This window comes from Mastigoproctus giganteus, chromosome 10 (assembly GCF_048544385.1).
Source record: "Mastigoproctus giganteus isolate SK-2022 chromosome 10, ASM4854438v1, whole genome shotgun sequence".
Lineage (NCBI taxonomy): Eukaryota > Metazoa > Arthropoda > Arachnida > Uropygi > Thelyphonidae > Mastigoproctus > Mastigoproctus giganteus.
This window is the reverse complement of record NC_143584.1, coordinates 213,946,669-214,173,002: the sequence shown is the minus strand read 5'-3', so window position 1 is coordinate 214,173,002 and position 226,334 is coordinate 213,946,669. Positions and strand designations below refer to the sequence as shown.

The 226,334-nt window shown below is 36.0% G+C and overlaps 2 protein-coding genes across 2 annotated transcripts; one reads left to right on the top strand and one right to left on the bottom strand.

Moving 5' to 3' along the window:
- Positions 1-528: 528 nt before the first annotated feature.
- Positions 529-143,554, bottom strand: LOC150079882 (glycogen [starch] synthase-like). Its single transcript, XM_090383602.1, has 16 exons — positions 143,474-143,554; positions 137,773-138,023; positions 122,783-122,964; positions 120,046-120,237; positions 98,601-98,795; positions 90,956-91,100; positions 79,964-80,081; positions 62,608-62,728; positions 55,955-56,121; positions 37,203-37,281; positions 33,429-33,542; positions 33,122-33,248; positions 27,489-27,646; positions 14,094-14,195; positions 13,886-13,951; positions 529-582 (listed from the first exon to the last, which is right to left on the bottom strand). The coding sequence occupies exons 2-16, from the start codon at positions 137,918-137,920 to the stop codon at positions 577-579; spliced, it is 1,920 nt and encodes a 639-aa protein (XP_090239728.1). The 5' UTR covers positions 137,921-138,023; positions 143,474-143,554; the 3' UTR covers positions 529-576.
- Positions 143,555-157,275: 13,721 nt separating this feature from the next.
- On the top strand, positions 157,276-214,162 carry mtDNA-helicase (mitochondrial DNA helicase). Its single transcript, XM_090383270.1, has 14 exons — positions 157,276-157,312; positions 160,488-160,706; positions 168,810-168,906; positions 169,442-169,586; positions 175,685-175,845; positions 180,899-181,055; positions 182,545-182,666; positions 186,917-187,088; positions 198,800-198,934; positions 200,737-200,810; positions 204,905-205,019; positions 208,617-208,805; positions 210,270-210,398; positions 213,989-214,162. Exons 1-14 carry the CDS (start codon positions 157,276-157,278, stop codon positions 214,160-214,162), a joined length of 1,926 nt encoding a protein of 641 aa, XP_090239396.1.
- The last annotated feature ends 12,172 nt before the right edge of the window (positions 214,163-226,334 follow it).

Sequence of the window (226,334 nt, the reverse complement as noted above, 5' to 3'; positions counted from 1 at the left end):
AATATTACGAATAGTGTTTTTAACGATAAGTTGATCCTATAAATAAATTTTAATGAGAATATAACAAAATCATACAAGTATATATAAGAATGAATATTACAAATAATAAATTAAACAATAATTAATGACATAACACAGTGCAGTAACTAAAATCTTAGCATTAAATAGTAAGTCTGGACAATTTTACTGAATCATTTATAAAATAACTACTATCTGACTATTGCTAAAAAATGAAAAATGCAAGAATATATTAAAAATTAAAATAGAAATATTAAAGAAAAACATATTACAAGCAGTAGAGATTAAGAATTTTCATCCTTTTACATAATTTAATATGAAATACCTTTATTTCCAGGTGCAGTTATTACTCCCATCTCATTTAATACAATAACTGACACTTTTTTTCCCCATTTATTAAGATTAGTTCTGCATTTGTTACTATCATTTCCAATTAATGCAGTATTTAAAAAAATGAAGATATAAATGCAAGAGGGAGTTCAAACACACATTTAGGAATTTTTTTTTTTTGAACTTTAGACATTAAAAGAAAATTCATTTTCATATTTTTGAGCAGCATCATACCTAAAACAAAATAAATCTACATTCAAAATCTGAAAGTCTCTTAAAATTACAAGTCATTAATTTAAACTACATAAATCAATCATTGAAAAATTTTTTTTTTCATCAAAAATGTAAGCACACTTTTCTATACTAGTTTTGTGTGCTGATTTCAGATAGGTTTTCAGTTTTTTTTTTCTCCATAGCCCATATAGTTTATGCAATACAACTGCTGATAATATCAGTACAACTACTGAGAAATCTTTGACAAAGGATGCAAAGAAAAACAGCAAAGAATTCTTTACTTATGTAAACTCTAGAAGGAAGGGGATGAATCAGATTGGTCCACTGGATATTGATGCTTCAACAGTTGAGGATCCTGCTCAGGTGGCTAACAAACTAAACGAGTATTTTGCATCTACATTCACACATGAGGAGTTATTCAGGAAGGGGAATGCCAGAGGTGAAGTAAACTCTGGCAGAGAGCTAGATGATTTTGTAATAACTGAGAGGAAAGTGGAGGAGAAATTGTTGAGGATAACAATTAAAAAGGCACCCGGGGTGGATGGGATCTATCTAGTTGTATTAAAGGAGGCAGCAAAGGAAGTAAGCAAACCCTTAGCCATAATTATGAGAGCTTCTTTGAACCCAGGGGAGGTAGTACCCATAGACTGGAGATGAGCAAATGTGACTCCAATTCACAAAGGAGGATCAAAGGCTGACACAAGTAATTACAGACCTGTGAGTTTAACTTCTCTTCCAGGAAAATTAATAGGGGCACTGGTTAAAGAAGCACTGCAGGATCATCAAGACAAGACTTCAGTTATAGCTCGGACACAGCATGGTTTTGTTAAGGGAAAGTCTTATCTGACCAATTTGATTGGATACTATGATGCAGTCACAAAAGAACTGGATGCAGGGAATAACTTTGATATTATATATTTGGATCTTAGAAAGGCTTTTGATACTGTTGCACATGGAAGACTGCTGCACAAATTGGAGCAGTGTGGCATTGGAGGAAAATTGCTGCTATGGATAAAGGGATGGTTGAGGGGGGGAGAAGACAGAGTGGTAATTAAAGGACACTGCTCTTCGTGGACTAATGTTATTAGTGGAGTCCCCCACGGTTCAGTGTTGGGTCCATTGTTGTTTTCTGTATTTATAAATGATATTGATGATGGTATATCAAGATTAATGTCCAGGTTTGCAGACGATAGAAAAGTTGGCAGGGTTGCTAAGGACACTACTGACGCTATGCTGCTGCAACAGGATCTGGAATGGTTGAGCAGATGGGCTGAGAAGTGGCAAATGAAGTTTAACATTGACAAATGTAAAGTATTACATATGGGAAACAGTAACCCCAGAGCAATGTATCAACTCTGTGGTACAACACTGACAGTGGTAGAGAATGAAAAGGATCTGGGGTAATTATGCAGGCAGATATGAAGTTTTCTGAGCAGTGCAGACAGGCTGCAAGAGTAGCTCATGGTGTCTTGTCAGTAATATACAGGAATTTTTCTAGTAGGGATAAGGTGATTATTCCCTTGTATAATGCAATGATTAGGCCCACACCTTGAGTACTGTATACAGGTCTGGAGGCTTCATTTCAAGAAGGATGTAGAGCTGCTGGAATGAGTACAGAGAAGGGCAACAAGATTAGTGAATGGAACAAAGGGTTGCTCTTACGAATAAAGGCTAAGTTTTGGAAATTACAGTGTCTGGAGACTAGGCAACGGCGAGGTGATCTGATAGAGGTGTATAAAGCCTTGAATGGTTTGAGCATGCTCAATGCCGATGGGACTTTTCCTCTTGCTCAGAATTATCACCTGAGAGGGCATAAATTCAAATTGATGAAAGACAGATGTAGGATAGATGTGCGGAAATTTGCCTTTAGCCAGCAGGCAGTTGGTTGGTGGAACAGACTTCCATCCCTTGTTGTGGAAGTTGATAGCCTAAATAAGTTTAAGGCTCAGTGGGACAGGTATTTGGAACGAATGGAGGGGTGAAATGGGAGTGATTTTTTTTTTTTTTTTTTTGGCTGATGCCGTATAAGCTTGCTTTCTTGCATCAAATGCCTCTACTAATGCTAATGCTATTGATGATCCTGCTGAAGTAGCTGATAAACTGAATGAGTATTTTGCATATACATTCACACATGAAGAGTTATTCAAGGAGGGGAATTCCAGAAGTTTATCAAACTCTAACAGGGAGATAAGTGATTTTGTAATAACTGAGAGCACAGTGGAGGAGAAATTGTTGAAGTTAAACCTAAAAAAAAGGCACCTGGGGCAGATGGAATCTATCCAGTTATAATGAAGGAAGCAGCAAGGGAAGTAAGCAAACCCTTAGCCATAATTATGAGAGCATCCTTAGAGTCAGGAGAGGTCCCAGGGACTGGAGATGTGCAAATGTATCCCCAATTCACAAAGGAGGCTCAAAGGGTGACACAAATAATTGTAGGCCTATTATTTTAACTTCTGTTCCGGAGAAAATAATGGAGTCGCTGGTTAAAGAGGTGATACAGGATCACCTAGACAAGACAGCAGTAATAGTTCAGACACATCATGGGTTTGTTAAGGGGAAGTCTTGTCTGACCAATTTGATTGGATACTACGATGTGGTCACAAAGGAACTGGATGCAAAAAATAATTCTGATATCATATATTTGGATTTCAGGAATGCTTATGATCAGGTGTGAGCTGTGAATATTTTAACAATGGGCTCGCACTTTTGCCGACTTTTTGATGTGAAACATCCTTTTGGAGGGGGGGAGGTACCTATCGAGTAAATCTGATCGGTCACAGAAGTGACGTCACCCGCGGTGTCTGCCAGAGGTGCTTCCCACGCTCAGACAACTAGTCTGTGTGGGATACTCACTAGTAGTATGATTAGATTAGAGCGCGTGACGCATTTTTCGTGACCAGTACGATATCTCGAGTTCTAACTGTTTGGAATTTTTGAACAGTATGACGTCACAACCATGTGACGTCATATAGTGATGCGAAGGATGTTTCACATAAAACCATCTACCGCTCGTGCTCGGTAGACGTGCGACTTTTTTATTCTTTTTTTTACAACTAGGGCAATATAATGGATACATTTTTTTCCCTGATAAAATTTTAATATTGCGAATAAAAAATAACAAAAATATTTCCCATATTACAAATAACGAATTATCACAAAACATTCTAGAATATAAAAACAAATATTACATTAAAATAAACTGTTCTAGAAAAGGTACACAAAAATCACAGGTTACATGAAAAAAATATTGCACAAATATTCAAAAAAATTTTCTTTTAAAAATTGCCATATGAAATTTACTTCTTTATTAATATTGGCATAATGATCCGGATCAAATTGAAGCAATGGTTTTCCATTTAGATGTATGGTCATTATAATCTGCAACGTGTTTAATTTTCAACATTATTCAATCATTTATTCATTCATTCATTCACACGATATTATTCATTACGGTGAAAGCTCACTCAGGTTCAGCACTGCTAATCACAATGGTTTCAAAGATATTTCTGGCTTTCTTAATTGTAAAGGGAATTTCACTCGATTTTAAAGATAAACTGTCTTCGACAAAGTCACTAATTTTTATTTCATATTTTATCAAAAAACAAATTTCTTATTCAGTTTTCACAGTCTTGCCACCGAGACGAAAGTTCTTTTAAATTCCACGATTTCTGGTAGAATATGTTTAAAATTTCTTTCAATGGTATGATTATTTTCTTTATTTAATTTAAAATCACCCTGTTGCATTAATAACTTATCCTTTAAGGATAAAACAATGCATTTAATAATTTGTCACAAGGTAATTTTACTGTTCTTACTTTCGATTCCTTCAAATTCTTTCCACTTCAACATGCTCTCAATATTAGCTTCATATTTTCCTTCAGAATTTTTCAAATTAGCAATAACATTGATAGTTCGAATAATTAATTTATCTGCTTTTGCCATAGTGAATCTGTAAAGCTTCTGAAATGTAAGAGAGCTCCTGCAGGATGTCGATCATTAGTGCTAAATGGTTAAGAAATTCCAGATTTAAAAGTCGCTTTAGCAATCCCTTTTTGGGTAGTAAATGGATGGCCAGTGCTCAAAACAGAAGGAATTGGAAAGTTGCTGGAGAGGCCTTCATCCTGCAGTGGATTGAAAATGGCTGATGATGATGATTAACAATCCCACATAAAAATAAATTTTGTGTTTATACTCCAGGGCGACCATACCGTCAGAGGAGTTCACAAGGTAGAGAGAATACAAGAAACAGCACCGTATTCAGCAGTCACGGCGCTTGAATCCGAGTCACTCAAGGCATGTGTACTTATGCACTCGCGCGCCTGACCACTGGGCTGCGGCGGCATCTGATCCAAAATGTTTGCACATTGCAGAATAATTCCCTTAACCCGTAATTACCATTTGCAAGCTACAAGCTGCTCTTCGTAGCCCGAACACATGACCGATCTTTGTAGTTTCCACATCAAGTTCTTTAGCAATCATTCTTAATTCGCACTAGTTTTTTGGAGATTGGTAATACAGTTTTTTTTTTTTTTTTAATTATTGCCTGTATGCCATTATATTTTAGAACATTTTCTACACAATGAAAGGCTTGACAAAGTTTGAAAATCTGTGAACATTTCATCTAAAAGTTTATATAATATCTTAGTTTCCTCACCCCCCCACGTTGCTGTCACTAGATCTTTGAATACTGTGCAAAATATCGGAATCACTCAAATATTCGGCTACTGTGACCATGTAAACATAGATGGAGAAATTTACTGAAATGCATGGATCACTCACTTCTCCGAAAAACACATGCCCATTTGTCGGAGTAAAGGGGAACCACAACACAGCTTGACCACACAGGCTATTATCCATGTCGGGAATCTTCTTAATCCTCTGACTGGCTATGGAAAGCACATTGACTAGCGCAACTTCTCGGAATGTGGCTGCATAAGTTTTACGAACACCACTAATGTTGTGGAACGGTAATCCCTTTCACCCTTAATTCGCACTTTCTAATTACCTAAAGGCTAGAGGGGAGAACAATGCATACAAAGTTGTCTCTCCTAATCTGTTCATTACATGGAAATAATTTTCGTTCTACGGAAACTACTGTATTTTAAATGTAATTACCAAGGGGAATTTAAAAAAATTCGGTATAAAGAAGTTGGTTAAACAGAGGTCCGACTGTAATTAAATCAAAAATGAAGCAATTTTAAAATACATAACCGATCAATTGTGCTATTAAAATGCTGGGAATGGGGCCCCATTCATCCCACCGTAGTTTCGGCTCTGGATACTCAACAATTGCGCAATTAGGATTTCATTTGTAAAATAAATGATCGCCTCAACGATGGGCTCGCAAATTTTCAAAAAAAATAACAATGGGCTCTCGCGAGCCCACTATAGCTCACCACTGCTTATGATACTGTTGCACATTAAGACTGCTGAACAAATTGGAGCGGTATGGCATTAAGGGCAAGTTACTGCAATGTATAAAGGGATGGTTGAGTGGGAGATGGCAGACAGTGGTAATAAATAGACACTTCTCTACGTGGACTAATGTTATTAGTGGAGTCCCCCAGGGTTTGGTGCTGGGCCCATTGTTGTTTTGTATACTTATCAATGATATCGATGAAGGTATATCAGGCTTAATGTTCAAGTTTGCAGATGATACAAAGGTTGGAAGGGTTGTTAATAACAGTAAAGACAGTATGCTACTGAAACTGGATCTAGAAAAGTTAGGAAGATGGGCTGAGAAGTGGCAACTGAAGTTTAACATTGACAAATGCAAAGTACACCATATGGGTAGCAGTAACCCAAGAGAAATGTACCAACTGTGTGGTATTACACTCAAGGAGGTGGAGAATGAAAAAGACCTAGGGGTAATTGTGCAGTCAGATATTAAGTTCTCTGAGCAGTGCAGATGGGTTGCCAGAGGGTCATGAAGTTTTGTCAATGATATATAGGAATTTTGCTAGCAGAGACAAGTGATTATCCCTTTGTATAACGCAATTGGTCAGGCCACACCTTGAGTACTGTATACAGGTCTGGAGGCCTCACTTTAGGAAGGATGTAGAGTTGCTAGAACGAGTACAGAGAAGGGCAACAAGATTGGTGAGAGGAACAAAGGGATGCGCTTATGAAGAAAGGCTTAAGTTCTGCAAATTGCAGCATCTGGAGATTAGGCACCTGTGAGGTGATCTGATCGAGGTTCAATGCTGACGGGATACTTCCGCTTGCTCAGATTAAGAACCTGAGGGGACACAGATTAAAATTGAGGAAAGACAGTTGTAGAATATTGAAAATTGAATTTAGATAGAGATCTTGTAGGTTATTACTTAGTATCCATAAGGGTATCAAATCCACGTGTGGACAGGTTTTGCAGCTCCTGTGAACGAAAAGTTTTTAATTATACTTAGCCACTTTATTGACTTAATTGTTAGATTAAATTATTTTCTATAAGTAGCTTATAGACCTAGTCAAGCTCCATGGTTTATTTTGAATTTAGACAGCACGATTTGGAAAGTAAATAATACCTTGTGTCTGTAGATTAACAATTCGTAACTTGCTGCCATTGTTATAAGATATGTGTGCTAGCGTAAGGTTTAACAGAAAACTATATAAAACTGTATAGTAGTATCAATTAATCAGTAAATTTATTAATCTTATTAAATTTCATTGTTAATTGAATTGTACTTTTTTAACTAAATAAATATAGCAACCTAGTTATTACAAATGTAACATCATAAATTAATACATATAAGAAAGTCATATAATGTAACTCAGAGATAATATTCGATACCAAAATACATATATATAGTGTTATAACTGCATTGGGATATAGGTTTAGGGTTATATTTTGTATTGGAATTTTATTGAACTTGAATAGAAATCATGACTCACAGCAGAGCAGCAAAGTAAAAGGCTCAAACTAGTGGAAGTGCTGTGGCTCAGGGGAGAACTGAGGGGGGCGGTTGTCCTCTGAATCACAGTCTATTGAAATGCACTGCTTGTTTGATGTTTGTGGAGCAATCAGGAACGGGACATGATATTGCCAAGGGGAATGTCTTTGTGTGTGCGCGCGATATAAGGAGTGGGAAGAAATAAGGCATCAACTCGGCATTGTTATGGGCTTATATGAGAGCTTGGAGGATAGGGTGGATGCCCTATCCTCCAAGGTATTTGGTATCGAATTTGGTATCGAATATATTGCGGAGCAGTCAAGTATGGGACATGATACTGCCATGGGGGATGTCTTTGTGTGTGTGCGATGCAAGGAGTGTAAGGAGATAAGGCGACAACTCAGCGTTGTTATGGGCCTATATGAGAGCTTGAAGGATAGGGTGGATGCCCTCGAAGGATTACAAGTGAGGGGCCCATCAAGCTCTCAGCTGCCCACACCAATGCCAGAGCTTGCACTTGGTCATCGCGGAACACAGCGGCAACCCCCAAGGCAGAATGCGCTGGTCCCAAAGGAACTAGTAGTTGTTGGTGACTCTATTGTCAGGGAAACGGGAAACATGCTTTGTAAAAAGGATAGGTGGAATAGGACCAGGGTATGTCTGCCAGGGGCAAAAGTTGATGACGTTGTAGAGCGGATATCATCTTTTAAGGGCACAAAAGGTGATATAGTTGTACACGTTGGCACTAATGACATTAAGAGTAGGAGACCGGCGGAATTACTTGACAAGTACAGGTCACTGATGAAAAAAAGCCGTGAATTAGGGTTGAAATTGAAAGTGTCTGCAATTCTGCCCAGACACGATAGGAGGGAGTATATGATGAGAGCCCTGTCAATCAATTCGGCCCTGGAAAGATTGTGCAGGGCTCAAGGGGTAGAATTTTTTTCAGCCTGGTCTGTACTTGTTAACAGGAGAGACTGCTTCTACAGGGATGGGATACACTTAAATAGAAAGGGTGCAAGAATGTTTGCTGATGCTATCGAGGCAATGTTAGGTGGGTCGGAAAACTGCTAGATTGGGGGGATACAAGGACTAATAGATTAACAGTAGCCACTGGCAGAGGTGAAAGTGATTCTTGCACTGCTTCTATTGGAATGAGCCGCAGCCTGGAAAATAAGATGCAGGATATTTCAGAGACTGCTGGGAATCATTGGGGTACAAGTAAACACATGGGTTGTGTTAGGGTAGCTAAGAAAAAGAACAGGTGCATGTATACTTGTGTGTACACCAATGCTAGGAGTTTAGTAAATAAATTTGATGAATTTGAGGTATTGCTCAAAACATCAAAGGCAGATATTGTGGGGATTTCAGAGACGTGGTGTCACACAGATATAAGAAATGCAGAACTGGAATTTGGGGAGTACAATGTGTACAGAAAGGATAGACAGGATAGGAAGGGAGGAGGGGTTATGCTATTAATTAAGAAACACATAAAATCCAAGGAAGTGAAGCCAGTCGACATCGCTGGACAGTGCAGTGTCGAGTCAGTTTGGTGTGACATAAGCATTGGGAGATCAAAATTGAGAGTAGGAGTGTGCTATAGGCCTAATGACTCTGATGAGTATAATAAGAAACTCTTCGGAGAAATAGAGTGGGCCAGTAAATCAGAGAGTCTTATAATGGGGGATTTTAATTTCCCAGATATTGACTGGAATTTGGGGGCTGGTCACTCACACAGTAGCAAGGCTTTTGTGGATTTATTGGATGATTGTTTTCTACATCAGCATGTTCGGGAGGCAACTAGAGGGAGTAATACTCTTGATTTGATTATCAGTAGTGATTCTTCATGCATTAAGAATCTGCAGATAAATGAACCACTTGGTGGCAGTGATCACAGTGTGCTGAAGTGGGAGTTACTCAAAGAGGTAACTACCATTAGGGGTAAAGGGAAGGGGTATTGCTTTCGTAAAGGCGACTACAATGGACTGAGACAGTATTTAAATTCTATACAGTGGGATCAACTGATGATATTGCCAACAGCAAATTCAAAATGGGAAGCATTCAAAGAACTTATCGTGGAAGCTACTAGGCTTTACATACCAACTAAGAAATATTGTTCAAGGTTTAGGCCTAAATGGTTGTCAGATGAACTAATGAGGCATATGGCAGAGAAGAAAAATGCATGGGATACATACAAATTAACACGTGACACGGATGCCTATGATAGATACAAGTTGATCTGTAACCAAGTTACAAAGGAGGTTAGGCAGGCGAAGGCAGATTACGAGAGATCCTTGGCAAGGGATGCGAAGAAAAACAGCAAAGAGTTCTTTACTTATGTAAACTCTAGAAGGAAGGGGATGAATCAGATTGGTCCACTTGAGATCGATGGGTCAACTGTTGATGACCCTGCTCAGGTAGCTAACAAACTAAATGAATATTTTGCATCGACATTCACACATGAGGAGTTATTCAGCGAGGGGAATGCCAGAGGTGTATTCAACTCTAGCAGTAAGCTAGAGAATCTTGTAATAACTGAGAGCAAAGTGGAGGAGAAATTGTTGAAGATAAACACAAGAAAGGCACCTGGGGTGGATGGGATCTATCCAGTTATATTAAAGGAGGCAGCAAAGGAGGTAAGCAAACCCTTAGCCATAATTATGAGAGCTTCCTTGGACTCAGGGGAGGTACCCATTGACTGGAGATGTGCAAATGTGACCCCAATTCACAAAGGGGGATCAAAGGCTGACACAAGTAATTATAGACCTGTGAGTTTAACTTCTGTTCCCGGAAAATTAATGGAGGCACTGGTGAAAGAAGCACTGCAGGATCATCTAGACAAGACTTCAGTTATAGCTAGGACACAGCATGGTTTTGTTAAGGGGAAGTCTTGCCTGACCAATTTGATTGGATACTATGATGCAGTCACAAAAGAACTGGATGCAGGGAATAACTTTGATATTATATACTTGGATCTTAGAAAGGCTTTTGATACTGTTGCACATGGAAGACTGCTGCACAAATTGGAGCAGTGTGGCATTGGAGGCAAGTTGCTGCTATGGATAAAGGGGTGGTTGAGGGGGAGAAGACAGAGAGTGGTAATCAATGGACACTGCTCATCGTGGACTAATGTTATTAGTGGAGTCCCTCAGGGTTCAGTATTGGGGCCTTTATTGATTTCTGTATTTATAAATGATATTGATGATGGTATATCAGGCTTAATGTCCAAGTTTGCAGACGATACGAAGGTTGGCAGGGTTGTCAAGGACACTACTGACACTATGCTGCTGCAACAGGATTTGGAAAGGTTGAGCAGATGGGCTTCGAGGTGGCAAATGAAGTTTAACATTGACAAATGTAAAGTACTACATATGGGAAACAGCAACCCCAGAGCAACGTATCAACTCTGTGGTACTACACTGACAGTGGTAGAGAATGAAAGGGACCTGGGGGTGGTGGTGCAGGCAGATATGAAGTTCTCTGAGCAGTGCAGACGAGCTGCAAGAGTAGCTCATGGTGTATTGTCAATGATATATAGGAATTTTTCTAGCAGGGATAAGGAGGTGATTATTCCCTTGTATAAGGCAATGGTCAGGCCACACCTACAGTACTGTATACAGGCGTGGAGGCCTCATTTCAGGAAGGATGTAGAGCTGCTGGAACGAGTACAGAGAAGGGCAACTAGATTGGTGAATGGGACAAAGGGGTTCTCTTACGAAGAAAGGCTTAAGTTTTGCAAATTACAGTGTCTGGAAACTAGGCACCAGCGGGGTGATCTGATAGAGGTGTACAAAGCCTTGAATGGTTTGAGCATGCTCAATGCTGATGGGATTCTTCCTCTAGCTCAGAAAAATCACCTGAGAGGGCATAAATTCAAATTGAGGAAAGACAGATGTAGGATAGATGTGCGGAAATTTGCCTTTAGCCAGCGGGTGGTTGGTGGGTGGAACAGACTTCCATCCCTTGTCGTGGAAGTTGATAGCCTAAATAAGTTTAAGGCTCAGCTGGACAGGTATTTCGAACGAACAGAGGGGTGAAGTGGAAGTGGTTATTTTTATTTATTTATGTTACTTTTTTTTTTTTTTTTTTTTTTTTTTTGGCTGATGCTGCATAAGCTTGCTTTCTTGCATCAAATGCCTCTACTAATGCTAATGCTAATGCTAATGCCCTCGAAGGATTTAAATTGAGGGGCCCATCAAGCTCTCAGCTGCACACATAAATGCCAGAGCTTGCGCTTGAACATCACGCAACATAGCGGCAACCCCCAAGGCAGAATGCGCTGGTCCCAAAGGAACTAGTTGTTGTAGGTGATTACTGTCAAGGAAACGAGGAACATATTGTGCAAAAAGGATAGATGGAACAGGACCAGGGTATGTCTGCCAGGGGCAAAGGTTGATGACGTTGTAGGGCAGATATCATCCTTTAAGGGAACAAGGGGTGATATTGTTGTACACGTTGGCACTAATGATATTAAGAGTAGGAGATCGGCAGAATTACTTAACAAGTACAGGTCACTGTTGAAAAAAAGCTGTGAATTAGGGTTGAATTTGAAAGTATCTGCAATTCTGCCCAGACACGATAGGAAGGAGTGTATGATCAGAGCTTTTTCGATCAATTCGGCCCTGGAGAGATTGTGCAAGGCTCAAGGGGTAGAATTTTTCTCAGCCTGGTCTGTACTTGTTAACAGGAGAGACTGCTTCTACAGGGATGTGATACACTTAAATAGAAAGGGTGCAAGAATATTTGCTGATGCTATCGAGGCGGCAGAGTTAGGTGGGTCGGAAAACTGCTAACTTGGGGGGGATACACAGACTAATAGATTAACAGTAGCCGCTGGCAGAGGTAAAAGTGATTCTTGCACTATCTATTGAAATGCAATTGAGCAGCAGCCTGGAAAGCAAGGCAATGGGAATTTTCAGGACTGCTGGGAGTCATAGTGGAACAAGTAAATACATGGGCTGTGTTAGGCTGTGATAGAGCTCAAGTGGTGTAGGAATATTTCAAAACTGAAGATATCCAACAACTACAATGGCTAGACTTAAATCCAATCGAACATGTGCGGGATGCCATTGGACATTGCATTGCAAGCTGACAGCCAACTCCTTAGTCACTTGGAGAGCTAAGGTCTGCAGTGGTGGAAAAATGGGATTTGTTGTCATAGAATCTTATAATTACCCTTACATTGAGCATTTTTCACTGCTGTCAGGCATGTTTAGCCATCGGAGGGGCTCATATGCCATACTGATAACAGGTGACAATATTTTTGAGAATCTTGTATCGACTTTTGTAATGTGACCTTTTTGGTAATTCTCATACAACCCCTATAAATGTCCTTCATACCTGTCTGAAGTTTCTTGCTGTCTCCACAATGTTTTTCTATGGTAAACCACCATACCAAATTCTGTCCCACTTAATTGCAAACTGCATGAGTTACACCATGTTTTCTATGTGTTCTGTTAATTTTGTCAATTAATGTATTAAAGTACCAGTTAATTGTATATTACGAAGATTCCTTTAATTATTTATTTACTCCTAGTGGTATCAGGGTGTATAAGGAAGTGATACAGAGGAATTTAAAAATTTCTGAGCTATTTTAATGGCACTTCTAATTACAGGAATGCACCATAGTAATCCCAATTAAATTATAAACTTTCTGAATGGCATATACTGAATATTACTGAGATGAAAAAAGACCTGTTGTTTGTAATACAGTTCAATAAGAAGTTTTCTCAAAAGTGCAGTAATGATGTAAGACAGCATATGGTGTATTGGAAAATGTTACAAAGAAATATTGCCAGTAGAGATAAGGAGATAATTATTCCACTGTATAAGTTAATGATCAGCCTACATCTTGACTTAAAAGGGTACAAAGGAGAGTATGAGATCAGTTATGGATGCAAAGAGATATTCTTATATGAACAGACAATACGTTTTATAAGCTACAAAGTAGCATCTAAGCAAACTAAGCATCTGGTTTAAAGCTTTTAAAGAGTGGCGTAAGCCTACAGATGGGGACATATTTTCTCCATTTCGGATGATGCAAAGAGGACACAGATTCAAATTAAAGAAAGATAATTACAGGCTAGATAAGAAAGTTTGCCTTTATTCAAAGTTAATCAACTATTGAATAAGCTACCATCCAGGCTTTCAAAATCAGGGAACTTATAAATATTTGAAAGTAGATAATATATAAAATTGGAAAGCCATTTTATATTCTCTAAAATAAATAAATAATCTCTTATATTATTTATTTATTTACTTATTTTATATTTTATTTTTGATTACGTATTATTAATATTAACTTTTTTTGCAAATGCTACAAAACCTTTTTCTTTGGATCATTTTGAATTTTTAATACTAATTTCTTGATGTCAATCATTTCTAATCATTAAGGGTTAATTTATCAATATACTCACATCTTCAGAATCAGAGATTTCTGGGTGTATCCGTTTCAGTGCCATGGTTCTTGCTTTTTTATAATACTAAATATTTAAAAATTAAAAGATATTGTTAATCTGCAGTTGTAAACATAATGAATAAGAAACTATTAATGTTTTTCCCCTAAATCCCAATCTGAAATCTTATTTGAAAACAAGATGGAGAACAAATCATAACATTACTTACTTTACCTAAATAATTCCAATCGAGTAATTCACTGAGACGTTCTGTTCGTACACGTTGCATTATTCTCTGACGACGAGATAAGCTGGCAAAGTCAAACAGGTACTGAAAATAGTGAGTCATATTTAAAAATAAATAAATAAAAATACTACTTGAACTTTATATTTGAAGCATATAATGACAGCTGAAGTGGATCTGCTACTGAATAATCTTTAGAAAGAATACAGCTTAAATTAATTCTGAAACTTTTTATTAAATCTGATTTTTTTTTTATGAAAAGGTGTGCCAGTCCAGTATGCTACACCATTTCCACACAATGAATTTGAGTACGATTATTCACGAATGTGGAAAGAATCACAGGCATAATACTGAATTCTTTTGACACAGCTTTCAAAACTTCCATTTTACTCAGCTTTAAGCAAACGAGGTCAGCATTTCTTTATTACTTCATTAGCGGTATAAGTTTTTAAAGTCATTATGCAGGTTGAAACAATATAAAAAGGGAACATACTTGATCTGCATTCAAGATAAACAATTCAAGATGAAAATTTACAAAAAAAAAAAAAGGTTACCAGCATTAGAAATACACAAAAATCCAGATGTAGTCTGCCACATTCTTATTAGAACTTATACATAGCTAAGTAAATAAGAAGAAAACACTACTGATGATGACTGGTAGAGGCATAGGCGAGGTCATAGCCCAATGGCTAACCTTCATTTTCATAAATATTATGTCCAAACTATGTACCTTTCCCTCTCAGAGCAAACCCTGATAGAATAGAAACTTAGATATTCAGTTTAAGAATAGGTCAAATTAGAATTTATTTTCTGCTCGCAGGCATGCTTTTATTGTAGCAAAAGCCCAAATTCTATCAGACTTTGTTTACTTAAGAACATCCAAAGTAAAACAAGTCTTCACTGATGCAGTCCCATGCAGTCAAACTCCTTTGATCTTGAGATGTGGTTCCAATATGTAACTTGTCATAATATTCAGTATGAGACTCTGCCATTTCTGGATTTGGGTATCTAGCCCATAATGAATACTCTCCCTGATTATCCTACTTTAGGGCTGGTTAAAAGTTCCAAATGTTGCATTAAAATTTCCAATAATTTTTTCTTGGATGTCTTACTCCATCTTTACAAGCAAGATTTGAAATGCTATCATGTATTACCAATTCCAAAGTTTTATAATACCATCAATCTGACTGACTTCTGCCTCCTCATTTCAATCTGTATGCCATTACGTAAAATATCTGACAAAATTCTACTGCAGTCTATTGAGTCACATCTTTTCATCCAGACTTCAATCATTCAATTCTGGTATCTCTTGACATTCTACAGAAACTTGTTTTAGTCTGATCACAAAAGCAAAACCTTCATTGTGTTCTTGGATATATCTTCAGTGTCTGATAAAAGTTTTTTCTCTGCTCTTCTCACTTAAAACCTTGTCAATCAATTCGGCCATGGAGAGATTGTGCAAGGCTCAAGGGGGTAGAATTTTTCTCAGCCTGGTCTGTGCTTGTTGAGAGGAGAGATTTTTCTACAGCAATGAGATACACTTAAATAGAAAGGGCGCAAGAATATTTACTGATGCTATCGAGTTAGGTGGGTCAGAAAACTGCTAGCTTGGGGGGGGGGGATACATGGACTAATAGATTAACAGTAGCCGCTGGCAGAGGTGAAAGTGATTCTTGCACTGTTTCTATTGAAATGAGCAGCAGCCTGGAAAACAAGGTGCTGAGGATTCCAGAGACTGCTGGGAGTCATTGCATAACAAGTACATACAGTGAAACTTCCCTTTAACGGACAGCCATGGGGAACGAAAATGTGTCCGTTAGAGAGAAGTGTCCGCTAACAAGAAGTCTGAGGGAGAAAAAAAAAAAAAGAAAGAAAGAAAAATCGTTAAACGTTTAATGTAAAATTAAATTAAAATATATACAGATTTTGAACAATATTTTTGTAAATAATATACAATTACATACACAAGAGATAAAGAAAAATCGTTAAACATTTAATGTAAAATTAAATTAAATTATATACAGATTTTGCACAATATTTTTGTAAATAATATACATACAATTGTGCTATGCATATTATGACTTTATCTTAATAAAAATACATACAGTAATCACTTATTTTCTTCTGCACCTTCTTCCGGCTGATAATTTTGTTTTCAACATTTGTTTGGAGTGAAGAAACCATCGAAAGTCCTTCAGTATCTTCTTCAGCGGTGAAAAACATTTTTAAATGATTGATTTGTATGAGCGCTTCTTCTATTTTCATCGGTGGTTCGTCGTTAATATGTTCTTCAACAGAATGACCTCCTTCCATTTCTTCATACTCATGAGGAACTTCTTAAAAAATATCAATGATAATGTCGTTGATATCTATAGCACCATCTTCGGTAATGAGGTTCGAGTCTATATCTTTGTAGCCAGGGTCACTTGTAGCTGAAATATCGTACATTATCAATAGATGTTGAAGTTCTTGTTCTTCTTGGTGTTCCACATTGCTGTTCACAATTTCAATTTTTGCGTTTGAGAAGCCAGACTTTACAAAACAGTTCACGACAGTTTGTTTTCTAATTGCGTTTACTGAAGAGGAAATCCACTGAATCGCATCTAGGATGCTGATTTTCTTTGCAAGGTGACTCGCATATGTTACATCGTTCATGTTTGCAATGAGATGTCTTAAAACATGTTTTCTGTAGTGAAGTTTAAATTTTTTTATTATCCCTTGATCCAAGGGCTGACACTCTGCAGATGTGTTTGGTGGCAGAAAAACGATTTGAATGTTGGACAATTCAATGTGCGGGTGAGATGCAGCATTATCCATGAAAAGAATAATTTTTCTGTTTTGACGAATCATGTTTTGGTTAAAGTGACTTATCCATTCGCTCATGATATCTCGTGTCATCCACGCTTTTTTATTAGACTTCCAGTCAACATTCAAAAGATTCAACTTTATGCCCTTGAATCAACGAGGATTTTGTGGTTTTCCTATAACAAAAGGTTGTTCAAAGTCTCCCACCATATTTGTACACAATAGTACAGTCAATCGTTCCTTAGAAATTTTTCCGCCCTGGTACTTTTCGTTTTTTAGACTCATTGTTTTTTCAGGAAGAGCTTTAAAAAACAACCCTGTTTCGTCACAGTTGTAAATATCCTTAGCTTCAAAATCACGACATAAATCTTCCAATTTGACGGTCCACTCTGTTAGAACCCCAGTATCAACAGATCCACCTTCACCACTTACGGTTTTCCAATAACTTTTATGCCGAGTTTTGAACTTGTCTAGCCATCCCACAGAAGCTTTGAACTCATTTACTCCCCTTTTCCCTGATAATAGGCCCATTAATGGGAATTTTTTTAGCACGTTCGCGACAAAACCACTCATACGTAACATTGTCAATTTGAAGTCCAACAGTTTTCGGGAATGATTTTTGAACCTGATCATTTCCGTGTTGCCAAAATTGTTTGAGCAGTTCATTTTTTTTTCTTTTGGATGTCGCTTACCTGCGTCTTCCCGATTTTGAATTTTGCAGCGAGATTGCGGACACTATTTTTTTGCCGATCATACGCATTAATGAGTTCGACTCATTTTTAAAGTTAAATGTTTACGAGAAGACATTGTGCACTTCACACGACACTGAACAAAACTGAAAACTGAAACTGAAAAGACGAAAGGCCGACCATATTCCATCCCCCTGCACACACCGAATTCATCAGAAATTTTACACGTGCCTTAAAATTCTTGAAAAATGGTTTAGAACCGCGACGTAAACCTTGATAAAATTCAGAGAATCGGAAATAGAAAATAAACACACGATTGAGGCAATACGTGGAAGAAACGTTCCTAGAAAAAGGGCCGTGAGCTCGCCCGCTGTCCGTTATGGGGAGATCAAATTAAGTGCTAATCTAAACGAAACAGTGCAGATTGCCTGTCCACGTCCGTTACAGAGAATGTCTGCTAGAGAGAAGCTGCAAACACGTTAAAACCAATAGAGGTGAGTTGGGGAATTTGAAACTGTCCGTTGTAGAGAGATGTCCGTTAACGAGAGGTGTCCGTTAGGAAAAGTTTCACTGTATATGGGCTGTGTTAGGGTAGTTAAGAATAGGAACAGGTGCTTGTATACTTATGTGTACGCCAATGCTAGGAGTTTGGTAAATAAATTTGATGAATTTGAGGTGTTGTTCAAAACTTCAAAGGCACATATTGTTGGGATAACAGAGACATGGTGTCACACAGATATAAGAAATGCAGAACTGGAATTTGGGGAGTACAATCTGTACAGGAGGGACGGACATAATAGGAAGGGAGGAGGGGTTATGCTATTGGTTAAGAAACACAAAAAATCCAAGTAAGTACAGCCAGTCACAGTGCAGTGTTAGTCAGTTTGGTGTGACCTAAGCACTGGAAAAGCAAAATTGAGAGTAGGAGTGTCTATAGGCCTAATGACTCTGATGAGTATAATAAACAACTTGTACAGAGAAATAGAATGGGCCAATAAATCAGAGTGCCTTATAATGGAGGATTTTAATTTTCCAGATATTCCTGGAATTTGTGGATTGGTCACTCACACACTAGCAAGGCTTTTGTGAATTTATTTGATGATTGTTTTCCACAACAGCATGTTCGGGAGACAACCAGAGGGAGTAATACTTTTGATCTGATTATCAGGAGTGATTCTTCATGCATTAAGAATCTGCAGATAAAGGTACCACTAGGTGATGGTGATCACAGTGTGCTGAAGTGGGATTTACTCAAAGAGGTAACTACCATCAAGGGTAAAGGGAAGGGTTTTTGCTTTTGTAAAGGTGACTATAGTGGTCTGAAACAGTATTTAAATTCTATACGGTGGGATCAACTAATGATGTTACCAACAGCAAATTCAAAATTGGAAGCATTCAAAGAATTAATCTTGGAAGCTACTAGGCTTTTCATAAGAACTTGGAATCACATCTATTGGACTCACTTGAGGAATACAGGGAGCTAAAGGAATATGCCCAAAAACTATTTGGTAGGCGTAAAACATTGATAGCCATCTACAGAAGGTAAAAAAAAAAAAAAAAAAAAAAAAAACACAGAACATGCGTGGAGAGGACTCAAGGAGAACCTCGCCCAGGAACCTGCTTACTACTAATCATCTAAAACCAGCGATCGCAAGAATAACCCCATGGAGCTGCGGATCTTCCCATGATGAAGAGAACCACAGCCATAGCTAACAGACCAACAATGGACCTGACCAGTGTTCATAGCTGAGGAAAAATATGGCTACCAATGACAGAGAAGACCAACGAAGATAGAGAAACTCCAAGTTGCTGCCTCAACGGAGCCATATTGGCTCTATGCTCTGCACTCTCTTGTGCAGTGCAATTCTTTTACTCCCACACCCGGCAGGGGAGGGAGGTGACGGCTTGCTGTCGCCTCTCTTCCCTGCCACACCATTTCTTCCCTCTGGTGGGGCATGGGCATGCCTCACTGAAAAATTGGGGGTCACCTACCCTATCGACCCTCTTCTTCCTATTTCACCCACCAGCCTTCATTCTCCCCTCCCAGCACTTTTTCTTGCACAGCGTATAGCCCTACACGTCCAAATTTAAATACACCAAAAAATTTCGCCCAACCTTTTAGGCACTTCAGAAACAGGCTTTCAGCGTCAAACCCCATATTAGTGCTTTAATGTAAGTGATTTAAAATCAACCGCGGTCGTTCCAATTTTATTTTAGGTCCTAGCCACTAAAATCCCAGGAAAGTAAGTGGCAGGACCTGCCAGAGTACAATTGACTCAATGGTAACACCCGGCTAGCCTCCACATGGCGAGGTATGGACAACGTCTGGTCCCATTAGGGGCCTGGCGGCCAATAAGCCGGTTAAACAATGGGCACAACATATAACACTACTCATGACCCACACACTTCTAAATCTCTGGCTTTGACAGGGTACTGTCACCGATACATAGAACATTCGCGGAGATGGGAGAAATCCCAGGAGCCGCTAGACCCTCAATATACCTCATACCTCATACCAACTAAGAAATATTGTTCAAGATTTAGGCCTAAATGGATGTCAGATGAACTAATTAGACATGTGGCAGAGAAGAAAAATGCATGGGATACATATAAATTAACAGGTGACCCAGAAGCCTATGATAGATATAAGCAGGTCTGTAACTAAGTCACAAAGGAGGTTAGGCAGGCAAAGGCAGATTACGAGAAATCTTTGGCAAAGGATGCAAAGAAAAACAGCAAAGAGTTCTTTATTTATGTAAAATCCACAAGGAAGGGGATGAATCGAATTGGTCCACTTGATATTGATGGTATGGTTCAACAGTTGATGATCCTGCTCAGGTGGCTAACAAACTAAACGAGTATTTTGCATCTACATTCACACATGAGGAGTTATTCAGGGAGGGGAATACCAGAGGTGTATTAAACTATGGCAGTGAGTTAAATGATTTTGTAATAACTGAGCAAAGTAGAGGAGAAATTGTTGAAGATAAACACAAAAAAGGCACCTGGGGTGGATAGAATATATCCAGTTATATTAAAGGAGGCAGCAAAGGAAATAAGCAAACCCTTAGCCATAATTATGAGAGCTTCCTTGGACTCAGGAGAGGTACCCATGGACTGGACGTGTGCAAATGTGACCCCAATTCACAAAGGAGGATCAAAGAGTGACACAAGTAATTACAGACCTGTTAGTTTAACTTTTGTTCCTGGGAAATCAATAGAGGCACTGGTTAAAGGAGCACTGCAGGATCATCTAGACAACACTTCGGTTATAGCTCGGACACAGCATGGTTTTGTTAAGGGGAAGTCTTGTCTGACCAATTTTATTCGATACTATGATGTAGTCACAAAGGAACTGGATGCAAAGAATAATTTTGATATCATTAGAAAGGCTTTTGATACTGTTGCAAATGGAAGACTGCTGCACAAATTGGAGCAGTGTGGCACTGGAGTCAAATTGCTGCTATGAATAAAAGGATGGTTGAGTGGGAGAAGACAGAGAGTGGTAATCAATGGACCCTGCTCATCGTGGACTAATGTTATTAGTGGGGTACCCCAGGGTTCAGTGTTGGGTCCATTGTTCTTTTCTGTATTCATTAATGATATTGATGATGGTATATCAGGCTTAATGTCCAAGTTTGCAGATAATATGAAGGTCGGCAGGGTTGTTAATGACACTAATGACAGTACACTTCTGCAACAGGATCTAGAAACATTGAGCAGATGGGCTGAGCAGTGGAAACTGAAGTTTAACATTGACAAATGTAAAGTACCGCATATGGGAAGCAGTAACCCCAGAGCAACGTATCAACTATGTGGTACTACACTGACAGCGATAGAGAGTGAAAAGGACCTGGGGGTAATTGTGCAGGCAGATATGAAGTTTTCTGAGCAGTCTGCAAGAGTAGCACATCATGGTGCCTTGTCAATGATATACAGGAATTTTTTTAGCAGGGATAACAAGGTGATTATCCTCTTGTATAAGGCAATGGTCAGGCCATGCCTTGAGTACTGTATACAGGTCTGGAGGCTTCATTTTAAGAAGGATTTAGAGCTGTTGGAACGAGTACAGAGAAGAGCAAGAAGGTTAGTGAATGGAACAAAGGGTTGCCCTTACGAAGGAAGGCTTAGGTTTTGCAAATTACAGTGTATGGAGGCCAGGCACCTGCGAGATGATCTGATTGAGGTGTATAAAGTCTTGAATGGTTTGTGCATGCTCAATGCTGATGGGATTCTTCCTCTTGCTCAGAATAATCTAATCGCTTGAGATGTCATAAATTCAAATTGAAGAAAGACAGTTGTAGGATAGATGTGCAGAAGTTTGCCTTTAGCCAGAAGGTGGTTGGTTGCTGGAACAAACTTCCATCAGTCATTGTAGAAGTTGATAGCTTAAATAGATTCAAGGCAGAACTTGACAAACATTTGGAGCTGGTGGATGGGTAAAATGAGAAGTGTGTGTTTTTTTTTGGCTGGTACTGTATAAGCTTGCTGTCTTGCATCATGTGCCTTTGCTAATGCTAATGATAAACACAGTTCATATGTGGCTCTCTTTTAAAAATTCTACAGCAATTATAGAGAAACTACTTTTTTTTTTTTTTGAAAATTCATCCAATATTGTGAAAACAGTAATCTCAACCTTCCACAAAGCATAGCACTGTTGGTCTTACTATTCTGCACAATCCTGAATCTTTTCTTCCAGTAGAACTTAAATTTCTGTTATATACTGTATATGTCTTTTTTTCACTATTCCTATTCCTTCAAAAACCTGCCATTTAATTTCATATATTACAGCTGTAAAAAAGTGCAATTTTTTTACTTCACAAATTATAGTTTATTTTGTGAAGTAAAAAAGTGCAATTTTTTTTTACATCACAAATTATACTGTTTATTTTGTGTTAGCCATTAATCCTAATAAGACTAAATATGAACTTTGCTGTTGCCCCCCACTACCTTATCTTTTTCCATTCAATTTGTAGCTATAACTCCTGTAGCTATTTGTAGCTATAACTCCTGTAGCAATTTGTAGCTATAACTCCTATTGGATGTGCTAAATTGCTTGGAGTTTATTTAGATACAAAGATACAGCTTACCACTATTGTACTAAATTCTATAAACTGAGAGCTTTCTGGGCAATGAAGTGCGATATTGCATTAAATTTTGATACCCGGACAATACCAAAATACTTTATAATCTGTATCCTGTCTTTATTTATGTACGCCTCACTTCTCTGGGCCTTGACTTGTAAATCAGCCCTGCAACCAGTTACTTCTTGTGAATATTTCTTAATGTCTTAGTGCAATGCAAGAAGAATGCATTGCACCCTTGTTGATGTCTAGAGTATATCTGTGGTAAATGCAAGAACGCATTTAACACAGATTTATTCTAGACATCATATATACCAAAAACTCAAAGAAAAAAAACCACATAATTAGTAATGATTAGATGGCAAATGAAAGTAATTACAGCCACTCCCTGACTTACGTAAGGGTTGTGTTCTGTGGAACTCTACGTAAGTCAGAATTTTCCAAAATGCTTATGAAGCACTCACAACTATGTGTGTTGAATTTGATTGAAGCAAAAAAGAAACGTTAGACAAACATGCAAATAGAATTATTTATTCAAATTTTTTATTTCAAGCTAAAATCCTTCCCATTTCACCCATTCTTTCACTCTAAATGTTTCTCTAGTTCTCCCTTGAATTTTTTTAAGCTGTCAACTTCTACGACAGATGGAAGTTTGTTCCAGCAATCAACCACCTGCTGGCTTAAGGCAAACATCCACACATCTGTCCTACAACTTTCTTTCCTCAATTTGAATTTATGCCCTCTCAGGCGGTTATTCAGAGCAAGAGGAAGAATCCCATCAGCACTGAGCATGCTCAAATCATTCAAGGCTTTATACACCTCAATCAGATCACCTCGCAGGTGCCTAGTCTCCAGAGACTGAAATTTCCAAAACTTAAGCATTTCTTCATAGGAGCAACCCTCTGTTCCATTCACTAATCTTATTGCACTTCTCTGTACTCATTCCAACAGCTCTACATCTTTCTTAAAATGAGGCCTCCTGTATACAGTACACAAGGTGTCGCCTGACCATTGCCTTATACAAGGGGATAATCACCTCCTTATCCCTGCTAGAAAAATTCATGTATATCATTGACAAGACACCATGAGCTATTCTTGCAGACCATCTGCATTGCTCAGGAAACTTCATATCTGCCTGCACAATTACCCCCAGGTCCTTTTCACTCTCTACCACTGTCAGTGTAGTACCACACTGTTGATAAGTTACTCAGGGGGAGTTACTGCTTCCCATATGGAGTACTTTACATTTGTCAATGTTAAACTTCAGTTGCCACCTCTCAGCCCATCTGCTCAACTTTTTCTAGATCCTGTGGCAGCAGCATACTGTCATTAATGTCATTAACAATCCTGCCGACCTTCGTATCGTCTGCAAACTTGGACATTAAGCATCATCAATATCATTAATAAATACAGAAAACAACAATGTACCCAACACTGAACCCTGGGGGACTCCACTAATAACATTAGTCCAAGAAGAGCAGTGTCCATTGATTACCACTCTCTGTCTTCTCCCAATCAACCATCCCTTTATCCATAGCAGCAATTTGCCTCCAATGCCCCACTGCTCCAATTTGTGCAGCAGTCTTCCATGCACAACAGTATCAAAGACTTTTCTAAGATCCAAATATATTATATCAAAATTATTCTTTGCATCCAGTTCCTTTGTGATCACATCATAGTATCCAATCAAACTGGTCAGACAAGACTTTCCCTTAATAAACCCATGCTGTGTCCAAGCTATAACTGAAGTCTTGTCTAGATGATCCTGCAATGCTTCTTTAACCAGTGCCTCCATTAATTTCATTGGAACAGAAGTTAAACTAATAACATTAGTCCACAAAAAGCAGTGTCCATTGATTACCGTCGTCTCCTCACACTCAAGCAGTGAGACTAAATCCCATGCAATAGATGACAAACTTTGTCCTGCTTTGTACTTCTTAATCATTTTCATCTTAATTTCTAAATAAATAGGAATAAAGAGAAGATTCTGAAAATTTATTTATGTTTTTTATATGATTGAAGTTTTCAGTGACGGGGAAACACATTTCACCATAATAATGTAAAAACCCGCACAATTCCAGTTATTGCAAATGCAATAAGATCGAGTTTACTGCCCATTTATAATAGATTGCACTAACAGAAACGCCATTCACTTCCTTATTCCTGCTAGAAAAATTCCTGTATATCCTTGACAAGGCACCATGAGCTACTGTTGCAGGGATAAGGAAAGTGCAAATTGTTTTTAATGTTTTATGGTCATGACCTCCATAAATGTGCTTTAGAAAAATATCACAAAGGCTTTCAAAATTGATTCTTATAACGGAACATATGATGATGAAAATGTAGTGCATTCTCCGGGCGAACCACGTAGCCCTTCCTGTCAGCCAACAGTAGCATTTGTAAACGTGTTGGCCGCACGTTTTGTTTTTGAATTCTTTAGTTAAGTGATTTTTGTGTTGTGCTTATTTGACATAAATTTATATAAAACTAATGCAAGTTCCATTATAAAAATGACATTTTAGAAAGAAAAATAGTTTAGTTAAGCAAAAATTTCAACTTCCAAGGTCTTGGAACAAATTACTAAAAAAAAAAAAAAAAAGTGCTATTGGGTTCATTACGATATTTTCACAAGACCTCCATTTATTCCTATGGGATGCAAAAATAGGTTTCCATATTTTTTTCAGTTTGCACTGGCTGGCAAAAACTTATGTAAAGTTGACTTTACGTAAGTCAAGTATTACATAAGTCAGGGAGTGCCTGTATCTGCTTATTGGAAATTTGTCAAATTATACAATGGAAAATATCCCAGTATGCTATGTACACAGCTTGCTCAAATTGTCAATCCTTGTCACAATCTTGCCTCTGTAAAGAGCAGTTAAAAACAATTATACACAAGTTCTAAACAGATGACTACACCCTCTCAAAATATTTGAATAATAATGATAGTATTTCTCTTGCTCTTAAAAATTTCTAGAAGTAGATTAGAAATGTTCTTTGTTCTACATGTGGTCTCTGAGTTCCCCAAAAACATCACAGACATGGGAGTCCAAATCCCTGATGACTTATATAATCAAATAACATATAGGCGTCTTTTCAAATAAATGGCAATCTTTTCTAATAAATGGCAACAAGTTTTAGAATTCACAGAAGGCTTTTTTGAGCTTAATCAGTTTTTCTGCACTAATGTGAATGTTGATGTTAATACTAATGGTGGCCTCTGAAAATTAACTTAACTAGCTTTAAAATTACAGCTAACATTTACCAACATATATGCAAAGTTACAATGGTTTTTTTTATAAACAGTTCTTAATCCCTATAGATCCCGGGGACTCACATCTTGTGAGTATGGGCTTGGCACACCCAGGGTCCTGAGCTGGATATCATCATTCTTCTCTTTCTTGGTGATTCTCTTCTACTTCTCTCTCTCTCTCTCTCTCTGGGTAATTCAGAATTTTTTTTTTTTTTTTTTTGCCTGGTGCAGCAAAAATCTCAGGCTTCCTTGCACCATATGGCTAATAATAATAATAATAATAATCTCTCTCTCTCTCTGTCCAAGGTAAAATGCTCTTCTTAAATTATTAACTTTAATTTCCAGTGTTCTCTCACTGTATTCATTAAGTTGGCCATCTCCTTGTCTTTAGGGAATTAATTCCACTGTGGTTATGTCGCTCGCATCTCCTTTAATATAACTGGATGGATCCCATCCACCACAGATTCTTTTTTTACATTTAGCCTCAACAATTTCTCCTCCCCTTTCCTCTCAGTTATCACAAAATCATTCAGCTCCCTGCAAGAATTTGACTACTTCTGGCATCTATCATTCAAACTTCTTATAGCTCTAATCTCAGTCAAACTATGGTTTTTCACTTTCAAATGTCATTAACCATTACCATCTGACTGCATATTCAGTTGAATATACAGTCAGAGTATATGACAAGTAGTATTTCCCAGAAAACTTGTTTAAGCAGCACTTGAATATAAAATATTTATTATATTGTACTGTTTAATATTAAAAAGAAAATTTAACTTAAAATCCATAGTCATTATTAAAAGTTTAAACTGTTCATTTTAATTTGTTTATTTTGATTATATATCCAAAAATTAGATTTATAATAAAAACTTAGTCTCTGCTGAATGGAAAATTACTGCATACTACTAAATCTTACTTATACAAAGTTTTTTTTTGCAGAAAAGATAATCATCCTAACTGCTATTTAAGATTTTTCGTATATTGTTAAATGGGATCAGACAAGTGAAAAAATGGACAAAACACTTTCTGTAAAAATTAAGAGCCTATTTGGTGCTTTCATCAGGCAAATATTTTATCGTTTTGCATAGTCAAAAATGATAAAATTGGTTGGCTCTATAAAATTCAATGTGGCTAAAAACTAGCTATATATTAGTTAGTTATTTTTGGTTTTTAGGAGCATTAGCAACTAAGGCCATATTGCTCCGGGATATGCGGTGGTCATTCCCTGACCTTTCCGCATCCTCCGTATTTGGTGGTGACGGGTTCGAACCCCGGTCTAATCAAGAAGCGTGTGCTACGCACTGCTGCTCCTTCCCACCTGGCTACGGAGGCACCTAGCTATATATGAAGTATAAACATTTTAACAAATTTACAGAGATTCCACTAACTCAGTTCACGTTAAAGCTGTTAATGATTCTGAAGTTGAATATTTATTCATTTTGTAAATAAATACAGGTATTTAATTTTACATTTTTAAATGTAAAATGAAATACTTCAGAAATTTTATTAAAATATAAATATGCAAATATACCAAATGAAAAAAAAACATTACCTGTGCAAGTTGTTTTACAGACTCCTCAGTACTCCTATATCTCCTGTCAACAATATATATACCACATGACAGTGGATCTGATACGTTCTTTGCAATGAAGCATCCAAAACCAGATAAATTGGAAGTGACACTGGGAATTCCCATCATTGTACACTCAGCTGAATTCAACAAACAAACAAATAAACCAAAAATTATCTATCATCTTTTGAAAAATATATTATTTTGCAAAATATAAACTCTTTGTAAGTTAAACCAGCCAAACAGCTGGATCAGCTATGTCTATCAAAAAGAACCTGTACTGTGTTTGACTGAGATATATTAAGTGCAATGTATGAATATTACCTATATCGCAAGGTGAAGATTTGAAGTGCTACAATACTAAGACTTCACTTTCTTTAACTAGATCTTGTTCCTAATTAATGATTAAACACTAAATGCTCACTTTAATGGATTTCAATCTAACATACTTCCAAAACAATGGACAGTGTCCGTAGGACAGGCTTTATGTCAGAACCCAATAATGTCACTGCCTCAGTCAAATGATATTATCATCAATTAAAATATTTTAGCAATAAAGAAAATTTAACTCAAGCTAATAAGAAGGCTTGCCTTGCTTTTGTTTACTGATATGGTATCATATAATCAGGGAGAAAAAGAGATACCGCATGAAGCATTTCTGTTCTCTTTTATGACCACTGAATTAACACTGAAATGTTATCAACTCACGTTTACAGTTTTTGCTGTTATAAAGAAATATAAACAAGCTGAAATTCATACAATGTGTAAAGTGACTAATGCACAAGATGAGAAATTTTGTTTGTGAGTGTGGTGTAATTTCCCCCTTACAATATCATTTTCAAGTCAAAGCACCTTAAAGATCTGAAAGTCATTGATATAGTCATAAAATTCACTAGTTTATCTTCGAAATCTGAAATGCAGCCTCAGGGACTCTCACAGAGGTCTTAATAATAATCACAAAGGACTCTCATGGAGCTAGTTATCAGAGGCAGCATCAGAAAACCGCCATCAGCTAAAGCCTAAATGTATCTGCAAGCCCATACGTTTTATAAAATTCATATAACATTCAGTAAAGAGTACCAAGTAGGCAGGATTTTTCTTACCATTACCCTCCAACGTCCTGCTGAGCATGTCAGACATCCAGACATCAGCAGAAAGTCATCTGAACCTCCAGAGAGGATACTTGAGAGCTCTTCAGATTGAGTAAGCTTTAGTTAGGGTCATCTGAACCTCCAGAGAGGGTACTTGAGAGCTCTTCGGATTGAGTAAGCTTTAGTTAGGGTCAGTTTGCAGTTCATTATGCAGTTCTGATTTACTGCACTTATCAATTGAGGCTCTAACTGAAGCTTATTCAGTTAGAGGCTGAACTAGTAATCCTCCTCCTTCAAGAAGACTTCAGTGAGCTTGAAGCTTCTCCCAGAGCAGTTTTGTAGTAGGAGATTGCACACTGCAGTACTACAAAGTCAAAATTTGCATCATTTTCAGTGGAGAGATCCAGGGTATTAAAGCTATTATTGAAGCCCTCTGTCAAGACTTCTGTTGTGAGGTTTCTATCAGGTACATCACCATCTGTGAAGTCATTGTTATTCTAGGTAAAACATTGCTATTTAAGCTCTAGCAGCAGTGAGAATGGCAAAGCACTGCATGTTGTCAATGTAAACTTTGTCCATATATTGAATAAATGGAATATATTGTGTAAAAAGGATAGGTGGAACAGAACCAGGGGGTATCTGCTGGGGGATAAAGTTGATGACGTCAAAGAGCAGATATCATCTTTTAACAGCACAAAAGGTAAACGTTGGCACCAATGATATTAAGAGTAGGAGAATGGTGGAATTACTTAACAAGTACAGGTTAATGTTGAAAAAAAGCTGCGGATTAGGACTGAATTTGAAGGTGTCTGCAATTCTGCCCAGACACGATAGAAGAGAGTACATGATGAAATTCTAGTCAATCAATTCGGCCCTGGAGAGAATGTGCAAGGCTCATTCGGTACAATTTTTCTCAGCCTGGTCTGTGTTGTTTACAGGGATGGGATACTCTTAAATAGAAAGGGTGTGAGAATATTTGCTGATCCTATCAAGGCAGTGTTAGGTGGGTAGGAAAACTGCTAGCTTGGTGGGATACATGCACTAATAGATTAATAGTAGCTGCTTGCAGATGTGAAATTGATTCTTGCATTGCTTCTATAGGAATGAGCAGCAGCCTGGAAAACAAGGTGCCGGGGATTTCAGAGACTGCTGGACGTCATTGCGGAACAAGTAAATGCATGGGCTGTGTTAGGGTAGCTAAGAACAAGAACATTTATACTTGCATGTACATCAATGGTAGGAGTGTAGTAAATAAATTTGATGAATTTGAGGTGCTGGTCAAAATATCAAAGGCAGATATTGTTCGGATATCAGAGACGTAATGTCACACAGATATAATAAGGAATGCAGAATTGGAATTTGGAGGGTACAATGTGTACAGGAAGGATAGACAGGATAGGAAGGGAGGAGGGGTTATGCTATTAGTTAAGAAACACATAAAATCTAAGGAAGTGCATCCAGTTGACATGGATGGCAGTGCAGTGCAGTGTTGAGTCAGTTTGGTGTGACATAAGCACTGGGAAAGCAAAATTGAGAGTAGGAGTGTCTATAGGTCTAATGACTCTGATGAGTATAATGAACAGCTATACAGAGAAATAGAGTGGGCCAGTAAATCAGATTGTTTTATAATTGGGTAATTTAATTTTCCAGATAATGACTGGAACTGACGTGTTGGTCATTCACACACTAGAAAGGCTTTTGTGGATTTATTTTGAGTGTAGTACCCCACCGTTGATATATTACTCTAGGGTTACTGCTACCCATATCCAGTACTTTACATTTGTCAATGTTAAACTTCAGTTGTCACTTCACAGCCCATCTGCTCAATGTTTCTAGATCCTGTTGCAGTAATGCAGTGTCATTAACAACCCCGCCAACCATCGTACCATCTGCAAACTTAAGACATTAAGCCTGATATACCTTCTTCAATATCATTGATAAATACAGAAAACAACAATGGACCCAACACTGAACCCTGGGGTACTCCACTAATAACATTATCCATGAAGAGCAGTGTCCATTGATTACCACTCTTTGTCTTCTCCCACTCAACCATCCCTTTATCCATAGCAGCATTTTGCCCTTAATGCTATACTGCTCCAATTTGTACAGTGGTCTTCCATGTGCAACAGTATCAAAAGCTTTCCTAAGATGCAAGTATATATCAAAATTATTTTTTGCAACCAGTTCCTTTATTACCACATCATAGTATAGAATAAAACTGGTCAGACAAAATTTCCCCTTAACAAACCCATGCTGTGTCCAACTTATAACCAAAGTGTTGTCTAGATGATCCCGCAGTGCTTCTTTAACCTGTGCCTCCATTAATTTCCCCGGAACAGAAGTTAAACTAACAGGTCTGTAATTACTTGGGTCACTCTTTGATCCTCCTTTGTGAATTGGGGTCACATTTACACATGTCCAGTCCATGGGTACCTCCCATGAGTCCAAGGAAGCTCCTATAATTCTGGCTAAGGGTTTGCTTACTTCCTTTGCTGCCTCGTTTAATATAACTGGATAGATTCCATCCACCCCAGGTGCCTATTTTATGTTTATCTTCAACAATTTCTCCTCTACTTTGCTCTCAGTTATTACAAAATCATTTAACTCACTACCATTGTTTAATACACCTCTGGCATTCCCCTCCCTGAATAACTCCTCATGTGTAAATGTAGATGCAAAATACTCATTTAGTTTGTTAGCTATCTGAGCAGGATCATCAATAGGTGAACCGTTGATATCAAGTGGACCAATCTGATTCATTCCCTTCCTTCTAGAGTTTACATAATTAAAGAACTCTTTGCTGTTTTTCTTTGCATCCTTTGCCAAAGATTTCTCGTAATCTGCCTTCGCCTGCCTAACCTCCTTTGTGACTTGGTTACAGACCAGCTTATATCTATCATAGGCTTCTGGGTCACCTGTTAATTTATATGTATCCCATGCATTTTTCTTCTCTGCCACGTGTCTAATTAGTTCATCTGACATCCATTTAGGCCTAAATCTTAAACAGTATTTCTTAGTTGGTATGAAAAGCCTAATAGCTTCCAAGTTTAATTCTTTGAATGCTTCCCATTTAGAATTTGCTGTTGGTAACATCATCAGTTGGTCCCACTGTATAGACTTTAAAAACTGTCTCAGACCTCCATAGTCACCTTTATGAAAGCAAAAACCTGATGGTAGTTACCTCTTTGAGTAAATCTCACATAGCACACTATGATCACTGTCACCTAGTGGTTCCTTTATCTGCAGATTCTTAATGCATGTAGAATCACTGCTGATAATCAGATCAAGAGTATTACTCCCTCTGGTTGTCTCCCAAACATTCTGCTGTAGAAAACAATCATCGAATAAATCCACAAAAGCCTTTCTAGTGTGCGAATGACCAACCCACAAGTTCCAGTCATTATTTGGAAAATTGAATTCCCCATTATAAGACAATCTGATTTACTGGCCCACTCTATTTCTCTGTACAGCTGTTCATTATACTCATCAGAGTCATTAGGCCTATAGCACACTCCTAGTTTCAATTTTGCTTTCCCAGTGCTTATGTCAGCCAAACTGACTCAATACTGCACTGTCCATCCATGTCAACTGGATGCACTTCCTTAGATTTTATGTGTTTCTTAACTAATAGCATAACCCCTCCTCCCTTCCTATCCTGTCTATTCTTCCTGTACACATTGTACTCCTTAAATTCCAATTCTGCATTCCTTATATCTGTGTGACACTACGTCTCTGATATCCCAACAATATTTGCCTTTGATGTTTTGACTAGCACCTCAAATTCATCAAATTTATTTATTACACTCATATCATTGTTGTACACGCAAGTTTACATGCACCTGATCTAATTCTTAGCTATCCACAGCCCGTGTATTTACTTGTTCCTCAATGACGCTGTTGTTGTTATTTGGTTTTTTGGAGCATTAGCAACTAAGGCCACATTGCTCCGTGGATATGCGGTGGTCATTCCCTGACCTTTCCACATCCTCCATATTTGGTGGTCACGGGCTCGAACCCTGGTCTAATCAAGAAGCATGTGCTATGCACTGCCGTTCATGCCCACCTGGCTATGGAGGTGCCTCACAATGACCCCCAGCAGTCTTTGAAATTCCCAGCCCCTTGTTTTCCATGCTGCTGCTCATTCCAATAGAAGCAGTGCAAGAATCACTTTCACCTCTGCTAGTGGCTACTGTTAATCTATCAGTACATGTATCCCCCCCCCCAAGCTAACAGTTTTCCAACCCACCAAACACTGCCTCGATAGCATCAGCATTATGCATGTGAACAAGAACCCAGTAAAGGGTTCTTATTCTTGTAAAGGGTAAATGTACTGCTCATTTATTAAAATTATTTACCATGGTGTATAAAGTATGTGACCTGTTTATTCCTTGATGGATAACTTTGATACCTGCAAATAAAATGTCTTATTTAAAGACATGATTAAAGCCAAATTTTAATGAATTACAAATAAAAAATTACCTTGAAGAATGTAATGTACTCATGACAAAGATCAGCACTTACCTGGAGTATAACCCCATGGTTCATAATAAGATGGAAATACTCCTAAGTGGCAACCTCTTACAAAATCTTCATATTCCATGCTGAATAGTGGGCTGACTGAAGACAGGAACTCTGGATGAAAAATTACCTAACATGCAGAAATCAACCTTGTTATCAAAAACTCTTAAAATATATAATCACTAAGTAGTTAGTCTCCTAAATGTAACACACTATATACATTATCTAATTTGTTTAGTTATTCTATCCTCTTTCTCACACTCGTCTAATGAGAGTAACTCTGACAGTTGAATGGCATTATAAAGCTTACCTTTACTTTATCACTGCGAAAATTAAATAATTGACAGCGTCTAAGATGGCACAAAACAGGATCATTCCCATCATCTACCATGTTATGTGTGCATATTGGAGGAAGTTGAGTTCTCTGCAGAAATAAAATACAGTGTTGTTCAGTATAACAAGATTTCTAAACTCTCTCTCTCTCTCTCTCTCTCTCTCTCTCTCACTCACTCTCTCTCTCTCTCTCACACACACACACACACACACACACACACAGATCATTCTTAGATTAATTTTTTATTGTTACTAATTTTGTATGATTATTATTATACGGTGCAAGAAAGCAAACTTATAAAGCATCAGCCAAAAAACCTCCCACCTCACTTGTCTATCCCCTCCAATAATTTGTCTAGTTCTTCCTTGAATTTATTTTAAACTACCCACTTCCACAACAACAGATGGAAGTTTGTTCCAATAATCAACCACCTGCTGGCTGAAGGCAAACCTCCACACACCTTTCCTGCAACCATTCTTTTCCTCAATTTGAACTTAAGTGGTTCTACATACAAGTGATAAAAGTGGTTCTACATATGAAGCATAATCAAAATATACTGGACAAAACTAACATTTGGGAAATGATGGAGCTCACCAGAGGATCTCCTTCCAACTATCCATTTGTTTTTCTTTGAAGTAGGAGCAGGATGGATTCTATTTTGAGGTAGTCTCCCTAACACTGTATGTATGTGTATATATATATATATATATATATATATATATATATATATATACTGATTCCAATGCTTCTACATCTAGAATAATACCTGATAGGCTACTTTTGTAATTCTTAATAGTTCCTGTATCATATTCTGAAAAAGTCAGAATGAACAAAAACGAACCCTGTGAGTCAAAAAATACAATGAGCATGATTTCACATTTGAATGATGCTGTCTTGCTTTATTTTTTTTTTGGTGGGGGGTATTGGAGAAAATAGTCTTCCATCAAGAGGACTAGACTTTTATTTCCAGGTCATAGCCATAAACCCATGATCTGTCAACAGTAATGATGGAATAAACAAAGTGCAGATCAGCAACAGCATGTTAACAAAAATTCTGACATGCTGCAAAGACTTGTCACTCTATGTGATCACTGGTGAGGATGCAAGGCACAAACTTGGCTAAAACACATCACATTCCAAAACTTTGTGTTAAAATTGACAACTTCACAGATAGTTAAACATTGATCACTCATAAACAGATTAAGAAAACCAGTGATCAAATCAGGAGCAAGAATATTCTTTGACTTGTTTAAAGAGGAACAAGTGGGCCTTTTTAAACTTTGCAAACCCTTTAAAAGTCTTTGAATGACACATAGCATCTTTTCCAAAAGCTGTTTTTAACATTTTATGGGTTTCTGTTGTAGTTTCTCTAATTTGAAACTAAATTTTATGCAAATTTGCCTCAATAAGATCACTCATTTTTAAATGCAAAGAAACATAAATCTATTCAACAGACACTAATTCAGAGTGGTTGCAGATAAATGATTGACTCATGTATTGCTGTGTCTAGATGAGTCACCAAAAATAACAAGACAAGTTGTAATTCACTACAACACTGCAATTTTAAGATACAAAGTCAGTTCCCAAATATTTTAATCACACCTTGTATATTATTTTATTAAAATTTTAAAACTTTTTTGGCAAAGGTAAAGAAAGCCTGCACAAGAAGCATGCAAAAGTTCGATGAAATTTACCGGTAAAAGTACTTTGCTGTAATGGCATTTGTATTGTTGCTCGCTCGGTAAACAGACGGCGGGTGTTATCGGATTGAAACCCTCCTGAAGTGGAGGGGTAACTTGACCTTTTTTCTTTAGAATCACTGGTGGAGTTTTTTTTTTTTTAGGAGCATTAGCAACTAAGGCCATATTGCTCCGGGAATATGCGGTGGTCATTCCATGACCTTTCCGCATCCTCCGTATTTAGTGGTGACGGGCTCGAACCCCGGTCTAATCAAGAAGCGTGTGCTACGCACTGCTGCTCCTTCCCACCTGGCTTCGGAGGCGTCGACTGGTGGAGTAGTAGATAAATTGTTTATTAAGAAAAAAAAAAATGCAAAGCCCACACGAGAAGCATGGCAAGCTTCGAAAAAGTTTACCGGTGCAACTACATTACGAACATTTTTTACGATGCCAGAACTTCCGATATGACTGTTCGTGATTCAATTAGTTAATTCAATTAGTGATTCTAAAGAAAAAAGGTCAGGTTATCCCCCCTCCACTTCAGGAGGGTTTCAAGCTCCCATGGGATTCAACTTCTACTCCAGACCGATAACACCCACCGTCTGTTTTCTGTTTACCAAGTGAGCAGCAATACAAATGCTGTTCCGGTAAAGTACTTTTACCGGTAAATTTAATCGAACTTTTGCATGATTCTCGTGCAGGCTTTCTTTACCTTAGCCACTTTTTCATTTACATACGAAAATACAAATTATTTAAGATTTTAATAAGATAAAATATAAAGAATAATATAAATAAAAACAGCACCTTAATATTATGATTATGTAAATAGAGAATAAATAAAACACATACAAAGTAAAAGAAATATCATTTAATGTATCATTTGATACAGTTTCTTTATTTATGTCTTCTTATGGATTTATATTAATGAATGAGGCTGTAGAAGAGGTAATGAGTATAATTAAAATCTAAACACAGAGTGGACCATTGGACCACAATGCCTTATTATGGAAGATTCAAATTTTCAAGATATTAAGTGGAACTTGTAATCTGGTCACTTATCAGCAGTAGAATATTTTTGGATTTGCTAAATGATTGCTTTCTGTATGAACACACTTGAAATATCACAAGGGAAAGCAATATCCTTAACCTGGTTATCAGCAGAATTCAACAGATATTAAGAATCTTTGAGCAAAGCAATTACCCATGTTTGTGGTATACAATGTAGGATTTATTCAAAAGAATAACCATTTTCAAGTAGAAGATGAAGAGAACTTTTCTGTATAAAGGAGATTTTTATGGTCATAGACATCATTTCAAGTGGGACTAAATGGTAATTTTAACAAATGAAAAACAGGAAACATTCAAAGAAATTGTTCTAAAAGCTATTAAGTTTTTTATAGCAAGAAAGAAGTACTGTACAAGATACAGAATAAACTGAATACCAAATGAACTGACAACTTTGATGGCTAAGAAGAAAGAAGCATGGGATGACTACGAATTATCACAAACCCTGAAATATTAGTCTCTGATAAAAGTTACTTAGGGAATTGGGCATGCTAAAACAAATTATGAGAAGTATGTTACAAAGCATACTTAGGCCTTAAAAGGGTTGAGCAAACTTAAAGATGGAGACATATTTTCTCTTTCTAGAATGATGCAAATAAGGGGACAGATTCAAATTAAGAAAAGATAATTGAAAGCCGGAAAAGAAAGAGAATTGTGCTTTTGTCAGAGCAATGAACTATTGGAACAAGTTAATACCGAGTGTTGTTGAGTTGAAGAGCCTATGCAGTATGCAGATTTAAAGGGGGATTACAAAGTAGATAAAATATGAAAATAGAGAAATAAGCTTCTTTTCTTGATGGTAAGTGGTATATACAAGTTTTGTTTCCATGCATCATTCTGCCATTTTAATACTACATCAACTAAGTATTTATTTATTTTATCAAAAGTTAAAAGATTATGAGAGTTTATTCTATTTTATATATAGGACTATGATGTTCTAGTTTGGATACTTTCTTTTATATGAACTGCAAAATAATTTAAGTTAACTACTACATTGGAACCATACCTGTGAGGCATAGATACATCTCTTCAGTTTTACAATATCTTCAGGAAGTAAAATCTGGCTACTGTTGGGTATATCTCCACTAAACAGCAAGAATTGGAAAAAAAATAAAATAAAAGGAAATATACAATACTCTTGTAATTTTCACATTAATTTTCTTTCACATGAAATATGAAATTAGTTTAAATGTGATTTCTGACAAAGTTTGCATTTATAATAGTTATGCTTACAAGAAACATTTTTCTGCTTGTATTCCAACTATCATCTAATTCAAAATTTAGATAGTAACATACTTTTAAAAGTTGACCTTGAACAGTCTGCTTCAGATAGGCATAGCTACCTGTTCATCTGAAGTGACTATACTACAAATGTAATTAATAATCATGTTTCGACTTTTTGCAGTCTTTCAGAGATTTCGTTAATTTACTTTAATGGTAATTAATAACATAAGAAATCACAGGAAACCTTTTAGAGAACCTTGTTTGCATATTTGTTTATAATCATGTACATGCTGTCCCAGCAGAATGCATCTGGATGGATTCTGCTGGTAGAAACTATGGTTGTGATAACACCCTTTGGAGAAACAAATGTTTATGAAATCCAATCTACAGTTTTGTGTTTGTAATATGGCCACCAGTATGAGATAGCTGTAAAATTTAATTTCTTCTTCATTTCTCCTTCTGTAAAATGGTACAGAGGATGAGGAGGAGGTTTCATGAGGTAGTGATGATATAGAATGTTACAATTCAAAGGTACCCACATCTATTTTGCTTTTTTAGGTTGATGATATCTGTCGTCTAGGCCAGTGGTTCCCAAGGGATCTGTGGATAATTTCTGTAACGGTTACTTTGAATTTTACTTATTTTTTCAACAAAATCTAAATATCGTTATAGACTGGATGCCGCACCTGACATGAGAATTCAGTTGTCTACAATCACTCTCAACTTTAGAGGACTTTGTGAGACAAAAAAACACCACCATTATTCATGCTAGTAGCCTATGAGGTACAACTGATTGTATACTCAAATAGTGACAGTTTATTATTCAGTTATTTTTGTGTCAGTCTGAAAAAGGTAGATTGTGAACATATAATAAATCAGTTCTTAGATATAAATTTTTTAATTTCGGATATTTATCATCTCCACACCCCACGTTTAAGTGAGCTAGGATGTGAGGGTCTGTGGTTATTTTTAGAGGTCAAAAGGGATCCATGAGCAAAATAGTTTGGGAAACACTGGTCTAGACCTTTTCTGTCATATTTATGCTAAATTTTTGAATTTGATATTAAAATTAGACTAAATATCATTTTGTTGAATGATATTTAGTCTAATTTTACAGGTTGAATTTTACACTGATCAAGAAAAAATTTAGCAAAAAATCTCCATTAACAGTTGCATTATTTTCTTCTAAAAACTGAAGTGTAAAATTCAACCAATATGAAGACAGGTGTTTTTTAAAAAATAACTATTGATATTATGCCCATGACATTTTATTTATAGAGTGCCAATGGAAGTGGGCACCAGGAAGAAAAAATTAATATTAACTATTCAAATGCAGCCACATCCTAAGAGCATTTAACCCAGTAGCAGTGATGAGGAGCTAAACACCTCTGAAATATTTAATGTGTTAATCACCACTTCAAGATTAGGGGGTTCCTTTCTAAATACCTAAAAAGTTTTATTTCAGTAATTTTGGAAGTAATATGTTTGTTTATGCAGCGTTAAGTGACCCATACAGATAGATGAGGCACTCCAGAAGGTGTTTTCATTACTGCCCTCTACTTTGTGCTGTTATTTATTTATTTTTTTTTGAGGCGCCTCCGTAGCCAGGTGGGCAGGAACAGCAGTGCGTAGCACACGCTTCTTGATTAGACCAGGATTTGAGCCCGTGCCCACCAAATATGGAGGATGCGGAAAGGTCAGGGAATGACCACCGCATATCCCCGGAGCAATATGGCCTTAGTTGCTAATGCTCCAAATAACAAACAAACAACAACAACAGCTGATATTTTCAGTTTTAGCAAAACGAAAACAAATATATTTCTAACTGGCAGCTGCCACTATTGGTACAGAAATTATTACATAAAAAGGTTTCTTGTCTTGATTATTATTATTTATTCAATTATTTAATTGATAAAATATAGTAATACACATGCACACATAAGTTTCAATTTTTGCATTGTCAATGGTTTTATGAACTTGAAAATGGAAGAGACTAATTTAATGTTTATATTTTGTTTGGTGCTTTTTTCCCAACAGAATTAATAAGTTTTATTATGTTCAAAATAACAAGTGTAAAACACATTTTTTAAATTTTCATAAAAAATAAATCCATTTAATAAGTATCACAATTCGTTAGGAAAATGTTAAGCACTGGTATATGACAAACAGTTTAAAAAACAAAACAAAAATGCTTTTCAGAAATAAAAATGAGACTGATTGGCTCATCAGGCCCTGTACCGACTTGCTTGTTATGATCAAGAGTACACTGTTGCCATTAAATGCTGAGATGGAAAACTACTCAATGTGTCATAAAACTTAGAAAGTTCAATGTAAAGTTAAATTTGTTTTATTGTTGGGAGGGCACAGCATAATATATGAAATGAAGGAATGGTGTGATTTTTTTTTTTTTTTTTTGGCTGATGCTGCATAAGCTCATACACTTGCTTTCTTGCATCACATGCCACTACTACTACTACTATGTCATTATTTATCTGTTTTTTTAAGTGAATGACATATTTCAAATTTCAGTACTTTTCTCAATTTTTTACCTTAATTATGAGGAATCAAAGTAGTAGTGGTAGAAACTTCTCTTTGAGAAAAAAAAAAAGAAGTTGTGTAAACAGTAAATTCTATTTTTTTTTTTTTTTTTGTTTTTGTAGAGATAAAGAGTCCTTTGGTCTTGAAATGTTTAATTTGTTCAGTTTTCAAGGTCTATAGTACCTTGGGCCTTTGTAGGGTCCTTCGCAAGGTTTTTATTAAAAACGTTTATGATGAGAGCCTTGTCGATCAATTCGGCCCTGGAAAGATTGTGCAAGGCTCAAGGGATAGAATTTTTTTCAGCCTGGTCTGTACTTGTTAACAGGAGAGACTGCTTCTACAGGGATGGGATACACTTAAATAGAAAGGGTGCAAGAATATTTGCTGATGCTATCGAGGCAGTGTTAGGTGGGTCGGAAAACTGCTAGCTTGGGGGGGGATACAAGGACTAATAGATTAACAGTAGCTACTGGCAGAGGTGAAAGTGATTCTTGCACTACTTCTATTGGAATGGGCAGAAGCCTGGAAAACAAGATGCAGGATATTTCCGAGGCTGCTGGGAGTCATTGCGGTACAAGTAAAGACATGGGTTGTGTTAGGGTAGCTAAGAATAGAAACAGGTGCATGTATACTTGCGTGTACACCAATGCTAGGAGTTTGGTAAATAAATTTGATGAATTTGAGGTATTGTTCAAAACATCAAAGGCAGATATTGTTGGGATATCAGAGACATGGTGTCACACAGATATAAGGAATGCAGAACTGGAATTTGGGGAGTACAATGTGTACAGAAAGGATAGACAAGATAGGAAGGGAGGAGGGGTTATGCTATTAGTTAAGAAACACAAAATCCAAGGAAGTGAAGCCAGTCTACATCGCTGGACAGTGCAGTGTCGAGTCAGTTTGGTGTGACATAAGCATTGGGAGATCAAAACTGAGAGTAGGAGTGTGCTATAGGCCTAATGACTCTGATGAGTATAATAAGAAACTGTACAGGGAAATAGAGTGGGCCCGTAAATCAGAGAATCAGAGAGTCTTATAATGGGGGATTTTAATTTCCCAGATATTGACTGGAATTTGTGGGTTGGTCACTCACACACCAGCAGGGCTTTTGTGGATTTATTGGATGATTGTTTTCTACATCAGCATGTTCGGGAGGCAATTAGAGGGAGTAATACTCTTGATTTGATTATCAGCAGTGATTCTTCATGCATTAAGAATCTGCAGATAAAGGAACCACTAGGTGGCAGTGATCACAGTGTGCTGAAGTGGGATTTACTCAAAGAGGTAACTACCATCAGGGGTAAAGGGAAGGGTTTTTGCTTTCGTAAAGGCGACAACGATGGTCTGAGACAGTATTTAAATTCTATACAGTGGGACCAACTGATGATGTTACCAACAGCAAATTCACAACGGGAAGCATTCAAAGAACTTATCTTGGCTTTACATACCAACTAAGAAATATTGTTCAAGGTTTAGGCCTAAACGGATGTCAGATGAACTAATGAGACATATGGCAGAGAAGAAAAATGTATGGGATACATATAAATTAATAAGTGACATGGAAGCCTATGATAGATATAAGCTGGTCTGTAACCAAGTCACAAAGGAGATTAGGCAGATTATGAGAAATCCTTGGCAAAGGATGCAAATAAAAACAGGAAAGAGTTCTTTACCTATGTAAACTCTAGAAGGAAAGAGATGGATCAGATTGGTCCACTGAATATTGATGGTATGGTTCAACAGTTGAGGATCCTGCTCAGGTGGCTAACAAACTAAATGAGTATTTTGCATCTACATTCAGGAGGGGGAATGCCAGAGATGAAGTAAACTCTGGCAGTGAGCTAGATGATTTTGTATTAACTAAGAGGAAAGTAGAGGAGAAATTGTTGAGAATAAACATAATAAAGGCACCTGGGGTGGATGGGATCTATCCAGTTATATTAAAGGAGGAAGCAAAGGAAGTAAGCGAACCCTTAGCCATAATTATGAGAGCTTCTTTGGACTCAGGGGAGGTACCCATAGACTGAAGATGTCCAAATGTGACCCCAATTCACAAAGGAGGATCAAAGGCTGACACAAGTAATTATAGACCTGTGAGTTTAACTTCTGTTCCAGGAAAATTAATAGAGGCACTGGTTAAAGAAGCACTGCAGGATCATCTAGACAAGACTTCAGTTATAGCTCGGACACAGCATGGTTTTGTTAAGGGGAAGTCTTGTCTGACCAATTTTATTCGCTGCTATGATGCAGTTGCAAAAAAACTGGATGCAGGGAATAACTTTGATATTATATATTTGGATCTTAGAAAGGCTTTTGAAACTGTTGCACGTGGAAGACTGCTACACAAATTGGAGCAGTGTGGCATTGGAGGCAAATTGCTGCTATGGATAATGGGGTGGTTGAGGTGGAGAAGACAGAGAGTGGTAATCAATGGACACTGCTCATCGTGGACTAATGTTATTAGTGGAGTCCATCAGGGTTCATTATTGGGTCCATTATTGTTTTCTGTATTTATAAATGATATTGATGATGGTATATCAAGCTTAATGGCCAAGTTTGCAGACGATACGAAGGTTGGCAGGGTTGTCAAGGACACTACTGACACTATGCTACTGCAACAGGATCTGGAAAGGTTGAGCAGATGGGCTGAGAGGTGGCAAATGAAGTTTAACATTGACAAATGTAAAGTACTACATATGGGAAACAGCAACCCCAGAGCAACATATCAATCAACTCTGTGGTACTACACTGACAGTGGTAGAGAATGAAAGGGACCTGGGGGTGGTTGTGCAGGCATATGAAGTTTTCTGACAGTGCAGACAGGCTGCAAGAATAGCTCATGGTGTATTGTCGATGATATATAGGAATTTTTCTAGCAGGGATAAGGAGGTGATTATTCCCTTGTATAAGGCAATGGTCAGGCCACACCTTGAGTACTGTATACAGGTCTGGAGGCCTCATTTCAAGAAGGATGTAGAGCTGCCTGAACGAGTACAGAGAAGGGCAACAAGATTAGTGAATAGAACAAAGGGTTTCTCTTACGAAGAAAGGCTTAAGTTTTGCAAATTACAGTGTCTGGAGACTAGGCACCGGCGAGGTGATCTGATACAGGTGTATAAAGCCTTGAATGGTTTGAGCATGCTCAATGCAGATGGAACTCTTCCTCTTGCTCAGAATAATCACCTGAGAGGGCATAAATTCAAATTGAGGAAAGACAGATGTAGGATAGATGTGTGGAAATTTGCCTTTAGCCAGCGGGTAGTTGGTTGGTGGAACAGGCTTGCATCCCTTGTTGTGGAAGTTGATAGCCTAAATAAATTTAAGGCTCAGCTGGAGGTATTTCAAACGAACGGAAGGGTGAAGTGGGAGTGGGGTTTTTTTTTTTTTTTTTTTTTGGCTGATGCTGCATAAGCTTGCTTTCTTGCATCATATGCCTCTACTAATGCTAATGCTTAGTTTGGTGAATGATCTTAAAATTCTCGAATGCATATTGGTAGCTAAAATGACATCTTTTGAGCATGCATGCACACACACACCAAGTATTTACTTGTTAGCAAGTCAGTCTAGTGGAAAGCTGCTTTTCAATGCACACAACAAATGCAATGCATTTGTTGTGTGCATTGAAAATGATGAATTTTGAAAAACATGAAAATATTTGCATGTTTTGTTGTCAATTTGGAGTCAGTCGTGGAAATCTGCAAAATGCTTGCTACAGTTTACTGATACTATGATGGGGGAAACAAAACCTTTTCAAAGGTTTTTTGGGAGGGAAATTTTTTGCTCGAAGATGAAGACAGAAATCGTCAGCTTTCAACATCCCAAAATGATCAAAACATCAACAAAGCCTTACCCACTATTCAATTGGTTCAATGACTAAACATTCAAGAAATCGTTGAGGAGATGTCTCTTTCATTTAGTTAAAAATAGCCTCAATCAGACTAGTCTGGTTGAGGATTTGGGTATGAAGTCAGCATTTGGTTTGGTTATTTGTTTGTTATTTGGTTTTTAGGAGCATTAGCAACTAAGGCCATATTGCTCCGGGATATGCGGTGGTTATTCCTTGACCTTTCCGCATCCTCTGTATTTGGTGGTGACAGGCTCGAACCCCGGTCTAATCAAAAAGCGTGTGCTACGCACTGCTGCTCCTTCCCACCTGGCTATGGAGGCGCCGAAGTCAGCATCAAGTTTATTCCATGCATTCCCAATCTTGAGATCAATCAAAGAACACTGAGCCCTCCCCATTTCATCTGAGCTATTAGCATTAGCATTAGCATTAGCAGAGATACATGATGCAAGAAAGCAAGCTTATTCAGCATCAGCCAAAAAAAAAAAAAAAAAAAAAAAACAACCACTACTCCCATTTCACCTCTCCGTTCTTCGAAATACCTGTCCAGCTGAGCCTTAAATTTATTTAGGCTATCAACTTCAACAACAAGCGATGGGAGTATATTCCACAAACCAACTGCCCGCTGGCTAAAGGCAAATTTCCGCACATCTATCCGACATCCTTCCTTCCTCAATTTGAATTTATGCCCTCTCAGGTGATTATTCTGAGCAAGAGGAAGAATCCCATCGGCATTGAGCATGCTCAAGCCATTCAAAGCCTTATACACCTCTATCAGATCACCTCGCCGATGCCTAGTCTCCAGGCTCTGTAATTTGCAAAACTTAAGCCTTTCTTCGTAAGAGCAACCCTTTGTTCCATTCACCAATCTTGTTGCCCTTCTCTGTACTCGTTCCAGCAGCTCTACATCCTTCCTGAAATGAGGCCTCCAGACCTGTATACAGTACTCAAGGTGTGGCCTTGAGGGAATAATCACATCCCTGTCCCTGCTTGAAAAATTCCTGTATATCATTGACAAGACACCATGAGCTACTCTTGCAGCTCGTCTGCACTGCTCAGAGAACTTCATATCTGCCTGCACAATTACCTCCAGGTCCTTTTCATTCTCTACCACTGTCAGCGTAGTACCACAGAGTTGATACGTTGATCTGGGGTTACTGTTTCCCATATGTAGTACTTTACATTTGTCAATGTTAAACTTCATTTACCACCTCTCAGCCCATCTGCTCAACCTTTCCAGATCCTGTTGCAGCAGCATAGTATCAGTAGTGTCCTTAACAACCCTGCCAACCTTGGTATCATCTGCAAACTTAGACATTAAGCCTGATACACCATCATCAATATCATTTATAAATACAGAAAACAACAATGGACCCAACACTGAACCCTGAGGAACTCCACTAATAACATTAGTCCACGTTGAGCAGTGTCCATTGATTACCACTCTCTGTCTTCTGCCACTCAACCATCCCTTTATCCATAGCAGCAATTTGCCTCCAATGCCACACTTCTCCAATTTGTGCAGCAGTCTTCCATGCGCAACAGTATCAAAAGCCTTTCTAAGATCCAAATATATAATATCAAAGTTATTCCCTGCATCCAGTTCTTTTGTGACTACATCATAGTATCCAATCAAATTGGTCGGACAAGACCTGCCTTTAACAAAACCATGCTGTGTCTGAGCTATAACTGAATTCTTGTCCAGATGATCCTGCAGTGCTTCTTTAACCAGTGCCTCCATTAATTTTCCTGGAACCGAAGTTAAACTAACAGGTCTATAATTACTTGTGTCAGCCTTTGATCCTCCTTTGTGAATTGGGGTTACATTTGCACATCTCCAGTCCATGGGTACCTCCCCTGAGTCCAAAGAAGCTCTCATAATTATGGCTAGGGGTTTGCTTACTTCCTTTGCTGCCTCCTTTAATATAACTGGATAGATCCCATCCACCCCGGGTGCCTTTTTTATGTTTATCCTCAACAATTTCTCCTCCACTTTCCTCTCAGTTATTAGAAAATAATCTAGCCCACTGCCAATGTTTACTTCACCTACGACATTCCCCTTCCTGAATAACTCCTCATGTGTGAATGTAGATGCAAAATACTCGTTTAGATTGTTAGCCACCTGAGCTGGATCCTCAACTGTTGAACCATCAACATCCAGTGGACCAATCTGATTCATCCCTTTCCTTCTTGAGTTTAAATAGGTAAAGAACTCTTTTCTGTTTTTCTTTGCATCCTTTGCCAAGGATTTCTCATAATCTGCCTTTGCCTGCCTAATCTCCTTTGTGACTTGGTTACAGACCAACTTATATCTATCATAGGCTTCCATGTCACCCATTAATTTTTATGTATCCCATGCATTTTTCTTCTCTGCCATATGTCTCATTAGTTCATCTGACAACCATTTAGGCCTGAACCTTGAACAATATTTCTTGGTTGGTATGTAAAGCCTGGTAGCTTCCAAGATTAGTTCCTTGAATGCTTCCCATTTTGAATTTGCTGTTGGTAACATCATCAGTTGGTCCCACTGTATAGAATTTAAATACTGTCTCAGACCATCATAGTCGCCTTTACGAAAGCAAAAACCCTTCCCTTTACCTCTGATGGTAGTTACCTCCTTGAGTAAATCCCACTTCAACACACTGTGATCACTGCCACCCAGTGGTTCCTTTATCTGCAGATTCCTAATGCATGAAGAATCACTACTGATAATCAGATCAAGAGTATTACTCCCTCTAGTTGCCTCCCGAACATGCTGGTGTAGAAAACAATCATCCAATAAATCCACAAAAGCCCTGCTGGTGTGTGAGTGACCAACCCACAATTTCCAGTCAATATCTGGGAAATTAAAATCTCCCATTATAAGGCTCTCTGATTTACTGGCCCATTCTATTTCCCTGTACAGTATCTTATTATACTCATCAGAGTCATTAGGCCTATAGCACACTCCTACTCTCAATTTTGATTTACCTATGCTTATGTCACACCAAACTGACTCGACACTGCCCTGTCCATCAATGTCGACTGGCTTCACTTCCTTGGATTTTATGTGTTTTTTAACTAATAGCATAACCCTTCCTCCCCTCCTGTCCTTTCTGTCCTTTCTATACACATTGTACTCCCCAAATTCCAATTCTGCATTCCTTATATCTGTGTGACACCACGTCTCTGATATCCCAACAATATCTGCCTTTGATGTTTTGAGCAATACCTCAAATTCATCAAATTTATTTACTAAACTCCTAGCATTGGTGTACACGCAAGTATACATGCACCTTTTTCTATTCAATTTCTATTCTTTTTCTATTCAAGTAAGCTGTACCAGATCCTACAATTTTAACACAAATCTGTGTGGATATGATCAAGGTTCGAATCTCCTAAGGGAAAACAACATTGTCAATAATGCAGAAAATGGCAAGGCAGTCAAAATCACATGTGAAGGTCATGATGATTGCATCGTTTGATGAGAGGATGTTGTTATCAGAATTCATTCAGTGAGTTGTTAATGTAGCCTAAGAACAAGAAGTTTTAAAATGGTTGAGAGATGCAATGCACTGTAAATGACCCAAAAAATGAAGTGGTTGGCTCCTTTGCCATGGCAAAGGAACCAGACATGCCACATCATGTCTGGCAAAGCATCCCCATTGTGCCACACCTACTTTATTTATCTGATTTGGTACCATGCAGCTTTTGGTTATTCTCAAAATTAAAACAGAAAAAAGAAAACTACTCAAATTGATTCAAGAAATCCAGTCAAATACAACAGACTACCTAAAATATTCATAAAAGAAGACTTCCAAAAATGTTTTGATCAGTAGCAGGCACAATGAAAGAAGCAAGTGGTTGCAGAAGGAGATTGTATTGAAGAATATACTAACAATGTAGACATTTATCACTGAACAAAATTAATTTTTTGAGGAATTCACTAAATTATTTTTTTTAATCAAACTTTACATATTCTTCCTGAGAGGACTGTCTAAGGAAGGCTTGTGCACTTTGCAGTTACAACTAAGATATCCCATTTCCAAGTTTAAAACATAATGCAGCTAATACTCAGATCACATTATGAGAGCATCCTTGAACTCAGGGGAGGTTCCCACTGACTGGAGATGTGCAAATGTGTCCCCAATTCACAAAGGTGGATCGAAGGGTGACACGAGTAATTACAGACCAGTTAGTTTAACTTCTGTTCCGGGTAAAATAATGGAGTCACTGGTTAAAGATGCATTGCAGGATCATCTCGACAAGACTGCAGCAATAATTCAGACACAGCATGGGTTTGTTAAGGGAAAGTCTTGTCTGACAAATTTGATTGGTTATTATGATGTGGTCACAAAGGAACTGGATGCAAAAAATAATTTTGATATCATATACTTGGATTTCAGGAAAGCTTTTGACACTGTTGCGCATGGAAGACTACTGTACAAATTGGAGCAGAATGGTATTAAGGGTAAGTTCCTACAATGGATAAAAGGATGGTTAAGTGGGAGAAGACAGAGGGTGGTAATCAATGGGTGCTGCTCTTCGTGGACTAATGTTATTAGTGGAGTCCCACAGGGTTCGGTGTTGGGTCCACTGTTGTTTTGCGTATTTATCAATGATATCGATGAAGGTATATCAGGCTTAATGTCGAAGTTTGCAGATGACACAAAGGTTGGCAGGGTTGTTAATGACAGTCATGGCAGTGTGCTACTGCAACAGGATCTAGATAATTTGGGCAGATGGGCTGAGAAGTGGCAACTGAAGTTTAACCTTGACAAATGCAAAGTACTGCATATGGGTAGAAGTAACCCCAGAGAAACGTACCAACTGTGTGGTACTACACTTAAGGTGGTAGAAAATGAAAAAGACCTGGGAGTAATTGTGCAGTCAGATATGAAGTTTTCTGAGCAATGCAGACAGGCTGCTAGGGCAGGTCATGGGGTTTTGTCAATGATATATAGGAATTTTGCTAGCAGGGAAAAGGAGGTGATTGTCCCTCTGTATAAGGCAATGGTCAGGCCACGCCTTGAGTACTGCGTACAGGTCTGGAGGCCTCATTTTAGGAAGGATGTAGATTTGCTTGAGCGTGTACAGAGAAGAGCAACACGGTTGGTGAGGGGAATGAAGGGATCCTCTTACCAAGAGAGGCTTAAGTTCTGCAAATTGCAATGGCTGGAGACTAGGCACCTGTGCGGTGATCTGATTGAGGTCTATAAGGCCTTGAATGGGTTGAGCACGCTGAATTCTGATGGGATCCTTCCACTTGTTCAGATTACGAACCTACGGGGACATAAGTTCAAATTAAGAAAGGACAGATGTAGAATAGATGTGCGGAAATTTGCCTTTAGCCAGCGGGTGGTTAATTGCTGGAACAAACTTCCATCTGTCGTTGTGGAAGTTGATAGGTTAAATAAATTTAAGGAGGAACTGGACAAGCATTTGGAGGGAATGGTGTGATTTTTTTTTTGGCTGATGCTGCATAAGCTCCTACACTTGCTTTCTTGCATCACGTGCCACTACTACTACTACTACTACTACTACATACTACTGAGTATTTGAGATGCATTTGTTTAAAGAATTTCAGTAAATTGCAGTTTCCTTCAATCCCCTCCTCCTTCCCGGTTCCAGTGAAAGGCAATACCTATAAATCTCTAGTACGTTTCTCAGGTATAAATTAAAAAACAAAAGGAGGATCAAAGTGTGATGTCTGCAGCTCCAAATATGAAGACAAGCTCAACTTACAAAACATGGCTATATATTAGAGGGGGTCTTGTTGACTGTTATGACACTATTGTCATGATTATTGTTTGAAGGCCAAACTACAGAAAAAGCTTCAGTTCTTTTCCTAATCCTTTCTACCATGCACCATGAGTGACTTCATGGTTCCTACACTGTAATTAGCCTTGTAGCTTCTCTGGTGTGATGGAATAAATAACACTCATCAATTTTGTTAAAAAAATCTGATTCCACTTGGCATACTGCAATTACATTTGCTTGCCCATTCAAGTTACCTAAAGAGATTTTTATCATACTCCCCAGAGTTGTTTGGCTTGTAATGCATCTCCCCTGCTATCATTATTCTATTACAACTAGTCATATAACACGACACAGATTCAGTTTCCTCCTAGGCTTGATCAGATTCTAGAAACTATCTGGCTGCTTTTGGGCAGCTTTTTCTATACACACTGTACTCACCATCACAATAAAAATCTTTACTACCTGTTATCTCGGGATGGTACATTTCAGCCAGCCCTAAAATATCAGCATTGACAGTGGTAGAGAATGAAAAGGACCTGGGGGTAATTGTGCAGGCAGATATGAAATTCTCTGAGCAGTGCAGGCAGATATGAAGTTCTCTGAGCAGTGCAGACAGGCTGCAAGAGTAGCTCATGGTGTCTTGTCAATGATATACAGGAATTTTTCTAGCAGGGACAAGGAGGTGATTATTCTCTTGTATAAGGCAATGGTCAGGCCACACCTTGAGTACTGTATACAGGTCTGGAGGCCTCATTTCAAGAAGGATGTAGAGCTGCTGGAACGAGTACAGAGAAGGGCAACAAGATTAGTGAAAGAAACAAAGGGTTGCTCTTACAAAGAAAGGCTTAAGTTTTGCAAATTACAGTGTCTGGAGACTAGGCACTGGCGATGTGATCTGATAGAGGTGTATAAAGCGTTGAATGGTTTGAGCATGCTCAATGCTGATGGGATTCTTCCTCTTGTTCAGAATAATCACCTGAGAGGGCATAAATTCAAATTGAGGAAAGACAGGTAGGATAGATGTGTGGTAATTTGCCTTTAGCTAGCGGGTAGTTGGTTGGTGGAACAGACTTCCATCCCTTGTTGTGGAAGTTGATAGCCTAAATAAATTAAATAAATGGAAGTTTTTTTTTTTTTTTTTTTTTGGCTGATGCTGCATAAGCTTGCTTTCTTGCATCATATGCCTCTACTAATGCTAATGCATTACTTGACATAACCATAAGCTGAAATTTTGCATTTTATAATTGTTCTACCCCGATACATTTCTTCTAGGCTATTTAAACAAGTTTTGTCCTGTAACCTCTGTCTGCTGGTGATCTGAGTGCCTATTTACATGTATACAAAAAGAAGAAATGAAATTTGTGTTTCCACACAGATACACCCTGGCGCACTATGGCCATAGATGCTGATGCGCCAAATAAATCCCCAATCAACCAACCAGATACACCCATTAGTGGTCCATGCCACTAATATACATCTTTCTGGTAACTCCTTCCTCCTCATTATCAGTTTCCCTGCACTTAATAAAAGCCTCCTCTATGGCACTAGCAGAGGCCCGTACATTTCCTCTGTTCAAAAGAATTACATCTTTACAAACCAATTTCCTTCACTGACTACGACAGACCATGCTGAGACAAATTTGTCTGCAAAGCTGTGATAAATCTATAACTTTAGAATTAATTGACAAAGCTCTTATCACATAAGTTTTCAAACGAAAAAGAATATGGCATTCAATTAACATTTCCCATGCATTTTCAAATACAGTTAGTCCTCTTATAACACGTGTTTACACTACACGAATTCGATCATACACGATTTATAAATAGGGGAACGATATCATATATAACACAAACCGAATTCAGTTATGCACGATTAGCCTTTGTGTTTACAAGAAATGACAGTCGAACACGGAATCACCCCAACCGAACGCAACACGATAGGAATGAACAGAAGATTCTGAAAATGTAGTAGTAGTAGTAGTAGTAGTAGTGGCATGTGATGCAAGAAATCAAATTTATGAGCTTATGCAGCATCAGCCAAAAAAAATAATAATAATAAAAAATAAAATAAAATAAAAAAATTATGTATTTATGTTTTTTTATATCAGTGAAGGGGAAACATGTTTCACCATAATAAAGTAAAAACCCACACAATTCCAGCTATTGGTATTATCGCAAATGCCATTAGATCGAGTTTACTACCAGTTTATAACAGATTCCACTAGCAGAAACGCAACTGGAAATTGTTTTTATTGTTTTATGGTAGTAACCCCCAGAAATGTGCTTTAGTAAAATGTATCTCTGCCTTTACGGTGTTGTTTATGCAGTTGCTACACGCGCGCAGCTTTGTTTATGTGTATCAAGCATGCCTCCTCATTTTGTAATTGTGCTTTATTCCCTAAAAATTAGTAAAATACTTAAAAGGTGTGAAAAGGAAGCATCCTGGTAAAGACACTACAGATTCAGAGAGAAAAAGAAAAGCAATATCGATAAACAGAGGCGGACTGGGTCAAAAATTCTTACCCGGGAAAATTTGTAGTGGCCTCATACTATGGTTTATGGCCAAAACCACACCGGCCTCCGGGCCACTGGGATTTTCCCGGTAAGGCTTATGGCCAGTCCGCCTCTGTCGATAGAGAAAAAATATGAAATTGTGAAACGCTTTGAGCGAAATGAAAGACCATGTGATACTGCACGTGCTACAGGCCCAAATGAGGCAATGCCGAGAATTAGAAAGAATACAGAGAAAATAAAAACAACTTTCATAGCAGGAACAACTCAAAGTGTAATTAAAATCCATTAGATCAGACACAAAGAATTGGAAGAGATGGAACGGCTGTCATCTGTTTGGATAGAAAATCAAACAAAAAACAAGTTTGCTTATGGTAGAAGCCAAAGCATTAGCAATATTTTATTACGTAATAGTTGTAATAAAATACATAAGTATTTTATTACGATTATTTATTGTGTTTGGTAATGTTTTGGTTACAAATGTGTGTTCAATCTTGGGTGGTTGGCACCTAACCCTATTTTTCCCACAGGGCCTGTTGTTTATATTGCACGAGGGTTTCTAGGAACACAACTATCGTGCTATACGAGGACTGACTGTATAACAAAATGGTAGAGAAGATAAGAGGGTCACCATCTTCACTGAACATAATGAAAAGAAGAAAGATTAAGTTGGATGTGGTCTTATATAAGGACAACACACTGAAAAGTAATGCCTCCTATTTTTTGAACACTAAAGTGGAATAATTGTACAAAAAATATCAAAGCTAAGTTTCAACAACAAATATGAAGTGAGAAACTGAAAGAGTTTTTCACAGCATAAAATGTTTTATTTATTGATATTCACCAGCAAATGAAAGCTGTGTATGGTGCAATGATTGTGTAGGTATAAGTACCGGTAGTAGTAGTAGTGGCATGTGATGCAAGAAAGCAAGTGTATGAGCTTATGCAGCATCAGCCAAAAAAAAAATCATCCCATTCCCTCCAAATGCCTGTCCAGTTCCTCCTTAAATTTATTCAACCTATCAACTTCCACGACAGATGGAAGTTTGTTCCAGCAATTAACCACCCGCTGGCTAAAGGCAAATTTCCACACATCTATTCTACATCTGCCCTTTCTTAATTTGAATTTATGCCCCCTTAGGTTCGTAATCTGAACAAGTGGAAGGATCCCATCAGAATTCAGCGTTCATCACTTTGCTAAGTGTCTGAGTACTGAAGATAGCAGACAAGTCAAACTGCAAGGCAAGCTGTGCAGTGAGATGAACAACAACTAAGTCTGCCAACAATACACCGGTAAGATGATCAAAGAGAATCCTCGATCTTATTGTCAATGTCAATGCAAAAATGCATTGACAGCTTTGCTTAGCATTTTGAATGAGTAAAACAAATTGTTCTGGCCATTCTTGGTTATAGCAGGGTGTGTGCACGATGGGTTCCCAAAATGCTGACACAATTAAGGAGAAGTAGATGGAAGTTTCTGGAAAATAATTGTTGAAATGTGAAAGTGAAGAATTCTTATATAGTATTGTGGCTGGAGATGAAAGCTGGGTGCCATTACAGTTCAGAGAACATGAGAGAGTATCAACAAAATACTGTCACAAAAGTTCACCAACATCAAAAGTCAAAGCCCAAGTGCCTGGTGGAAAAAGAATTCAGAATAAATTTACAAATGATTTTCCTCCACAAGTGGTCAAACAACCAAAGTAATTTGTCATCTTGGTTTCACAACCCAACATATACTTTATATTTGTTTCCTTCAAGGATTTACCCTTTCTCTAAAGTTAAGGAACATCTCAGAAGACAATACTGTTTTGCTGATAAAGCCAAGCTAACTGTGAAGCATTGGTTCTGTGAGAAAGATGTGGTTTTATGTGGTACGGTCAAAAACGTTCCTAGATGCACATATTAAATGAAACTAAACCTATACACAGACAATCTCAAAGTATTCACCTTGAGTAGCAAAGGAAAAATCACATGATGAGGTGTGATAACTCTGCAGTACTGTGTTTAAAGAGCTCTTGCTGCACAAGAAATGAACAATGTGCAGGTTCATTGTCATGCAACAACTTTCAGCCTTTTGCAACCCATCATTCTGGATGCTTTTGAAGAATTGCCTCATGCAGTTGGTGGCAACATCTGTATGTATCTTTACTTTTCAGCATGTTCTTGTACATTGTTATGCAGCTATTATCCATAAGAATATACCTTGAGGAATGAATTTGTAGTTAAGCACTTGTAGCACACAGTCAAAAAAAAAAAAAATTCTAACATTACTTAACTTTCAAATTGTATTCCTGAATTTTTTTGATTGTGGCGAATGAAGCAATTACCAAGCTTTCGAATTATGCTTCTGTTTATGGGTTATAGAGAAAACATCATCTTGTCCCCAGCAATGATGGTTTCTAGAAATAACAGATTATTATCAGCTGCTGTTATGAGACCATCACAAATTATCATCCACTCTGTGATTTGATTATTGGTAATCAAATAATAAACCTTTGAGACATCACATGCTGAGCAACCTGATGCACATTCAAATCATCCCCCCCCCACATTCAGGACCTCTACTAACGGGGAAAGGTAGTCATGAACCTGGATTTCTGAGAGGAAACTTTCATATTCTTTCCTCCATAAAACCCTTGCTGTTCAAAACTCCAGATTTTCAAATTCCCAAACTATTAGTTAAATACAAGGGTGAGGGAATCTTCCTTCTATCCTCCTCCTCTTCCCTTCACCTACTTAACCCCCCCCTGCATTTTTAAAATACTACAATAGAACATTCCTGGGCCATATAAATAAGCCATCAACACATGTTTGCTTCCCCTTTGAAGATGGTATAAGCAAAAAACCCTCATCAAGCTTCAGGTAGTTATCTCCCTTTATACCTCCAGTTATTCACTATACATGGATTTCTATACATTATTCACTATACGTGGCTCGTATACCCATAAAAATTGAAGCAGCCAGATAACTCATGCATCATAGCCACTCTTTGACTGTTGATAAACCTGCAGGAGCATTAAACATTTCACATGGAACTTTAAGGGATATGTTGGACAGACATACCTTAAATCCATGTATAAGGTACACGAACATACCTTATACATGGATTTAAGGTATGTCTGTCCAACATGTCCCTTAAAGTTCCATGTGAATGTTTAATGCTACTGCAGGTTTATCAACAGTCAAAGAGTGGCTATGATGCATGAGTTATCTGGCTGATTCAATTTTTATGGGTATACGAGCAGTTAAAGGTCTTCCAGCACAGTCATTTTCTACTAAATTCACTTCCCTTATTGAATCTACAATGCCATTCAAACACAGCAGTACAAGATATAAAGAATCCTCTCTATAAACTTAATGCATCATTTCCAATATTTCAGAAGCAGATTTCCACAAGATTTCTGTGCAATATTTCAAATGTGACATTTTTTTACATTAAAGAATTCTGATAAAATATATACACTTCAAATGCTCACAGCAACAAATATGGATTGCACGCTTAACAAATTTTAATGTATGTGTAGATATAACTTGAAACTTTGAATATATCTAGAGCAAAAAATGGCATATTTATTGACTGCAGTGCTATGTGGCTAGTCCAGGAACTTCCTGACCATACTACAGTATTATGACAGCATTATAAAATTACTTAGTGCCAGCAGAAGTGTATTAACTGCAAAGTTAACTGTACTAAAAAATAACTATGCCAAATGGCTGAATAAACATCTTATGCTTGTTATTTTCTCTCTCTCCATCTCTGTAATGATATCTCTACCAGATTCTAAGAAATAATAGAATGCATTACTTTTCAGCATGTTCTTGTACTATATGCATAATAAAAATATTGAACAATGAATTGTAATCATAGTTTCATAAAGATAAAATAAAGCTCTTTACCTAAGGCAGACATCAAACATACGCTTTCCAATATCAGACTTAATCTCATCAACAGTATCTCGTAACTGCTTAGCAATAGCTTGACCTCTTAAAGAATCTAGATTGAAATTACTAGTATGAGCAGGAAAAATGAAAAAGGCTATAACTGTTGTATCCATTTCACTTGACTGCAAAGAATAAAATGAAGAAAATTAATCATGAGCAGAGTTTTTAATTTAATGTAGATGAAATATAACATATCAGTGTATTTTTGAGTATTATAAATACTAAAAAGTAATAAAATCAACAAACATCACAAAATCTGGCATTTTTTCAGAGAGGCTGAGTGGCAGATTACAAGTAATATTTCATATACTGTATTTCTCAATCTAGCATTTTTTCATAAATTATTTATATAATTTATTCTTTCTTTATTTATTTTCATATTTATTTCCATAAATCATTTTTAAACACTGCTATTGTCTCTCTAAGAAACTGATTCCTCTAAGAACTCAAGAAGTTCCTATCATCATTCCCATCCTAAGCTAAACATAAATGTGCATATTCAAACCACGTATATCATTAGATAGACAGGGCTTGAATATCAGTTGTAGTCACAAATCTTATTCTTAAATGCAGTACTTTTCAAAATTTTTGCATTCAAGCTTCACTTAAAATTATAACTAATTTTACCAATGAACATATCTCACTCCTACTTATAATTATATAAAATTCTACTTTGTTAAATTATAGTATAAAACACAGTATTCGATTTTATTTTAAATATGTATTTAGTACTTTAGTGACTTTTTTTTTTTTTAAACTTAAAAGTATGAATTTAAATCATATTTCCACATCTAAAATGCAATTGGTTAACTATATGCCTTGCCTGAAAATTCACAACTCAACAAAAGGTGCTATCCCTTCATGTATTACACTTATGTAACATATGTTTAACAGTGAAGAGCAAATGATCAGCCAACTATGTTACCAATAGTATAAAAGCTGGGAGGCTCACTATTCAAATAACACTGAGATCAGGAATCATTTATTTAGTTTTGTTAAAATCTGATATCATTTTATTAACTGGCTCACTTAATAAATGAACCACTGTAGAATGAAATATGACAGCATGCAATTGATGCCACAGGATTTGATCTGGTCACAGATCAAATTAAGATACTTTTATTGACTCCAATTAAAGAAATTGCTCTGTGATGCAGTTATTATCCATTTGTGGTAAACCAGCCCAGTTTCACTTCAGTAGCTATACTAGAAGTTTTATAGTACATTCACTGAATTCTTATTCACACCGTCTGTCTATTCCCTCTAATAATTGGCGCCTCCGTAGCCAGGTGGGAAGGAGCAGCAGTGCGTACCACACGCTTCTTGATTAGACCGGGGTTCAAGCCCGTCACCACTAAATATGGAGGATGCGGAAAAGTCAGGGAATGACCACCGCATATTCCGGAGCAATATGGCCTTAGTTGCTAATGCTCCTAAAAACCAAACAACAAACAACAACCTCTAATAATTTGTATAATCCTTTCTTAAATTTATTCAAACTACCCAATTGGTATGTTATTTTCTGAGATTACTGTTACCCATATGCAGTATTAGCATTAGCAAGGGCACATGATGCAAGAAAGCAAGCTTATATAGCATCAGCCAAAAAAAAAAAAAACACATACACCCCCTTCTCATTTCACTCATCCACCCACTCCAAATGTTTGTCTAGTTCTGCCTTGAATCTGTTTAAGCTATCAACTTCTACAACGAAGATGGAAGTTTGTTCCAGCAATCAACCACCCGTGGCTAAAGGCAAACTTCCGCACATCTATCCTACAACCGTCTTTCCTCAATTTGAATTTATGCCCTCTCAGGCGATTATTCTGAGCAAGAGGAAGAATCCCATCCGCATTGAGCATGATCAAACCATTCAAGGCTTTATACACCTCAATCAGATCACCTCGCAGGTGCCTTCATGTATTACACTTATGTAGCTGTACTAGAAGTTTTATAGTACATCCACTGAATTCTTATTCACACCATCTGTCTATTCCCTCTAATAATCTAAGCAAATGATCAGCCAACTATGTTACCAATAGTATAAAAGCTGGGAGGCTCACTATTCAAATAACACTGAGATCAGGAATCATTTATTTAGTTTTGTTAAAATCTGATATCATTTTATTAACTGGCTCACTTAATAAATGAACCACTGTAGAATGAAATATGACAGCATGCAATTGATGCCACAGGATTTGATCTGGTCACAGATCAAATTAAGATACTTTTATTGACTCCAATTAAAGAAATTGCTTTGTGATGCAGCTCAAACCATTCAAGGCTTTATACACCTCAATCAGATCACCTCGCAGGTGCCTAGTCTCCAGACACTGTAATTTACAAAACTTAAGTTTCTTCGTAAGAGCAACCCTTTGTTCCATTCACTAATCTTGTTGCCCTTCTCTGTACTCATTCCGACAGCTCTACATCCTTCTTAAAATGAGGCCTCCAGACCTGTATACAGTACTCAAGGTGTGGCCTGACCATTACCTTATACAGTACTCAAGGTGTGGCCTGACCATTGCCTTATACAAGGGGATAATCACCTCCTTATCCCTGCTAGAAAAATTCCTGTATATCATTGACAAGACACCATGGGCTACTCTTGCAGACTGTCTGCACTGCTCAGAAAACTTTATATCTGACTACAGAATTACCCCCAGGTCCTTTTCACTCTCTACCTCTGTCAGTGTAGTACAACACAGTTGATACGTTACTCTGGGGTTACTGCTTCCCATATGCAGTAATTTACATTTGTCAATGTTAAACTTCAGCTGCCACCTCTCAGCCCATCTACTCAACTTTTCTAGATCCTGTTGCAGCAGCGTACTGTCATTAACAACCCTGCTGACCTTCGTATCATCTGCAAACTTGGACATTAAGCCTGATATACCATCATCAATATCATTAATGAATACAGAAAACAACAATGGACCCAACACTGAACCCTGGGGGATTCCACTAATAACATTAGTCCACGAAGAGCAGTGTCCATTGATTACCTCTCTGTCTTCTCCCACTCAACCATCCCTTTATCCATAGCAGCAATTTGCCTCCAATGCCACACTGCTCCAATTTGTGCAGCAGTCTTCCATGTGCAAAAGTATCAAAAGCCTTTCTAAGATCCAAATATATGATATCAAAATTATTCTTTGCATTCAGTTCCTTTGTGACTACATCATAGTATCCAATAAAATTGGTCAGACAAGACTTCCCCTTAAGAAATCCATGCTGCGTCCGAGCTATAACTGAAGTCTTGTCTAGTTGATCCTGCAATGCTTCTTTAACTAGTGCCTTCATTAATTTCCCTGGAACAGAAGTTAAACTAACAGGTCTGTAATTACCTGTGTCTCCTTTTGATCCTCTTTTGTGGATTGGGGTCAAATTTGAACATTTCCAGTCCATGGGACCTCCCTTGAGTCCAAGAAAGCTCTCATTATTATGGCTAAGGGTACTTCCTTTGCTGCCTCCTTTAATATAACTGGATAGATTTCATCCACCCCATTTATCAATCTTGCATTTGTCAATGGTAAACTCTAATTGCCACTTCTCAACCCATTTGTCTAATTTGTTTAGGTCTTGTTGCAGTAATATCATATCTTGATTCCTGTCATTAATCTTGCCAACCTTTGTATAATTTGCAAATTTAGACAATAAGCTTTAATATGTTTTCATTTATATCATCAATAAATTATTACTTGTTTTTAAATCACCAACCCCTTAGATGATCACTTTCTAGACCACACTGCAGAAATTAACTGCAATGGGCTTGGATTTTTTATGAAAAGTATATCTCCACATTTAAACAAGGGAATGCCTTTCACTCTATTAAAATTATCCAAACTCTCCAGCTGAAAAAGAAATAGAATGGGAATTCCTATGGTAAAATTTAAAAATTCAACTAAACTTTTGAATTTCAACAAATCAAGTAATTTCTAATAGAATTATTAGTACTGTTTGTTTTAGATTTAATTTTGACATTTAATTTAATATTATATCAAGAATATAATATATAAAAAAATATATTAATTCAGCTTTCTTGATGGTCACTCTCTATCTTAAATTAATGCAGACATCGCAGAATAGGAATAGCATAACAACAGAGCAACAGAAGCAACAGAAACATCCTATAGGTCACTAAAGAAAATAAACCTTCCTCATTAAATAAATACAAGTTTGTGAATAGACAAATCTGAACAGACTTGTTAATTTTTTTTAATTTACAGATACATGCAGTAAATGCAAATTCTGACAAAAAAATTAAATTTAGTTGAAAAAAGAAAACTACAACTAATGGCAATTTTTCTAATGAAAAAACTGGTGATCTGTTGTTTGTATCTTAACTGGCATCATATTCTAAATTATCCCAAGTATGTGTTCAACCTGTCTCCCTGCTTTTTGAAATTGTATACACCACTCAGCTGATCAAACAAAACTTATAGCTAACATTAAATTTTTTATTTCCATTCTCAATTTTGTATGACTTTAATTTATCCTCCACACTTAAAATCCTTTATACTCATTGTAGTTGATTACAAAAAAGAAAATTAAACAGTATTACCCATTACTAGGTATGAGGGAGTGAAAATGCCATTCCTTTATTGGTTATGAGGGAGGGACGATGTCACCACAAAGCCATAACAGTCCTTACTACACTCCAATAATGTACAGGATAGGTGTTTTGGAATTTGGAATTAAGATATGTTTAAAAATATTTCTGTTACTTTTCTAATTGAAAAGTTTTATGAAATGCCAGTAATCTCTTTAAGGCAATCTTTACTTTCAGTACTTTCCAACCATCCTTCATTAAAAAAATTAGGTCTGAAAGTTCATAAGTGTACTCTCCTATTTTTGCATGTTAATGCTTTCTTATTCTGAATTCCTCTTACTAATTGCAGATTTTACTTTTACTCCTGTTTCTGATCTATCACATCTTATAGTTTGCAGTAATATAAAAGAGTATTTTGATGGACAATCAATGTATTTTGAAGACTATTTTCTGAAACAGTAGACTATAATACTTTATGACACTTTATGCACTATTTCTCTCTCTCAAAATATATAGTAAGATAAAGATTTTGCTATCTTTACATAAGCACTTCGCCTTTAGGAAAGTAGGCGCCTCTGTAGCCAGGTGAGAAGGAGCTGTAGTGTGTAGCACATGCTTCTTGATTAGACCAGGGTTCGAGCCCGTCACCACCAAATACGGAGGATGAGGAAAGGTCAGGGAATGACCACCGCATATCCCGGAGCAATATGGCCTTAGTTGCTAATGCTCCTAAAAACCAAATAACAACAACAACATAACAACCTTTAGGAAAGTGGCATCTGTTATACTGTCAGCAAGTGAATACTGTTTTTAGTTCATTTCATTTAGCTTTTTATCATGGATTCATGCTTTCATGGTTTTACATCTGAAATGATGGCCAAAAAGATATTTCATTAAATGTTTCCATTATGATTTAATCTCAACATTGATTTTCCTTTATGGTTTCTTAGCCTTACTGTTTACTTCACTAGTGCTGTATAATGCTATTGCTTTGCCACCATATGTATTTAATCATTACTTCATTACCTATGATATATATATAATGCTTTAACGTTATCATGTTGCTGCATTCCTCTATTATAAAGTTTTGAAGTGCAGAGCATATCATGCTCTATATGGAAGAAAATTGTAATCATGATTTCTTGCTTTCAAAACATTCATCATACTAAGCAAGATAAATGTTTTGTAATAAAATGAATCAAATTTACATTTTAATTTTACTCTAATTTTATGTTAATTTGAGCAAATGCTACTTAACAGTTAACTTGAAAACATTATGTGGAAATATTTTCACATAGTAATATTTCCCATTAGCAATATATCAGTCCAAATTCTACTTTCCTTTTTTTTTTTTTTTTTTAGTTAGTTGTTGGCGCAATGGCTTCTGTGGCCATAATGCACCTCCCATGGTTTTTGCAGTACTTTGATCCAAGCCCGAGGCGGGATTCGAACCCGCGACCTTTGGGTTGCCAAGCACGTACTTTACCCACCCGGCCAGCCCAGTCGGCCTACTTTCTATTAACTGCGGTAGCACTATCACATTTACTGCCGATACAATCTGAGTAGTGAGAATACAAAATTAATATTCTAAATAATAACATAATTAGAGAAAAGCATAATATTTCCACATTCATATAACAAACAGAAACATCACAGAAAATAAAAGTTACCTGCATATAATGATTCAGCCTAGCTAAAGATTCAATAAATAAATCTGCACCTTTATTAGTAAATTCATAACGTCCTGCTATGAACATATAAAGAGTCTTGTCTATATTAAAGTTGTAATGCCTATGAGTAAAAAACACGATGAAACAAAAAATTATAAGCTTTTTAAAAAAAAAAACAGAACCTTATTTTTAGGTAGGAAAGTAGGCCGGCCAGCCCGGTCGGCCTACTTTCTATTAACTGCGGTAGCACTATCACATTTACTGCCGATACAATCTGAGTAGTGAGAATACAAAATTAATATTCTAAATAATAACATAATTAGAGAAAAGCATAATATTTCCACATTCATATAACAAACAGAAACATCACAGAAAATAAAAGTTACCTGCATATAATGATTCAGCCTAGCTAAAGATTCAATAAATAAATCTGCACCTTTATTAGTAAATTCATAACGTCCTGCTATGAACATATAAAGAGTCTTGTCTATATTAAAGTTGTAATGCCTATGAGTAAAAAACACGATGAAACAAAAAATTATAAGCTTTTTAAAAAAAAAAACAGAACCTTATTTTTAGGTAGGAAAGTTAGCATTAGCATTAGCATTAGTAGAAGCATTTGATGCAAGAAAGCAAGCTTATGCAGCATCAGCCAAAAAAAAAAAAAAAAAAAACCCACTTCCACTTCACCCCTCTGTTCGTTCAAAATACCTGTCCAGCTGAGCTTTAAACTTATTTAGGCTATCACCCTCCACCACAAGGGATGGAAGTCTGTTCCACCAACCAACCACCCGCTGGCTAAAGGCAAATTTCCGCACGTCTATCCTACATCTGTCTTTCCTCAATTTGAATTTATGCCCTCTCAGGTGATTTTTCTGAGATAGAGGAAGAATCCCATCAGCATTGAGCATGCTTAAACCATTCAAGGCTTTATACACCTCTATCAGATCACCTCGCTGGTGCCTAGTCTCCAGACACTGTAATTTGCAAAATTAAGCCTTTCTTCGTAAGAGCACCCCTTTGTTCCATTCACTAATCTTGTTGCCCTTCTCTGTACTCGTTCCAGCAGCTCTACATCCTTCTTGAAATGAGGCCTCCAGACCTGTATACAGTACTCTAGGTGTGGCCTGACCATCGCCTTATACAATGGAATAATCACCTCCTTATCCCTGCTGGAAAAATTCCTGTATATCATTGACAATACTCCATGAGCTACTCTTGCAGCCCGTCTGCACTCAGAGAACTTCATATCTGCCTGCACAACCACCCCCAAGTCCCTTTCATTCTCTACCACTGTCAGTGTAGTACCACAGAGTTGATACGTTGCTCTGGGGTTGCTGTTTCCCATGTGTAGTACTTTACATTTGTCAATGTTAAACTTCATTTGCCACCTCTCAGCCCATCTGCTCAACCTTTCCAGATCCTGTTGCAGCAGCATAGTGTCAGTAGTGTCCTTGACAACCCTGCCAACCTTTGTATCGTCTGCAAACTTGGACATTAAGCCCGATATACCATCATCAATATCATTTATAAATACAGAAAACAATAATGGACCCAACACTGAGCCCTGAGGGACTCCACTAATAACATCAGTCCACGATGAGCAGTGTCCATTGATTACCACTCTCTGTCTTCTCCCCCTCAACCACCCCTTTATCCATAGCAGCAATTTGCCTCCAATGTCACACTGCTCCAATTTGTGTAGCAGTCTTCCATGTGCAACAGTATCAAAAGCCTTTCTAAGATCCAAGTATATAATATCAAAGTTATTCCCTGCATCCAGTTCTTTTGTGATTGCATCATAGTATCCAATCAAGTTGGTCAGGCAAGACTTCCCCTTAACAAAACCATGCTGTGTCTGAGCTATAACTGAAGTCTTGTCTAAATGATCCTGCAGTGCTTCCTTAACCAGTGCCTCCATTAATTTTCCTGGAACAGATGTTAAGCTCACAGGTCTATAATTACTTGTGTCAGCCTTTGATCCTCCTTTGTGAATTGGGGTCACATTTGCACATTTCCAGTCTATGGGTACCTCCCCTGAGTCCAAGGAAGCTCTCATAATTATGGCTAAGGGTTTGCTTACTTCCTTTGCTGCCTCCTTTAATATAACTGGATAGATCCCATCCACCCCGGGTGCCTTTCTTGTGTTTATCTTCAACAGTTTCTCCTACACTTTATTCCCAGTTATTTCAAGATTCTGTAGCTTACTGCTAGAGTTTAATACACCTCTGGCATTCCCCTCGCTGAATAACTCCTCATGTGTGAATGTCGATGCAAAATATTCATTTAGTTTGTTAGCTATCTGAGCAGGATCATCAACACTTGACCCATCAATATCAAGTGGACCAATCTGATTCATCCCCTTCCTTCTAGAGTTTACATAAGTAAAGAACTCTTTGCTGTTTTTCTTTGCATCCCTTGCCAAGGATTTCTCGTAATCTGCCTTCGCCTGCCTAACCTCCTTTGTAACTTGGTTGCATATCAACTTGTATCTATCATAGGCTTCTGTGTCATGTGTTAATTTGTATGTATCCCATGCATTTTTATTCTCTGCCATATGCCTCATTAGTTCATCTGACATCCATTTTGGCCTAAACCTTGAACAATATTTCTTAGTTGGTATGTAAAGCCTAGTAGCTTCCAAGATAAGTTCTTTGAATGCTTCCCATTTTGAATTTGCTGTTGGTAACATCATCAGTTGGTCCCACTGTATAGAATTTAAATACTGTCTCAGTCCATCGTAGTCGCCTTTACGGAAGCAATAACCCTTCCCTTTACCCCTAATGGTAGTTACCTCTTTGAGTAAATCCCACTTCAGCACACTGTGATCACTGCCACCTAGTGGTTCATTTATCTGCAGATTCTTAATGCATGAAGAATCACTGCTGATAATCCAATCAAGAGTATTACTCCCTCTAGTTGCCTCCCGAACATGCTGATGTAGAAAACAATCATCCAATAAATCCACAAAAGCCCTGCTAGTGTGTGAGTAACCAGACCCCAAATTCCAGTCAATATCTGGGAAATTAAAATCTCCCATTATAAGACACTCTGATTTACTGGCCCACTCTATTTCCCCGTACAGTTCCTTATTATACTCATCAGAGTCATTAGGCCTATAGCACACTCCTACTCTCAATTTTGATCTCCCAATGTTTATGTCACACCAAATTGACTTCACACTGCACTGTCCAGCGATGTCGACTGGCTTCACTTCCTTGGTTTTTATGTGTTTCTTAACTAATAGCATAACCCCTCCCCCCTTCCTATCCTGTGTATCCTTTCTGTAGACGTTGTACTCCCCAAATTGCAGTTCTGCATCCTTATATCTGTGTGACAACACGTCTCTGATATCCCAACAATATCTGCCTTTGATGTTTTGAGCAATACCTCAAATTCATCAAATTTATTTACTAAACTCCTAGCATTGGTGTACACGCAAGTATACCTGCACCTGTTTCTATTCTTAGCTACCCTAACACAACCCATGTGTTTACTTGTACAGCAGTGGCTCCCAGCAGTCTCTGAAATACCATGCATCTTGTTTTTCAGGCTTCTGCTCATTCTAATAGAAGCAGTGCAAGAATCTCTTTCACCTCTGCCAGTGGCTACTGTCAATCTATTGGTCTTTGTCTCCCCCAATTATAGACCAATTAGCCTGTTATGCCAAATCTACAAGTTGTTCACAAGGGTCATTACTAACAGATTAGAAAGAATACTTGATGAGAACCAACCAAAAGAGCAAGCTGGCTTTAGGACAACATTCTCAACTATGGATCACCTTCAAGTAATATCACAGCTAATGAAGAAAGTAAATGAATATAAAACACCATTATGCCTGGCATTTGTGGATTATGAAAAGGCATTTGACTCCATACAGCATTTTTTTTTTTTTTTAATTTGGTAGTTGTTGGCGCATCTGCTTCTGTGGCCATAATGCACCTCACAAGGTTTTTGCAGTACTTTCATCTAAGCCCGAGGCGGGATCCGAACCATACAGCATAAGGCAATGTTTCGGGCACTGGAAAGACAAGGCATAGATACCCCACATATTATGATTTTGAAGAAAATATATGAGAATGCTACCTCCTTTATTAGACTAGACAAAGACAGTAGGAAATTTAAAATTGAGAAAGGAGTTTGACAAGGAGACAATATCTCCGAAGTTGTTTACTGCTGCCCTTGAGGAAGCTTTCAGAAGATTAGACTGGTCGCAGAAAGGAGTCAATGTGAATGGAGAGTACCTAAACCATTTACAATTTGCAGATGACATTGTGGTCATAAGCCATGATCCCAAAGAATTAGAGGAAAATCTTAATCAGTTATGCACAGTTAGTAAGGATCTTGGACTAAAGATGAATATGGCTAAAACAAAAGTAATGATGAACAAGTATACCACAGAAAGGGAAATAATGATTGAAGGAGCAGTAATTGAAAAGGTGGAGTCATACTTATCTGGGACAAGTTATTAGTTGTAATAATGATAAATGGCTGGAAGTCAAGAGAAGAATAAATTTTGGATGGACAGCATTCAGGAAATATAGTCACATACTGAAGAGTAATATCCCAGTTTGTCTGAAACATAAAATAATGAACCAATGTATACTCCCCCCAAGTTTCACTTATGGAAGTGAAACTTGGGCACTCACCAAAAGAATGGAAGAGAAACTGAGAACTACCCAGTAAAGAATGGAATGAATTATATTAGGAATCAGACTGTTAGATAAGAAGAGAAACACATGGATTAGGCAGCAAACTCAAGTAAAGGACATTCTTATCAAAACTAAAATGTTCGTGGGCAGGACACAGATGAACTAAGAAAATAACAGAATGGTACCCAAGAGGAGCTAGAAGAAAACTTGGAAGACAAAGGCTGAGATGAATTGATGAAATTCATGAGTTTGTGGGTAGTAAATGGATGGCCAGTGCTCAAAACAGAAGGAACTGGAGAGGCCTTCATCCTGCAGTGGATTGAAAATGGCTGATGATGCTTTTTCATAATCAATATAAACAACAGAAATGTTGGTAGGTTAAATTCTCTTCTTTTCTCCAAAATTTGGTGTAATGAGAAAATGGCATCTATTAATTTTTCAAGTTATTTTTTTATTTTTTTATTTTTTGATTTGGTAGTTGTTGGCGCATCGGCTTCTGTGGCCATATTGCACCTCCCAAGGTTTTTGCAGTACTTTGATCCAAGCCCGAGGCGGGAATCGAACCCGCGACCTTTGGGTTGCCGGGTAGGTACATTTACCCACTCGGCTAGCCCGGTCGGCTTTCAAGTTATGGTGCAAAATCAACAACTATGCAAGATAGTAATGATGTAAATATAATCAAGGTATCCAAAAAGAAATATATTTTATGCACATTTTAGGATATGCAGCATCTCAGCAATATCTCAGCAATGACGAGGCTACTAGAGACGGTCGTGTTCCAAGCCGCTAAGTGGATTTTTCTTATTTATTGATTTGAAATTATTGTTTTTCTAAAACTTTTGATTTACATTTAGTAGTATAACATTATTTTGTGATTTTCTGATTAACTTGGTGTATTTATTCTTTACTCGGCCTTGTAATTGCATAAAAGTATCGGTAAAGGTTTCCACGTGTTTCAACCCCGGTACCGTTCGTAATTTTCCCGCCATTGTGATACGATAGTTGTATGCCGTACTAGATAGCGTTAGTTGAACTTCGTTAGCAGTTGAATTGTACGTTTAAATAAATACATATAACGACTTAGATTACAAACGTAATATAATTAATTATATTTAACATAATTAATAACATAACATAATTAATTAATAAATTAATAGAATCATGACTCAGACCAGAGCAGCAAAGCAAAAGGCTCAAGCTAATGGAAGCGCTGTGGCTCAGAGCAGAACTGAGGGGGGCAGTTGTCCTCTGACTCACAGCCTTATAAAATGCACTGTTTGCTTGATGTTTGCAGAGCAATCGGGTACGGGACATGATACTGCCAAGGGGGATGTCTTTGTGTGTGCGCGATGCAAGGAGTGTATCGATATCAGGCAACAACTCGGCGTTCTTATGGGCCTATATGAGAGCTTGAAGGACAGGGTGGATGCCCTCGAAGAAACTAAATTGGGGGGCCCATCAAGCTCTCAGCTGCCCACATCAACGCCAGAGCTTGCACTTGGGCATCGCGTGACACAGAGACAGCCCCCAAGGCAGAATGCGCTGGTCCCGAAGGAACTAGTAGTTGTTGGTGACTCTATTGTCAGGGAAACGGGGAACATGCTTTGTAAAAAAGATAGGTGGAACAGGACCAGGGTATGTCTGCCAGGGGCAAAGGTTGATGATGTTGTAGAGCGAATATCATCTTTTAAGGGCACAAAAGGTGATATAGTTGTACACATTGGCACTAATAATATTAAGAGTAGGAGACCGGCAGAATTACTTAACAAGTACAGGTCACTGTTGAACAAAAGCCGAGAATTAGGGTTGAATTTGAAAGTGTCTGCAATTCTGCCCAGACACGATAGGAGGGAGTATATGATGAGAGCCTTGTCGATCAATTCGGCCCTGGAAAGATTGTGCAAGGCTCAAGGGGTAGAATTTTTTTCAGCCTGGTCTGTACTTGTTAACAGGAGAGACTGCTTCTACAGGGATGGGATACACTTAAATAGAAAGGGTGCAAGAATATTTGCTGATGCTATCGAGGCAGTGTTAGGTGGGTCGGAAAACTGCTAGCTTGGGGGGGATACAAGGACTAATAGATTAACAGTAGCTACTGGCAGAGGTGAAAGAGATTCTTGCACTACTTCTATTAGAATGAGCAGAAGCCTGAAAAACAAGATGCATGGTATTTCAGAGACTGCTGGGAGCCATTGCGGTACAAGTAAACACATGGGTTGTGTTAGGGTAGCTAAGAATAGAAACAGGTGCAGGTATACTTGCGTGTACACCAATGCTAGGCGTTTAGTAAATAAATTTGATGAATTTCAGGTATTGCTTAAAACATCAAAGGCAGATATTGTTGGGATATCAGAGACGTGTGTCACATAGATATAAGGGATGCAGAACTGCAATTTGGGGAGTACAACGTCTACAGAAAGGATAGACAGGATAGGAAGGGGGGAGGGGTTATGCTATTAGTTAAGAAACACATAAAAACCAAGGAAGTGAAGCCAGTCGACATCGCTGGACAGTGCAGTGTTGAGTCAGTTTGGTGTGACATAAGCATTGGGAGATCAAAATTGAGAGTAGGAGTGTGCTATAGGCCTAATGACTCTGATGAGTATAATAAGGAACTGTACAGGGAAATAGAGTGGGCCAGTAAATCAGAGAGTCTTATAATGGGAGATTTTAATTTCCCAGATATTGACTGGAATTTGGGGGCTGGTTACTCACACACTAGCAGGGCTTTTGTGGATTTATTGGATGATTGTTTTCTACATCAGCATGTTCGGGAGGCAACTAGAGGGAGTAATACTCTTGATTTGATTATCAGCAGTGATTCTTCATGCATTAAGAATCTGCAGATAAATGAACCACTAGGTGGCAGTGATCACAGTGTGCTGAAGTGGGATTTACTGAAAGAGGTAACTACCATTAGGGGTAAAGGGAAGGGTTATTGCTTCCGTAAAGGCGACTACGATGGACTGAGACAGTATTTAAATTCTATACAGTGGGATCAACTGATGATGTTACCAACAGCAAATTCAAAATGGGAAGCATTCAAAGAACTTATCTTGGAAGCTACTAGGCTTTACATACCAACTAAGAAATATTGTTCAAGGTTTAGGCCAAAATGGATGTCAGATGAACTAATGAGGCATATGGCAGAGAAGAAAAATGCATGGGATACTCACAAATTAACACATGGCACAGAAGCCTATGATAGATACAAGTTGATATGCAACCAAGTTACAAAGGAGGTTAGGCAGGCGAAGGCAGATTACGAGAAATCCTTGGCAAGGGATGCAAAGAAAAACAGCAAAGAGTTCTTTACTTATGTAAACTCTAGAAGGAAGGGGATGAATCAGATTGGTCCACTTGATATTGATGGGTCAACTGTTGATGATCCTGCTCAGGTGGCTAACAAACTAAATGAATATTTTGCATCGACATTCACACATGAGGAGTTATTCAGCAAGGGGAATGCCAGAGGTGTATTCAACTCTAGCAGTAAGCTACAGAACCTTGAAATAACTGGGAATAAAGTGGATTAGAAACTGTTGAAGATAAACACAAGAAAGGCACCCGGGGTGGATGGGATCTATCCAGTTATATTAAAGGAGGCAGCAAAGGAAGTAAGCAAACCCTTAGCCATAATTATGAGAGCTTCCTTGGACTCAGGGGAGGTACCCATAGACTGGAAATGTGCAAATGTGACCCCAATTCACAAAGGAGGATCAAAGGCTGACACAAGTAATTATAGACCTGTGAGCTTAACTTCTGTTCCAGGAAAATTAATGGAGGCACTGGTTAAAGAAGCACTGCAGGATCATTTAGACAAGACTTCAGTTATAGCTCAGACACAGCATGGTTTTGTTAAGGGGAAGTCTTGCCTGACCAACTTGATTGGATACTATGATGCAGTCACAAAAGAACTGGATGCAGGGAATAACTTTGATATTATATACTTGGATCTTAGAAAGGCTTTTGATACTGTTGCACATGGAAGACTGCTACACAAATTGGAGCAGTGTGACATTGGAGGCAAATTGCTGCTATGGATAAAGGGGTGGTTGAGGGGGAGAAGACAGAGAGTGGTAATCAATGGACACTGCTCATCGTGGACTGATGTTATTAGTGGAGTCCCTCAGGGCTCAGTGTTGGGTCCATTATTGTTTTCTGTATTTATAAATGATATTGATGATGGTATATCAAGCTTAATGTCCAAGTTTGCAGATGATACAAAGGTTGGCAGGGTTGTCAAGGACACTACTGACACTATGCTGATGCAACAGGATCTGGAAAGGTTGAGCAGATGGGCTGAGAGGTGGCAAATGAAGTTTAACATTGACAAATGTAAAGTACTACACATGGGAAACAGCAACCCCAGAGCAACGTATCAACTCTGTGGTACTACACTGACAGTGGTAGAGAATGAAAGGGACTTGGGGGTGATTGTGCAGGCAGATATGAAGTTCTCTGAGCAGTGCAGACGGGCTGCAAGAGTAGCTCATGGAGTATTGTCAATGATATACAGGAATTTTTCCAGCAGGGATAAGGAGGTGATTATTCCATTGTATAAGGCAATGGTCAGGCCACACCTAGAGTACTGTATACAGGTCTGGAGGCCTCATTTCAAGAAGGATGTAGAGCTGCTGGAACGAGTACAGAGAAGGGCAACAAGATTAGTGATTGGAACAAAGGGGTGCTCTTACGAAGAAAGGCTTAAGTTTTGCAAATTACAGTGTCTGGAGACTAGGCACCAGCGAGGTGATCTGATAGAGGTGTATAAAGCCTTGAATGGTTTAAGCATGCTCAATGCTGATGGGATTCTTCCTCTAGCTCAGAAAAATCACCTGAGAGGGCATAAATTCAAATTGAGGAAAGACAGATGTAGGATAGACGTGCGGAAATTTGCCTTTGGCCAGCGGGTGGTTGGTTGGTGGAACAGACTTCCATCCCTTGTGGTGGAGGGTGATAGCCTAAATAAGTTTAAGGCTCAGCTGGACAGGTATTTTGAACGAACAGAGGGGTGAAGTGGAAGTGGGTTTTTTTTTTTTTTTTCTTTTTTTTTGGCTGATGCTGCATAAGCTTGCTTTCTTGCATCAAATGCCTCTACTAATGCTAATGCTAATGCTAATAAGAGTAGTGCTCATTATGGTTTTATAATGGGCTCATTCAAATATGGATCACTGATACCCTGCCTGCAAGAGCATTATTTTTCTTCACTTTGAATAGTGGGATGAATGGAAAAGTAGAGATACTGGAAACATGATGGCCAGGAATATATAAGGAGATAATAAAAAGTTCAGTTATAAGCCTGACCTTTCTTTCTCCCTACCCCCAAGGTAGTCAAAGTTCATCTATTGACTATGTATATTATTTTGTTCCTTTTTATCTACTTCTTATAAGGGACTATTGTATCTGCAACAGCAGATAAAATTATTATCAGCATGGCAGTAGCCAAAGAAGGTATTCCATTTATTCATTATCTATTTATTATTAAATTTTGTCAAGCTTTAATAAAAGTTCTACAAATAACTTGAAAGTAAGGCATTAACTAGAATTGTTACTGGCTCGTGTATTTTTATTCTGATATTTTTCTTTAACGTTGGTATAACTGTTGAAAATGTCATAGCCTAAGGGCAACAATCAAATTAACCCCTTCAAGAGAAATATGGCAAAAAAAGGTTCTCATATCATAAGTAAAATCAGTGAGTAAAATCAGTGCTCTACAAGAAAAACCCATCTCCATAATTTATCAAATGTTTAAGAAGCAAAGAGGAAAGCAAACAGGTAAAGCAAAGGGTTTTTTGTGTGACAAAAAAAGTATTTTTGGGATTACATTTTCTGAATAAATCTTTTAGCACTTTCACGGTGAATGTTAAATTTCTTGGTAGATAACACATACGAGTCTCCTGCATATCTATAAAATGGTTGAAGTACTATCCAAAATGTAACCATGACTGATGTGCACTTGCAGAAGACACTCTTTAAACTCACTCATTTCTGAAATGATTAAGGGCAATATCCTCACTAATAAAAGTGTTAAGAGAAAACAGTCACTGAAGTGAATGCATATATATCATTAAAAAAACAAAATGAAGAGGATACCAAGACAAATGAATAGAGTTGGCCAGTTTAATAGAGCAGAAAAAGATAGGATGGGAAAGTTAAAGAGCAATGAAAAGTACATAAGCATATAACAGCTGCTGATTTTTAATAGTACCACATAACGGTTACACTAGCAAAGAATAGCAAATGGAGTTTCTCATGGATGTGAATACAAAGAAGAAAAGAACAAATAAAACTGGACTGCAATGGGTGTGAGAAAGTCTAAGATAACCTTTCTGATATTTCTGATGAGCTGAACAGGTACTTTGTATCAATCTTTACAAATGAAATATCCTATGTAGTAGTAGTAGTAGTAGTGGCATGTGATGCAAGAAAGCAAATGTATGAGTTTATGCAGCATCAGCCAAAAAAAAAAATCACACCATTCCCTCCAAATGCCTGTCCAGTTCCTCCTTAAATTTATTCAACCTATCAACTTCCACAACGACAGATGGAAGTTTGTTCCAGCAATTAACCACCCGCTGGCTAAAGGCAAATTTCTGCACATCTATTCTACATCTGTCCTTTCGTAATTTGAATTTATGCCCCCTTAGGTTCGTAATCTGAACAAGTGGAAGGATCCCATCAGAATTCAGTGTGCTGAACCCATTCAAGGCCTTATACACCTCAAATGTAGTGAGAAGGGGCTGTGTAAGTGAGGCTGAACAGCATGAAATACAGTAGGGCCCCGCTTCTTGGAGTTCCACTAATTTGGTGGTTTTCAATTATATCCATGTTCATTATGTTCGGTGCTTGTTCTGCTTTTTCCGCATTTTTGGCATGAAGCGCTCAGCAGCCAAGTCCGAGAAGGGCATCTGGTGGCATTTTATTGTCGGTGATTCAGTCTGTTTACAGCATATGATAGTGTAAACATGTTATTAAGCTTTTATATGCATTCACAATTGACAAAAAAAAAAAAAGGAAAAAAGCTATGTTCCACTTTTAAGTGGGAGTCTGGAACCTAATTTGCTGTATGAGTGGGCCCTACTATAGCGATATTCATATTACAGAAACTTGTTTATTAGAAAAACTTTTCAGACTAAAGGCAATTAAGGCATCTAAAGTTGATGGCATTGATACTCAGAAAGTTTGGTGGAGCGATGAGAGAGAGAGTGCACTGAACCATTAAAATTGCTTATTACTGGACTTGAGAGAGAAATTCCTTTAATTTGGAGAGGTGAAAATGCATTGCCAATACATAAAGGTAGTTCTAAAAGTGTAGGGGGTAAAGGGATAAGGGGAAAATCATGGAGGGAACAATCAAGAGTGGAATACAGGGTCATCTAGAGAGAAATAGAATTCTGAAAGATGTACAACATGGTTTTTGTTAAGGGAAAATCATGTTTAGCTAATCTGGTTAACTATTTTGATAGTCACTCATGAGCTGGAGGTCAAAAATAACCTTCGACAGTCTCACTTGTATTTTATCAAGGCACATGGCTCAGTCCCACATGAGAAATTATACACTAATTCAGAAGTACATTGGGATTACAGGTAAGATGGATCACATAGCAACTGCAAGACTAGAGGCAGACGATTGTCATTAATGGATACTCTTCAGATTAGGCTAATGTTAGATGTGGGGTCCCACAAGGTTCTGGCACCATCATTGTTATTGATTTTCTTAAGTGGCATTAATGAAGGGAAAAATTTCGTGAAGTCTGAAATTTGAAGATGATGTGAAGATTATAAGAGTGCTGGTTAATGATCCGTTTCAAGCAGCACTCCTTCAAAATGACTTGGATAGGCTTCAAGGATGATCAGAAAAGTGGCAGCTCTGCTTTAATGCAAAAAGGTCTTACTTGACCTTGGGGAACAGCAATCCCAAAATAACTTGATATGACTAAATTAAAAAAAACAGTAGCTGAAGAAAGAAGGCGGTTAGGGATTATGATATGATTTGTTAAACATTTCCTATCTCTACAAGAAAATATTTAACAATCATTTTCTTGTAGAGATAGGATGTCATAATCCCAGTTTATAAGGCAATTGTAAGATGACATGTGGAATACTGTGTCCAAGTATAGTAATCACACCTAAAAAAAAAAATTATCTTCTTGAGAGGGTCTAAAGATGGGCAACCTGTTTGGTGAGATATGCAAATTGATCTGTATAAGAAATGACTCTGAATAGGTGGGCTACAGAGTTTGGTAACCAGCACCTTAGAAGGAATCTGAATTTTCAAAAAAAAGCATTTTCATTGCTGTGTTTAAGGTTATGTTTCAGGTTACGTTAGAAATAATAAATATAAATTCTGTGAATGAAAAATTTAAAACATACATGGCTTGAGAATCTGAATAACAGAAATACTGGCAAGCACTGTGATGATATTTCAAAACACTGCAAATAGCACTCACACCAAAAATCAGATGATTGTAAAAACTGAAAAGTATATTCTTTAAGTTCTACAGTATATCCTCATTAATTTGATATCAGATTATTCTCCGACCAAAAATATTAGGATTTTATATGCATTTTAGTACAGATTATTCAAAATACATTTAAAATGAAATATGAAGTCTCATTTGGGTCCCAAGACCTGTGAATAGTTTTTCCTAATTCAAAAAGCCAACCAAAAACAACTACAGGCAAACATTATAGTGAAACAGAATGGAGCTATAATGAACATTTGCTAGCATAATGAAAATTTGTTAAAATACAGTATCATTATACATTGTGCGGCCACCTTTAAATTTTAAATTCTACTCACTTCCACAAGAATTGCATGCAGAATTATGGGGTATTAACATAAATGTAATTCACATTATGGCTGCACATGTAATCTATTTGTTTATGCCTCTGAAAAAATAAAGAAATAAAAAATAAATAATAAAAAATACATTAATCACTAATAACACAAAACATGCTTTCCCAATGCAGGTAGTGTGCATCTCCAAGTCACTGCCTGTAAGTGCTTCAGAGAAAAAAATACTTTTGAAGTGGAGGATTTAAAAAAAAAATTCTTCTTAAGTAATCCATGAGGTATGTGAAATTTCTTTAAATTTCTTACACATAATAACAAAGATCACCAAGTTTCGTTTTACCACCACAACAGTCATGTAATTTGATGTTTATGAGCTGTATGTTAAAACAAGCTCTGTGTTGTTTATTATGCATAACCATACATACCTATTGAAGAGAGAAAGTATTCATATTTTGGAATATTGTTTGCTGTTTAATACTTCTAATCCATGAAAAAAAGTCAGACTTTTTCTCTCATCTAGCATACTGTCACTCATTCAGTAAACTTCATTAACATACTAAGGGTGGTCAAAAAGTACCCTGTTATGAGAACAGGGCACAAAAAACACAGGTATAAAATTCTGTTTTTTATTTTTTAATTTATTGACCACAAATTCAATACACTTATTATATTTAATCTAAATTTATGAATTTTAGCATGGATGCACTTTCGTGGAATAGCAAAACCTAATGACCCAACTATCATCTTTATTCCCAAATTGTACCAGTCACTAAATGGGATAAAAATCTATTTGTACTAACAAGAATTAATTTTAAATTCTGTTTTGGTGACTCCACCTGCTGATATTTGTCATGAATGGAAAGGTTTCTAAGAATCCATCTTGCATAAACTTTGGAAGTTCCTAAATGCTCATGTATTATTGTTAAAATCCTTCCATGGGAAATGTTAACTACTTTTTCATGTTCAGACACTTTAATTCTTTTTTCTAAAATTTTTTTCTTCAACAATGGAAATTGCTTCAGATGGTCAACCAGACCTTGGATCATCCTCAGCTGACTCCTGTGCTCTTTTAAACTCTGCCAACCATCTTGCAACAGCAGCATAACTAAGTGATACTTTTCCATTCTAGACATTCTTCCATGGATTTCTTACCAAATTTTTCGCCAAAGAGTGCATTTCTGCTCCCTGAAAAATTTGATTACTGATCAATGCTCAATTTTCTGGATGTTCATTCTTCTTCCCTCTAACTAACATAAAAATTAAATTTTAGAAACTGCATAAGAGACACCATTTTTTTTCATGTTATTTTATAAGATATTAAGCTATCAAAACCTATTCTATAATTTATTAATACTTTTAATATACTCTGTTTTCAGAAATTTTTGACCACATCTCGTGGCACTAACTACTCTTGCTAATTACAGCTATGTAAGCTGGTCATAGAGCACTTGCATGAAATAGTAGCCTGTTTGACATTACATCAAATTACCTGAAAGTGAAAAGAGAGAAAATGCAGTGTATGGGTACTGCTGAAAAAATATGTTTGATTACAGTTATGAAAGTTTACATGTTGCATAGAATGAAATCTGTTGCTTTTTTATGTGTGTAAATTAACTCACTATTTACAAGAGATTAACTATGAAGCCTGCTTCAGGAGCTTTTCTCTTGTTTTCAATATTACTTTGCCAAGCCAAGTTAAAAGATAAAAAGATTTTATAACATAACGTATTTGAATTGAACAGTTCTAACATCCTGAAAATTGGATTTTTTTTTTTGTTATGCATTATTTATTTAGTATGTGGTCACATGTAATATTTGCCTTTCAATAATCAGCTCTTATGGTTAATCCTTTCCATAAATATTGACTTATTTAAATATACATAAAAAAAATTAATTCCAAGGTAAAATTTTGCAATGGAATTACACATTTATTCAGCTGTACCCAGACACATGGCATTTTCTGTCTACCACTCTCAGCTGCACTAAAGTAACATTAAGCTGGCCACTATCTAATATAGTGTAATTAGAAAGAGCAGTTCATGCTTAATTACAAATTTACCAAAAGCAATAATGCAAAAATGAGAGAAATCAGTTTTTTGATATTTAATACATTTTTGCATATATTACAAGTACTAAACAGCAAATAATATTCCAAGACATGGACATCCTTCTGTCTTTAGTCAATATGTTACAATTATCGTAATAAACAACACAAAGTCTATTTTTACCTATTAACATAGAGCTTGTATATACAGGCAACCCCCGTATAACACAGTACTTCTACAACATGGTTTCTCTCTAACTGGATTGATAAATTGCAGCAATTCTCACACAACACAGTGCTTATATAACAAGGTTTCGCTCTAATATGGTTTGAAAATTGTGGGAAATCTGGCATAACACAGTATTTTTGAGCTTTTGTGCTGGGAAAACCCTACCATTATGTTAGATGAAATTTTCAACGTTTCCATTACTTTTGTGAATCCCTGCTGTTGACTCACTAGTCATTATCGCCTTCGTGGTATTTTTCTAAAACGCATTTCTGGAGGTCACTACCATAAAACAATAAAAACAATATACAGTTTCAGGTTATTCGTCTTTTCTGTTAGAGTAATCAATTATAAATGGGGTAGTAAACTCAATCTTCTTGCATTTTTTACAGTACCGATAGCTGGAGTTCTGTCGGTTTTCACATTATTATGGTGAAATGTGTTTCCCCTTCCATGAAATATTCAATCATAAAAAACATAAATACATTTTCAGAAACTCATTACTCCAGATCTCACTTGTGCATATTGTGTTTGTTGCAACTTGTGCATGCCATGCGCTTTGTTATTAATTGCTTATCATTTTTACTGTTTTAAATTTTATAACAAAAAAAAAAAAAAAAAGCCAGTGAACTGAAATATCAATTAGTTAGTATGTACATATTACAGTATGTATTAATTAAGCTATGTACGTAAGCGAAAATTTATTTTTATTTTGCTAACTGGAAAATATTCTTCTGATTTTCACGTATCATTTAAAAGTGGGGGTTCACTGTACTTTGTTGGGAGATCCCTGGGTTAGGTTCTGTGCTGTTAAACTTGTGCTTGTTTGAAACCATAAAAAATAATTGTGACTCCAAAGAGTGCAGTTCATGACTTTTTAAAGAGAGCAGAAAGTAGTACACGAAATCTAGATGCTGCAGAAGAGATTGTGCTTAGCAGCAATGAAGAGGAAAAAAATTAAATGAACGTACATTACCCGACATATAAGTATCACAGTTTGTAATGTAAGATGTTTGTTCAGTTATTACTATTTAAGTTACTACTACTATAAAAATAAAGTTAAAATATTAAGTTACTACTACTATAAAAATTAAGTTTCCGATAGTTATAAAAAAAATGGTGTATTTTTGTTAACTTTTGGAACATAACCCCCCTTTTTGTACTGGTTCTTAGTCCCGTATAACATGGTTTTGCATTACACAGCATTTTGTAGGAACCAAACTAGTGTTATATGAGGGTTACCTATATATCAAACTGTATAACTAGTAATGGTAGCAAAACTAAAACGTTTGCAATGTTCTCATCACATCCAAGAAATTTATTGAATTTCTCCAGCAAAATTGTTATCTTTCTCATACTGACTAAGCTAACATGGTAACTGTCCATTCATGAATGTCTCCCATAAAGGATCATTAATATTTTAAATGAGAATTTAAAAAATTCTGCACAGTGTTAATAAGAGTATCTGACTAAAAATTTCTTTTGATTAATTAACATTGATGTGTTCTGAAAGTGTAAGGATACTTCGAGCTCATTTAATTCGAATGGACATTTTTTTTAACTTCAAATTAACCAGGTTTAATTGTACCTTGTAATCAACATTTATAATAATTTATTGCAGTAAATTTATAATGGACAAATTATGTTCCTATATGTCATCTTGAATCAAAATAGCAGACAGGAATAATATCAAGTTAAAGACTGTTCTCCAACTAGTATATAATTTTCTGACTTGTGTTAAGAGAATTGCTATTAAAGCAAAATTGTGGAGTTGGTTTGATAGCAATTCTCTTAACAAAATGAAAGATTACAACATGATGCCTATTTAGCACTGGTTTTCTTGACTTGCTATCTGTGAGAGCAAGTCAAGAAAACCAGTGCTAAATAGACAGCATGTTGTTTTCTGAACTTTGTCATCAATACATGAAAGTTATATTTATCAGCTAATAAATATAACTTTCATGTCAAAGATCTTTTAATTTGCCAAAAATCTTGCTAGGTTTCAGATAAATTACTTTACCCATAAAAGTGGCCACGAACAAAATTATGTATTTTTTCTTTATATACTTCATGAAGATTCTCAAACTCATGGAGAGCACTGGTCTTCTTGACATTCAATCCATTTGGTGTTACAATATCTGAAAATAAAATTTAAACAGTACTTTAATAAATATACATTAATACATCACTGAGAATTATTTGTTTATCACTTTTATTAATTTGATAAAGAGGTGGAATTCTCTTATAGAAGGTTGAGTGGTGAAACTATTTGCTATGTAATATTTTTGTTTAAGTGCTTTTAATTATTACAGTAAAGTACAGTTTAATAGTTCTAATAGAAAACATTAACTTAATCAATAATGAGTTTTCCACAAGTTCTAACAAATGAGTTTTCTAAGAGCCTTAATAGATAATGAGCTTTTAAATTTTCTTAATAGATAATGAGCTTTTAAATTTTCTTAATAGATAATGGTTATTGACGAATTATAGGCTATCTAACTAGGGGAAGACCACCCCCACCTGCCCACATTTCCTAATGTTTGCAGAGAACTAACTGGGATCCTGACAGACTACTCACTTCCCACATTCTTTTAATAGCTGTAACCTTTTAGTAAGGAGCCCACTATGTGGCTACTGAATGAATGAAGATGACTTGCTAATATGGGAATAAGCCAACCAAATTAAAAAAAAATCATACATTCAAACCTTATTACTATAACAAGCAATTTAGTTTTAAAATAATGTAACCAGGGAACCAGGTAACACCATTTTAAATATACTACTAGAACAAACATAAAAATAAGTAAAACAAACTTCATTAGCTTACATAGCAAAGAAGAAGAATTAACAGAACTATGTTAACATTATGATAACATTATGACACCCCTGAAAACATGGCAGGGATGTCATAATCCCAACTAGTTTGAGTCTCTACTGCCTTGTACTACCACATCAATAAGATTTCAGTTTGGTTGGCTTAGTACGATCCTGGCAGCTTTGTTCATCCAATATCCATTAAGCTGGCTCCTTACTGACAGTTTATGCCTAAGGAAACTGAGGAGTGGACATTTGGTCAGGACACTAACTTCTTTCCTATAAGCCTATCCTAGGGGATGTGGAGATCTCCTCATCCTTAGACAGGAATCTATCTTCTAGGATAATGAAAAATTATTAAATCACATTTATATCATTTATCTCTGATTTTCTGTAGCCAACCCAGTGACATAACTTTTTTACCTATAGTCTTAAACTTTCAGAAGAAAACAGCTTCTGAAAGCTGTTTTCTGAAATCTGCCATCAATACATGACAAACAGTGACACCACTACCATTTCTGACTATAATAGTTACTACCAGACCAACAGATTAACCTAAGAGAGCAAACAAAATAAATCACAACTCTATTACAAAGGTGCACACTTACTCCCAGCTGAGAAAAATCTGTAATCTATAGGTTTTTTTTTTATTTATTTATTATTTTTTTTAAAGTCTGTCTTCTGTGAATTCAGAATTTCCTTCTCACTTCAAAATGGAACCAAACCAGAACAATAACCTCGATATTGTATTTCTCATCTCATCATAAATTACAAAAAAGTTAAGGTTTATATGTTTGTTTCTTAAAAGTAGATTGAAGGTTTTATGCTTTTGTGACATTTATACAAATTAAAGCTTATGCCAATACTGTGATTGTAAATACATAAAGAGTTGTAGTATTCATAAGATTTTTGTTTTCCCTCAGTTTGCTATGGCTACCAAACAAAGGTGTAAGTTATCTTTAGACTTGACTTGTTCTGCTATGTTAGCATTAGTATTAGCATTAGTAGAGGCATATGATGCAAGAAAGCAAGCTTATTCAGCATCAGCCAAAAAAAAAAAAAAACACACCACTCCCATTTCACCCCTCCGTTCGTTCGAAATACCTGTCCAGTTGAGCTTTAAATTTGTTTAGGCTATCAACTTCAACAACAAGTGATGGAAGTCGGTTCCACCAACCAACCATCCGCTGGCCAAAGGCAAATTTCCGCACATCTATCCGACATCCGTCCTTCCTCAATTTGAATTTATGCCCTCTGAGGTAATTATTCTGAGCAAGATGAAGAATCCCATTGGCATTGAGCATGCTCAAACCATTCAAAGCCTTATACACCTCTATCAGATCACCTCGCCGGTGCCTAGTCTCCAGACTCTGTAATTTGCAAAACTTAAGCCTTTCTTCGTAAGAGCAACCCTTTGTTCCATTCACTAATCTTGTTGCCCTTCTCTGTACCCGTTCCAGCAGCTCTACATCCTTCTTGAAATGAGGCCTCCAGACCTGTATACAGTACTCAAGATGTGGCCTAACCATTGCCTTATACAAGGGAATAATCACCTCCTTATCCCTGCTAGAAAAATTCCTGTATATCATTGACAAGACACCATGAGCTACTCTTGCAGCTCGTCTGCACTGCTCAGAGAACTTCATATCTGCCTGCACAATTACCCCCAGGTCCTTTTCATTCTCCACCACTGTCAGTGTAGTACCGCAGAGTTGATACGTTGCTCTGGGGTTACTGTTTCCCATATGTAGTACTTTACATTTGTCAATGTTAAACTTCATTTGCCACCTCTCAGCCCATCTGTTCAACCTTTCCAGATCCTGTTGCAGCAGCATAGCGTCAGTAGTGTCCTTAACAACCCTGCCAACCTTTGTATCATCTGCAAACTTGGACATTAAACTTGATATCCCATCATCAATATCGTTCATAAACACCGAAAACAACAACGGACCCAACACTGAACCCTGAGGAACTCCACTAATAACATTAGTCCACGTTGAGCAGTGTCCATTGATTACCACTCTCTGTCTTCTGCCACTCAACCATCCCCTTATACATAGCAGCAATTTGCCTCCAATGCCACACTGCTCCAATTTGTGCAGTAGTCTTCCATGTGCAACAGTATCAAAAGCCTTTCTAAGATCCAAATATATAATATCAAAGTTATTCGCTGCATCCAGTTCTTTTGTGACTACATCATAGTATCCAATCAAATTGGTCAGGCAAGACCTGCCCTTAAGAAAACCATGCTGCGTCTGAGCTATAACTGAATTCTTGTCTAGATGATCCTGCAGTGCTTCTTTAACCAGTGCCTCCATTAATTTACCTGGAACAGAAGTTAAACTAACAGGTCTATAATTACTTGTGTCAGCCTTTTATCCTCCTTTGTGAATTGGGGTTACATTTGCACATCTCCAGTCTATGGGTACCTCCCCTGAGTCCAAAGAAGCTCTCATAATCATGGCTAGGGGTTTGCTTACTTCCTTTGCTGCCTCCTTTAATATAACTGGATAGATCCCATCCACCCCAGGTGCCTTTTTTATGTTTATCCTCAACAATCTCTCCTCCACTTTCTTCTCAGTTATTACAAAATCATCCAGCTCACTGCCAATGTTTACTTTACCTACATCATTCTCCTTCCTGAATAACTCCTCATGCGTGAATGTAGATGCAAAATACTCGTTTAGATTGTTAGCCACCTGAGCAGGATCCTCAACTGTTGAACCATCAATATCCAGTGGACCAATCTGATTCATCCCTTTCCTTCTTGAGTTTAAATATGTAAAGAACTCTTTTCTGTTTTTCTTTGCATCCTTTGCCAAGGATTTTTCGTAGTCTGCCTTTGCCTGCCTAATCTCCTTTGTGACTTGGTGACAGACCAACTTATATCTATCATAGGCTTCCATGTCACCCATTAATTTGTATGTATCCCATGCATTTTTCTTCTCTGCCACCTGTCTCATTAGTTCATCTGACAACCATTTAGGCCTAAACCTTGAACAATATTTCTTAGTTGGTATGTAAAGCCTGGTAGCCTCCAAGATTAGTTCCTTGAATGCTTCCCAGTTTGAGTTTGCTGTTGGTAACATCATCAGTTGGTCCCACTGTATAGAATTTAAATACTGTCTCAGACCATCATAGTCGCCTTTACGAAAACAAAAACCCTTCCCTTTACCTCGGATGGTAGTTACCTCCTTGAGTAAATCCCACTTCAACACACTGTGATCACTGCCACCTAGTGGTTCATTTATCTGCAGATTCTTAATGCATGAAGAATCACTGCTGATAATCAAATCAAGAGTATTGCTCCCTCTTGTTGCCTCACGAACATGCTGATGTAGAAAGCAATCATCCAATAAATCCACAAAAGCCTTGCTAGTGTGCGAGTGACCAACCCACAAATTCCAGTCAATATCTGGGAAATTAAAATCCCCCATTATAAGACTCTCTGATTTACTGGCCCACTCTATTTCCCTGTACAATATCTTATTATACTCATCAGAGTCATTAGGCCTATAGCACACTCCTACTCGCAATTTTGATTCCCCTATGCTTATGTCACACCAAACTGACTCGACACTGCCCTGTCCATCGATGTCGACTGGCTTCACTTCCTTGGACTTTATGTGTTTCTTAACTAATAGCATAACCCCTCCTCCCCTCCTGTCCTGTCTATCCTTTCTATACACATTGTATTCCCCAAATTCCAGTTCCGCATTACTTATATCTGTGTGACACCACGTCTCTGATATCCCAACAATATCTGCCTTTGATGTTTTGAGGAATACCTCAAATTCATCAAATTTATTTACCAAACTCCTAGCATTGGTGTACACGCAGGTATACATGCACCTGTTTCTATTCTTAGCTACCCTAACACAACCCATGTGTTTACTTGTACCGCAATGACTCCCAGCGGTCTCTGAAATATCCTGAATCTTGTTTTTCAGGCTTCTGCTCATTTCAATAGAAGCAGTGCAAGAATCACTTCCACCTCTGCCAGTGGCTACTGTTAGTCCTTGTATCCCCCCCAACTAGCAGTTTTCCGACCCACCTAACACTGCCTCGACAGCATCAGCAAAAATTCTTGCACCCTTTCTATTTAAGTGTATCCCATCCCTGTAGAAGCAATCTCTCCTGTTAACAAGTACAGTCCAGGCTGAAAAAAATTCTACCCCTTGAGCCTTGCACAATCCCTCCAGGGCCGAATTGATCGACAAGGCTCTCATCATATACTCCCTCCTATTGTGTCTGGGCAGAATTGCAGACACTTTCAAATTCAACCCTAATTCATGGCTTTTTTTCAACAGTGACCTGTACTTGCTAAGTAATTCCGCCGGTCTCCTACTCTTAATGTTATTAGTGCCAACGTGTACAACTATATCACCTTTTGTGCCCTTAAAAGATGATATCCGCTCTACAACGTCATCAACCTTTGCCCCTGGCAGACATACCCTGGTCCTATTCCGCCTGTCCTTTTTACAAAGCATGTTCCCCGTTTCCCTGACAATAGAGTCACCAACAACTACTAGTTCCTGTGGGGCCAGCGCATTCTGCCTAGGGGGCTGCCTCTGTGTTGCCTGATGACCAAGTGCAAGCTCTGGCGTTGATGTGGGCAGCTGAGAGCTTGATGGGCCCCTCAATTTATTTCCTTCGAGGGCATCCACCCTGTCCTTCAAGCTCTCATAAAGGCCCATAACAACGCTGAGTTGTCGCCTGATTTCCTTGCACTCCTTACATCGTGCACACACAAAGACATCCCCCTTGGCAGCATCATGTCCCGTACCCGACTGCTCCGCAAACATCAAGCAAACAGTGCATTTTAAAAGACTGTGATTCAGAGGGCAACTGCCCCCCTCAGTTCTCCCCTGAACCACAGCACTCCCATTAGCTTGAGCCTTTTGCTTTGCTGCTCTGGTCAGAGTCATGATTCCGATTTAATTCAATAAAATTTCAAAACAAAAATTAAATCCTTAAGTTATATCCAAAAACAGTTATGTTATTTTTTATTTTTATTTTTTTTTTCGGTATCTAGTGTTTTCTACGAGTTCCCTTTATACAACTTCCGTATCACGTGTACCACTATAGTTATGTATTAATTATTTGTTACGATTAAGTCGTTATAAATATATAGAGTTAAAAATACAATTTAATTGACAATAAAGTTTATCAAGATTAATAGATTTACTGATTAATTGACAATATTATATTATATTGTCAATTTAATTGTATTATATTGGCACTATACTACACTAAGCTTATGCTATCGTGTAAAAATGGCGGGAATTCTCGAACGGTACTTCTACGGACTCGTAAGTATTGATTAGCTTCCAAATCTCGCTATCTCAATTTAGAATAAGCTAAGGATCCTCACTAGGTCTATAATCTACTTATAGAAGATAATTTGATATAACAATTGGTTAATAAATCGACTAAATTTGGTTAAAAAAAAGACTTCTCGTTCAATTTGTAACACGTGGATTTGATACCGTTACCGATACTAAGTAATACCTACAAAATCTCTGTCTAAGTTAAACTTTAAACTAAGTATCGTAACTAGGAATATAAAGCTACTCTAGAAAATAAGTTAATACGACAATTTAAGCTAATAAATCAGAAAATAAATAAGGAAAAACTTCTCTGTTCTAAGAGCTTCAAGGAGCTTCGTCCGCACCCATTGTTAGCAGACATTGTCCGCACCCATTGTTAGTAGTAGTAGTACTACTACTACTACTACTACTACTACTACATTGTATAAATGCAAAACATCACTGGTGGCACCAAGTTTTACAGTACATTTGAAGCTTATAACTGAATGCCTATAAGTGATCAAGACAAGTTCTGGTCACTTCATTTTTGCTGTGATAATTGCAGATTAACATTAGAAGGATGGTTTCACAGTAGTTATAAGTGTATGCCTTCTGTTATTTCTCGAATATGAATAGTGTCGACAAACAATCATGATATAATGTGGATGTAATGTATCAAAGTTTAAAAAGTCTGCATACTGAAAAGCTGTAGCATATCCCAACATACCATCCTCTGTTGCTTCGGTATGCTGGGATGTGCTATAGCTTCTCAATCTGCAGACTTTTTAAACTTTGATATATACATCCAAACTATCTTCCAAAGAAATGTCTTCAAAATTGTTATAAAGAATCTATTGAACTGGATAAGTGGGATTATACCTCAAAAGCCTGTTCAAGTAAAGCTCCACATTTCCCTAATCAGAAAGAATTCAATGACTTCATGAAGGACTTGGGTCTAACCATATCCAATGTAGAACTCATGGTATCGTGTTTAAAAAAAATGGACTCTACTGGATACTGCAAGACTTCAACATAAATAAAAAGACATGTCACTTATACACGTTTTTACACTGTTGCACAATCCCTGTCTTGCTGTCTTGATTTGATTGGCCTTTATGAAGAATCTGGTATTAGTTACAATCCAAAAGAGTGGCATCTTTTCACAGACAGTTCAAATGAAAGTTGTATTGTTCACAATGGGAATATACACCCAATAATTCATGTTGTGCACTCTGTTCATATTAAAGATGATTGTGAAAATGTAAAACGTGTTAGAGAAGATCAATGACCAATATAAATGGGACATATGTGGGGGCTTCATGATGTTGGCAGTTTCTTCTAGTTTTGCAAGGTAGTTTCCCTTGCTTTTGCAGCTTCTGGGACAGCAAGGTAGCAGATCAGTGCTAAAGGAGAAGAGAACAGTTTGCCAGAATTGCATTGCATGCACCCACGCATGTGCACATACAAAGTAAACAGTCCCTTGGCTCTAATAAAAAAACAAAGCCTTTCTTCAACCATTCCATGTTAAACTGTAAATTTAAAAAATATTCAATTTATATTTCTAAAACTGTCTGATGCAAAAGTGAAATGTAGCATATTTGTTAGTCTACAAGTTAAGCAGATGTTGTCATCATAAAAACTGGAAGATAAAATGACTGATTATAATATTTATTATTATTATTATTATTATTATTATTATCCATATGATGCAAGGAAGCCTGAGGCTTATGCTGCACCAGGAAAAAAAAAAAAAGTTCCCGAGTAACCCTGAGAGAGAGAGAGAGAGAGAGAGAGAGAGAGAGAGAGAGAGAGAGAGAGAGAGAGAGAGAGAGTCAAGAGTAGAAGGGAATCACCAAGAAAGAGAAGAATGATGATATCCAGCTCAGGACCCTGGGTGTGCCAAGCCCATACTCACCAGATGTGAGCCCCCGGGGTTATGACTATATGATGATTATAATATAATATTAATAAAATGACCGCTGAGAAAAATGCCATGCATTTTGCTCAACTTCAGTTATTTTATTGTTTTTTTTCCTTGTCATTTTCTGTTTTTCCCTGTGAATGGCTTTTTTGGTAACATCAAAAGTAAAAATTACAAAAACTAGTTGAGTGAAAATTATTGAAAATTAATCAAACTCCGTTACTAGTGCTCATGCCTCGATTTTTTTAGATGAAATCTGAGCAGTGTTAGTGAAGAGCAGGGGGAGGGATTCCACTAGGATATACAGTCAATATACAGGCAGTATCAAGGAATGTGAGATGAAGCTGTGATGGATGACTATAACCAAGAACCAGACTATATCTGATGCTTGGTTTGGGATGATAATTTTTAAGGAAATTTTTTTTGATTAATTTGAAGAGAATTTCTACTTTTTAATTTGAATTTCTTTTTAGTGTCTTGTTTACTTTTAACAAACTTTTAACAATTACAGAAGTTAAAAACTGTTAATAAAGCTGATATAGTATTATTGCATATTTACTTTTATTTAATTTCTGGGAAAACCATTAATGGTTTTTTAAAAACCATAGTCATATTCAGAATCAGCATCCAATTTGTAAGAAACAACAAGAAATGCAGATAAACAGAATCGTTTTGAAAATCTGTTGCATGGTGAATCATGCAACAAATTTTCTATATAAAATATGATATAAATATTTTTATGCCAAATGTACTATAAACTCTAGCAAGCTAGTATCCTCTGTCTTCTCAGTCTTTAACAAACAAAACAAACAAAAACAAAACAAACAAAACAAACAAACAAACAAAATTAAAAAAAGCAAAATTTCAATTAATTAATTGTGTTCATTCAATTAGTGTAGTGTTTTCCTTCTATTTCTGAAAATTGCTTTTTGAGTGTGATTAAAATCTATAAATGCAATTTAATAATTACTATAGTAGATTTATATTGTAAAAATTATTTAAATTATTACAATTTTTTAATAACTGTAATAATTTATTTTGGTATGTTTGTTGTTTGTTATTTGGTTTTTAGGAGCATTAGCAACTAAGGCCATACTGCTCGGGATATGCGGTGGTCATTCCCTGACCTTTCTGCATCCTCCGTATTTGGTGGTCACAGGCTCGAACCCCGGTCTAATCAAGAAGCGTGTGCTATGCATTGCTGCTCCTGCCCACCTGGCTACGGAGGCGCCTTATTTTGGTATGCTGCAAACATATTGCTCTGCACAATATTCATGAACAACATGTATAGTAAATATGCACTGCATACATGCAAATCCTGTTTAGTTTTTGGCAATATCTTGTCATTTAATGATGGTGACATATGTGTATGTAGAGGGAGGAATATTAAATATAAATATTATATTTAATATGTTTTAATAACATGAGATTAATTTTATATTGTTTGTGGATAGGCTATGCTATTTTTGTTGCTAAGAGTCAACTAAATTAGCTTGCCTTTTAGTATTATACTATTATGAATAGGTGCATAAGTCATATAATACTATACAGTAATACCCTGAAGTTACGCGATAGGTGGGTCCGACGAAAATCGCTTAAGTCGAATTCGTGTAAGTCGGGGTACAACTTTGCATATAAATACATATATATTTTGTTTAATTGGGACCAAGACTAACAAAAACACTAGTTTAGAAGAAAAATATTTAATAAAATTGCAGTTCTTTATACATATTAATACAAAATATGTATTAAAAAATAAATGAGTTACGTAAAAAAGTTATTTCGATGTCGATGGCTTCATAAAATCTAACAAATTCGTCTGACGACACAACGCCTTCTTTTTTTCACGCAGACTTTCTTCGTAGCAAGCTAATAATTTTTTTATTCCTTGCTTTGTAGCTATAACGCGTTCTTTGTTGGAGTCTGTTTTCTAAAATTTTTAAGCCCTTTTCAATTGAGCTGAGACCTTCTGTCAAGCTTGCAATTGTCATGTGCTTTTCTGGTGGAACTGGGTCTGAAGTGTCGGATACTTCAGTGATGTTTTGCTCACGCATCTCTATGAGCTCATTCATTGCCAGCTCCTGACTATGTGAATCCAACAGCTCGTTGACATCATCACCATTGACTTCCAAATCTAATTGCCTGGCAAGATTAACAACTTCTTCTATCACATTGGCGACATGATCAGTTTCTGGCGTTGTTTTCGTCTCGGTTTTGAAAAAAAAATGGACAAAGTTACTTCCAGACACCATTCAATGTTTTTTTGTGAATTTCATCCCAAGATTTTTCAATGATTCTTACGGCATCTAAAACATTGAATTGTTTCCAAAAGTCTTTAACAGATATCTCACTATTTTCTCTCATAGCTTCATTCAGACGTGCAAACGAATGCCTCATGTAGTAAGCCTTGAATGTTTTGATGACTCCCTGGTCCATCGGTTGAAGCAAGCTGGTTGTGTTTGGAGGCAAAAACCCAACTTTCACACGTGGGTCGAAATTAATTAGGGTGGTAGCAGGGTGACTGGGTGCATTGTCAATAAGAAGCATCACTTTAAATGGAATCTGTTTAGACTTGCAATAACGTTCGACTTCGGGTATGAAGTGGTGACCAAACCAGTCCTCAAAAATGGAAGCTGTCACCCAAGCTTTATGATTTGACTTCCAAATCACTGGTAAGCTAATTTTAGATATACACCAATCGAAAAAATCAAGAACCGCGTAACTCCGAGTTCGCGTAAGTTGGGGTATTACTGTATACATTTTTTGAGAGCTACAATAATTCAGAAATATTAGATTAATATATACTTTACTTCTTTTAGAAAAAATACACACTGCTGTTTCACTGTTTTCTTTGGAAAATGACAACAGCCTGTTGGCCACTGGCATTTTAACAGTTCATAATTTTTTTTTATTAAATCACTATTCATTTTTATGAACAAATTAAATGGCAAATGAAAAATCAACCAACCAGGTCTACGCTTCAGTAAATGCTCAGCTTCAAAGAATGTAATATCTGAAACTGTAGTGAAAATGTGAGCACTAACAGTAGCCGATCTTTCCAAGCAATATCGATGATATATCTGTCTATCACCAGCTTCCTTGTCTAACTGAAACTGCAATTGACAACATTAGACAAAATAATACAATATTTTTAAAAAATATATTAATGACTTCATGGTGTGCAGCAAATAAAAACAGTTTATATTTAAATTATGTAGCAAATATTATTTATAAGATGAAACAAATCCTAACTTTTTATGAATACTAACATTTAAATTTCTGTACAATTTTAGGAGCTTATGTAAGGCAATTATTGAATAGTACACATGCAGCTAAAGCTCAAAAACTTATTAAAACTTTTGTTTTTTTTATAACAGCAAAAAAATTGTCCTTAAAGTACACTAAAAATGCTTGCATTATTATAAAACATTATAACCTCAATGGCTTCCAGTTATCCAAATACTAATAAGAAATATGTTTATAAACTTATTTTTAAAGATATCTCGCCTCTCACAAGGAAAAATTCAATATACAGAGGTGAATTATCTTTAAAAAGAAGTTTCTTAACATAATTCTTAATGCTTGGCATAAAATTATTCAAAATTTTTTTTTTCAATTTCAGATTTTTTTTTAATGAAAAATTTAAATACAGTGGACCCCTGCTTTATGATTTGTTCACTGTAGTAACCAAATCACTTTATGATGGACTCTCCACAATAAAATACTGTTCACTATATGATATGTAGTAAATGGTCATTGTGATCATGTTTGTGAATTGAATTTTAATTATATTAAATGGCGATTCTAATAAGCGAAAATAGAAGGAATATTATTCACAAGCTATAAAAGTAAAGATATAAAACACAAATTTACACTTTATTACTTTATCAATTAACAAAATTAAATGAAAATCGGAAGAATATTTTCCACAGGCTAGCAAATTAAAATTAATTTATGCTTATGTACAAAACTTAATTAATACTGTAATATGTACGTATGTAACTAATTGATATTTATGTTCACTGAAATTTTTTTTGGGTTGTAAAAATTAAAACAGTAAAAAAGATAAGCAATCAATAACAAAAAACGGGGCATGCACAAATTGGAACTAACGTGATACTCGAAAGTGAGATAGCGGAGTAAACGTGATACTCGAAAGTGAGATAGCGGAGTAAACGTGATACTCGAAAGTGAGATAGCGGAGTAAACGTGATACTCGAAAGTGAGATAGTTCTGTTCAAAGAACACAGCATGCACAAATTGGAACTAACATGATACTCTCTATATAGGCCTACAAGGCTGGGACAAATCATGTTGATGATTAAGCTTCACACCAGCCAGAAGATAAATAAATTCACAAATAAGTATAAAATATATATTTACTATAAATAACACTGATAAAATTTACTAAAAACCTAGAAATTAATAGCGATAAAAATTTTGCTGTAGCTTTCGGAGGCAGCAGTCTCCTTCCTCAGCAGCATATGTCTACTGTGCAGCACATCCTTAAATAGCAGATCCACGGCACACATCACATGGTTCCACGGTTGGAATTTTCCATTTGCGCACCGGGACCGGAAATGGCTCGGGAGCATGCTAGCTGAAACTGTTCATCACGTCCAGGAACGACGGTTTCCAGGAGGGGGTGTAGATGTACACCCCTATCCCTATTAATAGTATTGCTAGCTGCCCCAATATGTAAGCTCTCAAGCCATTTACGGTCCGAGAACCCCTGTGCATGATCTGTGATGAGAGCATCCTCCCGGGAAATTTGATGTTGTTTCTCCCAGAAATGTTCTGCCACAGCAGACTTCCCATAATTTGCGGACTTTATTGCATTTGCATGCTCCCCCAGCCGGTCTTTCAATCGCTGCCCAGTCTCACCCACGACACACCCCACAATCTGGGCATTTGATTTCGTACACCACCCCACTGCTGGCTTCTTTGGATATGGGGTCTTTTACTTCAGAAATCGCTGTGTGCAACCTCCTACCTGGGAGTTGCACACAGCTAATCTGACTCCCCCGAATTATATGTGCAATGCGGTCTGACAGGCGTGGATAGTAGTTTACTTGTATTCCCATTAAGTTTGGCTTGCAGTGTGTTAGAATGGTCTTAGAAAAGGATGTATTATTAAGTACCAGGTCACCTCTAAGTATTGATGACATTTGTGAAGGAGTGGAGTTTTGCTTATCTAGTACCATTATGGTATTCCAAGATGTCATGTACAGGCAGGTCCATGGCACAGCCATGGGTTCCCCCATCAGTGCCATAGTGGCCAATTTAGCTATGGAGGAATTAGAAGTCAGGATTTTTTGGGATTTGGAATTTCCCATGCGCAGATGGAGGAGATATGTTGATAACACATTCTCCATTATACAAAGGGGGAGGGAGGATCAGGTACTTAATGTACTTTATATTTCTCCCCTTTTATCAAATTTACTTCGGAGATGGAAGCGGAGGGAACCTTGCCATTCTTTGACGTGTTGGTAATTAGAGAAGGCGGCAGGCTTAAGTCCAAGGTATTTAGAAAGCCGATGTGCCGGGGTCAATATACCCATTATACCTCGGCACAGGCCAGTCAACACAAAAACAGTGTGGTCAAGGCTCTAATAGACAGGGTGGGGTCCCACTGCAGCACCTCCAAGGATAGAGATAATGAAATTGTTCGGGTCACAGCAGACCTCAAGAAGTGCGGCTACCAACAGAGGGTTTTGGACAGAGCCATTAGAGGAGTAGAGTCCACCTATAATGAGCAGTTTGCCCTTGTGGGCACCGCATACATTCCCTAATATCCGGGCCTGTCAGACCACATTGCACGTACAATTCGGGGATGTCAGATATGCTGTGTGCAACTCCCATGTCGGAGGTTGCACACAGCGATTTCTCAAGTAAAAGACCCCATATCCAAAGAAGCCAGCAGTGGGGTGGTGTACAAAATCAAATGCCCGGATTGTGGGGTGTGTTATGTGGGTGAGACTGGGCGGCGATTGAAAGACCGGCTGGGGGAGCATGCAAATGCAATAAAGTCCACAAATTATGGGAAGTCTGCTGTGGCAGAACATTTCTGGGAGAAACAACAACACATTTCCCTGGTGGATGCTGTCATCACATATCATGCACAGGGGTTCTGGCGCCGTAAATGGCATGAGAGCTTACATATTGGGGCAGCTAGCAATACTATTAATATTGTGGTGTACGTCTGGGGTGTACGTCTACACCCCCTCCTGGAAACCGTCGTTCTTGGACGTGATGAACAGTTTCAGCTAGCATGCTCCCGAGCCATTTCCGGTCCCGGTGCGCAAATGGAAAATTCCAACCATGGAACCATGTGATGTGTGCCATGGATCTGCTATTTAAGGATGTGCCGCACAGTAGACATAGGCTGCTGAGGAAAGAGACTGCTGCCTCCGAAAGCTACAGCAAAATTTTTATCGCTTTTAATTGCTAGGTTTTTAGTAAATTTTATCAGTGTTATTTATTATAAATATATATTTTATACTTATTTTATTGTAAATAAAGTGTTTTAGTTACAGTATTGAATTTATTTATCTTCTGGCTGGTGTGAAGCTTAATCATCAACAACATGATACTCGAAAGTGAGATAGTGGAGTAAAATTCTAGGTTCACCTAATGGACGGGCTCTGCATACATTAGCCAACCAACCATACCAACTGATCTGACTTGACTCACCCCATCTCAACCCAAATGTCTTAGCATGACATCTCATACTCTTTATTGCTGTAGAATGACTTTATACTGCACTACAAATAAACAGCACTTCTCACAAAAGTATATTGTCATCACAATATACTTCTTAATATGAGGAAGTGATGATATACTGATACATTTTTTAGCCCTGTCAGTGCAAACATTAATATGCAGTTATTTATTACTGCATATTAATGTTTGCAATAAATATGAGTAATCCGTAGCTGAGTAGTGAAGCACAACATGCAAAGTGCATGTACTTTTGTACAAGAGTACATGCACTTTGCGTGACTATGGTTCAAGCTTGCATGATTACTAAATACAGTATAATGTTCTTATATCTTCTCTATCTTGAAGTATCCTCTGATCTTATGTGGTCATCTCAGAGTATAAACAGAAAATTTATTTATTTATTAGTGTCCTTTTTTATGAAACTGATTACTATACATTGTATTAATATTATTAATCTAACATTTACTGTATCTTAGTAAATAACAGCACAATGTTCAAAAATTTGCATAATTTCTTTCTGAGCACAATTTATTAAAACATGCAGTCAATATACAAAAAGTGTGATGTGCCTTCCTCTAGATAATCCTTCTCTTTAGGTTACTCAGTATTAATACTTTATACTGAGATTATGTTCACTATCAATGGAATTCAATGAAGGATGCAGATGATACCACCAATGGTACAGTGCTTACCCTTTCAATTATGAAATGAAAAGTGAGAAATAGTGATGAGCATAATCACGACGCTATAATCATTCCATTAAGGCAAATCATTCAACACATACCCAACAACTACTCGGTGTTGGGTCCACTGTTGTTTTGTATATTTATCAATGATGTTGATGAAGATATATCAGGCTTAGTGTCAAAGTTTGCAGATGATACAAAGGTTGGCAGGGTTATTAATGACAGTAATGGCAGTGTGCTACTGCAACAGAATGAAACAAGTTAATCCATGTCCCCTGTGCAACTTTCCCTAACTAGAAAAGAAAAAAAAAAAAAAACTGCTACATAAATATTATCTTACAACTAGCCATCATGTGGACATCACATGGTGAAGTTTTGGTACACACATCATATGTAACTGAATTGCTGTATGTGATCAGTACTCAGGTAATGAGCACATGTAGCAACTCAGCTGCCAATAGACATATTTTGTTGAATGTTGTTATACTTGAATCTGAAGTTTAACCTTGACAAATGCAAAGTACTGCATATGGGTAGAAGTACCCCAGAGAAATGCACGAACTGTGTGGTACTACACTTAAGGTGGTAGAAAATGAAAAAGACCTGGGAGTAATTGTGCAGTCAGATATGAAGTGTTCTGAGCAATGCAGACAGGCTGCCAGGGCAGGTCATGGGGTTTTGTCAATGATATATAGGAATTTTGTTAGCAGGGAAAAGGAGGTAATTGTCCCTCTGTATAAGGCAATGGTCAGGCCATGCCTTGAGTACTGCGTACAGGCTTGGAGGCCTCATTTTAAGAAGGATGTAGATTTGCTTGAGCGTGTATAGAGAAGGGCAACAAGATTGGTGAGGGGAATGAAGGGATCCTCTTACCAAGAGAGGCTTAAGTTCTGCAAATTACAATGGCTGGAGACTATGCACCTGCGCGATGATCTGATTGAGGTGTATAAGGCCTTGAATGGGTTGAGCATGCTGAATTCTGATGGGATTCTTCCACTTGTTCAGATTACAAACCTAAGGGGGCATAAATTCAAATTAAGGAAAGACAGATGAGATGTAGAATAGATGTGCAGAAATTTGCCTTTAGCCAGCGGGTGGTTAATTGCTGAAACAAATTTCCATCTGTCATTGTGGAAGTTGATAGATTAAATAAATTTAAGGAGGAACCGGACAAACATTTAGAGGGAATGGTTGTGTGAATTTTTTTTTTTTTTTTTTTTGGCTGATGCTGCATAAGCTCATACACTTGCTTTCTTGCATCACATGCCACTACTACTACTACTCATCATTTGATTATGGAAAATCATTTGACTATACTAATACTAATGTCAATATCATTCAAATTAAATGGTAGTCACTAACTACTAATCATTCGATTATTGAAAATAATCCAATTCATTCAATTATATCATATCATTGAAATGTTGAAATTTTACATTCACATCTTTTAGGAAGATTTGTTGAGCTATCCTAAATATCAATAAAATTGGATCAACAGAAATTTGATCATACCCCCACCTCCAAATATTTTCGAGTTTCAGATGTCTGTTTGACATATACTCAACAAGTATATGTCAGACTGATATTTTGAAAATTTGCACCAATTTTCAGAACATTTTCTGTTAGTCCCTGGAAAAGTTTCAGGATTAATTCTGAGTTGACAACCCCCAGTTCTCCTCCTACAAGAAAACTCTTAGTTCCAGATGTTTTGGCAATTCTCAAGGAGGAAAATTTGGATAAGTATCAAATTTTCAGTGTGCGTTAATGGCTCCCAGGAAGCTTTTAAGATCAATTATGATTCCATAGCCACACTCTTCCCAAAAAATCAAATTAAATGAATGAATATAAAAGAACATTAAGGAATACTAGTCATGACTTCAGAAGGAAAAGTCAGACAGACACTATATTTTCACTGGATGTTTTGTTGGTCCCTGTGGAGGTTTTAGATCCTATTTCAAATTCATTGTCTTCTTCCCCACAGATATGTTAAAATAAATCTGGAACAGCAATTTTGACCCATTGTAAAATTTCAGCACTTACTTAGAATACTCCTCTGGCTTTGTACCAAAATCGTGCCAGCAAGTTAATCCATTTCTCCTGTGCAACTTTCCCTAACTAGAAAAAAAAAAAAAAAAAAACCTGCTACATAAATATCATCTCACAACTAGCCATCATGTGGACATCACATGGCAAAGTTTTGGTACAGACATCAAATGTAACTGAATTGCTGTATGTGATAAGTACTCAGGTAATGAGCACATGTAGCAACTCAGCTGCCAATAGACATATTTTGTTAAATGTTTTTATACTTGAATCTTTTATAAAGTTTGTTGAAGAATTCCAAATTTCATTAAAATCAGATTAACACTGTAACTGGACTGCAATACTCCACCTGTGACAAAGAACGATGAGTTGTATATTCTGAAATGTCTCTTTGATTGCCACTGTTGTATTAGGTTGTTAGTTTTTTCACTGACTGCAGTCTTTCTGTTACCCTGCTCAAGCCTGTTTTGTGAATGGAGGATGACAACATGACATGACTTGTCCGTTGGTCTCTTGCTCTTGTAAACAAGCTGTTTTGAACTACAGGATTACTCTCGGCCAGATGTTATCTGGTTATTGGGTCAGTTTCAATACACCTGAGATATGGCTATATGTGAAACCCCAGCAGGTTTGTAGTTTCCAAGATATCCATATCTACACATCTGGTACCAACTGCCATATTGTATTCAATCACTTAAATCTTTTATCTTGCCTGTTCCTGCACTGAATTGCACACATACACATCCCTATGTATTTGCCTGCTTTATACTGCATGTGATGCTGTTACTGAAAAAGCACTCCATTTTGTGAAAAGGATAGATAGATATACCTAATACAGTACATATCTCAACTTTAAATTAATGAAATACCACTCTCAGTTTAATTTTTTCCTGAATTCATAGTTCTAAACTAACTTTATAATCATTGAAGTAAATCATTATACTGAATGCAATTAACATAATTTAACAAAATTGCAACAGAACAAACTTTCTTGTTTAAGGTAATGCATAGAAAAATAATTATAGTGAATTAAATAATGAAAAATAAAACCAATTAAATGTTAAGATGTGGTTTCAACTTCTATTAGTATTTGTATAATTAAAACCAACTAGGGAGGTGGAATAATAAATGAAAGTAACCTTTTTACATATGTATACTTACCTTTTCAATATTATTATAGAAGTCTACATTAGCTGCACACAGATACCGACCAAGCAGAGTAGCATGAGTAGTAAATACAGTCGCAATATTTTTATGGTGAATACGGCACAGAATAAGTGCAATACTACAAAACCATTCATGGAAGTGAGCTATAATTAATGGGTTCCTTGTTTTAGCTGAAGCTTCTTTATTAAACTAAAAAAAAAATTTTAAGCTATAAGAAATACATATTTTAAAATTTATTTTTAATTTAATGAATTAATAAAAAGTTTTTTTTTTTTTTTTTTGGTAGTTGTTGGCGCATTGGCTTCTGAGGCCATAATGCACCTCCCAAGGTTTTTGCAGTACTTTGATCCAAGCCTGAGGCGGGATTCGAATCTGCGACCTTTGGGTTGCTAGGCAGGTACTTTACCCACCTGGCTAGCCCGGTTGGCAATAAAAAGTAATATATATACAAACACACATATATACATACATATAGCACTTTAGAAGGCAACATTTACAACCTAAAAATTCCCAGGATTCCAAAAAAGAGAAAAATTTCAGAAGTAAAGAAATTTCATCGAAACTTCCGAGATTTTTTCAAAATCCCTCCAACATCAATAAGAACACAGGAGGAGCACTGCAACCCACTCAGTACACCTCTTCCCAACAACTTCTGCCTTTCCCACTCGTTCCTCTCCTTCTGCTTTTATTGTTCCCCATATTTTCTCTCTTCTTATATTTTAGAAGAGACAGAAAATATAGGAGTAACTAAACAGTAACCCCAGAGCAACGTATCAACTCTGTGGTACTATCACTAACAGTGGTAGAGAATGAAAAGGACCTGGGGGTAATTGTGCAGGCAGATATAAAGTTTTCTGAGCAGTGCAGATGGGCTGCAAGAGTAGCTCATGGTGTCTTGTCAATGATATACAGGAATTTTTCTAGCAGGGATAAGGAGGTGATTATTCCCTTGTATAAGGCAATGGTTAGGCCACATCTTGAGTACTGTATACAGGTCTGGAGGCCTCATTTCAAGAAGGATGTAGAGCTGCTGGAACGGGTACAGAGAAGGGCAACAAGATTAGTGAATGGAACAAAGGGTTGCTCTTATGAAGACAGGCTTAAGTTTTGCAAATTACGGTGTCTGGAGTCTAGGCACCAGCAAGGTGATCTGATAGAGGTGTATAAAGCCTTGAATGGTTTGAGTATGCTCAATGCCAATGGGATTCTTCCTCTTGCTCAGAATAATTACCTGAGAGGGCATAAATTCAAATTGAGGAAAGACAGATGTAGGATAGATGTGCAGAAATTTGGCTTTAGCCAGCGGGTAGTTGGTTGGGGGAACAGACTTCCATCCCTTGTTGTGGACGTTGATAGCCTAAATAAATTTAAGGCTCAGCTGGACAGGTATTTCGAACGAATGGAGGGATGAAATGGAAGTGGGTTTTTTTTTTTTTTTTTTTTTTGGCTGATGCTGCATAAGCTTGCTTTCTTGCATCATATGCCTCTACTAATGCTAATGCTAATGACAGTAAACATTCTCTATAGTTCTCCCTCCCAAAGCTTACAGGTCTGCTAGAATCGGAAAAATGCCCATTCAGAAACTGGTTCCCATAATAATATTCCAACAACATACCCTTGGCAGCTCTACACCACATGGATTCTAAGAATGGACTGCCATAATACCTTCTCAAAAGGATCCCCAAAGTCTGGAAAATAACATTTTCCAGGCTTTGAGGATTTGTTTCTTAGCAGGGCAGTAGCATTCGTCCTTGTGCTTGTCAGTATTGTTATGGAAGTCTATGTTAGTTATAGAGAGATACAGATTGAGCAGAATGAACAGTAAACACAGCTGAAATACAGAGAATTCAAAAAACTTTGAAGACCAGGTGTCTACAAAGAAATGAAACAACTTTAAAGGCATATAATTTTTCATTGAAGAATACAAAAAGAGGAATATTCACACAGATCATAGTCATTATGCTCGAGTTTTGTATAATGTTTTTTTTATGAAAACCCCAAACACGAGAGGTATTAGAACGTATAGTACTTAGTACTTAGAGGTTGAGAAGACGAAAGAAGATATTTGTTGACATTAGACTTAAACTTCTGAAGACTGCAATTTTCAGGAAATACATATGAATGAAAGTTGTTCCAGAAAACGGCAGTTGAATGAATAAATGAGAAAGATATAAAGTTGGTTCTGTGAGTTTGAAGTTGGACAGTAAATGGATGTTGGCTGGTGGCGGCACGTGTTTGGATTGTTCTGAAAGAGAGAGCAGGAATTATAGAAGCCAATTCAGAAGAACAGTGCCCATGGTAGTATCTGTAGAAAAGGCATGCAGCAGAAACAGTACATCTATGAGGCAGTGAGTGGAGAGACTCTGTTAGAGATGAGTCATTAATTAACCTAACTGTCCTCTTCTGAATGGAATCTTCTAGAAAACTGAGCGAGGTTTTGGTGGCACCATCTTAGATGTGGAAACAATATTCCATGGTAGGGCAGATTTGCGATTTGCACAGTGTGAACAACTGTTTGGAAGAAAAGTAATGCCAAGAGTGAAAGAGAAAACCAAGTTTTTTAGAAGCACAGGAACCAATATTTGTAATGTGCTTGTGCCAAGAGAGATTAGAAGTCAGGGTAATCCCCAAAAGAGATATATCATCTTGCCTAGAAATTGGAGTGTCACCAAAGATAAGCATAGGAGCAGAAGATTCCTTTTTGTGAGATATAAGACAAGACTGAGTTTTAGAAGGATTGAAATCAAATAAGTTGTCTTTGCCCCACTGGAGAATTACCTGGAGATCAGCATTTAAGGAATTGGTAGCGGATATTCAAGACGTTGAAGCTGATTGAGCAGAGCAAGGTTTTTTGAACTGAAGGCTCAGCTGGACAGGTATTTCGAACGAACGGAGGGGTGAAATGGAAGTGGTTTTTTTTTTTTGGCTGATGCTGCATAAGCTTGCTTTCTTGCATCATATGCCTCTACTAATGCTAATGCTAATGACAGTAAACATTCTCTATAGTTCTCCCTCCCAGAGCTTACAGGTCTGCTAGAATCGGAAAAATGCCCATTCAGAAACTGGTTCCCATAATAATATTCCAACAACATACCCTTGGCAGCTATACACCACATGGATTCTAAGAATGGACTGCCATAATACCTTCTCAAAAGGATCCCCAAAGCCTGGAAAATAACATTTTCCAGGCTTTGAGGATTTCTTTCTTGGCAGGGCAGTAGCATTCATCATTGTGCTTGTCAGTATTGTTATGGAAGTCTAGGACAATCTATGGAAATCCTATCCATAGTTTTGCTCTAATCGGCAAAACTATGGATAGGATTTTCAGTCAATAGAAGAAGGACATTAATATAGAAGAGGAAAAAAGTGGGGGAAAGAACTGAACCTTGGTGGACACCAGCATTAGTGGAGAAATTAGAAGAGAGCCATCTACCATTACCCTTGGTGAGCAATCAGAGAGAAAACTCGATAACCAATTACAAAAGACAGTTGGCAAACCATAAGATGGAAGCTTGTTTAGAAGTCCTTTACGCCAAACATGATCGAAAGCCTTTGAGATGTTAAGAGCAACTGCATGTGTTTCACCGAATTTTTTTACTGAATTTGTCCATAAATGAGTAACATAAGCCAAAATATCACCAGTGGATCGACACTGGCAATCGTTGATCAAACAGAAGGTTTCTAGGTAGTTTAAGAGTTAGTGGTTAATTGATTTCTCCATTACTTTAGAAAGAGTAGAAGTAATTGCAATGGGAAATTAATTGGATGGGAGGGATTTGTCACCCTTTTTAGGAACTGGCCGCATATGAGCAAATTTCCAAGCAGAAGGAAAAACACTTTTGGAATAAGAAAGTGAAAAAGGCAGCAAAGAACAGGAGTAAGTTCAGGAGCACAGGTTTTGAGAACAAGTGGAGAAATACCATTAGGAACTGGAGCTTTCTTAGTATCAAGATTTGTCAAAATCTTTCTAACATCCTTTTGACAGAAGACCACAGGAGGCATTGAATGGAACATGTTGGGAATGGCGGGAGGTGTTTTACCAAGATCATTATACATGAGTTGGAAGAAAAATGGGATGCTAGCAGGTCAGCTTTATCCTTGGCTGATGTGACAACAGAACCATCTGGTTTTGACAGAAGTGGGAGCAGAGATGGGCAAAAGTTGAGGCCAATAGCTTTGGCAAGAGACCAGAATGCTCAGCTACCAATAGTGCAAAAAGCAAGTTTTCCTCTCTTAGGCTGTTCAAAATCTAGTTTGGATTGATTAATAACTGCTTTACAATTATTGTGAGCTCTGGTGTAGGCAGAAAATGAAACTGAAGAATTGGAAACAAGCCAATTACGATATTCAACATTCTTCTCTTGAACAGCCTTTACAAATTTATTGGAAACTAAGGTTTAGATAAAGGGTGAGATTTTAAAGTGGAGTGTTGAATAAAGGATTCCATCTAGAATAATTTCACTGACACGATCTGAGCAAATGTTGACATCAGAAGTTTTGAAACAGCAATCCGACCAAAAAAAAAGAAGAAAAGAAATCTTGCGGGTCATCCCATTTTGCATTCTTGTAATGCCAAGCAACACGAGGTTTGGAATAGCCATGAGATAAAGGCTCCATTGAAGAAGAGACAATCACTAAGTTGTGATCTGAGCTGCCTAAAGGACCACTCACTTCGACCGTGTACTTAGAAGGGTTGTTTGTGAGAAAAAGATCAAGTGTGTTGGCTGTATGGTTAGGATTGTCCTTTATTCTGGTAGGCAAATGAACAATCTGTACAAGGTCATTAGTAATTGCAAAAGCCTCAGCATCTCGACCAGCTGGGTCAGTGTGACTGGTAATCGGAAGCCAGGTGCAGCTGTAAACATTAAAATCACCAAGGAAAATTACCTCACTCTTAGGAAAGTTGGACTGGAGAATGTCAAGTGGCAAAGAGAGGAAGTCAGAGAGCTCCAAGTGATTAGTGAAGTTGGGAGAACGGTAGAGAAAACAGAATGAGGTAGAGAGATTTTAAGCCAGAGAAGACCAAAAGGAGGAGATTCCAAATTAACAAGTCTCTGACGGGGAATATCGGAACAGACATATGCACAAGTACTACCATTGAGGCGAAAGGAATCATACAGCGAATAATTTGGGCAACTGAGATGAGCAGTAGTTGAATCAACTGATAACAGAGATTCTGTCAGAAAAAGTACAAGGGATTTGGCAGACTGTTAGTGGAAATGGACATCATTGCGATTAGAACTGAGACCACATATATTTGTGAAATGAACTTGAAGTGTTTGGGAGTTTTAGATCTTTTCACAGATAAGCTTACTCTGTTAGTCTAACAATTCATGGTGTATTCAATAGTAAGAAAAAGTGAGGAGGACATGCTGTATGAAGTAATGAAATTTTTGGATATGGCATACACATGGTAAAAATATTCCCAGATCCATTACATAACATGGCCTTGACAATGCCCCCCCCCCAACAATTTTCCTTGGCGATTTTAATGTTCACAACTCCAGCTGGCTTCCATTTTTCTAGTCACACCGACCCAGCTGGTCGAGATGCTGAGGTTTTTTAAATTGCACAGATTGTTCATTTAACTACAAGAATACCAGACAATCCTAATCATACAGCCAACATGCTTGATCTTTTTCTCACAAACAACCCTTCTAAGTACATGGTCGAAGTGAGAGGTACTTTAGGCACTTCAGATCACAACTTGGTGATTGTCTCTTCTCCAATGGAGCCTTTATCTCATAGCTATTCCCAACCTCGTGTTGTTTGGCATTACAAGAATGCAAAATGGGATGACCTGCGAGATTTCTTTTCTTCTTTTCCTTGGTCGGATTACTGTTTCAAACCTTCAGATGTCAACATTTGCTCAGATCGTGTCAGTGAAATTATTCTTGTAGAAATGGAATCCTTTATCCCACACTCCACTTTAAAATCTCATCCTTTATCTAAACCTTGGTTTTCCAATAAATGTGCTAAGGCTGTTCAAGAGAAGAATGTTGCATATCGTAATTGGCTTGTTTCTAATTCTTCAGTTTCAGTTTTCTGCCTACACCAAAGCTCGCAACAATTATAAAGAAGTTATTAATCAGTCCAAACTAGAGTTTGAACAGGCTAAGAGTAGAAAACTTGCTTCTTGCCCTAATGGTAGCCGAGCATTCTGGTCTCTTGCCAAAGCTATTGGCCATAACTTTTGACCATCTCTGCTCCCAACTCTGTCCAAACCAGATGGCTCTGTTGTCACTTCAGCCAAGGATAACGCTGACCTGCTAGCATCCCATTTTCTTCCAACTCATGTATTAATGATCTTGGTAAAACACCTCCCACCATTCAATCCCTCCTGTAGTCTTCCGTCAAAAGGATGTCAGAAGGATTTTGACGAATCGTGATGCTAAGAAAGCTCCAGGTCCCAATGGTATTTCTCCACTTGTTCTCAAAACCTGCGCTCTTGAACTTACTCCTATTCTTTGCCGCCTTTTTTCACTTTCTTATTCCAAAGGTGTTTTTCCTTCTGCTTGGAAATTTGCTCACATCCAGCTAGTTCCTAAAAAGGGTGACAAATCCTTCCCATCCAATTATCATCCCATTGCAATTACTTCTACCCTTTCTAAAGAAATGGAGAAACCAATTAACTGCCAACTCTTAAACTACCTGGAAACCTTCCGTCTGATCAACGATCGCTAGTATGGATTCCGTCAGTGTCGATCCACTGGTGATATTCTGGCTTATGTTACCCATTTATGGACTAATTCAATGGAAAGGTTCGGTGAAACACAAGTAGTTGCTCTTGACATCTCAAAGGCTTTCGATCGTGTTTGGCATAAAGGTCTTCTTCCATCTTATGGTTTGCCAACTGTTTTTTGTAATTGGTTATCTAGTTTTCTCTCTGATCGCTCACTGAGGGTGATGGTAGATGGCTCTCTGTCTTCTAACTTCTCCACTAATGCCGGTGTCCCCCAAGGTTCAGTTCTTTCCCCCACTCTTTTCCTCTTGTGTATTACTGACCTTCTTCCATTGACTGGAAATCCTATCCATAGTTTTGCCAATCAGAGCACATTGCATTCTACTTTCTTTTTTGGGAAACCTTGCCCTGCTCAATCAGCTTCAACTTCTCGAAAATCTGCTACCAATTCCTTAAATGCTGATCTTCAGGTAATTCTCCAGTGGGGCAAAGACAACTTAGTTGATTTCAACCCTACTAAAACTCAGTCTTGTCTTATATCTCACAATAAGGATTCTTCTGCTGCTGTGCTTATCTTTAGTGACACTCCGATTTTTGGCAAAATGATATATCTCTTTTGGGGGGATTACCCTCACTTCTTATCTCTCTTGGCACAAGCACATTACAAATATTGCTTCCTCTGCATCTAAAAAACTTGGTTTTCTCTTTCACTCTCAGCGTTACTTTTCTTCCAATCAGCTGCTCACTCTGTATAAATCGCAAATCCACCCTGCCATGGAATATTGTTCCCACATCTGGAGTGGTGCCCACAAAACCTCTCTCAGTCTTCTTGATTCCATTCAGAAGAGGGCAGTTAGATTAATTAATGATTCATCTCTAACAGTGTCTCCACTCGCTGTCTCATAGATGTACTGTTTCTGCTGCATGCGTCTTCTACAGATACTTCCCTGAGCACTGTTCTTCTGAATTGGCTTCTATAATTCTCACTCTCTCTTTCAAAACAGTCCGAACACGTGCCGCCACCAGCCAACATCCATTTACTGTCCAACTTCAAACTCACAGAACCAACTTTTCAACTTCCTCGTTTATTCATTCAACTGCCGTTTTCTGGAACAACCTTCCTTCATACGTATTTCCTGAAAATTACAGTCTGCAGAAGTTCAAGTTCAATGTCAACAAATATCTTCTTTCGTCTTCTCAACCTCCAACCCAAGCATGGTACTAAGTACTATAGGTTCTCATACCTCTTGTGTTTGGGGTTTACATAAAAAAAAAAAAAAAAAAAAAAATACACACTATTCGGACTGACTCCAGTCACTGGCAGAGTAGAGGTAGCAAGATTATACACTAGCTGATCTGGAAGCTTCCTAGAGAGTTACCAATAGGTTCGGTCCGGTGTACTAACTAGCAGCCGGCCTGCAAACACCGTTTTAGAGTTGTACCCGTGAAATGTAAGGAAGATTGGATCATGCCATGATGTCCGTCATAACCTCAAAAATCATCAGTCATACTGCATGTGGAAGAGATGGGGAAGGGTTGACTGGAATATGTGAACATAACATCTGGGTACACTGGGATAGGTATGTAATGTGATTTCTGCCACGGTTCGACATCACAGACATTCAATTTGTAGCACAGATTAAATCATGATGGTATTCAGTTTCACTATTCAATTATCCTATGCATGTGCATAGTATAATTTTACCTTTTGATATGAACACCAAATGTTATCTGCTGAACCAAATTAATCTTATATGGATAGAGCTCTATCCATATAAAGCACTTACTGGAATTAATTGTACTGAAACCTATTATTTCTCATCCAACATCCTAGGAATTTCCCTACATGGCTGCTTCAGAACACTGCCAATTGATTCATCCCTAGATACAAGTCTCTTTGGATTGGTAGTGCTTCACCACACGTTTTATGGAATCATCATTGTACCAGGGCTGGTGACTTTAATTCAGCCATCAATTTCATTGAGGTGTATAAGGCCTTGAATGGATTAAGCAAGCTCAATGCTAATGAGATTCCCCCTCCTGCTCAGATTACTCAGATTACTTAAGGGGACATAAATTCAAATTGAGGAAAGACAATTGTAGAATAGATGTGCAGAAATTCGCCTTTAGCCAGCTGGTGGTTGATAGTTGGAACAAACTTCCATCTGTTGTAGTGGAGGTCAGCAACTTAAATAAGTTCAAGGCAGAATAAGTTTAAGGCCTTGAACTTAAATAAGTTCAAGGCCTTAAACTTTGTTTGTGCCTTGAACTTAAATAAGTTCAAGGCACAAACATTTTGAGCGAATGGATGGGTGAAATGGGAAGGGTTTTTTTTTTTTTTTTTTTTTTGGCTGATGCTATATAAGCTTGCTTTCTTGCATCATATGCCTCTACTAATGCTAATAATCAGCACACATTTCACTTTCTTTTGTAGAATCATCAATTCAATCAGTGAAACACACTATATAAAATAAATTGTATTTATTTTATATAATGTTTGGAAACATTTACACTGCTCTATCATTAATATCCAGACACCTGCCTTTAGACAAAAAAAGAGCTTTTATTGTGTTATTTAATATTTTGTGCTGAAACCTTTTGCTTTCATGACAACCTTCAATCTTCACAGCATACTCTCAATCAGCTTTTTATAAATGTCAGGTGATATGTTCCTCCACTCGTCCTTTAACGCAGCCACCAGTGCGGCCTTGTTTTTTGGGCCATCTCGATGTGCAAGTACCCGACGATCCAATACATCCCAAAGATGCTCAATAGGGTTCAGATCAGAACCCAGGGCTGGCCAATCCAACTTTTCCACACCGATGTCCTCAAACCACTTTGTCACGACCCGAACAAACTGGGTCTTCGGGGAAGACCAAAGAAACCTGGGTCTTCCCCGAAGAACTGCCATACTGTTGGAAGTGCATAATTGTCCAGGATGTCCTGGTATTGCGCAGCATTCGTGGTTTCTTCTATAATGACTAATGGGCCCAAGTCAAACCATGAAAGGAGCCCCATACCATGACACTGCCTCCACCAAACTTCATTTTGTTGGGAGGATACAATCAGGAAGGAACTGTTCCCCTGGCATTCGCCACACCCAGGAATGGCCATCAAACTGGTAGAGTGCGAACTTCAACTCATCTGTTCATAGGACTGCTTTCCACTGCTCTACAGTCCACGATTCGCACTCCTTACACCAAGTTAATCGGTGTCTAGCATTTGTTGAGGTGATCAATGGTTTGTGAACAGCTGCACGACCATTGTATCATGGAGTGTCCTTCGTAATGTACTAGTGCTGAAATTAGTCCCAATACTCTCAGAAGGTTTGTATAACTTGAGACAATGGCAAATTATAATTTGAGCACACAGTTCTTCGCAGAATTCTCTTCTCCTGTTCTGTTAGTTTTGGGGATTTACCAGGCCGTTGTTTGGCAGATTCAGTCGCATTCCTCTTTCATATGCATATGATGCCACTAACTGTTACTCTATTAATCCCCAGAGTAACTGCTATGTCTCGTACAGAATGCTTGCTTATGTGGCATCTTATTATCATTCCACGTTGGAAGTCTGTTAATCTGTTGAATGTGTCATCTTGCATGCCCACTTTTGCAATTATCTGTTTGAAGTCTAGTGTGCATATTTATAGCAGGTTCTGTGATGTGTTGCATGCATAGGACCTATTTCACCATCCATGGAAGGGTGTCCGGATATTAATGGTAGGGCAGTGTATATATTGTATATATAAAAGTTATAAGGATTTAAAGTTGCTCCATTTCTATGTAGACATCCTTATCTTTATGGCGAATACAGCACAAAATAAGTAAAAGTTCTACTATAAAGTTATAAAATAAGTTACTATAAAGATACTATAAACTATAAAATAAGTTACTATAAAGATACTATAAACTATAAAATAAGTTACTATAAAGATACTATAAACTATAAAATAAGTTACTATAAAGATACTATAAACTATAAAATAAGTTACTATAAAGATACTATAAACTATAAAATAAATTACTATAAAACTATTTGTAGAGATGAATTAATATTTGAATTAATGATTTGCCTTTTGGGCTGAAACTTCATTAATCTGAAAAAAAAAAAAAAAAATGAAATGGTTATAAGTAACATCCTTTTTAAAATTTATTGGTCATATAATAAATTAACAAAAAAGTAAAATCATTCAGAGCATCTTGGAGGCCAATACCTTCAACCTAAAAGCTTCCAGAATTCTAACAACATAAAAATACTAGTTGAGCAACTTCCTAGACCACCATAGCATCTTTTAACAAGATAATGGTCCAAGTTGACCCCGGGGGCTCACATCTGGTGAGTATGGGCTTGGCACACGAAGGGTCCTGAGATATCATCATTCTTCTCTTTCTTGATGATTCCCTTTTGACTGTCTCTCTCTCTCTCTCTCGCTCGCTCGCTCTCTCTCTCTCTCTCTCTCTCTCTCTCTCAGGATAACTCGGGAATTTTTTTTTTTTTTGGATGGTGCAGCATAAGCCTCGACTTCCTAGCACCACATAGCTAATAATAATAAGTCATAGAGTGTAATAAAATACATATATATATATATATATGGGTCCACAAACTTTATATATATATGCACATATATGCATATGTTTCTCTGTGTCTGTATATATATCTATGACTACTGAGTTTTCTGAAAAGAAAATTAATTCAAAGTTTTATTTTTAAAACAACTCAACTTTATTCTTATTTTAATAAATATATAATTAATAACTTTATTTATCATCAATTTGCTATACACAGAATGAATAATTTGACCAGTTCCAGAGGGTCCATTTCACAGACCCCATGGAACTGGTCTACAGACCCCCAGGGATCCAAGGACCCCAGTTTGGGAATGCTGCTCCAGACAATGGGCTATTATACTACTCTATGACAATGTTTTAGAGAGCTCTTCCTCCAAAAGCATCTTGTTATTTATTATTACAGTAAAAGTCTGAAAATCCGGACTGCTCGGGGACTGGCTCGATCCAGATTTTCCGGATTCTCAGGTAGTACTTTTAAAATTCAAATTTAAGATGGAATAAAGAAGAGATGACCAGGTAAATTTGGATAGTCTATTCATTAGCAAATAAAGCATGCTTCATTTATCGAAACAAGCGGTTTTAAAGAAAAATAAAGATAACACCCGACAAAGATGTAAACGTAAAAATTTTCGCCAGAAAAAAAAAAAAAAAAAAAAGAGCGTGTAATACTTGAAATTGTGTTTAAAAATGAACAATGTAAAAGAAAAATACAGTATATAAATGAAAGCAGAAGATACATATTTTATATAAATTAATTATATGTTTTTACTTTATTAACAAAATAAAGTTTTGTATGAAAATTTATATTCATATAAAATACAAAGTTCAAAAAACCAATCAAATATTTATTCATTCATTTCCGCAATTTCTGTTGCATCTGTTGCACTGCTTGTGGATGGAACACTTGCAGCCTCTACTCTATCTGCCGCACTTCTTGATGCTTCTATTGCTTTCTTTAAATACTTTCATATATCATCTTGTTTACGACTTTGTAATTTCTTTGTGATAAAATTATTATGCACCATGTGTGCATGCATGACGTCTTGAAGACTGAAATCACGTTTCTGTTCCATAAATTTAATTTACTTTTCTTCATAAATGTTTCAATTGACTTTTCTTCAGTAGCTCAAGATATCTTTTCTTCTTCAACTTTGTCATTTTTTTCACCAGATTCTTCTGAATAATTCTATCTTCTTCTATCTTATCAGGAGTTATAATGCTTTGAATAATTTCTTGATCAGTGAAAGTCGCTGCAACTTCGACATCATCTTCAATGCGTATCCACTCTTCTATGTCACCAGCATTAAGTTTGAGTAGAGGGTTGTCTTCCGTACATAATTTAACAGTTTCCATCAGTTCTTTCACTTCAGATGCCTTCATCTTTATGTGAAATCCTTGAAAATCTTCATTTTGATCAGATTGTAGATCTGCAAACATCACGTTCAGCCATAACTTTCACAATGCTCTTAAAAGAGTTACAGGCTTGACTGTATTCCATGCAGTCGCGAGTGAAAATGTTGCCTCTTTGATTGTAAAACTGCATTGAAATTCTGAAGGGTCGATATTCTTGATCATGAACAAACCAATCCCAAAATATATCTTTGTCCATCCAAACATTCTTTTGGGCTTTATAGGTCACAGGTAAGCGCACAATTCCATTTAGGGCCCGTGGGCACTGAAATTTGCCAATCACCAAACTGCATTGGCACACATAAGAACAGTTATTCTTTCCTTATTAAGCTTAAACCCTGTTGCATTTTGTTTTTGGTTTCCAGCCAAAGTTTTTGTGGGAAAACACTTCCAGTAAACTGCTGTTTCATCAGCATTATAAATTTGATTGGCTGTAAGGTCATAGTCAGATACAATTTTTTCAAATCTTGCACTATATTCTGTTGCTGCTTGCGTATCAGCTGACTGTCTTTCTCCAGCAATATCTGTCTAATACCATGATGAGTCTTGAAATTCCTAAGCCAGCCATCACTAAATGTGCACTCTGATTCAATGTTCATTTGCTCCTTAAAAGATCTTGCTTTGACAATAAGCATTGGCCCAGAAATTGCCATACCTTCCGATCGTTTTAACAAAAACCATTTGTACAACACTTTATCAAGATTCTCTAATTTTGGCCAATGTAAACTTTTTTCTCTCAGCAATTTTATTGTAAAGCTCAGACGAGGCTGTGAATTCTAGAATTTTATTCTTTGCCTTTTTTATACAGTAAACTGCAGACTTTCCATTAGAACAGCATTGGCACCTCCATAGCCAGGTGGGCAGGAGCAGCAGTGCGTAGCACACGCTTCTTGATTAAACCGGGGTTCGAGCCTGTGACCACCAAATGTGGAGGATGCGGAAAGATCAGGGAATGACTGCCGCATATCCCCGGAGCAATATGGCCTTAGTTGCTAATGCTCCTAAAAATCAAATACCAACAACAGCATTGCTCACACCACTTTCTAGTTTCTTAATTATTTCACGTTTGTCACTCAGTTTCAACGTGTTCTTCTTTCTCTTCACACCATGAAATTTATCTATTTTAAGAGCCATTATTATGGGCTTGTAAATACGTATGCTATATATGGTAAATGGAAAGAGTAGGAGAAAAATTATAGCGTTATTTGATTGTTCCTTTCAAAATGGCAACCGTGAGCTCGCTTGTTGTTGCTGGGCATCCGTGGCACTCACACATGCGTGTGCGCACACACACACACACACACACACACACACACACACACACACACACACACACACACACACACACACACACACACACACAAGTCCACTAAATTTAAAAAGTTTGTGAGTTTTCGAAAGGTCCGGATTCTCGGGTAGTCCGGATTTCTGGCATCTGGATTTTAGGACTTTTACTGTATTTATTAACAGTTATTTATTCACCTGTATAACTTATAAAATGTCCTTCCTCCAATATATAATTACAATATCTATAAAAATGTATTAATATTAAATTAACAAGGTTCAAGCTATAAGGTTAAAGTTCCATTATGGCAACAAAATATTACCTGTGTAGGCAAAACACATTATGCTCTCGGTTGAAGTTGATGAAATACTCATAAACACAGCAAAACAAGTATAACAAAGATTTTTTAGACCGATAGTGTTACAAATTTGAGCTAAACAAATAAAAAACAAACACACCAAAGAAGAGTAATAAGGCTGATGAATACTAGATTTAATGGAATTTTTTTTTAATGAAAACTGCAAATGCAAAATGGTATTAGAATCTACAGTAATTAGTACTGTGCATAGGTTGAAGTTTCAAAAGACAGAAAATAACTGTGATATTAGACTTGAAGTTCTAGGTTGTAATTTTTGGGAAATACATGTGGAACCAGAGAACAGGGGGGATAAATGAGAAAAGGAAAGTTCTATCTGAGAGCTTGGAGCTGGATAGTAAATGGATGTTGACAGGTTCAGGCATGCATCTGGACTGGTTGGAAAGAGAGTGGGAGAATTACAGATGAAAATTCAGAACAACAGTGCCCATGAAAGTATCTATAGAAATAGCATGCAGAAGAAACTGAAATTTTACGAGATGGAGTGGAAAGACTTTGCAAGAGATGGCTCATCAATTAACTTGAGTGCATTCTTTTAAATATAATCTAAGAGCTAGAGAAAGGTTTAGGAGGCACCATCCCAGATGTGGAAATATTATTCTGTGTCGGGGCAGATTTGAGATTTGTACAGGGTGAGTAGCTGTTCAGAAGAAAAAAAGAAAACTATTTTTTTCGATGGAGAGGAAGCAAAATTTATGATGTGCTTCATAGTCAGAACCAGGCAATCCTACGCCAGGGGCAAAAGTGTTATAAGTATGCCCCCGTTAGATGCAGATAGTCAACCTTTCAGTAGTGTAACTAGGGTCATCGATGCCCGGGGGCAATATGTCTTCCTGGCACTCCTGAAGCTCGTCACCCAGGAAAATCCCCCCCATATGCACCCCCAATTGCTACACCTCTGCAATATTTATGAATTTATAAAAATTACTATTGCAACAGTCTACAATTTGCATATATTAATTAATAAAATAATTTAAACAATACAATGAATATAACAAAACAAAAATATCAATGAAAAAGAAACTTACAAATATTTATTTCTATCTACAGAGAATTTAATTCTATATAAACTACAAATAGTTAGTTAAGTTTATATATCTGATATAAAATCATAGAAAACAAAATATTGCAAAATATAGTACTTTTAACATTATAACATAAACTAAAAATATGCAACGAAGGTGTATTATTTTAATTGAATTTTTCTCGCTTTGAAGGACCTTTCACAAGACGCTACTGTTATAGGCAGGGTAAGAAAAATTCATAGTGCTATTTCTATTAGATAATACTCATGAATGAATTGGAGAAGTTGTAAAGGGGTTACGGATTTTATATCCTGCAGAATTGATAAAACATGATTTTTCAAATATCTATAGAAATAGCATAATTTCATTGAGTTAATTTCATAATTTCTTTGCAGTATTTTAATGCAAGGTCAGAAGCAGCCTTCTGCAAGTCAGATTTATTAATTAATGCAAGTGAAGTTCCAAATATAAAATCAAAATCTGAAGAAATAGTATTCAGTTTTTCAAATCTAGTTCTTAAGCCATTCATAAGAACATCCAAAACATATTTAATTTCAAAACAAAATTGTTGTTCGGCAGATAAATTAAAACCATCTGAAGATTTGTAGTGTCACTCTTTTTTCTTCTTTCATCTGGAAATGTAACTGGTATATCCATTTTTTCTGCTGTGTTCAGCAGCATATCCAAAAATATCTTGAAATTCACTTTCCCGTATTTCTTGGAGATTTTTTATCAATCCGCTTATTAATTGGGAAGAGTTGTGTATGCAAAGCTTTGTAGCTTGTATTGCTTTATTTACAGTCAATATTATGAAGAATTTTGCCTGTACACTTTATATTTTCCCACCATATTGGCCCCATTATCATATCCCTGTCCCCTTACATTATTAATGTTAAGCCCATCCTTTTCTAATTTGGTAAGAATTTCTGTTGCCTATCCAATGGCAAACTTCTTTACTTTCTGTAAAATCAGTGAAATTCTCTTCTATTGATATTTTTCTGTCAATAATTTGCACATATCTAATTAATTGAGACATTTGTTCATGACGTGATAAATTGGGTGTGCAATCAATTACCAAGGAGAAGCACAGTACTTAATTTTTGAAATAACACTGGCCCAAATTTCATTTCCAATTAATCATATAAATTAGTCTTGAATTTTATGTGATAAATAATTAGACATCACGCCCTCTATCCCTTCATCAATGTCGTTTATGAAAATTAAAAACAACAGTGGTCCTAATACTGATCCTTGGGGAACCCCACTTCTTACATCAACCCAATCTGAGGAATAGCTATTTATCACAACCCTCTGCCTCCTGCCCTGAAGCCATCCTTCTATCCATCTAAGGACTTTCCCAGTGATTCCAACCTGTTCCAGCTTATAAAGCAACTGCTCATGTGGGACTGAGTCAAAAGCTTTGCTGAAATATAAATAAACAATGTCGAAATTATTCCCTAAATCCAGCTCGTGAGTGACCCTTTCGAAATAGCGAACCAGATTTGTTAAACATGATTTTCCCTTTACAAAACCATGCTGAGTATCCTTGAGAATTTCAATTCGATCCAAATGATCCTGAATTCCACCCTTGATCATTGCCTCCATGATTTTCCCTACTACTGAAGTCAGACCGACAGGTCGATAATTTCCAACTTCACTTTTAGAGCCACCCTTATGTATGGGAGATACATTTGCACTTTTCCAATCCAAGGGAATCTCCCCAGAGTCTAGTGATGCTCGCATAATTAGCCTCAATGGTTCAATGCACTCGCTTGCCGCCTCTCTTAAGATTATAGGGTCTATTCCATCAACTCCAGGAGCCTTACTGGTCTGTAGGCTCGAAAGTTTTTTCTTTAATAATCTTGCGAAATTTCAATATCATTAATTACATATTTTTTAACTTCGCTCCCACAATTTCCCATTGCCACAAAAGGCTTTTCATTTGTAAATATCGATGCAAAATAACTGTTGAGTTCATCTGCAACGGCAGCTGGTGTATTTATTACTATCCCCTTTCCCTTACGTGAAGGTCCAATCTGGTTCGTCCTGCTCTTCTTGGCATTTATATATGTGAAGAATTCTTTATCCCCCCTCTTTGCTCTGTTTGCTAGTGATTTCTCATAAACTGCCTTTGCCTGTCGAACCTTTTCTGTGGCTCTATTACACATCACCTTGTAGCTGTTATAGGCTTCAGTACTTTTTATTGCTCTGTAACCTTTCCATGCCACCTTTTTCCTGCTCAAGTAATGCGGCAACTTCACTATTCATCCAACTTGGAACCCTTCTCGTGGAGTATTTTTTTAATGGTATATACGCATTCAAGGCATCTGTGATTAATATTCCAGCTTTCGGATTCCCAACTATCTCATTTGAACCTCTTAATACAAGGCTATGTTTTTCACAAAATAATATTGTGACCAGAACAATTTTAAAAATTCTTCTCCATTTTTCTTTCTCTGTTTAAAATTGCTTTTTGTATAGCATCATCAATAAGTTCAGAATTTTTTAGACTCTTTTCCATCGATTTCCATTTTAGAAAGTGTTCATGGTGTTAAAGAATTTTTCGTGATTTGGAATACATCTATGTAAGTGTTTCCAAGAGGAAAAGGCTTTCTGTGAATTAACTAGTGAAGGTACATTGCCAATATTTTTATTAGTTCCAAATAAAATGCATGGAAAACAATACAAAGATTTAGTTTCTTTGGAGTAAATCAGCCAATTTCTGTCTAAAATTCACCATTAGCAAGTTTTTTTTCAAACCATCCAACAGAAAATCAAAGTCCATCCTTGGATAAAGAATAATGGAATCCTCATCTTTGCCTTGATCCAGTCCATTTTCTATTAAAAAGCATCTTATTTTACAAGAAATATTTGATGGCCAAGGTGCGCGATTCAGTATGATATGATTATTATTTTCATTTTTTAAAATCTGAGGGGACTCGTACTCTGACTCAGTTTTCTGGTCATTTTCAGAATTATTATTATTATGTTATAATAATAAGCACATCAGAGCTAGGGCGCCTCCATAGCCAGGTGGGAAGGAGCAGCAGTACGTAGCACACTCTTCTTGATTAGACTGGGGTTCGAGCCCGTCACCACCAAATACGGAGGATGCAGAAAGGTCAGGGAATGACCACCGCATATCCCGGAGCAATATGGCCTTAGTTGCTAATGCTCCTAAAAACCAAATAACAACAACAACAACATCAGAGCTGGAACTAGGGTGGGGCCAGCAGGGTGCCAGCCCCAGGGGCGCCTCCGTAGCCAGGTGGGAAGGAGCAACAGTGCATAGCACACGCTTCTTGATTAGACCGGGGTTCGAGCCCATCACCACCAAATACGGAGGATGCGGAAAGGTCAGGGAATGACCACCGCATATCCCGGGAGCAATATGGCCTTAGTTGCTAATGCTCCTAAAAACCAAATAACAACAAGAACAACATCAGAGCTGGAACTAGGGTGGGGCCAGCAGGGTGCCAGCCCCAGAGGCGCCTCCGTAGCCAGGTGGGAAGGAGCAGCAGTGCGCAGCACACGCTTCTTGATTAGACCGGGGTTCGAGCCCGTTACCACCAAATACGGAGGATGTGAAAAGGTCAGGGAAGGACCACCACATATCCCAGAGCAATATGGCCTTATTTGCTAATGCTCCTAAAAACCAAAACAACAACAACAACAGCCAGCCCCAGGTGCAGCATTTTAAGGGCACATTCGACCGGTTATATATTTTAAAATTGCTTCATTTTTGATTTAATTACAGTTGGGCCTATGTTTAACAAACTTCTTTATAGTGAATTTTTTGAATTCCTTTTGGTAATTACATTTAAAAGTTTCTGTAAAATGAAGAAATTTTCAATATAACGAACGGATAACTTTGTATGCTTTGTTTCCACCTCTGGCCTTTAGGCAATTTAAGCAATTAGAAAGTGCAAATTAAAGGTTAAGGGGATTACTGTTCTACAATCTAAGTGGAACTTAAAATGTATGCAGTATCCTACATACTGAGAAGTCATGCAAGTCAACTGCTTTCTATAGCCAGTCAAAAGATTAAGGCGTATTCCTGTTACGGATAATAGCTTCTGGTCAACTTGTGTTCTTTGTTTTAAATAAAAATAAAAATTTTATTAAAAGAAATGCCACATTATCTTTGTACGTGCTACTTATGATTCCAGAAAATTTTGTGAGAGTGAAAAAAATTATAAATTCAGGATTTATAATCACTTATGGAAAAAATTTTATCAGGGAGGAACAGTGTTTTACAAATTTTGAAAATAACAGAGAAACTCCAATTACAAACTTCTAAAAAGTATGGTCCATTTTCTGAGCTTTTTTGGCTTATCCTCCAGTGCTAGCCAGTTGGCGAGTTGGCAGTTGTATTTTGCTTGCACAAATGTTCAAGTGTGAGTAGTCACAGGTTAAAAGAAATAAAAGTGTAATTAAAATTTTGTTATTCAGTTGTTTCATCTCCACATTAAAAAAAAAGTAAATTTTTAATAAATTGTTATCAACAAACCTTTCTTTTCTGTATTTTTATTTCTTTTAGTTGAACCGTAACCATATATTTTATTTTTATAGGTTATAATGTTATTATTAGTTATTTAAACTATATGTTTTAGAATTTTATTTTTGTCTCATTTTCAAAATGAGTTTAGACACAGTAATCAAATTGGGAGGGCGTAGTTCTCCTTGTTAATTTTTTTGAGTAAAGAGTTTCCCTTGATAATTTTTTGAGCAGAACATTTTCCTTGTTAAAATACTTTTTTATACTACAAAAATGAAGATTGTGAGCAAATTCCTATTTAAAATAATGTATTATCGTGTTTGTCTTTTTTTTATTTCAATTTGTGCATATGCCTGAATGAAACAATTTTTTTAAAATGCTGTTTAAAAACCAGCATTTTTAAAAATTGTTTGATTCTAGTCTACAATAAATGATGTTATTTATTTGGCTGTGCTCCAAATTTAATTAAAATAAAAAATCATTAAAAATTTTTAATTTATAAGTAAGAATAAGATGTCCAAACGACCAAGTGAAGAAAAATTTCAAAAGAAGAAGTTGAGGGCAGAAGAAGCAAAGAAATTGTCAGATAATTTTCAAAATTGGTTTGCGCCAGTAGAGATTACTGACCACAATAAAGAAAACCCTGTTAGCCGTAATTCAATTATTCTTGAAGCCGAAAAAAATTTTTGCAAAACAAATCCAAATCATTCCCTCTTGGTGAGTAGAGATCTTGCAGAGATTCAAATCATTCCCTCTTGGTGAGCAGTCACAGGGAAGACTAGCTATCCAATTGTGAAAAACAGTAACTTAAGATTCGAGCTTATTTAGAAGACCTTTATGCCAAACATAATAAAAAGCATTAGAAATAACAACCAAGAGCAATTAGAAGTCATGGTAATTGCTAATAGAGATATCTGACCTTGTCTAGAAATCTGAGTGTTGTTAAAGAGCATAGGGACAGTAGGCTCTATTTTGTGAGCAATAAGACAGGGCTGAGTTTTAGAAGAATTGAAGTTAATTAAGTCTTTTTTATCCTATTGAAGAAAAAGAATTAACTGGAGATCAGCATTTAAAGAATTGGTGGGGGGATACCTGAGAAGTTGAAGTGGTGCTTGTGTAGTGAACTTGGGCTGCAGTGAAGGGTATGGGTATGAGCAAGGTTTCTCAAACTGGATCTGATTTCAGTTTTTATAGCACATGGGTTTATCATCAGCAAAACTATGGATAACATTGGGTAGGATAGGATTTCTAGTCAGTGAAAGACAATTGTTTATATATAAGAGGAAAAGAGTGGGAAAAAGATCTGATGAACTTTAGGGATCAAATACAGAGATCCAAATCTTTCCCTCTTGGTGAGCAGTCACAGAGAAAACTGGCTATCCAATTGTGAAAAACAGTAACTTAAGATTGGAGCTTATTACTCATTGCTATTGTAAAATTTTGCTATTAAAATGCACTGTTTTTTAATTCTTTCTTTATTTTCTCATTATAGCTATGAGGGTTTATATCCATATTTCTTATGAACAAATTCAACCGTATAACTATATCCAAAGTAGAAAGAGAGTTTTATATATATATTAAAAGAGAGTTCTTACTGCATCTAAAAACCAGGACACAAGATAACCAAAAATCAGAGAATCATCAGCTTCTGTATCACCTACTGGTATACCGATTCCTATGGTTTTAAACAGGTCATCTTTCCATTCTCTTAATTTCAAATTTGCTGAGCTGATATCAAAAAGTATAACGCTAGGATAACCATCAATTAGCCATCGTCCAAATACTACCTGGAACATATACATAACATTCACTAAATATTTAATATTCAATTGGTATAAGAAATACATATACAAGCTTTATTTACAATGTATAATTATAGATAGGAGTGTGAAAGAATATTAATTTTTATATTACCTGAAGCTGATGACATGATACCAGAGGCAGTAGAAAGGACAGAATAGTTAAGTCACTCCATCACAGTTTGGAAACAGTTCAAGTTATAAGAAAGCTTAAATGATGTGGCATGCAGTCTTAAATGAGGTCAGTCATAATTGCTTATGCAAAGTTATAATTATTGGCAGCTGGTATAGAATTTGAATGGGTAATATTTCTGGAATAGTTAAATGGGTAATACTTCTGGACTAGTTTACTTCTATTCTAGAATACTAGATGGAACTAAACTAGTCCAGAAGTATTACCCATTCAATCTCCATAGCAGTTTCCACTGACATATTTTGTATATAACAAAAACTGTATACAGGCAGTTCCCACTTTACAAGTTCCCAGGTTTATGAGTTCTTTTTTTTAAGTATCAACAAAATCGAAAATATGAACATTAATTGCAATAAGTAAACGCTAAACATTCATAAATACGGCATTTCAAGCCACGCCCATAGCTATACAATACTACAGTATAGCTATGTGTACTATTGTGCATTTGTTTGTTCAGGTAGATGAGAGCATCTCACTCACTCACATAACTTAAAGCTGTTACCACACTGACGTTACAAAGAGTGGTTGTGTTGCTCTTCATTTTCACTGTCTTGTCTTATTTCAAATTTATCCTGCTTATTAATACTGTACAGTATGCCAAAACAAAGAAATACTATGAGAGTGCTATTAATAAAAAGAAACTACGAAGAGGAATAACATTGGAAACAAAATACGAGATCATAAGCAAACGTGATCTCATTATTCTTCATCATCATTGACTGATGATGATGAAGAATAAACATTCTTTAACATTTGTATGACATATATAATTTCTTTATTATTATAATTTGCTTGATTTTAAAAGCTCTGTTTTCATTTCTTAGGATAAATAAATCATTTTTTAAGCATAAACTACTGTTTCGTTGACCTTTATTTAACATTCCTATAGTCGAATTTCATTGTTGTGAAGGTAACCATTTTTAACATTACATCTATAGGAAATGAATTCCCACTTTACAAGTTTTTGCTTTAGGAAGAAAACTCATAAATTAACTCATAAAGTCGAGAACTTCCTGTATAGCTTTTTGTCATCAAACCTGTTCTAAAAGAATTTGAAATGTGGATGATGATAACTTTATCATAAATATTTCTTTAAACTCTCCTAAAAACAGTAAAGTTACACCCTTCACAGATTTGGCCATCGGTTAGCTCAATAAAATGGTCCAGAGAAGAGCAACAAGAATAGTTAGAAACACAAAAGGATATTTTTAGCAAGAAAGGTGCGGTTCTCTAAATTGCAGTCTCTGGAAACTAGGCACCTGAACAGTGACCTAACTGAAGTGTGTAGGTTTTTAAAGGATTAACTAAACTAGATGTTGACAGCATCTTTACTCATTGTCAGACAACACACGAGAGGACATAAATTTAAAATGAGAAAGAATGATTGCAGAATAGATATGCAGAAATGTTTTCAGCCAGAATAATTGACTGGTGGAAAAAAATTCCATCTGGTATTGTGGAAATGGATAGTTTGATTAATTTAAAGAAATGGGCAAATTATTAGAAGGAATAAGCAAACAAATTGGAAAATTATTTTGTTATGGTTGACTGTATAAGCTTGCTGTTTCTCAAATGGCACACAAGGGAACATATATTTAAATTGGAAAGTGTTTATTACAGAATAAGTGCAGGTATATCAGCCAGAGAATAATCAATTGTTGGAATAAACTTGCACCTAGTGTTGTGTAAGTGGTTAGTTCAGATAAATTTAAAGAAAGTTTGGAAAAATCATTAAAAGGAAGCAATGGGCAACTAAAGTTGGTGATTCTTTTTTTTTTTTTTCTTTCTGTTTTTTAGGAGGTGTTGTATAAGCTTTGCTTCCTTGCATCATGTTGCCAATACTAATATTAAAGATGACAATATAACAACAAAACTAAACAGAAAGGGCAATTTGTTTGTTATTCTAAAGTACAATATTTCAGCACATGTACGTTTCCACAAATGAATCAAATGAACTTTACTGCAACAAAGAAATGAATTACAAGCATGGGGCAGCTTTAACAATGGAAAATGACATTGTGATTATGAAGTACTTTTTTAAAAAATTGCAACTGTCATTACAAATATGATATTTTATTAATATAAACTAGATAGCATTAATAACCAGGGTAAATTCTATTCAACGAAAAATGTTCCTAGATGCCCTCAATTGATGTGCAACCTATTCGTGGGAGCTTTTGGGTTTATAGAACAAATGCACTCCTTATCATTATATTATCTTTCAAAAAATATTGGAAAAAAAATGTCATCTACTATGATGATTTGCATTTTTAAAAACACTGTTTAATGTTTCAAAAACAATTTTTTTAAGAAAGTTTTATGAGGTTTTAAAAAAATTACCTTAATTCCTTGGGTTTTCATTGCCTTTAGAGCATTATCAAAAATATCACTTGGGGGATCCACAATTTCAACTTCAGCTCGCACAGGGTTTTCTTTATATGGCCCAATCAAGCAGTACTGATCTCCAAGTTCTGCTGTACTGATATTAGATTTGGATCTTATAACTGTGTGAATACCACCAACTAAAAAAAAAAAATAAAATAAGGAAATATATTTTAGGTAAGGACTTAGGATAAAAATACAAGCTACTGCCCTCATATACACTAACAGCCCAGAGTGTGGAAAATTTTAGTTGTAGGAATGTAGTAGTAGTGGCACATGATGCAAGAAAGCAAGTGTAGGAGCTTATGCAGCATCAGCCAAAAAAAAAAAAAAAAAAAAAAATCACACCATTCCCTCCAAATGCCTGTCCAATTCCTCCTTAAATTTATTTAACCTATCAACTTCCACAACGACAGATGGAAGTTTGTTCCAGCAATTAACCACCCACTGGCTAAAGGCAAATTTCCGCACATCTATTCTACATCTGTCCTTTCTTAATTTTAACTTATGTCCACGTAGGTTCGTAATCTGAACAAGTGGAAGGATCCCATCAGAATTCAGTGTGCTCAACCCATTCAAGGCCTTATAGACCTCAACCAGATCACCGTGCAGGTGCCTAGTCTCCAGCCACTGCAATTTGCAGAACTTAAGCCTCTCTTGGTAAGAGAATCCCTTCATTCCCCTCACCAATTGTGTTGCTCTTCTCTGTACACGCTCAAGCAAATCTACATCCTTCCTAAAATGAGGCCTCCAGACCTGTACGCAGTACTCAAGGCGTGGCCTGACCATTGCCTTATACAGAGGGACAATCACCTCCTTTTCCCTGCTAGCAAAATTCCTATATATCATTGACAAAACCCCATGACCCGCCCTAGCAGCCTGTCTGCACTGCTCAGAAAACTTCATATCTGACTGCACAATTACTCCCAGGTCTTTTTCATTTTCTACCACCTTAAGTGTAGTACCACACAGTTGGTACGTTTCTCTGGGGTTACTTCTACCCATATGCAGTACTTTGCATTTGTCAAGGTTGAACTTCAGTTGCCACTTCTTAGCCCATCTGCCCAAATTATCCAGATCCTGTTGCAGTAGCACACTGCCATTACTGTCATTAACAACCCTGCCAACCTTTGTGTCATCTGCAAACTTCGACATTAAGCCTGATAGTATGTGAACAGTATATGACTAAAAAATATAAAGTTGGTGCTCAGGTTATCCAGGAGCATAATTTCCCATCCATGCTAGTAACGGTCTTGGATGTGGTAGATATGTGTATCAGTGAGTAGTAATATGTACACAAATATGCAATAATCTTATAATTAATCTTCTACTTAATAATATTGTCTTATACTTCAACTTTTACTATTATAATCTCAAACTTGTAGGTAAGTAGCAGATATATGTGAAATAGTAACTCAGGATATCACCCCATTTCACTATTTCAGCATAATATATGCTGAAATAGTTGATATATACAGCCTATAATGTTTCAATAGTTTTGTATACATATATCCTTATTTTTATTTATTTTTTCATCAGTTGTTGGCGCATCGGCTTCTGTGGCCATAATGCACCTCCCAAAGTTTTTGCATTTACTCTGATCCAAGCCCGAGGCGGGATTCGAACCCGCAACCTATCGGTTGCCAGGCAGGCACTTTACCCACCCAGCTAGCCCGGTCAGCATATATTCTTATAGTGTAGCAATAAAATTTAATCAAAACAAATTTTTATGGGTTTTTTAAATGTACAGGTAACTGTAACATCTACATTATGTTACCTTTAATTTTGCATAAATAAAATCCATTATTTGTTTAACCAAAAAAAAAAAAAAAAAAAACCCATAAGTTTCACTGAAAATGTTGTACTGCTGGGTAATGGTTTACCAACTGCTAAAAATTAAATAATAGTTATTAACAAAAAAAAAAAAAAAAAGAAAGAAAGAAAGTCGTAGCAAGGACTTACCATGGTGCACGTTGCCAGTTGAACCAAAAAATTGATTGAGCTGCTTTTTATTATTTTTGTATATATAATTGTAATATATATATTACAATTATATATATATATTTTTTTTTTTTTAAATAAAAATAAAAATAAATAAAACAGGTACCAGTAGAGTGGAAAATAAACCAGTACATAATAAAATAAAGGGGAAGGGGTCAAGATAAAGGGTATTGCAGTAGAATGCTCCTAAGATGATTTAAAAAAGCCAATTAATAAAATGAAAAATAACATAAATTTATAAAATGTCAATTAATTCAAATTTAACAGTGCCCAAAAGATAGCACTAGGTCCAAATTATCGCTAAGAATGGAGATGAGACCAACTACAACACATGAATATAAAAATAAATAAATAAAATAGACTGATCATTAGGCCTCATCTCATCAAAGGATCACAATTCCAATAATGGTCAGGGAATCACTGCATTTCGAACATTAGACAAAACCGTGCATTGCTGAACTGGTACACCAATTGACACGAAAATGCAATGGATTTGAACAATGGTGGCCTGTATGCAGTGAAAAATTATAATAGAATAAATCCAAGCATTCACATGTCAAAACCAAATCACTGCAAAGTCACAGTTAAATGAGAATATATCCAGAAAGAATTATGCTATATATGGCAGTATGAGCACTGCATTAGCATATTGACTCACTACTAACCATCTATCATAGAATAAACTATGTAATATAAAATAAACTTTAAACTAAATATGCAAGAAAATTGAAAAAACACAAAAAATTCAGAAAAGAAAAAAAAATGGAATAGAAATTAGTATAGCAAGAATCAGTGGCTGCAATGCATTATCCACCACATGCTGCTTATCATATTTTAAATAAAAATAAAAGTAAATGAAACAGGTGTTTCATTTACTTTTATTTATTTATTCATTCATTTACTTTTATTTTACTCTACTGGAAAACCAGTAGAGTAAAAAATAAATCTATACATAATAAAATAAAAAGGGGAGGGGGAAATCAAGATAAAGGGTATTGCAGAAGAAATTCTCCTAAGATAATTCAGAAAAGGAAAAGTAATTTGGACCTGGTGCTAACTTTCCAGGCACATGCTCAATTTGAATTAATTGAAATTTTATAAATTCATGTTATTTGTCATTTTATTAATTGGCTTTTTCTAAATTATTTTAGGAGTATTCCTTCTGCAATACCCTTTATTTTGATTCTCTCCCCCACTTTATTATGTTTTAATTTATTATTATGTATGGGTTTATTTTTTGCTCTACTGGTTTGCCATGCTACTGGCATGTTTCATTTACTTTTATTTCTATTTAAAATATGATATAGCATGCAATGATTTTGCATATATAAAGTAAATACAGCAAATAAATTTAACAGAATGATGTAATGAGATTTTGAGGCAAGGAAATCAAAAAAAGAAATTAGTAAGACATCTGGTAGTTAAGGAAACTGACAGTTCAGATTTTTTTTTGATTTTTTTTTTTTTTAGGATCATTAGCAACTAAGGCAATATTGCTCCCGGGATATGCGGCGGTCATTCCCTGACCTTTCCGCATCCTCCGTTTTTGGTGGTAATGGGCTCAAACCCCAGTTTAATCAAGAAGTGTGTGCTACACACTGCTGCTCTTGCCCACCTGGATATGGAGGCACCACATTTTGTTATAATCAAGATGCTGTTTTTGGGTTTTAGATGCATCAGTGATTTACACCAGTGGTCTCCAAACTTTTTTGGTTGTGCACCCTTATTTTACTTAAAAAGACTAGCACACACCCGGAATAAAAAATTAAATATATAAGTTAATATATTTTGTTATTTAAAAATCATTTACATGGAAGGCATTATATCTAAAATCATGTTTATAAAATCATTTGTTTGATTGTTTGCTTGATCTACATTTGTTCAATAAGTTAAACAAGGATCAAAGATATACTCCGAGCCCAAAGCGAGTACGTAGCTACTTTGTTTCGGACATGGGCGAAACTGACAGCATGATCAAACAAAGCCACATATTGAAGTATTAAAAAAAACATCTCTAGTACTGTCTGGGGTTCATACTTGTAATATGGTACACTTTCTTTAATCAACTGGTATTTCCATGCTAGCTTTTAATGTATTATCATACTCAGTCTGGGTGATCACCTTGCCCCATGGTGCTCTGTTGGATTGTTTTTGAAACCAGGTGGCATTGTCGACGTGTTATCTGACACTCTGAGCTCCTTGGTGATGTATTTTCTATAGATTCTGGGGTTGATTACTGGTGTTGGATGATGAACCTAAATCCTTGTCTCAGGGAAGAGTGTTCCACTCGTGAGCCATGCATTGGAAGCCATTTTATCTATGTGATCTTGATGGAGGTCACTGAAGTGTCTACCATGGAGCATCTTCTTTGCCCATCTTTCTAGCTTTGTTTGTGCCATCTGGGCTGGAGGGGACACCTTGCTTAGGTTGTATGAGATATGCCGCTTGTCTATCTTCCTTATGGCCTGGTAGAGAGCTGCTGTTTTTCTGGAAGTAATCCTTCAGGTTAGCTATCACTGTTTTCTGTTGCTATCGGGCTATTAGGTCTATCAGGCACCTTCCTCCCTCTTTCCGAGCTACTGTCAATCTTTCTACATTTGACTTTGGGTGGTGTTGGCAGCTATTGGTCATCACTGTCCTAGTCTTTCTCATGATATCCTCCAGCTCGGTGTTAGTCCAATCTATGTTCCCAAAGGAGTATGTTAGCACTGGGACTCCATAGGTGTTTATGGCATTAACTGTGTTCCCTCCATTCAGCTTTGCTTTCAGCAGGCTTTGGAGTCTGATGGTATTTTTCAATCAGGCAGGCCTTGATTTCCTTGTGCTGTAACTGCTGAGCCTGCATCATCCTCAGGTATTTGTAGGTCTCTCCCTCTGTCATTGCTTCAATCTCTTTACCAGTCTGCAGCTGGTGGTTTCGCCCTACTAATTTCCCGATACAACCAGCAGGTCTTGCACTTGTCTAGACCAAATTCCATCCTGATATCATTGCTGAATTCTTCAGTCAACCGGAGTAGTTGCTGGAGTTGCTTCTCGGTTGCCGCGTAGAGCTTTAAGTCATCCATGTATATCAGGTAGGTGAGGAAGTACAGGTTTTTCCTTTCTTCTTCTTCTTCTGTCCAGTATTAGGCCTAGTGGCCTGTTACGGTCTCTCTCCCTCTTTGCAGGGGTCTGCCTCTGTCTCTCCTTCCCTGGGGTTTGTAGTTTAGTAACTCTTTCAGATAACATCCATTCTCCATTCTCTCTACATACTGTATCCATCTGGATACAGCATCTAGCACTTAACCTGCTATCCACCAACATGGTGGATAGCAGGTTGAGTGCTAGACAGAACCACAGTGGGCTCAGGGCATCTTCCTGAAAGATTCCTCTTCTGATGGGGATCGGTCTGGTTGTGATGTTATTCACCTTAATGGTAGTACTCCATTTCACGATCATTGCTTCTAGGAAGTTTGTCACTGCCAGATTGACTTTGTATATCTTCAGCATCTCTATTAGCCAGCTATGAAGCATGGAGTTGAAGGTCCTGCAGTAATCAATGCAGGTCGTGTACAGGTTGTGGCACTTCTTGTAGGCTTGCTCTATTACTGTGGCATCTATGGTTAATTGTTCCTTGCATCCTTTGCTCATCTGCTTGCATCCTATCTGCTTTTTGGCTATTATGTTCTGGTTCTCCAAGTGGTGTGATATATTCTTGGTTATGCAGCTGGTCAGGATCTTGTACATTGTTGGGAGACAGGTGATTGGCCTGTATTTCGCAGGGTTTCTTGTATCTTGGTCTTTAGGCTTCAGATATTTGATTGCTTGAGTGAGAAACTTTGGGATATTCTCTGGGTGCCTTATCATTTGGGTGAACTGCTCTGCTGAATGTTTGTATACGCAAGTGAGCTTCTTGTACCAGTAGTTGAGGATGTTATTTATCTATTCCTGGGGTTTGCCAGTTCTGGGAGTTCCTGGTTGACTGTTTTACTTCTTCCTCCCAAATCTCCCACTCTCTCATCTCTTGTACGTCTTTGGTTTTTTTTTTTCCATTCTAGTTCTATCCACGGGGTTTGGCTGTTAGCATTAGCATTAGCAAGGGCACATGATGCAAGAAAGCATGCTTATATAGCATCAGCCAAAAAAAAAAAAAAAAAAAACACACATACACCCCCTTCTCATTTCACCCATCCACTCGCTCCAAATGTTTGTCTAGTTCTGTTGCCTTACTTTGCTGCTCCATATGTTAGGTGGATATGTCTATGAATGTTTGTGAATAGGTATGTTTGTGAATTGGGTATGTTTGTGATATCCGCACTACAACCTCATCAACCTTTGCCCCTAGCAGACATACCCTGGTCCTGTTCCACCTATCCTTTTTACAATGGCAGAAGGTTATCAAATTGTAGCAGGATACTTAATGATTTTGTAATAACTGAGAGCAAAGTGGAGGAGAAATTATTGAAGTTAAACATAAGAAAAGCACCTGGGGTGGATGGGATCTATCCAGTTATATTAAAGGAGGTGGCAAAGCAACTAAGAAAACCCTTAGCCATAATTATGAGAGCATCCTTGGACTCAGGGGAGGTTCCCATGGACTGGAGATGTGCAAATGTATCCCCAATTCACAAAGGGGGATCGAAGGGTGACACGAGTAATTACAGACCAGTTAGTTTAACTTCTGTTCCGGGTAAAATAATGGAGTCACTGGTTAAAGATGCATTGCAGGATCATCTAGACATGACTGCAGCAATAATTCAGACACAGCATGGGTTTGTTAAGGGAAAGTCTTGTCTGACAAATTCGATTGGATATTATGATGTGGTTACAAAGGAACTGGATGCAAAAAATAATTTTTATATCGTATACTTGGATTTCAGGAAAGCTTTTGACACTATTGCGCATGGAAGACTACTCTACAAATTGGAGCAGAATAGTATTAAGAGTAAGTTGCTACAATGGATAAAAGGATGGTTGAGTGGGAGAAGACAGAGGGTTGTAATCAGTGGGTGCTGCTCTTCGTGGACTAATGTTATTAGTGCAGTCCCACAGGGTTCGGTGTTGAGTCCACTGTTGTTTTGTATATTTATCAATGATATTGATGAAGGTATATCAGGCTTAATGTCGAAGTTTGCAGATGATACAAAGGTTGGCAGGGTTGTTAATGACAGTAATGGCAGTGTGCTACTGCAACAGGATCTAGATAATTTGGGCAGATGGGCTAAGAAGTAGCAACTAAAGTTTAACCTTGACAAATGCAAAGTACTGCATATGGGTAGATTTATTGATTTATTGATTTAGATTTTATTGGCGCATTAGCAGCTTTGACTATAATGCGCCAAGACCAGGCATATGGGTAGAAGTAACCCCAGAGAAACGTACTAACTGTGTGGTACTACACTTAAGGTGGTAGAAAATGAAAAAGACCTGGGAGTAATTGTGCAGTCAGATATGAAGTTTTCTGAGCAATGCAGACAGGCTGCCAGGGCAGGTCATGGGGTTTTGTCAATGGTATATAGGAATTTTGCTAGCAGGGAAAAGGAGGCTATTATCCCTCTGTACAAGTCAATGGTCAGGCCACGCCTTAAGTACTGTGTACAGGTCTGAAGGCCTCATTTTAGGAAGGATGTAGATTTACTTGAGTGTGTACAGAGAAGGGCAACAAGATTGGTGAGGGGGATGAAGGGATCCTCTTACCAAGAGAGGCTTGAGTTCTGCAAATTGCAGTGGCTGGAGACTAGGCACCTGCGCGGTGATCTGATTGAGGTGTATAAGGCCTTGAATGGGTTGAGCACATTGAATTCTAATGGGATCCTTCCACTTGTTCAGATTACAAACCTAAGGGGGCATAAATTCAAATTAAAAAAGGACAGATGTAGAATAGATGTGCGGAAATTTGCCTTTAACCAGCGGGTGGTTAATTGCTGGAACAAACTTCCATCTGTCGTTGTGGAAGTTGATAGGTTGAATAAATTTAAGGAGGAACTGGACAGGCATTTGGAGGGAATGGTGTGATTTTTTTTTTTTTTTGGCTGATGCTGCATAAGCTCATACACTTGCTTTCTTGCATCACATGCCACTACTACTACTACTACTATATGCTGCCCCAGAGTTCCTCAACTGTCTTCTGCTCTTGTAGTCCATTTCCATCTTTCCCCGTGCTCTCCAAGAATCCTGTAAAAGGCTCTTTGGTCCTCATCAAAGATTCAGTTGTTTATTTTCCTCTGGGAGCTGAGTTGTTTATTTTCCTTTTTGTATCGGCGTAGTCTCCTAATGAGTGTGAGGATGTTCTGCTTCAGTGTGTCCAAGTATTCTCCTATTCTCTGATTTTTGGTCTTGTGTTTGCTGCCTGTCATGAGGATGCTCTTCACTTTTCCAATCAATTTCTTACTCCTATTACCATGTTGGTACTGGGTCAATTGGCCTATCTTGACCCTGAATTCTTCTATCTTCTGCTAAAGTCTTCTTTCCCATGCTGGCAGTTCCTTCTTTTTTTGGCTCTTCTGCTGCTGTTCTCTCATTTCTCTTCCATTAATTCTAGTTGCTGCTATGGCAGCACAGTATACGGCTGTGTGGATGGCCTCCAGTGTTGCACCATTGTTGTTGAGGTAATGTGGTTTTATTTGCTGACTGAGATGGTCTGTGACTCTCCACAGGATTCTTTTGGGTCTCTGCTTCAGTATCACAGGTGGGTTCCATTCCTTCGAATTCTGTCAGGGCCTTCTTCCACTCATCTTCTATTCTGGATATCATGACCTCGTCTCTTTTCACTTCAGCTGCTCTGTATTGTATGTCTTCTTGCTCTTCTTCCTCCTCTGGTTCTGCGTTGTCCATATTCTTTGTTTTTTGTAGTTGATCACTCATATCCTGCTTGATTTTTTCCAAGATTGCAGGAGCTATCAGGTTCTTCATGACAATGATCCTTCTCTGGTCTGCTATTCTCTGTTTGGTGACTAGAATATCCAGGAATTGTTCCAACCACTTGGTATGTAGTCTCGACCTATACATTGTCATATCAGTCTCTAACTTGGTTATATCATAGTATGCTCGCATTATGTATGTATTCATTTCAATGCTCCACTTCATGCGATGCCGTTTTCTTCCTTCTATGGATCACTAGTGCAGTTGCACAGGAAGCACTTCCGATTGGTGGGGCTGGATGGCCTTGCTCCACTTCATGCGATGCCGTTTTCTTCCTTCTATGGATCACTAGTGCAGTTGCACAGGAAGCACTTCCGATTGGTGGGGCTGGATGGCCTTGCCCTTCTTTTGTGGTTGCCATACAGGGGACAGCACCACTTGCTCCACTGTCTTCCTTCGGAGACACTGTCTTTTCAAACAGACTCCCTCTGCCTAAGGCCTGACTGTGAGTGACTTATCCTGCTCCACGCTCAATGCAGTACAATTATTATTTCTCGTCAACATCATCCATTTTTGGAGGTGGACCTGTTGGCTTATATCCAGTGGTAGCATTAGTTCTTGGGGTGACACTACATGGTGCAACTATCTGCCCTAGCCTTCACTCCAACATTCGGAGGTTGGTCCGCTGGAGTAACTTTCGTAGTGTTTATTTTTTATTTATTTTTTAAATTTATTATTATTATATTACTGTTATTATTATACCAGTCTCCAAGTGTGATGGAGCCATGTTTGCTTCCGTCAAAGCAGAACTGAAACCTGGGTCCATCAGGCTGGTAGTCCAGTGTCATAACCACTGGGCCATCATGTCTCTTTATTATTATTAGCCATATGGGGGAAGGAAGCTTGAAGCTTTTGCTGCACCAACAAAAATTTCTAAGTTACTCTCTCTCTCTGTGTGTGTGTGTGTGTGTGTGTGTGTGTGTGTGTGTGTGTGTGTGTGTGTGTGTGTGTGTGTGTGTGTGTGTGTGTGTGTGAGAGAGAGAGAGAGAGAGAGAGAGAGAGAGAGAGAATCAAAAGTAGAAGGAAATCACCAGGAAAGAGAACAATGATGATATCCAGCTCAGGACCCTGGGTGTACCAAGCCCATATCCACCAGATGCGAGCCCCTGGGGTTAAATTTTTGAAGCTGAACATAAAAAAGGCACCCTGAGTGGATGTGATCTATCCAATCATATTAAGAGAGGCAGGAAGGGAGGTAAGAAAAAGAATTTAGCAATAATTATGAGAGCATCCTTGGATTCGTGGGAGGTCGTTGTGTAATGGAGATGTGCAAATGTATTGAGAATTCACAGAGGGGAATCAAAGGGTGACATGAGTAATTACGGACCTGTTAACTTCTGTTCAAGTGAAAATAATGGAGTCACTGGTAAAAGAAGTAATGCAGGGCCATCTGGACAGGAATGCAATTATACTGCAGTCACAGCATGGGTTTGTTAAGGGATTGTCTTGTCTAACCAATGTGGTAGGTTACTATGATGCAGTGACCAAGGAACTGGGTGTAAAAAATAATTTTGATATCAGATACTTGGATTTCAGGAAGGCATTTGATACTGTTGCACATAAAAGACTGCTGTATAAAGTGGAACAATGTGGCATTAAGGACAAGTTACTGCTATGAATAAGGGGATGGTTAAGTGGAAGATGGCAAAGAGAGAGGTTATCAATGGGAACTGCTCTTTGTGGACCAATATTATCAGTAGAGTCCCCCAAGGTTCAGTGCTGGGCTCATTGTTGTTTTCAATATTTAGCATTGGAAAATGATGCAAGAAAGAAAGCTTATACAGCATCAGGCAAAACAAAAAAAAAAAAAAAAAAAAAAACCGCCACCTCCCATTTCACCTATTCATTCTCTCCAATAGTTTGTCTAGTTAGTAACGAATGGGCCTGGAGTACTGGGGTCCATAGTTTATAATATACGTAAGTTAGTTATAATCCAGTTTAATACAAATATATACTAACAAAATCAGTAGCTTTCTCGAAAGCTACTGATTTTGTTATACAAATATATACTAACAAAATTTTGGTATTGTATACTAACAAAATTGATTTTGGTATACAAATATATACTAACAAAATCAGTAGCTTTCTCGAAAGCTACTGATTTTGTTAGTATATATTTGTATTAAACTGGATTATAACTAACTTACGTATATTATAAACTACGTAAGTTAGTTATAATCCAGTTTAATACAAATATATACTAACAAAATCAGTAGCTTTCTCGAAAGCTACTGATTTTGTTAGTATATATTTGTATTAAACTGGATTATAACTAACTTACGTATATTATAAAGTTTGTCTAGTTCTTCCTTACGTTAATTTTAACTATCAACTTCCACAACAACAGATAGAAGCTTGAATAAGCTTGAACAGATAGAAGCTTGAGATAGAAGATTTCACCTAATCATTCTCTCCAATAGTTTGTCTAGTTCTTCCTTACATTAATTTTAACTATCAACTTCCACAACAACAGATAGAAGCTTGTTCTAACAATCAACCACCAGCTGGCTAAAGACAAACTTCTGCAACTATTCTCCTTCAATTTGAATTTGTGTCCCCTCTTGTGATCTGAGCAAGAGCATCCCACCAGCACTGAGCTTGCTCAATCCATTCCAAACCTTAAACACCTCAATCGAATCAGCTTGCAAGTCTCTCCAGACATTGTAATTTGCAGAACTTAAGCCTTTCTTGGTAAGAGCACTCCTTTGTCCCCCCCCCCACCAATATCATTGTTCTTCTCTGTACTCATTCCAGAAGCTACACATCATTCCTAAAATGAGTCCTCCAGACCTGTGTGCAGTACTCAAGATGTGGCTTGACCATTGCCTTATACATATAATGGGATAATCACCTCCTTATCACAACCTCATGGGCTGTCCTGGCAGCCTGTCTGCATTGCTCAGAGAACTTCATACCTGACAGCACAATTATCCCTAGTTCCTTTTCATTTTCCACTACTCTGAGTGTAGTACCACACAGTTGGTATGTTACTCTAGGTTTACTGCTACCAATATGTAGTACTTTGTATTTATCAATGTTAAACTTCAATTGTCATTTCTCAGCACATCTACCTAGCTCTTCTAGATCTTGTTGCAGTAGCATACTGCCATTCATGGGCACTGGCAGTATGGGGCAAGGTTTGGATTTTGAAGTAATACACAATTTTTAATATTTTAATTAATTTATTGAAACATAAGATATTGCAACATAAGAGTTCGACAAGGAGACACAATATCTCCGAAGCTGTTTACTGCTGCCCTTGAGAAAGCTTTCAGAAGATTAGACTGGTCGCAGAAAGGAGTCAATGTGAACGGAGAGTACCTAAACCATTGGCGCCTCCGTAGCCAGGTGGGAAGGAGCAGCAGTGCGTAGCACACGCTTCTTGATTAGACCGGGGTTCGAGCCCGTCACCACCAAATACGGAGGATGCGGAAAGGTCAGGGAATGACCACCGCATATCCCGGAGCAATATGGCCTTAGTTGCTAATGCTCCTTAAAAAACCAAACAACAACCTAAACCATTTACGATTTGCAGATGACATTGTGGTCATTAGCCATGATCCCAACGAATTAGAGGAAAATCTTAATCAGTTATGCACAGCTAGTAAGGATTTTGGACTAAAGATGAATATGGCTAAAACAAAAGTAATGATGAACAAGTATGCCACAGAAAGGGAAATAATGATTGAAGGAGCAGTAATTGAAAAGGTGGAGTCATATACTTATCTGGGACAAGTCATTAGCTGTAATAATGATAAATGGCTGGAAGTCAAGAGAAGAATAAATTTTGGATGGATAGCATTCAGGAAATATAGTCACATACTGAAGAGCAATATCCCAGTTTGTCTGAAACGTAAAATAATGAACCAACGTATACTCCCCACCATGACTTATGGAAGTGAAACTTGGGCACTCACCAAAAGAATGGAGGAGAAGCTGAGAACTACACAGCGAAGAATGGAGGAGAAGCTGAGAACTACACAGCGAAGAATGGAACGAATCATATTGGGAATCAGACTGTTAGATAAGAAGAGAAACACATGGATTAGGCAGCAAACTCAAGTAAAGGTCATTCTTATCAAAACTAAAGAACTAAAATGGTCTTGGGCAGGACACATAGCTTGAAGACATGATGACAGATGGACTAAGAAAATAACAGAATGGTATCCAAGAGGAGCTAGAAGAAAACCTGGAAGACAAAGGCGGAGATGGATAGATGAAATTCATGAGTTTGTGGGTAGTAAATGGATGGCCAGTGCTCAAAACAGAAGGAACTGGAAAGTTGCTGGAGAGGCCTTCATCCTGCAGTGGATTGAAAATGGCTGATGATGATGATGATGATGATGAAGATATTGCATGTATTCGAAAATTTTGGTGAAGAAAAAATTTATTCCCATATGCACCACCTCACAAAATATCCTGCCGGTGCCCATACTGTCATTACCATCATTAACCACCCTGCCAATCTGTGTGTCATTTGCAAACTTATACATCAAGCCTGATATGCCTTCATCAATATCATTGAAAAATATAGATAACAACAATGGGCACAATACAAAAACCCCAGGGGACTTCACTAATAACATTAGTCCATGAAGAGCAATGTCCATTGATTATCACTCTCTTTTTCTCCCACTCAACTTCCCTTTATCCATAGCAGCAACTTGCCCTTAATGCCATACTGCTCCAATTTGTACAGCAGTCTTTTATGTACAACAGTATCAAAAGCTTTCCTGCAATCCAAATAGATGATATCAGAATTATTTTTTTGTATCCAGTTTGTTTGTGACCACAATACAGTAGCCAATCAAATTGGTCAAACAAGATTTCCCTTTAACAAACCCATGCTGTATTTGAAGTATAACTGCTTACTTGTCATGATGATTCTCCATTACTTCTTTTACCAGTGACTCCATTACTTTCTCAAAAACAGAAGTTAAACTAACAGGTCTGTAATTGCTCATGTTATCCTTTGAATTGATGAAGGTACATTAGGCTTAATGTCTAAGTTTGCAGAGGATTAACAAAGGTTGGCAGAGTGATTAACAAGAGTAATCAGAGTGAGCTACTTCAACAAGATCTATGAAAATTGGGGCAATGGGCTGAGAAATAGTAGTTGAAGTAATTGCAGTACCTTACACTGACAAATGTAAGGTACTGCACATGGGTAGCAGTAAAATGAAAAAGGCCTGAGGGTAATTATGCAGTCAGATATGAAATTCTCTGAGCAGTGCAGACATGCTGCCAGAGCAGCACATGGGGTTTTGTCAAAGATATACAGAAACTTTGCCAGCAGTAATAAGGTGATTATCCCTTTGTACAAGGCCATGGTTAGGAAGTATCTTAAGTATTGTATAGAGGTCTGGAGGACTCACTTTAGGAAGGATGTAGATCTGCTGGAATGGATGCAGAGAAGGTCAACCAGATTGGTGAGGGGAAGGAAGGGGTGCTCTTACAAAGAAACACTTCAGTTCTGCAAATTGCAACATCTGGAGACTAGGGACCTGCAGAGTGATCTGTATGAAGTGTTTAAGGCCTTGAATGGATTGAATAAGCTGAATGTGAATGGCATTCTTTCTCTTGCCAAGACTACACACATCAGAGGCCCTAAATTTAAGTTGAGGAAGGACGGTTGCAGGATAGATGTGTGGAAGTTTGCTTTCATCCAGCGGGTGGTTGATTGTTGGAAGACGTTTCTATCTTTTATTTAAAAGTGGATGGTTTGAATAAATTCAATGAAGCACTAGACAATTCTTGGAAGGTATGGATTGTAGAAGTGTATAGTGTTTTTTTTTTTTTTTTTTGGCTGATGCTAGATATAAATTTGCTTTCTTGCATCATTTGCCACTATTACTATATAGCAGAGCCATTCCCAATTACTAGACAAAGTGGGCTCTGAGCAGCCTTCCCCTGCCACACACACACATGCATACTCACTTCCATCACGAATGGCAAAGCAGTGGTGATATTATGGTCGTGCAGACAGGCTGGCATGCTACAATAAGGTGGAAGAGTGTGAAACAATAAAAAAAAACAGCATTACTGACCTTTATTTACAACTTCCCATGAAACTTCAAAAACCCAAAGGTTTTTAGCCTTTGCACTTTCACCCTTATCAACAGTTAAAGTAGCAGATACGTCAGGCTTGAAAAAACGATATTTATCTTCACTTGGTCTTGGAATATATTTTTCCATGATTATCAGTGGAAAGAATAACTTCTCTGCTACCTAAGAAGCTTAACAGTAATGTTCTGTAACTTCAGCATCCCCTTCAATTGCATGTCTTTACAGTCCTTTGCTGAAATATAAATGCACTATTAAGTTGTACTTCATTCAAAAATGTATGTTAATGTTAAATGAATGTACAAATTAGGGCAATTGCATCATTTCAGTATGTAGCCAATTACTTAAGTAGTTATAAATTGCCATCATTAAGTATATCTCATATTGTGAATACCTTCACGAGTTGCCATGATATTGCACTACCTCAAATAAGTAACACTTCACCATTGGAGAAGACTATTGTTACTTATTCTCAGCAGATACCATCATCCATACAGCACCGTTTTGGAGCTTATTGGCTCATCAGTGGGTGGGCAGGTACCCTGGTGTTGCAATGATAACAACCCAGTTGCAAAGTATAAATCCACAATATGAGAGATGCCTGATGGTGTGGAGTAATTTAGATTACGATATAGTTTAGGGCTCAAGCCTCAGGTTATTTAAAGCATTAACAAATGTACAAGTTAGTGCAACATATAAAGATAATAAGAAATGTGTGTTTTTTTTTTTTTATAATTTATTCAATTACTGGTTAAGGCTAAGATAAAGTTACCCGATTTTTAAATTTGAAATCTGAAAACAGACATAGATTTAACATTTAAAATTCCAAACAAATTGTGACTTCATAATAACTGCAATATAATACACCAACCGTATATACAGTTGGCATAATATATTGCAGTTATTATGAATTAGAACATTCCAAACCCCAGAGGCCTATTTCAATTATTGGAAATTGTGACTTGTCCAGTTTCAATTTCAAAATAATTTCAGCAAAAGAATTTATAAATTCTTAATTATTTATTTATTTATTTATTTTACTTTAACTATGAATAAGAAATTCACAATACAGGTATTTCATAAGATAATGTTTATGTACTCTATCTTTTTGAATGTGGCAAAAAAAAAAAAAAAAAACATGGATTCGGATACGATTATCTCACGAACCACAATTATGGGTAGGAAAGCAATTCAGTTATGAAAGCTCCTCCTCATGAAAGCTATCCAAGAGTAATACAATTCATAATAAATGTTTTAAGTAAGTATCAGTTTTTCTTGCAAGAATGAATATAACCATGCAATGTGTACAATGGGCTCTAGAAAAGTTTTCTGACTTGATGAGTTAATTCTTAATCATCTCTCAAGTAGCAGCGAAGACCAAGAAACATCAGTACTCCATACATGTCTGTAAATTGCACATTTCCTAGGCCAATGTGCACATATGAAGAGGGGGAAAAAACTACAGCATATCGGAGAAAAAACATGGTGCTGACTCTAAATAACTACTTGAAAATCCTCATAGAAAAACTAATATCAGAGGAAGCACTCTTTTACCATGTGAATATTTTTGTAAAAGTGCAGATAGTTTATTGAATTTTAAGCAGTCCACCTACAAAAATTATCAATATAGATTAAATTGTAAATGTGTGATACTTCAGAATACTTCTTAAATTGTGTATTCATACCAAACGAGGGAGTAAGAGAAAGGAAGATTAACTCTTGACACTTAAAGATTCTTAGGCCAGATTTTTAGCAATCCACTGATACACTCAGTGAATTACCATTAGTAGAGGCATATGATGCAAGAAAGCAAGCTTATGCAGCATCAGCCAAAAAAAAAAAAAAAACCCTCCGTTCGTTCAAAATATCTGTCCAGCTGGGCCTTAAATTTATTTAGGCTATCAACTTCCACTACAAGGGATGGAAGTCTGTTCTACCAACCAACTACCCGCTGGCTAAAGGAAAATTTCCGCACATCTATCCTACACCTGTCTTTCCTCAATTTGAATTTATGCCCTCTCAGGTGATTATTTTGAGCAAGAGGCAGAAACCCATCAGTATTGAGCTTGCTCAAACCATTCAAGGCTTTATAGACCTCTATCAGATCACCTCACTGGTGCCTAGTCTCCAGACACTGTAATTTGCAAAACTTAAGCCTTTCTTCGTAAGAGCAACCCTTTGTTCCATTCACTAATCTTGTTGCCTTTCTCTGTACTCGTTCAAGCAGCTCTACATCCTTCTTGAAATGAGGCCTCCAGACCTGTATACAGTACTCAAGTTATGCCCTGACCATTGCCATATACAAGGGAATAATCACCTGCTTATCCCTGCTAGAAAAATTCCTGTATAACATTGACAAGGCACCATGAGCTACTCTTGCAGCCTGCCTGCACTGCTCAGAGAACTTCATACCTGCCTGAACAATTACCTCCAGGTCCTTTTCATTGTCTACCACTGTCAGTGTAGTACCACAGAGTTGATACGTTGCTCTGAGGTTGTTGTTTCCCATATGTAGTACTTTACATTTGTCAGTGTTAAATTTCATTTGCCACCTCTCAGCCCATCTGCTCAACCTTTCCAGATCCTGTTGCAGCAGCATAGCATCAGTAGTGTCCTTAACAACCCTGCCAACCTTTGTATCGTCTGCAAACTTGGACATTAAGTTTGATATACCATCATCAATATTATTTATAAATACAGAAAACGATAATGGACCCAACACTGAACCCTGAGGGACTCCACTAATAACATTGATCCACGATGAGCAGTGTCCATTGATTACCACTCTCTGTCTTCTCCCTCTCAACTACCCCCTTTTTTTTTTTTTTTTTTTAATGAAAACCCCAAACACGAAAGGTATCGAAACCTATAGTACTTAGTACCATGCATGGGTTGAAGGAGAAGTATGGGGAGAGGGGGATGCCGGAAACTTTGCTCTAGAGACTAAACATGGGTTTCACCACTTCAAGCCTCCAATAAGCAAAGTGGTGGTATCTTTATCCATAGCAGAAATTTGCCTCCAATGCCACACTGCTCCAGTGTGGCATTGTCTTCCATGTGCAACAGTATCAAAAGCCTTCCTAAGATCCAAGTATATAATATCAAAGTTATTCCCAGCATCCAGTCCTTTTGTGACTGCATCATAGTATCCAATCAAATTGGTCAGGCAAGACTTCTTCTTAACAAAACCATGCTGTGTCCGAGCTATAACTGAAGTCTTGTCTTGATGATCCTGCAGTGCTTCTTTAACCAGTGCCTCCATTAATTTTCCTGGAACAGAAGTTAAACTCACAGGTCTATAATTAGTTGTGTCAGCCTTTGATCCTCCTTTGTGAACTGGGGTCACATTTGCACCTCTCCAGTCTATGAGTACCTCCCCTGAGTCCAAGGAAGCTCTCATAATTATGGCTAAGGGTTTGCTTACTTCCTTTGCTGCCTCCTTTAATATAACTGGATAGATCCCATCTACCCCAGGTGCCTTTCTTGTGTTTATCTTCAACAATTTCTCCTCCACTTTACTCTCCGTTATTACAAGATTATCTATCTTACTGCCAGTGTTGAATACACCTCTGGCATTCCCCTCGCTGAATAACTCCTCATGTGTGAATGTCAATGCAAAATATTCATTTAGTTTGTTAGCTACCTTAGCAGGATCATCAACAGTTGAACCATTAATATCAAGTGGACCAATCTGATTCATCCCCTTCCTTCTAGAGTTTACATAAGTAAAGAACTCTTTGCTGTTTTTCTTTGCATCCCTTGCCAAAGATTTCTCGTAATCTGCCTTCGCCTGCCTAACCTCCTTTGTAACTTGGTTACAGATCAACTTGTATCTATCATAGGCTTCTGTGTCACGTGTTAATTTATATGTATCCCACGCATTTTTCTTCTCTGCCATATGTCTCATTAGTTCATCTGACATCTATTTAGGCCTAAACCTTGAACAATATTTCTTAGTTGGTATGTAAAGCCTAGTAGCTTCCAAGATAAGTTTTTGAATGCTTCCCATTTTGAATTTGCTGTTGGTAACATCATCAGTTGGTCCCACTGTATAGGCACACTTCCATCTGTCATTGTGGAAGTTGATAGTTTAAATAAATTCAAGGAAGGACTGGATAAATTTTTGGGGCAAATGGATAGGTGTAATGAAAAGTTTTTTTTTTTGGATGATGATATATAAGCTTTCTTTCTTGAATGGTATGCCACTATTAATGCTAGTACTAATATCAGAGCTTGCATAAGAAAAAAAATTCTCCATTGTAGTAAAAAGAGTGATTTTCCTACATATGTTTCTCACTAACAAACATAAACATGTAGCATCCTTTCCAAACTACCTTTATTGTGATTTGCTATAGTCTACAAAGGTAATTAAATCTCTGATCTTTTCTAAGCCATGGTGCTACATTTTTTTTGTAAATATGAGAATATCATGAATGAGGAAAATAAAAATAAAAAAATATTGTAAAGCAGTAACAAACTGCAAAAGCTTAAATAAAAATATAAAATGTACCAATAAAGGTAATATGTTTCTTTATGCTTACATTCTTTAAATTGTTTTTCTTGTGAAGTGTTCTTCATCTCTTTAACCCACTGCTGGTTGTGTTGGAGGAAATGATAGAATGAACTTTGGCTTTTTTTTTTTTTTTTTTCAAAATAAAATAAAAAAAATTAAAAAGAGCCACAGTGCTATTTTGCACTTGAAAATCATTCCATGCACTCAGCAGTAATACATGATGTTGGCCAAGATAATTTTTGCCATATTTACTTTATTAAAAATTAAGCAAATTATTCTGAACAGGATCAAAGTGATCCTCAGATTGACAATGTTTTGTATATAATGCCAGCAGGTTATTATTATTATTAGCCATATGGCACAAGGAAGCCTGCTGCACCAGCCAAAAAAAAAAAAATTATTTCTGAATTACCCTGAGAGAGAGAGAGAGAGAGAGAGAGAGAGAAAACAAGAGTCAGAAGTAGAAGGGAATCACAAAAAAGAGAATGATGATGATATCCAGTTCAGGACCCTGAGTGTGCCAAGACCATACTCATCAGAGGTAAGCCCCTTATAGCTTCGCTTAAATTAACTAGCCACTGCGATCGCACATAGACATGTGTTAACCAGGACAAGACTAGCAGATTTTGGCTCTGATGCTCTCAATTTTGACCACAACTGAACCACTTTTTGCATCATGGCTTTAGTTGATGACCCAAATTTGCTGATGACCCTGGCAGCAATCACTGTCTAGGCACCTGGGCCAGTCTGCTTTTGGTAATGACCCCTTTTATTTATTTTGCATGCTAAAACCATTCTGTTCGGCCAGCACTACTTCATGGCACCTTTAAAAACAAAGTTTTGATAAAATTTCTCAATGAAAACATTCAAGAAGTATCCACTGAATAATGAAAAAATTCAAGAAGTCCCTACTGAACAGGGTAAAAATGATCAGATATAACTGTTGTCTACAGCAATGCTTACTTAAAGGTCAAAATATATTAATTAAATTATAACTATTATTGCATTGCCTCCATTGAGCAAATAAGTGCTGATGGCACTTTATTTGTATGGAGGTACAAGTCATTTTATTACTCTTAATTAACTTGCATATTTATCTATTTTATTTTATTATAATTTGTAAATTAATCCTAGCTAATTAAAATTAGCAAATTTATCAAAAATTTGATTACATTTTACTCTTCCTCTTTTGAGTTCCCCAGCATTATTTTTTTAAGGCTACACCACCAGCTTTTATACATTGTGTAATCATTTATATTTTACACTTTGTAAATTATGGTAATTACGCATCAAGCAATATAATTATTAAAAAAAACATTAATTAATAAAACAGCTGTTAGGATTAAATCAGCAAAACCACGATGTGTACAATATTCTGACCCACTTCTAGCGAATCTAGAGGTAATGACTAATTAAATTTTAATTACTACTTTTTTGAGCATTTTGAGCATACATCTATTTGACATTACCACTGGCTATATATATTTTTAAATAAGAAGTTCCTAAAAAACAAAAAGGTTAAAGTAGTTCCACAATTAGCAGAGAGGGAAAAAAAAGTTATTTAGAAAAACAGAGATGTAAATTGGATTTGCTCATTATAACAAAAAAAAATTGTTTTTTTGTCTAGTTTTGCAATTACACAATAGGTGAAATTTTATGACGAACGTGAAACTGCATATGCATATAATTAATTAAATATAGTTTAATTAATCTATTTTATTAATCTAATTAAGAAAATCGGCATTTATATATTTTCAAACTAAAAATCTTCAAATGAATATTAGCAACCGGCATGAAAAAATCGAAACCAACATAGCTTCGATCAGCTTGATTAGTTTTCATTATACACTAATCTACTAATTGATCGATTACATACAGCACAGAGTAAAGTAAAGAATTGTTACACAAGTTTTTTGGCACATGAACCCCTTTTTGTTTCCTAATAATCTTCCCCCCCCCCAAATAAAATAGCATGAAATATTCTTGTTTGTGATCGGCAAACAATATATTTTTAACCAGCCTAAAAAATTCACCCATCCATGTTTAAAATGTCCTGCTTTTAAAATTCTACCCATCTGGCTTTGATCCTCGCAAACACCACACTGCATACAAGCATCGTCCTTCCCGCTCTGGTTGGCGAATACTGTCATTGACGTAAGGAATATTAATGAGATTTTTTCATAATGCAGCTAAATCGGTATCAAACAAAGTTCCACCCCCCCCCCCAAATGGGTTTTTTTTGTCTAGCAAAAACGCAAATCGACTGCAGAAAACATGAAATTTGAAGGTATAATATATACGGCACATTATATGCGATGTAGGGCTTCGGCTGATGTGCCAACCCTAAAACGGTCCCATTGATCCTCGTCCTGTCCACGAGGGTCACTGAAATGATGGAAACGCTCCACCAGATCTGTACAAAGGAATTCCAGCTGGGTAACATAGTGGTATCGTCACCGTCCTTTCCACACCAAGTGGAAAAGGCCAGGGTTCGAACCCCGTCGATGACGCGATGAACTTTTATGGTCTTTTTTTCACTTCGTGGATGAGTTAGTCGGTCTCAAGCGTATATAACAAGGTTCCCCCCCCCCCGGAAAACAGGAGTTTGTCGTCCAGCAAAGCAGGCAAATCGACCAGAGAACACACGCAGTTTACAGACACCACACACATGAGTAGGTAAAGTGACTTTCTAGGTGACCCTAACCCTAACATAATACTTTAGTTTGTACAAGGGAATTCAGAACACTAGGTCTGAACAGCTGAATGACAGTCCCATTCCTCTAATGTCTATCCATCTACACCCAGTCCACTCGATTTACAATCACTTATATCTCGGCTTATAAAAATGCTAAAAATGACCAGAGCTTTGTCGATTAATTCGGACAAGAACAGATTGTACAAGGTTCGTGGGGTAGAATTTTTCTAAGCGTTGCTTGAACATGCTAACAGGAAAGACTGCTTCTACAGGGATGGGATACACATAATTAGAAAGGGGACAAGAATATTCATTGATGCTATCGAGGCAGTGTTATGTTTTAATGTATTTTTTTTTTTTTTTTAATGTGGGACGGAAAACAGTTAGCTTGGGGGAATTCGAGAACTACTGGGAGTCATCGTGAAACAAATAAATACATGGACTGGTATGCTTGCTTGTATACCAATGCTAGGAGTATAATAAACAAATTTAATGAATTTGAAGAGCTGATCAAGACATCAAATGAAGATATTGTAAGGACATCAAAGGCGTGGTGTCAAGTACCAGATTAAGGCCAGGGGCTCACATCTGGTGAGTATGGGCTTGGCAAACCCAGGGTCCTGAGATGGATATTATCATTCTTCTCTCTCTCTCTCTCTCTCTCTCTCTCTCTCTCTCTCTCTCTCTCTCTCTCTCTCTCTGTCTAATGCAGCGGGAATTTTTTTTTTTTTTTTGGTTAGTGCAGCATAAGCCTCAGGCTTCCTTGCACCATATGGCTAATAATAATAAAGCACGGGCTAGCAGGGCTCTTGCCCAGGGTGCCAAATTTTACAAATTATGATAAAAAATATATATATATATTCTTAGTAAAAGGTGCGCCGAAAACGTTTTCTCCCCAAGGCGCGAAAGCACCCAGGGGCTCACATCTGGTGAGTATGGGCTTGGCACACCCAGGGTCCTGAGCTGGATATCATCATTGTTCCTTTTCTTGGTGATTCCCTTCTACTTTTCTCTCTCTCTCTCTCTCTCTCTCTCTCTCTCTCTCTCTCTCTCTCTCTCTCTCTCTCTCTCTTGGGGTAATTCAGAATTTTTTTTGGCTGGTGTAGCTTAAGCTGCAGGCTTCCTTGCACCATACGGCTAATAATAATAATAATATTTTGGTCTGGCACTGGTGGTGTTACACAGATATAAGGAATGCAGAATTTGAATTTGGGGAATACAGGGAGGAGGGGTTATGCTGTTAGTTAGGAAACACATAAAATTTAAGGAAGTGCAACCAGTTCACATGGCTGGTGCAATGTTGAGTCAATTTGGTGTAACTAAGGGTGGACCGTACCAAAGTTGAAAGGGATGCACAGCACCCGGATGCCAACGTTTATAGGGCGCCTGAAAACCTGAAAAACTTACACACACACATGTGAAAAAAAATTAAAGACGGTGAGAAATGGCGATGGCACCTGGGCGCCACATACTCCTGGGTGTGATATAGCAGAGGAGAGCGACCATGAGAGTAGGAGTATGAAATAGGCCTAATGACTCAAGATTACAATTAACAGTTGTACTGGTGTCTTATAATGGGTGATTTTAACTTTACAGATACGACTGAAACTTGTGTGTTGGTCACTCACACACTAGCAAGACTTTTGTGGATTTATTGAAAGGCTGTTTTCTACAATAACTTGTTAGAGAGCCAACAAGAGGGAGAAATACTCTTCGCAGGAATCCACAGGTAAAAGAAACACCAGGTAGCGATGATCACAGTTTACTGATTTGGAACTTACTTAAAGATGAAACTATCTGAAAGGGTAAAGGTAGTGGTTTTTTAGCATTAGCATTAGCATTAGTAGAAGCATACGATGCAAGAAAGCAAGCTTATGCAGCATCAGCCAAAAAAAAAAAAAAAAAAAAAATTCTCCATTCGTTTCAAATGCCTGTCCAGCTCAGCCTTAAATTTATTTAGGCTATCAACTTCCACAACAAAAGATGGAAGTCTGTTCCAAAAATCAACTACCCGCTGGCTAAAGGCAAATTTCCGCACATCTATTCTACAACTGTCTTTCCTCAATTTGAATCTGTGCCCCCCTCAGGTTCTTAATCTGAGCAAGAGGAAGAATGCATTAGCATTAGCATTAGCATTAGCATTAGTAGAGGCATTTGATGCAAGAAAGCAAGCTTATGCAGCATCAGCCAAAAAAAAAAAACAACCCACTTCCACTTCACCCCTCTGTTCGTTCAAAATACCTGTCCAGCTGAGCCTTAAACTTATTTAGGCTATCAACCTCCACCACAAGGGATGGAAGTCTGTTCCACCAACCAACCACCCGCTGGCTAAAGGCAAATTTCCGCACGTCTATCCTACATCTGTCTTTCCTCAATTGGAATTTATGCCCTCTCAGGTGATTTTTCTGAGCTAGAGGAAGAATCCCATCAGCATTGAGCATGCTTAAACCATTCAAGGCTTTATACACCTCTATCAGATCACCTCGCTGGTGCCTAGTCTCCAGACACTGTAATTTGCAAAACTTAAGCCTTTCTTCGTAAGAGCACCCCTTTGTTCATTCACTAATGTTGTTGCCCTTCTCTGTACTCGTTCCAGCAGCTCTACATCCTTCTTGAAATGAGGCCTCCAGACCTGTATACAGTACTCTAGGTGTGGCCTTACCATTGCCTTATACAATGGAATAATCACCTCCTTATCCCTGCTGGAAAAATTCCTGTATATCATTGACAATACTCCATGAGCTACTCTTGCAGCCCGTCTGCACTGCTCAGAGAACTTCATATCTGCCTGCACAACCACCCCCAAGTCCCTTTCATTCTCTACCACTGTCAGTGTAGTACCACAGAGTTGATACGTTGCTCTGGGGTTGCTGTTTCCCATGTGTAGTACTTTACATTTGTCAATGTTAAACTTCATTTGCCACCTCTCAGCCCATCTGCTCAACCTTTCCAGATCCTGTTGCAGCAGCATAGTGTCAGTAGTGTCCTTGACAACCCTGCCAACCTTTGTATCGTCTGCAAACTTGGACATTAAGCCCGATATACCATCATCAATATCATTTATAAATACAGAAAACAATAATGGACCCAACACTGAGCCCTGAGGGACTCCACTAATAACATCAGTCCACGATGAGCAGTGTCCATTGTTTACCTCTCTCTGTCTTCTCCCCCTCAACCACCCCTTTATCCATAGCAGCAATTTGCCTCCAATGTCACACTGCTCCAATTTGTGTAGCAGTCTTCCATGTGCAACAGTATCAAAAGCCTTTCTAAGATCCAAGTATATAATATCAAAGTTATTCCCTGCATCCAGTTCTTTTGTGACTGCATCATAGTATCCAATCAAGTTGGTCAGGCAAGACCTCCCCTTAACAAAACCATGCTGTGTCTGAGCTATAACTGAAGTCTTGTCTAAATGATCCTGCAGTGCTTCTTTAACCAGTGCCTCCATTAATTTTCCTGGAACAGAAGTTAAACTAACAGGTCTATAATTACTTGTGTCAGCCTTTGATCCTCCTTTGTGAATTGGGGTCACATTTGCCCATTTCCAGTCTATGGGTACCTCCCCTGAGTCCAAGGAAGCTCTCATAATTATGGCTAAGGGTTTGCTTACTTCCTTTGCTGCCTCCTTTAATATAACTGGATAGATCCCATCCACCCCGGGTGCTTTCTTGTGTTTATCTTCAACAGTTTCTCCTCCACTTTACTCCCAGTTATTTCAAGATTCCGTAGCTTACTGCTAGAGTTGAATACACCTCTGGCATTCCCCTCGCTGAATAACTCCTCATGTGTGAATGTCGATGAAAAATATTCATTTAGTTTGTTAGCTACCTGAGCAGGATCATCAACACTTGACCCATCAATATCAAGTGGACCAATCTGATTCATTCCCTTCCTTCTAGAGTTTACATAAGTAAAGAACTCTTTGCTGTTTTTCTTTGCATCCCTTGCCAAGGATTTCTCGTAATCTGCCTTCGCCTGCCTAACCTCCTTTGTAACTTGGTTGCATATCAACTTGTATCTATCATAGGCTTCTGTGTCATGTGTTAATTTGTATGTATCCCATGCATTTTTCTTCTCTGCCATATGCCTCATTAGTTCATCTGACATCCATTTTGGCCTAAACCTTGAACAATATTTCTTAGTTGGATTGTAAAGCCTAGTAGCTTCCAAGATAAGTTCTTTGAATGCTTCCCATTTTGAATTTGCTGTTGGTAACATCATCAGTTGGTCCCACTGTATAGAATTTAAATACTGTCTCAGTCCATCGTAGTCGCCTTTACGGAAGCAATAACCCTTCCCTTTACCCCTAATGGTAGTTACCTCTTTGAGTAAATCCCACTTCAGCACACTGTGATCACTGCCACCTAGTGGTTCATTTATCTGCAGATTCTTAATGCATGAAGAATCACTGCTGATAATCAAATCAAGAGTATTACTCCCTCTAGTTGCCTCACGAACATGCTGATGTAGAAAACAATCATCCAATAAATCCACAAAAGCCCTGCTAGTGTGTGAGTAACCAGCCCCCAAATTCCAGTCAATATCTGGGAAATTAAAATCTCCCATTATAAGACACTCTGATTTACTGGCCCACTCTATTTCCCTGTACAGTTCCTTATTATACTCATCAGAGTCATTAGGCCTATAGCACACTCCTACTCTCAATTTTGATCTCCCAATGTTTATGTCACACCAAACTGACTCCACACTGCACTGTCCAGCGATGTCGACTGGCTTCACTTCCTTGGTTTTTATGTGTTTCTTAACTAATAGCATAACCCCTCCTCCCTTCCTATCCTGTCTATCCTTTCTGTAGACGTTGTACTCCCCAAATTGCAGTTCTGCATCCCTTATATCTGTGTGACACCACGTCTCTGATATCCCAATAATATCTGCCTTTGGTGTTTTGAGCAATACCTCAAATTCATCAAATTTATTTACTAAACTCCTAGCATTGGTGTACACGCAAGTATACCTGCACCTGTTTCTATTCTTAGCTACCCTAACACAACCCATGTGTTTATTTGTACCGCAGTGGCTCCCAGCAGTCTCTGAAATACCATGCATCTTGTTTTTCAGGCTTCTGCTCATTCTAATAGAAGCAGTGCAAGAATCTCTTTCACCTCTGCTAGTGGCTACTGTCAATCTATTGGTCTTTGTCTCCCCCCAAGCTAGCAGTTTTCCGACCCACCTAACACTGCCTCGATAGCATCAGCAAATATTCTTGCACCCTTTCTATTTAAGTGTATCCCATCCCTGTAGAAGCAATCTCTCCTGTTAACAAGTACAGTCCAGGCTGTACTTGTTAACAGGAGAATGCCATCAGCATTCAGCTTGCTCAACCCATTCAAACCCATTCATGCGCAACCCATAGCTGAATGCCATCAGCATTCAGCTTGCTCAACCCATTCAAAGCCTTATACACCTCAATCAGATCACCTCGCAGGTGCCTACTTTCCAGATGTTGCAATTTGCAGAACTTAAGGCTTTCTTGGTAAGAGCACCCCTTTGTTCCCCTCACCAATCTTGTTACCCTTCTTTGTACTCGTTCTAGCAACTCTACATCCTTCCTTTTTGCATTCATAAAGGTGATTAAAGTGGTGTCAGATAGTTTTTAAATGCTATACAGTGGGACTAACTGATGGTGTTACCATCAGCAAATTCTAAATGGGAATCTTTCAAGGAATTAATGATAGACGCTTCTGGCTTTTTATACTAACTAAGAAATACTTTATAATCATCCCTTTTAAATTTAAACGGATGCTTCCTTGTTTACGTGTCTTTTGATAATAAATATGCCATCAGAATTTAAATTACTCAGTCCCTTCAAATGGTGTCAAAATTTACAAAATGAAATGTGCATTAATAAATATGTTGTTTTTAATTATGAAGTATGTAGGGAAGTTCCGAGGGAATGTGGCGCCCGGTTGCCAATCGAAATTTTGCTCCCCCCTCAATAATATTTTTGATTTTGTTGTAGTTTTATTCATATAATGATAATTAATAACAAAAGTAATACATTATAATTATCGACAACGAAATTTGCATAAAATGAGTTTCCTAGAAAAGTTCTGTGAACAGTGTTTCTGGAATTTTTTTGACTAAGAAAGTACAGCCACTTAAAAATAATTGGAGCCCACCTGGATATCGTGCAATTATTGAAGGGATAACCCTTCGTTGTTCTCGCCCAAGCAACTCTACAATATTTTGTATTTAAAACTGTAGCTAAAACTACATCTTGATTACTCAAGATGTATTTGCCGACTCCATCTTCCTGATGTGACCACTGTCAGCTACAACTGCTAAATAATTCAATTTTTGGTGTTGAATATAATTCATCTTTTTTTTTTTTTTTTTAAGACTTAAAAAAATTAATTAAGTAGCTGAAACCAGTAGGTGGCTTCTGCGACACAGATAGATATGGTCCACCAATAGTGTATTGGATTTGCTGGGTGCCTAATATGAAATACAATCTTTTATATTTACAATTGGATGCTAAGTCCAGGCATTTTATTTTCCGATGATTTTGAAGTTAATATGGGTGTTATTTTATTTGAATATTTTAACATCATTATTGGAGGCTAATTTGCTGTACATACTTTCTCTCAACATATTTTACGTTGCTATTAGACACGTGATCATAACGTTTGTTGTTCTACAAGTTCATTCACACGCATTTTTTTAAATAGTTATAATGATAGTTATTGTTGAATGGTTTTCGGAGCCAAAATACGCAACTTTTATTTCATCTAGAGGTGGAAGTGAGTATTGCCAATTATTATGGGAGTTGTGTGACATCTGATTCCATTACAATAATAAAAAAAAAAAAAAAAAATATATCAGGGATTCAGAATTATATATTTTTTTGGCTGAATATAGGCTTGCTTTCTGCATCATATGCCTCCACTAATGCTTTTTTGCGCAGTCACATTCCTTTCAATTTTTCTTTGCTGCCTCATTTCCGTTATTCTTCTTTCAAGAATTTTAAACTCAGTTTTTGGAAGCTTTCTCACCCCCCGTGGAGAAAAGCTGATTTACAGTACAGTATATTCTTTGTGTGTATTTATTACAGCGTAGGATGAAATTCGTCCCATTTTCAATTATAGCCCTGTAGATGGAGGTTATTACGTAATTACAGCCGCATAGTATTATTATTACGATTAGAGGATAGCGCCTAAGGTTACCAGGTTGTGACCGTTTGTCCTTTTGGCGCGATGTCATCTGCAGAGAATACACAGTCCAGTTGCAAAGTGCCTCTACTGGATTGAGTGGCAGCTCAATTTCCCAAAACATACATATCATTTGTTTATATAAAGGATCATAGTTTTTATTCTCTCTGTGTAAACAAGGAGAATAAAAATGCTACATTATTAACACAAACAAGTGGCTTATATATTATTTATATTTGTGATTTTAACTTATTTTATTCTATTGGAATGAGCAGCAGCCTGGAAGGCCAGTTGCTGAGGATTTCATGAACTGCTGGGAGTCATTAAGAAACAAGTAAATACATGGGCTCTGTTAGGGTAACTAAGAACATGTACAAGTATACTTGCATATGTACCAATGCTACAAGTATAGTAAATAAATTTGATAAATTTGAAGTGCTGATGAAGACATCAAAGGCAGATATTATTGGGATATCAGAGATGTGGTATCACACAGATGTAAGGAAGGCAAAATTCGAATTTGGGGAGTACAATGTGTACAGATAGGAAGGGAGGAGGGGTTATGCTGTTAGTTAAGAAACACAAAATCTAAGGCAGTGAATCCAGTTGACATAGATGGACAGTAATGTTGAGTCAGTTTGATGTGATATAAGCACTGGGAAAGCAAAAATGGGGATAGGAGTGTGTTATAGGCTTAATGACTCTGAGTACAGTGAACAACTGTACAGAGAAATAGTGGGCTGGTAAATCAGATTGTATAACAATGGGATATTTTAACTTCCCAGATATAGACTGGAACTTGTGGGTTGGTCACTCACACACTAGTAAGACTTTTATGGATGTATTGGATGATTGTTTTCTACAGCAGCATGTTCGAGAGACAACCAGACGAAGTAATACTCTTGATCTAATTATCAGCAGTGATCATTCATGCATTAAGAATTTGCAGATAAAGGAACCAGTAGGTCATAGTCTACTGATGTGGGATTTACTTAAAGATATAACCACCATCAGGGGTAAAGGGAAGGGCTTTTGCTTTCCTAAAGCTGACTACAGTGGTCTCAGACAGTTTTTAAATTCTATACAGTGGGATCAGTTGATGACATTACAAACAGCAAATTCTAAATGGGAAGCATTCAAGGAATTAATATTGGAAGCTACAAGGCTTTTCATACCAGCTAAGAAATACTGTTCAAGATACAGGCCTAAAAGGATGTCAGATGAACTGCTATTATTTTTAGGCCACCTGATTAATTAACTTCATCTGCTGTCCATTGTATTATTTGTACAATGTAACTACCATCAAGGGTAGAGAGAAGGGTTATTGTTTTCATAAAGGTGACTACAGTGGTCTCGGACAGTTTTTAAATTCTATACAGTGGGATCAACTGATGATATTACCAACAGTGAATTCTTAATGGGAAACTGTTGTTGTTTTGGTTTTTAGGAGCATTAGCAACTAAGGCCATATTGCTCCGGGGATATGCGGTGGTCATTCCCCGACCTTTCCACATCCTCTGTATTTGGTGGGCACGGACTCGAACCCTGGTCTAATCAAGAAGCATGTGCTACGCACTGCTGCTCCTGCCTACCTGCTATGGAGGCGCCTAAATGGGAAGCCTTCAGGGACTTAATCTTGGAGGCTATTAGGCTTTTCATACCAACTAAGAAATACTGTTCAAGGTTCAGGCCTAAATGGTTGTTGGATGAGTTAATGAGGCTCGTGGCAGAAAAGAAAAATGCGATGGATGCATACAAATTATCAGGCGACACAGAAGCGTGTGGCAGATATAAGCTAGTCTGTAATCAAGTCACAAAGGAGGTAAGGCAGGTGCTGGTCCCAAAGGAACTAGTTGTTGTAGGTGACTCTATTGTCAGGGAAACGGGGAACATGTGCAAAAATGATAGATGGAACAGGACCAGGGTATGTCTGCCAGGGGCAGAGGTTGATGATGTTGTAGGGCAGATATCAACCTTTAAGGGCACAAAGGGTGATATTGTTGTACATGTTGGCACTAATGATATTAAGAGTAGGAGACCAGCAGAATTACTTAACAAGTACAAGACAATGCTGAAAAAAAGCTGTGAGTTAGGGTTGAATTTGAAAGTGTCTGCAATTCTATCCAGACACGATAGGAGGGAGTATATGATGAGAGCCTTGTCGATCAGTTCGGTCCTGGAGAGATTGTTCAAGGCTCAAGGGGTAGAATTTTTCTCAGCCTGGCCTGTGCTTGTTAACAGACGCGTCTGCTTCTACAGGGATGTGATACACTTAAATAGAAAGGGAGCAAGAATATTTGTTGATACTATCGAGGCGGCAGAGTTAGGTGGGTCGGAAAACTGCTAGCTTGGGGGGGGATACACGGACTAATAGATTAACAGTAGTCGCTGGCAGAGGTAAAAGTGATTCTTGCACTACTTCTATTGAAATGCAATTGAGCAGCAGCCTGGAAAGCAAGACAATGGGAATTTCCAGGACTGCTGGGAGTCATAGTGGAATAAGTAAATACATGGGCTGTGTTAGGGTAACTAAGAGTAGAAAAAGGTGCATGTATACTTGCATGTACACCAATGCTACGAGTATAGTTAATAAATTTGATGAGCCAGAAGTGCTAGTCAAGACATCAAAGGCAGATATTGTTGGGGTATCAGAGGCATGGTGTCACACAGACATAAGAAGTGCAGAACTGGAATTTGGGGAGTATAATGTGTACAGAAAGGATAGATAGCACAGGAAGGGATGAAGAGTTATGCTGTTAGTTTAGAAACACATAAAATCTAAGGAAGTGCAAACAATTGACGTTGATGGACAATGCAATGTTGAGTCTGTTTGGTGTGATGTAAGCACTGGAAAGGAAAAATGAGAGTAGGTGTGTGTTATAGGCCTAATGAATCTGATGAGTATAATGAGCAATTGTGCAGAGAAATAGAGTGGGCCAGTAAATTAGAGTGTCTTATAATGGGGGATTTTAATTTCCTGGATATTGTCTGGAATTTGTGGGTTGGTCACTAACACACACACTAGCAAGGCTTTTGTGGATTTATTGGATGATTGTTTTCTACAGCAGCACATTCAGGAGGCAACTAGAACATGCTGCTGTAGAAAGGGAGTAATACTCTTGATCTGATTATCAGTAGTGATTCTTCATGCTTCAAGAATCTGCAGATAAAGGAACCACTAGGTGGCAGTGATCACATTGTGCTGAAGTGGGATTTTACTCAGAGGTAACTACCATCATGGGTATAGGGAAGGGTTTTTACTTTCGTAAAGGTGACTACGGTGGTCTGAGACAGTATTTAATTTCTGTACGGTGGGACCAACTGGTGATGTTACCAATAGCAAATTCAAAATGGGAAGCATTCAAAGAATTAATCTTGGAAGCTACTAGGCTTTTCATACCAACAAAGAAATATTGTTCAAGATTTACGCCTAAATGGATGTCAGATGAACTAATTAGACATGTGGCAGAGAAGAAAACTGCATGGGATACATATAAATTAGCACGTGACACAGAAGCCTGTGATAGATATAAGCTGGTCTGTAACCAAGTTACAAAGGAGGTTAGGCAGGCGAAGGCAGATTATGAGAAATCTTTGGAAAAGGATGCAAAGAAAAACAGCAGAGTTCTTTACTTATGTATACAGAAGTTCTGGTTACTTATGTAAACAGAAGGGGATGAATCAGATTGGTCCACTTGGTATCGATGGTTCAACTGTTGATGATCCTGCTCAGGTAGTTAACAAACTGAATGAATATTTTGCATTGACATTCACACATGAGAAGTTATTCAGGGAGGGGAATGCCAGAGGTGTATTCAACTTTGGCAGTAAGCTAGATAATCTTGTAATAACTGAGAGTAAAGTGGAGGAGAAATTGTTGAAGATAAACACAAGAAAGGTACCTGTGGTGAATGGAATCTATCCAGTTATATTAAAGGAGGCAGCAAAGAAAGTAAGCAAACCCTTAGCCATAATTATGAAAGCTTCCCTAAAAGTTAAAGGCCAAGTTAAAGTCTGTAATCGCAGTACAAAAAAGATTTAGAACCCATTGTAACAAAGATGCCCCACACAGGAATTCCATAACTAACTGGATGACAGAGTTTAAAAAACAGGTTCTGTCAATGATAAAACACGATCTGGAAGGCCAAGTGTAAGGGAGGAAAGTGTAGCTTGTGTAGAACAGCCCTTTACTACAAGTCACGTTGAGAATTAACAATCCCAAGAGTAAATATATGTAAAACTGTAATAAATTCTTTCACTTACTCTTTTCACAGATTGTGATTTTATCATGTATAGAACAGAAGTTATGAAAATTTAAAACTGCACAAGGACCCTGTATATACCATTCAGTATAATTGGATTCATTGAATTCTTGATTTTTACTTAAGTGTTCGCTATCTGTTTTCTCTGAAAAAATTAGAGATACTGTACTTGAAATTTCTTGTAGCATATCATCAAGAGGCTGGTAAAAGTCTTGAAACATTGTGCTGTGCTATTTCTTTTATTTTTACAAATCAGTGTTCTTCATCTGTAATGCTACTAAATAACACTGAATCGAATCTATAAAACACCTTTATTATGATAATATAAAATAAAATACATGCTTGTATTTTATATTATCATAATAAAGGCATTTTATAAATTCGAGTCAGTGTTATTTAGTAGCATTACAGATGAATTAGAGTTCCTGACTCCAGAGGCCTTTTCAATGAATCGGTGTTCTGTGGCTATCTTTATAACACAGCAGGAATAATCTTGTTTTTAGATATTAGATTAAGCTTGTTATTCATTCTTGAGAATGCTACATTCATTTTAAACTTATCAAGCTTTTAATGTTATGTGCTGTTGGTCAAATTCCATCTGTGTAAATATTTATTTTCTCTCTTTTTTTTTTTTTTTTTCTAGGATTATTCGTAGCAGATATGAAGTATCCCTCATGTGTTGCCTTAGTGACAGACTAGCTGTCAGAAGCAAGAATGAGAAATAAAACTAGTTCTTAGAAACAAGAATGAGAAATAAAATATCCACCTTAATGAATTATATTCTATTTCATTCTTACACCCATAACTGTGCAGAATTGTCAGGCAGGCTGCATTGTCAAAGAATGAACGTAATAAATTCAGCAGTTATAAAACAAGCAGGTATGTAGGAGATAATTTATTGAAAATTAATGTATTCATTTAGCTTCTTTTTTTCAGATGCTTTTTGAGATCTTCCATAAACTGCCTGTAGTTGCCGGCTTTAACATTTCCTAGAAAACTAGTCAAAACATTTTGAAAGGCTTTCCATGCTGATGTCTTGCTATCACTAAGGTCATATTCGAATGGCTCGTCTTTGAAAAGTTGCCTTATTTGTGGACCGATGAAAATGCCTGCCCTAATTTTCTCTATACTAAGTCTGTGAATGCAGACTCAGTACAGTATGTGAATACTGTGAAGTATGTGAATGCAGGACCATTCACTTCCAAAACCTTCACGAAATTTTTCACGAGCCCCAGTTTGATGTGGAGTGGTGGAAGCAAAACTTTATTTGGATCTACCAGAGGTTCAAATGCTACATTCTTCATTCCAGGTGTTAATGATTTTCATTGAGGCCAACTTCTCTTCCTTTAGTACATATCCTTGTACTGCCTATTCCACTCACAGAAAGCAACAATAATTAGTAAAACAATCCTTTTGTAGTGCTAATAAAATGGCAATTTCCTTTAAATCACCACATATCTGCCAATCATACTTCTGGTAGCGTACACCTAAGAGGAGGTCTCCATGTTTGTGTATGTTTCGTTTCTGTGGACGGCACACGAAACAGGTATTGAAGGCAGCATATTTCCATTGTGTAATAACACAGCCTTAAGGCTAACCTTAGAAGTGTCTATAAATAGTCGCCATTCTTCAGGAATGTGCCTCATGTTCATTGCTGCTTTTAGACCATCAACATCCTTACAAACAGTGAATTCACTTTCTGTTCGATAGAATTTATTACAGTCTTTATTTCAAGTATGAAATGTTGTCACTTTCACAGAATGATTTAGAAGATTCCACTGTTGTAGCCTTGAGGCCAAAAGCTCTGCCTTATTCTTTGGCAGTTTGAGATCTCTGATGAGGTCATTAAGCTCACTTTTTGTGATCTTATGTGGTTCAGAAGGATTAAGGGTTGGACAAAATGGTGGCTCCTTTGATGTAGACAGTTACTGTACTTCTTTGTGTATATCAAGTTGTTCATCAGTATCTTCATCAGAGTGTACAGAAAAATGGTTGAGTGGTTCAGGAATAGGTAGTACTTCACTGTGAGGCATGGGACGAATTGCAGATTGTGTATTTGGGTATGTCACTGTCCACTTTTTCTTCATTGTCATCCCTTTTCTAATAGGAAGCACCATACAGAAGTAAGAGTCTGTGACGTGATTCGTTGGCTCCCTCCGTATCATGGTCACTGCGAAAGGCATAAAACGTCCCTTTCGATTCACCTGTGCGTTGAGTTTTGCAAAAGGTAGTGCAGCAAAAGTGTGGAGCCTAGTTCTCATTCTGGTTGCATATTTTACACCTGTAGTACAAGAAGTAGGCCTTTTTTATGGCTCAAGTTAAGGGATGCTTTCTTGAAGCTAACGTGACTTCTCCACATACGTAACAGAAGTCATCCAGACTATTCACACAATTACTGGGCATATTAATCTTACACAACACAAATACCATGCAAAAAGTAGGAATCTCACAGAGAACAACCATTAACTGAGAACAAATCGCCCAGTACCTAGCCATATTTGATTTGAGGATCACTGCAACAGAGTTGAAGAGGCATTTGAGGTGGCAATAACTTATCATATGATGCAGAGAGAGGCGACAGTTGCCGATCATGTGATGAGCATGGTGGTACTGAAACTGCAATGTTGCCATGCATTTTGCCGAGAATCATAGAGTAACTCACTAACATGAGACCCCAACTGTAATTGAAAACAAGAGCCAATCGACAAATTTTAATCCGATGTTCGTGTTCCGCAGCATAAAATTAGTGAGGATTGGGTATTTTTGTTTTCATAACATTTTACTTGTTGACCAGTATAATCTATACAAAGACAAATAAAAAAATACAGTATATAAACTGCTTAAATACATTTCAAGGTACTGATGTCATACCCACTAGTAGTAGTAGTGGCATGTGATACAAGAAAGCAAGTGTATGAGCTTATGCAGCATCAGCCAAAAAAAAAAAAAAAAAATCACACCATTCCCTCCAAATGCCTGTCCAGTTCCTCCTTAAATTTATTTAACCTATCAACTTCCACAACGACAGATGGAAGTTTGTTCCAGCAATTAACCACCCGCTGGATAAAGGCAAATTTCTGCACATCTATTCTACATCTGTCTTTTCTTAATTTGAATTTATGCCCCCTTAGGTTCGTAATCTGAACAAGTGGAAGGATCCCATCAGAATTCAGCGTGCTCAACCCATTCAAGTCCTTACACACCTCAATCAGATCACCGCGCAGGTGCCTAGTCTCCAGCCACTGCAATTTGCAGAACTTAAGCCTCTCTTGGTAAGAGGATCCCTTCATTACCCTCATCAATCTTGTTGCCCTTCTCTGTACACTAAGCCAATTTTCACTCTTGTGTTAGCAGAAATATTTAACCTATGGGAAATGCACATGTAAAAGGGTTACAACTTATGTAACCCTTTTACAAGTGCTTAGTCATAAGTTATGATGTGGTTAGTCATAAGTTATGGTGTGCTTAATCATAAGTTATGTTTAGTCATAAGACTAAATATTTACTTTAAACATGTTTGCTGTAAATTTTTGAAATGTCTATTTTTTACATAATTGTATATTGTATTTTTTATTTTGTATATAGTGAATTGTGTCCATTATTCTACACATTTCACATAAATATTCTATTCTAAATATTGTGTATATATATATATATATATATATATATTTTTTTTTTTTTATAATAGCTGTCACATGTTGATGTCTCTTGTAAAGCTATTTTGTGGAGTAATCCACAGAATAGTTTTACTATTTCTCAAATTTTTAAATAAAATATATATGGATTCTGCCTCAATATTGTAATTATGTTATAAGTTTCTAGTAATATATCATAATTTCTTAAGACCCCAGTAGTGTATTGTAAAGTGATATCATAATAGTAAAGTGACATCATCTTAGCAGCATATCATAATAATGAGTCCCCAGCTATTACAGAACTTTTAAGTTAGCAACTTTATGTGAGGTCCTTTTTATGTTTCATGTGATTATAATTCAGAGGCTCATTTTAATAAAGAAAAACCTTTTTTTTTTTTTTTTTTTTTTTTTTTTAATAGCTTTCTCAGGATTAATACAAATTCGCAGCTTAACAAAGTCATTGAAACCAGAAGAAATGAAGCATTTAGTTACAGTGTCAGAAATGAAGCGATTTCTTGTGAACAATGGTTTACCATTTGATAAAGGTTATACTTGTTTACATTTGTCTTGTCCATTTTGCTTACATTCACGACACATGCAAGGCAAGGATGGGACCTTATATATTAATATGACCACAGGTAAGATTTATTGATATTTTTCTGTTTTATAAATATTTTTATATTTTGTACTATTTGTTTGGTATGATGTATAGTCATGTATGGAGGAGATGTATATCAGAGTGCATTTTTAGATTCTTATAAACAATTTTTTTAATAGTCTCTCTCTCTCTGTGTTTATAAGAAAAACTGTGTACTAATGGGAAGCACATATGTAGAGTTTGAGACATCCAGGTTTGTTGCAAAATATCTCAAATGAAAGTTTAATCTCATGGATTACACAAGAAATTCTGAAGTCCCTATATCAGCTGAGTAATAGCAGAATTTAATAAGAAATAGCTTGAATAAAAGTACCATTTAACATGGTTTCTTGCTTATGGATAGGTAGCTCAGTTCGGTAAGATGCACACTTATATTTTTTGAATATGGTTGGAAACCATAAGCAAAAAATATGCAGCAATCAACAACCCTTGGCTGAATAGATTTGCAGAAGTTTGCCTTCAGCTAATGGGTGGTCGATTGCTGGAACAAGCTTCCATTCTGTTGTTGTGGAAGGGGATAGTTTAAATAAATTCAAGGAAGAACTAGACAAAGTATTGGAACGGATGGAGGGGTGAATTTTTTTTTTTTTTTTTTTTTTGCTGATGCTGTATAAGCTTGCGTTCTTGAATCATTTGCTACTGTTAATACTAATATTAAACCAACTGAATTTTTTAAAAAAATTCTTTTTAATAAATAAAACTGAAATATATAAATATTGAATCTTAAATTTTTTTTTTTTTATATTTTAATTTGAATATGTTTATATATTTGATGTTTTGTCAAAATTTTTAAATTTAGTTATGATGCTACCAATGTGTATATAACATAAGATCCATGTAATTAAAAAATTAAAATGTAATCATTTTAAATTTACTTATATTCTATTCGATATACAGTTATTCAATATTTGTCCAGGCTCAGCTGGTTATAATATTAGAGTGAATTAAGTAATGGAAGGAAGTAACTTTTTTCTACATTGCCAAAATAAAAAATAAATAAAAATTAAAAAATATAATCACTCATACTTTTCCCCCATAATGATGCAGTGATTATCCAATTTGATTTTGAACTTAACTAAACTCTCTGCCCCAGCCACTGTGGCAGGTAATATGTTTCACTGATATACAACATGCTGCCTGAAAGTAAAATTAAACCCTAAACTTTTATGTTTGCCTTCTTTGGTTCTTGACTCTCCTATCAGTGAGAGTATACTTCTCACTTTCATTTTACTGATCCCCCTTCAGTGTCTTTTACACCTCATTTAGTTTTCTTAAAAACATCAATGAAGTTCCCTTAGAGATTCCCCCCATTAAGATCTCTTAGTTTCCAGACTACAAGTTATAAAATCTCTCTCTCTCTCTCTCTCTCTCTCTCTCTCTCTCTCTAAGAATATCTCTTTCTTTCAATAACTAACTTTGTTGCTCTCATTGTATCTTTTATAATGGATCAAAATCCTTCTGGATTTGGGATTTCCAGACCTATACACAATGTTAAAATATGACCTAACCATTTCTTTATATAGTGGAATAATCACCTCTTAGTTTCTACTGGCAAATTCTTAGGTAGAATCCTATATAGAGCAAAGTTTCCGGCATTCCCCTCCCCTCATACTTCTCCTTCAACCCATGCATGGTACTAAGTACTAGGTTTTGATACCTTTCGTGTTTGGGGTTTTCATAAAAAAAAAAATAAAAATATGCTGTCTTAGTGGCCTGTCATGTCACATTGTATAATTGTCCCTAAATCATGAGTGAATTAATTTGAAGAAACACTTAATTCACCCTCCTGGTATCCCTCTTTAATAATAATAATAATAATTTATTTATCCCTATTTTATGTTACTTTTTTGGGAGATAACAGCAAAAAAGGAGGGAGAACACATAAGCCAATGGCTTTTTAGGGAGTGTTCCCTTAAAAAATGATGAATATACAAATATGCAATTGAAAAATGTACAGTTCTGAAATTGTACAGGTAATGTTCAACAGGAAAGACATAAATAAATTGGAGCGTTTTGTACATTTCTTTACAGAAGACTTCGAAAAGCATCACTACTTATAGTATATAATTGTGAACATTTTTACAATTAAATGAGGAGAGAAAAAAAAATGATGAGTACATGCACAGAAATTTACAAACTATTTTCCAACTGCTTCCTTTAACATTTGTACATTATTTCCATGTTGGTGTTTTTAAAATCCAGGAGTTGAGTGGAAGGTAATTTGAATCAGACATCCATGGTGATGTGTTCAATTAGTAGTGTCTTGAATTGATTTAGTGAAGTGACATTTTTGATTTTTGCAGGAAATTTGTTCCAGGTTTTAGCATCTCTGTATTTTATACTTTTCTGATTTTATGGCTTTTCTGAAAAGCAGAATCTTCAGGTTGGCTTCATTTCTTAGATTGTATGATATTTCTTCTTCGTCTATGGTTAAGAAAAAGGATCTGAAGAGAGGGGGAAAGTCTGCTGTCTTCATAGCATCGTAAACAAGGATCACCTCGGCTTTCTGCAGTAACTGGTAGATGCTTAGGAGTCTCACTTTCTTGTATCTCGAACTAACTGATGTGTTCCAGAGAAGGCCCAAAATTGAACGAACGCATCGATTGAGAATGGAGTTGATTCTCGCAAGGTTTTCTTGGCTGGTGGTACCCCATGAGATGATTCCATAGGTGAGGTGCAGTGAATTAAAGAAAGGAATACTTGTCTGAGAAGAGAAGGAGACACCCAGGCAGAGGCCCTGGCGAGTATTCCCACTAGTGACGAAGTTTTCTTTCGTAGGGTTATCATTTGTTTTGCCCAACTTAACTTATCATCTAGCCAGATTCTGAGAAACTTGGTTTCAGTCACCCTTTCAAGTTGTTTTTCTTTGTATATTACGTCTAAATCAATATTTAGTGATTTGTTTTTCCTTCTAAACACCATATATTTTGATTTTTCTGGATTCAGTATAAGCTGATTCTTTTGAAGCCAATTATGCATCACAGAAAGCAAGGCAGAGATTTTGAGTTGAAGCTCATTAGGGTCTTTATATGTGATTAGGATTATCTGTGTGTCTTTAAACAAATTATCCCTAAATCTTTTTCCACTTCAGCTACTTTGTGTCTTCTAATTATAGCAGAATATCAATTATTCAATTATCTGAGTGGAGATTATCCACAGTGCTAATTATCCAAAGTGATCAAGGAACTGGCATGTAGTACGTAGTACATGTTTTTTGCGTTGTCTGTATATTACTTTATTTTATGACAATATTTAAAATTTTATGACAGTATTTTAGCAATAGATCAAAAATTTAACTTGCAGCTAAAGAAAGTTTCTACTTGATTTCACTAGCAATATCAGACATCAAATGGAAATGTGAAGTGTATTTATTTTCTTTTTAGACCAGTGATATAACTGTTTTTTGAATAATATTGTATGGTAAGCTGTAGCTGAAATTTCTGTACAGTGTAATTTCTGATGCTGTTTTTATGCCATCATGTATCAAGTTCTGTTCATCAATAATGAAATTGATTCATGGTGTTTATAATACCTGTTTAGCAGTTGAATATAGAGTAGAAATTTGACAATTTTAGTAATAGCAGTAATAGTAAGCCATAGTTATTTGTTATTTGGTTTTTAAGAGCATTAGCAACTAAGGCCATATTGCTCCGGGATATGCAGTGGTCATTCCCTGACCTTTCCACATCCTCCGTATTTGGTGGTGATGGGCTCGAACCCCGGTCCAGAAGCGTGTGCTACGCACTACTGCTCCTTCTCACCTGGCTACGGAGGCACCTAGTAAGCCATATAGTTCAAGGAACCCACAGGCCTCTTTTGCTGCAATGGCCAGAAAAAAAAAAAAAATTGTAGATAAGAAAACACAAATTATTTGCTTCCCTCCTCACATTGGCAAGTATCCAATTTTAGACACTAAAAAAAATATTTGATTGTTCAAAAAAATTTATTATCGCAATTAATTATTTGAGCAAATCAGTTATCAAACTTTATCAGTCCCCAATTAAGATTGGATAATCAGTGTCTGCTGTAATATTACTCTTGTCCAAATGCAGGATTTTGCAGCTACAAGCATTGTATTTTAACTCCTTTTTCAAGCTATTTGCACAATTTATGTAGGTTGTTTTGAAACAGCATACCCTTTTTTTTTTATTAGTGGTAGCCACTTTCCCAACCTTTCTGTAATTAGTAAACTTTAACATCAAGCTTGTTTTGTCCTCATCAGTGTTATTAATAAATATCAGAAATATTAGGGACTGAAAAACTGAACCTCGTGAAACTGTTCTGGCAGCCAGGCCCTGCCACTGTGGTTTTCCCGAGGTTCATCTTTTTATCCATTAAACCTCTCAACTAATTTAAAATTGCTCTAGTTCAGTGGTTCTCAAGCTTTAGTGACATAGGAACCCACCTCCCCTTTTTTTTTGGCTTGAAAAACTTTTCACGGATTCATTTTGGCTTAAAAAATTTTTTTGTAGATCCATTTAAGTGTGATTCCACACTTCACAAAATTCATATTCTACCCTAAGTTTTTTCAATTTTTAAATATTGATAAGAAATTTTGGACATTATTCACAGACCCTTGGTGTGCATGGACCACCGTTTGAGGACTGTTATTCTAGTTTATACTACAGGTATTCGTGTTAAACCATATTGTTACTAGAGTTTAAATAAACTGCAGGTGACTCCCACTTAACACATGGGATGCATTACTGATAACTCTGCATTAGCCATAGCCAGGTGGGCAGGAGCAGCAGTGCGTAGCACATGTTTCTTGATTAGACCGGGGTTTGAGCCCTTGACCACCAAATACGGAGGATGCGGAAAGGTCGGAATGACCACCGCATATCCCCGGAGCAATATGGCCTTAGTTGCTAATGCTCCTAAAAACCAAATAACAACAACAATAACTCTGCATTAAGTGAAAATCTGTGTTTTTTATATTTTGCAAAATTTAATTTGTAAAAAATAATTTAAATATAATTAAAATTATTTTTTTTAAATAAAATTTTCTGTTTATATCCTGGGATGACCACACAGTCAGAGGAATTCACAAGATAGAGAGGATACAAGAAACAGCACCATATTTAGCAGTCACAGGCTTGAACCCTGGTCACTCAAGGCATGTGTACTTATGCACCCTCGCACATGACCATTCAGTTATGGCGGCCTTTAACAATTTAAATATGCAAAATTTAATGTAAAAATATATTACCACCATATTTTTATTTACTATTAAGGAACCAATAAAATGGCAAAAAGCTTTATATATTGTGTATATATACAGTGGCTGACAAAAAAACTGCATCACCTTAAAAAAGGTAACATTTGCAGTGAAACGTATAAGATATTGTTTGATTCTAGTCATTTTGTTTGTCGCAAAGCAAAGGTATTGCATCATAACGTTTCTATTGCATCAGATAGTAATTGCAAGGTGTTGCATCAGCTGTTTCTATAAATACGGAGTTAGAAGGGTATACATGCCTATTAGTATCCTGTTTTGTGGAGTTGTAAGCATGGCTCCATATATTCAGTTCACACCAAGAAAAAGTGTAGCTGTTGCTCTGTCCCAGGAAGGCTTTTTACGCGCGTTATCGCTGATAAAATAGGCTGCCACCAGTCAACAGTATCTCGGGTGCAGAAATTAAAGTGTGAAACCGGTGATGTGAAGAGAAGACCTGGATCAGGCCGTAAGAGAGTGACTATGCCTCCCCAAGATCGATATTTGAAATGGCTATGCCTTTGTAATCACCATGCTAGTACTTCTGATCTAAAACCGGACTTTGAGATGGTCTCTGGTGTTGAAACAAGTGCACAAACTATCCAAAGACTGCTTTCGGAATGTGGTCTGCATGCCTATCGGCCCAAGAAGAAGAAGAAGCCTTTGTTGACTCAACAAATGAGGAAGAAGCTACTTGCTTGGGCTAAAATGCATGTGTCATGGACAAAAGAGCAATGGGACACAAGTCATCTTTTCTGATGAATCGAAATTCAACTTGCATGGCTCGGATGGGAAGTAATAAGTCAGAAGACGAAAATCAGAGGCATACCATCCTGACTGCATAACACTGACTGTAAAGTTCTCTGCCGGTCGGATGGTCTGAGGATGCATAACAAGCAAAGGGATGGGACGAATTAAGTTTATTAATGGAATAGTGAATGGAGAAACCTACACTGCTATCTTGGAGGAGTGCCTAAAACTCCTTATTAGGGATCACCACACAGATGTCCAAAACTGCATTTTTCAACAGGACTCAGCACCTTGTCACACAGCAAAATTAGTAAGTTTTATGCTATTTAGATTTAATGCGTTTGTCTTCTTGTCTCACAAAGCTTAAAACATACACCAATGTTTTCCCTCATTTTTCTCCATTAAGGTGCAGTCATACCTCAGAAATGCTGGCATTACAGTGTTGGACTGGCCCAGCAACAGTGCAGATTTGCTATATAATGTTGTCTAAAATTGCTCAGAAGCCAACAAGTAAGATTCAGCTGCAGGAGAGCATTGTAAGTGTGTGGTACTACAAAATTGGGGAACCATATATCCAGAAGTTGATTAACTCTATGCCAGATCGTTGCAAGGCTGTAATTGCAGCTCGAGGAGGAACAACAAAATATTTAGGATTTATTTTGCTGATTTACAGTACATAATACTATTACGTTAACTTGTCATTTCAGTTTGTACATGTAAATGCAATAAAATGTATGTTTGGTTGTCATGATTGCCATTTGCATGATTTCTCATATTTTCATTAATTACATTTTACCCTTTGGGAAGATATTTATGGCAATTAGGTTTATCAGTTGGAGTCTTTTTATTGGATTTCATTCACAGAGATATATATCTCAACTAACAAATGCATTTCGAACATTTCTGCAACCCACAATGCAGCGCAAAACACATTATTTGCAAAATTCACAAGTGATGTAGTTTTTTTGTCCGCCACTTAGTATGTACATATGTACTAACACATATGGAATGGGCCCTGCCTCCCTCATGTTTTGGTACAAACTTCTATTAATAAGTGAATCCAGGGTGGATTGCTGCTTGTTTTTTAAGTGAAGTGATGACCACTTTTCACGAAAAGTCGTTTCAAATCCGTGCATTGATTGTGTAGTGGAAGTGCATTTTCAGTGACTTTGATAGTCAAAACTCTGAGGTAATTGGGCTTAGACTCTTGTGTTTTCTCAAGTGCAGTATGAAGATCTAACTTCTGCAGTTTGTTGTTGGCAGGGGAATCAGTGTTGCAGGTTAGCAACTCCTCTGTGTAATCCACACTAACTCCCTCAATCTCTGCTATGGTTGCCATGTGGATATCTTCAATTTCACTGAGTAGCTCATCTTCAGAAACCAGGAGCACCCTGTACATCTTCTGGATACAGAGCTAGACACCTTCATACAAGATGGGAAGATTTTTTCATCGGTCCCACATGCTTCATCTATTCTGGCGATCAGTAACTTTAATGATGAAACTTTGCATGGTGAATTTCCATTTCAAAAATGTGATGGTGAATTTGCATATAACAAGTGATATGCCTAGTTTAGTGGGATGTTCTGCCCATTACTACTTGTCTACAGCTCCTCACCAGATATTTTGCATAAAAAATTAGCTTTTTAATTAATTTAAATACAGACTGCATTGTAACAAATTCGCACTGGTTGGGGCACACTACGTAGAGTTACCTGTATGCCAGAATCATCAGTTGCATCTAGTTCTTATTAAACCCTTTTTGAACAGGTTAAGTTAGCTACTCTTAGTTGGAGATAGGATTGCTCTCCTGAAATTTTCCAAGGTTTTTTCATTTAATACTTTTGAAGATGTGTGTTTACAGACACAACACATTAATATCATGTGGCTTGAGTTGCTTTGGCAATAATCCAAAATAACTTTAACCTTCTGAATATGTGGTCATATATAGCAGATATACTTGGATGAAATGCTTCATCAGTGTTTTATTTTATATTAATATTTTATCATTGCTATACTCAATTTATTTGAATGCATTGTGCCATGTTAGAAACTAGAACTCAAATACAAATAATAAAAAAAGATGACATTGCACTTCAAAAAAATAAAATTTTTTTTAGGCATGTTTATATGCTATTCGTGCAAGCAAACAGGAAGCTGGCTTGTGTTTCAAGATTATGTTTCATTGCTAACTGAAGCAAAGAAAACCAGTGAAAGGTAATGTATGGTCTTAGTGTTCTTTTATAATACTGATAGAAGAGTAGAATGTTTTTGTGCTGTTTGAGAATATATTTAGTGGAAAGACTTCCTGTTCTCAAGTTATAAAAGTCTGAGATAATAATATTTTTTTTACTAAATACTTCAGCTTTTTGGTTAATTTGAATTTGTATTAATTGTCATGTGATGCCATATAACAAAATTACCAAAGTAATTATGTTATGAAATAAAAGGTAGGCAATTTTTTTTAGAACTTTTCAGAAATATTAGAAAGCAAATTTATAATCTTTAATTTCTAATCATTAATCAACATTAATGATATTATGAATAATTATTTTTATATATTCTTGACTATAACAAAATTATTTTGTGTGGTTCTTGAACACATCATTTTAATTTAGTAACTTAAATGATAAACAAAGTCAAGCTATATTATTCCTTAATTTTTAATAGGTACATGAAATAATTTTGAAGAAATTACAGTAAAAAAAGAAAAAGAAAGATCTTAACAAGTTGTATCTATTTTAATTTTCAGCAAAATAAATTTCCCTCCTCCAGAAAGCGAAATATTTGACTTGGATCATCTTGAAGAAATTCAGAAAGTGTTTAGTAGTGCAACCGATATAAGTAGCCTAAAGGAAACTGAATTTTTACCTCTGGCAGATAATTTTAGCTTAAAAGTAAGCATCATCAAGACAGTATTGTTCTTTTGTGTATCCATCACAGGAAATTGCCCTTAAAATTGAAACTTGTGCAGCTTCTCTTATGTATTTTAAATTATGTGATATGAAAGAATCATTTCAATTAACAATTTCCAATTTATTCTTTAAATAAAAGTTATTACTAACGTGGGATAAATGTTAGTCCTACCTGTTGAAGATTATTAAGTTACAATCAATATATAACATTATTATGTTGTACTCTTAAATTTAAATATATGAAAACATTTTATTTGCTTGCTTTTCATTATCATTCTACTCTTCCATTTAGCACGGATTGAGTCCCTATTTTGATATTGACCTCCATTATTGTTGGTCTCTTGAACCTCTCATTTGTCGTTAGCTCTGAAAGCCCGTGTTCTCCTTGCTTTTGTTCTGCCCATGTTCTGCTTGCTTTTGTTAACTAATTATCTACAAATATTCATTTATGTAAGTGTAACAGGTTAAATTTGAATAATTTGTTATGCATTTTTTAAAATTTCATTAATAAATCTTATTTACTTTTTTGAGTATTGATTTTAGTTTTTCTTATCATATACAGCTTATAAAATATTTACTTGTATAAATTATGTGTTTTTGCATATACAAAAAAAATTACTCTATATAAGCTTATACTTATATATACATTCTGAATTATTTCATTTGTAGCAACAAATGTTGTGCTTCTCATTCCTACAACTACCTACCACCACCACCACCACCACAAATGAGAGATATTGTCTGTAGACTGGATTATTAATGTGGGCAGTGCTACGTAGTGTGATTACTCTGTAAATTCAAAACAGGAATAGATGGCTTCATCAACAATACCAGGAGAGTTGATATCCTCCATGTTGCTCATCACTCAATAACAGAGGGTCACAGAGTATATGCCTCTAACTCCACCATCATAATAGAAGAGACTTTTTAGAAGCTTACCACATAGAAAAAATTACTAAAAAGAACATTCAACAGAAAAATTGGCAGAATCATTTTTCTGATTTTCTTAGATATCGATGAAGGGATATGAGGTATGATGTCAAAACTTGTAGATAATATCAAGATCAGGAGAGTGGTAAATGACCATTGCCATGCAGTGCTCCTTCAGAACAACTTGGATAGACTTTAGGAATGGTCCAAAAAAAGCTGTTTTAATGTTGCAAAATGCACTGTTTTAAACTTGAAAATAACTCCAGATAATTTATACATTAGGAAGGAAATGAATTAAAGACGAGAGAGAGAGAGATGATCCAGGCAAACATCTGGTTCGTTCTCTATACAGTATAGACAACAGCAAAGACAGCAGCCCACAATGTTTGAACCTTTGCTTGCAAAGGTAGGGAAATTATAATCCCATTGTATAAGGCAGTGGTGAGATTGCATACATAATACAGTGTCCAAATATGGAGACCATCCCTAAAAAAATACATCAATCTTCTTGAAAAGGTATAAAGACAAATGATGCACTTGGTGAAATTGGCAAAAGATCAAAGATTTTGAATAACTAGGTTACAGAGCTTGCTAACTGCATATCTTAGAGGAAGTGTGATTCAGGTCTAGAAAGCTATGAATAGAGTTAATAAAATGACTGAATGCAAAATTTTTGCAGTTATTAATGGTAGTTGAACTAGGTACCATAAATTCAAATTATGAAGGGAAGGAAGTGATGTAGACTGGATAATAGGAATTTTTTTTTTTATCTAGAGAATTGTTAATTACTAGAATAAGTTGCTTCAGTGCTTCCATAATTGTTGAGGTTGACAGCGTGAGGAATTTCAAAGCTCAACTGGATAACTTTTTTTTTTTTTTTTTTTTTGTCAGTGCAGACAAAGCTGAAGACTTTCTTTCACCATATAACTAATACTAATAAAATATAAAGTAGATAAGAAAGAACAAAGTATATATTTCCCTCATGTAGATAACTATCCATCTGAACTTTGAATTTCTTCAAATTGTCAGTCTCAACTACCCGTGGAGGTGATGTGTTCCAGTAATCAACAATTCACTGGCCAAAAAGAAAAACCTCCTACATTCTAATCTAAACCACTTCCCCTGTAATTTGAATCTGTGATACCCAGTAATAGAATTCTCTATAACAGTGAAAATTCCATCTTCATTCATTTTACTAACTCCCTCACAGAACCTTATAATCTCAAACAGGTCCCTTCTAAGCTGCCTGGTTACCAAGCCCACATAATTGAAGCCTATCCTCATATGGTCGCCCTTTTGCTAATCTTGTGCGAGTTGTCCATCTTTGGACCCTTTCAAGAAGCTCAATGTCTTTTTTTCCAGATGAGGCCTCCATAGTAGCACTTCTTTGCACTTTGGACACAGTATTACAAAAGCAGTTTTAAAATTGCCTTATATAGTGAGATTATAACTTTCCTATCTACATGGTGTTGTTTGATAAATCATTGATAGGATACCATGGGCTTTCCTGGTTGCCTGTTTACACTGCCCAGAGAACTTCATATCTGCCTATATTGTAACTCCCACATCCCTTTCTTCCTCTACTGTTTTTACTTCAACCCCACTAAGTGTATAAGTTATTTTGGGATTGCTATTTCCCAAGTGTAAGACCCTCCATTTTTCTGCATTAAAGCAAAGCTGCCACTTTTCTGGCCATTCCTGGAGCCTGTTCATGTCATCTTGAAGGAGCATTGCTTGGCACTGATCATTAACAACTCTCCCAATCTTTACATCATCTGAAAATTTTGACATCAAACCTTCTATCCCTTCGTAAATGTTGTTTATGAAAATCAGAAACAACAGTGGCCCAAGAACTGATACTTGGGGGACTCCACTTCTGCCATTACATCAATCTGAAGAATAATCATTAATCACAACCCTCTGCCTTCTGCCCTTCAGCCACCCTGCAATTCATCTTAGAATTTTTCCAGTAATCCCAACATTTTCTAGCTTGCACAGTAACCTCTAATGAAGAACTGGGTCATATGTCTTGCTAAAATCCAAATAAACTATGTTGAAATTTAAAAATATTCTTGGCTAAATGCCTAAGAGTATGAAAGAGTTGTTTATGCATGGGTACTGCACTTACGTCATTTCTACTACCCAGGTAGTATGAATGCATCATTTAATTATATCTCATATTGTGAATACCTTCACAACAAGTGGCAGAGGTATTGCACTGCTTTGAATAAATAATGTTTCACCAGTGGAGGAGACTGTTACTTATTCTCGGCAGTGGTGTCTGCCGAGAATAAGTAACATTAGTCTATTGCAACAACAGTGTACCTGCCCACCCGCTGATGAGTAAGCTAAAGCTTGTTTCAAAGCTTGTTAGCTTACAAGCTTTGAAACGGTGCTGTCTGGGTGGTTGGTATTCGCTTAGAATAAGTAACATTAATCTTCTCCACTGGTGAAGCATTACTTATTCAAAGCAGTGCAATACCTCGGCCACTCATTGTGAAGATTTTTACAATATGAGATATAATTAAATGATGCATTAATATTACCTGGGTAGTAGAAATGATGTTAGTACAGTACCCATGCATAAACAACACTTTCATATGTTGAAATTGTTCCCTTTATCCAGCTCATGAGCAACTGTGTCAAAATAGCTTACCAGGTTAGTTAAACATGATTTTTTGTAGCGTATAAGTTGGTGCAATTGCATCATTTCCTTAACATGATTTTTCCCTAACAAAACCATGTTGCCTATCCTTCAGAAAGCCATTTCTATCTAAATGTCCCTGGATTGCACTCTTAATCGTTGCCTCCAAGATTTTCTCTACCAATGAAGTCAGGCTAACTGTTTAGTCTGTCTTCAGTGGTACTGAAAATCTTCAGGCAATGATTAAAAATGATCTAAGAGCAAAGTCAGTTACTGACTTTACTCCTAGAATTTCTTGTGCTAATCAGGAGTTCAAATTCAGCCATTTTATTGACAACACTCCTGACATTACTATAGACATAGTTAAGACTAAGTATTCTTCTATAGTTTATCACCCTGACACACCCCTTGAAATTATTTAGGCTTGTTTCCTAAATAATTTCAAGGGGTGTGTCAGGGTGATAGCTTTATCTTCCCTCTCATTCAAAACATTGCCACCCTCAGAACATTTAGTCAACATCAGCTATTGTAGCAACAAACAAGAATTCTTGATGTGTGCAAGCATTACTTTGATCTATACATCAGAGAAATGTGTGTCTATATTACCCTTCTTCTCTCTAACTAGTAGTTTCCCTGAACCCTTAAGGTATCCTCAATGATACTGGTAAAAATACTTGCACCACCTTTGTTCAAATGAATACCATCTCTACAAAATAGATTTCTTCTATCTACAAGTGCATGCCTTGCTGATAAAAATTTCTTGCAAAGTCCCCAGGGCTTGAGTTAATCTGCAAGGCTTTCAGCATATAATCCCTCTTGTCATATCTGGGCAGAATTACAGAGACATACACATTCTGACCTAACTCGTGGCATTTTTTTCACCATGGTCCTATATTTATCCAACAAATCATCAGGTCATGTTCATTTAATATTGTTAGTTCCCACAATAATAATAATGCTCTCCTTAGTTCCCTTAAAATCTGACAATCTATTGGTAACATCATTAATTTAATTGTTTCTTCCGACGAATACACTCTAGTTCTGGTCCACCTATCTTTATTACAAAAAATGTTACAGGTTTTCATGACATTAGAGTCTCCCAATAAAACTAAATCTTCTTCAACCAGATCAGTATTCACTTGAGTATTCTTTTCTTGGACTTGAATTGGAGATGCATCACTTGGCAGGTCACGAGATGCTTGAGTCCCTGATGAGCTCCCAGTTACATTTGTTTCTAGGACAAGCACCTGTTTCTTCAGTGACTCAAATTATTTTAGTAATGCATCAAGTTTTAATTTCAGATTAGTACATGCCTTATGTCAGGTGCACAGAAAAGAATCGTCATTTTAGCTTGGTTTGTCTACTAGACTGATCTTAGAATACATGCCACTGGCTATACAAGTGGCAAACTCATGACTCTCACTGAAAATGCCCACAGGTGGGCATTTTCGATGTGAGTGTATTGAAAGTGGTTCTTGTAACAACCATTTTTTAGGCAAAATTTTAACTTAAGAAACATTACAAAATTTAAATTTACACTATATTACAGATTTTCGGTTAAAAAGTATTACAGAAATTAAACTGTTACCAAAACTGTATCCACTAGTGTAGTTAAAATTAAGCTACTGAAGTTACCCGAAAGAATTTAACTTAGCAGCAATTTAAATCCATCACCCAAGCAAAGAACGTTTTAAGAAATTACTAATGCAATTTACATCTGTGCAGGTCACAAACCCAGGCTGCATGACTAGTGTTCCAGCTTTTCAGCGTCTATAGGGCACAACAGTGGTGATGATAAGTTCTGCTATTCTAGGCCCCCCTCCCCCAGATAATCAATTAAATATTCCCTTAATCGTATCTTAACTCTGTCCTCCTTGCACTTCCTAGTGTTGTCTTTTGCTTAAATTAGTAGCAAAATGTAGGACCAAATTGAACTCAGTTTTTGTGAATTTTTGCTATTTTAACATTTTGTTATGAAATTAAGAAATTTTTGGAGATTTGTTTCTGTTCTCTGTTTGAATACATAATAATAAATTTCCATATATTCTGGCCTTGGCTATCTCAAAAAAAAAAACAAAAAAAACCCAGAAATTTATTATTATGTATTGACCACAGAAGAAGGGATCATAGATTCCCAGAATGTCTCTAGTTTTATTGTTTATATTTCTTGTCTACTTATGATATATTAATTTACTTATGGTTAAATTTATAGTGCTCTCTCATTGCAGCATAGTATTATTTCCTAAGATTAGTTGGCCTTGTGTTTTTGAGCATACGATAAGAAACAGAATGTTCTGTTTCATGGAATTTTTAAATAAAACATTCGGTTACAGTCACCATGCTGGATCCAGAAAATTCTAGCAAAGTAGAAGGAATTGGTGTTGATTAATGTTATCCTAATAAATTTAAATTAAAAAATGTAGTAGTAATAGTAGAAGGAAAATATAGTAATATTTCTAAAATTGTCTGTGATATTGTAATAACAGTTCTCTCTCTTGTTTTTAAGGGTCTTGATTCATATTACTTAAAGAGTTTTGATGTTCGAATCACACAGAATAGGACAACATTGATTTTCCCATTATACAGTTTTGATAAGAGGCTTTCTGCAATTAAATATTTATCACTGAATCAAGAAATGGAAGGTCTGCAGGATGTTATAATGCCTAGGTAAGCATTTTGCTTATACCACTTTAAGATGATATGAAAATTTACTCAGGTGTTAAAAATCATAGCATCTAATGTAGTTTTCCTTTTTCACATGATGTGAAAAAGGAAATGTAGTTTTCCTTTTTCACATGATGTGATGAACAAAATAAGAATATTTTGTTCATCAAACAATTTCAAATTGCTTATAAAAGAAACACATCAGGTACCTTGTTAATTATTTATTTAAAGATGATCTTCTTCTTCTTGTGGTCTTCTTCAAAGTAAACATTTTCAATATGTTGGAACCAGAGTTTTAGTGGGATCAGATCTGTAATCCATGGGAAAAGGAATAGAGGCATTCTGAAAAACATTGAAGTACGCTTTGGAAGTTTCTGTTTCTTCAATGAACACAGGCCCAAAGATGCCAATACTGGAAAGGGAACATTACACTGTAACTTGTTGGGAATGCAAGGGATTATCAATAATGATATGAGGAGTTTTCTAAAACCCAATTATGATGATTTTGTGTGTTCACACAACCATTTAACTTAGCATTTCCCAAAGTGTGGCCCATGGCCTGGCACTATCCTTAAAAAAAAAAAACTGGTCCTTAGAAAATATACAAATAATTGCATGATCCTATAATTGTCATACAAGCTTGTCACATTCATGATGTCGTGAAACTAGTTTCTCATATCTGCATGTTTTTTTTTTTTTTTTTTTTTTAAGTACTTATAGTACTGTGCATAGGTTGAAGGCGAAGGGAGAGGAATTGGGTATGCCAGAAATATTTCTGTGGAGACTAAAAACATGGGTTCTATTTTCTTCACATTAATTCTCTGCTTAGTTATTTAAAGGCTATAAAGGGAACATATAATAAACGATTTATGGTTATAAAATGAAGAGAGAAAATGTGTTACTTTAAAAAAAAATTTTTTTACATTTATATTTTTGGGCCGCAAAAAAAAAAAAAAAATACTATATAAAGTTTGGGAACACTGGTTTGAATGAAAGTAAGCTTCATCAAAAAAACCATACTGTGCTTGAAATGTGTTGCTTATTCTCAACAGTGCTGGAAATTTCATTGCAGAACACTAAACAATTGTGTTTCTGGCTTCAGTTCAGGATTGGAAATAATTGTATCGTGTAAAGATATGCTGATAAGTCTGAAGGATAGATTTTTATCACAGTGCTCATTTTCATATTTTGTGAGAGATGTCATAAGGTTTTCTTAAACTAGAAAGTTGATACAGTAAAATCTCGTTAATACAAACTCGGTTTATACAACGTACTCGTTGTTATGAAGCGCATACCATTCTCCTGCGAAAGAATAGGCTTTTCTATGTAAATATATTCGTTTATTACAAAATTCGGTTAATATGTATTACAAAGTTCTTTTTCATCCCGTGAGAAATAAATATTGTCATTTTGTATGTTTAATACAAATCTTGGCAGAGCAATCCGATTATTGCCCCCGGCCACCTGGCTCCCTACTTCCTGAAGGATGGCACTGACTTGTTAGAAATTAGTTTTGTGTAAACAAAAGCAGTTTATGGTAGCTACAATGTCAAGTGCACTTTGAAAAACATCTTTCTGAAGGATGAGTTGTAAAATTAACAAAAGAATAAAAAGATTTTCTAAGTTGTTTACATGCACTCCCTCGCTTTCCATGGGAATAAGGTCAGTTGCAGTTGTTACCCCAGTTCAAAGAGTCTTGCTATCATATACAGAAATCTATTTTTTGTGCCATTTTATCTGAGCTGATGTCTTTTTTTCGGAACTTGTGTCTTTAGATTAATTTAAAACTTGTTTATATTAAATCTTATCTAGCAGTGTTATGGCGACAAAATGTAGACGGACAGAATTAAGCCTGGAAATTAAAATAAAAATTATACAAGAGGCTGATAGGATGGAAAGAAGCAAAATGGACATTTCAAAGAAATACAAAATCCCTTTACCTACTTTATCTACAATACTGAAAAACCAAAAAAGACTTGAAGTGTGTGACACTGGAGCAGAGATGAAAAACAGGAAATGAATTCGTGGTGCAAAACACGAGGAGCTTGAAACAAAACTTTTCGAGTGGTACCAACAAATGTGTGCATCTAATTTGCCAATATCAGGTCCAATTTCACAAGAAAAGGCAAATTATCTAACTCAACAACATGGAATTAGTGACTTCAAATGCAGCAATGGCTGGCTCCAAAGATTTAAAGACAGGAGTAACTTGATTTCGCAAAATGTTTGCGGTGAGTCTGGATTAGTTGACAAAGAAAAGGCTATAGACTAGTTGTGTTCTGTATGGTCCATCCTTGAAAAATATGAGGCAAAGGATATTTTTAATCTTGACGAGACAGGTTTATTTTATAATTTGCTACCAAACAAAACATTTGCTGTTCGAGGAGAGTCTTGTCATGGTGGAAAATTAAGTAAACAAAGACTCACTGTTCTGTTATGCTGCAATTCAGATGGCAGTACAAAACTACGCCCACTTGTGATTGGTAAGTTTTCCAAGCCAAGATGTTTTAAAGCAGTTAACCAACATCCCTGTGATTATGGGGCCAATAGAAGTTCTTGGCTTATGGTCAAAATTTTTGTCTTGATTATCAAAATTGGACAGAAGAATGGCTTCAGAAAAAAGGACATTTTGATGATTCTAGACTGTTGTACAGCACATTCTGCTGAGACACTTAAGTTGACAAATATACTGCTGTTGTCTTTACCCCCCAATACCACCAGTTTAATGCAACCACTGGATTAAGGCATTATTTATAACCTTGAGAGAGCATATAGAGCCTGCCTGATAAGGCACTTGATCCGCAACATAGAAGGAGGGAACAATTTGCAGCCAAATTGAAATGTCTTGGATGCTATCCGTAATCTTGTTATTGCTTGGGAAAGTATTACATCAGGTGTAATAATCAACTGCTTCAGAAAGAGAGAACATCATTGAAAAACTTGGTCCAGCAGATAAATGTGATAGCAACAGTGAGGAATGGAGGAATTTGAAGGAGCTTATGGATTTTGTTGGTGAATTTGAAGAGTTTGTGGATGATGGAGTTGCTACCACTGCAATGCCAATACCAGAAGAGCTGCTGGTTACCAAACAAAACGATGATGTTTTTGTTACCAGTGACAGCAAAATTGAAGAAGCATGCACACTGCCATCTAAAAAAGATGCCCAAAATGCATTGAACATGTGTTGGCGTGCAGTAATGTTGATAAAGAAACAATTATTGCATTTGATAACATCTGTGCTGTAGTTAAAAATGCAAATAGGACAAAAACTGTGCAAACAACGTTGGATTCTTTCTTTAAATTAGATTAATTTATTAAAAATTTAATGGTTTGTATGTCTCCTTTTATATTAAGATTGTAATTCTTTTTACTGTGATACTAAAATATTGTATATACAGTGGATTCTGGTTATTTGGGCCACCGGTTAATCGGCGCAGCTGTTTATTTGGGGCAAATCTTTAAAAACAGAACCCAATCGAGAAAATAGCCAGGGTTTACTTCGCTTAATTGGGACAACATGCTGTTTAATCAGGGCAGAAGACCACAGCACTGGAGATCACCCTACGATTGTCTCTGACCGAACCCTGTGGTTCGGTCGGATTTCTGGAGGTCACAACCATAAAACAATTATCAGTCACCTGTTTATTGGGCTTTTCTGTTAGTGCAAATCTATAATAAATGGAGAATAAACTCGATCTTATTGAATTTGTGATAATACCGACAGCTGGAATTCTGTGGGTTATTATGGTAAAATGTGTTTACGCTTCCATGAAATCTTCAATCATATAAAAAAATTAATTTTCATAATCTTCTCTACATTCCTATTTTTAAAGATTCATAACTTGTTACTCCGTTCTCACTTGCACGTATCGTGTTACTTGCAATTTGTGTGTGCCGTGTTCTTTGTTATTGATTGCTTATCTTTTTACTGTTTTAAATTTTAACCCCCACCCACAAATGTCAGTGAACAGAAATGTCAACTAGTTAGTATGTACATATTACAGTGCGTATTAATTATTCCTATTATCACGTATATTCTTCCGATTTTCACGTATCATTTAATTTTTTAATTGGTAAGGTAATAAAGGGTAAATTTGTGCTTAATATATTTTTACTTTTATAGCCTGTGGATAATATTCCTCCTATTTTTGCTAATTAGAATTGCTGTTTAATAGAACTAAAATTCAATTCACAAACGTGATCACAATGACCAGTGCATCGTATAGTGAACGGTACTTTACTTAGATGACTCCATTGTAACATGATTTGATTGTATAGTAAACCAATTGTAAAGCGGGGGTCCACTGTATTTTTAACTTTTTTTACGTGAAACTTCAGATAATTGGGGTAGCTGCTTAATCGGGCCAAAATGCACTAGTCCCGATGTGCCCCAATTAACCGGAATCGACTGTATCAAAATATATACTGTACAAAATTTTCATTTCCATTAATATTGCTTTTCTCTTAGTTTATTTTAAAAAATAAAATAAAATATTTAAAAAATATGTTATTCCTATTATTGTATTGTTAGACAAAGCGTTTGTTTTTATTTTATTTTATTAATTTATTTTTGATATTATTATTACTTATTATTATTCTTAGATATACAGTATGTACCAAAAAAAAAAAACAACAGTAAAATTTTGACACTTTTGGGGGACCTCGTTATTACAAAATGTGAAAATTTATTAACGAGGTTTTGTATTAACGAGATTCCACTGTATGTTCCAGTTTCTGTAAAATGTAATTTTTTTAGGACAGGTCGTAGATTGCTAGAATTATTAATGCAGAGAAATGTAATGTTTATATAATAAATGGTGAAACAATATTGTAAAAAAATTACTCACTGATTACAAGTAGAATTAAAAAAATGGCTACTTGCTTACTCTGATAAATAATGTTTACTGTTGGAAAGACTGTGTTTTAAAATATCTTAAAATTGGTTTGAAATGTTTTCAATGCATTATTTTTTAAACATAAAATATCAGCATTTAAAAATTATATTTTTTCACTTTTTGAATGTGAGTAGCACAGAGATATTATTGTTAATCTTCAGGTGTTCTACTGCGGTTCTCTTTGGCTGGTCACGTTTGACCAAAAGCCAGCAGGAAATAGTACTTACAGCTTCACCTTTAGATGCCATCGCTGTTACACAGGAAACAAATGTTCCAGCTATAGCCCTACCAAGAGGAACAGTAGCTCTTCCCCTGGAAGTAAGCTTTAAAATCATAACTGGTTATATTAATTGGTTTACATTGCATAATGTTGTAGTTTCCATTTATTAGCTGATCTTAGGCAGATATGTTGGAAATTTTCAGACCTGCCTACCTGAAAATTTTGTAGCCAGAAATTTTCTTCTTTCTGAACATGACCAAATTTCCTCCCCCCCCTTTTTTCTTAATAACACAAACAGAAAACTGAGTCATAGAATACACAGTTTACATATTGTGTATTAATATTTCTTGACTTGATTGTTTTTCTTGACTTCATTGTTTTTCCACTAATTAAAATAACTCATCTCATTTATTAATAAAACATTTGAGTCACTATCCATCACTATCTGTTTCAACAGTCATCTGCAGAAGATTGTTGATCCATAAAATTGCAAGGATTAAGGAAGGAGAAAATTATTACTTGCATGAGAAGGAGATCATAAGTGAGGTACTGATGTTGATTTCTGAAAAACTAGTGAAATATAATATTTATATTCCGTATGTTCTTTTCTAATGCTTTTTTTTAATTAACTGGTGAGCTGGATTACGTTCCGGAAACTTTTGTTTCTGTTCAACTTTAAATTTGTTTTGTCCGTGTTGTGCTCTTTGAAAACTATGCTATAAAATGTGCCTATTTATGCTATTTTGTTAATGTAAATATATGTGGAGATATAATAGTTGCTGTTGGGAGGATTTTCTTGGTGCATTAGGTAATACTTAGATATTACCAATTCTTATGATATCATTGGGGATTTTTTTGTCGTATATTACATTTTTATGCTGTATATTTTTTTGTTGTACAAGTCTGTTTTGGGGAATGGACTGAAAAACTGAAATAATTGCAGGGGGGGCCACTCTGTGTACTTGAGATTTGTTAAAATTTTTATTTAATTTTTTAAATAAAGAATTTTATAAAAAAGTTATGAATATAGAATTTAAATATAATGTATTTTGCATCTGAGGTTTAGTGCTCCATCAACACCTGAGTAATAAATCTTTGTTGTTGTAGTGCCACGGTTATTCTTTTTACACTAAAATAGAAATGTTTATTTTTAAGATTAAAATCCATAATTTTTCTGTTTATTAATTATTTACTTATTATTGTTGTTGTTTTTGAGGAATTATAAAAAAAAAAGAAAAAAAAAGTGTTTTGTGGAATTCTGCAATTTGATTTTTTTTTTAATCAAATAAAGTATATTATTTTCTTCTCATATAATATTCAAATATTTAACAAATCAAGTATTAATTTGTGTATTTTTAATTTATATAAGAATGTAGTAAATAGCTTTAAACAGAATGGTCTTTTGTTTAATCTCGTCTAGCAATAAAGTTTATCTAGAGAATTCATCAATTTTGATAATTCTGTACTGTATTATATTATTTACAAATAAATGCAATTATTGATAATTCCTTGAATATACATTTTTTACAAGTTAAATTGGTAATAGATAATAAAGCTGACATTTGAACTTTCTCATTTATTTTGCAGGTTCTGCCATTTCTAGAACGTTTTCGTAAAATTATTATTTGGTTTGGAAACAATATGCAAGAATGGGAAGCTGCTAAAATGTTTGCTCGTAAACTTGGAGAAAAAAGGTGTCATTTTATAAGGTACTATTTTTGTAATTAAATCCATATTACTCGAGGATATACTTTTACTTATTTTATGTTTAATATTTCTGTAATTTTTAAAATTTTTCTTGTGTGTATTGTTTCATTGTTATATTACCTGTAGTTATTGGTAATGCTTTTCAAATAATTAGCCCATGAATTAGGTGATGCATTAAATTTCATAACATCAGCAGGTGCCTGAATGCCTCATAAGCTTTCAATATTGGAAGCTTATAGTTGAAGGTGTTTATAAATGTTTTTCATTGATTTTTTTCTCCAGCCAAGAATTATTCTGACATTATAATACTAAAATATATTCACAAGGCAATGGTTATTTTTAGAAAAATTTCATAATGTAACTAAAATAATTTCAAATTTTGTGTGATAAGTTTAGGCATTTAAAGCATAACAACCAATAGAGATTTCTGCTTCAGTTTTTATTTTTATTTAAATCCGTTTAAATACATGTTGAAGAAGTACAGTAATGATATTAATTAAAATAAAAACAACCTGCTGAGCTAGCAATCCATTTAATTTCATAAAGTTATTGATCACATGAGTCTGGTAGACTCCTTATAGGAGGAAACTTATATTGCTGACATTTATGAATATTTTCCATTGAATTTTTTTCCTACCCAATTGTATAAACACTATACTACCAAAATATTGTATTCATATTGGCAGTAATTATATATATTTATATAAAAACTGTTGTTACCTGACTGATTAATTTTGCACACCCAAATGAACTAATTTTCACAGTTGATGTATGGATAATTGTGTTCACAGTTGAACTTTCTCCACCACATTTCCTTTGTAAGTAACCAGCTGGGGTCCAGATCCAATATTCACTCTTCTTGTGGTGTAACCTGTTAGCAGAGAGCCAGCTTTGTGGCTATGAATAAATGAAGGTGGACTGCTGAGTAAACTGGATATATTGTAAAAAAAAAAAAAAAAAAAAAGCAATGAAAACTCATACTGACTGAGATTTTGTCCAAGCCAACAAGGTTTGTAACATGCTTGCCTGAGAACTAGGATGTACAATGCTAAATGTGCTACTAGAATAACTGTAAAAATAGGTACTATCAGTGATAAAGGCCTAAATGCCGAAGAAGTGAGATTAGCAGATGAACTAGGTCATTTTTGACATATTTGACATAATTTTTGACATATGATGTCAGAATAGCAGATATCACTGAAATCAAGACAAATAAAGGGATGCTGCAGCTAAACAATAATTATAAATTATTTTGGAAGCTGGAAGTGCATGGAAGGTATAGCAATAGATTTTAGAACTAGTTTGGAACAAAGTTAGCCAGGCACTTAATCCATAATCCCAAGTTGGGGGTGTGGGAAGAAAAGAATGTGTAATTTAGTAAAAATCAGTCCATAAACTTTAGATAACATGTGAAGTGACCCCTTCTAGAGAGTTTTATATGTCCAGTAATGCATCAAAGAATAAATCTAGACTTATTTACTTATCTCCACTCCTTAAAAATCACCCGAAAATAAATTGAAATTATGCTAATAATTTTTGACATATAGCTAAACCTAAAAATGGATAGAGCATGGAATTTTTACTTTTCTTTCTTTTCTAAAGTTCTATGTGAATTTCTTAGTCTACTTAATCATTAATTAGCTAAATAAAAGTAGGAGGAAAATATAGTAATATTTCTAAAATTACTTCTAATAGTATTACTATTAGCATTAGTTATATAGTGCAAGGAAGCCACAAGCTTTTGCTACACTGGCCAAAAAAAAAAGAGAATTAAATAAGAAAATACAAATTATGCACTTCCCTCCTCACATAGGTAACTTGTTCCAGCAATGACAACTTGCTAGCTAAAAGAAAACTAAACCTATTTTCCTGTCATTTGAATTTATGGCCCTAGTTCTGGAATTTTTTTATAATAGTGAAAACTCTACCTTTATTCATTCTACCTCAATTATGGCCCTCTAAGATGCCCAGTTGCGAAGTGTTTGTAACCCATATAATCAGTCTTTTATCATATGGTCACCCCGATCGCACCATGTGAGTTGCTCCTCTTTGGATCCTTTCAAGAAGCGCAGTGTATTTTTTTCATATGAGGTCTTCATGCTTGGACACAGTATGCCCAAATGCAGTCTTACATTTGCCTTGTGCATTGGGATTATGATCTTCTATTTCTACAGGATATTCTTCAATAAATCATTGATAGGACACCATGGACTTTCCTGGCCACCTGATTACACTGCTCAGAAAACTTCATATCTTCATGTATCATAACACCCAGATCCCTTTCTTTCTGTACTGTTTTTAATTTAATCCTATCAAGTGTATGAATTATTTTGGTGTTGCTATTTCCTAAGTGTAAGACCTTGCATTTTGCTGCATTAAAACAAAGCTTTTCTGACCATTCTTGAAGCCTATTCAAGTCATCCTGATGGAGAACTATTTGACATAAATTGTTAATGACTCTCCCAATCTTTACATCATCTGCAAATTTTGACATCATGCCCTCAATCCCTTTTTCAATATTGTTTATTAAAATCAGAAATAAGTGTCCAAGAACCGATCCTTGAGGATCCCACTTCTGATATTACACCACCCTGGAGAATATCCATTAATCATAACCCTCTGCCTTCTGCCCTGCAATCCATTTTAGAATCTTTCCAGTAATGTCAACATGTTCTAGCTTATACAGTAACATAACCTCTCCTGAGGGACTGAGTCAAATACCTTGATAAAATACAAGTAAACTATCTCAAAACTGTTCCCTGCAACTTGCTCATGAGCAACTGTGTCAAAATCACTTACCAGATTATTTAAGCATGATATTCCCTTAACAAAACCACGTTGTCTGTCCTTTGAAATGCCATTTCTATTGAAATGTCCCTGAATTGCACTCTTGATCATTGCCTGTAAGATTTTACCCTACCACTGAAGTTAGACTAACCAGTCTGTAGTTACCAATTTCACTCTCAGAATCATCTTTATGTATTGGCGATACACTGGTGCTTCTCCAGTCCAAAGGAATCTCTCCCAAGTTCAAAGATGCCCTAATAATTAACCTCTAAGGTTCAGTGTACATACTCTCTGGCTGCATCCCTCAAAATTACTGGGTTTATGCTATCAACTCCAGGAGCCTTACTTGCCTTTAGACTTGAAAGTTTTTCTAATAAACAGTCATCTATAATTTCAAAATCACTAATTTCATATAGCTCAGCCCACTTGTATAGCCTCTCCTCAGCATAAAGGGTCTTTCATCAGTAATGACTGATGCAAAGTATATTTCATCAGCAACATCAGCTGGGTTATCTAAGACTTTTCCCACAGTCAGTGCACAAGATTCTGATCTGATTATATTTCTTCTTCTTTGTATTCACATACATGAAAAACTCCTTTTCTCCATTCTTTGCTCTGCTAGTTAGTGCTTTCTCTTACTCAGTCTTGGTCTCCTTGACCTTTATCCATGGTACTGTTACAGATCAACTTGTAGTTGTTGTAAGCTTCAGTACTTTTCATTACTGTGTATCTTTTTTCTGCTCTGTTAGACTGACTGGCAACATATTCATCCATCCCAGCATCCTCTTCATGCTATATTTTCTTAATGGTATATATGCGTTCATGGCTTCCATGATTATTGCTTTGATGGTATTCCATGATTCTAAAGTATTCACCGTCCCTCTGCAATCTGCCTAATTAATAGATGCCATATAGCATCTTAAACTACCACAGTCCCCTTTTCTAAAATTAAAACTTTTAACTACTTCAACATCTTTCTTCATCTTCCAACTAACAACTGCATGATCATTACCTGCCAGTGATTCCTGTACTTAAGCCCTGTAATGCCATCTGATTCATGAGTAATGATGAGCTCTACTTACCCTGGTGTTTTCCTAACACACTGATACAAATAATAATCTAGTTTATTTTAAAATTTTGTCCCGATGGTGTGTTTCCCTCCCACTTATTCCAATCAGTTAAGAGCAGATTGAAGTAACCCATAATAAAACATTCACACTTGCTTGCCCTTTCCATCTGCATGTAGAGACTTACATTTTTGGCATGATAAATGTATTGCTTCAAGTTAACTTCGATAATATTTATTTTTATAAATTCCAAACTTGCAGTCTTGCAACAATTGGCGAAATAGTTAAGATATTATTGAAAGAATTAGTTTTGAATTTAAATATGCTTTGGTTAATTCTAATTATAATGCATAAGTTTTAGAGTTGAAAATTCTTAAAAAATATATACTTTTTAACAGGCCGCAAGAAGATCATCCAAGTCCATTAGTGGGTCTTCATAGGCATCTTAATTTATTACAGGTTTTAAAGACATCAACCCCAGTTTATCATCAGTCTATTACCACTTTTCCATCCCTTCGACCAGATGTACTAGCAGAGCTGAGTCATGCTGAGCAGGTTGCTGGAGTAAAGGTAGTTGTTGTTAATTTTATTTATATTTTTGCTAGGATTCATATAGCATTTTACAAGGTAACCAAATAAAATCATTTTTCTGAAAGTAAAAATAAATTTAATGACAGAAAATACACCATAATGACCTGAAAGTCTTTTCAGTAGTGAAAAAAAGAATAAAGGTGGCAGATTACATAAGTGAACACTCATGAAAATTTCGAAGAGATCTTTTCAATGTCAACTCAAGAAGATCAAGAGGCTTTAGAAAACTTATCAGTAACTATTATGTAGAGAACACCACCAGTATAACCTCTGAAGAGTCTGCTGTTAGAAGATCCTCAAGAAGAATAGCTTAAGATACAATTCCAAGCTTTTTATATTTCAGAAATTCTTTTCATTTCATTAAATGAAATGAACATATCAGAAGTCAACACCTCTCCCAAGAAAAAGAAGAAGAAATAATAAATCCATTTTTGCCCAATTAGGAGAAATGTATTAATTGTCATTACCAATGTGTGGCTTGTGATGATGTCATTAGCATTAGTAAAGGCACATAATGCAAGAAAGCAAGCTTATATAGCATCAGCCAAAAAAAAAACCCTTCTCATTTCACTCATCCACTCACTCCAAATGTCTGTCTAGTTCTGCCTTGAATCTATTTAAGCTATCAACTTCTACAATGACAGATGGAAGTTTGTTCCAGCAATCAACTACCTGTTGGCTAAAGGCAAATTTCCGCACATCTATCCTACAACCGTCTTTCCTCAATTTGAATTTATGCCCTCTCAGGCGATTATTCTGAGCAAGAGAAAGAATCCCATCAGCATTGAGCATGCTCAAACCATTCAAGCCTTTATACACCTCAATCAGATCATCTTGCAGGTGCCTAGTCTCCAGACACTGTAATTTGCAAAACTTAAGCCTTTCTTCATAAGAGCAACCCTTTGTTCCATTCGCTAATCTTGTTGCCCTTCTCTACTCATTCCAGCAGCTCTACATCCTTCTTAAAATGAGGCCTCCAGACCTGTATACAGTACTCAGGTATATAGTGATGTAATGTGAAGTGAAAATGGTCTGCTTTAACTGCTTAGGTTGAAAATGCTTAAAAAAAAACAAAAACCCTCCAATGAAAAATATTGATACCGTTGATACGTTGCACACTTCTAAAAATAGTGTCTCAAATTCTGTGGATGGTTTTTTGTTGCAAAGATGACTGAAACCAATGTATAGTTAAGAGCAGAGTTGGTATTGACCTATAAACTGCATCGTGCTTGACAGAGCATCAAAAATAAAAATATGGGAAAAGGAACCACTTATTAAATGGAATCCCCCTTATCATTTTTCCTTTCGATCTGGGTAACTGGCCCCGAAAAAGTCAACCAGATTTTAGGTTACAATTCCAAAGGAGGTATTTTGTATATTGTTTTGTTTATATTCTTTAACAGTCTAACATAAATGTACATGTGTACTCCATAAATTTAATTAGGTATGTCTATTAGTTATTCACTGTTCTTCAGCAATACTAATACATGTTGTCTAAAAGGATTAATTTCACGAATTAAGAGCTAAAACATTCTACAACTTAGTGGTGCCCATAAAACCCTGCAGGAGGAAACTGGCCAACCACACCGCGGGATAGAATAAGATGGAAGGTTTTGGGAGAGGCCTTTGCCCAGCAGTGGGTCAGCAATGGCTAAAAGGAAGAAGTATAACTGATATAACCTATACAGTACTGTACCGACTTACTTGAAAAAGTTATTTCTGATGAAAGTGGAGTTGCAGTTGAAAAAGGCTATACCCATTGGAAAGAAACAGTTTTGAAAAAAAAAAATTATGGAGGACTACGAGCCGAAAGACATATTAAACATTGATGAAACGTCTGTTTTTTAAATGTTTCCGAAAGACACTGACTTTTAAAGGTGATAAATGTTTAGGTGGTATAAATAGTAAGGAAACAATTACAGTTTTTATGTGCAAATATGGTTGGTAATGAAAAACTGAAGCTTTTGGTAATAGGCAAAAGTAAACAACTCTGATGCTTCAAAGGAGTAAAGTTGTTAAGAGTTTGGACTACAACTACAACAAAAAATCTGGATGACAAGTGAAATTTTTGAGCAGTGGATTTTAAATTTTGATAGAAAGATGACGAAAGAAAAAAAAAAAATTGCATTAATTAATAACGAGTGCCCTGCCCACCTTCACTTGGTAATTTCAAAACTTACAAATGATGCTTGTTTTCTTCCCTCCAAATACCTCATCTAAATTGCAGCCAATGTACCAAGGCATTATCAGGAATTTGAAAATGACTACCGAAGGCACATACTGAAAAAAAATAATTATACCGAGAATAAAAATCAATCAACCTAGAGATTCTATTATAGATTTGTGGATGTGCCTATCAGAGGTAGAGAAAGTGTGGAGTCAAGATGTGACGGAAACAACAATTAAGAATTGTTTTGCAAAAGCAGGTTTTGCTAAAATGCTAATTAATGGTGATGAGAGGGATGAACTACCACAAGGCATTGAGCAGTCATGGAAAGAGTTGCAAGCAAGGTTTGATCAGTGGAGAAATTGTTCATGACGAATTTTTAGGAGTTGACGATGATGCCATAGTAGCTGAATATCTGAGTGACTCTAACATTTTGGAGCATATTTAAAGAACCAGTGACAAAATCGACAATGAGTTGGATTAAAATGAGGGCAATATTAAAACTTCCAAACAAGAAATATTGGTAGCATTTGAAACTTTGCATCAAGGCCATCAGTGGGAAGTAAATGTGACAATATTTGAGTGTTTAAAAAAATGCAAACATTTTTATGAATGATGTACAGTAGAATCCAGTGTACAACAAAAAATAACCAAATACAATCAAACTTACCTATAACGAATTCGATAAATCCAGTGAAAAAATTCGTTATAGAGAAATTTCGTTATACAGAGAATATCTTTTTTATCGGAAATTGTTATCTTATTAGAAAATGAAAACGAATCTAAATTTATTTTTAATGTATTTTATTTCGAAAACGTACTTATTTAAATTATGTTTACACAATTTTTGCCGATAAGTATCACAAATTTTAAAAAATTGGTAATTTTGGTTTGCACGGTACAGTTACAAAATGTCTGATTCTCAAAGAAAACCTCACATTTATTCAGAGCATTAAAAACATTATCAGGAACATTTTCACAAAATTGTAGACCCAGAAGAACTGTTTGAAAAGCGTGAATCATTTCTTCATGAGTTGGCTTTTCTATGCATTGTTCTGATGTGTCTTCAGCATCATCGTTAATTTTTTTGTGATCATGGTCACGTCTAACACTGTTCAGCAGTATTTCATCTTCATTTGGATCTTCTGTTGTAGCCAGATCTTGATCTACATAAACATAACCATCCAGTGTTATTTCATTTTCAATGTTTCTGGATGATTCTAATGTCCAAAAGTTTTTCAGTTGTGAAAGGGGTAGTTCATCTTGTTCTTCCAGTTGTCGTTCGACTTCTGTGTTCATGCAAATCCTGCTTTCGAAAAACAATATTGAATAGTGTATTCAGTGACATTGTTTGTCCAAACTTGTGCCAGTTCAGATCTAAGGCTAATTGTAACTTCCAAGTTTCTATTTTCTTGGAACACATTGACAATCTTCATTATTATTCTCTTTCGATAATGAAATTTAAAATTTTTAATAATGCCTTGGTCCATTGGCTGGAGTTTTGACGTTATGTTTGGTGGTAAAAACAACAGCTTCACACTTTTAAGTTTGACAGAAATATTGACAGGATGTGCTGGACAGTTGTCAGTGATCAACACGATTTTTCTTTTTTCTTTTGTTATACGCTTGTCTAGTTTTAATATCCACTCTTCGAAAATATCACTAGTCATCCATGCTTTTTTATTAAAGGTGTAGTCAACTTCCAAAGATTTTGTGCCTCTAAAACATCTTGGGTTTTTTGATTTTCTAATGACTAAAAGTCTTAATTTTTCACTTCCTGTCATATTGGTTCCAACTAGCACTCTGATTCTTTTTTTGCTTTCTTTTTTTTTCCCTGCCAAACCATTTATCCTTAAAAGCAAGTGTTCTATTAGGTAAACATTTAAAGAATAAATCCATTTCATCAGCATTAAAAACATCCTTAGGATCATATTCTTCCAAAATCTTCTTTAAGGTATTGTTCCTCCAACTGTTGCAATCTTATTTGCTTACATTAACACTTTCTCCACAAATAATCTTTTCCACAATTCTGTGGTGCTTTTTAAATTTATCTAACCACCCAGTGCTCACATTAAATTCTGTATGTCCAAGGGACTGTGCAAATTTCAGAGCTTGTTGCTTAATTATTGGACTTGATATTGGTATATTCTTTTCATGTATCATTTGAACCCATTTTAGAACAGCTTTATCAACATCTTCGTATATACACAACTTAATTCGCTTCTTGTCTGCTCCTTCAATTGCATTTAAAATTGATTCTCAATTTTTTAAAATCATAGATAAACTGCTTGCAGGTATGCTATATTTCTCTTCAATATCTCTTTTCTTAAAATTCTGGTCAATATTACGAAGAATCTTGACTTTATCATTAATACTTAAACACTTTCTCTTCAACATTGTTTCCGCAACTGTAAAATTTACTCGATTGCAGCTCTTGCCGATACATACCCCATGTAGCCACCGCAAACTTCACTGTGTTAGCCATATAGTGAATTGTTAGTACTGCCTACTCAATGATGTTCACTTGTAAATTCAACAGTATCACATGACCTTTCCTATCAATCACTTTGAAGAAATATACGACGTTGAGAATTTCTTTTATTCTGCTTTCATTCATACACTGCTGTTCAAAGAAAGTGCATCACCTAGGAATTTCACATTTCTAACCCTTTTTCATGATATGGTATGTTACATTAATGACTAGCATCACAAATAGAAATATAAACAAAAGATATTTATTAATAGTTAAGGCAAAGCTAAGTAATATTTGACAGGTGCTCTCAAAATATTCCAAAATGTGCATTTGTAACTAGGGCTTACAATACTGGTCAAAATCTTAATACCGGTATTTCGATATTTTTAATTTATGAAACCGGGATACCAGTACAGTAAACCCCCGCTATTCGCGGTATCTGTATTCGCGGTTTCGCGTATTCGCGATCGCTGATATAAAATGAAACCTGAAAAAATTTGAATTTTAAAGCGCCGTGAACATTTCCCGCCATAAAAAAACATGGGCGTGGCTAAAATTATCTTTCCCGGTCAAAACAGCGCTCAGTGGGTGGGGGGAGAGGGGTGACAAAATCGCGAGCGTGGGTGTTTTTCGCTAATCCTTGTTCAGTATGCGCTTGTAATGGAAGTTTTCGTCGTTTACTTTTAATTTATATGCTTATAAATTGAATAAATTTATCAATTTATAAATTGATATGCTTACAAAAGTGATAAATTACCGTTTTGCAGTGTAAAACACTTTTTTTTCGAATGTGTTAACGGACGAAAGTGACTTTATTGTGGACGAGTTCTTTCTAACCCGTACAAAAATATGGCTACGGATAACAAGAGAAATGTGAAAATATCAAAGAATGTGATAACATTAGCGAATAAAATTGAGTTATTAACACAAAATTTCTAATGGTGAAAGTGTCTCCTCAGTGGCAAAACATTATAAAATCAACGAGTCAACGGTACGATCAATCAAGAAATCGGAAGAAAAAATCCGCCGTAGTGTCCGTGAAAACGCGCTAATTGCTTCAAAAATTTGCTCTGTAACTCGTGATGTTAAATTAGAAAAATGGAAAACGCTTTAAATCTGTGGATAGAAGACCGAACTCAAAATAAAATTCCGTTAAGTTCACTCATCATTCGTGAAAATGCAAAATTCCTTTATCAACACTTTAGCGAAACTGGTGATAGCACTGGCGGGATACGTTTTTTAGCTAGCAAAGGCGCTGGTTTGAAAGATTTGTTTGAAATTTCTAATAAATATTACATTTATTATTAAATTGTTTCTTATTTTCATTTCGATGCCATATGCTTGCATTTCATTATGTACTGTCTATGTACATAGTCATATTATGAAGGTACATATAATATATAAATAGACAAAATTTTAGACTTGTTTTTCTTATATATTTCATACTTTGGAACGGAACCCCTTTATTACTATGGGAGCCATAACTCAGTATTCGCGTTTTCGGTATTCGCGACATTTCTCAGGAACCTAACCCCCGCGAATAGCGGGGGTTTACTGTATTCTAAAAACAAACATTTTTCTCAATAAATTTCGATGACAATTAGGTGCAATAAAGTAAGGAAAAAACAAGTACTGTAATTACTTGAATTCATGTTTTAAATAAACTTTTATTGCAATAATAAATATTCTGAAAAAAATCATTAAAATACAGTTATTCTAAAAACAAAGAAATACATATTGTTACTGCAAAGTTTAGTTATGTTTAAGCATCCACACTGCCTATCTGAATAAAGTGAGCTCTTAGGAAACATAAGTAATCAATAGTATGATTGTTTAAAATGGATCTAATTTTGGTACATATTTGATTGGCAGCAGAAAACGCCCTTTCGGTTTCTATGCTGGATGGTGCTATTGTACTGAGATAACTGTAGACATTCTCAGTCCGTATTTTCTAGGCTTTGAACATTTTTAGAAAAAATAGTTAAAAGTATTTCATTAATTTACGAATCAAGTTTATCTTTTAAAATCTCCTCAGAACCCAGCAATTTCTTATTTTGGAAAGAATTTGGGAACACCGATGTTCTGTTCCATGTTGGTCTTCTATGGTTGAATTATGTTCATCATTTTCTGAAGGAGAAAGATGTTTTATTAAGCAAAGTATAATTTTCACTATAGTATCTTTACTGAGTCTGGGAGAGAGCAAAGAGTGCAGTTAAGGAATTCTTCACATATATAAATGTAAAGAACAGAAGGACAAATCAGATTGGACCCTTATGTAATGGACGTGGGATAGTATTAGATACCATAGCTGAAGTTGCAGATGAACTCAACAGTTACTTTGCATCGATATTTACATAAAAAAAAAAACCGTTTGTGTCAATGAGATATTATGGAAGTGAAAAATATGTAAATAATGATGTTGAAATTTCAAATGATTATTTAATGAGAAAACTTTTGTGCCTATAGGCGAGTAAGGCTCCTGTGGTTGAAGGCATATACCCTATAATCTTAAAGGAGGTGGCGAGTGAGTGCATTGAACCATTAAGGCTAGTTATGAGAGCATCACTGGACTCAGGAGAGATTCTGTTGGATTGGTGTAAATTGGAACATAAAGGTGGTTCTAGGAGTGTAACGGGAAATTACCAACCAGCCAGTCTAACTTCAGTAGTAGGGAAAATCACGGAGGCAATGATCAAGGATGGAATTCAGGATCATTTAGATGGAAATGGAATTCTGTAGGATACAAAGCATAGTTTTGTAAAGGGAAAATCATGTTTAACAAATCTGGTTAGTCATTTTGACAGGTCACTCGTGAGCTGGATTTAGGGAATAATTTCGACATTGTTTATTTGGATTTCAGCAAAGCATTTGACTCAGTCCCACATGAGTGGTTACTTTATAAGTAGGAGCAGGCTGGAATCATAGGGAAAATCCTTAGATGGATAGCTGGATGGCTTCAGGGCAGGAGGCAGAGGGTTGTGATAAATGGTTATTCTTCAGATTGGATTGATGTAAGAATTGGGGTTCCCCAAGGATCAGTATTGGGATCAATGTTGTTTTTGATTATCTTAAATGACATCTATGAAGGACATCATCTGTAAGTTTAGACCTCATGAGGTCTAAACTTGCAGATGATGTAAAGATCAGTAGAGTAGTTAATGATCGCCGCCAAGCAGGGCTTCTTCAGAGTGTCCTAGATAGACTTCCGGCATGGTCAGAAAAGTGGCAGCTATGCTTTACAGCAAAATGCAAGGTCTTACATCTGGGGAACAGTAACCCCAAAATAACTTATACACTTGGTGGAGTTGAACTAAAGTCAGTAGTGGAGGAATGGGACTTGGGAGTTACGATATGGTCACACATGAAGCTGTCCGAGAATTGTGGACAGGTTGCAATGTTGCATGATATCCTATCAATGATTTATCGAACATTTGCTAGTAGAGATAATGACGTCATAATCACATAAAGATGATTTTATAACCTTTATGTGATTAAATTATAAACAATTATTTTTTTTTAAATTAGTACCAAAAAACCGGTATTTTTTGTATCAATACCGGTATTTGAATACTGGAAAAAAATGACCGGGATCCTGGTATCCGGGATCCCGGGATCTCGGTATTGTAAGCCCTATTTGCAACCTTTATACAACAGTTTTGGTAAACAAGACAGTTATGGCTGAAATGTTATTAGAAGCCCTCAATTTGTTTCAGTTTATCATTTTAAATGGAAAACAAAATGAAAAGTTCACCAGGTGCAAACTAATATTTAGTTGAACGGCCTCTGGCTCTGATGACAGCAGCAGCACACCATCAAGGCATTGACAAGATCAATTTCTGAAGATAATCAACTGATAGTTCGTGGTTCTGAACACGAATTATGGCTTCTTGAGGTTCACAAAGGGTCTTTGGTTTCTTTCTGGCAACTGCAAATTCCACATGATGCCAACAGTTCTCTATAGGATTCAGGTCTGAGATGTTTCCTGGCCAGCTAAGCATTGTAATGGACCGTTCTTCCAACCATTTTTTCACCTGTAACAAATGTAAATACATTACTGTTAAACCTCTAATACAGAAATGAAGCTAAAGTAACTACAGAAGTGCCTACTTGCACTTTTTGCCCAAAGACAAGGAGCAGAGTCATCCTGAAAGATGCAGTTACTTGGCTTGGTCTCCAATGGTTTGCAGCAATTTGCCTTCCAATATAGCCAGGTATCTATTGGCATTTATGGAACCTTTTATAAACTGCAGGTAACATACTCTGCGATATGAAATGCATCCCCATATCATTTGGCTGGTAGGGAATTTCACTGTAGACACTATACAGTCTGGATGGTATTCTTCATCACATCTACGGTGAATTGTTTGTCTCCCATCAGAGCCATGCAGGTTGAATTTCTTTTCATCCGAGAAAATAACTGACTTCCACTGCCCGAGGGTCCATTTGACATGCTCCTTACACCAAATTAATCGGGCCTTTTTCATTTTTTGTGTGAGGAGGGGCTTCTTCTTAGGACGATGGGCTACAAGTACATTTTTGAAGAGGCATCTTCTGACTATTACTGCACTTGCTACCACTCCTGTATGTTCTTCCCATTCTCTTTTTGGCTCAGACGAAGGAACTTTACTGTTTTTAAAGCATAACTGCTTCAAAATGCTTTCCTGTTTTGGCATAGAGACTCGTTTGCATCCAGTTCCTTTTTTTCCTATCAGCAGAACCAGTATTCTTGAGTTTGAAAAGGAATCTACTCACTGTCAGCTGATTACAAGACACTCTAAAAGCAATATGACAGGAAGAACATCCTTTCTCACATAAAGCAACAATAGCACTCTTTCTTCGTGATGTCAACTACACAATGCGCCATCTTGACATAAGCAAGGAATGACTGCAATTCTTGCAGGGCATGCTTATATAGCTGAAAGTAACAGCTGATGCAATATTACATCATCCCCCATGTGTCAATCTTATCTGATGCCATCTGTAAGAAATATTGCCATATACGTTATTCGGATGACAGTTACAATTTTAAGGGGTGATGCACTTTCTTTGAACACTAGTGTATATGCACAAAAGAAAATTTATGGTTAATGTATAGTGTATGTTACTGTTCAGAAAAAAAACAACAAAAAAAAGAGCATTAGCCTATGTGATTGATGACAAATTTTTTTAAAAATTTTTTCTAAAAGAACAAAATTTTTAAAAAAATTCATTAAAACCATCTACTGGGAGTCCAGTTAGATGAGAATGGACATGTACAAAAACTATCATATAATTATTGACAGGAAGGTCCCGTGGTATGGTTGAGGTGAGAAGCGAATGTCACTTAGTAGGCATTACTAAAAACCAACTATCGAAGCATTCTATGTATTGCCGTCGCAGCGAATTTCATTTTCCCCTTAGCCAACATCAATTTACAAATCTACCCTATTTATTGCAAAGTCATGACCACTTTTAAGAAAACCCATTTGGTTTTATGACTAACAAAAATGAAACAAAGACCCTCCTACAGGCATCAATGGCCACAAGTGTTTACTAAAAGGATGATTAATTCCAGATGCTAATGAGCAATTTCGGAGGAAAGGAGGCCGTATATTTGAACGGCTGTTTAGAAGTAAATGCTTGAAAATCTTTAAAAATGCTTTTGCTAACTTTTTTTTAAAAATTCGTTATAGAGAGACTAACACTTTGCTATATGGGGTTAATTGTACGTGTAATTTCCTTTCAAGGCGCAACGTTTTGTGAAAAAATTCATAATATAGAGAAATTCATTAAATAGAAGTTCGTAATAAGAGAGGTTCCACTGTATTTTAAGACATAATTCTTAAAAGTGTACTAATACATTGTGTGCATCATGTAAGTAGTCATTTCTTAATATGTATATATTGATAAATTAATTGCTTTAAAACATTAGAAAATTTATTCATTCCCACTTATTGCTCATTTATTTCCCATCCTTTACTATATTTCTGAATTATAGTATTTTTCATTGTTGAAAAGGTCATATTTCTTTATAACGAAATTTCTGTTTAATGAATTTTTTCAAGGGAATTATCAATAGTACTGCAAACATTACAGTACTAGTAACGCTAAGTATGGAGAAAAAAGGGCAAACGGAACAGAAATCACTATCATGGTGAACAAAGGAAGGTGCTAAGATAAAGGAGAAGTAATAAGAATAACTTAGTGCTATTCGTCCTGTGACCTCAGCACCTTTTTCAAGGGCCAGCCGCAGAAATCAAAAGAGGAAGTGGCAATAAGCAGGTAAAGCCCTTTGTTCTCCATACTTAGCATTACTAGTACTGTAACGATAACACATTGCCTCTCACGACTACTAACTTATGTAGCAATTATGGTCGTTGGGTGCTTTCTGCATATAGCAGTGTCCCAGGTCCAAAACTATTATTATTATTTTATTATTAATAATATCTTAAACTGTTGCTTCCTTTAAAATATATATATATATATATATATTTTTTAATATTTGTAAAAGAATAAGAGAAGTTTACCTCAATATGATACGTAGAGCACTTCCGTATGATGCTCTCCAGAAATTAAAACGAAAACAATTAAAAAATTGAAAATCTTGCAGTAAGAAATAATTAACAATAATTAAAAATCAAAAGAACACAAAGATCAATTTAACGCAATTAAAAATTAACTCAAAAAATGAATTTAACGAAAAAATTGCAAAAGGATTTTCCTAAAGGAAGGAAAATCATTTTGCAATATTTCGTTAAATTAATTTTTTGAGTTAATTTTTAATTGTGTTGTTCTTTTGATTTTTAATTATTGTTAATTATTTCTTACTGTAATGTAAGATTTTCGATTTTTTTAATTGTTTTCGTTTTAATTTCTGGAGAGTATCATAGCTCTGGTTCATACTATCAAATTTTTATATATATATATATATATATATATTATTGCAAACTATTTATATCAAAATGCATGTCATTTTAAATGTATTTTTACTGTAGAGAATTGTTTTTACTGTAATCATGAATCACAAATTACCTTATTGTCATTGTGTTTTTTTTATTTTTATTTGGTCAGTGGAAGCGATATCCAGCACTAAACAGACTCCTGAAAGGACATCGCCGTGGAGAGTTATCAGTTTTTACTGGGCCAACAGGATCAGGAAAAACTACCTTCATAAGTGAATACTCCTTAGACCTTTGCATGCAAGGGGTAAGGAATAAAAATTACACTTATTTTAATTTTTCATTGATTTGTCCATTTTTATGTGCATATTTCCTACTCTAAAACAAAAATTTCTGTCTAACCTTTCTAATGGTAACAATATTATGTGTGAAATAGCAAATAACTTGTCATAAAATGGCAGATTAAAAACTGAAGTTGAAAATTGATTATTACTTAAATTTTATTACATCTGTTATTCATGGTACTTTTTCATAAACAACATTAACCTTTTGTAACATGATTTTCTTTTAACTCTGAATAGTCCTTCTCCTTAACAGTTTATAACAACAGCTTTAACCCTTTTCGTGTAAGGGTTTGTAATAACAATATCATTATAATCCCCTTCCACATTATTACTTAACGAAATGCTCCAATTCAAGTCATATTTACATGTCAGTCATACAATTGTCCTTACTTCCAACTTAATGAATTGTAACATTTTAATCATGCATGCCCTCCTTATTCTGAGAATTAAACAAATAAGTGTCACTTCATTCAAGAATCAAGTAATGTTAATTTTCTACAGCATAATTTTAGGATGCATTGGATATTGCCAAGCTTGAAGGATATTGCAAAGTTTTACTCTCTAGGCATAAACAGTGTCACAGAGTTTTATTAAACTGATTTAAAGAAATAATGCATTGCATTTACCAGTAATTTTGCAAAGTTAAAATAGAATCAAATGCCATTTGAATAAATAAATATTTTTAAGATAAAATGGGCTGAGTAGTGGCAACTGAAATTTAATTTTTTTGTTCTGAGAAGTAAACAAGCAACACACCAATTAAAGCATTTTTTCTCAATTGATCATAGTGCATCCTTACATTCCATATTATGTAGTTAATCTAACATTACTGTTCTAGTGTGATCAGAATTAATGTATTATATAAGATATCTAATAAATGATAAAATTTTTACTTTGAATAAGATGAATGAAATTCATATATAACATTAAAGTATTTTTATTTAGTAATTTTGTATTATTTTAAAACCTTAGTGCATTTACTTAAAATATTTAACAGTGTTAATATAAAACATAAAATTTAACAAAGAAAATGTAGAAACCCAAGTAAATGATTGTGAAAGGCTAATATAAAAGCAATACGAATATTCTTTGTATCATTAGAATCAATAAAACTAATTCTTTTCTATATAACCTTTCACCACCAAAAAATATATATATAAAAAAGATAATTTTAAATTTGAGTAAATTTAACATGATAAGAGTAAATATATTATGTACCATTAATATATTACCGATATAAAATATTTACTTATAGTACTATTTGATGGAGTAATGAATCTAATATGAGGCTAATGTGAATCTGTTTCATATATATCACTCTAACAATGACAGTAGAATATTTCATTGTTAGAATGACAACAGTAGCAGACTGGTTATACATATTTATTGTTATTTCTCAGTTATTGTAACTGAGAAATTAATACAACAATATGAGTAAATAAATATATACAGGTATAGACCATTATGTAGTCTTCTTTACTGTTGATAACAGACTAAGAGGAAATTACTTTTACTGTAAAAATAACATTTGCTTTTTTATGAATTCAAGTTAATACTTTCAAGAACAATCTAGATCAGCCTTCTAAGGAATAAAAATTGTATCAGTACTCTGATTTACTCATTAATTCTATAAAAATAAGAGTAAAATAAAATGTATAATTGATGTAACTTTGTTTATATTTTGAACATTTTGCAAACTTGTATTTTTTTTGTGTGTTTTTTTGTTTTTGGATATAATAAAAAGAATGATCATATTTCATTTTAGGTCAATACCCTCTGGGGAAGCTTTGAAATAAAAAATGTCCGCTTGGCAAAAATGATGCTTACTCAGTTTGCACTGTAAGTAGGTCACTTTTTTAGCTTTTATCAAGATCTCATTCTATTAGGTTTTATGGAATATATGAAATGTTATTATCAGAATATAATGTAAAAAAAATTGTGGTAGTATAGTGGATCTAATCAAGTGTTTGAAAGGATACTGATGATTTGGTTTCTAAAATATATCACTGAAAGTTCATAATAATTTAAGTGCCATAATATTTTAACTTAAAATTATTTCATTTAATAAAATTTTATAAAATTTCATTTTATTTCAGTTTTTGAAATTTAATGTCAAATAAGTAATTTCTTATATGCTTAGTTTTTTTTTTTTTTTTTTTTTTTTTTTTTTTTTTTTTCAATTATATAAGCTTATAAAATGAGTATCAAGAGTGGCCCAGCCTTAATTATTTTCTTTATCAAAAAGTAAGCCGACCGGGCTAGCTGGGTGGGTAAAGTGCCTGCCTGGCAACCCAAAGGTCGTGGGTTCAATTCCCGCCTCGGGCTTGGATCAAAGTACTGCAAAAACCTTGGGAGGTGCATTATGGCCACAGAAGTCTATGAGCCAACAACTACCAAAAAAAAAAAAAAAAAAAATCAAAAAGTAAGTAATGATGGTTTCTTTAGGATACTTGAACATTCAAGTATCTTGGGTTGTTATAGCATAAAACTACAAGATCATTATAGACTACAATTCTTCTTATGAAAAGTAATGAATAAAATTTGCATTTAGAATACCAGGTATGAATTTTCTAGTATTTTTTCCAAATAGTTGAAAGTAGGTAGGTAGTAACTTGCACTAGAGCATTATATACAAAGTGTGGCTATTAAATAATGAGACTATTACAATAAAATAAATACAGTCCATTCCGGTTATTTGGGACACATCGGGACTAGTGCATTTTGGCCCGATTAAGCGGCTGCCCCAATTATCCAAAGTTTCACGTAAATAGTTAAAAATACAATGTAACCCCCCCCCTTACAATTAGTTCACTGTACAATCAAATCACGTTACGACGAACTCACCATAGTAAAGTACCGTTCATTATACGATGTGTAGTAAGTGCCGGTCATTGTGATCACGTTTATGAATTGAATTTTAATTCTATTAAACAGCGATTCTAATTAGAGAAAATAGGAGGAATATTATCCATAGACTATAAAAGTAAAGATATATTAAGCACAAATTTACCCTTTATTACCTTACCAATTAAAAAATTAAATGATACTTGAAAATCGGAAGAATATATGTGATAATCAGAATAATTAATACGTACTGTGATATGTACATACGAACTAGTTGACATTTCTGTTCACTGACATTTGTGGGTGGGTGTTAAAATTTAAAACAGTAAAAAGATAAGCAATCAATAACAAAGAACACAGCACACACAAATCGCAAGTAACACGATATGCACAAGTGAGAATGGAGTAACGAGTTACCAAGCTTTAAAAATAGGAATGAAGAGAAGATCTGAAAATTAATTTTTTTATATGATTGAAGATTTTATGGAAGTGTAAACACATTTCACCATAATAACCCACAGAATTCTAGCTGTCGGTATTATCGCAAATTCAGTAAGATCGAGTTTACTGTCCGTTTATGATAGATTTCACTAACAGAAAAGCCCAATAAACAGGTGACTGATAATTGTTTTATGGTTGTGACATCCAGAATTTCGACCGAACCACGTGGTACCGTCGGAGACAATCATAGGGTAACCTCCAGTGCTGCGGTCTCCTGCCCCGATTAAATGGCATGCTGTCCCAATTAAGCGAAGTAAACCCCAGCTATTTTCTTGATTGGTTTCTGTTTTTTAAGATTTGCCCCGATTAACCGGTGGCCCAAGTAACCGGAATCCACTGTATAATGAATTTTTGTATGTTACAAGTTATCCCCTTCAAAATAATTGCTTGAGCTTGCATACGCTGTTCCATGCATTTCTTTAAAGCATGGAAAAATTTCTGGAAGCTATCTTCTATAAGCTCTTTTAACACTTTGGTTTTTTTTTCTGAATGTCTTCAATGGACTGAACATGTGTTTCCTTCAGTACACTTTTCAGTTTACAGAAGAGAAAGAGTTGTGGGGGCTAGATCTGGTGAATAGGGTGCATGTTCACACAGGGTTTTTTTTTTTTTTTTTTTTGGCTATAAACTGGCAAATAAAGAGTGTTGTTGTAGGTGGAGCATCCAATCATCCTTCCACAATTCAGGTCTCTTCCTTCGAGTTTTTGCATGCGGTCTTGTCATAATAATTCCTTTAATATTGAAGAAAACAAGAAGCATGGTTTTCATTTTTGATTTTGAAATCTTGCCTTTTTTTTGCTCTGGGGATTGTTTTCTCTTCCATTGCACTGACTGTCTTTTAGTTTCTGGGTCATCTGGAACAGTCAACTTTCATCATAAGTAATTATAGTACCTAGAAAGTCTGGACCTTGTTAATTTTTTTCCAAAGCATCTTCACAAACTTGGAATCTTCTCATTCTTTGATCTTCATTCAAAATTTCTGGTGCCATCTTGGCACACACTTCTCATGCTTAAATTTTCAATTAAAATTTGTCTAACTGTTTCTTTGTCCATACTGAGTTCTTGTGCAGCTATTCTAATACTTAAACGACAATCACTTCTAATCAGTGTCCTTACCCTCTCCACATTTTCATCAGTTTTCATGGATACCGGATAGCCTGGTCATTTATTGTCTTCCACATTCTTTCTTCCATCTAAAACTCTTTTATGTCATTCATACATGTGGGCTCTTGACATAATATCTTCCTTATAAACTAGTGTAAGAACTCAGCTTTCAGTTGGTGTTTTCTTTAGTTTGTTAAAAATTTGATGTTCATCTGTTTTTTGATTTTTTTTTTGCGTGTCATTTTTCCAGCAAACTGCAAAAACACAAGGTAATGAAAACCTGTCTCACTGAAAAGTGAATGAGCTTGTTGGAACATGATTTGGCAGACAACTATAGAAAGGTTCAAGGTCAACCATTGTGCCTTTGTTTCACAGGTGGCACTTGGTGTGTAGTGGCTGCATGTGCAGTCTTCTTCTTTAATGGCTACACCTTGCAGAAGGTATTTATAGAAGTGTGCACAATTTTTATAGAAGGGTGCACCTACCATTTCATTATTTAATGCCCTAATATCTGTTAAAAAAATATCTGATGTTATGGACGTATGTTTCCTGGACTTTCCTGCTTGGTAGAAACCTATGTTTTTCCATTTTTAAGATATTACTTAAGTTGGAAAACCTGTTGGCAGTAATGACTAATTGGTATTTTTCAGAAAATTTTTGCAGTTACCTTGCTAGCTTATTGTTCTTTCAAAGGGCCATCTAAACTTGTGAAAGTTTCATGGTCAGCAAAGCTGAAGCTCCATTGAGCCACTTTTCAACTCTGACTGACTAAGTCATTAAGGAGTTGCTTTGTGGAAAACATCGTTTTTCACAAATGTTTCAATGCAGTATAGAAAAGGATGTTGTCTTTGCCATAAATATGAATATTAAAGAGATAAGGACCAGCATTGCAGACTCATTGGATCTGGCAGGACTGTATTGTCCAAAATGTGGAGTAATTATAGAATTATGTGCGCTGTGAGAAATGCAGACAGAACAGTTCTTACCTCAGGCACCCCATACCATAACAAATCTGTTCTCTTCTTGAACTATTGCAGTGATACATCATATTGATATTTGATTTCTAAATCTATATGCATCCATTTAATTGGAACAATGTGGGGCACATATCTTATTTCATATATATCTTCATTCACATGTGTTGTTTCCAGTCTTCATTTGTAATCCAATTGTGATTAAAGGCTTGTAAGCAGGAGCTCAGTGTGATGACCCTTTGCTTTTCTTTAACTATTTTTTTTAATCACTCAGATCTAGGGAAGTTGTAACATGGTGTACATATTCCTTCCTAATATGAAATTTAAGAAAAATAGGATTAGTTTGTATATATTATGATTGTACATATGCATTGGTATCATATAAGGAGGGAATAAATATAAGTAATATGAGAAATATAAGATATTACATAAGATAAAATATAAGATAATATATTACAAGAAATATAAGTAATATGAGCCTGATTAATTTATTTTATTCTTTTGTTTTAGGTTGCCATTAGAAAAATATTTAGATCAGTATGACTATTGGGCAGACAAGTTTGAGCAGCTGCCTCTTTACTTCATGACTTTTCAAGGGCAACAATCCATAAGATCTGTGTTAGATGTAAGTGCCTTTAGTTTTACATTTCTATTTTTAAAGAACATGATGTATGGAATTTATGGTATAGAACATGATGTATGGTATGGAATGAGCTGAAATGTAATTTAAATTTAATACAGTTTTTACATTAAAAGCTTTTAAAAATAACTAAATGCACAAGACATAATACGTTAAGAGTAAGAGTTTAATATCTATATAATATCGGTGTACATACACCATAGATAACTCTTAAGAAACTATGATGGTAGTGTGGGAGGCATCATTTTCTCTGTATCTCATATTGTTCTCTTCCTTCTCTTGTTACAGTTTATACTTATTTTTATAACCTGACGTAGTGACCTAATTCAGTAGGTCACTGAAAACTTTTTACTTTTTATGACAAGGTTTTGGCGCATTATAGCCATAGTTGCTGATGCGCCAATAAAACTCAACCAAACAAACAACAAACAAACATCTCTTCCTTCTCAACAAGTTGCCATGGTATTGCACTACCTCAAATAAGTGACGCTTCGCTAATAGAGAAGACTGTTGTTACTTATTCTGAATGAGTACCACCACCCAGACGGCACCGTTTCAAAGATAGGCCAATAGTTTCAAAGCTATTGGCCTATCATCGGTGGGTGGTGGTACTCACTCAGAATAAGCAACAACAGTCTTCTCTATTAGCGAAGCGTTACTTATTCGAGGTAGTGCAATACCATGGCAACTTGTTGAGAAGGAACAGCACAATATGAGATACAGAGCAAATGATGCCTCCCACACTACCATCGTAGTTTCTTAAGAGTTATCTATGGTGTATCTACACTGATATTATATAGATATTAAAAGCTTTGTAAAAATCAACCTAACAATTCACAACTTGTATGACATGATATAGCAATAATTCACTCAAAGAAATAACTGATGTGCACATGTGCATGCGTGCTATTCTGTGCAGCTGGGTGGTAAATTTGTAAAAGTTTGTTATGAGAAATAATTAAAACTTACAAATTGTGTTGTTTCAATAGAATATGGCATCCTTTTCTCAAACAACGTAGAGTTTTGGAGCAGTAGCTGGCACTAGTGCTTTTAAAAGCCTTGGTATCGGTGCCACTTTTTCCTCCTGTTACAGATTATATGCATCTTTATACGTAGTATCAACAGTTAAGAATTAAACTTATCAGGAAGTTGTAAAACACACTTTAAATGTACCAGTTATTTTGTATGCTAATGTTAAACCATTTATTTTAGTAAACATTAAGTTTAGTAAAATAAATGGTTTAACTGTTAGTTAAACCATTTATTAAACCAGATGACAACCATCAAGGCAACTGTTAGTTAGTTGCCCAGATGGTTGTCAGTTCCTGCTCTGAATATTGGAGGGTGTGGGATTCTCTTTGAAATTCAAATTTTAAACAAGAGCTTAAAATTTAAATGTTCATGTTTTGCAATGTACATATGATACTGTTTTTATTATTAATATTGAAGTCTATTGAATTTTATTGAATTTGTAGTAGTCAGTAGTCAATTTTAATATTTGACGTATTCAATATTAATATTTGTTTAATATTAATATTGGATTTTATTGGAAATATCACTCAATGATACTTCTTACCTATCATATATACATAAGAATAATAATGCCTAAGAGTTTGTTCTAGAAGAGCAATGGATTTTTTCATTTAACCCTCTGAAGACCAGGGCGCTTGCTAGAATGTTGGCTGCACCAAAAAAAAAAAGAAAAATTTAAATTTAAATATGTATTAGAATTATGGTAATGACATTCAATTTTGATCTGTGTCATTCATTATTTTTCAATTAGAAAAGTATACCTATAAAAAAATTCTTTACAGTTCTGATTTCTTTGTGATTCATTTGTGCACTTCATGCAAAAATGTATACAAAGTTCACCAGATACCTACTCCTGTGTTAGGTTTCTTAGAACTTTGGTTTCAACTTTAATGTTTCTCATTTTGCATCATCAGTAATAAGACTGTCATCCTACCTTTGGATTTTTTTACCTTCTAGAGTGGTGTTTCTCAAGCTTTAGTAGACTGTAAATATTACATTAGCATAAAAATGATACAAAAAATGAACCAAATAAGATCTCACTTATTTTACACAGACAATACTTGTAAATAAATTATGTAAGAATTTATTCCTCAGCATGGAATCCCAGGTGATTAGTACTAATGCAGCACTGGTTGAGAAACATTGCTCTAGAGGCCTAACTTTTGACATACTTCTTAACATATGCCATTTTTTTTTTAATATTTTAATTTTATTATTATTATTTTTTCTTTCATTTAGCAGTAGATGTAAGCAAGTATGTTGAATTTTAACTTGGAGTATATGTTCTAGACCAGCATTTTGCAATTTTAGTGCTGATATATACACTGTTTCAAATTGGTATATAAAAAATAATAATAATAACCGTTTACATTACATTATACTGTTGTGTAGTCCATTCATGAACTGTGTGTGTCAGAGACTTAGATTGGGCAGATTGATGTTCCTATGCCATATGTTGATGTACGCATTTTTTTTATGCTGTTTGGAATCACTTTTTTTTATCTTTATGTAACATTTAATATGTTATTTTCATCTTGACAAAGCAACGTACTGCATAGAAAGAAACTATTGTAAAATGATACAATAATATGAAACAAGATAGTTCTGTTGTGCCATTGCAGTTAAAGGATATAACCAACAGACGTTGATATATGGACACATTTAAACATGAAAGTGTTGGTTTTTGGAACACAGACTTGGAAGAAGGAAAAGGAACAGAGAACGTTGCATAGAGAGGAAGGGAGATAGTATGAAGAATAGGGGTAAATTTAGATTAACATGCACTGATATTTCCTCACATTGTGAAGATTTTTTCTTTAGTTTGCAATAATAATCTTAAGGTCTGACAGTATTATTTCATTTTACATCTTGGGAATAATAATAATCAATAAATAAATAAAAGGAACGTTCTCGAGCAGTTTGGCGTTCGAAGATTCCAGTTACACTGTCAGTAAAGAGTTACACCCACACATATCTAACCCATTACACAGTTGGCTTTGCTGAGCAATTGAAGAGGTTTTTGAAGAAAGCTCAGGTAGGAATGATCTCTTGTTTTTGTGTCTTTAGAAATTTCAGCAAATAAAGAGTGCCAAAGGTTGGAAAAAACAAATGGTCTGTATTAATAACTTTAATGTAAAATGTCTTGATTTCATTTCAGAATTTGCTGTATTTTTTGTAAGATTGTATCTTATTATCAGCAAGAAACACTTATTTTGTCTTTAAAAGTATACTGGTTAAAAAAAAAAAAAAAAAAAAAGGAAATTTTTTTATTTTATTAGGAAAAGCAATATTTTAACTTTGTGATTGTTCTATGTGGCTGATGTAAGATTATGTACAGAAATGTATATCCTTAAAAGTTCATGTTTTGCTATGTACATATGTTACTGTTTTAAATATTAATATTGAATTTTATTTGTAAGTGGTCAATATTCAATCTTAATATTTGTTGTATTCAATATTAATATTTGTTTAATATTCCTGCTCTAAGTGCAATTTATATTATTATATAAAATATATTTGCAAAGTTTTTCTTCCTTGTTTTTCCCCTAGGCTATGGCACATGCAGTTTATGTTCATGATATTCAGCATGTAATAGTCGACAATCTCCAGTTCATGATGGGTTCTGAAGAGTCTCGTATCTACGACAGATTTTGGCGACAGGATCTTATAGTAGGGGCTTTTCGCAAATTTGCTACCCAACAGAATTGTCATGTGACTCTGGTTGTGCATCCTCGTAAAGTAAGTATATCCTATTATTTCATAAATTTGTGACTCAGTTAAACATCCTAGAATTGTGAGATTATTGATCTTAAGTGCTATAATAGTGGATGATTTAGGAAGTTCAGTAAAAAGATGGCTTGAAAATTTGGAAGAAGCTATTATGGAAATTAAAGAATAGAAATATTGAGAATGTATCTCAGATTTATTAGCAAATAAATTAAATATGATTGTTTCTTATTGCTGTAAACTATTTATGAATTTCCAGATCAGCAGGGCAAGCCATGCACTCTTAGTTATAAACACAGCATAAAGGTAGTTACTGGTTTCAGTGGCTCCTCCGTAGCCAGGTGGGCAGGAGCAGCAGTGCGTAGCACACGCTTCTTGATTAGACCGGGGTTCGAGCCCGTGCCCACCAAATACGGAGGATGCGGAAGGGTCAGGGAATGACCACCACACATCCCTGGAGCAATATGGCCTTAGTTGCTAATGCTCCTAAAAACCAAACAACAACAACAACTGGTTTCAGTAACTCTTATGGAGGGAACATCACAGAAACAAGAAAACATAATTGATATCATTATAGAATAGGATCTTAAACAATTAGTTGAAGATATAGGGGTATATAGAGGATTTGAGATTGAAAGTGACCATTATTTTGTATGAAATAAATTAAAAGTGGTAATTAGTGCCAACAGTAAATATAAAAAATAATATTAAAGTTGGCAAAAAGTTGTAATGCTTCGAGATTTGCCAACAACCATAAGGTGTAAAAATGCTATTTATTTAAGGTTATATTTAAAAGTTCCTGATGCTAACACAATTTTGATGAAGAATAGCAAAAATTCAAGCGATCTTCAGTGGAAGCTGAAAAAGTGACATGTGGGTTTGAACCCTCAAACAAGCACTATTTTCCCATGTATGTGCAAACTGACCTGGTATACACAGGTCAGGATGCGTATACTTGGGAAAATTGTGGTTTAAAGGCACATATTAATACCTCATGGCCTGAGTTTTTAAAATAACTCCTCTTACTACTAGTTATGTGAGCTATGTCATTAATATTATTTTGTAATATATCCATTAAATTAATGCAGGTTGATCAGCTGATGAATAGAAACACTACTCCATTGATTAATGAAGATTGCTTAATATGAAAAATTAATGCTATAGTAATACACGAAATAATATGATTTTCACACAATACAGTATTATTTTTCTTTATCTCTTAAAGATACACTGCAAATATATGGACAACAAATGCTAAATTTATTATGTGATCTAATGGATCTCCATATTTTTTGTCTGTTATAAAGTAATGCAAATTAAAAAATAGAACTACCTGTGTGTAAAAACTGAGGAAGAGACTCTTCATTTAAAAGTAACTCTTTTTAATATTTATTTGGCATTTTGTAAAATTTGCCACTTTTCTAATTTCCAAACATAAAGACTTTATCAACGTAGTCATATTCTTACATTTTTCAGGAGCGTGAAGCAGATGAATTAAATAATAATTCTATTTTTGGAGGTGTCAAGGCAAGTCAGGAAGCTGACAATATCATGATCTTGCAGGACAGGAGACTCAGCATGTTAAGAGGCAGAAAATATTTACAGGTAAAGTATATTGTTTACAAACAGAATCGTGTGCATAACTTTTTTTTTGAATGGTGGTTCCAACACTAAAAGTTATTGGAACCTGTAGCATTCTAGTATTGTGAAAATATTTAGAATTGAGAAGCCAGAAGAAACTTTCTGAGGTCAAATTTGAATCGTTGCAGGAAATACGTGTGAACGAAGGCTCCCCCAAAGAGCAGAAGTTGAAGAAAAAAATGAAGATGAAGCAAAATTGATGAACTCTGAGTTGAACTGTTAATTGATTTTAGATAGTTAATTCACAGGTTTAGACTGGTTTAAAAAAAGAGGTGGAATTACAGATGCTAATTCAAAACAACAATGCCTGCCTTTCTGCAGATATTTCTAGTCATAGCAAATAAAAAAAACTCTCATATTAGGGTTACCTGAGAACAGTTTCATCCACCCATTGTCCTAAATTGTATATTCTGTGGTAGGTTTGTCTGTTTTGCTGGCTGAAAAGCCAAATCAAAACATTAAGAAACTTCTCAAACAACCACAATCTTCCCATGCATGGCAAACTGACTTGGTATATACAGGTCAGTATGCATATGTGGGAAAATTGTGGTTTAAAGGCACATAATAATGCCTCATCGCCTGAGTTCTTAAGATAACTCCTCATACTACTGTTATGTGAGCTATGTCATTAATATTATTTTGTAATATATCCATTAAAAGGCATTGACCCTAATGCAGGCTGTTAAGCTGATGAATAGGAACACTACTTCATTGATTAAAAATGATTGCTTAATTTGAAAAATTGATACAGAGTTTCCAGGAGTAATAAAAGCATTGCTATCCATGTCTGAAAATGACCAACTCAGCCACAGAGTGGAAAAAAGAAACCCATAAAAGTTCCTTGTATCATTGATGGGATTCAAACCCAGGCTGGTTCCACCTGGTGGGTGATTATAACACTGTGCTACCCATGAGGAGAGCAGATGAAGTTATTTGCTTTCTAGTTGCAGTTTAGACTGGTTTTTATGCATGAATGAGCCTGAAAAAAGCCTGAAAATTTGAATATCTTTAAGCTTCACAGATATTCAATAAGGTTTAACTCAAAATTGATTAGTTTGCCATTCAACATATTATTATACCATTCAACATAAATTTGACATTCAAACTGACATACAACAGTTAACCTCCACACCAGGCATGTGGGATCTTTAAGACCCCAACAAATTTTAGCAATTTTGTGCTCGTCATCTACTCCATCCATTCAGTTGAAACTCTCAATACCTTTCAAAAAAAAAAGTGTTTCTTTAATTTTTCCATTGAAAATTTCAGAAATTTCCATTAGTTCCATGCAAAAACAAGAAAAATGCAGGATTAAATATGAAATACCACCACAACTGTTTCTCTGCATGTAAATTAAAAAAAGGACATGTTCCCCACAACAAATTATTTTTTGAAAAGGAAATTATTATGTATTTCTTCATCGTATTTGCATCTACTAGCAAAATTTCAAGGAAATTCATCTTTCAAATAGAAAACCTCAGATTGATAAAAAATGAATTTTTGCTTCCTACATATTATCGCCTTTGGAAAATGATATTACCACAGCACCTTTCCTTGATATGAATTTGAGCTTCTAATGAAATTAAAAAATATATATATATCTCTTTTGTCCATGGCTGTGAAAAAAATCTTTTTTATTTATTTTTTTATATATTTATTTATTATTATTTTATTTATTTTTTTTTTTTGAGGCTTCAGGACCATGGCCCACAGCCATCCCTACTGAATGTTATCTTAAATACAATTGCTGTTTACTATTTTTTTTTTACCTCATAGATCTTAAACATACAATGATGAGCCAAAACATTATGACCAGCGAGTCGTTATGCAAATCAAAGCAACTGCAGGTGAACTACGGTGCGTACGGGTCAGGACACAGTATAAAAAACATCTGATACTGAGCTCTGTTAGTCAGTGTTATACTTGTTCTGCAGATGGGAAAGGCAGCGGACTTAGCGAGTTTGACAAAGGCCAAATTGTAATGGCGAGACAATGGGTCAGAGCATATCCGAAACGGCTCGGCTGGTGGGGTGCTCATGGTCAGCTGTGGTTAGTACCTACTGAAAGTGGTCCGTGGAGGGAAAACTCACGAACCGCCAGCCAGGTGTTGAACGACCATGACTCATCGATGCTCGAGGTGAACGAAGGCTCTCTCCCAGATAGTACGTAGCAACAGAAGGCCGACTGTGGCACAACTCGCTGGTAATTGGAATGCTGGTGATGGGAGTAATGTGTCACAACACACAGTACATCGAATCCTGCTGAAAATGGGACTGCGTAGCCACAGGTCACTCCGAGTGCCCATGCTAAGCACGGTTCACTGGCAACAGCACTTACAATGGGCATGTGAGCATTGAAACTGGACCTTGAGTGATTGGAAGAAAGTTGTCTGGTCTGATGAATCACGTTTCCTGTTGCACCATGTGGATGGCCGGGTACATGTGCGTCGTTTACCTGGGGAAGTGATGGCACCTGGATGTACCGTGGGACAAAAACAAGCCAGTGGCAGCGGTGTCATGCTTTGGGCGATGTTCTGCTTGGATACCCTGGATCCAGTCATCCATGTGCCAGGCACTCTGACATCTACCACCTACCCAAACATCATTGCTGACCAGGTACACCCTTTAATGGCAATGGTCTTCCCCCTCTGGTGGTGCCATCTTTCAGCAGAATAATGTGCCATGCCACACCACCCGGATTGTTCGAGACTGGTTCACAGAACATGAGGAAGACTTCCAGGTATTGCCCTGGCCTCCAAATTCCCCAGACACGAATCCCATCGAGCATCTGTGGTTTGTGTTGGAACAGCAACTCCGATCTGCGGAGTTTCAACCATGGATCTTACAGGAGTTAAAGGATGTGCTGGTTATGTGTTGGTACCAGATACCACAAGACACATTTAGAAATCTTGTAGCATCCGTGGCTCCCCGGGTATGAGCTGTTTTGGCTGCACATGGAGGACCAACATCATATTAGGTAGGTGGTCATGATGTTTTGGCTCATGTATGTTATAGATATGTTCAAGTGTTTGTATCATGTAGTTAGAGTATGCTTTTTTTTTTTTTTTTTTTGGTCAAATAATAGCCATTTGTCCTTTCAATTGGATTTTTTGATAAATTTTTTAATTTTGAAAATTTAGGAGACTATTAATAACAGCCCACTAAGGTCAATAAATTTATGGACAGTCACTATTTCATGGATATAATATATCCATGAAATAGTGGATATATTATATCCATTACATAATATGCAATGAAATTACATATTATGTAATTTCATTGCAATTATTAATTCAAACAATGATTGTCTGAATTAATGGTATTTCATGCTGCGATGGCAGCATGAAATACTAATAAGGCTATTTATTAAACATATGCTAGTACTCTACTGGAAAGATATTAAAAAAAACTTCTTGTTCTACTAATTCTGTACTTAGGTAAAATGCAGTAGTTTAAAAATGAATTTACAATTTTCATATGTTAATAAGTTATTTATATTTGTAATAAAAATGTAAATTTTTCTGTAATATGTATTTTATTTTCTTTAAAATTCAGGTAACTAAGAATCGATATGATGGTGATATAGGCATTATGCCCCTTGAGTTTGACAAAGAGAGTTTAACCTTTTCTCTGAAAAAGAAGCCAAGAAAGCATTCTGAAGGAGGAAGAGAAAGGGAAAATCCAGTTGAAACCACTCAAGAAACTGTGCCTGGAGCTGTTGCGAGCTGATACAAATATCAAACTAAATCTGTTATAAAGATAAACTATTGATGTATTCAGAGTTGAGTGTCAGGTGAATTGCAGTCACTTTATAATTATGTGAACAAAGGCATATTGAACTGAATGAAATGCCTGCGAACTATTAAGTAAATCCCACTGTGTATAGTTTAGATGCACCACAGGTAATGGTTGCAATTAGGTACTTAAATTTTATTTTAATAACTTGTGTACACAATTTGTATTGTCACATTTGATGTTCCTTTGTAGATAATGAATTGATAGGATTACACAACTTTTATTTATTTATATGTAATTCTTATATGTAAAGTTTTATTGTTGGTGCCGTTTGAGGGACATTACTCCTTAATGCAAAGTTAGCAGTGCTTCTATATTTATATCTATGTATTATGAAGAAGAAAACAGGCTGTGTGCATTTATTGTTGCCAAATCAATATTTACAAAAAAAAAAAAATGTAGATTATTTGTTGACTACATTTTTATTGCCAATTGATTTTAGGTGAAACAGTACTAATTTAGGAAAATCAAAATAATGCTATTTTATTTATTTCAAGGGTAACCTTTTCTGGCAGTGTGCCACATAATATATCGGAAATGTGTCATATGCCACCTGAGGGTGGTCCAGGAGCTACTGGAATCAGTGTTCTTCCCCCCCCCCTTTACTGGTCCACACCTGGCATAACCAATACTCCTTAATACACTTTCAAAAAAAGTGCTTTCTTTGATTTCTCCATTGAAAATTCAAGAATTACTATTAGGAATTTTATGCTAAGTACTTGTAATGAAAAAAAAATTAAAACAATTTTATTTTTATAAAACAAATTTAATATATACACTAACATATCAATATTGGTACTACAGAACTGGTGCTATGAGAAGCTCACTAATTCTCCTGCTTATTTTCCCTAAATTAACACTTAAAAATGATAAATATGAACTGTAGATTCTCATGTTTTAACCCCCGTTTATTGGGATGCATGTCATGGGTTTTCCACCTTTGATTTATTTTATACAGTTTTTCTGTTTAATAAAAGAATAATTAAAGTGGAAAAATTTTTTCATATGCTGTTGCAATCTGGAAGAAATTCTTTTATTTTGTGGTTGACCTCCTATTATTTTCCTGATAAATTGGATTTCAGAGAGATGAAATCGGATTGGCATCAGGAAACTTAAGTGATTGTATGTCATTTCTGGTAATTCTAAAGACCATTTCTTATTTTAAATGTTGTTCTTTTTGCAGATGAATAATTAAGTGTAATAGAAAGATTCCTGTGTCTAGAGCAAAATAACTAACCTTTTTGATAAAGATATATTGTTTACAGTTTAAAATACATACATGGCAGGCATCATACAAATTTGTGTATGAACTGAATGGAGAGTTGAGTCTGTCATAATTAAAAAAAAAAAAAAAGTTTTAATAAATATTTTCATAGATTCTCTATTTTGTAAAAGATAATTTCTGGTCAGATGACAGTTATTATCAAACTGAATATAAATTGATGAATTAGAAAATAAGTTTTAACAGGCTGTAAATTCCAGCTGCCTGTGTAGTCCACGTACAATGATGCTGATTTTTAAAAGAAATTGTCCTGTTGATAGATTCTGTAAATGAAAAATATTTATCACGCTATTACTTGCAACAGCATGGTGGCGCCTCCATAGCCAGGTTGGCAGGAGCAGCAGTGCATAGCACAGGCTTCTTGATTAGACTGGGGTTCGAGCCCGTGACCACCAAATACGGAGGATGCAGAAAGGTCAGGGAATGACCACCGCATATCCTCGGAGCAATATGGCCTTAGTTGCTAATGCTCCTAAAAACCAAACAGCAATAGCATAGCATATATTTTTGGCATTCTTTTATCCTATTTGGCTAGCAAATTCGATCAGTGTATCATGCATAAGTGAAGTGGGGCAGGATCATTCACACTTCAGTGGTGCTGTAATAGTTTTCATATTGAATGCTCTTTATTTTAGTTGTATATCTTTTTTTGTTGTCACATTAAAAATTTGACATTTGATGTCATCACTTACTCTGCAGATCTGTTATCTGCAGAGTAAGTGATATAATATATTGAGTGAATATTTTTCAGCTATAAAATAATTAGGTTTTGTAGGTATCTTGTAGCTAAAAAGTGTTGCAAGGGTCATACACTTGGTTTACTATAGTGATAGTATTCTTTTACTAGCCTGTCATTGACAGAGAGGAATTTTCTATTGTCAGAAAATTCTTTTCTGATTACAGGTTTTTTTTTTTTTTTCCAAAAAGAAAAAAAAAAAATGGTTAGTTTTTTTTTTTTTTTTGTTTTTTTTCTCTTCTCCAAGAGTGCCGTTTTCTTCCTACAAGTAGAAAAGTTATCATTTATAATTGTCTGCTATTGTGTGTGTGTGGGCATGTGTGTGCATGCTGACAATAGGAAATGATTATACTTAAATTGTATTGTGATTGGCATCAAAGATTCTCCATATTTTAGTGTCTTCCACCAATATTCTTCAACAAGTGTTATTAGCATATGATTATTTATTTCTCCAAAGGTAAAAAATAAATGCTTTCAATCTTGGTTCCATACATGCATATTCACAATAAGAATTTACCTAATTGGTAAATTCTTATTTTTATACAACTTAATGAAGTGTAATTAATAAAGTAAGAGTAATATTTGAAAGTTGCGAAAGTAAAAAATTAATTTTAGATTATTTTTAGTTATCATGTGAGGATGAGTCAGATGAAAATTAGAATTTTTTTTTTTTTTTTTACCAATAACTTACTTTGCTAGAGGATTGCAGGGATTTATTTCAGTGCAGTAGTTCAGATAAACTAAAAATTATATGTCTTACCTGCATTCAATTTTGATCATGAAGTGTTTGAGATATTTCTGCTCTCATTGAAGACTGAAGGCCAATTATTCAACCTTATGGCTTAGTATGATTTAAAAAAATATTAATTGCTTAGGCAAACCATGGATCATGGTATTTCTCTCTAAGTTGAACACAAGCCCAAGCCAAATAATTCTGGAAGTGGTGTGATAGATTGAATAATTGACCCTCAGTCTTCAACAAACACAAAAAGATCTCTCTGTGATTGAAGGTAAAGCATACAGTTTTGATTTGAACTGGTGCTTTTTTTTTTTTTTTCTTCAAAAAATCTCCACCATAGTTTTAGGTGCTTGTCCCATCTGTATGCTAGCTTTTTTAAATCCTGCCCATATAAAAGTCTTTTGGTTGCTGTTGGTACCATTGTTCGATGGTTTCCTTCACTCCATTGTCCATGCAGAATTTAGGGCCTGCCAGATCATATTTCACTCATTCTAAAAATAGTACATACAGAGACGTGATTGATGTCCAGTTCTTCCCCCCCCCCATATTATTATCAACTCTCATACACCGATCTTTCCTGATGATATTTCCTAAGACAACATTTTCTTCCCTGGAAATTGAGCTTTTTCTGGGCTAGGATCATCTAGAGATTTTCTTCATTCACAGATGTATGATTTGCCAATTCATACACATGGATATGATGTGTAATTTTTCCATGTGCTGGTGAATTTCATTTGAGGGATGTTTTCAATTGAAATAAATTGAATAATGCTGCATTATGCTAGCTCTGATGTCCCTATCACTGTGAGCACCGTATTGTCTGTGCTGCCCAGCATCAATCCCTGTGCATACAGGACAGCCAGTGTTATATTGCTGATCAGAAGCATTAGGCACAATCCCTAAACTTGCATCCATGGCATTTCATAATTTAAATTCAGACAATTTAAATCTTGTTTTAATTTAACTTGCCCTCATACATTATGAAAAATTATGAAATATAGGTATACGAGGCTAAATATGAAAAGGAAAGTAAAAAATCATTAAAAACACCAACTTTAACAAAAAAAAAAGTAATATTTGTAAATAAACATATTGACATGCCCCCTTTCTCTGTGGTAACACTTTTTATATCACAAATATTTATTTTGGCAAATTTAATAGTTAAGTGCTTTTCTTTCAGTTTCTCACATTCCATCATTAAGCTAAATCTGAGATTTAGTTCTCTGAACAATGCAAATATTTACATGAATTTGCCTTCCAAAGTTGTATGAGAAGTATGCTGTATTAACAGTTTCATCCACTGGCAAAAAAGTCTACAATTTTATAGTTCATGTTCTAAGATGCACTTTTTTTTTGTTTTTTTTTTTGCTAAATTCTATTTGCCTTTTTTTTATAAAGATTGAACCTCATTCACACTGAGAGTGAAAATTTTCAGTCTGTGTTATGGAGCATCACGTGCTTACTGGCTGTTACGTGTCTTCTCCCTCTTTCAAAACTAACATCTTCTATCCTAGTAACATCTGTTATAGAGAAATGTGAAGAATATTAATCCCTTGTGCGATGATCAGAAGCTTCATATAGGGGAATGTTTATATCCCATTCCAGGTAGCTATTAAAATACCTAAAGAAATGTTAATGTAGGCAGCACCATGTTTCTTTCCTCCTCTTCTCATAAACACTTACTTAGAAAAGGATGGGATTTGTACTAAAGTATATTGCTGAATATTTTTAAATAGAAAGTTACAGTATGTTAGAAATTGCTGAAGACAATGCAATTTCATTCTTTGTACATTTCTTTAATTTTTTTAAGTGATTTTCTTTCAGCTTTACATTCTTATTCTCTTTGGCAAATTTTGTTTTGTACTTTGGTAAATCCTCAGTCTTTTTTTTTACGGTGGGGGGGGGGGGAGAATCATAGTTTAAAGTAAACTGATTTAAACCTGTACTGGAAGGAATATCGCCATAAGGCAAAGAAAAGTCAAATTTTCTGATTAAGAAATCAGTGTACTAAGTTGTATATATTATGTATATATATATATATATATAGTAAAAAAAATTTTGATATTTGTAATTTAATCCATCAAACAGCTTTGCATAATAAGTTAGAACAAATGGTATCAAAATTAATTAGTATTATTTAAGTACTCCAGTTCTGACTCAAAACTATTGCAGAAAACGTAGTTTTTTTTTTTTAAGTTGAAAACCTTTTTTTTTTACACATGAATCTCAGAATAGAGGCAGTTGGACCCAATGTAAAATATATTCTTATCTTTATATTAGGTAAGAAAGGTGATGGATTTCTTAAATCAAAATTAGAAGAATAGAGTAAAATTATACCTATGTATATAGAGGTGACTTAAAATGTAAAACAGTATACAATGGCAAGTATAGAAATAACGCTAAAATTTTCAGTGAAGTGCCGAATTACTTGCAGAACATGCTGTTATCCATGAATTGACCTGAGTTGCTAATATCATTATTAATATAAATAACATTCACCTTTTTTAGATAATATTAGCAATTTAGGCTGGCTTGTAGTTAATGGTGCTATCTCTAATGTGAGCATAAGACCAAGCTTTGACATGCAATAGTTGGTCTCTGTTACTGGAGGGTCCTAGATGTTCCCAAGACAGAAACAGATACAATTTTCATCTTATTTCAATGCTTGCATTAAAATAAGCCCTGCAGCTTTATTACTTTGCTGTATAGGGCAAATGTGGTCCAGTGGTTAAAAGTATGCATAACTTGTTATATGTTTAACTGTAAGTTTTTGTTCCATAATACCGCTTTGCTAACAGAGACTACCACATTTTGGTGATGCTGTTTATATTAAAAAAAATATTAGCAATTTAGATACACTTGTGAATAACAGCATTGTCTCTAATGCAAGCATTAGCCTAAGCACGGAAGGCGAAATTTGATCACCAGAGGGACCAAAGCATCCACAAGACAGAGATTGAATGCAGAAATGCATACAAAACAATTTCAATTCCACATGGAAATATAACTTTTACTGCTTTGATGATACAGATATTTGTATAGTAGATAACAGCTTTGTTTTTAATAACTTTGAGTTAAAAACATTTATGCAGAAATTAGTTTTTTCTAGCACTGATAAAGGCTCTGCTCCTGAATGATAAACTAACAAAATAATTGAAAGCAAATTATGTATATTTAATTAATCGTTTCAGTTAAACTACTAAATTTTAATCTATTGCAATAATATTTTTAACAATAGTTAAAAAAAATACGTTTTGTTAGCATAAATTTTAGTGGTAAACTTCATTAATTTTTTTGATAATCGATGCAGTGAGTATATAGCTAACTTACAAGCAACAGGTTCTGGCATAGGCAAAAGGGTATAATTTTTAAAGAACTTAAGGTTTTAAAATGATAAAAAATATATATATTTCAAGTCAAAGCATGAATGCTATGACAGGAAAGCCTGCATATACATGTCAGAGTTTTGAATCAGAGCAAATATCTTTCCATTTGGTATGAAATTTAAAATATTACTTGAATATGATAGCATGATTTGGTACTACAAATTTACATTTGTAGATGGCAATTTGGTATGATCAAGTGTAACAGATCTTGCACACAGTGAAAGTCTGTTGTATAAGTACAACCTATAGCAAGTTTTATCAATGTGCCTTTTGTTTAATAATGTTAATTATGTAAATTCTATGGTAATAATGAGTGAAATCTGTGAATATTAAACTTTTCATTATAAAGAGTGTAGTGGTGGCAGCACTGGCCCTATGAGGTTCCTCTCAAAAATAATGATTCCATATTAACTGTCTGTTGAATCTCAGAAAATATGAAGTTTTTCTGTCTTCCTACTTATAGACAAATTTTTACTCACAGCAATCTCTGATGATTTTTACAGTTTTCAGAGTAATTGAGTGGGATCTGACTGGTGCCAGTGCTACAACACTTGCAATTGTCTGTTTCTAGATAAAGATTACTTACTTTTATTTTCCCCAATTCTACAAATATATAATCATACATAAATAAGTTCTGTAAATATTTACATTGTTTTTGAATTTGCAGCCCTTATGGGTAGCACAGTTGGATAATCATTGTCCTCCGCACATGGGATGGAAATGACCAGAGCTTGAATCCCATCAATAAGCAAGGAATTTTTATGAATCATTTTTACAATGTGGCTGAGTTAGTCAGGTGAGGGTAGTATGGTTTTTTCCCCTCTTGGAAACTTGGAGGGTTTTTTGTCCATCAAATAACAGACTGACTACAGAATACATGCAATTTACAATGTTGTAGACATTATATATACATTGCAATATGGCCTAAGTTGCTGATGTGCCTAAAACCCTACAATAACCAATCAACCATTTTTTCATAATAAAACATTCTGAAAGCACAGAATGCAATTCTCATTCTTGGTAGATAGAAGTAATGTGCATAATATTAAAATTTTGTGCTTTACAGTGTGCTAAATTTGAGTATGGAAGTGACTAATAGTGTGTAATATATATTTTTTTTTTTTCATTTAAAAAAAAATATATTTGTATATAATGAACACATTTGAAATTTCATGTGCATTTGTCTATAATGTTTTTAATTTTGAACAGCTTTTAAGTTTTTTTTAAATAAAAGGTTTAAAAATGAAGCATTTAAAAATTTCATTTTTTTTATTGAAAAATAAAATTACAGTATTACAATGAGTAAGAAAAGATGAAATATATTCTGAGCAAAAGTTTTTTTTTCCTGGATATTAAAAGGTTCACTAGTTAAAAAAAAATTAAAGGTTTCACTTGTTAATTGCTGTAATTTGGTGGGGAGAAACATGACTGTAAAGCCTTATACCCTGACTAACCTTTCTGTTTACACTTTTTCATGACAGTTGCTGACATAATTGTGGGCATGTTTGTTCATTTTCCACAAGTTAAAATACAGGGTGTATTCTGAGATGCTTGAAGATGAAAAAGAAATAAATGCGTAGTGAAAGTGTTCTCTTTTTACTATGTTTAAAAAGGGTAGTGAAATGGGTCAATGGTGCTGAATAAATTTGGGTACAGCCATTGCTTAAGTATCATCTATATGCAGATACCATATCACCCATACTTATTTCATTATCCTATTTGATTGCAATAAAGTACTATAATCATTACTGTTTCTAAATTTGTTTTCTTCAGCATGTATATAAGCATGTTTTTAACCTGTAATGTCTACTTTTTATTTCTCTGTATATTTTATAGCAGACTTTCACTGTTTGAGGGTTTATTTTTTTTATATACATACATTTTTAAAAATATATGGTAGCTATTAAATTTAGAAGATTTTTGTAATACTTTATATTCTAGTTAGTATTTTTTTATATATTTCATTGTTTATTCAGGGCATTCATTAGGTTGTTTTTAATTTTCATTTTACATGCCCTTATTTTGTCCCAGGCAGGTGAAAATCGAATCCAACATGCTAGTTTATTTTAGAGAGTTGGTCATGTATTGGTGCTCAAATAAAATTTATCCTTGAAATAATTTTGCTTTAAGGATAAATATTTGAATGGAAAAGTGCCAGTAATGTAATTTAAATCGCTAATCTTGTGCATAAAGTTTTCTTGAGGAAAAACTTTTTAATTTTGTAAACTATCGTATATTTCACATTGACAATATGAGCAATACTTCCAGTGGAAAAAAAAAAAAAAAAAATCAAGCTTTATATAGTTGATCCTTCCAATTCTGTTTTTTTTTTTCATATATATATATATTAGGAAAATTGGCAGATCTTGTGTGAGCTGAAAGTTGGTCCTGCTCCAACCACATCAAGGAATATGCCATGGACTGTTTACTGCTTTGTGTGAAGTAGAGTAGCAACTCTTTGATAAGTCAGTATAGATTATTCAAAGATATAGCAACTCAAACATGAAGCATTGTTGACATAATGCATTCAGAACATTAAGCAACTTTTGAATTGTCTTTGACAATGCTTGACTCAAAATTTTATCTACTTGCATTTGCCTCTTCAAGAAAAAAACACTGGTGGCTCAGTGGACTGTACGCAGTTTCATCTATCTTGTAAAATCTTGTAAAAAGATTGAGAAAGTAATACAACTCTTCATTACCTTCTTCACTGTTGGAGGCCATTGTCCAGTGATAAAGTTGGCTTACACTCTTGAGAAATAACTGTGCTTATCCATAGTTATTTCTAAGGAGCATAATTCCAACTTTTCACTGGAGGGACAATTACGTACTCTGAGAATAAAGAAAGAAAAATGTAAGTGTTATTTATTTTTTTTTTCAATATTTCATTGTCTGCATTGGCATAGTAACTAAATTGTGGAAAAGGTTGCACAACTAAAGAGGAACTGTATGAAATCTTTGGCCTTGTTTCTGTAATTGTGTACAGTATGGTAAACAGAGGATAATTTTATTTTTACTGTATTGTACATTACCATTCTCTCACTTTGATGCCGTAAAATACTATTCCCAATAAGCTGCAGCTGGTTGATTTAGCAAGCTCAAAGTCCAAAGATTTTCTAGGTTTGGGAGGTTCAAGTGGACTGTACTTTCTTTACACTCACTTAAGCATCTGTATTTTACATTAAATAAATGGAAACCTAAAATTCTCAGTAACTTACCTCTACCTGCATACTAGTTAGGTAAAAATTAAATGGAATGAATTGTTTAAAATCTTAGTTTTTTCAGCTCTACCAGCACCATTACTTCTAAATAATATAGGGTCTTGGAAGGATATACACACAAAAGTAGGACTTCCACTCCACAAAATCTCACATTTTCAACCCTTGCTTGGCCCATAACCTCACAGGAAAGGTGATACAAGTGTTATACCCATGCTCTGTAGATAGTAACTGTTCTCCCTACGTTAATCAAAAAAAGCAAATTTATGATTGATAGCAACAGTTAGTCAACTTAGATTCCATTTTAATGAAACTAAAATCCAATACCCATTGTTTTATATGTACTGCCAGTAAAATCATGCCATTATGAAAAGATAAAGTGAACGTTTAATGTCTTTCCTAGCAAGTATTAGTGCAATTCCTGTATTATTTGGCACAATGTTTTTTTTTTTTTTTTTCTTATTTAAAGAATTTTTTGTTTTTCTTGACAGTAAATGCATTTACCTCATGAGTAATTTTTTTGAATTTCAATGAGGACTTTTATTTTGTAAATTAAAAAAAAATTAACCTCAATACTTTTATAGTAAGAAATGACCATTTTGTATAAAAATTTTCTGTTACACTATTTTGCACTTGATTTCAGTTTTATTAGCCAATGTCTGATCTTCTGTCCCTCCATCTTTAATATTAAGTTTATCCATGCAGATATGGTCACTTCCATCATTGAGTTACTTATAATGATCTGAATTGGCAAATAACTTCCAGCTGCATATAGCTTTTTTTTAAAGTGCCTTATATATATATATATATAGAACAAACAAAAAAGTCAGGACATAATAAAATTTATACATCACATAAGGAACAAAAACTGGACTGGTTTTGCTATGATCTGACAAGTACCATTAAAGAAACTGTCCAGTGTGACCAGCATTAGTTGACTTATCCTAACTTTTATTTCATACTATATGCATATGTATGCTACATTTGTTTTGATACCATGTATTTTTATACAAGTGCATTATAAATACTTGTGATTAGAGTCCTGTATAGTTTTTATTTTGTATTTTAGCAAATGTAACCCATGCTTTGTAGATAGTAAATCATTGTAAAATTAAAAGAAAAAAAGTGTACAGTTTATAAAAATTATATAAAAGACATTACTTTGTAAATTACAAATAAAACCATTCTTGGAAAGGATGTAGTAGTAAGTTCTTCATCATTATAAACTTCCCTCTTATTTCATTATATTTTTTGCTTATGGGTTAGAAATTGAGCATTCTTCCATCAGTATATTTTCCAGCTGCTGTATTGTGGTTGGTAGAGAACTGTGAAGCTAAACTGCCCTTTACAACACACATTCTCATTTGGATTCAAGACCTGGAGAATTAGGAATGTTCCTAATTCTTCAGATCTCTGGAGAATTTGGGAATGTTCCTGAAACCATTCAGATACAAGTTTTGCATGTACATTGTCATTTTGAAAGAATCCAGGTCAAAATGAAGCAATGCAAGGTGAAGTTGGCCCAATATGACATATTCACTGGAGGTAATGAGACCTAATGATATGAGTTGGCAGTCTGCACCAACAAAACATACCATATACCACATATAGTCAACTTGGGTGATGGATATGAGATAATCTGGATGCAGGCTTCATAAGGTTCACACAACACATTATACAGGTAGTTCAAGCTCATAAAGTGGGAATTATTTTCCCATAGATGCAATGTTAAAAACTGGGGTTGCATTCTCAACAATAAAATTTTACCAGAGTTAAAGGTCAACAAAACAATAGGTTACGCTTAAACAATGATTGTTTATCCAAATAAATGAAAACTTTTAAAATCAAAAGCAAATTATAATAATAAAGAAATTATTTATGTCATACAAATGTTAAAGAATGTTTATTCTTCATTATCATTGAATAAATGCACACTCATTGATGGTTCTTCACTCATGGCTCGGCTTGTTGGAAGTACAAGAAGTCTTTTTCTTCCTTGGAAATGCTTCAAGAGTCACGTGTTTCCAAGACGGTCTTCTCTTTTCATTAAAAATCTGTAGCAACTTTTCTAGTGCACTCGAAATTTGAATCTTGACTTGAAAATCTCAATTACTTTTTTTCATCAAGCCCCTTGAGAGTAAAGGAATGAACAGGAGTTTCATCTGTTAAATCTTTTTTTCAACTTGTTCACATTTTGCCATTTGATAACCACTTTCATCATGCATGATGTTTGCCATATACTACTTATTAAATTTCTGAAAGATTTGTACTACTTGAACATCAAATGGCATTAAAATAAAGACAATTTTATTGACTTTTCTTTGTACAAATTCTTCCAATAAAAGGGAAGGGAAACTTTTATATGAAAAAAATTGTTAAAACAATTTCTTCAGAAATTATAAAATTTTATGTTAAGGTAGAATAAGTACTAAAATCTTATTTGCAAAATTTTGCAGAAAAAGCATCTTAATCACTGGGTTCAGAAATAATCTAGACACCATCCCAACTATATTTGGTATCACATTCCCTGTTAACTGTTTTGTTCTATACTGAGAAAACTGCAACTGAGCAAAAGTTTTAGATTTTGCATATAACAGCTTTCTGCAAAATTTCTTGTTTATACCTACACTATAGAAATTTACTTCTTTTGAGATGGGTAGCTAGCTGTTCCCAGTTTGCCAAATTATAATTTATTGCACATAATAATCATATAACTCCTTTCCAAGATAAATTAATTCCTAGTAA

What these genes read in the sequence shown, in the direction of transcription:
- LOC150079882 (XM_090383602.1), bottom strand. Translation starts at nt 137,920, where the DNA reads ATGGAAAAATATATTCCAAGACCAAGTGAAGATAAATATCGTTTTTTC. An exon ending in TGTCCTGGTTTTTAGATGCA is followed by an intron (nt 98,796 to 120,045) that starts GTAAGAACTCTC and finishes TTTTTTTTTTAG; the next exon opens with TTTAATAAAGAAGCTTCAGC. An exon ending in GGCTGAATCATTATATGCAG is followed by an intron (nt 56,122 to 62,607) that starts GTAACTTTTATT and finishes TATTCTTTGCAG; the next exon opens with TCAAGTGAAATGGATACAAC.
- mtDNA-helicase (XM_090383270.1), top strand. Translation starts at nt 157,276, where the DNA reads ATGAACGTAATAAATTCAGCAGTTATAAAACAAGCAG. An exon ending in AGCAGTTATAAAACAAGCAG is followed by an intron (nt 157,313 to 160,487) that starts GTATGTAGGAGA and finishes TTTTTTTAATAG; the next exon opens with CTTTCTCAGGATTAATACAA. An exon ending in ATGCTTACTCAGTTTGCACT is followed by an intron (nt 200,811 to 204,904) that starts GTAAGTAGGTCA and finishes CTTTTGTTTTAG; the next exon opens with GTTGCCATTAGAAAAATATT.